This window comes from Lepus europaeus, chromosome 12 (genome assembly GCF_033115175.1).
Source record: "Lepus europaeus isolate LE1 chromosome 12, mLepTim1.pri, whole genome shotgun sequence".
Lineage (NCBI taxonomy): Eukaryota > Metazoa > Chordata > Mammalia > Lagomorpha > Leporidae > Lepus > Lepus europaeus.
Window position 1 is genome coordinate 4,608,153 of NC_084838.1, and position 228,024 is coordinate 4,836,176.

The following is a 228,024-nucleotide window of genomic DNA, read 5'->3' on the forward strand; positions in this document are numbered from 1 at the left end:
CTGCCCTCCCCAGCCGCGGCCAGGCTGGCCTGCGTGCACCATCCGTGCCGGAGCGGACTTGGACAGAGGGAGACTGGGCTGGGGCTTGGCCCTGACCCTTCTCCCTGGGCCTCAGTCTCCCCATTTGCACAATGACTGGCACTGCCCAAGCGCGGGGGTACCCTGGAGGCCCAGAAGGCGACGTGGGATCCAGGTAGGCCCTGCTGCACCAGCGCAACCTCCTCACACTCTCCCCCCTCCTGCAAGATGTCGGGTGCACGGGCCTGGGCTCCACTTCTCCCGAGTGCCTCTCCAGCCCCTTCATGCTCACTTCTGCCCCTTATGTTTGACCACCTTTAAAAAAACAACGGTGTAGTTGTGGTGAGATTCGCAGGAAGACTTGTTGATTTGAAAGGCAATTACAAAGATAGCGATAGAAAGCACTTCTACCCACTGGGTCACTTCCCAGATGGCCACAGCAGCCAGGGCTGGGCCAGGCCAGAGCCTGGAACTGGGAACTTCACCCAGATCTCCCACGTGGGTGCAGGGGCCCACACACTTGAGCCATCTTCCGCTGCTTTCCCAGGGGCGTTAACAGGGAGCTGGATTGGAAGTGGAGTAGGCAGGACTCACGCCAGCAGCCACATGGGATGCCGGCATTGTAGGTGGTGGCTCAATCCACTGCACCACCACGCTGGCCCCCAAGCTGGCCACTCTGAAGTGTACAATTCAGCAATGGGAATAGACTCACTGTCCAGGAAAAGCCAGTCAGCAGGCACCAACAGCGAGCTGGGGCCCTGCGGGTGGCAGGTGACGTCTGGTGGGCACCCAGGCCTCACCCCCAGGATGCCCAGAGCTGTCACAGGACTTCGGGACACACCTGCTGGCACAGATGAGCAGACTTAGCTGGGCCGGGGGGCACGGTGTCCAGGGACCCGGCCTCTGGCCATCCTGAGTTGGAGCCCTGGCTCTGCCTCTCGGGAGCTGTGTGGCTTTGGGCAGGTGGCCCAACCTCTCTGGACTTCTCCTCTGTTGTGAAGTGGGCTGCTGGGGCACTTCCAGGACACTGCTGCTGTCATTGTCCCGGGCAATCAGAGCTAAGCAGGGCTGGTCAAGGCCCAGCTAGGGGCCAACACCCCCCATGTGCCCAGGAGCAGGGGCCCCCACCACCTTCAGCACCACCCCCAGCAAAACGGGGCTCAGGTGACCCCACCCGCCCCGTGCTTCCCAGGAGCAGAGAAAGGGACCGGGAGCAGGCCCAGGAGACAGCGTCACAGGCGGTCTGACTGCACCTGCCTCCTCCCACGCACGTTCGCGCTGGGCATGCACGCAAAGCCTCCTTGTCACGGACCGTGGCAGGGGAAGCATGGGGGCCTCGCGCAGTCCTCTTGTCCTCCTCGGGGCTCAGGACCCCCCTTTGTCTATGGCTCTGGAGTCGGGGCGGTGGCTGCTGCCTGGCCCCCGGGCCAGCCGGGGCCACCGTCTTCCCAGCACTGTGGCCTGGGACACAGATAAAGCCCCCTTTCAGGCGGTGGCAGGGGCCTGGGAGGGGCGCTGGGGTCCTCGGAGCCACCAGACAAAGCCGCCTTGTTGGGAGGGTTTGGAGGGAAGGGACCCCTCTCCCCGGGCTGCCTGCGGGACAGGGAGCCCCGGGCACAGGAGCGCAGGCGGGGCGCGGTGGTGGGAGCAGGGCTCCCGGGTGCTGGCTGCTGTTGCCCTGGCTTTTCTCAGCCACACGAGGTACCTGCAGCTTCCTGGTGCTCGGGGAAGCGACGCAGGCCCACGCCCCGCCCTTGTCGCAGACCCGGATTCTGTCTCTTGAGAGCCTCTGTCCTCTGCGCACTTTGTTCCCGTTGCCTGACCGCCCTTCCCTGCGCGCCCCACGTGGCCGCTGTCCCCCTCCCCGGAGCACCCCTGATTCCCCACTCGTTGCCTCCCAGGTCCCCCCACCCCGTATCCCCTGTGGCATCCAGGGACCTTGTTGGCTTCCTGCCCCTCCAAGCACCTGCAAAGGCACCGTGGCAGCTGCAAAGGGAAAGTGAATGAGTGAAGTCCCCCCAGCCCCCTGGGGGAGTCGGGCCCCTGGAGCCACACAGTGAGGGGCAGAAGCAGCGGCACCAGGGTCACACAGGCTCCATCTCAAGCTTCCCCAGAGCCTCTGATCCGTCTCCCTCAGCTGCTGAGGGCCCTGTATCCTGACTTGGTCTCATTGCACACGCACCCTGCTCTACCCAGGGCTGCCCCATAGAGCCCCGGCCCGGGCAGTCCTCCGGGGTGGGCGAGGCCTGGGGAGGAGCAGTGGAGATGAGCAGGGTCCCCAGGGAGCTGCCACGGCCTGAGCTCGGAGACTGCTCCAGGGTTTAACAGCCGTGGGGCACACGGCCACCCCCAGCCTTGGGAGGAGTCGGCCCCGGGGGCCGGATGGGGAGACCTCCTGCTTCATAACTGTGCCCTCCTAGCCCAGTGGCTGCTGGGTCCCTGTGAGCCCTGGGTAGGGGGAGTCGATGCCATAATGAGTCAGAGTTGGTGCTGCCCCAGCCCCAGCGTCAGGGGCAGGGGAGGAATGGTGATCATTAGTAATAATGGGACAGAATCGCTCATCTTACCAGGTGTTCAGCCTGCTTTAAGCTCCTTATGTGCGTAACTTCTTCTTCAGGACGACGTTCTAAGATAAGCACTGAATGGGCCCATTTTACAGATGAAACAGCCGAGACTCGGAGAGATAAAGCCATTGGTAGGCTTTGCACTGCCTGAGTTTTCACCAGGTAGGACCCCATAGCCTCCTGGCCCCCCCCCAGGTTACCTGTGGCAGTGCAGGGGTATCTCCCCCGCGAAGCTGGTAAGTGTGGGCTTGTGGGTAGGGAAGCTGCACCTGCACAGTGAGTCCTTGGGAAACTCACAGGTGCTTGGCCCACCCAGGGCCCAGAGACCACAGCGGACAGGTTCACCTGGACTCCGCTCTGTGAGAGTCGTCGGCTTTCATCTCCCAAGCCTGTGGCTTTTAAATTTCAGGGGGCATCCGAATCACCTAGGAAGCTGGGAAAACAGGCGGATTTCCGGGCCCCTGACTCAGAGAGACCCTCCCCCCTGCAGTGCCTGCTGCGCTGTCCGGAGCTCACAGAGGGGGGGCAGCTGCTACTCCGCCACGTGAGACACCTGCCTCCGACATCGGAGCCCCGGTTCCAGTCTGGCTGCTCCGCTTCCCACCCTGTGTGGAGGACGGTCCCAGTGCTCGGGCCCCTGCAGCCACCTGGGAGACCCAGGTGGAGTTCTGGCTCCTCCCTCCCTGAGCTGTTCTGGCCATTTGGAAAGTGAATCAGCAGATAGAAGATCTCTCTCGCTCTCTCTCTCTCTCTGTCTCTCAAATAAATATGTCTTTTAAAGAAAAGTCCCAGAGGGATCAGCAGCAAGTCCTTTTGTGATGGCCTGCTTGTGCTGGTGGGGAATTCTGACAAGTGTGGTGGAACCAGGTCTGGGGTTCCGCCCCTGGTGCTCTGGGGTCTCCCCAGCAGGGACCCGCGGAGAAGAACAATGGAGGAGATTTTGCACGGCCACAAGCTGTGACCAGCACCTCTGAAGAGGAAAGCCACCTGCCTGTGTTAGAGGTCATTCAGTTCAAGGGCGTCTTCATTTGACATTTGGGCAAACTGAGGCTCCGCAGGGTTAAGACGTCCACCTTGGGTCACACGGCAAGGCTGTGACGGAGTGGGTTCAGCAGATCCCGGGGCTCCCAGCTGTGCAGGCGGACAGGTGCAGGGGCGGTGCTGCCCTGCTCCGGAAGAACTCCATCGAGGAGCTGCAGGCAGAGCGTCCGAGGGAGGGGCCTTGTGTGCGTGGCGCTGGGGGGTCCTGGTGCTGCGTGCACGAGGCCTGGCACAAAGCAGCTGCCCAGCCGATGCTCACTGAAATGTGCATTGCACAGCACGCGCAACTGTGGGCGACGGGACTGACAGCTGGGGAGGCACCGTGGTCTGTAGGCCAGGAGGAGGAAGATGGAGCAGGGGAGGGGGCCTGCTTCCTTCCTCCCCACCCTAACGCATGGAGACCTCAAGTTTAGTGATCCAAGGTCTGATGGGTGATGAAATGCAAGAAGCTGGCTGAGACGTTAGGGAGTGGTGGGGACTGTGGCCAAGGTTGAGGTCACTGGCGTTCTAGTTCTTTCAGGAAGCCCTGAGCCAGCAGCCAGTGCAGAAACCCTGATGCGGCTGGGGGCCAGGTTTGACCCAGGGCCACGGGTCTGCGGGCAGCCTCGTGCGCGGGACTGGCTGGGAGTCGGAAGTCTTGTCCAGCTGAGGGGTGTGGCCTCTGTCTCACCTGCGCTTGGGGGCACTGGGTCGGGGTCACCTCTCAGACTGTGCGTTGGGAAGATGAGGACAGACGCCAGCGTGCACTGAGGCTGCTGTGGCTTTAAAAGTGCCTGGGCCGCCCCGTGGCAGCAGTGACGAGGCGGCAGAGCCTGCCGGCGCGGGCCACCTGCGGAGCTGCGCACAGCTGGGAAGATTAGCCTCTTCCACTAGACAACACCCATTACCCTGCTCCGAGAGCCATCACTTCCGCTAGGAGAGCGGCAGATGAGATATCGATTGCACTGACCCCAGGCGAGCCCTTTCCCCAGCCTGAGAGGTGTGCAGATCAGCTCCGTGCCGGCTGCCAGGCTGCGGCTCCCGGCTCCTGGTAGCCGAGGCCCGTGGCCTCCTCCCCACTGCCGCAGCTTCAGGACCCACGTGGGCTGCCGGCGGCCCCAGCAGGTGGGCCGATCCGGGCTGGCTTCCCGGGCTTGCAGCAGGCTGGGGCCTGGCTCCGAGCCTGAATTCAAGGGTTCTGATTCCAAGATGGGAGGTGGGGGGGGGCGCATTTTAAGGGGGTGGCCCCAAACGTGTGACAGGTGGGAAGGACAGGGTATGGGTGCGAGTGGAGCTCTGGAAGTGGCATCTGGCTGTTCGTGGGGAGCGGGGATGGAGCCGTGGTCAGGGAGCCGGGCAGGTGGCCTGATCCCAGCACTGGGGTGTCCAGCGGCAGCTCAGGGCCAGGAGGTGGTGGGATCTCAGTGCCACCTTTGTCCTTTTTAAAAGTCTATTTATTTGCAAGGTAGAGCGGCAGAGAGAGAGAGAGGGAGAGACAGGCAAGAAAGAGATCGTCTATCTGCCGGCCTCTCTCCAATGGCCACAACAGCCACAGCTGGGCCTGGCTGGAGCCAGAAGCCAGAATGCCAACACGGTCTCCCGTGCAGGTGCAGGGGCCCAAACACTTGGGCCATCCTCTGCTGCTTCCCCAGGTGCATAGCAGGGGGCTGGGTGGGAAGTGGAGCAGCTGGGACTCATTCGGGATGCGGGTGCTGCAGGCGGCACCCACTGTGCCACGACACGGGGCCCCTCGTTTTCTTTCTTTAACCCCAGGATTCCAGAGTCTCGCCATGGCTCCCGGGAGCCTCCTGGAGCACCGGAAGTGTCCCGAATCTCCCTGGGGTAGAGGCTACACAGGTAAGTACGCAGGAGCAAACCCATCCAGCTGTGTGCCTACAAATCGTGCCCTTCGCCCCGTGTGTGCACATGGACATGTGTGTCACGCGTACATGCAGGCGTGTGCTGTGTCTGCCTGCACGTGCCCGTGTGTGATCTGTGTGTGCGTGAACACAAATCAATCCCAGCCTTTACCTTTGCACTTTGCATGCTTCTTTTAAAACTTATTTATTTGAAAGGCAAAGTGAGAGAGAGAGAATAAGAGATCTTTCATCTTCTTGTTCGCTTTGAGCCAGGCCAAAGCCAGGAGCCAGGGTCTCCATCTGGACCCAAGTGCTTGGGCCATCTTCTACTGCCTTCCCAGACGCGTGAGCAGGGAGCTGCGTCCAAGGCACAGAGCAGCCGGGACTCGAACTTGTGATGCGTCAGAAGCAGTGGCTTAGTCGCCTGCCCCTCAGATGCCTGCGTTCTTCCAAGGAGGCGGGAGGGACTGGGAGGAGGAGTCCGGTGGGCGGCTTTGACCTCTTCTGCTCTCCCCAGATGTTGAAGGGCAGAGTGAAGGTCACCGGGCTTTTCCAGTTTCTGGAGCCATGGTGTGGCGGGGGGGGAGGGGGCAGAGCATGTGGCCCAGCATCCCACATTGGAGTGCCTGGCCCCGGTCCCACCCCCACTTCTGATCCAGCTCCCTGCTAATGCACCTGGGAGGCAGCAGGTGCGGGCCCAAGTACCTGGGCCCCTGCCACCCAAGTGGGAGACCCAGATGGAGTTCCTCGCTCCTGGCTTCGGCCTGGCTCAGCCCTGGCTGTTGCGGGCATTCGGAAGAGTGAACCAGCAGATGAGAGCTTTCTCCCCCTTCTTTCTCTGTTGCTCTGCCTTTCTTTAAAAGATTTATTTTTATTCATTTGAAGGTCAGGGTCACAGACAGAGGGGGAGAAACAGAGAGAGGTCTTCCATCCACCAGTTCACTCCCCAAATGGCTACAACAGCAGGGGCTGGGCCAGGCCAAAGCCAGGAGCCAGGAGCGTCATCTGGGTCTCCCACGTGGGTGCAGGGGCCCAAGGACTTGGGCCAGCTTCTGCTGCTTCCCCAGGTGCATTAACAGGGAGCTGGATTGGAAGTGGAGCAGCTGGGACCCAAACCTGTGCCCATACGGGATGCTGGCGTCACAGCTGGTGGCTTTACCCGCTGTGCTGCAGCGCCGGCCCCGGGAACTTTTCTTGCAAAGTGTGAGCCGTCAGCCTGTGCAGAAGCATTGCCCGGAAGCCCTCTGCAGCCTCCGCTCCCCTGTCAGCGCTGGTGGCACATGCCTCGCAGACACCACTCGTGGGGTTTTGCAGTTTGGATCAGGGTCCTGGCTTCCCCTGGCTCTTTATTGGTTAGCAGGTTCTTTGTTCTGAGGACCCCTGCCCCCACGTGCCTGGGTTGTGCTGATGGTTCCTGGGGGTTGGTGTGGCTTGTGTCTGTCCTCCCGTGATGAGCGCTCACTACCTCCTTGGTGCTCCGTGTTTGCGACCCCTCCCCCACCTCAGCCCAGATGTGGAGGCGCGCGGGGCGGGGGGGCGGTGCAGCGGTGCTTGTCAGGAGGGGGTGGGCCTGTAAGAGGCGGGGCTGCCCTCCCTTGTGGGGCATCAGTGCTGCTGGGTGGGGCAGGACTGGGCGCTTACCCAAGGCCATGTCTCCAGCCCCCCACTCCTGCTTCTGCTGTCCCCCCCCCGCCTCCCTCTGTCTCTCCCCCTCCCTCTCTCCCTCTCTCCTCTCTCTCTCTCCTCTCTCCTTCTCTCTCCCTCTCTCCCTCTCTCTCTCCCCCTCCCTCTCTCCCTCTCTCCTCTCTCTCTCTCTCCTCTCTCCTTCTCTCTCCCTCTCCCTCTCTCCCTCTCTCTCTCCCTCTCCCTCTCTCCCTCCCTCTCCCTCTCCCCTTCTCTCTCTCTCTCTCCCTCCCTCTCTCCTCTCTCTCCCTCTCCCTCTCCCTCTCTCCCTCACTCTCCCTCTCTCCCTCCCTCTCCCTCTCTCCTTCTCTCTCTCCCTCCCTCTCCCTCTCTCCCTCCCTCTCCCTCTCTCCTTCTCTCTCTCTCTCTCCCTCTCTTCTTCTCTCCCTCTCTCCTGCTACCTGATGCCACCTGCCACGCTGTGAGGCTGCCAGGGCGCCCAGCCAACAGGGCCCCTGCAGCCTGTCCTTTGCCCACTGCCCAGCCTCAGTGCCCAGCCTCAGCAAGGCAAAGCGGACTGAGATGGGAGCCCACGTCCCACACACAGGTCCCGAGCTCCTTCTGCCCTGGCTTCCTTCCTGGCTGGGTGGGGGGCGCCTCTGCCCCTGCTGTGTTCTTGGTGGGAGAAGGGGCTCAGGCTCCAGCAAGGGTGGCCCCTGATGCTGTCCCACCAGACCTCAGCACTCTGGGGGTCAGCCCGGCCCCTCTCGTCCTAACAGTTGGCGACTGAATGCTCTCATTCCCCCCCGCGTATTTCCATCTGACCCCTCCCCTCCCAGAGCAGCAGCCCGTGATGGCAGTGAGAAGCCGTACCCACCACCACGCCCCGCATCCCGCGACACCCACGGGTGCCTAACTGCCGCGAATGTTGTCTCATGTTCACGGAAATAAACTTCCTCCTAATGACAATGATTAGTGCGTAATTAGTCAGAGCTGTTGCCAATGGGATAAAGGATATTAACCAGCAAAGGTAAACTCCGTGGCGAATGAGTCTCCCCGGGGGCGTGGCTGAGGCCGGGCCCCTGCCATGGTTGTGGCTTCAGGGGTCAGCACCCCACCCCAGAGGAGTCTGGACTTCCCACTGCTTCCAGCGCCGGCGGGAGGGTACTGGGGCGCTCGCCACGGCTCCCGTGGGACCACCGGGGAGAATGCACAGAGGCCTGAGCCGGGAGATGCAGGCATAGTCCCAGCCGGAGCCGGCCCTGGTGTCCCGGGGAACAGCTTCTCTGCCCCTCCCCCAGCCCCTCGCCCCAGAGCTCAAGCCTCGTCCTGCGCATCGCCCAGTTCTGTGTCTGTCACTGGCCCCAGTTCAGTCCAATAGCCGCCCAGATGTCTTGGTTCCCTCACCTGCCCCAGACACGACCCAGCACCACCCCCCAGGGCCAGGCCACCATGGCCCCCCAGCTGTCTCCCCATCTCCTCTCTTGTCCCTGACACCCTTGGCACACAGGGGTCTTTTCAAAAACACAAACCAGATCTTATGTTTATCTCTTGCACCCCACCTGTAGTTCACTGAATGCAGTCCCAAACCTGGCCAAGCTGACCTGTGCCCCCGCTTTGGACACACCAAGCTTGTGCTGGCCGCTCAGGGAGGCCCTGGCACTTCTGCCCCAGGACCTTTGCATGAGCTGTCTGTCCTGGCAGCTCACACAAGGCACTCCTGGGTCTTTCTGGCTGCAGCACAGGTGCTCCTGCGGCTCCCCTCCCGGCCCCGCCCCACTGAAACATCAGCTCTAGGAGGCAGGAAGCTGACCCAGCGGTTCCCAGCTGTGTCCCCAACACGGAACAGAGTGTACCACCCGCCAGGAGGCAGAGGTGTATCTGGAGGGAAGAGGGGGAAGGGGAGAGGAAGGAGGAGGGAGGAGGAGGGAAGGGGGGAGGGGCCCAGGGACAGCCCCCAGCACCTGGGAGCCCCCGTTAAGGTGTTGCTGCCCTGCTGTGGGGCCAGGAGCTCCCAGCTTCCTCCCCCACCCCGACAGCCTGGGGCCCGGCATTTTTACTGCTTGGCAAGCATTGGTTTTAATTTGTCCCCCCCCCCCAAAGCTGACCCTGAGACAGAACCTGGCATGGACAGTACTCTGGGGACAGGGTCCAGGGAGCCCAGGCAGGGACAACGAGGCAGGAAGGGGGCACAGCCAAGTGGCACGACCCACCGGTCAGCTCAGGCCTAGGACGGGCCTTTTCACGAGGCCCCGTGCATGGTTGCACCGTGAGCGCAGGCAGCCTGGTGCTGCCCAGTCCCTCGCCAACTCCCTGCTCCCCAGGAGGGGCCCGGGCAGGCGCTGGGAGCCGGGCCTTTCGGGGCCTCCTCCTTGATGGGACCAATTCCCTCCTACTTCTTCTCCCTGTGGGTGCAGGGGTCCAAGCACCTGGGCCATCTTCCGCGGCTTTCCCAGGAGTGTTAGCCATCACGGGCGACACCAGCATCCCACATCTGAGTGCCCATTTGGGTCCTGGCTGCTCCTCTTCCAGTCCAGCTCCCTGGTCATGGCCTGGGAAAAGCAGCGGAGGATGGCCCAAGTGCTCAGGCCCCTGCACCCACGTGGGAGACCCGGGAGAAGCTCCTGGCTCCTGGCTTCAGCCTGATCTAGCCCCAGCTGTCGTGGCCATTTGGGGAGTGACCCAGCGGACGGAAGACCTCTGTCTCTCTCCCTTTGAAATAAATCAATCTTAGCCTGTGGGTGGGGGGTCTGGGTTATCCCGAGGGTGGGAGCGACCCTGAGAGAAGGCAGAGTCCCCACTGAGGAGCTGAGCCCTGCAGTGGGGTTGAAAGCTGGGAGGCCGGGTGGTCCCGGGGGCAGCAGGGCTGGCGGAGGACCTGCGGCCACACTGTGTGTCCAGGGACGGGAAGAGCTGAGCTCTGACATCTCATCGTCCCAGCGACCGCGCTGCAGACCCTGGAGGTGGCCGTTCTCCCCACCCCCCACTCCTCTGGGGCTGGGGTCAGAGCCGGAGCAGGCGGTGTCCATGGTGGGGCAGGGCTTAGGCGGAGTGGCAGGAGGGGCGAGGATCGAGTGAAGGCAGGTCCTGGGCTGTGGCAGGAGGACTGGCCTGGAGCGGCTCTGAAGTCCTTAGAGGTCCCTCCAGGGGCTCCCGGGCAAGGACAAGCCTGTGGTGGGAGGGGAGTAGGTGTCCCTGAACTAACAAAGACCGGATGGCTAGTTACCCATTCTGCAAATACGGACGGAGCACCTGTGACGGGCCGGGCACACGGCTGTGAGCAAGACAGACACAGCCCCTCCTCCCGCAGGGCGCCCTCTAGGGGGAGGGGGACCCACAATCCCCAGCAGGCAATAGAAGATGACTAGCCACGGACAGGACGTGCACCTCGGGATGCCAGGGTGCTGGGTTACGCCGGAGAGAGAGGCGGGCCGAGAGCATCGCAAGTGCCAGCTTGGGCTGCAGTGGGCGAGCCTGTGGCCGTTTGGAGGAGGCGTCCCCAGCCCGGCTGCACAGAAGACAGTGGACTGGACAGGGAATGGGAAGGCAGGCATGCAGGAAGGCGGCAGGGGTCAGGCCACGGTAAGTGTGTTAATTACCCGTTACAGCCCCCAAACGCCGTGCACTGGAGCCAAACTTCATTCTTTCTCTTGAGTCCGTCGGGTTGGCCCTGTACGGGGGCCGGGTGGTGCCGGCTGTCCCAGGGGCTTTGGAGCCCTCACTGAGGGAGCAGGAGCCAGGGGTGGGGGTGGGGGGTGTTGCTTCAGCAAGGGTGAGATGCTCTGTGACACGAGTGAGACACGCCGGGCCATTTGGATTACAGTGCGGCTGTACTGGACAACGTATACCTCTGCTCCAGAATTATGCGCCTGCTGTAAGCAACAGGAGACTGCACAAAACACAGGCGACAGCGGATGCCTGGGAGCAGCGCTCGGACATGGCAAGCCCCACCCTGGGCAGCCTCGCTCCCCCACCCCCAACTCGCCCAACCCCCTCATCCCTGGGCGAAGCAGTGCCCGGGGCCCCGCTGAGCAAAGGAGACAGAGATGGGGCCAGGGGAGGCCAAGGCAGCTGGAACTGGAGAAAGAATTCCGGCCATCTTTTTTTTTTTTTTTAAAAGATTTATTTGTTTATTTGAAAAGCAGAGTGACAGAGAGGGAGAGAGGCACACAGAGAGACAGAGAGAGAGAGAGAGAGAGAGAGAGAGAGAGAGGTCTTCCATCCACTGGTTCACTCCCCAGATGGCCGCAACAGCTGGGCTGGGCCAGGCTGAAGCCAGGAGCCAGGAGCTCCATCTGGGTCTCCCACGTGGCACAGGGGCCCAAGCACTTGGGCCATCTTCTCCTGCTTTCCCAGAGAGCTAGATGGGAAGTGAAGCAGCCGGGACTTGAACCACTGCTGTGATGTGACATGAGCATCTTCGTAAGCGTCCGGCTGAGGCTCTGGGGGCGATCTGGTCCTGCACAGAGAGGATGTCCTGGGGGCCAACACGGACGCATCTCAAGGACAGGAAATGCCTGGGAGCCCCTGCAAGGCTGGGGACCATCTACGTGTTCACCACCCAGAGAGAGGAGACCTCGCTTAGCACAGCCAGCATCGAGATAACGCCCAGCTGATCACCGCCGAGACGCGGAGTGACAGTCCATCTAGAACAAAGACGGCACTGCCCCTAAGGAGTTAAAAATGGATCTCAAGGGGCCAGCACTGTGGCGTACTGGGCTAAGCCTCTGCCTGTGGTGCCCATAGGGGCACCTGTTCGTGTCCTGGCTGCTCCACTTCCGATCCAGTTCCCTGCTAATGAGCCTGGGAAAGCAGTGGAAGATGGCCCAGGTGCTTGGGCCCCTGCACTTGCGTGGGAGACCCAGAGGAAGCTCCTGGCTTCGGATCAGCACAGCTCCAGCCATTGTGGCCATTTGGGGAGTGAACCAGCAGATAAAAGATCTCTCTTTCTCTCTCTCTCTCTCTCTCTCTCTCTCTCTCTCTCTCTCTCTGTAACTCTGCCTCTCAAATAAATAAATAAATCTTAAAAAAAAAATCTCAGAAAGACCGAACTAATATCCAAGTGACTGAACTTCCTCCCAAGAGAAGGCCGAGGGCTGGCGCTGTGGCACAGTGGGCTAAGCCACCACCTGCAGCTCCGGCATCCCTTGTGGGTGCCAGTTTAAGTCCCACTGCTCCACTTCCAATCCAGGGAGACCCAGACAGAGCTCCTGGCTCCTGGCTTCAGCCTGGCCCAGCTCTGGCCATTGTGGCCAGTTGGGGAGTGAACCAGCAGATGGAAGATTTCTCTCTCTCTGTAACTCTGATTTTCAAATAAAGTGAATAAATCTTTTTAAGGAAATACAGCTCAGACAGAACAGACCACATGAGAGAGGAGGAGGAAGGAGGAAGGACCGAGCCTCTGACTCCCAGGACAGTGCAAGGGGCCTGTGGCACGGTGGAATTCAGGTACCAGCAACGGGGAGGGGAGTCGGAGACCATTCTGCCAGAAAATGTTCCAAATCCAATAAAAACCCACAGTCCCAACTCCACAAACCACGAACAGAGTAGTCGGGAGAAGACGATGCCCGGAGCGGGTGCACCTGACGGCTGGGTCGGCGGGCGCGAGGGAGGCCCGGGCGGGCGTTGGCCTGGAGGTTAAAATGTTGGTCTCGGTGCCAGAGCGCCTGGGCATGGCTGCCGGCTCCAGCTTCCTGCCAAGGCAGACCCTAGGTGCGGCCGTGATGCAGCGCCTGCCACCCACACCACAGGCCTGGACGGGGTCCTGGATTATGGCTTTGTCCTGGTCCAGCCCTGGCCGCTGCGGCCGTCTGGGGAGTAAACCAGTGGATGACAGCTCTCTGTCTCTTTCTTTGTCTCCCTGTCTCTCAAATGAGAGAGAGAGAAAGAGAGAGAGAGAGAGAGAGAGAGAGAGAGAGAGAGAGAGAGAGAGAGGGTCTTCCATCCGCTGGTTCACTCTCCAGGTGGCCACAACAGCCGGAGCTGCACCAATCCGAAGCCAGGAGCCAGGAGCTTTTTTAATTTATGTAAGAGATTTTCACCATGAAAATACCAGGCCCAGGCTGCACTGATCCGAAGCCAGGAGCCAGGAGCTTCTTCCAGGTCTCCCACATGGGTGCATGGGCTCAAGCACTTGGCCCATCCTCCACTGCTTTCCCAGGCCACAGCAGAGAGCTGGATTGGAAGTGGAGCAGCCGAGTCTCGAACCGGCGCCCATATGGGATGCTGGTGCAAAGCATTAACCCGCTGCGCCCCAGCGCCTGATCCTATAGCGCATTTTAAAGGGAAATCAAATGAAACCTAAACCACTGGTGAGCTGTGCTGTGTTCCCGAATTGCGAGACGACAGTTCTCAAACCGATCTGTCGCTTGGATGCAGTCCCAGCAAAGAGCCCGGGCAGGCTCTGGGCAGAGACCGACGACGTTCTTGACGCTTACGTGGGGAGGCTCAGCGCCCGGATAACCACGGCAGCTCTGGAGGAGAGCGAGGCTGGGCTCGCCTGCCACTTCACGGCTACCAAGGGCTGCGGGGGTCACGGCACGGTGTGTTCTGGGGGTACGACAGGCAAGAAGAGCAATGAAGGGGAACACAGTCCAAAACAGCCCATTCTCAGACGAGAAGTCGGTCCTGTATGCAAATGCTTCCGGGAGTCCGTGGGAAGAGACAGATTTTTCAACGAATGTGCTGGAACAACTAAACATCAGTCTAAAAAATGAACTTCGACCCTTAGTCACAAACCTACACCCCCCCCGCCCCCAGGAATGGATCATGAATCTGATTGGTTACTTAAGAGGCAGAGTGATGAGAGCCACCCATCTGGTCCACTCTCCAAATGCCTCAATACTTGGAGCTGGGCCAGGAACTCCAGCCCGGTCTCCAGGCACTTGGGCCATCATCTGCTGCCTCCCAGGTACATCAGCGGGGGGCTGGATCGGGAGCAGAGGGCGGACTTGCTCCCAGGCCCTCTGATATGGGACGTGGGTGTCTGGGGGCGTAGCTACATATAGTGTATATATAGCTATATATAGTATATATAGCTATGCCACCAGTATATAGTATTTTGAAAAGTTCTTCCATAGGCTGGTGCCACGGCTCACTTGGCTAATCCTCCGCCTGTGGCGCCAGCACCCCGGGTTCTAGTCCCGGTTGGGGCGCCGGATTCTGTCCTGATTGCTCCTCTTCCAGGCCAGCTCTCTGCTGTGGCCCGGGAAGGCAGTGAAGGATGGCCCAAGTGCTTGGGCCCTGCACCTGCATGGGAGACCAGGAGAAAGCACCTGGCTCCCGGCTTTGGATTGGCGCAGCGCACCAGCCGTGGCGGCCATTTTGGGGGTGAACCAACGGAAAAGGAAGACCTTTCTCTCTGTCTCTCTCTCTCACTGTCTAACTCTGCCTGTCAAAAAAATAAGTAAATAAAAAAGTTCTTGCATAAAAGGAAAATGATAAAGATAGAAACTTTCATTTGTGCAGTGGAATGTAGAATGCCAAAAACGAAATATATGGACACACACACACACATATGTATGTATAAAACACATTCTTTAAAAAGACATTTATTTAGTGATTTTCATCTAGTTGAAGGGCTCCCATGTGGGTTCAAGCACTTGGGCCATCATCCACTGCCTCCCAGGCGCTTCAGCAGGGAGCTGGATCGGAAGTGGAGGTGCCGGGACTGGAGGAGCATGAAGGGCAGACCCAGCAATGACCTGGCCCACGCAGCGTGACACGCACCCCACATTCCTGTTTTTAATCTTTCAAAAATGGTATTCAGCGGGGCCGGCGCTGTGGCGTAGCGGATAAAGCCACCACCTGCAGTGCCGGCATCCCATATGGGTGCTCGTTCAAGTCCCAGCTGCTCCTCTTCTGATCCAGCTCTCTGCTGTGGCATGGGAAAGCAGTGGAGGATGGCCCAAGTCCTTGGGCCCCTGCACCTGCGTGGGAGACCTGGAAGAAGCTCCTGGCTCCTGGCTTCGGATTGGCACATCTGTTGCGGCCAACTGGGGAGTGAACCAGCAAATGGAAGACCTCTCTCTCTCTCTCTGCCTCTCCTCTGTGTAACTCTGACTTTCAAATAAACACATAAACAAATCTTTGAAAGAACAAGCCTGTACTTTCACAATGGTGACACACACACACCCAACGTAGGAGGTTGGTCAAGCTGGGGTCTGTTTCTGGCAGGGCCTTGGTTAAGGTGGTTCCCAGAGACAGGTCTGCGGGGTGAACATTCTCCCAGCTTACCACCTAAACTCTCTCTGGTTCCCTGGCGCAGGCCATGGGGACACACAGCAGGTGACAAAACCCCAGGCTGCTGAGCCAGGGCCCCCAGGGGCACCTCTAGATGGCTAGGTTGGGACGGAGGGGAGAGGGGTCAGTTCCTAGGTTCTCTGGCCAATGGGGTCTTTGGCAAGCCTGAAATCAGAAAACACAAGGATCAGGCTAGGGAAAGCATGATTGACACCCCCAGGCGATACACATGTGCGCACACACACATGTGTTCACACATACACACGTGTTCATGCACACGCATGCACTCACACATGCACAACACATGCATGCATACACTATATACATACACACGTGCACACACGCACATGCATGTACACACATACACACACGTGCGCGTGCACACACCCCTCAGGGGAATAAAGAAACAAAAGACTAATGTGTCTTTTTCTTAATTGTCATTTTATGGCTTCCCGCGGCAGCAGCCCCCCATGACCACTTTCGCAGCCTACAGGGGACCAAGGAACAAAGGCGGAGCCAGGCAGCCCCACTACGCTGCCGGGGGAGAGCGCGTCACCGTCGCCGCGAGCGGGACAATGGGTGCGGCGGCGCGGCGGAGGCCCTGGCCCCGCATTGTCAGCCCCTCATTTGGTGGTGACCTTGCTCTGAAGACGGTGATACTCCTTCAGTCTGTGAGCCAGATTCAAAACAAAGAAAAATGTAAATGAACAATAACAACATGCACTCAGTTCAATTAATTCAGGCGGCCCCGCTGGCGGGGCAGCTGCTGGGGAGATGTCTGCCGGGGGCCCCCTCCCGCCCTCCAATCGGGATAATGTAATTAATTTACCCTGGGGGGGGGGCATTGTTTGCCATTGTTGCACACAAAGCATTTAACTGGCAATGGGACCAATGGAGAAACCATTATGAAACCCAATGTGTCCTGGGCCATTTAAAAGGGTTTAGAGAGTCGTAAAACACAAACAGGGGGCCGGGGGGGGGGGGGGGCAGGCAGTCGGGCTGGGGTCCGAGGTGGCTCCAGGGATGGAGACCGGCTCAGGGAGAAAGGGATGGATCTGTGCCAAGGACAAGGAAACAGGCTTGCTTCTTCTTGCACAGCCCAAGAGAGGGGGCCTGCGGATGAAGACCCCAGAGCGGGAAGGAGAGGCTCTGACTCAGCTCCACCACTTCCCAGCTGTGTGGCCCTGGGCAAGTCACTTAACCACTCTGGGCCTGGTTCTGGCGGTCGCTGCTAACGAATGACCACCCTAGCCCAGGCCGCGGGCAGGAGCCCGGACAGGCTCCCATGAAGCCTTTACTGCTCCTGTGAGCAGGTGCAGGGCTACTCTGGGAGCCTGGGAGGGGTCGTCAGAAGTAGGACTTGACCCCAGGACTGAGAGCGGACAGACAGCGTGAGCCACCCCCGGGGCCACGTGGGACGTGACCCAGACACCTGCCCGGAGCCCCTAGAGCTGGAGGGCACGGAGGTGAGTGAGGGTCAGCCCTGGGGACGTGGGCCCAAATGCTCAGGACCCTCTGTGGTGCTGCTGAGGGTACACAGCAGGGGCGGGGGGCGGGGCGGGCAGAGGGACAGGCACACGGTTCAGCGAGGGCAGGGTGGTGGCAGAGGTCCAGGTGGCATCAGAGCCTGTGCGCCACCCCAGGGGCCCCGGGCTTCTCACCTGAGTGAGTTGATGTTGATGAAGCCGGTGGCATCGATGGGCTCATAATCTCCCTGCACGTTCATGCTGTGAGGAGAGACAGGCAGGCGTGGGAAGGAGCCCCGAGGCTGGGGACAGCGCCCTCGAAGCCACCCAGGCCATCCCCTGCAGCCCCACATGGGGCGCCACCAAGCCCTGCCCGCACTTTGGCCTTGCATTTCTGTCCAGCTCAGGAGCACTGGACAGGGACAGCCCCACGGGAGTCCCCAGCAATCTGCAGTTGGTGCCCAGGTTGGCCCTGGCTCAGCTGGCACAAGCCTCGAGAACCCCTCCCACAAGCCGGAACGTGCCACCCGGACCAGTTCTGCCCTCGGGCCTGTGGTGGGCTCAGAGAGGAGGGTCCAGGACAAGCCCTTCTGAGTGCCCTGGCCTGGAGGGTCGAGAGGCACCGGGGGCGTGGGTTGCAGTGGCCAGATGGCGCTGTCCACCTGTGCAACAGCCCCAGCTCTCAACGTACGAGTGCCCCACAGGGTCACCAGGAGCCGTCCCCGGGGCAGCTGCTGCTGCCCCCAGCAGGACAATCACTCCTACTTTCCAGGCACTGCAGCCTTCGCCTGCTGGGGTCTTCCCACTGAGCTGCCCCACCCCTGCAATCCCTCAAGCCTTGGGTCTGAGCTCGGCCTTCCCCATTGCAGAGCTAGGGGGTGAGTGGGCATGCCCAGGGCATCCGTCTGACCTCTGGGGACCATGGCTCTGAGGTCATCATTGGCTCCACCCGCATCATCCATTCACCGTTTATTCTGGCATGTACCAAGCGCCTGCTACCTGCCGCCCAGGCCCTGGCAGGTGCAGAGGGGAGCAGGGACAAGACCGGACAAGCAGGCCACTGCCCACCGGCTTTGCTGCTGCTGCTGGTGCCAGCACCCAGGGCCCGTGGCTGCAGGTGCCCTCGCTCTGGGCCTCTGAGTGTGAGGAGGGGTCCCTCACCACATCCTGCTCTCAATCAGCCCCTTGTCTGCGTGCAGCCTGGGGACAAAGCAGTCTCGAGGTTCTCCATGACAAAGAGGTGGCCTGTCCCCCAGGAGCCCTCCCCAGAGAGGTGAGATGGGGCAGGGCGGGGCTGCTGCTTTCCCTGGCCCTGAGGCTGGCCTCTGCCTGCGCTTTCACAGACTCCGGACTTCTTACAAGAATAATGGGGTCTTGCCCCCGCCCCCACGGCCTGGCCCTGACCTTCATCTGGCCTTGAAGCTGGCAAAGGGAATGCTCAGCGTGCAGCCACCCCCAGCCTTGCTGCTCCTCCCCCCCAGGGCTCCGAGCGCCAGCGACTTCCTCCAGGTAGAGCAGGCGCTTAGGGAAGGCTGGGCCTCGGACCCCTTTACCAGAACTTGCTGTGGGGCGGCAGAGTTGGGAGGACACAAGGCTTAACATGACCCCCACACAAACAGGCTTTGGAACCCAGCCTCACCCCCCGCCATGCAAGGGCCCCGTCCTGGCCCAGGGAGAAGGCAGGTGCGGCGCCCCCCCTCCCCCATCCCGGGTGTCACCGTCAGAGCCGGCTCCCCGGGCTGTCCTCCAGGTCGGCCCTCGCAGCTGCCCCAGCAGCGCCTGCCGACGCCAGCCAAGGCACAGACGAGCGCCCGGAGGCCGGCGAGCGGCGCCAGGGGCTTCTCAGAAAGCGGAAAAGGTGGTTTTAAAAGTCCGCTCTGGGGTGGGGGGAAGGTGGGCACGGAGCTCACAATGATTTTTTTTTTTACCTCCCCTGACGGTCTGTAGAGAACTCTGTGCTTTTATTTTTGCTCATTCGAGTGGCTCTGACCTGCTCTATAATTACGTTACTTTCTACCTACTGTGCCACGGCATTTCCAGTCCTGCCACCTCGAGAGGTTTCCTTGCTGGTCCCTGTGACGCTGCCACTCAAGGGCTTTCAAGTCAGCGATGTAGAAATCAGAAAGAAAGGAAATGGTCGGAGACGCAGTGAGAATAAATGCTCCCGCTTTTCTCTCCTTTTCCCCCCGTTCCCTTTTTACTTTATTCATTTAATCTCCCCGAGTGAGACTGCGAGGCCTAATGAAGGGTTGGACGGATTATTAGAGGCTGTTGATTTGGAGGGGGAGGGCAGGGAGAGCCAGAGGGAGAAAGAGAGAAGATAATTTGACATTTACCCCGACTGATCTAAACTGATTCGGTGATATTTATGGCTTAGAAAGTGCTTGGGAAGATGGAAGCGCCGAGAGAAGGCAAAGGAAAAAAAAAATATTGACTGCCAAACAAAACTCGTACTTGATTCCCAGCTGGTCTGACCTGAGCGAGGCCGGGCCCGGGACCCCCTGCCCCCACCTCTCGTGGGGCCAGGTAACCTCCCCAGGAGACACCCCACTGCACGGTCTCCATGTAGACCCGGGTGAGGCTGATACCCAACCGCTCCCGCGACCCCACCCACGGGGGCGGGGCCCTCTGTGCTCACCGGGCACTCATACCGCCCCTCACGCACACGCGCCCTCTGCTTCCACCCCCCACCACCCGCCCGGGGCTGTCCCCACCTGTGCCTCTCTAGCGCCTTCAACCCCGGGCGCTCCTCCACTCATGAGCTCAATGGCCGATCGGACAGTTCTCCTGGGAAAACCCAGAGGATGCTCCCGAACACAGCGGCCGTGCCCACGCCTCCAAGCCCAGAGTGATTCAGGGCCTGTCTCCCCCTCCCACACCTGAGCCCTCCTAAGTCCTCCTGTTTGTAAATCTGCCTGCTTGAGTCCCAGAACCTGCAGCCTGCTCCCACTGGGCACCCTGCGTCCGCCCCTGCTGGCTCCCACCCTGCCCCAGCCAGACCTCAGGACTGAAAACGCACACGGGGTCTTGTCCTTTCCTTTAAGACTGGGCCCTCCTCCCCACCCCCACCCTCTGCAGTGCCTGGGGTATGCCAGCCTCTCCCGTGCCTCCTGCCAAGGTCCAAACGGCAAAGCAGTGCCTCCCCCATCCCCTGATTGTTATACCCAGCTGGAGTGTCCGCCCTCCGCCCTCCCCCACGTACTGTCACCACTTTTCCTAACCCACATCCCAGGGGCACTGGAGGTGTATCTTTCTCCCCGGCCGGCCGGATAGCCAAACTCTCCATGACTGTCTCCCCACGATGGCCCGACAGGTGCTCAGTCAGAAGACTGGCTGTGAGGCCCGGGGCCGAGCTGGGGGACAGGACGAGGGGCAGGGGCACCTACCTCACCAGCTCCTCGTTGTAGAGAGACAGGGGGGACTCACGGCCGAGGATGTACACCTGGCCCTTGAAGACAGACACCTGCACCTTCCCTTCCACCCGCTCCTGGGACTTGGCGATGCAGTAGCGGACGAACTCACACTCGGGGCTGTGCCAGAAGCCTGTGGGGAGGAAAGGTGAGGGTGTGGGAAGGCTTCCCCAACCCCACCCCCAGCACCCGGGTTACAGTGGAGCGTCCTGCCTCCCCCGAGCCCGGGGCCTCTGGAAGGGCTCCTGTTCCCGCGTGAGCTCCCGCACACACGCACTCGCAAACGATCCGTCCTGCAGCCTTGCAGGGGGCCTGCGTGCCGGGAGGAGGGGGTGCCACAGGCCAGAGGACACAGCAATGAAGGGGCCCCTCCCTGGCCCACGGGGTTGGACACTGATCTGATGGGGGAGGCAGGAAAGACTGAAATGCAAAGTGCCCGGGGCTGAGCAGTGTGGGTGCCCAGGATGGGCCGTGGGAGAAGTCTGGGGTCAGAGAGGCCTCGCTGTGCCTGCTGTTCACCTCTGTGTGCCTGTTTCCCCATCTGTAAGGTGGGGACGACACAGGAGCCTCCCCACCCAGTCCTGGACCCAGGGAGGACCCTGGAAAGGCCCGACTCTGGGGATGGTGCTGCGCCTGCACACCGTGAACATTCTCCGGTGCCGTTGACACATCTTCCAAGTCCTCTCCCTGGAGCAGGCTCTGTGTCTCTGACAGCCCAAGGACAGCCCGCAGGAGAGCTCCGAGGCTCGGGGGGCTGGGAAGCTCCTCTAAGTCCCCCCAGGCTGGACACAGGGGGCCTGCCCTGGACCTCACTTGGTCCGGGTTGTAGCAGCTCAGCTTCCCACGGCAACCTTGGTGCTTTACCCTCAGTGGGGCTGGGACACTGCAGGTGGGCGGCTGGAAGAGCCTGGGAAACGTGTTCGTCCCTTCTCCCCTCACCCTTGTCCCCCAGAGCCCTGAAGGCCAGGAGGGGGCAGGTGCGCAGTCCCCAGGCTGCTCAGGGCCTTGGAGACAAGGGACAGCTGGCGCCTTCCTCTGTAGCCTCTGCTGAAGGAGGCCACAGCCAGGGCCGGGGGAGGGGCAGCGCCCGGCATAGGGTTTCTGTGAAACGGAGCCGGGAAGGTGAGCCCACCTGGGCAGCTGCAGGGCCAGATGGTGCACGATCCCTTGCCCTGATAAAGGGCAGGGTCGCGGCTATTGTTGGCGGCCCAGGCCTCCGGGGACACCTGCTAAGGCTGCCCGTGGGAAAGGAGACGGCCGGGGTCCTGGGCTTGCAGGGGCGGGGAGGGCCGGGCAGGGAGAGGAGAGGTTGGATCCTCCCTCTTCAGCGTCCCACCACGTGAGTTGCCACCCCAGCCCCTCCATTTGCCCGAGGAGCGCACGGCACCGGCAGCTTTCCAGGCCGGCCGTGCGGCGGGCCTTGCACTTGTAGCTTGGATGCCAGCCTCACTGTCAGAGAGGGAAAGAGCCTATCCGAAGTCACACAGCGGGGTCACGGAAGAGCCCAGGGTGGAGTGCTCCTAACTCAGCCCAGGGCTTCTCCCGGCACACAGCGGACCCCACCCCCACCCCGGGAGGGGACACTGATGTCCCTCTTCGACCCCCAGCCCCCAGCATCCTGGGCTTGGCCATCTTCGGAAGTTGGGATAATGAGCCCATTAAGTTCCCAGACTGGGAGATGGAGGCAGCGATAAGGATAGGGATGCCGGGACCTGGGCTTTATCTCCGGATCTGCTGCCCCTCTCTGGGGTCTTGTGCTCAGGTTTCTTTTCCCAGTGGACCCAGCCTGGCCAGGGGACAGGAAGCCCACCTGACTGTGGGGGGTAGGCCCCCGCAAGTCCCCAGGCTGCTGCGGAGGTGCAGTGGGCGGGGCCCAGGGCGGAGCTGGAGGGACGCCGCGACCCCCACCCATGCTGCAAGGCTGGCCGGGCACTCCGCACCCATCCTTTCAATCTCCTTGGGATCTGTGCTCCAGGCTTGCATTACTGCTGGACAAACTGGACGGGGGGAGGGGGCCAAGCAGAACTGCGGCCCCATGGGAGCCGCTCCACGGAGCCCCTACAGGCTCCTGAAACCAGGGTCCCACCAGGCTGCTCCTGGAGGAGGGGGTGTGTCTGACCCCCACTCAGCCAGACCCGGACATGTGGGCATGCAGGAAGGGGAGAGGGGGAAGCCAGGGCAGCAGGGTGCAGGTGGGGGGGGGCTTCCTCATGCCTCAGTCTCCCCAGCTGTGCCTGGGGCCCCCAGGCACTGCAGCCTAGTGGAGAGCCACACGGCACTGGGTGGACCCGAGCCTGGGCCCTGCCACTGACAGGAGGGGGATACTGAGGCTCAGCCCGAGGCAAGACCCCCGCTCCTGCTCCACCCTGGGGACCCTGCAGGCCCTTGCAGGTGGGTAGCCTTCGCTGGGAGACGGCTCTCTGCGCCAAGACCCCTCCCAGGAGCTCTGCCAGCATCCGCTCACTCAGTCCCCACCGCGGGGCAGGTTGTTGCTGTCCCCACTCTTCAGATGAGAAAACTGAGGCACAGGGGGCTAAGTAATGTGCTGAGGGCACGGTCAGGTCTCTCTTGTGTGACAAGTCGCATCTGTCAGGGACAGGCAGCTGCTGTCCGGGGGCCTGGCCAAGGTTAACGGAGCCACAGCTCTGCCCATCGCGCCTCACTGCCTCCTTCTCCCTGAGGTTTGAATTCCTCTGAGGTCGCCCAAGCCACGTTTCTCACTTGGGACTGGAGGACTCAGCACCAGAGTCGGGACACCCGGCGCCCCCAGGGCACCCCTGTCCTGGGCTCGAAGCTGCCTCTCACCAGCCACAAACCCTGGAGGAGCATCTCCACCTGCATGGGCAGCTGAGGTGGAGGGTGCGGGCCAGGTGCCGGCTCTGGGCCTGGCAGCGAGAGAGCAGGGGAGGCGGCAGCCTCTACCCCCGATGCCTGGCGCCGAGCCGCCGGCCAGGTGCTCCCTCTGCGCGGCAGCCTGCTCTGCCTTAATGATGCTTCCACTCTGTAACCCAAATGCACCTTTCAGCGCGAGATCCCACCGCGCTCCAGGGCCGGCAGGGGACAATGGCATTTAAACACCTGTCTGTACCTGGGAAGGGGGCTGGGCTCTCCAAAACTGCCAGCAACAAGGGCAGCAGCGAGGAACCACCCAGCCTCTGGAAGCCCTCAGAGGAGCTAGAGGGGAGGGGGATTGACGGGAGGAAAGAGCTCCCTCCCAGGTCACCCCCGCCTCCAGCCCCCCAGAGGTGTCGGGGCGTCCTTGGGCAGCTGCCTGCCCCTCCCCCCCAGTCAGAGGGGCCGTCTGACATTTCCTATAATTTTCGCATGTTGCAAAATGTTTTTTTTTTTTTTTCCCCTTCTGCAATCCTTTTAAAAGTCTAAGAGTGATTCTTAGCTCACGGCAAGCTGAAGGCAAAGAGGCGAGAGGCTGGACCGGGCTCGGGGCCTGTCGTGTGGGCTCCCACAAGTGACAGCTGCATGTGGTCAGAAAGTCTGGATGCCACCTCTGTGACAACACGTGGTGGCACGCAGACTCGGTCTCCACGCCTGGAAGATGAGCAGCCGCCCACCAGGGTCCTCACGCCACCTGCCAACCGCTGCTCGTGGTGCACTGGGCACGCGGCTGGACTCAGGCCCTGTGCTCGCCTGGTGGTCTCACGGCCAACGTCTGGCTCATGCCAGGCTCAGGGGCGGGGCTGGGTTCATGCACCATGCACGGGGAGCCTCTGCCGGCAACAGCCCAGTCCGCGTCAGACCCTGCCGGGCCCTTCTCCCCTGAGCCTCAGTCTTCTCATCTGTGAAATGAGCTGCGGGGCCCCTGGGAGGTTGTGGGGGGACCCCGAGGGACGGCGCACAGCACCACCAAGCAGCCAGCCCTGGCAGGTGTGGGGCTGGAGTGGGCTGCGGTGGGACGACACCTTCAGCCTGCATCTCAGCGGGGGTGGGAGGGGACCTCACAGAGGCCGGCCATGGATGGAATGCGGGGGGGGGGCGGAGGGTCTCACGCACCGGTGTACACCAGCTCGGCGAATTTCAGGCCCAGGCCCTGTTTGATTCTGCGCACTTCGCGGTCCATGGTGAAGGCCTCGATGTCTAAATGAGCGTGGTACAGGATGGTCCCTGCTGGGGTCTCGTAGATACCTAGCCATTTTTCCAGGCAGGGGGAAAGGGAGAAAAAAGAGAGAAACGCATGAGACCCAAACTGTCAGCAAATGACAAAAAAAAAAAAAAATAATAATGACTCTTCTGACAGGAGACAAGCCGGTCGGACCCATTCACTCCCAGCTTGCTACAAAATGCATCTGTCATTATGTTCACGCTGGGGCCACGACAGTCCACTCTGCGGCTTGCGGGGAAAATGTCTAGATGCCCCCTTTGAAGAGGCCCTCCAACGCCGGAAAATGACAGGGTTTCTGAGCGGCCCGCCCCTCCCCGGTGCATGCCCACCGGCCCGCGGCTGAAAACCTGTAATTAAACCGACTTCGGTGGATCCCAGGCCCCAAATATCCCTTCCTCCCTCCCGCCGGGGAGCCGGGGGAGGGGGCGGCTGTGCACACACATGCACATGGGTGTACACGTGTGTGCACGCGTGCTGCCTTTGGCGGTGGTCTCCTCCCCCCCCCCCCAGCCGTGTCTCTGCAGAGACCGCGCAAGGTGGGGCTGGGGTTGGGTCATCACCTGGGCTGACGCAGAAGATGGGGATGTGTCCCAGAGGATGCTGGGAACTGCCCTAGGCCCCTCGAGTCGCTGACCAGTGCTGTCTGCAGCCCACGGAGGCCCAAATCCAGAAGGTCAAGGAGAGGCTCTTGCTCTCCCCCTCAACCGCAAACGATCTGCTCAGACCGGCTGGTGTCGGACAGATGCTGGCCCTGGGCCAAGCCTGGTCCCTCTCAGAGGACCAACAGGCGAGGGTGCTGAGGAGCCAGGAGGTAGGGGTGCCCACGCCCACCCGGGCCCGGCCCCCGCGTGCCCCAGCAGCCCGGACACCTGCTGCCCCAGCCTGCAGCTGGAACCAGGGAACGCTGAGTGCCACCGGGCAGGTTTTTAGTTCTTTTCCTGTGATCCTGAAAACAGCCCAGAACTGTCTTTCCACGCTGGCTGCTAAGAAACCAAACAGATCAGAAAGCACACCTCTGTCTACAGAGCACCAGCCGAGAGAGCTAAAAGGCGGAAGCGACCCAAGTGTCCATCCAGCGGGGCGTGGGTGCAGGACGTGGGAACCCGCCCATAGTGGACGGTGACATGGCCTTGAGGTGGGTGGAGCCACGGGCGCTTAAGACCCACACCAGAGAGCCTGGATTCATCTTCCGTCTCTGCTCCCGATTGCAGCTCCCTGCTGACCCGGGCCCTGGGAGGCAGCAGGATGGCTCAAGCAATTGGGTTCCTGCCACTCATGGGGGAGACCTCGATTCTGCTCCTGGCCCTGGCCCTGACCTAGCCGTGGCCGCTGTGGGCGTCTGGGGAGTGACTCAGTGGATACAGGCTCTGTCTCTGCCTCTCAAATGAACAAAATAAAAATAATTTTAAAAACCCACAAAGTTACATGATAGACATCACAATGTGGTGGACCTTGAGGACTTGCCGTGTGGGGGAAGCTGGTCACAAAAGGGATTGGGTGGGGCCAGCGCTGTGGCGAAGTGGGTTAAGCCACCGCCTGCAACACCAGCATCCCACATGGGCACCAGTCGATTCCTGGCTGCCTCACTTCCGATCCAGCTCTCTGCTATGGCTTGGGAAAGCAGTGGGAGATGGCCCAAGTGCTTGGGCCCCTGAACCCACATGGGAGACCTGGAAGAAGCTCCAGGCTCCTGGCTTCAGCCTGGCCCCGCTCTGGCCATTTGCAGCCATTTGGGGGAGTGAACCAGCGGCTGGAAGATCTCTCTCTTGGTAACTCTGCCTCTCAAATAAGTTAAAAAAAATTTTTTTAAAGGGACTTCTGTAGGTCCCTTGAGTAGTTAGATTCAGAGACAGAAGAAAGAGGAGAGGGTGCTGGGGCTGGGGCAGGGCGAATACTCCGAGGGGGCGGAGTTTCAGTTTTGCAAAATGAAAATGCTTTGTGGCCGGGTGGTGGCAACGGCCTCCCTGCAATGACCATCTTTTGAGTGCCACGGAATGGCACACTTAGCCACGGTGACGATGTGTACATCACAACATCTTTGACCACAATTTAAAAAAATGCTCTAAAAACCCAAACCAGAATGGAGGTTGCTTTTGGCCCTGCAGCCCCGCCGAGACCCGGGGTAGGTGAAGTCTGTCATTCACCAGGGGCCTCCTCCTCTGGGAACCCCTCCAGGCTTGGATCTGCAAGTCTGGGACGCAGCCACATTAGCCCATGGGAAACGCCCTGCACACAGTGCTCTGCCCTTTTATCTGCAAGCCTGACCCTCAGACACGGACGGGAGCCCTGCACCGAGGAGAGAGCCGAGGCAAACCCAGGGCTCTGCTGAGTAGTCCTTCAATACCAACACGCCGATCTTACAGACGGCAAGACTGAGGCCTGTGGAAGGGATTGACTTGCCCCAGGTCACCCCACCAACTAGAAGAGGGACGTGAATGTCCCCCCACTGCCTCCAGGTTCATGCACAAACAAGGCCGAGGCCTCAGTTCCGGGGCAGGGAACCGCCTCGTGGTTGTCCACCCCCTGGGCACTGCAGAAGGTTCCCGAGTAAGAAGAAAAGCCACGAAACGCAGCCACATCTACGGCCCCTGCTCCTGTTCTCACAAGAGTTGAGGCTGTGTTGGAACAAAAAGCTGTGTTCACGTCGCTGCTGCAAACAGCGTGCAAACGTGCTTGTGTTTTTGCACCGTGTGCAGTGCATGTGTGTTCACACACGTGCAGGAATACACGCACGCGTATTGTGCATGGGCATGGTGCACACAGGCAGGCAGGTGCGTGCCCACACATGTGTCCGTGTGTGTGCGTGTACGCACGCATGTGTTTGAGGGGTCCTCCCTCTCTCCACGGGGTAGGGGTAGAGATGGTTTCTGTGTATCTCCTCTTGAGTAGAGGACTTAAAAGAAGCTGATGACAGAAACCTGATGCTAAAAGACTGGATTCGGGCTCCTGACAGTCGGCATACAAACCACTGAGCCAAGAGAAGGAGGAGGTGACAGCTGCGTCTCCGTGCCGCTGTGGAGGAGACAACAGACATCTCCGAGTGACACGCACAGCAGCTCCAAGTGTCTATTTTCATCTCCTCGTGTTTACAGGAAAAAGACAGAGTGTCAGCCAGGGCTCCACGAGCCACTTCAATCACACCGCAATTACCGCGGGAGCGGGGGTGAGGACCGCGGAGGAAGGGGTGGGGCCCCACAGCTGTGATGGCTTAAATTCTTCTCATCTGTCCCCCAGCGATCTGAACCAAGTGGGAACCGGGTGGGATCCGCCAACTCGGCCGGGGGGCCGCCTGGACCAGTGGCTCTGGGCCTCCAGGAAGGCAGAATCCAGAGAAAGAACCTGCAGGAGGAGGTTGGCCGGAGCCCAAAGGCTCCCGTCTTAGGTACCAGGGCCAAGGCTGGAGGCAGTTGCCATGGTGATGGGGAGGCGAGTCAGGGCCGGCCTCTTGCCATGCTCAGCCCAGCAGGCCCTGTCCGGGGAAGTCAGAGAGGACCCCGGAGCTGCCACCCCAGGCCCGCGGGCCTGAGGGCCCCTCCGCTACATGGGTCTCCATCTGGAAGGTTCCATCTGAACAGAGGTCTGGGAGGATTGGCCAGGTGTGTGGGCAGGCAGGACAGGTGGGGACGGGCAGCCCTGGTTCCTTCCTCCTAAGAAAGTGGAGGAGGAAGGGAGAGATGGGGAGGGGGGCGGAGAAACAGAGGGGAATAGGGAACAAAGCCAGAGGAGGCAGAGGTGAGGCCGGTGGGGAGGGAGGAGAGCTGGCCAGTGTGGGGCCGACAGGGAAGGTGAGTGGAAGGACAAGGGCACGCGCGCGCCGGAGCAGAGCAGCCCCCCTTCTCCTCCCACTGAGTTCATTTACTCCACTTAATTAGCCCCCCTCCAGCGTTAAAAAGATAACGTGATAATGACAATGTGGAAACAGCCACAATACCACAAAAGCCACTCCATCTGCAGCTTCTCCAGCCCCGGACCCTGACCCCACGGCCCCCGGCGCCCCTGACCAGGTCACTCTGGACCCAGGGCCCTGCCTGATGCTGCCCAGCGCCCTGTCCCCTCCCCCCCTCCCCAGACAGCAACAAGCCCTCCTCGCCTTCCAATTCCGAGCTCTGTAAAGTCAGTGTAAGTGACGGAGGGGACCAGAGCACCCCCACCTCCGCCCTCCCTCTCACAGCCAGATGTTTGGAGTCGGGCAATTCACCGGGCTACCTTCTCCCCTTACCGCCCAGCCCAGGCGGCAGAAGGAGCAGTTGGAACAGCTGGCGCCCCAGAGAGGGAAAAGAGCCCACCTGATGACACACAGCAAGTCCTTTCCCAAAGACTGCGGAACTCCGACTAAACTCCAGGTCTTTCGGGACAGCACCCTGGAGGCACACACAGCACTGGGCACAGAGAAGATGGGGCTCCAGCAACCTCATCCTGCGGGGGCGGGGAGGCCACGGGATAGGAGCAGGTAGGGCTGTCACGGCTCTGCCTTTCTCTGGGGAGGGCAGCTCGGGTCTGACACAGGCAGCAAGTCCACCAGGCAGACTCAGCATTCGATCCACACAACCACCCATTTCACAGGTGGGGCTGTTGAGGCTCAGGGCAGGCAAAGCCTGGACCCTGACACCAGCTCCTCCCCAGTGCCCCCAGGGCCAGCCTCCTCCAGACCCAGTAGGCCGCCTGGGGTGCCCCCTGCCGTTCTGCCCCGCCCCACAGAATGATCTCACCCTACCCTCTCTGTTCCATGTGAGGCTGCCACCTCTTCCAGGATGTCCACCCAGACAGCGCAGGCCAGGCCTCCATCACTACCTCCCCGCGCAGCGGGGTGCTCTTTCCCAGGCTGACCCTGCTCTTTGCATAGAGGAGAGCACTTGACATTCACCACACCTGCCGCCCTGATCGACTGGGAATGCCTGCCAGCAGCTGGCCGTAATCACCTAGCACTGTCTGCCTGGACCGGGAGAAGGCTGGACAAGCGCTGGACCAGCAGGCTGCCTCCTGGGAGGGGGGCGCACCTGGGGTCAGCCCTCTCCGGAGGCCCCGCTCTTGGCCCCCTCTCCAGGCCCTCAGTCCGGGCCCTGCCTCCCAGTCTGGGAGGACTCTTTGTGCTGACTCCCAAGGGCAGGGGACAAAGGCGCATTGAGTCAGACCTTGGTTAGGTAAGAGACAGAGGTAGACCGGGATAAAGGGAAGGTAATTAGCATTATTGTTCTCGGAGAGGCCTTCCCGGGCTTTCAGTCCTGTTGTTTGTCAGGACAATAGCGGAGGAGGAAAGAGCCCCAGGAAGGAGGCAGAGTGGCTGCAGCCCCCCCCCCCCCCATCCAGATAATTCCAAAGAGGCCGCATCACATCACACCTGGGGACACAGGTGACAAGTCCAAGGTCGCGAGGCCCAGCAGGGCAGACCTCCCAGACCAACAGGTGACATCTGGTGACCTTGGATTTCAGAATCTTCATAAAAACACGGGGAAGGGGCCGGGGTTGGGGGACAGAGGATGAAGCAGATGCCCACACTCCCAGATCGGAGCACCCGTTCTAGTCCCGGCTGCTCCACTTCCAGTCCAGCTCCCTGCTAACGCGCCCGGGAGGCAGCAGAAGGCGGCCCCAGTGCCCTGTGGGAGACGGGGATGGAGCTCCCGTTACAGCCACCTGGGGACTGAACCAGCAGATAGAAAAATGTCTGTCCCTTCCCTCTGCCACGTAAATACACAAATCTTAAAAGCGAAACTCTCCTCCAGGACCAAGGGCTGTGCTACAGTCGGCCAAGCTGTATTTGGCTGTCGCTCCAAATCGGCCCCAAGCAGGGCTATAGGAACACCTGCAGAGACCCCCCCCTCCCCTGAACCCGGCCTTGCTTTTCCCACGCTGCCAGACCCTTGGGCTCCTGAGGTTCCCTTGTAGGCCAGGCAGGGAAACTGAGGCCCAGAGCGGCGGTGTGGCTGAGGGACAGGAGGCACCTGCCTGGGGCCCGGCTCCGGTTTCCCTGCCCCAGGCCCAGCAGAGGTGGGTACAGGGCCAGGTGGCCTACAGGACAGCCTCAGAGGAAAGGCCCAGCTGTCCCTGGAGAAAGGGCCTCGTGCCCAAGGCCCCGTCGGCACACAGGGCGCACCCCCGACCGGATCCCTGCTCTGCCTCCAAACCCAGCAGAGCCACCTCGGACAGAAGCCACCCGACGTCCTGCAGCCTGGCCCTGGCTCCCCGCTCCCGAGTCCCTCTCAGAGCCCCGACCCCGCGACAGCTCCCCTTGTGAAACCTCACAAGCCAGTGGCGAGGACGTGGCCTCCCCCATCACGGGGAGGACACAGCAGTCTGGTGGGGGAAGAGGCCTCGCCCGAGGCCCTGCACACAACACGCAGTGTGTGAGCGGGTGGGGGTCCCGGGCGCCCACTCACCCCGGGACTTCATCCCGATGAAGCGGTTCTCCACGATGTCGATACGGCCCACGCCGTGCTTGCCCCTGAGGACAAACGGTCACTGAGGTTCAGGCGTTGCCACCAGGCTTGGGGTCACAGCCGCCACCCACCCAGCTGGGCTCCTGGCTGCAGGCTGTGCCCTCCCAGAGCCACAGAGCAGGGTGCTGGGTTCCACCTCGGGCTCCAAGTCTCAGAAGACATCCAAGCCAGGTCACCTGCACCGTGTATACCCATTGTACAGGTTGGGACACTGAGGCCCAGCTAGAGAAAGGATTTCCCGGTTTGCTCCCTTCGGTCAGCTCTGTCCTGGGGCCTTGCCTGGCCCCAGCCACGTTCCTCCTCCCTTCTCTCTGCGTAGCCTGGCTCTCCTCGGGGAGGCGGCCGAGCTCCTGGAGTTATTCTCTTCCAAGGCTGACAAGGACCCCAGGGCCCCTCCTGCAGAGCTGAGGCCTCAGCCCAGGAGGTCAGGGTCTAGGGGGCGGGCACCCTGGACGGCAGGGGTGCAGGAGCGCCCACCCGGGAGGCCCAGCAGTCCCGCGGGCACTCACGCGACTTCGTTCAAGTAGGTGAAGAGCTCCAGGGAGGTCCGGTGCGTGGTGCCGTCCTTGACGTTGGTCACCTTCACGGGGACCCCTGGGGCAGGAGGGGAGGGCGCTGGGCCTCAGCCGGACGCCCGCCCCGCCCCGCCCTCTCCCACCGCCCGCAATGCCTTAAATGGACGTGACAGATATAGAGTTGCTGGGACTCCTTCAAAAGCCCGGAGCAGGTTGAGGCCTGCTGGGGGGAGGGAAGGGGCCAGAGAGTCCACAGAATGAAAGGGGAAATGCAATAAAAACGCTCTCCCCCACCCTCCCATTCTCCTGGCCCCTTTTGCATTTAGGGGCTGTGAAATTGGAACCAGGCCCTGAACTAATTCAATTTCACGCTCCACCATTGTCTTAGGCAGGAATACCTTCTGTCCACCAGTCGCCTGGGCCGCCTGGCCGGGGCGCGCGCGCACACTCAGCCCCGCCCCCCCACGTCTGTCAGGTGCACCCCAAACCCCGGCTCCACACGCAGCCCTGGGCCGGGCGTGGATCCTGAGAAGCGGGGTCTGGGGTGGCAGCAGGGCCCGGGGAGGCGCTGGGGGGGGGGATGAGGGGGTGGCAGCGTGGTGGGGGGGGGCGGTGGGTGGGTTCGGGGCTGACTTTGAATAGGGAGCGGTGTGAAATGAGCAATAAATGTATTAGGGGCTAACAAGAGAGCCGTAACAGTGACAAAGAGAAGCTGTTCAAAGTTGGAGACTAATCCCCACCCATCTGCCTGGCTCATTACCATGTAGGGAGCCACCGGGTGCCAATCAGGCTTCAATAGCAGCTTTCCAGTCTTTATTAGTCGGGCGCCGCTCCGAGGGGCTGTGCTGAAGGTGCTGTCAGCCGCGCCATTCTTAACCCCCATTTCCAGGGGTTTTATAACTTGGTTGTAAATTGCTATTAAATGTAAGTCTGCCCAATAATGAACCTTAAGCCCCTCTCGCCACCCCCCCGCCCCTGCCCGCTCCCTTTCTCTCTCCCTGCCCGGCCCCTATTATGGGCTCGGACGGGGCCTGCCCGGAGAAAGCCTCTTAGCCTTTAAAATAGTTAATAATTAGATTAAAACTTCAAATAAATTAACTAGAGAGTGAATGGGGGGCTAGGCAGGGGAGGGGCCGCCCGTCTTTTCCCTTCCACACAATCCCCGGATCATCACAATGGACGCCGCTTCTGCTGGGTCCCCGGAGAAGGCTGCTGTAGGACCCTCCGCTGCCTCTGGCCCCCTCCCCTACCCGCCTGGCTCTGCCTGCCCGGGAGGCAGGGAGGGGCTGCTCGCTTGGTCCCTGTCGCAGGGCAGAGTGGGCATGAGCTGGGCTTGGGGCTCCAGCTGCCCCCGGCTGGCAGGAAATCCAAGAGGGGTAGCCGATCAAGGGGCATGGTGGGGATGCCCACTGGCTCAGCCGGGCTCCTGGAAAGGCCTGGAAGAGGCGAGTTGGTGAAGCTCGGAGAGCTGGCACCTGTTGTAGGAGCTCCAGGGGTGAAGGTGCTGTTGAGGTCGCCCCGGCCAGGGGGAGAGGAGTTCGAGCCTCTGCGTCCCACACCTGCTCTCACCCTGGGCATCCTGGGAAGACCACACTGCAGAGCCCTCCTGCTGTCTCCCTGCACACCGTGCAGGAAACTTGTGGATGCCCGGGCCTGCGATGCCCTTGTGCCTCCTTCTCGGCTCCTCCAGCTCCTGACCAACACCTCATCCTCCAGGAAGCCTCCCTGATCTCTGTAGCCTCCCTGAGTCCCCAGGGCCCTCAACTCCAACCAGGCATGCGCCTTCCCACCTTCCCCTGGGATGAGACAGCTGGGCACCCGGGCCAGGCCCGCAAATACTTCATGTTGAGAGCAGTGAGGATGGGGGGGAGACCAGGATGCTCCCCAGCACCAAGGAGAGGAAGAGTGGGGCAGCTTTGGACTGGAGGGTGGGGGTGGCGAGGCAGCTAAGGTCCGGGTGTGGATCAGAGGGGTTTACTGGGGCTGGGTCTTCCCAGGCACACCTCACTGCGCACCGGAAAGACAGCAGGTCCTCAACTCTCCCCCCAATTCAGCGGAGGAGATGGAGGCCTGAGAAAGTTGAATGACTCCCTGCTGGCTGCTCAGGGGACTGGAGCACTCGCAGTCCAGACCTGGTGCCCAGGGCCCGCACATCGGGCAGCCGAGAGCGTGCGCCTTGCTCGGCGCCGAGCGCTCCGGGCAAGCGGGTTCCTGGGGGCCCGTGCAGCCCCCGCCTGGGTCTGGCCTCCAGAGGCCCGAGGCTCCCAGGCAGGACACCGGGGTGCTGCGAGGCGGGCACGTACCTTTCTTGAACTCGATCTCAAGGACATCGGGGCTGTTGGGGGCTTTAGCCGGGTCCTCGGTCTTGGTGTAGAGCCCTGGAGGTGCTTGGTTCTGCGGAGAGACGGCAGGAGGTTTGCAGCGCGGGGTGTCCAGAGCCGGGCCAGGACGCCCCGCACCCCTTGCCCCCGCAGGACCCAGCCGCAGCGGCGGGCGCCTCCCCACCAGCCCCCAGCCCGGAGCCGGCCCCCGCTTGCCGGGGTCCTGGGAAACAAAGGGCTGGAGAAATCAGACAATTTTTCCCCTCAACTTGATCTCATCTTTCTCTTCGACGCCCCCACAGCTGGGGGTAGAATAGCGGGAGAAGAACAAGTCAGGCAGGAGGAAGTGGGACTTCGGAGGGGCGAGGGAGGCCGGCTCGCTCTCGCCCGCGCCGGGAACTGGGGTTTATTCTGCAAAGCTAATGACTGCGCGTGACCCCAGCAGGTGCTCTGGCGAGCCGAGCCGTCCCCCGGGTGTCCGAGGTTAATACTCACAGGAAGAAAAGAGAAGAGGAAAGCAAAAACCCATTTGAAAACACATCAACCTTTATGCACATTTTCTTTCTGGAGCGTGTTGGAAAATGGGCCTCTCGCCTCGGCGCGGTGGCGGCGGGGGCTGCTGCGTGCCTCCCCCGCTCCCCCAGGCTGTGGCTTGGACACTTGCCACTGTGGGGCTGGGGGCCTCTGGGGCCTGACTGCTCGGGTCCCTGCTGCGGGCATCCCGAGGCCAGCTGTTCCGTCCACCTGCCGACACCCTGGGAACCGCAGGCCCTGAAATCGTCCCTTGGCGGGCACGTCCCCGCCTCACTTTCCCCCACAGCTGCTTCTGGGTCCTCGGCAGCCCGAGCGCCGTGAACCCCATCTACAGATGAGGAAGTGGAGGCTGAGGAGTGGACCGGCTTGGAAGGTGCAAGTTCCATGCAGGCCGGGATCTGTGTGCCATACTCCCCGTCTGACACCCAGCGCCCGGGACACGTGGGCAGGGTTTTCAAAAAGCTCACGGGAGAATAATGCTACTGAAGAAACCGCGCAAGGATTTCGCTGGTGTTATCTTTCAATTTCATTTTTTACACACTTTTTAAAGTGCCCTCGGAGGTGTGGGACTTTGGGTGTGAAGGAAATACCCCCGAGCCAGGAGTCAGGGTCTCAGCGGGTGGGGCTTTGGGCAGGCTGCCTTACCTGCTCGAGCCTCAGTTTTCCCACCTGTGAAATGGGGGACTTGAGACTTGCCCTCGACGGGCTTACAGTGTAAGTGCACAGGCAGTTTGTTTCTGGACGTGAAAATGCCAGGCAGGTACACGCAGTGTGGGGCTGTGCTGGCGCCCGGGACAGCAGGTGCCTGCAGCTCTGCTGAGCTCAGGGCCCGCGGGTGAGCCTCACCTCCAACAGCTGTGCGGCTGGGCCACCTGCTTCCTGCAGAGGTCTTACTGATCCCAGGCCTGACGGTCCCGTGTACCAGGAGGAAAACCAAGGCACCGGGCAGAGGTCCGGCTCGGTCCTCTCCCCGACCCCTTCCTATCTCAGCTGCTATGGAGCCCAGGCTGGGGGCCAGTGTGAGGCTTGGGGTGGGAGAGAGGTGGCACCGTTAGCCACAGGGTGGGCGTCTGGGCAGGTTTCTGAGAACAGCAGGCTCCTCTGGTCTCACGGGCTCTGGGAAGCCACTTTCCCTGGGCACAGACAGAGGGCAAAAGGAGCAGGGGCTGGGCACAACCCCACTGTCCTCTCCCGACCCGCCCAGGACTCCCCCAGCCCAGGTCTAACTCAAAGCCAGGGCCCCAGCGCTGGGGTCCCCATCCTCACCCAAGCCCACCTCCACCTGCAGAGCCAAGGAGGAGGAGGTGTGCACTGGGAAGACAGCCCCCCTCCCCGGCTGGGCGATTAAATAACATAACTAAATAGAAATAAAATGACATTTGCTTTGCATTCCGAGGTGGCCCGGGGCGCCTGCCTTCTTTTTTACTCTCTCTCCTAAAAGCCCAGTTCAAATGACAAATAGTTTGTTGGTGAGTATCAATGCCATCTATTTTTCCCTCCCAGCAGGAGGGCTCACTTCCAATGTCATGGGGGGGAGGGGGCGGCGCTGCCGCAGGGAGGGGCGAGGGAAGAAAGAGAGAGAGAGAGGTAGAGAGAGAGAGTGGGGGGGGGGGAGGGCGAAAGAAAGCATGAAAGAGGGCTGGAGAAGGAGAAATTGGCAGCAAATGGCCCATGCGCTAAACCATGATGTGCAGGCATGATCGATGCCGCGCGGGGCTCACTCACCCAGCACCTCTGGCGGGCCGGCGCCTGAATGAACTCTTTCACTGCGGCCGTATGAAGTTAAAGCAAGTAAATGTCTATCTTTCTTCGCATTAGCTGCCTCATTGCCCTTCAATCAGCCCTCACGGAGGCAGAAAATGGCCCAGCCATCTGCCTTGAAGCCCTCCCTTCCGCAGGCCGGGGGGCTTTTTTGGGAGAGGGGGAGGGGCACCGGCTCCACTGGACGGGTCCACGCACGGGAGTGCAGGGCAGAGATGTTGCTGTGGCCACGGCGGCGGGGGGTCCTGGCGTGCAGCCCCCAGCCTGGGCCCCCCCGGAGAGTCCCCCGTGGCCAGGTTTGCCAGGGCGGCTGGGCCCTGGGTGCCCCCTCCACTCACACCCAGCCCCGCCCAGCCTGTCTGAGAAGGAGTGGGGCCCTTGAGGGGTCCTCTAAGGATCTCAGCCTGAGGAGGGGGCCTTGCCACTTTGCACACAAGGCTCAGAGAGGCTGAGTAATGTGTCCAAGCTTGCACAGCAACAGGAAGCAAGATGGACAGAGGGTGTGGGCCAGCCAAGGCCCTCATCAGGCAGGAGGCTTTGAGGGGGCCGGGACCTGCCCACAGGATGTCCTCCCGCCTCCACTCTGCTCGGCTCCCCGCCGGCCTGCCTCTTCTCGGGGTTCCTTCTGTCTGGTGACAGGAGGGCCTTGGCTGCCTGGAGAGGCGTGGGGAGTGGGCCCCCTGCCTGGCCACACGGCCCCCCTCGGTGCTGACTGACTGGCTAATTAGGAGGGGCTGGCCTAAGTGTCTCGGGGTCAGCAGAGCGTGAACTGGAAAAACCTGTGGCCAGCAGGCGGCAGCCCCCAGGGGGCAAGGGTGCCGCTGTCCCGAGTGCCACGTTCCACGGTGGCTGGCTCAGACCCTGCGGGGCAGTACAGGGCAGCCGGCGCCCTGGGCTGGGCACTGGTCCCCGCCCGCCCCCCGCAGCCCACACCCCAGGCCAAGCCCCACAGACGCGCTGGCTAGAACTCAGGCTGGCACGGCCTGTTTCGCCCACGTCGGTGACAGTCTGAGGCGCCAGACCCCGGTGGACCAACCTGGGGTCCCGGGCAGGGCTCAGGCCTGCTCTACCCTCGCCCGCACCCCCGGGCCTCCTCCTCTCCAGCTGCTCTTCTTGGATCCCCCAGGCCCAGCAGCCCACCCCACCCCCAAACCAGCCACCCCGGGGTGTGCAGGGCTGGTCCAGGAGGACACAGTCCCTCCCTGGTCCCTCCCTCGGGGACAAAGAGATTTTTCTCTTCCCGTGATAGATTTCGCTCCCCCACTCCCGGTGGGCAGGGGGAGACACAAAGAAACCCCCCGGAGAGAGAAACCCTAAACTTCAAACAGGGCTGAGGGCCCAGCTCTGGGTCCTGGGGCTCTGACTCCCCTCCCCCGCCCCCCATCGCAGGCCAGGCCCACCCACAAGTGTCTCATCTGCCTAATTACTTCTTTATTGTCTCACAATCACACACACACTCTCTCTGCTGCCCTCAAAAACCTCCTTCCCCTTCATCCAGCAGCAATTAGGAAAAGAGGGGGCTGGGTGGGGAGGGGCGGGGATACAGGCAGGGCTCCCACCCAGCTCTGAGCCCGCCCCCGTGAAATTTCAAATTAGGTTCCCAATGCCTCGGACTGCGTTGGCAGGGAGCGGCTACCAGCAAAGACAGAGGGGGACGCTCAGTTACCTTGGGGTTCTCCAGGATTCCAGCCTCGTAGCTGTGTCGGGAGAAGGAAGGGGGCGGGGGTCAGTATATGGGGGCCACAGCCAGGCCACCCCCTCCCCACCACGTCCTGCTGGGACCGCAGTCTCAGTGGCTTTTTCCTCTTTGCCCAAGCGACTGCTACCAGCCCCTTCCTGCCCATCCTGCTGGTGACGGCAGAAGCCGTCTACCCCGGGCTCCACCCGTGGGGTGCCTGCTCCCCGTGGCCTGGCTGAGGCCCCCCACGCCACGAGGCAGAGGGGCAGTGAGTGCAGACGGAGCTGGGGGCCTCTCCGCCCCACAGGGCGGGGCCGCGGCCGGGGTGCACCCACCTGATGTGCATGAGGTTCTCATCCATGCTCCACGGGTTCTTGGGGGTGACCGGGATGGGGATTCCGTGTTGCTGCAGGTGAGAGACAACACAGGGCAGCCGTGAGGGGCTCTCAAGGTGGCGATGGCCCCAGACTCCGCCCCACTCCTTCCCCTGGCTAGCCTGCCTGGGGGAGGGAGTGAGGGTCTCACTGACGGACATAAGCATGTAGAAACTGTAAGATCATGCATCTGGAGGACCGCTCTCAGAGGTTCCTTCTAGAACATTCTACGAGTGCACACTGCCGAGTGTGTCCCTGCAGCAGCTCGCTACCTCCTGCCATGAGCCCGTCAGCTAGATGCTAGGACCGCCTGAGCTCCCACCGAGGACCCAGGGCCAGGTGACGGCAGGGGCCCCCGCCACGCCGTCCGGCATCACGTGGCTGGCGGCCCCGGGAGCCGCCCCTCCCCGGGCCTGGCGTCACTCACATACCCTGCGGCAGGAGCACCCCAGGCAGCCCCAGCCCCAGTGGCTTGGGGCCCAGTGGCACTCTGAGTCCCAGAGGGACCACTGCTCCGTTGAGGGGGAACAAGGGTTTCCACCGTGACCTTGGGCTACAGGCCAGTGGACGCCGTCATCGGAGGCCCCCTACTTAGCCTCTGGGGACCAAGATGAGGCTGGTGGCCTCAGCGAGCTGTGTCACCCATGCTGACATGGAACTGGAGCCCAGGCCGGCCCAGGTGCTCCACCCCCTGCCGAGTGCAGTGAGTGGCCCGCCCCCCGCTGGCAGCATCTCCCAGGCCAGCTTCCTCTCTCCGGCTCCAGGGCTCACTCCAAGAACCGTTAGGACCCCGGGGTGGGGGGCCTCCTCCAGGAAGCCACCGTGGTTTCTTCATGCAACCTTAGGGGGAGGTTTCGCCTCTGTGGTCTTTAGGCTTTGCCAGGAGACCTAACTTGTAAGTCGCTGTCCACTCTAGAATTTGTCCACGCTTCCACTTGAGCCACGTGGGCAAATCCGGACACGGAATTTCCGGGGGAGGGGCTCAGTGTGGGGGTCGAGAGCCCGCCAGGTTCCCCACAGCCGCTGCTGATTTGGGGGCAGTGTGGGGTCAGCTCTGTCCTCTCTCTGCCCATCTAGTGGCACGGAGGTGAGGAGGGGAGGGGCGGGGCAGATGGGACAGTGGCAGGGACAGTCCTCAGCCCAAAGAGGTGGCCAAGCCCTTGTGCCTGGGGCCCCCAGCCCTGCATGCACGGAGGGTGCTCTGGTCCCCCACGCGAGGCCTCGCCTTGGGGTTCTGGCTTGGTTTGTTTTGTTTTTTAAAAATGATTTCCAGGGGCAACAGCAGGGAGAGGTTCTGAGCTCGCCTGCCTTGGGCGATGGGTTTGGGGCAAGATGGCACCTGCCCGAGCGGCCTTTGGCTTCGGCCACCTCTGGGTGTCGAGAGCAGGGGTTCTGCGAGCCTTTTTGGGCTCTGCCTCCTGTCTCAGCCCCCGCCGGGCTCTGAATGTGGGACAAAGCCTGAGGCTGCTCCGGTATCCTGGACATGTCCTGGGCGCCCTGCCGCCCCTCCCTCCCCAGAACATGTCGGACCTCCCCCTGCCCCACCTCCAGAAAGAGGGAGGGCAGCCCAGGGGGCAGCGCTCCCTGCTGGACAGGTTATTCCTGGGGACAGCTAAGCGCTTGTCCCCCAGATCAGGGCGGGGCAGGCCACAAGGCAGTGGTGGCTGCTGGGAAAGCCAGGGCCGTGGAACCGAGCGAAGACCAAGGCATGGCGGCCCGACTGGAGGCGTGAGGGTGGACGGGGCAGCGCTCACGAACCATTTTTCTTAAAAACGAGACGCACGCCCCATTCCGTGTCATCGAGGGGACGTTGGGTGGCGGGGGGGGGGGGCTAGCCAGCCCCAGTTCCCTTAATAGCTCTGCTCCTTGACACTTTGTTTGGCAACATATGGTCTTGCCCTTGTAAATTCCCCCCTTAATAATCAAACAACAGATGGTGGAGAAAGTCCTTCCTCCCAGCGCTCCCGGCCCTAATGGGATGCTGGCTGCAGGGGCAGGGCGCGTCCCCCACCACGCGGCACCTCTCAGCCGCGAGAGCGCGCGCACAGCCAGCCGCGGCGCCTCCTATTTAGAAACCTGAACAATTTTCTGGTGTGTGCACCGGGCCGCCTTCCTCCGTCTGATTGATTGAGGCTGTTTGTCACGAGCTGCCATGGAGTCGCTAAAAAGAAAGGTGCCCCGGGGAGCGGCTCCGACTCTTGATGCAAAACTTCTAATGTGTTTTATTGCAACTTGTACCTCAAGAGGGGCTGCCGCCACCGACGGCTTTGTCCGCGGCCGGCCCCTCCGAGCGCCTACCTGCTCCCCGGAAAGCAACTGGGCGGGCATGGGGGAGTGCGGGGAACCCCACCCCCACCAGAAAACAGGGGCTGGAGGAGCGGGACCCCCCTCGCAGGTGCCCAGCCCAGGACGCGGGCAGGGTGGGGGAGAGCGTGGCCTACCTTGGCGTAGTCCATCAGGTCGCTGCGGCCCTGGAACCGGTTGTAGAACTCTGGCATCCTCCAGGGAGCAATGACCTAGGCACAGGGCAGAGGTCAGGACCGGGGCGGGCAGAGCTGCTGGCTCCCCCTGGACCTTTCACAGCACAGCTGGCCCCTGTCCCCCCGAGAGGATGGGGTCCATGACGTGCAGCCTGGAGTCCCCGTTACATGGGGTGAGGACGGAGCCTGTCCCGTGGGACAGGAGAGGCTTAGGCTCCCGGCCAGAGCGGCTGTGTCCCCTTCGGGCCTCAAGGCCACTGCTGGTGGGCGGTGGGGTCCAGAGGTGACCCACCCCGCCCCCGCCCCAGCTACCCCAGGGAGTCGGACAGAGTCTGGCAGGAACCACACTCATTTCACTTGGGGCCAGCTGGCCAGAGAGGGGCGGGGATGGGTCCCTGAGAAGAGCCCCCACGCCCGCCCCCACCCAGGGAGACAGGCAGGCCCCAGCAGTAGGCAGGCAGGCTGGGGTAGGGCACCCCGGGGTGGGGGCGGTGTTCAGCCCCCAGGCCAGGCTCAGCGCTGGGCACACCCTGTCCCTGTCCCCTCTGCCGGCTCCTTCCCCGCAGCCCCTCTCAGCCCTCGGGGCTTGGCGGGTGCAGACAAAGGCCCAGAAACTGGACACCCTGGCCCCCAAACCTGCAGTGGGAACCAGAGGAGGGCGGGCCTGGGGGCCAGTCGCCAAGCGGCCGCTCTGCAGTGCCTCCCAGCGGCCTGGCGGGCGGGGTCCTGACAGACTTCAGAGCTCAGCCACGCACACCCCCAGGCACCAACAGATCGTCCACTTAAAGGGGGAAAATGGGAACCCCCAGAGCCCCCTGGGGTTCCACGAGGGAGCAGACCCTCGGCAGCTTTAGCCAAAGTGGCTGCAAAGAGGCTCGAATCCAGCTGCCGCTGTGGAGAGCCCCACTGCCAGGCGCCCACCAGAGTCTGGGTGAGCAGCAGGCCAGGGGGCGTGGCCTCACTCCCGCTCCCTAGGTGGATGGGGTGCATCTTGGGCACAGGTGTTGAGTAAGAGACACGGGGACTGAGACGACGCCACGGCTTCTATTTGTAGGCGTGGCTATCAGAGGAATCAGAAATAGCCCACAGGGCTGGCCTTTACTCGCTCCACCCCACTCTGGCCCAGGAGCCCCGGCCTGACGCCCCCACAGTGGACACTGGAGGAGTGGCTGGCCGGCTGGGTGGACCAGGCCCAGGCCCACGGGCAGGCACAAGGTTGGGGTGGTGGCTGGCAGGACGGGGCCTGCAGGCACTTGCACACCTGGGTGGCGTGCCGTGGGTGCCCTGTCCAGGACTGGGTGTGAGACGGGGGCAGCCAGGCAGGATCCAGGGCACAGCTTGGTGGCTGTGAGGGGTTCAGAAATTGGTGGCCAGTGCCAGCTCTGTGCCAGCCTGTGGCCAGGAAGGCCGAGGGCAGGCCCCTGGACCACACCTCCAGGAAGAACGAATGGGCAGGCAGGAAGTGGCTGCCTGGGGCTGGTGTGAGACGTGGGAGCCCCGTAGATCAGAGCCCGTGCTATCCACAGGCACCGTGGGCACCGCCCCTGCCCTGTAGAACCTCCTAGAACCCCGCCCCCCCAGGGCCCCTCCCTAGGGAAGCAGCTGCCTCTCACCTTGATCTGGGGCGCCAGCGAGTAGCAGGTGAGCTCGAAGCGGACCTGGTCATTCCCCTGCAACAGACAGGGCCTGTCAGGGCCACGCGGGCTGGGGAGGGCTGAGGTTGCTCTGGGCAGCCCCCAGGGACCCCGCTGCCGCTGGGCAGCTCCAGCCTGGGCGCCTGTGGAGGCTGAGGGCCCAGCTCCCGTCCCAGCGGCGCCCTCAGGACTCGATCCCCGTGGGCACGCGGCGTGTGCAGGACCCCACGTGCCCAGTGCGTGTGCCAGGCTGTGGGTGTCCTGACTGCTGTGAGGTCGGGGGGGTGCATGAGCCGGGGGGGCCAGGACGTGAGCACATCTGAGTACAGGGGTGCGACCCCTCGGCGGGGGCTGGCACACAGAGGGGTGTGTGCAGTAAGATCATGTATGTGGGCCTGTGGCCAAGTGCACAGTACGCATGCGCGTCACCACACGTGTGCAGAGTATGCATGTGTGTCATCATACATGTGCACAGTGCAACCTGTGTGGGCCCTATCACACGTGTGGCATGTGCGTCATCACATGTGTGCACTGTGCCATCATGTGTGTGCACTGCACAGTGAGTCCCATCACGTGTGTGCACGCATGTCACCATGTGTGTGCACTGCGCAGTGTGTGGGTGTGTGCCAGCATGCGTGTCCACCATGCAGAGTGTGTGTGTACCATCACGTGTGTGTACCGTGTGTTCAAGTGCCACACGTTTGTGGGCAGTGCAGGGTGCAGGAGACGTCTGCCCAGGGGCCACAGCCGAGACTCCAGCTGGGAGAGGCCTGAGGGGCCCCCTCCAGGCAGCCCCTGAGCTGCCCACGCCACAGACGGGGTCCGGGGTCCTGGTCCCGGGGCGGCCACATCTCCGCCAAGCTGGGGGAGGAGATGGAGCCGGGAGTCCGCAGGGGGCCCCGTGTGTCTCAGCTCAGAGCGGGAGGGGGCTCATCCCTGGGGCCCTGGCACCCCCACATAGGTCGCCCTGCCTGCAACGCGGGAGAGGAGGAGGAGCGGGAGGGGGAGGCAGGCTGCTGGCCCCGGCCAGCCCAGCCCGGGCTGCTGCCGCGTCCTGCCCGCTTCCCCACGGGCTGGCGGCGCGGGGCCCCGCAGAAATAACAGAGCGACCTTTCGCCTACTGTGAAAACTGCACGGGCGAGCGGCGCCGGCAGCGGCTGCGGAATAACATGTTATTTTCCAGAGCCTGTCAGGTGGCGCGGAAACCCAGCTCCAGCCTCTCGCCGCGCAGCCGGGGGCCTCGGAGGGGGCGGGGGGGGGGGGGTCCGGGCTGCCCCATGGATGCCGCCTGGGGCCTGGGTGGGGGGTCCCCCGCCAGCCAGCTCCTGCACCCTGCACAAGGCGCCTCGATGAGCACAAAGCAAAGGCTGCTGCCCCTCGGGCCGCAGGACTTCCAGCTGCTTTGCAGGCGACAAGGTGAAGTTCAGAGAGGCGAGGCCACTTGCCTGGGGTCACACAGCAAACACGGCCATCCTAACCGTTCACGCGCGGGCAGCTGTGCTGACTCTGCCCCGATGAGCTCCCTTCTACCACCCGGCCGTGGGGACATGGGGACCCAGGGGAGAGGGGCCGCATCACGCCGGGAGCAAGCGGCTCTCACGGGCAGACTCACTTGCGGCCCCCGGGGTCCTGTCGCCCCCTCTCCTCCCCACCATGGCTTCAGGTTTCCCCAGCACAAAGGCGTCTAGGCTGCCACGGGGACCCCCCATCTGTTCAGGAGCCCGAGCTCCTCTGAGATGTCACACACCCAGGTCCCCCAGGCTCAGCCTGTCCGGGGCAGAGCCGGGGGCTGGTGTGGCTCTCCCCTAGCCCTGGGACCTCCAGGAGCGGAGCAGCACCCCCCGGGTCTCCCATCTGCCCCCGGGACAGCCATACAGATGGCGTCACTGACACAAGCCCTGCCTCCCTGCACCGGTGCCGGGTTTCCGGGCCCCTCTTCCAAACCTGGGCTCAGCCCGGCTTCTGGGCGGGCAGGGAGCAGGCTGGCACAGAGGCTGAAGGCAGCTGGTGCCCGTCTGCACGGGCTGCTCCGGCCACCCCACACCCCTCCCCCTACAGCACTCCCACCCCTCAGCCACCCCCTGAGCCCCTGCTGGGCTCCTGGGCCTCAGCCCCGCCCCACACCTCTACCGGGCCAGCAGGTCAGTGAGGCTGGAACAAGGACCCCCACGGCCTGCACCAGGAGCCAGGGGCCGGGCGAGATGCTCAGGAAGGCCTGCCCCCCGGCTAGAACCCCCCCAGCGCACCCCCATCACCTGCTTGCGCCCCAGCCCCTCCTCCTGCCTGCCCAGCCCTGGTCGTGACTCCTGCAGCCGCACAGCCTCCCTCTTGCTCGATCGCGGGAACCCACACAGACACCCCCCACCCACGGCCACTGGCACTCAACCCTCGGCCAATCAGACACTGAACCCACCCAGGAAGGCCGTCCCGGTGCTCCCCCACAGGCACCCCTAGTTCTTGGAAATTGTCTCCATGGGCTGCCGGGCCTTCCAGGGTTCAGTAATCAGGGGAAACTGAGGCACGGAGGCGCCTGGCACCCCCGCTGCTCTCAGAGATCCCTCGCTGTGTCTCAGGTCAGACTTCCTCCTTCAAGGGCCCTGACTGTGAACTTCCGGGAGGAGCCCAGGGCCCCAGGTGGCCGCGGGATCTTGGCAGAGGGGTTCTCTGCACCCCAACCCTGCAGAGCCAGGACTGGGACCACAGCAGCCCCAGCCACCTCCTCCCCCTGGAAAGCCTCAAACCCAGGCCTCTGGCGCCCTCTGGTGGCTGTATGGAGGAGCAGCACACCGCTGGTGGCTACTCCCAGCCCTCTGTGTTGGCATAGGGTGCAGGGGGGCTGCCTCCCTGGCCAGCGCCAGACCCACCCACTCCCTCCACCAGCCCTGACCGCGCTTTGCTGAACCCTGACAGTGCCTTTCCCGTCTGGGATCCGGCTTTCCTGGCCAGATCTTCCTTCCTGCCAAAGGAGCCAGCATTTCAGTCCAGCCTCACTCCCTAACCTGCTGGCCCCAGCCTAGCCCTGGCCCCACCGCTTCTCCCATGGCCACAGCTCCTGCTCCCAGCCAGACCGCTGTTCAGGGCCTCTCGTCTTTAGGCCTTTGCACAGGCTGTTCCCTATGCCTGGCACACTGTTCCCTGTCCACACTCTTGCCTGGGTCCCTTGCCCACGGCTCCTGTCCGCGGGCCCCCAGCTGCCAGATCATGCATCTCCTCCACCAGGACCTGGGCCCCCTCACCACCTCCACCCGCCTGGCACTGGGGCGGCCAGGGCTGCTGACTGCAGGGCTCGGCAGCCCCCTAACCAAGCACTCACGACTCAGGGCCCTGAGGATGGACGGCCTGGTGGGGCGGCGCGCCCACAGCTTTCCCTCGGGCTGCACTGCACCCCCAAAGACAGGTCTGAGTCTTCGCGACTCTCGGCGTGGAGGGCTGGGGGTCGCAGTCGCCAGCCTCCCGCTGGGATCTTGGCCCCAGCCTGGAACTGCCAGGGCCGCCCCCCTGGCTGCCTCCATCTGTTCACAGGCCCCGCCCCCTCTCCCTCTGCCCAGGCCCCGGCCCCTTGTCCTTGTCCTCACCTTGCCGGTGGCGCCGTGAGACACGTACTTGGCGCCCTCGCGCTGGGCGATCTCCACCTGCTTGCGGGCGATGCAGGGCCTGGCCAGGGACGTGCCCAGCAGGTAGCGGTCCTCGTACATGGCGCCGGCCTGAACAGCCGGCCAGATAAACTCCTCCACGAACTCCCTGCTGACGTCCTCGATGAAAACCTGGGGGGACAAGGCCATGAGCGGGGTCTTGGCCGGGACTGGGCTCAGGGCTCAGGCCAGACGCCCCCCACTTCCCCTTCTGCCTGCCACTACAGCAGCCATCGCTAGTTGATTCCAGCACACCACACTGTTACTCTCCCTCTGCACTCACGTTAGACATTACCAATCAATCCTGATACACTCCACCACCCCCCACCCCCAACAAGCTGAAACTTAATTGCCACCTAAGATCTAGTAGTTCCCAAACAGGGTGCTTCTGCTCCCCAGGGGACATTTGGCCAAATCTGGAGATACTTTGGGCCGTCCCGCCTGCCAGGTTGGGGGACGTGGTGCTGGCATCTTGTGGGGGAAGGGCCAGTGCTAAGGCCGGCAGCCCCGACCTCAAGGAGTGTGTCCTCAACTAGCAGAGGCCGGGGTTCCCGGGACCCCTCAGGGAGGCTCCGCTTCTGATACTCGGCCTCTCACTGTGCCGACCTTCACATCGACCGTGGCACGAAAGCAAGGGGGCAGTGGGGACGGTGCCCCTGCAGACAGACCCCAGAGCAGACAACCAGGCTGGGTTTGGCCACGGGATGCTTCACGTTGCACCCGCACGGCGCCCACCACACTCAGGATGGCCGTGGCCGGGGGCTGGTGTGATGGGCTGAGCTGTGGCTTCCCACGCCTGCATCCCAGATCAGAGCACCGGTTCAAGTCCCGGCTGCTCCACTTCCAATCCAGCTCTCTGCTGTGGCCTGGGAAAGCAGTAGAAGATGGCCCGAGTGCTTGGGCCCTGCACCCGTGTGGGAGACCTGGAAGAAGCTCCTGCTTCCTGGCTTCAGATTGGCCCAGCTCTGGCCATTGCGGCCATCTGGGGAGTGAACCAGCGGATGGAAGACCTCTCTCTCTCTCTCTCTCTCTCTCTCTCTCTCTCTCTAACTCTCCCTTTCAAATAAATGAAGAAATCTGTAAGGATGAATCTCCACACACGTTTCCAGGTAGCCTCACATTGTTCAAGACTTTGGCTGTGATGAGGAGCAACAGATGGAATCCCAGCAGCTCTCGCGAGGCCTCGGGAATTTTAAGACAGGGAACTGGTTTTTTTTTTTTTTTCTTTGGTTTCTTTCTGCAACTTCTTGAGAGTCCATTATAACTCTTTTTTAAGATTGTAAAAAATGTAAGGTGATATTTAAAAATAAAGCAATAGGGACTCTATTCTAACGCTACGTGCACAAAAAAAAATCTAAAAACTGCAAGTAGGGGCGGGGGTTTGGCCTGATGGTTAAGACCCCAATAAGATGCCTGCGTCCCATAGGGGGGCGCCTGGGCTTCACCCCAGCCCGGCTCTGACACCAGCTTCCTGCCAATGCAGACCCGGGGAGGGGCAGTGATGGTGCAAGGACTGGGCCCCCCACCCACGTGGGAGACCTGGGTGGGGCTCCTGGCTCCCGGCTTCTGCTGGCCCCGCCCCGGCCGCGGTGGGCCTTTGGGGGTGAACCAGCCGAGGGCAGCTCTTTTTCTGCCTCCCTGTCTCTCAGATAAGTGTTTTTTAAATGACCACTAGGTCACTAAGCACGCAGAGGGCCCGAGCCCAAGAGGCCTGCGTATCCGGGGAGCCAGATCGGAACGAAGCGCCCCTGCCTCCACCACTCAGGGTGCCTTTCCCGCCTCCTGGGCTCAGACCACACCCCCACTGCACCGCCAGACTGGGCGGGGACCCTCTCGTTCCAGGCCAATGGCCAGCGGGTGACCTGAGACCCACGTCCACTTCCATGGCTCACTGAGCGCTGACCTGTGCCCGGCACGCTGTCGGGGTCTGGCGACCTCGCGGAGAGGATCGGTCAGTTCTGAGGACTGGTCAGGCGGGGCTGCTGGCCCTTCTGCCTTTCCCGCCGTGGCCTCTGCTCACTCCTCCGTGGGGAGGGGTTACGAGCGGCAGTGACTTCCCCAGGGGGGCTTCACATGCTTCACTGTGGGGCCATGTCAGCTCCCTCCATCCTATTTCCCAGGCCATAACCAGCACGGGGCTGCCACAGAACCCGTGCGCTGAGCTCAGCTGGAGCTGTTTGCTTTTGTTGGTGATGGATGGACGGAGGGGTGGGTGGCTAGTGAATGGGTGGGTGATGATAGACGGATGTGTGGGTGGGTGCACAGATGACTGGGTGGGTGCACAGGTGGATGATGGGTAGATGGATGGACAGATGGCTGGGTGGGTGCACAGGTGGATGATGGGTAGATGGATGGACAGATGACTGGGTGGGTGAAGAGGGGGATGGATGGGTAGATGGATGGACAGATGGCTGGGTGGGTGAAGAGGGGGATGATGGGTAGATGGATGGACAGATGGCTGGGTGGGTGAAGAGGGGGATGGATGGGTAGATAGATGGACAGATGGCTGGGTGGGTGCACAGGTGGATGATGGGTAGATGGATGGACAGATGACTGGGTGGGTGAAGAGGGGGATGGATGGGTAGATAGATGGACAGATGGCTGGGTGGGTGAAGAGGGGGATGGATGGGTAGATAGATGGACAGATGGATGGATAAATGAAGAGGGGGAGGGGTGATAGATATGAATGCACCAATTGATGAATGGATGGATGGGTGGGTGGATGGACAGACAGATGGACACATGGATGGGTGGATGGATGGATGGATGAGTATATGGACAGACAGATGGACACATGGATGGATGGATGGGTGGGTGGACGAGTGGATGGATGGACAGAGAAATAAAAGAGGAATGGGCAGATGGGAGAAGGGAGGCGGATGGATAGGGACGGCATAGGTGGGTGGGGAGTGGGTAGCAGAGTGGCCAGGAAGGCAGGGAGATGACGCGTTTGCACACCTGCAGGGCTAGGTCACACTGGGAGCAGGAGGCTGTGGTGGGCAACACAGGAGCCCTGCCACCCCTTGCTGACCGCAGGCCCGCATCTGGCCCCAGCCCTGCCACCCACTTGGTACCTTCTTGGCCCCGAGCTTCAGCGCCTTCTTCCTGGCCTCCTCGAAGTCTTCCTTCTGGCCGATGTTGGCCTGAAGCAGAAGCAGAGAGGCCCCGTCAGCCACGGGGGCGGGGAGGGCACAGAGCGGGGCTCCCAGGGAAGTCGGCCCTGGGGCGAGCCCCGGGCCAGGCCCTGCACACACAGCAGCTCCAAGGGACGGACATGCCTTCTGTTTGCTGCTCAGCGCCCAGAGAGGAGGAGGCAGGGCAGAGCGGGTCTGGAGAGGCGCGGTGCCTGCCCCAGCTCCCACCTGGGGCTGGACTGCGGGTCCTGCTTCCCTGGGCGGAAGGGCTGGCCCAGCCACTTCCCCAGGCACACAGGCTACCGGACGAGCGGTTTCCCTCACTGCCTGCAGGTCTAAGGTTTCCTAACCCCAGCTATGTCTTCCAGCAAATTCTCCCCGAGCCAGTGCAAAGGTCAGCCTACAGCAACTGCTTCCAGCTGGCTTCCTAGCCGAGGGGGGGGTGGTGTGGCCCCGGCTGGGCATGTGAGCGGGCGGGGGCAGAGAGGCCTGGGCTCCGGCGGACCTGTCTGGACGCTGGCACGCTCTCTGCCCCTGGCCACGGCCCTTGTTTCTTTCATTCTGCTCACCAGACTGGAATCTTCCCAGAGTTCGGCAGCAGGTGTTTGCCCGAAGCCGTATCCGGGGCTGCCCCGCGAGATGGGGGCTCAGAGCTGTGCCTCTCGTGTGCCAGGCGACTGGGAGCAAAGCACTCACCCCCGCGCCCCCCGCCCAGGCCTGGACGAGGAGACTGGACGCTGAGTTCTGGGGACAGAACCTTCTTTGCACGGAGGTACAGGGGAGCAGACCACGCCTTCTGCTCGCTGTAGGAGCAGCCAGTGACCCACACCTACTGCCTTCACACGGCCACAACGGCTACTGCAGCGTGGGCAGGGGCTCAGGCCAGAGACATCTCCCTGGCCCTGCCGGCAGGGCCCTGGGATGCCAGGCTACGGTGGCCAGCGTGGACCTGCTGCCAGCCTTGCCTGCCCGGCCCAGAGGCCACGAAGGAAGCGAGGGGGCACTGGGCACAGGCGTGCGTGAGCACCCACAGCCGGGCTTGCCCGAGGCCCTCACAGCCCTGGACTTGTCCCGGGAGTGTGCTGAGGTCCGCTGAAGCTGACCTGCCTTCGCTTCTGGAGTTCGCAACAGAGCTTCCGGAAGAGCACAGCCCCGGAGAAAGATCCAGGGACCGTGTCCAGGGTCATGGGAAGCAGGGCTGCTTTGGTTAGGGGTCATAGCCAGCGACCCTGGATGGGGGGGGCAGTGCACCTGCCCTGTCACCGCTGACCTATTGGCCATCCCAGAACCAGGGCCCTCCCAGGCCCTGCCAGCCCAGGATTCCATAGTCTTTGCTGGTGGGGGACTCTGGACAGGGAGTTGTGTGCCTGCCCACGGCCTTTAGCTGGACAAGCAGCCCGGCTAAGGTCACCTCCGTGCCTCCACCCCCGCCCCCTGCTGTTGCCAGCTCCGGAGGCATCTCCAGGTTGGCCATCTCACAGAGAGTGAGGCGAGCCGCCCGGCACGGGCTGGCGGGCAGTGGGGCGCACAGGCGCCTCCTCACCAGGTAGGCGATGACGTCATAACCTTGCTCCTTCAGCCACACGAGGATGCAGGAGGTGTCCAGGCCGCCGCTGTAGGCCAGGACCACGGAGCCTTTGCTGGCCATCTTGTCTGCAGGGAGTGGAAGGAGCCCATGAGACCCAGGCCGGGGTCCCTGCCTGCCCCCCCTGCCAACAGTGACCCCCCCCCCCTCGCTGCACGGCCTTGGCCTCGGACAGCCTCAGCCTGCGGGGGGGATGCGACCAGCACCCTCCCCCCTCCCACCCCGCCCGGGGACCCTGACCCTGCACGCTCTGTACTCTGGTCCCACCCCAGAGCCTGGGCCAGGGCCGGGAGCTCACTGCAGAGTTAGGGCCTGCAGGGGAGGGCGTGTCTTGGAGCCGGTGCCCCGCCCCTAGAGCAGACGTTTGAGGTGTGCCGAGGGCAGGCAATGCGGAGGCCTGAGCCTCTGGCAGCTGACACGCCCCTTTCATGGCCACACACAGACAGAGCCATCCCCTGTCCCCCTGTTCCCAGAAGGGAAGGAGGCGGGGCCTCTGTGTCACCCAGAAGCAGGTGCCTAGCTCTGTACCCCCCCTCTCAGCTACTGGGGAGCTTCTGGAAGGCCCGAGCAGCCCGCCCCCGGCCCCTGTGGCCACCGCCACTGGGAGGCTCTCCCCAGCCCTCTTGCCCGCCCCGCCAGCTCTGCTGCGTGGTCCTGAGTGCAGGTGTCGCTGTGACCCCACCGGGCCGAGGGGAAAGCCGTGGGTCAGCAGGCAGCAGGGCCAGACTTGGACTCAGGCCATCCAATGCCCGCCTCTGTGGACACCTGGCCCCAGCGTGCCACCCCCGTGTGTCTGACCCGCTCGGAGTCACCCAGGAGGCCCTGATCAGACACTGCTGGGAAAGGCCCTGGGGACAGGGGTGCAGGCTCCCGGCGCAGGGCGCACTCCCCACACCTACACGTGGCTGCGAGGCCTGGACGTGCGGCCTGGCAGCTCTGGGGCTGAGCAGGTGAATGTGCGGTGCCTGGCACACAGCAGAGACCCTCTGACAGGTGCGCCAGGCGCTGCTGTCACATGGCCTCTGAGGGAAGCAGCTCCTGGGACAGAGCAGCCGGCAGGCGCTGGCCATGACCAGTGCCCACCGCTCTCCTCTCGATGGGGCACTCAACCAGCCACCAGGCCCTCTCCCTGGCTGCAGGTCTGGACTGCTGGTGACTCAGCAGGCCTTGACCCTGGAGCCCGCAGGCAGTACCCATGGCAACCGTAGCCGGGCCACTGGCCACCGACGATGGAGGGGAGATGGCAAGGACTCCGCGGGGACATACCTGAGTTAGACGTACGGGTTCCTTGAGTCTAGAATCTGTTTTCACAGCTCGGCCAAGCACGCTGCAGGAGCAAAGCTGACATCAGCCGCCGGGCGTGGCAGCCCGGGCAATGGCAGAGGCCCTGGACTTGGCCTCTGCCGCCACCCTGGTCCCCTGGGAGCCACCTGGGCAGCACCCAGGGACCGCAGGTGCCTGCAGGCTGTGTGTGGGGCGTGATGGTGCTAGGGGTGTATCCCATGGTGCATTTTTAAAGCTGCTCTATTAAGGTAGAATTACCGTGCTGTAAAAGGCGTGTACTCTTGAGTGCCCAGTGTAGAAGGCCCTGGCCCTCGTGCGCCCCTGGGAAACCATCGCTGCTGACCAGGTAAGGGGCACCTGCCGAGCAGGCCGGGCCCCTCCACTGGGGCTGCTCCCATTTCATAGACAGGGAACCCGAGTCTTGGGCAAAGGAACTTGCCCAAGGCCTTGCTCGGCGGGTGTGTGGTTAGAGCCAGGAGTTAAACCCCGATCGATCGGTTGGGCTCCATGATCCCTGCTCACAGTACAAAGGCACACCTTCCTCAGAGGCGGGGGAAGGGAAGTGCGGGGCCAGTCGAGGTCTGGGAGCCTCAGGGGCCCGGTTACGCAGTTCTTAGGGCTACCGCTGCTTCTCCCCTCCCAAAGGCTCCCGGAGTCCAGAGGGTGGGGACAGGAGCCAGGAGCAGGGGCGGCTCCTTGGAGCCAGCCAGACGGACAGACGGACAGCTGGCCCACCTGCCCCTGCCCTACCTCAGTGCCTGCCATGCCGGCTGGTGTGTGGTTAGTGCCGAGCCCTAGGGGCACACGGCACACTGCCTTCTCGTGTCCCCACCATGGCGGGCGCTGTGAGGGAGGGGACGTCTCCCGGACACACGTGGGGGGCACTCAGCGATGCTAGGTCTGCAGACCGAGGAGGGCTGGGTGCTGCTCCAGACGAGGTTTCCACGCGCAGGCTGAACTGGAGGCCGGGGGGTCCTGCAACCTGCTGGGCTGTGCTCGGGGCTGGGAGGCCCCAGTCTCTGGGACTGGGGGGAGGGGGGGAAGGAATGTGTACGCTCTAGTGTGTGTGTGTGCGTTGAGTGTGTGCACTCGAGTGTGTGTGTGTGCCTGCTTGCGGGGTGTGTGTGCCTGTGTGCCCCTGGGGGTGTTCACATGTGTGTGCGCCTGCACAGTGCACGTGTGCCTGTGTCACCTAAGACAGCGCATGTGTGTGTGTGCACACGTGTGTGTTGGTGGCACGTCTGGGCTGGCACGCATGTGCCGGTGCGCACCCAGAGCTTGGCAGGCAGGTGGGCAGGGAAATGATACAGGGGACTCCGGCATCTCTCTCACTGCCTGCCCCTCCCCCCAGCCACCAGGGTCCCAAAGCTGAGCTGCCTGGGGGACGGAGAGGGGCGAAGGACCCGCAGCTGCGCCTGGTGAGTGAGAACCCTCTGCAGGCCGAGCACCCCTGAGCCCATCAGCCCTGAGTTCAAGGTGCCCGAGTTCTCCAGCCTGGCTGGGGACCGAGAGTGGCCTGTCCTCACCCCTTCCCCTGCACCCATGGCCCCGCAGGGCCACCGTAGGGACTCAGGGATATGTTGGGGATGGAGCCCAGGGCTGGGCCCACTAAATGCTCCGGACCACGGCCACGGCTGACAGCAGCCAAGCCTCATTCCCTCAGCCTCGTAAGACTCTAAAAGCCCTTTCTGGTTCTGCCACTTCAGGAAACACAGCTTCCTTCTGGGCGGAGGGGACTCAGCTGCCCCCCGCCCCTGTCCCGTCACGCCCCCACCCCCAGGAAGGGCCAGGGCAGGGAGTCCCAGCCACCCCTCCCAGGCCGGCCCACACTCCCTCACCAGCAGCCAGACACCTGCCAGGAGGCCGGAAGGGGAGGGGCCTTTGTTGGCAGGGCAAGGGGCATTGTCTGCGTGGTGGTGGGGGGTGCCGGCAGCCCGGCACTCCCTCAGCGCCAAGGAGAGCTTGCATGGCTCTGTGAAGTCAGTGTTTCAGCAAGGGCAGGAGCAGATGTTTGGTTTGGAGCCACGTGTGCGGCATTTTGGGGTGCAGATGGTCACCGCCCCCTGCTCACAGCCACTGCCTGCTGAGTGCACCCCCCTGCGCTCCGCCTCCTTTCACTTCGTGCATCTTCCAGGCAAGGGACATCCCATCGGGCCACCCCAATGAACCTTACAGCTCTCCTGTCGCCCTACAGAGCAGGCTCAAGGCTCCACCTGTGCGGAATGTTCCCCTGGAACTCCTCCCTGATCGTCTGACTCAGCAGAGCTGAGTTTATTCTACTTAAAAAAAAAACACCTGGCTGTAGCTGGGCAGAAAGATTCTCCCCTGCTTTGGGATTTTCTCTAAGATTTCACCCCTATACACCTGCCCTTCTTTGTGGTCCATAGAGCTGAGCTGCAGTTCCAGACCTTGACCATCAGGGGGCGCCAGTAGATGGCTATGGCCATTAAGAGACACCCCAATAAGAGCTACTTAAGCTCTCTCCTGGGAATGCTTGGCTATGCGGGAAAGAAGAGCACGCGCATCCATCCACTGCACTCCTGCCAAGGTCAGCTTCCCAGGAGGGAGGGGTCAGGCCCTGGAAGATCAGCTCTGCCCAGGCGGTTGGAGCCCCCACCCTGAATTCCAGCGAGCAGTCCCCCAGGGCACACGGGAAGGCATCTGGCCATCCTCCCAGACCCTGAGGGACCAAGATGAGCTGAGCCAGCCATGGAGAAGTGCTGGCGCAGCAGGTGGCTCTGGGCCTGGCTCCAGCACAAGGCGCATCCACTGACCCCACAAACCCCAAGCTGCTGGGGGCACGTGTGGGAGCTTGGGGTCTGATCCTTGCTGGGGGGTGTCCTCCCCTCCCCCACGCCCGTGCCTGGCCCAGTCCAGGCATCACCAGTGATTCACTCCTGCAGCAGGTGCACAGGTGCTCCTCCAGGGCCAGGAACCCCTGTCCACTCCAGGCTCCACCACCCGGCACCCAGATCCCTTCGCGACCGTCTCCCTCCACACCAGACCTAAGAGGGCAGGGCCCGGTCACCACCCCTACCGCATCTCCTGCCTGGCGGGGCAAGGCAGCCCTCCGGGGATGGCCCCTGAGCCGGTGCCAGCTCCAACAGGGGGAGCAGCTGCAGTTCGCGGACCTGGGAGACGGACCTGGGGGCTCCTCTGCCCCCACCTGTCCCTGGGTGTGAGCTGGGAGGGGAGGGATCAAAGCTCAAGGCCGCGGGGAAGGGATAGGTCCACTCCCACGGGGGGCCTGCAGCCGGGCGCCCGCTTCGCAGGGAGGACCACGGAGCTCTGGCCGGCCGGGGCTCGGAGAAGCAGGACGGGGAGGAGTTTCCTCTGGCTGGGCCGCTGGCACCAGGGGCCAAAGACGAGAGTCAGCCCGAGGGCGGGCATTTCCTGCAGCGGGTCCCTCCCACAGGCCAGCCAGGGCCCCAGGAAGCCGGGCAGGGAGGCCACTGCCCGCCCTGGACAGAGGCCAGCCACTGCCGCCCCCTGCACGGAGGGGAGCCTAGGCATACCCAGGACCTTGGGGGCGGGTGGCCGGGGCCGACCCATCCGCTCAAGATGCACGGAGGCTCAGGTGAAGATGACACACACGGCTGAGAGGGGCCAGTGACCGCGGGTCACCGGACCGCGCATCTGAGCCTGGCCTGGACTGGCCGCTGGGGCCCTCAGAGAGCCGGGGAAGCCGGGTCGCAGGAGGAAAATCCAGAAGGGACCCCGGCCCGCACAAGCGACAAATAACCCGATTGCTCCCCGCGTCCCTGGGCTCCTGTCCCCGCAGCTCCCCAGGCCAGGGATTCGGCCTCTGGCGCCTTGCTCCGGGACAGAGCCTCGGGCGCTCAGCGACGCGGGGTCCGCCTCTGCCCCGGCCCGGGGCGTCCCCTCCGCCCGCGGGGTTCGCTGTCGCGGGGACCCGGGGAGGGGGTGCTAGGCTGGGGCGTGGGGGGCGCGAGAGGCTGTGGGCTCCTTACCAGGGCCAAGGCGCTGGCAGCAGGCGGCAGAGCAGGGCCGGCAGGGACGCGCATCCCGGGTTATAAACACGGGGCCGAGGGCAGGGCCGGGGAGAGGGGACACGTGGGGACAAGCGCGCGCGCGCGCGCGCGACAGGCTCCGCCCCGGGACCCGGCCCCCTCCGGCAGCCGCTCAGCGCTCGCGGGCACCTGCGGTGGGCGGGGCCCTGGCGCTCGCTCCGCCCCGTGCCCCAGCCGCCCCCACCCCCACTCCGTCCCCGCTGGGCGGCCGGCCAGCGCCGTCGGGGCGCACCGGCGGGTGTAGGCGCACACGGCGCTGGGCTCCGGCCCGCGGGCGGACGGTGCTTCGTGGTGGGGTCGTTGGGGCGGTGGCTGGAGCCGTGGTACCTGCGGGCTGACCTCAGCTCCTTCCAGGGGCTTGGCTGCCCGCCCTTGGGACGTGTTCAAAGTCTTCGGGGTGGGAATGAGGACGCGGTTCGGCCTTCAAAGCCTCTCCCTCCCACGCTGGCTCCCCTACTCCTGAACCCATCGTACAGGCGAGGAGAGCTGGGTGGAGCCGGCACTAAAACACCCCGGTACAGATCCTCACCTTCTCCCCAGAGCCTGGCGCCGGCCCAAACTCCCGAGGGCATCCAGTGGATAAGACTGGCTGGCTACTGACCCACTGAACAGCCGGGAAGACTGAGGCTTGTAAAAAGAAATTGGGGGTGTGACCTCAGTCTGGCCGCGGGAGGGTCCTGGACACCCCGATCTTCCCGCACTGGTCTGCAGGCCCCAGAAGCAGCGGGCAGGCCAGTTCCCAGCTTCCAGAGCCTGTCCCCCTGGGGTCCCCAAAGCCAGGTTGTGGCCCACGATGGCAGGTGGACCCCACGTGGAGCCGGGTGTCTGAGGGGGCCTGAGCTGTGTGACTGCTGCCGGCTTTGGCCCTGCTCTGGGCCTCCTGGGCCCACACCAGCAGGCGGCATGCGGGGAGCAGCCACGAAAGGACCCAGCAGCCACCGTGGCGTGGGCTTGGTGGCCGCCCACCGCAGCTCTGCCGGGCGGGCGCAGGGGAGGGGAGCGCTTGCGGTGTTGTCTTCGTGAGAGCCCTACCACAGCAGCTGTCAGGGCCCCCAGTGTGCCCGCAGCACAGAGAGGGTGTGTATCTGTCCCGAGGCCACACGGCACTCTGGGCTCCAGTCTCTGAGGCCCCAGCGAGAGCTGGGCTGGTGGAAGAGCCCAAGTCCCAGCCCCAGCCGCACAGGCTGCAGCCCGGGGATCTGTTCCTGCCCGACTGACGCACAGGCCCTGGTCACGGAGGACAGTGAGGTCAGAGCTGAGAGAAAACAGGCCAGAAATGCCAGCAGGAGCTCCGCCCCCGAGCCTGGGGTGTCGGCTCCCGGGGGCCAGGCGAGGCGGACTGGCCGGGCTCCTGGAGCATCCCACGGCTGCCCGCCCTGCCCCGCCTGCTCGCCCCTGTGGAACAGTGCCTGGGGCCAGAGTGGGGTGTGGAACCGGGGCTCCCTGACCTGGGGGAGCCCAGGCCAAGAGCAGACACATCTCCTGGCTGGCATCTCAGGAAACACAGCTAAGCAGGCAGGGAAACTGAGGCACAGGCCTCCGAGACAGCCTCATCTAAATAAACCCAGTCTGCCCCCACCCCCATCTCCACAGCCCCTCCAGCCGGCCAGCGTCTGTCACTCATATCTCCCCGCTGATGGCTCCCCTACCCCAGTTACCCTCCAGCCCTTCTGCCCCCAGCAGCCAGAGAGGGCTTAAAAACTCAAACCAGAACAGGCCACACCCCTCTGCAAACCTTTGTGGGGTCCCGGCTTTGGGCACAGCAGGTAGAGCTGGCATCCCCTGTAGGCTCCAGTTTGAACCCTGGCTGCTCCACTTCCAGTCCAGCTCCTGGAAAAATCAGTAGAAGATGGCCCAAGTGCGTGGGTCCCTGCCACCCCGATGGAGCTCCTGGCTATGGCCTTGTCCAGCCCCAGCTGTTGCAGCCATTTAAGGAGTGAACCAGTGGATGGAAGATCTGTCTCTCTGCCTCTCCCTCTCTCTCTCTGTAATGCTGCCTTTCAAATAAACCAATAAACCCTTTAAAACAATCAATTCATGAACATGGTATATCTCTCCATATATTTTTGTCTTCCTAAATCTCCTAGCATTACAAAGAAACACATAAAACATTTGATGAGCAGTAGGAAAGGAGCTAAAACAGCCAGTTCAAGAGGCAACACGGTGAGAGAAACCTCTGTTGTATGAATTCAGGGCTTGGTGTCAAGCAGTGGTGTACCTCCGAGGTTGGGCTAAGCCCAAACCCTGGGTCTCAGCAGGCTGCTCCTTCATTTGGTGTGAAGTTCTTAAGAAGCATCTTTAGAACACATGGACTAGGGGCTGGCACTGTGGTGTAGCTGGTAAAGCCGCTGCCTGCATTACCGGAATCCCACATGGGTGCCAATTCGAGTCCTGGCTGCTCCTCTTCTGATCCAGCTCTCTGCTATGGCCTGGGAAAGTGGAAGATGACCCAAGTCCTCAGGCCTCTGCACCCATGAGGGAGACCTGGAAGAGGCTCCTGGCTCCTGGCTTCAGATCGGCTCAGCTCTGGCCATTGTGGTCATTTGGGGAGTGAACCAGCGGATGGAAGACCTCTCTCTCTCTCTCTTTCTCTCTCTCTGCCTCTACCTATGCCTCTGCCTCTCTGTAACTCTGCCTTTCAAATAAATAAATCTTTAAAAAATATGTATGGACTAGAGGAGCCAGTGTTTCCTAGGCGAGGGTTCCAGGTGGACCAGGGAGGGAGACACGAGGTGACCATCACGGGACAGGTCCACAGTGAGTGGCATCGGTGTGGCGGAGGCCACCACCCCGCGCTGGAAGAGATGGAGTTTCTCAGGGTCACAGGTGAGGCCACCCCAGGGACCCGTGTTTCCCTGGACACCGCGGTCCAAGCCTTCCATCCAGAGAGGAAGCCCTGGGCAGCTGGGCCGTCTTTGCCAGGTGGGAGGGAGACCCTGGATTTCCGTGGATCGGACAAAGGCCCGCACAGGCTCAGACGTCTGAACAGCGTTTTGCAACTCTCAGCCTACAGGTGCGGCTCTCCCTCCTCAAACCCTTCCTAAGCACCTTAACTTTTCTGGTGCTCTTGGGAGTGATGAATGGTCCCTCAATTTCCGGGGGATCGTTGAGTCTGTACAGTTGGGTTTCGCATACTGGGCTTGCAATGTGCAACCTTGTTAAACTCGCTAACAGTGTCCGATTTCTGTGGCTCGGGAGGATTTTCTCGTAGACACCAATGCTGTCTGTGGATGCAGCTGCTCCACCTCCCCCTTTACCTCCTTTGTGCCTTTTTAAAAATATTTTTTCTTGCCTAATTGCGATGGCACAGCCCCCAGTGCGATGCTGCTAAGAATCGCGAGCGCGGCTCTCCTCGCCTTGTTCCACGTCCTGGGGTAGCGCTCGCACATTCAGATTCCACCGTTAGGGGGGATGTTGACTTTACGTTTCCAATTTTTTCTTTTTTAAAAGCAGGTGATGGTTCTGTTGGGAGCTTATCACGAGTCGGTGTTGAGTTCTGTCAAATGCCTCTTCTGCATCGACTGGAACGAATACACAATTTTTCTTTTTAACCATGAAGCTGCTGGGTCGAATTGGTTGTAGGGTTCACAATGTTTAAGAAAAGGGGAGGCGGCGGTGGGGGGGACTTTGGTTACAGGAACAGAAGTGACTTAATCACAGCCTGCAGACCTCATGTGGATCTGATTTTTAAAGCAGGATTTATTTATTTATAAGGCAGAGTGGCGGGGTTGGGGGAGAGACGGGAGGTGGGGAGGGTCCCGGACACCCCTTGGTAGAAGTCAGAACGCGGACTCTGTGTGAGGAGCCCAGGGAAGAACAGAACCCCTGTGGGGAGCAAAGTCTGGGAATCGCCCCCGGGGAGCAGCCCAGCGCTCCCCAGTGCACAGTCCTGCCCGCTGCTAACAGACAGGCGGCCCCAGCCGCCCCCCAAGAAAGCTCACTCCCCATTGGCCGCAATGGTCAGAGCTGTGCGGATCCGAAGCCAGGAGCCAGGAGCCTCTTCCAGGTCTCCCACGCAGGTGCAGGGGCCTAAGGACTTGGGCCATCTTCCACTGCTTTCCCAGGCCACAGCAGAGAACTGGATCAGAAGTGGAGCAGCTGGGACTTGAACTGGTGCCCCTATGGGTTGCCGGCACTGCAGGCGGCAGCTTTACCTGCTATACCACAGCACTGGCCCCAGACTTGATTTTTTTTAAGTGTAAAAAAGAAATAATCATCTTTGAGTCACTGGAAATTTGAACTCTGACAGGATAATGGATGATAGAAAGAAATTGGTCTTTTAAAAAACCTGTAATAATAATGATATTATAGTTATGATTTTTAAAAAAGGATATGTTGGGGCTGGTGTCCCGTGTGTGCGCCAGTTCAAGTCCTGGCTGCTCCAGTTCCCATCCAGCTCCCTGCCAGTGCTCATGGAAAAGCAGTAGAAGGTGACCCAAGTGCTCAGGCCCCTGCACCCACGTGGGAGACCTGGAGGAAGCTCCTGGCTCCTGGCTTCAGCCTGGTTCAGCTCCGGCTGTTGCAGCCATCTGGGGAGTGAACCAGCAGACGGAAGACCTCTCTCTCTCTCTCTTTTTCTCTCTCTCTCTGCCTTTCAAATAAATGAAATAAAATGTGGGGTTCGGAAATACACCTGAAGGATTGGTAAGGATGTTGTAAAATCATCTGACTGAGGACCAGAGCTGGAGGCCTGCGCCTCCCTCCGCCGTCTGCCACTTCGCTGAGTGTCCGTGCTTGGAGCCAGGACTGCAGACGGAGCGAAGCTTCTCTGCTCCCTGCTCTCGCCCCAGGGAACCCGCCCTGGACGGTTGTTCTCCCCCTGCCCGCCCCCACCCCACCGCAGGGGCCTGAAGTGTCCAGCAGTGGAGGGGCGCTCTCTCCCCTCCCCCACAGCCATTGTCCTTAGCTCGGCAGGAGCCCCGGAACCTGCTGCCCCCTGCACCGGCCAAGCCCTCTGATCCTTGCTTACTTTGCAGCCGGCTCAGGGCTGGGGCTTTGACCACTAGATCACAGTGGGTGGATGAGTGCTCCCAGGGTGGGAGGGGGCTCCCCAGCTATGGGGGGGTGGACAGGGGCTGGCGCGTGAGCAGGGAGGAGGCCCCTGTCTTGCACCTGCTGGACACAGAGGAGCTTGGCTGTGTCGGGACTCCAGGGACCTCACCCTGCGACCATGTCCTGGCTAGATTGGCCACCGGCCTCAGAAAGAGCGAATGACCTCCAGGCTGCGTCCCAAGTTTCCAGGCCCCGCCCGGGGAACACAGAGTCCAGTTGTCGGGTTCTTGCAAAAGCTGCCTCCCGGAGTTTAATGAGTGACCCGCGGGGCTGTTTTGCACGGCTGGTGCTGCAGCCTGGTCACACAGCTCCTGGGGCCAGGGCCGCTGGACAGGGCGTTGGCCAATGACGCCGGCAGCCTGGGAAACAGAAGTGGAGGAGGCGCCTCCCTTGGTGACCATGTTCGTGGCTGCCACTGGGGTGGGGGGCGAGGCCTGCGTCCCAGGCCTGCCAGCCGTGGGCTTATTGTGTGACCGTGGGCTCCTTGCTTCCAAAGCGCCCGTTCTTCTTCCCTGGCCTCCTTCCTCGGCTCGGGGTCAGAAGGGCCCGGGGTTGAGTCCTCTTCCCCTCGGGGCTGTGTGAGCTCAGCTAAGCAGCTGGCCTGCTCTGAGCCCTGCTCTGTGGAAGGTGACCACACGGATGGACAAAGACAGAAGCCTCAGCCATTCCAGCTCCTTGCCCGATCATAGATAAAATTGGAATTCACCCCTTATCCCTACATTCCTTGAAGTCTGGAATTTACCCCTTATCCCTGTGTCCCAACTCAGCCTCATGCCAGGGGTTGTTCCGCCACCCCCACCCCCTTCATTCTTTTCCAAACCAACCTGGAGAAACTCACATCTGCATGCTGCTCCCACCACCCCCCAGCCCACCCCTGAGTTACACAGGGCCCAGCCGACCGGAGGACTGGGCCCCGGCCACGCGCTCGGTCTGTGCGCAGCTGGCACTGGGTCACCCCCACTCTGTGATTTATTTATTTTCTTTGAATAAATTCGGCCTGGCTGTGAGTTCGCCCCCCATCTCCCCTCGCCCTTTCCCTTCCACAAGGACACTGACACGGGACAGACTTCACACATGATGGCTTGGAGATACAGATCGGGCCTCGGGTCCCAGGCAGGAGCAGGGCTCCCCTTCAGCCCCGTGGCCCCTGGGGCTGCACAGAGCAGCCTCCCAGGTGGACTCTGGCCCTGGAATTCTACTGCTAGTGCATCCAGGGGTCGCACACCGAGACCCAAGTGTGTGTCCGCATCCGGGTAAGGACGGCCGTTGCATCCGAGAATCGTTGAGGAAAAGGACACGACTGCCCAACTCGAGAACCCAAATGAACTTGAAATGCAAGTGTCTGCAAATAAAGTTTTATTGGAAGCCGGCCACGCCCATCCATCTAGGGCGTGGCCACAGGGACGGCAGGTCCAGCCAGGAGAGGAACACGAATGCCCGCCGAGCTCTGGCCTGATGGAAGCCGGCTTTGAAGAGGAGACTCCTGGGGGAGAAGGTTCTGCAGGGGGTGACGGGCAGGAGGCAAGGGTCCCTGTAACCATTAGCCAGTGTCCCATCATGTGAGGGGCAGGGTCTCTCCCCTCCCCCGGCCTCCCTTGCTAAACAGACAACACCAGGGCCTCTTCCGGCCTCCTGTGGCTGTGCTGGTTCTTGCTGAGTTTCCCGTCCCATTGTTCTTCGCCCCAGGGAAGTAGCTCAGAGGGCAGAGAGGGGGTCCTGGATGGGAGACACCTGTGCACTGAGCAAGGGGGATGGGAGGAGCCCCGTTCTCCAAAGCCACGTGCCAAGCAGACAGCCAGGCGCTCTGTGTGTCGGGCAGCGGCCTGGGGAGGGCCTGCTGACAGCTGGCACCCGAAGGGGCCGGGGGCAGGAGGTGTGCAGTGGGGGGTGGGGGGCTCTGCCAAGCACCGTCCACCCACCCTGCTCCTGCGCCTTGGACCCCAGTCCAGCTTACGGGAGACACCAGGACACACGGGGTCTTCCAAAAGTTCGTGGAGACACCTAGACTAACACTGTGCACGGATTACAAAACGTTTGGCACCAAGATGAACTTTTCACCCACGGATATAAGGATGTGTGGGGGAGCTAATCGGGTCTTCCCTTCCCGCGGCCTCTTCACCCAACGGCCAATCCCTGGGGGGGCCCAAGAACCCTCCTCCCTTCCTTTCTTCTCCCTGCTCCTAGCTCAGTGCCAGCCTGTGCCCCGCCCCCTCCCCGCCTCCTGGGGGCACCCTCTGCCTCAGGGCCTTGGCACCTGCTGTTCCCTCTGCCAGCAGTTTCCTTCTCCCTCACGTCCTCCAGGCCTCTGCTCCATGAGGTCTGCTGTCCCCTAAGCCCACCCCTACCCCCCTTCCGTTTTCTTTCCTGGCTCCGTGATTGACAGGTGCCCACTTGTTTCTCATTTCTGTACTGCTTCCGTGGCCACCAGAACGTGGGTCCCTGAGCCCCGTGTTTCGTGGTCGCTGTGGATTCTGAGTAACAAGAAAAAAGTGAGAACGGGGACAGAGAGCGAAGCGACAGCTCCCGCGGGCGGCCGTGGGGCAGACAGGCTGGGCTCGGCGGAGACGGAGCTGCAGGGTTCGGGGCGCATGAGCCCGGAGCTCTGACGTCCAACAAGGGGAGTTAGGAGTCTCGTATTGGGGATTCCTGCAAGAAAACATTTTTCTGAAACGCTGATTTGTTTTGAAACAGTTACAGAGAGAGGGAGAGGGAGACGGAGACAGAGACAGAGAGAATCTTCCTTCGGCTGGCTCACTCCCCAGATGTCTGCAATGGCCAGGGCTGGGCCAGGCTGAAGCCAGGAGCCAGGAACTCCATCCGGGTCTCCCCATGGGTGCGGGGGCCTGAGCACTCGGGCCGTCTTCTGCTGCTTCCCCAGGCCACAGCAGAGAGCTGGATCGGAAGTGGAGCAGCCGGGACTGAACCCGGTGCTCAGATGTGGGACGCCGGCGCAGCGAGGGGCTGACCCACCACCATTTTCTGTAAGGAACTTGAACAGCCTGCAGGGGTCCCAGCCCAGCCCCCTGGGGGCCCTGGGGTGAGCCTTGGATCAGAACTCACAGAATTATCCCCGGGAACTGAAATACGAGGGGTTTTTGGTCTCACCTGAAGGGACAAGGACGTCGGAGAAGCCAGGGTCTCAGGAGCACAGCCCTTCACCCGCTCATCCACCCCCCCCCCCGCCCAGCCTGCTCTCCCCATGGAGGATGGTCCCTCCCTCATCCCATCCTCTCTGCGCTCCTAGCCCAGCAGGTGACCCTCGCCCTACCCACCCCAGGGCCCTCCGGAGCCCCCATCTGGCTGACCCACCTGGTGCCCATACCTCCAAGCCTTTGTTCTCCTCCATGGGCGACTTTCCCAAGCCCTCATTTGTTTGTTTCATTTTATTTTTTTGACAGGTAGAGTTAGACAGTAAGAGAGAGAGGCAGAGAGAAAGGTCTTCCTTCCGTTGGTTCACCCCCAAAATGGCCGCTACGGTCAGTGCTGCGCTGATCCGAAGCCAGGAGCCAGGTGCTTCCTCCTGGTCTCCCATGGGGTGCAGGGCCCAAGGACCTGGGCCATCCTCCACTGCCTTCCCGGGCCACAGCAGAGAGCTGGACTGGAAGAGGAGCAGCCAGGACTAGAACCCGGCGCCCATATGGGATGCCAGCACCACAGGCAGAGGATTAACCAAGTGAGCCATGGTGCCGGCCCCCAAGCCCTTGTTTTAATTGGCTTTTAGATAAAAGCGCTCATGTCGATTTAAACTGCTAAATGTGACTGAATTAACACCTGAAGCCAGGAGCCCGGAGCTTCTTCCAGGTCTCCCACGTGGGTGCAGGGGCCCAAGCACTTGGGCCATCTTCCACTGCTTTCCCAGGCCGTAGCAGAGAGCTGGATCGGAAGTGGAGCAGCCGGGTCTCGAACCGGTGCCCATATGGGATGCCGGCGCTTCAGGCCAGGGCGTTAACCCGCTGCGCCACAGCGCCGGCCCCAGTGGGCGCCATCTTATCTTGTAGGACGGACACTGTCAGGACATCCCCATGGCCGCAGATTTCTAGCTCAGGCCGCCAAAGATTCGGGGTGGGATGGAGCACCCACCGCCTCGGCTGACATCCTCCAGGCCTGTGGCTCCTTCACAGAGACCGGGAGGAGGAGGAGCGAGCCGGGCGGCAGGAGCCAGGTAAGGATGGGCGGCTTTACTCAGCGATCTGCCACCACGGAGACCCACCAAGGCCAGCCCACCCCAAACGGCACTGGTCTCCGACGTGGGAAGCCAGGGCTTCGGCCCCACAGCAGTCACGACAGAAGCCGGGCTCAAGAGAGTCCTGTGGCTCTGCCTAGACCTGGGCCGCTGCAAACGGAACCGCCCCAGGATCGAAGGACCCCCAGGCCAGAGCTGCAGCCCCCGCTGGCCCTTCCTAGGCTGCCCAGCCTCCAAAGGACCCACCGCCACCGGGGGTTCGGCCTGGGCTCAGTAACACGGCGGGCAGAGCCATAGGTTCCTTTTAGAGATGTCGCCTGTCCGATAGTGACCTCCTGTTCCGGCCAGCCAGGTAACGGGAGCCCACGGGTCTTCCCCAAGGAGGCTCACCCCTCCCTTACCACGTCTCTTCCAGTGCCCGGTGCAGAGGCACAGGTGGGGCCCTCACGCACACCAGGGCCCTATCGAGCCCCTCCTGTCAGTTTCTCTTTGCCTCCCAATGGGAAAAGTCCCTCCGGGTTTGGACAGCGCCTTCCTTAGTGCCTCTCACATGCCTCCACCCTCCATTTGGACCCTGTGTAGTTAACCTGCTTGTTAGATCTTTCTCCTCCGGACCTGAAGCAGCGAAATTGTAGATGGCCGTGCATAGCAAACCTCGAACGGAGACCACTTCTGTGAGCTGGCACTGCAGGCCCAGAGAGAGGCCACCCCCTGCTGGAGCCCTGTCTTGACCTCCGGCCCCTACTTCGCCCCAACTCAGCTTGAAGAAACCAGAGCAGTCCTCGCCCTGACCCCCGACAGCAGCCAGGGTTCCCGTGGGCAGGGGGAGGCAGTAAGGGAACTCTGGACTAGAAGCTCATGGAGCTGACTCCACCCCACACTTTTCTAAAAAAAAAAAATGTATTTATTTATTTGAGAGGCAGAGCTACAGAGAGAGGGAGAGATAGAGAGAGGTCTTCCATCCGCTGGTTCACTCCCCAGATGGCTGCAAAGGTTGGAGCTGGACTGATCTGGAGCCAGGAGCCAGGAGCTTCTTCCGGGTCTCCCACGTGGGTGCAGGGGCCCAAGGACCTGGGCCATCTTCCACTGCTTTCCCAGGCCATAGCACAGGGCTGGACCAGAAGTGGAGCAGCTGGGACTTGAACCGGCGCCCATATGGGATGCCCTAACCTGCTATGCTGCAGCACAGGCTCCTAATTAACACATTTCTGATGTTCTTAAAGGAACAAATGACGGCTATCTCCTAAGCCATCACACAGGAACAACACGAGACTGCTCTTCGTCAATGAATCCGATAGAGTACAGCTACCTGGGCCTCTGTCAACACCCAGTATCAGCAGTAGTAGCCAGAAAGAGACCGGCGCCCCAGCCCTTATCTACATCTGAGCATCCCGAGGCGACAAGGGTGTAAGCCTCACCGTTCGAGCTCCTTGCTGGAAAGGAGATAAAATCGGAATTTACCTCTCACCCCTGCATCCTTTAAATCCTGAATTTACCCCTAGTCCCTGCAAAGGGGCCGCTCAGTCCCACCCCTGTGTGGCTCCCCTCCCCCTCCCACCCCTGCATTCTTTTCCAGGTTCGAAAGCTGGCGCCGAACTTGGATGGAGGAACTCACCCCTGTCTCTCGGCCTCTGCCTCCCCTCCCGCCCCCCAGCCCACCTAAGATATACAAAGGCCCGGCCTGCTGGGGTCCGGGCCCTCCGCCACGTGCTGGGTCTGTGTGCACGCTGACAGTTAGTCACCCACCTCTGCAATTTTATTTCCCCTGAATAAACCTGTTTTGGCTGTGAGTTCGAATCCTGTCTCCTCTCCATCCTGTGTCCCTTACCTTACAACCGTGGGCCCAGCTGTCTGCGACCCAGGCTTAATTCTCACCAACTCTCCCCATGGCCCAGGGAGCCCCGACCGCAGTACTGAGGTTTTAGGGGTAGGAAGCCGGGCCAGGAGAGCCAGAGGCCGCTCGGCTGCAGGATTCCGACCCAGTGCTCCCGGGTCGGAGCCCGAGGGTGGTGGTCTTGTTAGGTAGGAAGTCAGATATGAGTAGGAAGTCAGATACTGTCTGCCACTTCTCCTCTGAGTCAGGCTACGCAGTAACCGGTTAAACGCCGGTTAAATCTGAAAGCCCAGGAAGTCAGGCTAAGCAACCAGAGACCCGCCTCGCTGCCTCACTTCTCCTCTTTTCTCTTCCAGAAGGGAAGTCGCTACTGTTCTGCAGGACTCTCCACTGTGATGTATGGTTTGATCCCCAGACCTCATTTAAGGGACGACTGACCTTTTCTGTAATAATGCCTGGCCACAGCATAGAGGACCACACAGCATAGCCAAATGATGAGAGGTTAAACTGTAAAGTAATGTTCCAGCTAGACTGATTTCTCTGTGTACACGGTAAATGGGCAGAACTCCCCTTTTCAACCAAATTGAGGGGAAGATAGAAAGTTGTACTGGTGACCTCAAAGTATACAAGCAGGTCACCACAGTTGACCTTACCTAAAAGGTCATAGTTCTCCTCACGGGCACGGTTTTACTCACAGGAAATACTTAAGTGTCAATTTACCCATGACCAGAGCTTTCCAGCTCACCCTGATGACATTGAAGAAATCTTCAGAAATCAGGGTTGGGTTGAGCACCCCCTTGACTGACATCATAGAGCCTGCCTCCATGGTCTACTTTATTAGAGACCAGGAGAACGAGGAGCAAGCTAGCAGCAGGAGCGATGTAAGGACAGGCAACAGGCCAATCAATGGCTGCTTTGCACGGTGATCCGCCGTCAAGGAGACCCAGCAAGGCCAGTGCACCCCAAATGGCACCTGTTTCCGGTATAAGGAGCCAGGGCATTGGGCAAGCAGCTGTCGTGACAGAAACCGGCTTCTGCCAGCTCTGCCAAGAGCAAGGCCCCTGGACACAGAAAAGCCCTGGGTGTCGACGGACTCCTGGTTCAGAACCGCAGACCCTGTGGCCCCCGAGCTAAAAAGCCTTTGGCTCTGCCCAGCCTCTGCCCAGCTTCCAGCTCCAGCCACTGCTATTGAGGGGATGGCCTAGGGTCAGTGAAACGCAAGTTGCCTATTTGTACCAGCCTCCTATTCAGCTCTCCTCCTAGTCCAGCCACGTAATGCAAGTCAACAGGTGCCTCCCTGAAAGGAGATTCGCATCTCTTGCAATTCTCTTCCAGCACCCATGGATAGGTCTGGGCCTCCCACACCCAGCCAGGCCTTCAAAGTCTATCCGAGTAGTATGAAGCTTAGCAAGCCCTTCCCGCCAGTTCCTAAATACAGGGCTTTCAGTAACAGCTAACGTAGACAGTCCTGCACCTATCTGGACAGATCCTCACTGAGGACTTAAAGGGCCATTCTTGAGGGGGGTGCACAGTAATCCATAATGTAGATGGTTAAATGTAAATGACTTGTTGGTTTGTCTCCTTTCCCAGCCTGAGACTCCAGTCTTGTACATTGGCTTAACTTCCTAGCAAAACTAGCTACTAGGTATCCGGAGGAAAACAAAGCATAGCTAGTCCCTCAGAATGTTAATTATTTAACCCTTATCCTCACCCCTGGGGAGAGAAAACCAGCCCCAGAGAGGATATGGGCCAAGCAGCAAATTCCTTCTCCTGCAAACTTCAGGCAGTCCCAGTGTTCTCTATCAGGTGACAGGTTCCTAGATACAGGGAAACAGCACAGTTCCTAAACCAGGCTCTCAACAGGCAGCCAAAGCAGAGCCCCTCCTTTGGGGAAAGAGCAAACCACAGCCTCTGCTCAGCTAAAGGACGGAAGCCCCTCACTAGAACGCCAGCAGAAGGGACCAAAAGACAGCGCCCTGGCTAACGCAGGTGAGGTTTGGTTCACAGACGGAAGCAGCCTTGTCCGGGACGGGACCCACTTCTCAGGGTATGCAATAGTCACCGCACGGCACGGCACTGCAGCTCGTGCTCTGCCCCCAGGACCTTCTGCTCAGTGAGCAGAACTGATCACTTAACCAGAGCTCTGGACTAGGTGAGGACAAGAGAAAATAACTCCCGGGGTCTCGGCCTCCACCTTTAACTAAACCCATGCAGCGAAAGGGAACTTGCCCCGGGGAAGGCTGCCAAATAGATTTTACACAGATGCCACTCTGTCAAGGCTATAGGTACCTGCTTGTACTTATGGACACCTTCACTGGATGGGTAGAAGCCTTCCCAACCAGAACCGAGAGAGCTCAGGAAGTGGCCAAAATCCTCCTGAAGGAAGTTATTCCACACTTTGGTCTCCCCAAATCTTTACAAAGCAACAACGGGCCTTCCTTCATCTCCTAGATTACACAGGGATTTGTAAGGCCCTAGAATAATCCAGCCCTTCACTCTGCATGGAGACCTCAGTCTTTCAGTAAGGTAGAAAGGGCCAACCAGGCTCTGTGGAAAACATCACAAGCACAGAAATGTTTGCTTGGTAAGGAAGGTTAAGAAGGAAAGAGTTCTTTAGGGCCGGCGCCGTGGCTGAACAGGTTAATCCTCCGCCTTGCGGCGCTGGCACACCGGGTTCTAGTCCTGGTTGGGGTGCCGGATTCTGTCCTGGTTGCCCCTCTTCCAGGCCAGCTCTTTGCTATGGCCCGGGAAGGCAGTGGAGGATGGCCCAAGTGCTTGGGCCCTGCACCCCATGGGAGACCAGGAGAAGCACCTGGCTCCTGCCTTCGGATCAGCGCGATGAGCCGGCCGCAGCGGCCATTAGAGGGTGAACCAATGGCAAAAAGGAAGACCTTTCTCTCTGTCTCTCTCTCTCTCTCACTGTCTACTCTGCCTGTCAAAAAACAAACAAACAAAAAAAACAAAAGAAGGAAAGAGTTCTTTAAATGAAGAAAGGGCATGGCTTGTAAGAATGACTTCATCCTGATGGCTAGTTTACTCTAGACTGGAATGGAAGGGATGGAATGTTTCAAGTAAGTTGAAGAGGGTGTGTGGAAGTCACAAAAGGTTATGAAAGAAAAAATACTGGACATGCTAACTGCTGCTCCAGGAGGTATCTGTGCCATGTCCCAGGAAGAATGTTGTCTCTGGGTCGATCCGACTGGACAGGTAGAAACCTGAATTTATACTTTCCTGGACAAAGCCAAACAGCTCCAAGACCAGGCCAAGCAGGGCCGGGATTTCTGGCCTGACATCTGGTCATGGAAATCCTGGCTATTTCCTCTCCTTGGCCCTGTAACTTCTGTAATCTCACTGCTTCTCTTTGTACCGTGTGTTTTAACGCCCTTGTTCGTTCTGTCTCTAACAGAATAAGAGCTGTCAAACTCCAAATGGTCGTCAGACAAGGCAAACAGCCCATTCCATTGGACGACCTGAGCAGCCCTCTGGACCGAGCAGGACAGTCTTTCCAAGGCCACTGTCACACACCATAGGACAGATAGCAAGAGGAAATACCCAAATCCCCCTCAATGCCCACGTGCCAGCTTCGAAGAAGCTACAGAAAACGGAACTCCATTATCCCAAAAAAGAATTTTGGGTATTCCCTCTTGAGGGGGGAATGTTAGGTAGGAAGTCAGCTATGAGCTCATGTGTGTGTGACAAAGACCTAAAGAGTTGACATCTAGGTCCAGCATCTGCATCTCAAAGTCATCCCGATAACCTTTCAGGGGCAGCCCAGTGTTCGCGTCCTGCCCTGCCCCCTCCTACCCGATAACCTGCCAGGTGGGGGTCCCCGCCCTTTCTACCTGATAACCATCCTCCCTCTATGGCTCCTCTAACCAGGGTGACGCCAGCCAGGCTTCCCCCTGTCTGATACCTTCAGGGGGAAAACTCAGATAGCAATTTTTTATATTTACATCCAAAAGGTCTTTTGTTTCAGGAGAAGATGTGGGAAGACAAGGCCCATCCCCTTTAACACACACACACACACACACACACACCCCGGCCTCAACCAGACTGCACCCTCAGCTCTCTGCTGAGCTGCTGAGCTGCCCGCCTGGCCTGCCCAGGTGTACTCTCTCCACTCAACCATGTAACCCCGCTCTCCCCCAGTCCGAGCGACTGGGCACTCTCAGGTCCTGTCTGGAGAGGTGCCCATCCGTTCTTATGGATGTCCCTGCCCTAATAAACCTTGCTATTTTACCTCCCACTGCTCTCTGAACTCTTCCTTGAGCGAAGACAAGGACCCTGCCATTCTCCGGTCACAGTCTCCCTCCCAGCCCGGGCCCCTCCTCATAAGCAAAATAACAGGACAAAGACACCAAGGTGGTTAAAAACAACTGTTTCCATATTCTCTCTCTCTCACACGCAGCCCAGGTGTGACCAGGTGACCGCCACCCCCACCCCCACCCCCACGTCCGGGTGCCCGGTGTCCCTGTCCAGCCTCCTGGGGCTTGCAGCGGCCTCGCTGTCCTGGGCTCAAGGCCGCGCGCAGGGTCGTGTTTGCGAAAGGTGTCGCTGACGCACCGGGCGGGAGGAGAGGACGGCCTGTCCGACACGGCAGGTGGCATGGGCAGGGCACCCTCCGCCCGCCCCCGGCCGCGGGGGTCACTGGCCCCAGAGCTGCAGGCTCAGTAGGGGTAGGGCGACACGGCGATGAGCAGGACGAAGACGCTTTGGTGGCGCGGTGCCGTGGCGCGCACGGTGAGCCGGTAGAGGCCGGCGCGGGTGAGCGCGCGGCGGGTGTAGACAGCGCCGTGGCCGGCGCGGAGCGGGCGCAGCGCGAAGGGGCTGCTCGGGTCCGGCTCGAGCACGCTGAGCTCCGTGCGGTTGGCCGGGACGCCGGCGTCGGAGAAGGCGGCGAGGCGCGCCACGTCGTGGTGGGCGCGCACGCCCAGGGGCAGCGGCAGCAGCCGGTACTGCAGCGTGGAGGCGCCGCCCGCGCTGCAGTCCCGCGAGCAGCGCCGGAAGCAGGTCCTGTGGACCGGACCGCTCCGGGTCAGCGCCCGCGCGCTGGGCTGCCGAACCGACCCACCCCAGCCCCTGAGGCTGTCTACAAACGCCTCCGCCAGCCCATTTTAGAGCTCAACAAACTGAGGCCAAAGCAGCCCGCGACATGCTCCTTCCGGTCGGAACAGGTTCCCGCCAGCGGCCTTTCCCGTGCCCGCGCCCGCGCCCAGGCGGCTCAGCCGCTCTGGGTTTGCAGTGCGTGGGTCGGGGCTGAAAGGCCGGGGCTGGGGCACGCACTGCCGCCCCCAGCCCAGGTTCCTGGGTTCTCGAAGGTGCAGGGCAAGTCACAGGCCCCAGGGAGCGTTCCCAACCACACGGGCTCCTGACCCCAGGCCCTGGTGTCTGTGCCCTGAGCAGTGTGGGTGGCGATGCTTGTGTGCCTGGGTGCGGGGGCTGTGGGGCGGGGGGCTGCTGTGCCCAAGCCTTCCTGCGGCCCCGGCCTCTCCCGCCCCAGTGCTGCGTGCACCCCGCATCAGGAAGCCTGCACCTGCGCGGCCCTGCCTGGGGCTTCTGAGAGGGTGGCCTCTGGCCCTCGGAGGCCTCCCTGGAGGTAGGGTTTCCCAGCCCCCCAGCCCTCTCCCGGGCGGCCGCTCTTACCCGGGGCTGGAGCCCTGGCGGTAGGCGGGGGGGCAGGGCGTGTCCACACACTGGTAGCTGCCGCGGGTGTTGAAGCACATCTGGCCAGGCCCGCACTCGATGCCGTCCTGTTCACACTCGTTGATGTCTGGGAGGAGGGGGCGGTGAGTGGGGGACCAAGGCCTCTGCCTGTCTCCCTCCAGGGGCCAGCTCTTCCCAGGCCATGGCGGGGGCACCTTGGCGACTTCCTGAGCCTGGTGCCAGGTTGGCGCGCCTGGCAAAGGGGGCAGCCCTGGGCAGCAACTTCACCCCTGAGTCAGAGCCCCTACGCGTGGGCAGAGCGCCCCAATCCTGTCTCCCTCAGTGGGTGCCCCCGCGTCTCAGGACACCGAGCCCTGTGACAGCGAGTGGGGGTGCAGACGGTCAGGGCAGGCCCGATTCCCGTCCTGCACCGGTCAGGAGTGGGGGCGGCGGCACCACAGCCCCTGCCCGGCCCGCGTCAGCCAAGTGGGCCCAGCCTGGGGGCTGGAGGCGGACGTGGCTCCTGCCACCAGCACAGAGAGGTGCAGCAAGGTGCCCAGGGACACCCTGCAGCGCCGGGCCTGGCCCTGCCCGCGGACGCTCCCCCTGCTCCCAGCCCGGCTGGGGCGGTCTGGGGACGGGGCATCCCCGGCCCCCCGCCCACCCTGGCCCCGGCTCACCCTGGCAGTTCTTCCCGCTGGGGAGGAGGCGGTAGCCGGCGGGGCACAGGCACTGGTAGCTGCCCTCAGTGTTGCGGCAGGCGTGCTGGCACAGGCTCCGCACCCGGCACTCGTCCAGGTCTGGCCCAGGCATGGGGAGGGGGTAGATTTGCTGAGTCACAGGCGTCCAGGTGGCTCTGGGGCCAGGCAGGAAAGGGCCCTTCCCCCGGGAGGCCCACCGCTCCCCCTCCCCGGAACCCCTGATTCAGGGGTGGGTGAACCCCATGCCCCTCCCAGGCTCAGCCAGGCAAGGGTGCAGCGGGCGGGACTCCCACTACAGACCCCTCTGCCCAGGTGGAGACCTCCCCTCGGCCCCCTGTGCAGCCCAGCCCAGCCCAGCCTCTGGGGGTCCAGGGGCTGTCCCGGACCCCCACCCTCTCCATGCTCTCATAGCTGCCTGGGGCACAGCGCTTCTCATATGGGGTCCTGGGAACACTTGCCCACAGATGCCTCCCTCTGGGCAGGGTCCCCACAGCCCCCTGGGAGCCCCTGGCCCGGGCAAGGCTCGGAGACGCCCGCAGTGGCATGTCCCCACAGGACAGTTACCTGTGCACACGCCGCTCTGCCTGATGAAGCCAGGGGGACACCAGGCCCGGCCCACGCTGTTCAGGGGCCCTGGCCCCCGCCGGAGGGAAACCCAGGCATGGTAGGAGCCGCTGGGGATAGGGGCCCGGGGCCGTGGCCAGGGCGCAAAGGAGCCCCGGTGGCTAACGGTGGTCACATTGGGTCCGCTCTGCTCCAGGGGGGCGCAGGCCTTGCCATCACGGAGGAGGGCCTGGCCCGGGGGGCACAGGCAGCGGAAGCCGCCCTGGAGGTTGTGGCACTGGTAGGTGCAGGGCCCGGGCTGCTGTAGGCACTCGTTGATATCTGCAGAGGGTAGGTCAGGCCAGGCATGGGGAGTGGCCCAGGGCTCCCACACGCTGTGGTCCCTCCACCAGCCTCCCCAGGGTCCAGCACCCTTGCATTGCCTGGGCCTGCCCCGTAAGCCCCCCTGCACCACTGTGCCTCCTCTCCACCCAGGGTCTCTGGCTCAAAGGGGCCTCACTGCCCCGGCTCTCAGCATCGTCCCAGGCTCCTGTCCCCCCACCCCGGCCCAGCTGCACAGCCCGTTCTCGGGTCCATTCTACCCCTGAGCGTCTCTGAGACCCGTGCCCTCATCTCTCCATCCTCCACTTTCCCAGGGATGCTAGAAGTGACACCAGCACAGCAGTGATCCAGCCCCGGGGAATGCGCCGGCTGCTAGCCTGGGCATCCTCAGAACTCTGCAACACCCTAGCCTGGAGCCCAGAGCCCAGAGCCCGGAGCCCAGAGCCCGGAGCCCAGAGCCCAGAGCCCAGAGCCCGGAGCCCGGAGCCAGGGGTACTGCCCAGGGCCCCAGGAGGGGTGGGGGTCCCTGTACCAGGGTGGGGGTCCCTGTACCTAGGCAGGGCGGGGCCCTGGGAGGGGTGGGGATCCCTGTTCCTAGGCAGGGCAGGGCAGGGCCCCGGGAGGGGTGGGTGTCCCTGTACCGGGGTGGGTGTCCCTGAGGGGTGGGGGTCCCTATACCTAGGCAGGGCAGGGCAGGGCCCCAGGAGGGGTGGGTGTCCCTGTACCGGGGTGGGGGTCCCTGTACCTAGGCAGGGCAGGGCGGGGCCCTGGGACCGGTAGCCCCTGGGGCAGCTGCAGTGGTGGCCGCCAGGGGTGTTCTCACAGATCTGGTTGTAGTGACACTCGTCCAGCTGCTCCAGGCACTCGTCCACATCTGGGGAGGTGGGGGCATGGTCAGGGCGGGGCTGAGCCTGGAGCCCCTCCCTCAAGGATGTACCCCAGGCCTGCACCAGTCCCTTGTCGGGGGCGGCAGTGCTTGGACCACCCCTGCCGGGCCGGAGGCAAAGAACGTTCCAAGTTGGGGTGGGGAGTGGCTCCAGGGTCGGGGTTCCAGCCACGCTCTGCGGAGCTCTATCCCGGGCAAGGAGCTCTTCCTCTCTCAGCCTCGGTTTGTTGTGGGGCGCTGTGCCGAGACTCCGAGGCTGCCCAGGGTGGGCCGTGACCCACGAGGCGGGGGCAGCAGAGGCAGCCGCTGTCTGGCTTCCCTGACCTAGCGGACGCCCGAGGCCCAGGCAGGAACGGACACCTGTCCCTGGGCTGGCCGGGATCCAGGCCCCGGGAGCTGTGGCCTGGCCGTCGTCCCTGGCCTCCTGTGCTCCTTCTGCCAAGAGAGTTCCCCGATACCCAGCATCCTGGGGACGCACAGCCCCGTCAGCTGAACCCTGGAGGGTGCGCCCCTGTCACCTTCACAGCTGGCCCCGCCAACAGCTGCCCAGAAGCCAGGCCTGCAGGCAGGCAGGTGGCGGTAGGAGCCGGGCGGGTTCTGGCAGCACTGTCCCTCTGGGCACAGGTGGGCATCCCACCCATACTCATCCAACTCTGGGGGGGGCAGGTGGCTGAGGGAACACCCCCCGGCCCTCCCCTGCCTGGGGCCAGCAGCCGCTGGCATGAAGGCCCCAGCCCTGCTAGCTCTGTCCATCATCCTGCTCCCGAGCACTGGACACAGAGCCCGCCCCCGGGCTTGGGAGACGCGGATGCCACTGGCACCTGGCTCAAGGCCCTGAGGGGACTTGGTGGCACCTGGCCCCAACATGGCGGAGGGTGCAGGCTGAGGTCGGCACCCGACTGTCTCCAGGTGCCATTTGTCACCCAGCAGCTTGGCTGAGGGACGGGCAGAGCACACGGGGCCAGCGGTGGCCGCTCACTTGCCGACCCCAAGGGACTGGCAAGGAGGCCTGGGCGGTAGGAAAGCTTCCTTGGGCACGCTCAGTCGGGGTGGAGCCATGAGCACAGGTGACACGTGTGTGTCACAGCCTCTCCTGTCTGTACCCTCACGTCAGGAAGGGACCCTGGGGACAGGGTGCTAGAACCCTCAGGAACAGGCTGTCCCTGGGTGCGGTGCCCCGGCCAGTGTTCTGGGCCCAGGGCCCTCCCGCAGGGACCACTCACCTCGCCAGTTCCTGTGGTCCCAGGCCAGGGCAAAGCCGGCTGGGCAGGACCGAGAGAAGTGGCCTGGTGCAGAGTGGCAGGTGTGGTGGCAGGGGCTGGGGCTGGGGCTGGGCCCTCTGGGTGGGAAGTGATCTGGGGGCGTGGCTTCCAGGCCCTCTCCCACCATCAGGGCTCAGGGAGCTGCTCACCTACACAGAATGCTCCCTGGGGGTCCAGCTCAAAGCCCTCCGGGCAGCCGGCATCTTTGTCCTCTGCAAGGCAAAGAGGCCCCCCCTGAGGAGCTGTAGGAGCCCCCCAGGCGCCCCGGCCCGGCCAGGCTCCCTCCTGCTGGCTGGGGGCTCAGCCCCTGTCCTGAGCCAGGCCGTGCCAGGGAGGCCATAAGCTGGTGCCTCGCCCGGGCCTGTCGGAGGCGAGGGCCGTGCGACATGCCCAGCCGTGCAAGTGCGCCCTGAGGGCCCCTGGTGGGGCTGGGCGGAGGCAGGCAGAGAGCAGGAGGCCAGCGCGGCCGTGCCTGGGGGGCAGGGTGTGCAGCAGGCCGGGTGGGAGCCCGTGACCAGAGCTGGCACACAGGAAGCAGACCAGAGCAATCCTAAGGGCCAAGGGGTCGCTGGGTGCTTGCTCCACGCCCCGCCCCTTATGCAGATGAGAAGGCTGAGGCTCAGGGAAGGCGGGGCGTTGCCCGCTGGGGCCCGCAGCTGGTGGGGGCGGCGGCGGAGTCTGAACCTGCCTGACCTCAGAGCTAAACTCTCATCACTGCCCCTTGTTCAACGTTCAGACCCTGACTACCTATGCATCTTGAATGGTCCTTGGCCAAGAAGATAAGGCACGCTCGTGTAGGTCACCAGGGGTCCCCGTGGTGGTCCCGCCCCCGGGATCAGGCACCCTTGGGAAAAGAGGGCGTGGCTTGAGTCCGGAACAGCCTGCGGGGGGGGGGGGGTGCTGGGACCTTCACCTTGGGGCCTGGGGGGAGGCTCTGGATGCGTGACCAGGAGTGGCCTGAAGAACTCACAGGAGGTGGCCTGACCAAGAGGTGAGCGCTCTCAGCCCCCAGGCCTGGCCAGGGGATGGGGGGCTGTTCTCAGCCAGGGGCTCTGGGCCCCGGGCAGGGGTGGTGGGGGTGGGACCAAGGGTGCGGCCTCACCAGCTCGCAGGGCCGTGGTGAGCTGGAAGCGCAGGGCCTGGGCCTCAGGGTCAAAGGCCGCGCTGATAGCTGAGGCCCGCAGGTGCTGCACCAGCTGGGGCTGGGGGCCCCGGGCCGCGTCGTACTGGATGCTGTGGTTGCAGTGTAGCAAGGCCGGCAGGCCGCCGTGGAGGAAGCGCTGCGTGGAGCCCACAGACAGCCGGCCGGGCCCCGTCTGCACGTAGCGCTCCTCGAAGTCCTGGGGGAGGAGAACAGGGCTGGGACTGTAACCCCCAGGCAGCCTGGGACCCTCAGCACCCACTCAGGGGCCCAGGGCTGCTGTGGGCAGCCCTGGGGGAGCCCCTCTGTCACTGGGAAGCTGGGCTGAGTGGCCCCGCACTGGGCCCCCAGCCCAGCCCGGTGATACCCTGTGTGACCCTGATCCAGCCCCTGCTGGAGTGTCGGGTAGCAAAAGGGGCCGGCGGCTGTGGCTGGGAAGGAGTCCCGGTTCCCACACAGCCCGCCCACACCCAGGCCCCGCCCACACTAGGCCCCACCCACGCTCAGGCCCCCGCCCCCACCTGCATATGTAGCTCGGCGTCGGCCAGGTCTGCCGGGACAACACCGTTGACGACCACGTCCAGGAGTAGGAGGCCGGCAGGGTCCAGGCCCCGGGCCACTTGGGTCATTGTCAGCCGCTCTCCTGCATGCAGTCCAGGGTCACCTTGGGGACAGGCCCTGGGCCCCACCCACAGCCCCACCCGGCCCACCTGGAAGGGACCCCGCTCACCTGTGGCGAATTCCACGTGTGACTCCTGCAGGAAGCTGCCGCCCGTCAGGGACTGGCCATTGAGGGCATCCCCGCCCCCTCCACTCAGGGCCCAGTAGATGGGGGCGATGGTGACCACGAGCACCCGCATCAGGGGCCCTGGGGGGCAGCGCCCGAGGCCAGGTCAGGCTGGGCCCTCCGTGGCTCCCCACTGCCCCTGCCCTGCTGGCCTGCACCCAGCCTCACGGACACCTGCGCCAGCTACTCAACCAGCACCTGGGAAACGGTGCCGGCAGGTGCTCCCTCCACGAAGCAGTGTGACGAGGAGGAAGGTGGCTGCACACCAGGAAGCGCACGTACCGTACTGACGCCCAACTCAGTTCAGCAGACGCAGGGAGGCCCCTGCGTCGCCACGGAGCGTGGGACACGCAGAGCCGGTTTACGGTTCTGCTGGACGCAGCTGAAAACCAGTCAAGTCTACACCTGCAGCCATCCCCTCGAAGGGCCCGGCAGAGGCAGGACTGCCCCAAGCCACTGCCTCCGAGCAGAGAGCCCGCACAGTGCCCGGATGTGGGCTCTCAGACCTTCATGTGAGGCCCTGGGCTGGGCCAGGGGAGCCCCGCCCACACCCCCGTGGGCTCAGGGTCACTCATGTTAATGGGGGGAAGCTAGAGCCCCCAGCATGGATCTGCCTCCATGGAACAGAGCCTGGCCTGCTGACCTGGGGCCAGATGTTTCTCTGCAGCTGTCACAGCTGGAAAAGCAGCCGCCAGCTTCCCTCTCCGCTGCCAGCCAGCTCAGAGGGACCCCCGGCCAGAGGCCCCCGACCCCGCACTGTGCACACGGCGCAGCGGCCAGGACTTTCACTGAGGACCCTGTCTGCGCTGCCCTCCCCTCCCTGGACCCCTGTGAGGGAGACAGCCAGATCCACGGTGACAGGGTCTGCAGGTCTCTCCAGAACACGCCACGTGTGCAGGACCCACTGTGTTATGAATCTGTGAGCAAGTGGACTTCTCTCGGTTGGTGAGGTTTTCTGGCTAATCCCCCCCCCCCACCATTTCTCGTGTCTCTGAAGTGCACAGCCCTCCCTTGTAACTACGACTTGTCACTCTGCCGTCAGCCCCCGCCACCAGTGGGAAGCCCCACCCCCAGAGCAGCCAGCAGCTCCGAAAGCACTTGAGGCCGTCACTGCTACCACCCGGGGTGTGCGCCAACAGGAAGCCGGAGCCGCAGAGACAGGACTTGAACCCTGGCACCCCAACGTGGGACATCAGGGTCCCAAGAGGGATCTTAATGGCTGCACTGAACATCACCCCTCAGTTTGGTGTGAAATGAAGTTGCTTTGTTGAGGAGCTTACGGGGTGCAGGGGGAGTTGCCCCCACCTACGTCCACTTTGGCTTGTGTTTAGCTGTGAGCGGCAGTCACACATCCCCTGGGTACCAGGCCCTGCACCAGCCTCAGAGCAGGCACTCTGCCTCCTGCAGGGCCCAGCGTGGGTGGGAGGGGTCCCCACTTACCCACTCTAGTCGGGATGTGGCTGATGCTGCTCTGGATGGTGGTGACCCCAGAACCCGCCTCCTGGTGCACGCTGGTGTTGAGAGTGGCCACCCCAAATTCCTGGCCATTGATCACCCCGATCATGCTGCCCCGGCTGCCCCGGGGCTCCCCTGTGTGGAAGGAGAAGGACGGCAGTGACACTGTGACAGGTGCACTATCACTATCCACTCCCCATGCCCCCAGAGCAAGCAGGAGCCGAGGGCGTGCCCACCACATGTAGGAGTGAACGGAGGCTCAGGGCCGTGAAGCAACGTGCCCAAGGACACACAGCGAGTGCGCGGCAAGCTGAACGCCCAAGGGACCAGGTTCCCGTGGGAGGGGGACCTGGGCTGGGACGAGATGACGGACAGCAGCTACATCTAGCTCTGCCCTTGGTGCCCCAAGCTACACCAGAGATGGCGTATCAACTGCAAAGCTGGGGTCAAGGGCACAGCTCACAAAGACCCACTGGCTTAGGCCAGGAGCCCATGAGGGCGGGGGCTGGCCCACTGGAGGGGCGGGGGGCACCAAGCCAGGGCGTGCACTGTCGTCCGAACATTCCCCATTCCTTCAGTGGCTGGCTCCAGCCGCCCTGCAGCTGGCCTGGCGGGGGGTGGGGGGGGAAGAGGCTCCTTGGCGCTAATCTAATAGACGCTGCGGGCACGGGGGCACTTCCTCTGAGTAATGGGCCAGCTGGCTCCCAGGGACAGACGGCATTCCAGGGGCAAGAGACAGACGCGGGCCTGCTTCTCCCTGCACCGGCTCGCAGGGGAAATGAAAGACAAATTGCCCATGATCTGTCGAAAAATTACATAAACCATTCAGCTGCCAGGATCCAAATGGGCAAATTGGGGGGTGGGGCTGATACCAGATTCCAGGAAGCTGCGTCCTACAGCCTGTGTCTGGGGTCTGATGAGATTTCATGCCCATCTGGGATGCACCTGCCCTTGGCCTCTAGGGAGGGCGTGAGGAAGGCCTGGGGCCGCAGACAGGGAGGCAGGAGCTGCCTTGGGAGGGAAGGAGACAGAGCCCAGGGCCGGCAGCCACTTTCCCAGAGGCAGGGGCTCTCGGCGGCCCTGTGTCCCCCACAAGGCCAGGCTGGGACCCTTCCAGGCAGGGAGGGAGGACACGTTGATACTTGGGACTTGCCCCCCTCCCCCCCTCCACCTAGCAATGCCTCTTGAAGAGACTGCCCTGTCTGTGGAGGTACCCAGTCCACTGTGCAAAGATGGCCCCCCTGCATGGCTTCGAGAGGGGAAACGGGAAGAAACTACATTGCTTATTGAACCAGGTCCGCGACTTTGGGGCCAAAACCACACCCACCGGATGAAAGACTAGCCCTGGGTGGGTTACGGTGGGCGTCACCCACAGTGGAGGACGCACAAGAGCAGGTTGCCAGGCCAAGCTGGGGCTGCGACCTCACCTCTGGGAAGCAAAGAGCGCATTGTACCCACAGAGGGAAACGCCTGGGCAGCTGAGCCCCAGGAGCCGCCTAAGCTACTGCCGGTCATCTATGGGAGATCATCGCGTTTCTCTTCAGAGCTCTGTGTTGTCTGGGCTGCCTATACTGAGCTTAAGGAGGGAGGAATCTCGCTGCTTCCATTTGAAGAATAAGGGGGCTGTTATGGATCAAACTGGGTCCCCCCACCCCAATTTGTATGCTGAAGTCCCAGTCCCCAGGGCTGCAGAATGCGACTTTATCTGAAACCAAATTAAAATGAAGTCAACATGACAGGTGTCCTTAGGAAAGGGCGATCCGGACACAGGCACCCAGAGCATCCAGTGAGGACCACGGCAGGGCTCAGGGTGACGGACACGTCCACAAACCAGGGACGGCCAGGCCCGGAGCAGATTCCCCCGCACGGCCTCAGAGTGGGCAGCCCCGCCGTGGTGTTAGATCTCCGGTCCCTGGAGCAGCCAGACAGTGTCTGCTACGTAAGCCCAGGCATGGGGCATGGGGCCGCAGCAACACTAGGGACAAACACACAGGGCATGTGCACAGCTCTGGGCTGGGCTGGGGGCTGCACACAGGCGAGGGGAAGAACCAGAATCAAGCTCTGGAGTCGGGGAGGGTCTGCTCAGACCACAGCTCTCCCCCAAGACAGCGATCCAGGACAGGGGTCAGAGAACCGCTGGCCACTCAGAGCCCCACTTGCTGGTGTCCTGCCTGGCCTATAGCAGATGAGACCAGGTGCCAGGAGGGGCCCCACCTGTAGCTGACAGACAAGGGCTCTCTGGGGGAACGGTGCTGACATCATGTGTGTGGTGATAGGTTGGTGATGTCTGCCCTGGGCAGGGCAGGAGACCAAAGCCACACAGAGGAGGTCTTTACTGCCGACCACCCAGAAATTTCAGTCTCCAACTCCCCCCTTTATGCAGCTGGATTTTAGTTCACTTTTTGTTGCTATAACTCAGTACTACCAACGGGTACTAATTTGTAGAGCAAAGAGGTAATTTATAGAGCATAGAGGTTTATGTAGCTCCCAGTTACAGAAGCCAGAAACAGCAGGCATCCTGTTGTGTCTGAACGTGGTGAGGCCATCACAGTGGATCAGAGCAGGTGCACCGGCTCATCTCTCTTTTTTTTTTTTTTTTTGTCAGGCAGAGTGGATAGTGAGAGAGAGAGAGACAGAGAGAGAAAGGTCTTCCTTTGCCATTGGTTCACCCTCCAATGACCGCTGCGGCTGGCGCACCGCGCTGATCCGAAGCCAGGAGCCAGGTGCTTCTCCTGATCTTCCTTGGGGTGCAGGGCCCAAGCACTTGGGCCATCCTCCACTGCACTCTCGGGCCACAGCAGAGAGCTTGCCTGGAAGAGGGGCAACCGGGACAGAATCCAGTGCCCCGACCAGGACTAGAACCCAGTGTGCCGGCACCACAGGCAGAGGATTAGCCTATTGAGCCGTGGCGCTGGCCTCTCCTCTTCTTTTGAAGCTACGAATATATCTCGGTGGCCCTGACGTCATGATCTCTTCCAAACCCCAAAGATCCCACCTTCAAACACCATTAAAAAGCAAAAATGTCTCAAACAGCTGAACTTTTTCTGGATGAGGAGCCCATTGAGAATCATCTCACTGTGGTTTCCTGGTCCTCTCCCCCATTCTGAAGTCGTCTGACCCGAGGGTAAAGGGGACTGACCATGGAGCCCCAGCAAGGCAGGCTTAGTTACGTCAGCAAGCAATGCCCTTTCTGTCCACATCCCCCCACCCCTGGCAGGCCGCATGCAGGGCACGGGTCAAGTGCAAGGTCACAGCGATCCCCATCGGGAGCACACCGGCCGCCCCTGCCGCACTGCCTGTTTCGTGGGCTTGTGAAGGGTGCAGAGGACATGCGTCTGTGCCAGCGAAGCAGGAACAGCCAGGGTCCCCTGTCCAAGAGGCGGCAGACAGCCCCTCTGAGACTCAGTCTCCCCGACTGTAGACAGGCTGGACAGGATGACACAGAAGGGCCTCCAGGCTGGTTCATGCTGCGTCTGTGACTCAGAGAGGGAATCAGGGGCGGACAGGGCAGCAGGCCGGGTCCCCAGTGAGCAAGACGCATGAGCAAGCCCCTGTACAGGAGAGCCCCCCCCGCCCCTGCAGGTCTGGGCTGGGACGCCCCCTACCTCTCACGACCAGGAGTGCCCGGGCCGTGGCGGAGCCCAGCAGGTTGTGGGCGATGCATTCGTAGACCCCCGCGTCCCCCGCCTCCACGCGTTTCAGCCACAGGCTCCCATCCGGCAGGGTGCGCAGTCGCCGGCTGGCCCTCAGTGTTCGGCCCGCCCGCAGCCACTCGATGGTAGGTGCCGGCTCCCCGGTGGCCTGGCACTGCAGTGCCACATCATCCCCTGATCGCACTGTCATGTCCTGGGGCTCCACCTCCAACACCGGGGCACCTGCGGGAGGCCCAGACAGCGTTTAGGAACGTTGGAGCGTTTTCGTGTATTCCATGTTAGGAACACAGAGGGCAGCAGCAAGCAAATTGCACACGGACCCCGCCACCCCGTGATCCTGCCGCACGCGCCTTCCGAGCCTTTGTTCCTCGTGAACACGGGGTCACACTGCGAACAGCGGCTTCCCCTGCCCCGCCACGCCCCGACAACGGGGCATACCTGTCTTCCCACACCATTAACCAACCATTCATTTTTGTGGGTGCGTGGTACTCCATTGTTAGATCTACAGTCACCCCTCAGTATCTGCTGGCCACTGCTCCAGGAGCCCTAACAGATTCCCAACTCCTCAAGACCTGCCATCAAACACGCAGGATTTTCATGGACCCTACGCGTATCCCCGCCGTGCACCACCAATCATCTCTAGGTGACTTAGAACGTCTACCGCAGGGTAAATGCTACGGAACTAGTGGCTGGGCTGTGTTGCTTAGACAGAACGACAAGGAAGAAGCCTCAATGTTTACTGCAGGTGCAATCATACAATTGGTCCGAGGGCTGCAGGTGGTTGGGGTGGAGATGAAGTTGCCCGCTGGGCCCTCACACCCACACTGGAGCTCCCGGCTTTGAGTCCTGGCTCTGCGCCTCGTTCCAGCTTCCGCAGATGCAGATCCCGGGAGGCGGCAGTGATGCTCAGGGGGTTGGATCCCTGCCACCCATGTGGGAGACCTGGATTGAGGCCCTGGCTTCCAGCTTTGGCCCGGCCCAGCCCTGACCATTGGAGGCACTTGGGGCGTGAACCAGAGATCTCATTCTCTCTCTCTCTGCCTCTCAATGAGGTTGGCCGCACGCGTGAGTGTGCACTCTGCGGGCACAGACGGCGTGCTGTGATCTGCTAACCCAAGCTCTGTTCTCAACACGGAGGCTGTCCCTGGTGACGAGGACGAGGCCCCCCTGTCCGCTCTGTCCCACAAAGTGGGAGGACACGCACCACGTCACTGCCTGCCCGTTTTCTCCTCTGAAAGACAGGATGGACTTCCTGTCCACGTAGGATTCCTGACCCCCAGGACGGGGCGGACGTGGGACGGTGGGGGGGGGGGGGGGGCTGCTCCACCAGAGCAGCGCTTGCCATGCAGCTGCCAAGACCAGCGCCACCGAGCGAGGGCCCGGAGCTGTCCCTTCGGAGGCCCTGCTCTGCCGGCCCCTGGCGGGCTCGGGGCGGCACCGCTCTGTCCTCTGCCTCCAGGGTGTGTACGTGGCTGTGCACACACATGGACGTGTGGGAGCTCCCTCCGCCTCTCTTGTGTAAGCCCACTTGTGACTCAGGGCACGCTCACCACCGGTGATTGTCTCGAGAGCTTTAACTTCATCACAGCCCCCGAGACCCTTTTTCCACAGGGCCTGGGGACTGGGATGTGGCTGTACCTTAGGGAGCCATTTGGGAGCCTGCCACAGCCACGGTGGCCACCTGGGAGGTGACCCAGCGGGTAGAAGATCGCTCTCTCCCTGTCGCTCCCAACCCCCATATCCTCCTCTCTCTGTAACTCCAACTCTCGAAACAGATAGAAATCTTTAAAAACGAAAGATCTTCGTGGCCGTGTGAGTGGGCGTCCTCCCAGTGCTGTGAATGTGGACATGGGCCTAAACAGTGCCCACCCAAATAGCGGGAAACCACACAGCCGTGAAGACAAAGGAAACCGATCCCACACGGACAATGCGGACGACGTCACAGATAGGGCTGTGCCCGGAACCCTGCCGCAAGAGCACCTGTGGCCCAGCGGCTTCCCAGGCAAGTCCACAGACCAGCCGCAGCAAGCGCGCCGGCCACGGCTGGGTGCACAGGCAGGCGAAGCGGTCGTCCCTGACGACTAAAATCAACCACGCCCCACCCGAAATGAGACGCATTCACCCACAAGAAGCTTCCAGAGTTTTGCACCAGAGCAGAGAAAGTCTATGGTTGCTGGGACTGTGTCCACCCCAGCCCACCGCACCTGGCCATCACCAGGGCTTTGTTTGGGCAGGGCCGGCTGCCAACATGGCAGGCTTTGCGTCCCCGGGGGCGGAGCTGACCGGCAGTAGGGGAGAGAAGTGTGGTCAGGAGAAGCGGCCAAACTGGTAGGGAACTGAGCTGGCCTGGCTGGGGCCCTGTGGACCAGGAGAACCTGGATGGTGGGGAGGCTGGGCCTGCTCTCACGACCTGAGAACCCTTGGCTAACGGTTCAGAGCTCCGGTCATCCTTGTCCTAGGCGTGCAGGGGAGTTTCAGAGTGGACGGGACCCGCCAGGTGCTCGGGTCCCTGGGTCTCCTTCAGCCTCCAGCTCAGCGCCATCTTCAGATGCCGCCAGGGCAGAAGAGGTGGCTCCTCCCACGGCAGAGCAGCAGGTCTGTCCCCTGCTCGGCCCCCACTGAGCCGCCCCGAGCTGGGAGGGGGCCTCACTACAGCTGGGCAGGCGCCCCTCGTAGGGCTCCTGTGTGGCTCCCACGGACACTGCGGGGAAGGGGCAGAGGTGGGAGGGGCCTGTGTCCTCCAGGCCTCCAGGCGACGGCCCCGCTCCCTCAGCACAGGTGAGGGACAGGTGTCGGCCCCCTCGGGGTCTTTGTTGACGGGGAAGGGGAGGGCGCTCGGCTGGCATGGGGCAGCTCCTGTCTAGACGCTTCCTTCCCAGAGATGCTGTCCCCTCCCACCCCCTTAGCACAGAGGCTTCGGTCGGGGCCACGGCCTCTCAAGCACCCGGGCCCAGGCAGAAGAAACACCGCGAATTCAGCAGCACGCTGCTCCTGGGCCCCAAGACCTGCACCCTTCCTCCCTCCTTTCTCCACATTGCAGCCTTTTTTTCTCTCTCTTAGAGAGTGAGCGAGCGAGCGAGCATGCACGCTCCCGTCTGCTGGCTCACTCCCCAGATGCCAGCACAGCCAGGGCTGGGGCCAAAGCCAGGAGGCAGGAATCTGGTCTGGGCCTCCCACGGGGTGCAGGACCCCATCACGGGAGCGTCCTCTGCTGCCTCCCAGGGTGTGCACACGCAGGATGCTGGAGTCCGGAGGCCGAGCCCGGCGTGGAGCCCCGGCCCTCGACGAGGGCATCCTCACTGGCATCGTAATCTCCGGCCAGACACCTGCTCCCCAGACCTTTCACCGCGGGTCCTGTGTGCGAAGCCCAGGGCTTTCGCTGTCCTCACTGGGGGAGAGAAGCACTCCCACTGCACCTCATCTGTGAGCAGAGACCTACCCCCACTCGCGACCAAAACCCTCAACAAACTCAGGGCGGCCCACAGCTGCCCTGACATGGCGGCGCAGGAGTGGCCCTTCCCCCTTGACTGGGAACAAGGCAAGGATGGCCGCGCCTGTCACGCCTTTGTCACACTGGACCAGACGGTGCAACCCATGCCACAGGGTGACACAAAGAAAGATACACGGGCTGGGAAGGCTGGGTCGCAGTGTCTCCACTCACAGACGACCTGCAGAAAATCCCAGGGGATCTAGCCAAGTCACTACTGCCGAAAGGCAACTTCGCAAGGCTGCAGTAGACGGTTCAGGATATAAAAACCAACTGTATCTCCGTATACTGGCAATGAAAAACCTGAGAATCGAAAGAAGAAAACAGTTCCACCCAAAATAAGGGAGCGCTTCACAACCAGCCGAACAGAAGGACGAACCTGCAGGCCGAGAAGCGCAGAATGTGAGTGAGAGAAGCCGGAGGCGGCCGACAGAGACCACGGCACGGCAGCTGGGTACCCGGAGGAGATGATCAGCCCCTCCGCTCACAGAGTCCCGCTCACAGCGGCCTGCAGGCCTACGAGAGGTACCGGCAGCTCAGGCAGCCTTTCTCCTCGGCCATACGGAACCCCAACCAGTGCTCCAGAAAAGACAGAGTTGATCCATCTGCACTTCGCCAGCCTCTAATGCTTGTGCTAGCCAAAGACATCACGAAGAGAATGCAAGCATGAGCGCCAGCCTGCGAGAAAACATCTTGTACCTGACGGAGAACCTGGCTTCCTCCTCCATAAAGGGCTTCCTAACTCGTTGATAAGACAGACGACTCGATTACAAAACGAGCCGGACACCGGGACAGATGCCCAGCCAAAGGAAGTGGAGAGACCGGGGTTGTGGCGCAGCAGGTTAAGCTCCACCTGTGACACACCGGCGACCCAGATGATGGCTGCTCTGCTTCTGATCCAGCTCCCCCCAATGCACCTGGGAAAGCTGCAGAGATGGTCCAAGTCCTTGGGCCCCTGTCACCCATGTGAGAGACCCGCAGGGAGCTCCTGGCTTCAGCCTAACCCAGCCCTGGCCATTGTGGCCATTTGGGGAGTGAACCAGTGGATGGAAGACCTCTCTCCATCTCTCCCTCTCCCTCTGTAACTCTGCCTTTCAAATAATAATAATAATAATAATAATAATAATAACTTTTATAAAAAGAAATTCTTTCTTTTCAAGGTTGAATAATATTAAGCTATATGAATGGGTGAATTTTATGGAATGTAAATTATAACTCAATAAAGCTTTTGTAAAAAATAAAAACTGGCAAAAGTGGGGACAGTGATTACTGGGGTGGGGGCAATGGCTGGGTGGAGGACTTGCTGGAGGGCCTAGGAGCTGATACTACTGTTGTATTTCTTAAATTTTATTTACTGGAAAGTCAGAGGAAGAGAGAGAGAGAGAGAGAGAGAGAGAGAAGTCTCAACTACCGGTTAATTCTCTGAATGCCTGCAACAGCCAGGGCTGGGCCAGGCCCAAGCCAGGAGCTGAAAAATCAGGTCTCCCACATGGGTGGCCGGGGCCCAAGTGCTGGGGCCCCCACCTGCTGCCTCCCAGGGCGTGCGTTCCCAGGAAGCCGGGCCCAGGCACTCTGATATGCAATGTGGGCATCTCGAGTGGCATCTTAACCACCAGGCCAAATGCCCCCCTGCTGTGTTTTCTGATCCGGGTGCTGGTGCGGGTGGGCAGACACTGTGACGTGGGCTCTCCTGCACGCATGCTCTCCACAACGTCCCCACCCAGACGGCCCCGCGGGTTCCTGTGAGGTTCAGGCCTGCTTTCTGACTCCCTGAGGCTTGGCAGGCGCCAAGAGCCATGGGAGTCTGGGTTTCCAGGCTGGCCCTAGGCCTGGACGCCGGGTCCCCGGCCTCTCCTCCACCTGGGAGACTGGTTCCCAGCACGGCTGCCCCCAGGCTCCCGCTCCACGGAGAAGGCGAGGCCAGGGACGGGGTGGGGGACACTCACTCTGGAGCAGGACGATCACCACTCTCTTCACGGCGCCCACCTCGTTCTCCGCCACGCACTGGTACTGCCCCGCGTCGTCCATCTGCAGGTGGCACGGGAGAGCGGGGCAAGCTCAGGGAGGAAGCAGCTGGGAACAGATGGGCACCGAGAGGGCCACAGGGCCGAGACCCCTCTGACCAGCCGGAGCACCAGCCGCCCGGGGACCCTGAGCCCCGGCCAGGCCTCCAAACAGAGGCTCCGAGAGACCCCAGCCCCTTTCTCGTCTGGAACCAGGTGGGGCAGAGACCACAGCCCTGGAGTTGCTGCTCTGAGTGGGGCCACCAGCCGGCAAAGGCGGGATTTTGATCCACCTGCCCCAAATCGTGCATGGGGAAGTGTTCTCGCACCACGGCAAGTTACCTGGGGTTCCTTGGACAGAAAGGGTTCCATGGTTCACGAAGTTTGGGAAACACTGGGCCTCCCACCGTGTTTCTCACCTGCAGGAGCTCTCAGAGCAGTGGGAGTCTCCCGGAGGCGGGTGGTGGCTGCAGCCTGCCCTGCCCCGGGGGCCACAGGCAAGGGACGGCCTGGAACCACCCGGCTCAGAATCCCGGCAGCGTAGACTTGGCTGTGGGAACCACAGGAGAGCAAACTCCACCCCACGGCAGACCCCGCTGAAGCCACTGCCGGCCACGATCACGGCCCCGAGCCTCGCTTCCCCGCCTGTCAGTGAAACGCGCCCTTCAAGTGCGAAGCGCGGTGCCTGGCATGTGGTCAGTGCTCGGTACCGGCGCCACTGCTGCTGTTACCACCTCTGCCCTGATCTGTGGCGGTCAAGGCCTCCCAGACAAACCGGAGCAAGGACTGGTCTGAGGGCTTCGGAGCAACCACTGGAGCGCAGGGCATGGGGTGGAAAGTGACAGGGGCTGCCCCAGGCCAGAGGCCCTGGGAACTGCAGGGAACAGGTGTCAGGGACCTGGGTGGGCTCCTGCCTGCTGCATTTACTGGGCACAGGTCACTCTGAACTTCATTGTCTTCCCCCTGTAAAATGAGGCACCAGCGCCTGCCTGCCAGGCCCCACAGGGCTTTACCCATCCTGTGCTGGGGGCGTTCCCCATAGACCATGCCCAAAGACCTGGTATGGATCACGTCCCTGGTCCTTGCTATCAACCCATGAGGCTGGGATAACCATCAGCCCTGCTGGAGGGCGGGCTTGATTGACAAAGTTAAAATTCAGTGCCCCTGGCGGGGTCACCGGGGCCATGGGGAACAGGCAGGGAGTGCTCAGGAGTGCAGAGGGTCAGAGAAAGCACAGGGCTGTGCTGGTGCCCGGCCCCGCCCCAGGGCGCCAGGCCCCGCCTTGCCTCGGTCCTGTGGATGGTCAGCGAGCCATTCTGCAGCCGGCGCCGGAGGCGGCTGCCCCGCAGCGGGAGGCCATCTTTGGTCCAGTGGATGTTGGGCGCTGGGTCCCCATGGACCACACAGTCCAGCCGGATGCTGCCTCCCACGGGTTCCACCAGGTAGGAGAAGGCCTCCCCGTGCAGGGTGGGAGCCTCTGCATGGGGTGACAGCAAGGGAATAGTCAGGTTCCCTTCGGGTTCACCGAGGCTCCTGCTAGCCCAGCAAGGCTGTGTGTGCTCAACGCATCAGCCAAGACAAACAGCTTCCATGTCATGGGTCAAATCTCACAGAATGGCAGTCACCAGGAACTGTGCGGAGGATTTGAAACTGAGTGCAGTGATCGATTAGTGATGCCTGAGACGGGCACAGGAGGGAATGCAGTGCTGCGTGTGTTGTAACCTCGCTCTCAGAGACACGTTACCCTTGCTACAGAGGTATTTTGGAAAACATGAGCATCAGGACAGCTGCTGCACTCAGCAACGCTAAGAGATTTCGTGCGGCTCTCAAACCACTCCTGGCTGTCCCGTGCGGGTCCCCGTTCTTCCCGGTGTCCTGAGGTTGAGTCTCCCAAAAGCTGCAGCTATGACCTGGTATCCCAGGCTGCTCTTCCCTCTATCCAACCCCACCTCTGCTCAAGTTAAGCAGTGACGTCATGAGGTCACCGAGGGCCACAGAGCCGCTCTTGCTCCTAGGGGAGCAAGAACACTGGGGACAACTGGCAGGCCGGGAGCTTCACTGTCCAGTGGCAGGTGCCAGTCCAACTCCACCTGCACCCAGCTCATCTGGGGAGTGTAACAAGTACTGACACCCAGCCCCACCCCGAGAGGCTGTGTACTGAGTCACGGGGTGTGGCCTGGGCCTCAGCACTCTGTAAAGCCCTCCAGGGGATGGCCACACGCCAGGGTGAGGGGCCAGCAGCTTGGAGGTCAGGGGCCTGTTTCTTAGAAGGCAACAGCTGGGCTCCTCTCGAGGCCTGGGCACACGGCCTACCCTTCACGTGGACAAAGCTGGCGGTCTGCACGCGGCCCACGCTGTTCTCAGCCCAGCAGACGTAGGTCCCGCTGTCCTCTCTGGTGACCGCTTCCCGCTGCAGCGTGCTGCCCCCGTCCTGCTCGGACACGCCCTCTGTGGCACAGAGCGAGAGGTCCCGGGGACCCGAGTCAGGGACCCCTGCATGTGCTGAGTAAAGACCCGGACATGGCAGGGGGTGGCCCTTCTCCCTGGCCGGGGGGCACAGGCCCTGGATGAAGAGCTGGCATTTACTGCCTTAAGGGTCACACGACCTGAGTGGAAACACCGCCATGACACCTGAGGCGGCAGAGCCTGTTAACGGCAGAGGTGTGGGCGTGGCTCCTGCCTGCGTCCTCGGGACCCCTCGTTGTCTGCGTGTGGCAGGAAGGCTGGGCCGCAGGCCGGACCAGAAGCCGTGGTCCCCGCTAAGCCTGCACTGCAGGTGTGCACAGGGGTTTCCCAGCACCCAGCCCTGGGTGCAGGAACTAAGAAGCATCTTCTAATGTAAGGAGGGGCCCAGGGAGAGGGTGTGCCGAGGGCACCATGGGAGCTGCAGCTCTGGGCTGGAGCCCAGGCCACCTCCTCCTGGCCCTGTGGGTGGGCTCTGACAGGTGTGGCTGGTTATGCGCTGGGCTGCCCCGCCCCCCACCCGGGACCAAGTCCGCAGACCCGCCGTCCAAGGCTGGCCGATGGTCTCTCCACCTCCTGTCCACTGAGTTGGTCCGGGCATCCTCCTGCCCTCCTCGGCCCCCCGGGGTCCTGGGTCTCTGTCCCGGCCACCCACTGCAGGCCCAGACCTGTGACTGGCCGGTCGTTGCGGGTCCAGCCGATGCGGGGGGTCGGGCTGCCCCGGGCCGCACAGCGGAGCCACAGCCGGTCCCCGAGGCGCAGGCTGCGGTCCCCGGGCAGGGTGGTGAATGTGGGCAGCGCCAGGATGGAGAGGTGCACGCGGCGGCGGGCCAGGCCCACGGCGTTCTCTGCAGTGCACGTGTAGGTGCCAGCGTCCTGGGCCTGTGGGCAGAGGGAGGCAGGGGGCTTGGAACTGGCCCCCACCCTGGTAACGGGCTGGAATGTTCCAGGGGACCCACTCCCGCTGGATCCCCGGGAGCATCTGGCCCGGGGAAGTGAAGCAACGTGTTCAAGGTCGCGATGTGTTCAAGGCCACGTGTTCAAGGCCACAACGTGTTCAAGGTCGCAACGCGTTCAAGGTCGCGACGTGTTCAAGGTCGCGACGTGTTCAAGGCCACAACGTGTTCAAGCTCACAACGTGTTCAAGGTCACAACGTGTTCAAGGCCACAACGTGTTCAAGGCCACAACGTGTTCAAGGCCACAACATGTTCAAGGTCACGTGTTCAAGGTCGCAACATGTTCAAGGTCACAACGTGTTCAAGGTCGCCACGTGTTCAAGGTCACAACGTGTTCAAGGTCACAACATGTTCAAGGTCACAACGTGTTCAAGCTCATAACGTGTTCAAGGCTACAACGTGTTCAAGGTCACACAGCGGCAACCGGGCCAGCTCCACCTTGGCTCCAGCGCATTGCTGCAGCTCCTGCACCGCCCAGGGCCAGGTGCATGATGGGAGCCTCCTGTGCTCAGGTCCTGGCCTGCACCAGCTGACCCACGCCCGACTCTCCTGTGAGGAAGGTCTTCACAGACAGGGCCTGGCCGAGGTCCTGGGAGGGGAGGTTCCCGGGCACACTGCAGGCTGGGCGCTCACCCCTGCACTACCTGCTCCCCTGTGGGGCAGGGGCTGCCATGTTGCAATGATAGAATCTGATGGAAGTTGGGGTCCCACCTGCACCCCTGGCTCAAGACCTCCCCCAGGCCATGGAGAATGTTTCACGTCAACATGTGGTTGTGCTTTGGAGACACAAAGTTGACACCGTGTCCCAGCGGCTCCCAAAGGAGCCCCTGCCCCCAGAGCTGACTGGAGGCCCAGGTTCAAACAACGGTTCTGTCTCTTAGCCCCAGTGTTATCTCAGGACCACCAAGGACACTCTGGGCCTTGGCTTTGTCAGCTGTGTGTGGGATGGTAGCACCTGTGTGCCCCAGGTTCCAGGCTCCTAGACTGCCAGGGCTCAGCGCAGAGTGTGGGATCAGACTCAGCTCAGAGTGAGGGACTGGGGCTCAGCTCAGAGTGGGGGACCAGGGCTCAGTATAGCATGGGGGACCAGGACTCAGCACAGAATGCAGGATTAGGGTTCAGCTCAGAGTGAGAGACGGGCTCAGCTCAGAGTGGGGGACCAGGACTCAGTACAGAGTGGGGGACAAGGGCTCAGCTCAGAGTGGGGGACCAGGGCTCAGCTCAGAGTGGGGGACCAGGGCTCAGCTCAGAGTACAGGACCAGATTCAGTGTGGAGCAGAGGACGGGGACTCAGCACAGAGGGACCAGGGCTCAGCTCAGAGTGGGGGACCAGGGCTCAGCTCAGAGTGGAGGATCAGGGCTCAGCACAGAATGCAGGATTCGGGCTCAGCTCAGAGTACAGGACCAGATTCAGTGTGGAGCAGAGGACGGGGACTCAGCACAGAGGGACCAGGGCTCAGCTCAGAGTGCAGGACCAGGGCTCAGTGCACAGTGGTGGACTGGGGCTCAGCAGGCAGTCACTGTTCCCAGGCTGCTGAGGTTTTTCTCCCCTCGACCCCGTGGGCTGGGCCTCACCTCCAAGTTCTTGACCAGCAGCTCCCCAGAAGGTTGGAGGGTGAACTTCCCCCGGCTCCCAGACAGAGGCTGACCGTCCTTTTCCCAGGTGATGTCGGGCTGGGGACTGCCCCTGGCCGTGCAGGGCAACAGGGCGTGGGAGCCTTCGGCAGTGGACAGGTCAGGGAGGGTGGGCTCGATCACAGGCGGGACTGTGGCAGAAAAGGCCCACTTGGAAACTGGACCGGTGCTGGGTGGGCCACCTCTGCCCCAGGGCCCTTGACCGTGGCATGGCCCCTCAGCCCTACCCTATCAGCTGCCCCTACTAACTCTGGTCCAAGGTCCTTGCCCATGGTCACTGAGGACTCCCTGAACTTGGCGAAGCTGTGACGGGTGACCCATTGCACCTGTGCACACACACAGTGACTGGGAGCTCAGCACAGAGGCCCGGCAGACTGTCCCTGGGCAGACTCCTCATGTCTGACAGCTCCACGTCACACAGGATGGGTGAGCCAGCTAGGCAAAGGTGACATGGAGCCAGGAGACCCCAAGTTCATAGCTGAAGTCCCCCTCCAGCAGCCCGCCAGCACAGCCCCCGAGATGCCCACCGAGCAGGCCATGGGGCCAAGGCAGGAGAGCCGTGTTGGCCACTCCCGGCAGACTCCCCAGGGTGTGGCCGATGAGGTCCCCTTTGTCTTTGGGGAGATGAACGGTCAAAGAGGAGGGCGAGGTTAATAGGTTAATCCTGCGTGTGCTCCTGCAAAGCCACATGATGGCCACGCTGGTGTCCAGCAGGGAGTGGGGGAAGGCCGAGGGCATGGGGGGTGCAGTTGTCTGAGGCCAGGTCAAGGGGAGAAGCCAATTCCTTCTAGAACCATCAGTGCTGGCGTGGCGGGGGGAGGAGTGCAGGGGTGTGTCCTGCTGGGACCCAGAGCTGGGTAGCGGGAGAGGAGCTCCCAGAGCCTCAAAGCCCCCTGGTCAGCGGGCCCCCAGCCCCTCCTCGGGCCCACCTTGCACCACCAGCCGTGTCTTCCCCATGGCACTCCCCACGCTGTTCTGCGCGATGCAAAAGTAGTTGCCGGCGTCCTCCGGGCTGGCACGGAGAATCCGCAGCTGGCCGCTAGGGAGGACCTGGGTCCTCGACGCTGGGTGTGGCAGAGAAATTGAGGGGTGGTAGCTGGGGCTAGGGACCCCCCGGGGAGGGGAGGAGAGCAGCGTGAGCCATGCTGCCTGCCAAGGCAGCCTCCCGGCAGCCGAGTGATGGAGTGAGCGGAAACCCAGCCCTGAGACCAGCTGAGCCACGCGTCCCTGACCACTCAGGCTGTGGGGACACCGAGCAGGGGCGGGGACGTGCTTGGGCGGAGCAAGGCCGTGGGGTCCCCTGGGGCACGCAGGGGAACCCAGGGAGGCTGAAACCCTTGGGCCGTCCTCCACTGCTTTTCCCGGGTCATTAGGGCTGGCTGCTGTGGGTCTCACCTGCGGGGACGCTGAGCCCCTCCTTCTGCCAGGTGACCGTGGGCCGGGGGATGCCCAAGGCCTCACAGGACAGCCACACTTCCTCTTCCTCGACTGCCCGAACCACGCTGGGCAGTGGCTTCACCACGGGGGAGGCTGCGAAGGCACGGAGAGATGGTGGGGGTGGGGGTGGGGGTGGCAGAGGTCCCTCGGGTGTCATTAACGCCAGTCCCTCCACCCAGCAGTCTCTAAAGAGACAGAAGGTTCTGGAAGCCTCAGCTGCAGCAGCAGTGACGCAGGGGGAGGCCCTTCTCTTAAGATCCCACCAGGGAGTCGGATCAGAGGCAGAGCCGGGCATCCGGGACCCAAGGCCTTGCCTCCCCCACAGCCCACCCCTTTCTCTAGCTCCCTTGCTCCCCTGCCCCAGGGCTTCTGCCTCTTACCTTGCACAGTGAGGACCACGTGCTTGTGGGCTATGCCGGCAGAGTTGCGGGCTGTGCAGGTGTAGCGGCCGGAGTGGATGGGGAGGGCCTGCCCAATCTCCAGGGCACCTGAGGGGGAGAGGGGTCCCCGGCGATGGAGGTGGCTGGGCTCTGATGCACCCCTGGCCTGGTGCTCTGGCCCGGGACACTCACCTGCCTCCCTACCCACGGTACACAGCACAGGGGGTCAGGTGGGGGAACCTGGGGTGGGCCGGAGCAGAGCTGTGGGCGAGTCCCCGCCAGTCTCCTGGTGTCCGTTTCCCCATGTGTACAAAGAATCAGACACGATGGGCTCAGACGCTCTAGGATCTGCCACTGCCCTGCCTGCAGCCCCTGGCTCACGGCCCCATACCCTCCTGCTCTCACCACGCGCTGCCAGAGGACTTGATCCTACGGGGCCTCCCGGGGTTACTGCTGCCTCTGCCCGCCTCTTGCCCGCCCGCCCTCAGCCTCGGCTGCCCGATAAACACCGTCTGTCTCCCCAGACTGCAGGCTGCGCCTCGGCCAGGGAGTGAGGGGGTTTCAGCATCATCCTCCTGTACCTCTGGGCACTGGCTGGGGCGCGGGGACCAAGACCCACAGGACTCTACAACTCCCTGCAGCCCCCGCCCCGGCCCCAGGCGGAACCAGAACCGTGGCTGACTGTGCGTGGGGGACTCTGCCGTAGCCACAGGTCGGAAGGAGTGGCCCATGGCTCCCGAAGGGGCTGAACACCCTGGGGGCGGGTGTGTGGCCCCGCGGTGAAGATGCGCGCGTCCCACATCGGGCTGCATGGGTGTGACACCTGCCGCTGCTCCTGGTTTCAGCTTCCTGCCAGGCAGCTGCTGGGAGGCAGCGCTGATGGCCACGGGCTCGGGTCCCTGCCACTCACTGGACAGACCTGGGCGGGGTTTCTGGCTCGGCTTTGGCTCAGCCCACCCCCAGCCAGGGTGGGTATTTGGGGAGCGAGCCAGGAGATGGGAGGTCTCTCTTTGCTTTTTTGTCTCTCTTTTTTTAAAACATTTATTTATTGGGGCCAGCACTGTGGCACAGCAGGTTAAGCCACAGCCTGCAGCCCTGGCACCCGACTGGGCACCACTTTCAGTCCCAGTTGCTCCACTTCTGATCCAGCTCTCTGCTAATTCATCTGGGAAAGCAGTGCCCATGTGGGAGACCCAGAAGCTCCTGGCTCCTGGCTTCAGCCTGGCCCAGCCCTGGCCATTGCAGCCAACTGGGCAGTGAACCAGTGGATAGAAGATCTCTCTATCTCTTCCCCTCTCTCTGTAACTCCACCTTTCAAATAAATAAAATAAACCTTTCAAAAAAACAGATTTATTTATTTGAAAGTCAAAGTTAGAGAGGGAGAGACAGAGAGAGATCTTCCATCCATTGATTCATTCCCCAGATGGTTGCAACAGCCGGGGTTGTGCCAGGCTGAAGCCAGGAGCTTCATCTGGGTCTCCCACCTGGGTGGCAGGGGCTCAAACCCTTGGGCCACGCTCCATTGCTTTTCCCAGGCCATTAGCAGGGAGCTGGATCAGAAGTGGAGCAACCAGGACACAAACTGGAACTCATATGGGAAGCTGGTGTTGCAGGTGGTGGCTTTACCCACCACGACACAGCACCAGGGCCCTCTCTGTCTCTCTCTCTCTCGCTCTCTCTCTCTCTCTTTTTTTTTTTTTGGACAGGCAGAGTTAGATGGTGAGAGAGAGAGAGACAGAAAGAAAGGTCTTCCTTCCGTTGGTTCATCCCCCAAATGGCCGCTACAGCCAGTGCACTGTGCCAATTCGAAGCCAGGAGCCAGGTGCTTCCTCCTGGTCTCCCATGCAGGTGCAGGGCCCAAGGACTTGGGCCATCCTCCACTGCCCTCCCGGCCACAGCAGAGAGCTGGACTGGAAGAGGAGCAACCGGGACAGAACCAGCGCCCCAACTGGGACTAGAACTCGGAGTACCGGCACCACAGGCGGAGGATTAGCCTAGTGAGCCACGGCATCAGCCCCTCTCTGTCTCTTAAGTAAGAACCCCTTAGCTCTGGGCTGTGGTGTGCACACTTCAGGATTTTGCTAACCAGCTGACAAAGTCATCTGAGCGTGGAGAGTACCCCAAAGTTGCTACCTTTCTACTTTGACAAGCAAAGGTGTTTGGAAAGCTGCCATCACACCAACCCTGATTTCATCAGAGAGAGACTTTCACACCAAAGGGGGGAGAGCGACGTTGCAGAATCAGGGATAACTACCCCCCCACACAAAGCACTCAGCTCACAGCTATTCCCCTCGTTTTGCCTTGAAACAGCACTGAGCTGCCAGTGAGCATCCGGGAACCACTGGAGGCCACAGAGGCTCAGGGAGGGAAAGAGGGCGCCCCCAGCCACCCAGCCAGGGGCAGCAGAGCCAGGCCAGGGCTGTCCACCTGGCTCTACCTAGGGGCTCTGTGCCCATTCTCTGTGTCTCTGGGGTCCGCCCTCACTTACCTGAAGGCAAGACACGGTAGCCGCTCCCCCGCACCCCGAGCCGGGCGCCCGCCTTGCTCCAGGAAACTTCCGGGGCTGGCACACCTGTGCTGTGGCACGTGAGGACCACAGGCGCCATCCTGGTCACGGTGAAGTCCGTCTGGTCGTCCGCGATGGTGGGAGGTACTGAAACCCAAGACAAAGGCTTGCTGAGGGCACAGGGACACTGGCAGGGGGTGGGCTGGGGACTCTAAGCAGAGGCTGGGGGCAGGGTGACGTGGGGGGGTGGGGAGATGGGCAGGGACAACAGACTTGGGCTGTCTCCTTTGCTCATTCAGCAAGTATCTGGGGGCTCAGGGACACGGTAGTGCTTTAATCAGTTCATGGAGAAGGGCCGGTGTTGTATAGGTTAAGCCTCGGCCTGCAGCGCCAGCACCCCACATGGGCTCCAGCTGGAGTCCCAGCTGTTCTGCTTCCGATCCAGCTCCCTGCTAATGCATCTGGGAAAGCAGCAGAGGGTGGCCCAAGGGCTTGGGCCCCTGCACCCGCGTGGAAGATCCAAATGAAGCTCCTGGCTTCGGCCTGACCCATCACCGGGGGATGGAGGATCTCTCTGCCTCTCCCTCTCCCTCTCTATAACTCTGGCTCTTAAATCAATCAATCTATCTATCTATCTGTCTTTAAAAATAAAGTCCATGGGGGCCAGCGCTGTGGCGCAGTGGGTTAATCTTCCACCTGTGGCGCCAGCATCCCATGTGGGCACCGGTTCTAGTCCCAGCTGCTCCTCTTCTGATCCAGCTCTCTGCTGTGGCCTGGGAAAGCAGTAGAAGATGGCCCAAGCCCTTGGGCCCCTGCACCCTCGTGGGAGACCTGGAAGAAGCTCCTGGCTCCTGGCTTCAGATTGGCTCAGATCCAGCCATTGTGGCCATTTGGGGGATGAGCCAGTGGATGGAAGACCTTTCTGTCTCTCCCTCTCACTGACTAACTCGACCTCTCAAATACATAAATAAAATCTTAAAAAAAAAAAAGTTCATGGAGAGATGGAATTACAAGGTGAGTTCATTTTGAGGCAAAAATCCCCTTGAAATCCATGCAGTTTTCATAATGTTAATTTTTCTTTTTTTTCTTCTTTGAGAGGCAGACACACAGAGAGAGACAGAGACAGACAGACAGACAGACAGAGATCTCAGCTGCCCGTTCATTGCCTCCGGTAGCTGGGCTTGGGCCAGAGCTGGGAGCCAGGCCCTCCATCCAGGCCTCGACCCCTGGAGCCGTCACCACTGCCTCCCGGGGGCTGCATTAGCGAGAAGCTGGAGCCGGGAGCCAGAGCCGGGGATCGAACCCAGTGCTCTGACGTGGAGCGTAGGTGTCTGATAAGGTGAGTGCCCACCCCTGTGGTTTTCAAACTCTTCTTTCTGACAAGTGGTTATGGCATGAGCAGGACGCTGGAGACAGGAGCCAGAGCCGGGATTAGAACCCAGTGTCCTAACCACTAGGCCAAACCCCACCCCAGAGGGGCCGATTTCAACCAGATGAGGACAAGGTACGATCTGGGTTTAGAACATCCTGGATCGGGAGGGGCCTTTTCTGCCTGTCCCATATGCCAGCAACTATGCTGGCGCTGGAGTTGGTTGGGCGGTGGGGAGGAGGCAGGATCCAAGAGGGCTTCCTGGAGGAGGTATCCTGGGAACCGCAGGAAGACTGGCAGGAAACCGGGGCAAGTCCTGCAAGTAGACAGGGGACAGGGGCTGCCCCTGACCCGGGCTTCCTGGTCCACCTCCCACCCCGACTCACCGAGGACGGTCACCTGGTAGAGCCTGCGGGCCTCGCCCACCTCGTTGCTCACCACACACTCAAACTGGGCTGAGTCCTGGGGCCCGGGGGCCATGAGAAGCAGGGCACCGGATGGCAGGAGCCTGGGGGAGGCAGACGGGCGGCTGAGGGACTGGCCAGGCTGGCCGAGACGAGGCCACCAGGGCCTTCCTGCCCAGGCGTCTGGATGGGCGTGGTCTCACAACCATTGCCCTTCCTCTATTCGGGCCCCCAGCTCTGACTGTAGTGTTTCTTCTAGAAGTTTCTCCCACCAAAGGTCTAGCCGGTGGGTTTAGGGTGCGTCTTTATCTCCCGCCCTGTGTGTGTCTGCAGTCACACAGGGATAACTTCTGTAATGACAGCCACGCTCAAGCCCCTGTTCAGAAAGCGCAGGTGGATAGAGCACCCGTGGCGATCCGGCACCCCACACAGCAGATGCTGGGCGAGGCACTGGGGGGTCAGGTCCATCTGTGCACCCCACGATCATTTAACACCAGCTGTCTTGAGCAATGGGGAGACAGAGCCTGGGGAGCAGTCGGCATGTCCAGGCTCAGCCAGACGAACTCAGACCTCACAGTCTGTTCTTATACAGTGACTGTAACAAGTGTAACTGTCAGGCCGTGTGTCCCAAATGCCCTCGTCCCCTGCTGGGCGTCCCCATCTGTCTCAGTGCAAAGACCCCCGGAGCCCCCCGAGGCTGTAACACAAACTCTGGTCCCCGCCTTGTTCCTGGCCTGGCCCCCACTGTGAGGTGGGCATCCCCTCCCCCTCCCATATATCTCAGGAAGCCCAGGAAGGGCAGGTGTTACCGGTAGGCGCCCGGCTGTGGGCGGAAGTCGAGCTTCTGTCCGTCCTTCCACCAGGCCACCAGGGGCCTGGGGGAGCCGCTGGCCTCACAGGGCAGCGAGGCCGGGACGTGGGCAGTCAGGGTCACATTGGAGGGGCTGGGGCTAATGGCTGGCGGCGCTGGGGAGAGGACAAGTTGTCAGGAGACAGGTGCGGTGGGGGCAGGGCTGTGCCCAAACCACCTGCAACCCATGCTGAGATGGCAAAGGCAGGGGCAGGAGAGACCCTGGGGGAGAACATCCAACAGCCAAGGCTGGGCCTGGCCTCCTTGAGCAAGACCTGCAGCGCTTGACTGCCCATCAGCTCCTGCTGAGGCCAGGGCCCGGCAGAGGGGCCTCCCGCGAGGCCACAGATCCCGGTGACCGCGTCGCTTGCTTGCCCGCATTCCCCTTCGGCACACGCTTCATATCATTTAGCAGAACGGCATCGTCCCAAGGGTGCGTGATGTGTGCACAGGCATAGATACGCAGCGTCAACACTTCGTACTAATGGGCGTTGCAGTCAGACACCTTTGGGGACCACTGCCCTGGTTCCCGACCCGGAAGCTAAGCAGGACCGGATCCCGGCAGGGACCGGGCACTCAAGGCAGGAGTGAGCCCTCCCCATGTCACTCACCGAAGACGCGGAGGTGGCGGCTCTGCCGATCGGAGCCGGCGGAGTTGGATGCCACACACACGTAGTGGCCGGCGTCCTGGGCGAGGACTGGCTGGATCCGCAGGGAACCCTCGGGCAGCAGCTCCAATCTGGAGTGGACAGAGGGGTCTCCATGGAGACCGCGGGGCCCTTCCCCTCTGCCCCAGTGTTCCCAGTAAGACAGGGGTAGGGACCTTTTTTCCTGCCAAGGGTCACTTGGATATCTATAGCATCATTCGTGGGCCCGCAAAATTCTCAACTTAAGAATGAGCCTGCTATCGATTCACTGAATTTCAAGTCTCTCCTGCAGCCGGTTGCCTGGCAGGGCCAGACCAAAGATTTCACGGTCTTACACGGCCCTCAGGCCAGATGTTCCCCACCCCTGCAGCAAGAGGACACCAACTTGGGGCTGAGTCCTGCACCTGTGAGGTCAAGGTCAGGGTGACAGCATGAGCAGCACCCCGCCCTCAGCCCAGCATTAGACAGGTCTAGAGAGGGACTGCTTCTGGCTCCCCAGCCCCCCTCTGGCCCCTGCCTCTCTCCAGGAGCCCACAGGCAGCACCATGTCCATGGTTTCTGGGAATGGCTCCTCCCCAAGTACCTGGCTGGACTGTATAATCCCGCCCCCAGCCCAAGTTGATTGGACCGGGATGGACAGATCCCTCAGACTGAGCCAATGACGTTCTCCGCCCTGGGATGTGTGATTCACAGAGAGCTCACTCTGCCTTGGAGCCATCAACTAGGGGTCTGTGGGTGGGTCAGGGTGTGTTCCTGCCTGCTCATTGCTGGGGGTGGGGAGAGAGAAAGAGCACACACAAGCCACACGCAACCAGAGACACTGGGAGAAACCCCTGGCCTCTCCGTCACTTAGCTGTCCCTGGCTTCGGAGAGGTGCCCCACGACCTGGTGATGGACTCACTTTTCTGCTCCACCTGCCCAAGTCAGTTTCTGTTTACAGCCCACAAAGACCCTCCCAGATGCCCTCCTGTTCCAGCCCCCACCTGGGGTTCCCAGGATCCAGAGGGGCCCCGTCCTTCCTCCAGGTCACGAGGGGCAGGGGTGCACCGTCCACCCGGCAGGGCAGCAGGGCCGTCTGGTTCACCGAGGTGTTCACACTGGGTGGTCCCGGCTGGATGGTGGGCGCCACTGGGGAGGGGCACAGAGGGAGTGGGTCGGGCACCTGTCACTCTCAGGAGCGTGGGCAGGGCGGGGCAGGCCACACTCACTGTGGATGTCCACGCGGAAGGCCACACTGGTGCTGCCCGCCGCGTTGCGGGCTGTGCAGCTGTAGTTGCCGCTGTCGGCGGTGCTCAGGGCCTGCAGCTGGAGGAACCTGCCCTGCTCGGGGAGCTGGGTGTGGGCGTCCGCCTGCAGGGTCCCCAGCCAGGGCAAGAGACAGACCCTCAGCAGTGCAAGGCTGGGCCAGGCGAGGGGGACCAGGGTCTCAGGCAACGGTCTCTGCCCCACTCCAGGCTGGCCGCAGGCCCTGACCCCCTGGAGGAAGAGAGCTCCCTGTCCCTGGAGCTCCGTCCAAAGGCTGTGACCCGTGCGTCCATGGCTGCAAACTGGTGCCACCGGCGGGTGAGCGCAGAGAGCTCCAGTTCCTGGCCCCAGGACGCACAGCCAGGCCGCGCAGCGCGAAGGCGGCATGGGAAGAATGCTGGGGTGTGCCTCAGCAGCTCTGGGTGCCTGTCCCAGCCTGCCTCAGTGACCCCACCCCCTACCTGAGGATGAAGATAGCAAGGGGCAGAGGGTGGCCCCAGAGCAGTTACCCATGGTGCCACCCAGGGCAGCGCTGGGACCCGGGACAGTGTGGCCAGGGGCCAGGGTCGTGAGGGGCAGAAGGCCGGGCCCTGGGTTCCCATCCTGGCGCTCACCTGCAGCAAGATGCCGTCTCGGTGCCACTGGATCTCGGGTGCTGGCTCAGCCTCCACCGAGCACTCTAGGACCAGCTGCCCTGGGGCCAGGCCGACCACAGAGCGGAGACCCTGGGGCCCAACAACATTTGGGGGACCTGAGGAGCACAAGAGAGTGTGAGAGACGGACCCACCCCCTCGGGCCCCGTCCTGCCTCCCACCCCTGCCACCCCAAGCCCCCTACCTTGAACCCTGACCCGGAAGCTCTTCTCGACTTCACCTGCTGGGTTCTCGGCCAGGCAGGTGTACAGCCCAGAGTCACGCACCTGGGGACAGAGCAGGGTGAGCAGCTGCCCGGCCCCTTCCTACACTGCTAGGGACTCAGGATTTGCACCTGGGCTGCTGGGGCTGCCCCTCTCTCTTCAGCCAATCTCGGGCCCTCTCTCGGGATCTCTCCACCTCCATCTCATCCCTGGTGCGAGACCCACCTCTTCCCAGAAGTCCCCTCCGACTGCACCAGCCCCCTCCCACCTAGATGGGGAGTTATCTGATTTTGGCACCAGCCGTGGCTCTGATCTGGCTGGGAGATCCTGAGGGCACGGCCCGGGCACCTCCACAACCTCAGGCCCTGCACCAGGAGGAGCTGTGGCCATCACCCTGGGGGAAGTGCAGCTCCTCCCTCCCCCGAGGACAGGCACAGCACCTGCACAGCCTGCACCTGGAGCGCCCGTGGAGCTCGGCCGCCGTTCTCCAGCCCGCTTAGGGCCTGCCCGTCCTTATGCCAGGTGATGTTGGGTGGGGGGGAGCCCCGGGCATCACACAGGAGCTCCATGGGGGTGCCGGGGGTCAGCAGTAGCTCTGCAGGCTGGCCCGAGTCCTCGATGTGGGGGGGATCTGCCAGTCACAGCACCCTGTCAGCCAGGACCCGGATGCTGGAGCCTCTCTCCACCGCCCAGCCCCAAGCCAGATGCTGACAGCATTCAGAGCCAGAACAGATGCTCGCGAGGGGGTGGGGGGGACCTGGAGACATCAGGACCATCTCCCAGGGACAGTTATTTGTGCTTTCAAACCAGTGAGGACACGGTATGGGGGAGGGGAGATAGTTTCCCACACAGCACCACACGCGCAGGATTTTGCGCCGAGTCTTAGGGCTCTGCCCCCGATTGGGGTGACTCATGCTCTTCCGTCTGCTACCAAGGTTTGGTGGGCAAGGCAGATGAGCACAGCCCCCGGGACATCAAACATGCGGCCGCCCGCCCCTGCAGGCCAGGCCAGCGCAGCGTTCTGTCCAGGACCAAGCCCGTCCCTGAGCCCCACTCCCAGGAGACTTGGGGTGGACTCGTCTCGTTTACCGCCTTCCCATCACCCCCCACCCCCCAGGACCGGGGACCCACCCATCACGGTTAGCTGGAAATACCGCCTGGCTTCGCCCGCCTCGCTCACGGCCACGCAGGAGTAGGTCCCCGAGTCTTCAGTTCCCACGGCCTCCAGCTGCAGCCCCGGCCCCTGTTCTAGGCTCTGGGCCAACCAGGGCTCCCCATCCTTCACCCACGACACCAGGGGCAGGGGGCTGCCCCGGGCCTCGCACGGGAGGACCACCGTGGAGCCGCGGACCACCACCACGTCCTCCTGGAACTCTGCAGGCTCCAGGAAGGGGGGCACTGTGGAAGATACAGGACAGGCAGGAGCCATCTCACCCCACGCCGGGACCTCTGCACAGGCCAGAGTGCCCTGCTCATCCCCGGTACTCGGCTTTGACCTCGCCTCCTCCAGGAAGCCTCCCCAGGGTCCCCAAGGCGAGATGCCCCCTCATCCATGTTCCCACAGCATCCTCTCCTTCCTCTGGGAGAGCAGCCACCCTGCCCACTGCTGTATCCCAGGCACACGGGAGTGCCCAATGATCACTTGGCGATAAACCAGCGAGCCACCCAACGAACCCAAGACGGAGCTTGGATTCGCCCTGCCTCGGCACCACAAGTTCTGCCCTTGGCACCCAGGTGGGAAGGGGGCCAAAGGCCTTGGTTCTCACCAGCAAGGCGGAAGGACCCGCTCAGCCCAGCCCCTGCTCCGTACCTTGCACCTGCAAGGTGAAGTTCCTGTCGGCCACACCAGCAGGGCTCGAGGCCACACAGGTGAAGACGCCAGAATCTGCTAGCTGCACCTGGGAGATCCTGAACTCCCAGAGACAGACGGGAGGGGGGAGGAGGGAGGGAGGAGGGAGGGAGGAGGGAGGGAGGGAGGGAGGGAGGGAGGGAGAGAGAGAGAAGGGCTCTCGCGAGACTGCCCGAGAGTGACAGTCACACGCACTCCATCAGGACCACAGCAGAGTCTGCAGGGCCGTCTGTCCCCCCTCGGTGGGCACCACCCTTCATCACTGACTCTGGGGCCTGGGGTTGTTTCGTCCAAATATCTGATCTCGTCCTGCTCGGTTCGCCTTTAAACCTTCGCCCCGCTCAGCCTCCTGGTTACACCCTGTGTGTGTTCCTGCTACAAACACGCCTCATCTTCAGAGACCCTCTGACGGCGAGCTGGGGTGACACAGCCCAGCGCGGTCAACCAGAACTCCAGGCTTCTCGCCCACCGGCTCGCCCACAGTGGCGCCTCCGCCTCCAGGCAGGCTGGGTAACCCCCTTCTCTCTCATCTCTTTACAAACACCATCAGCTCCCCTCCAAATCCATCCAGTGTGGTGCTGCTGTTAGATGGCTGTCTCCCACGGGAGTGCCTGAGCTCCCGGCCCGGCCCCCCTCCCCGTTCCAGCTCCCGGCTGATACACCGGGAGGCAGCAGGTGACGGCTCAAGAACTCGAGCCCCTGCCACCCATGTGGGAGACCCAGATGGAGTCCTACATTCCTGGCTTCAACCTGGCCCAGCCCTGACTGTTGTGGCCAGTTGGGGAGTAGGCCAGTGGATGGAAGATCTCTCTCCTTATCTTTCAAACAAACAATATATATATATATATATATATACATACATATATATCTATCTATCTCCATCCATCTGGGTCTCCCACATAGGTCCAAGCACTGGGGCCGTCTTCTGCTGCCTTCCCAGGCGCATGAGCAGGGAGCTGGAGCAAAGTGGAGCAGCTGGGACCTGAACAGGCACTCTGCTATGGGATGCTGGCGTCGCAAGCGACAGCTCAACTCACTGTGCCACGATACCAGCCCACATGTTAAGCTCCATCGATCGACCTCTAGGATGCGGCCGCCCCTCACGGCAGCCCTGCTCCAGGCCACATCAGTTTCCCCAAGTGTCACAACAGCGCCTCCCTGTCCTGCCGTCCGCATGGAAGCCAAAAGGATCTTTTGAGAAACCCAAGTCACGGCCCCAGAGAACTGCGAGTGGAGTCGTGCGCTCGTATCTGCACGCCCACGTCCTGCAGCAGCTACCGAACGTCCATCGGCAGCTGAACGCACAGATAAGATGCGGTCCAGCCACACGGTGGAGTAGCACCCAGCGCTGAGGACAGAGGAGAGTCTGACGCCGTGGCTCAGGCGGACTGTGAGGACACGACGCTTCGTGAAGCCAGCTGTGCGCCAAAGGGCGAACCTGAGGGTCCCATTCCCATGAGACCCGGAGAGCAGACGGGTGGTCGCCCGGGGTGGGGGAGGGGAGCAGGGAGGCGGGGTCTGATGGGCAGAGTGTCAGTCTGAGAGGGACGGTGGTGATGGCCGCGTCACGGCGTGAGTGCGCTTAGTGCCACTGGACTGGGCACGCCACGGCGTGAGTGCGCTTAGTGCCACTGGACTGGACACGCCACGGCGTGAGTGTGCTTAGTGCCACTGGACTGGACACGCCACGGCGTGAGTGCGCTTAGTGCCACTGGACTGGGCACGCCACGGCGTGAGTGCGCTTAGTGCCACTGGACTGGACACGCCACGGCGTGAGTGCGCTTAGTGCCACTGGACTGGACACGCCACGGCGTGAGTGCGCTTAGTGCCACTGGACTGGACACGCCACGGCGTGAGTGCGCTTAGTGCCACTGGACTGGGCACTTGGCAACGGTTCCCACAGGGAAATACTCCAAGTCAGCAAGCGCCCTGGGAAAGCCCTCCAGGGTCTCCCATCTCCTCCAAGAAAAATCCAAGTCTCTCCCAGGACCCCCAAGGTCCCGCCCCCATTACCTGACCCTCCCCGGTCTCCCCCAGGCCCTATTCTGCTCTTTGAACACATAGGACCCCGCCCTCCCTCGAGTCCTCTGGCCTTGCCCCTCCCTCTGCCTGCACGCTCTTCCCCACAGAGCCCACTCCCCCCACCTGGCCCTGCTAAGCCCCTGTCCCCCACCACCCTACATTAAGCGGCAGCCGCCTCTGCCCCCTCCCACTTACTCCCCTCCCTGCTCCTTCTCCAGGACCCACCACCCCCGGGACATTTCATTTCTGTTTGTCTCCCCCCCCCCCCCAGTACCCAGAGCTGCAGGCTCACTGCTGGGCCTGGGCCTGGGCCAGTAAGCACTGTTCAGCACATGCTGCTGGATGCATGAAGATGGCTCGGCTCAGGCACCTTCTTCCAGGAAGCCCTCCCTGACTTTTCCCACATTCAGCCAGACTGAGTCACGTTCCCAGGCTGAGTCAGGTTCAATCAGGTTTCTTCACCTGGTTCTGCGCCTCCCCCACCAGACTGTGAGAGTGCCTGAGGGCAGAGGCCCCTCTCTGTGGGGCTGGGGTCCCGTCCCTCTGCCTATCACAGAGATTTTACTCTAAAACCCATTTAGAATGTTTTTAAGCCCCAGCTGTCTCGAGAGTTGTCCGGGGCCTTGGCTTCGCAGGCTGGGGGCCGGGAGCCCCGCCTACCTGAGGCTGCGGCCGGAGCTGTGCAGGTGGGTGCGCTGGGACAGTGGAAGGGGCAGGCCGTCCTTGAGCCAGCTCACGTGGATGGGTGGGGAGCCCCGCACGGGACAGGCCATGGTCACCAGTTCCCCAAGCCTGCTCACCAGGCTCTCCCTGCCGTCGGCTGCCTGCTCGATGGTGGGAGGAACTAGCCGTGGGCAGAGAAGAGGGCTGGTTGGGGGCTGGGCGGAGGGGGGGCTCCTCCCAGGGAGATGTTACATGGTGTTGCCAAGACCTGGATGTGTGTCCCCAGCAGCCACCACTGTAGGGGCCCTGATAGCCCCGCCCCCATGGGAGGGACGAGGCCACTGTGTGGGGGTCACCGTCCCACCCTGGACTCTCCACTGGGCTGAGGTGAGGATGAGGCTGGGGACCTAGAGCAGTCAGACCCAAAGCCTGGGTCACAGCATGGGCATTGTGGGCCTGGAACCCAGGTCTCCAGTACCCTCCGGGGGCCCTGCCGAGACCCCGCCCCGGTCCCAGGCTGGCTGTTGGCTGCTCACCCAGCACGTTGACGGTGTGCAGCCTGGCGTCTTCACCGGCCGCGTTGTGGGCCACACAGGTGTAGGCGCCGGCATCCGAGGCTCGCAGGCCCTTCAGCACCAGGGAGCTGCCGTCCAGGTAGAACCTGGCGAGGGCGGGGGGCAGGAGCGTGAGGCTCAGGAGGCCCTGCCGCCTGGGCAGGGGGACGGGCAGGACCTTACCGGAGGTGGGGACCCACGCCTCGGTCCAGCGGGCCGCCGTCCTTCAGCCAGGCCACGGCGGGCGGCGGCTGCCCCTCGGCCTCGCAGTCCAGCCGCACCTCCTGGTCCTGCAGGACGTTGTGCTCCTGCGCGGCGCCCGAGCTCCGGATCCGGGGGGCCTCTGCGGCAGGGGCTGCGGTGAGGCTGGGAGAGGGGGGCGGCAGGGGCTGCCGTGGGGCGGGGTGCACACCTACCCAGCACGGCCACCACGAAGTCCTTGCGGGCCTCGCCCTGGGCGTTCTCAGCCACACACGTGTAGGTGCCCGCCTGGGCTGGCTGCAGGCGACTCAGGTGCAGGCGGCCGCCTCTGGAGATGACGCCATGGGCCGTGCTGCTCTCTGTGGGACACGGGGACGGGACGGGCTTTCACTTGTGGGGTGCCACCACCCCAGGCACAACCACAGGGCCTGAACACAAAGCCCACGGGACTCCCAGGCCGGGTTCCCTGAACACCCCACCCCCTACCTGTGTTTACAGGGGGTGGGGAGGGGGGCTGACAGAGATCCTTCCTGTCCAGCACTGCCTTCCCCTGCCCAGCCTAGGACCACTCTGTTCTGTAAGACGGCCCTACTTCCTTCCACCTCTCCCCTCGGGACTCGCTCCGGCCCCACCCTCACCTCCCACCCACCTCACCAGCTCTGCCCCCTCCCCCCGGATCTCGAGGCTTCTGATCAAGGAGAACCAGCCCCACACGACCCATTCGGGTCACCCTGCGGCTCCTCCAGGGCCTTGCTCGCCAGCCGCTTCCCCCCTGAAACCACACTTCCCCCTGCCGGCCTCTAACTGCACCAGCCCAGCCTGGCCGCCCTCCCCGGAGCCCAGTGAGCAAGGTAAGGAAGCCAGGCGCACGAGAGCGGCACAGGTGGGCGAGGCGGCGCCACCGTGTGAAAAGCTATGGAGAGAGATCTGCAGGTCCCCAGAGCAGCTTGGGGGCTGCGGGGGCTGGGGGGGGGGAGCTGGGGGGGGTGGGAGAAAAGGCTAACGGGTGCCGGGGTTCTCGCTGGGTGAGAGGAACGGTTTGAAAACGGCTGTGGAGAGGGCCGCACAGCTCTAGAATGTGCTAGAATCACTGAGCTTCAAATGGACGAGCTGTATACTGTGTGAGTTTTATCTCCGTATTGTTACTGAGAGAGACAGAGAGCGAGAGATGGGGGGAGAGAATCTGAAACAGTGAAGCCCACCTGGGGCGTGGGGGGCCAGGGAGAGGCGGGCTGCCTGGCACCACAGGTGCTCCCGCGGGCTAGGCTGTGCCTAGGCAGGGCACCTGCTCAGAGCTGTGCTGTCAGATCTGGAGCTTGCCCCAGAGGCACGGAGAGGGCCCAGGAGACCAGTGTAGGGGCTACCGCCTTCACCAGGGCCACAGTGGTGGCCAGAAAGGGAGGCTGTGGCAGGAGAACAGTGGGCAGGCACCCCGGGTGTGGACCAGGTGACAGGATGAGGGGGTCTGCTGACCGACAGCTGCAGTGTGGGGAGGGTGAGAGTGAGGATGGAGGCCTGCGTGGGGGTGACCAGACACTCTGGGGGGAGCAGGCAGAGCAGCTCTGGGCCAATGCCAAGTCCAGGCTCAGCCAGCTGGGCTGTGCCGGGGCTCTCGGCAAGACAGAGCCCGTGTCCTCTGTCTCCCAGGAGCTGACCAGGGTCTCAGGAATGGCTCCCACTGTGTGGGTGCCACAAGCCCAAGAGTGACATGACAAGACAAGCAGGCTGGGCCGACAGGCACTGCCAGGCTTTGACCTTGCCTAGTACAAAGGACAGGTGTGCTCACCCACGGGTGTTCTGTCTTTCAGCCACGTAACAGTAGGTGCAGGGACCCCCGACACGTCACAGGCCAGCACCAGCGGGCTCCCGGCCACCTGGCTCACCATCTCCGTCTCAGGGCTCTCAAACGCTGGGGGCACTGTGGGAGAGAAGGCAGACTCCCAGAACCCTCAACCTCCCCCGATTCCTTGGGCAGGTCGGGGAGGTCCTCCCCTGGAGCTACTTGGCTGCATTTACAAAGCAGAGTCCAAAAGGGGTCCACTCAGCCCATGGATGGTGAACACAGGGCTCATACACAGGCAGCTCTTCACCTACACCAGGGCAGACATGACTAATGGATCCTAGCACTCCTGCTCAGCCAGGATGAAGTCAGGAACCTCAAAGCCACTACCACTGGAATGCGAATGGCTGAGCTCGAGAGGTGAGGTCTTTGCCCCTGGGGACCAGACATGACCCTCTCTCATGGCTCATGGAGGGAGCTGTCAGAAGGAGCTGGGAGCTGGGAGCAATAAGCCTGCCATCTGCCGTTTAGAACAACTGTGTTCGGGGACCGGCACCGTGGCATGGCCAGTAACGCTGCCACCTGCGACGCTGGCATCAGCGTTTGAGGGCGCTGGTTGGAGTCCCAGCTGCTCCACTGCCAATGCAGCTCCCTGACAGTGGCCTGGGAAAAGCAGTGGAAGATGGCCCAAGTGCTTCCACCTCTGCCACCCATGTGGGAGACCCAGAAGAAGAGCCTGGCTTCAGCTTGGCCACCCCTGCACTCAGCTGTGTCCCCCAGCGTGCTCAGCTGAGCCTGTGGTCACTCTGGGAGGAACTCCATCTCCCAGCGTCCCCTTGTGGCCTGCCATGCCTGCTGCCCAGATTCTCACGCGTGGAGCATGAGCAGAGGGGGCCGGTACGTCTGCTTAGATCAACGCTGCCGCCCACACCTGCTGCCCCCTGCTGGCCGTGGGCAGGAACAGGATCCAGTAAGTAGGGACAGCACCCCCAGAGGTGGAGGAGCGACAGGTGGAAGGGCCCTGGGTCCCTGGATTACCACGTGGACCAAGCTCCCCACCAGCCTAGACGAATCCACCACATTTTGGGGCCTCCTACACAGTTGAGCCACATCCCATCAAGTGCTCTCTGTTCCACCCCCAGGCTCTGGGGTCATGACCCCTCAGGGTTCATCAGTCCCCGGCCCCAAGTGGCTCATCTCCAGGGGCTCCTTCATCCCAGGGTCCAGGTGCCAGGCTACGCCTGCACTCTGCAGTGGGCCGGGTACCCCCAGCGTGCTCTCATCTTTGTGGAAGATAAACCTGAGGCTCAGGCGCAGGCCCGTGGTGCAGTGGTTACGCTGCCCCTGAGATGTCCACGGCCTGTATCAGAGTGTCTGATTTGAGTCCCGGCTACTCTACTTCCAGTCCAGCTTCCTGCTAATGCACACTTTGAGAGGCAGCAGGTGATGGCCCAGGTTCCTGGGCTGCTGCCACCCATGTGAGAGACCCAACCTATGTTCCAGCCTCCTGGCTTCAGCCTGGCCCAGCCCTGGTTGTTGTGGGCATTTGAGGGATGAACCAGTGGATGGAAGATCTTGGTCTGACTCTCTCCTTTTCAAATACAATAAGCCTATGCCAAAGCAGACATCACTAATCAATCCCAACACTCCTGCTCAGTCATGATGCAGCCAGGAACCTCAAACAGTGCTTGAGAAACACAGCCTGAGGCTCAGAGGGATGAAGCGTTCTCCTCGGCCCCCAGAGCAGGCATCGCACAGCCCTATTTGTCACCCACTGATCCTAAATTCCAGACCTTGCACACCTTACCCCTGGCAACCCTGCCTCTTCCCAGCCACACCCTTCTCCTCCTGGGCAGCCCCGTGTGCCGTGAGAGCTCCCTGGCCACGGCGGCCAGGCCGGCCCGACTTACCCTGGACAGTGAGGCTGAAGGTCCTCATGGCCTCCCCAGCGGCGTTGCTGACTCTGCAGCTGTACACACCTTTGTCTGACACCTGCAGCAGGGAGGACAGCACGGGGCTGGGGCAGGACACCAGGGCTCCCCGAAGTCTCCAGGGCAGGGACTCCCCAGATACACCGGTCCTGCCTGGGGAGCCCACGGCAGGCAGAGCCTCAGGGCTGTGGGGATGGTGTTGGGCCAGCAGAGGGGGCCCAGGACTTCCAGAGGGACAGGGAATTCGGACCTCAAACCCCGGGGAGGGAGGGCAGCCCTCCTGGGCATTACAGGGGGGCAGCCAGAGGGCCTAGCACGTGGCCCTGGGGACGCTGAGGCAGGCGGCAGGCAGGAACCTGCTCGAGCTCTCCTGTGAGTCACGCACGCAGATCTGGAACCCAGCTCTCTGGAGCCCTGTGGCTTCCCTTGTCTCCTGCCCCAGAGGCTGGTGGGCTCTGTCTGGGGTCCCACGGGCTAAGCAGGCAGCAGCCCCCACACCCTGCCACACACCTGCCTGTCTCTCCATGCTGCCCACCCATAGTACTCATGCCTCCTGCAACACCCACAACACCCACACCACCCATGCCACCCATGCCACCACTGCCCACACTGCCAACGACATCCACAGTGCCCACAAAACCCACACCGTCCACACCACCTACAACACCCACACTGCCCACGTGGCCCACACCGTCCACACCACCTACAACACCCACACTGCCCACGTGGCCCACACCGTCCACACCACCTACAACACCCACACTGCCCACGTGGCCCACACCGTCCACACCACCTACAACACCCACACTGCCCACGTGGCCCACACCGTCCACACCACCTACAACACCCACACTGCCCACGTGGCCCACACCGTCCACACCACCTACAACACCCACACTGCCCACGTGGCCCACACCGTCCACACCACCTACAACACCCACACTGCCCACAAAACCCACACCGTCCATACCTCCTACAACACCCACACTGCCCACAAAACCCACACCGTCCACACCACCTACAATACCCACACTGCCCACGTGGCCCACACCGTCCACACCACCTACAACACCCACACTGCCCACGTGGCCCACACCGTCCACACCACCTACAACACCCACACTGCCCACGTGGCCCACACCGTCCACACCACCTACAACACCCACACTGCCCACGTGGCCCACACCGTCCACACCACCTACAACACCCACACTGCCCACAAAACCCACACTGTCCACACCACCTACACTGCCCACGCTGCCCATGTCCCCGGGCACTCACCTGGGAGTCCAGGATCTCCAGCCTCTGCCCACCCTGCAGAGCCTGGGTCCGCTGTGCCAGCACCAGGGGCTGTCCGTCTCTGTACCAGGTCACTGTTGGCTCGGGGAGCGAGTCTGTCTCACAGCTCAGGACGGCCTTGTCCCCGGCCCGCACCGGGACTGTCTCCTGGGAACCTCTGGGAGGCTGCCGGAGGGTGGGAGGGACTGAGGGCAGGAGACAGCCCAGTGAGGCAAAGCGGCTTCACCACACCCCCAAACCCCCGCCCAGCGGCAGGTGAGCAGCCTGTGGAGCCCCCAGGGTCACACATTAGCTCCAACCCCAGGGGCTGGGGCAGGGGGAGCCGGAGGAGAGCATCCCGGCCAGCACACCACACCCTGCTGGGGGCCAGGGCCCGGCTCTCATCCTGGGCCTCAGCCTCTTGCCCAAGGGTCAGCCCCAGATGCCAAGCAAACCAAGAGAGGAGCCCCTGGCACAGCCACAAGCCGTGGGGACTGGCACGGGGGCTGGAAAGAACCTTCCAGCGAGTCCCGGCTCAGGACACCTTGGGGCAGCTTTTCCCCAGGACCACGGCGGTGACGCCTGTGCTCAGACAGGCGTAGGAAAGGTCCTCCCAGGCCCAGGCTCCTGGGATCTGTCTCCCCAGGTCCCTCCCCAGTGTCCTGGCCCTCAGAGCTTAAGGCACGGGTGTCCCAGCCTCCCCCACGCAGGCAGCCCCTCTCCTGGCTGTGCTGCTCAAGGGGGGTGGGGCTGATTGGGAGGGTGGGGACCGAGGCGCCGTACCCAGCACGCTAAGCTGCACCCGCCTCTGGTCCCGGCCGGCAGCATTGAGGGCTTCACACACGTAGGTCCCGGAGTCTGACCGCTGTGCCCGCGCCAGCTGCAGAGTGTGGGTGCCTGCCAGGGAGACCCAGCCCTCACACCAGCAGCCCCGCCGCCCCCAGGCCACTTCCCCCGGCTTGGGGGAACAACTGCCTTCCCTCATGGCCTCGGGCTGGGCCCCGACACTCAGTTTACTCACCAGGCAGGAGGAAGAGCTCCTCACCCAGGGAGAGGGCCTGGCCATCCTTGTACCACGTGACCTCGGGGCTGGGGTGAGCGTGGGCCTCACAGGGCAGGGAGACGCTGCTGTTGAGGATGGCAGTGACCTGCCCCGAGTGCTGGCCTGTGATTCGCGGTGGGACTGTCCCATGGCCACCAGGACAGAGAGAGACGTGAGACTGCTAGCAGGGAGCAACGGGCCGCACGGTGAAACACCAAGAGCTCTTCCCAGCTCCTGGGGCTCCACCTCGGTGCACCTGCAAGTAAGCCTGCCCAGAGACCAGAAAGGGAGAGCCCCCTTTCCAAGGCCACACAGCTGAAATAGGAATCCAGGGTTCAGGCCACAACCTCGAGAGCGCCACACTAAACCTTCTCTCCACAAGGCCACAGCTGTCCCCACGGGGGGCGGCAGAGAGACCAAGAGTAGACTTGGGGCTGGCGTTGTGCAGAGGTTTAAGTCTGTCTGAGACTCCAGCACCCATAGCAGAGCGCCACTTGAGTCCTGGCTGCTCCCTGTTAACACGCCGGGGAAGCAGCAGAGGGTAGCCCGAGTGTTTGGGCCCCTGCACCCACATGGGAGACCAGGATGGAGCTCCAGGCTCCTGGCTTGGGCCTGACCCAGCCCTGGCTGCTGTGGCCATTTGGGGGGGGGGGGGTGTGAACCAGTGGATGGAAGATCTCGCTCTCTTTCCCTCTTTCTGGGAAATAAAAAGAAACAAAGGCGCAGACTCCGGCCGTGAGGCCCCCGGGCAGGCTCTCTGAGCATGCTCCCTGCAGGGAACTGGGGCCTGGCTCCCGGCTCTGCTGGAAGGAGTCGGTGCAGGGAAAGCCTGAGCCCGTGCCAGGTACACAGCAAGCGCCCAATAATGGTGCCGAAAGGCCTCAGGAGAGCCCCTCCCTGGCTGCCTCCGAAGCAGCTAAAGACCATCCGAGCCGTTCCAGTGGTGACCAGGCCCTCCGCCATGCTCTCTGTGGGGGATGCGGCTGGCCCCAGGCAAGAACCCCTGAGCTCAGAGTGCGGGGCCTACAGCCCAGGGTCCCAGAAGCACCGAGGAACGTGAAGGGGCCCTGCTCGGCACAGCTCACCTTGGACTCTGAGGGTAAACAGCTTCTCGGCGGAGCCGGCCTGGTTCTCAGCCACACACATGTAGCTGGCAGCGTCAGCCACCTCGGCCGTGGAGACCTGCAGGTGCAGGGGGCCGCTGCTGGGAGGGGCTCCACCAACCCAGGTGAGGACTCCCCTTCCACTCCATGCCGGACATGTAGCTCACGGCACTGGTGGAGGGCTTTGTGGGACACTGTGGGGAGAGGGTGTGACAACAGGCCCCTCCCCCAACCCCATGGAGAGCTGCTCTGAGTGTCAGGTGCACCCCTGGAGAAGGCTCCAGACGTGGCCCGTGTGTCCCTTCCAGGTGTCACCTGGCCCTCTAGGCACCACGTGGCTCCTCCCACGAGATGATCTGCGGGGCTGCATCGGCTCTCAGGGCCAGGGGATCCGGCAGGAGCCCCACTTGGCAGATAACACCTGCTCCCTGGTTCCCAGGCAAGCTGGGCTGGGTGGCGGCAGCCTCTGCCTGTCGCCCAGACGAGGGCCACACTGACCTGCAAGACTTGCCCGTCCTCCAGGACCTGCAGCCGTGGACTCGGGGAGAAAGGCAGCCCATTCTGGAGCCACGAGATGGAGGGCATGGGGTTGCCCAGGGCTGGGCATCGTAGGCTGACGGTGCTGCTGGCATTGATGGTCACCTCCTCCAACAGCTCCTCCGTGTCGCCCAGGATCACAGGTGGGGCTGGCATGGAGGCAAGAGAGGCACCTGGTGCCCGGCGTTGGCTGGGCTCCCCGGGCCCTGCTCACCAAATGCTCCCAGGCCCTGATCCAGCTCAGGAGCCTGAGGCACAGAGAGGGCTGTCACTGGCCCAAGTCACATCGCTAGGCAGTGGCTCACCTGGAACTGGAACCCAGTTCTGCCTGGTGTCAGTGCCCAAGCCCCACGCCCCCATCAACCCCTGAGAACGGCCAGACGGACACACGTGGCCTCGCTCCCCTGCAGACAGAGGCCCTGAGCCTGCCCCAGCCCCGCTACTCACTCAACACCAGCAGCTCGTAGTGCAGCCAGGCCTCGCCCACCTCATTGGTGGCCTTGCACGAGTACCTCCCAGCATCCTCTGCCTGTACCAGGGGGATCTGCAGCACCCGGCCTCCTGCAGGGACACAGGACAAAGGCCTGAGCGCAGGGGACACAGAGCAGAGACCTGAGCCTCCCCCAGGGCTCACAGACTGCTCCTCCCCCTGCGTGGGACCTGAAACACATCGCCCGTGAAATGCAGAGCGTGGGCCTGCCAGGGGAAGCCGAGTCCCAGCACAGCCTCACCAGCAACTCTGCGGGCCGTGTGCTGGTGAGACCCCCATTTACAGATGGAAAAACAGAGGCTTCCCACCAGCGCCCGCCCAGCGACAGACAGCAGTTGCAGGCTCAGGTCTGCTCCGTGCTGGCCGGGCTGCTGGGGACAGCAGAAGGAAAGGAGCAGAGGCTCCTGGGAGGCACAGAGGCAGCTCCAGGTCTGTGGTGTGGCAGGCGGGGGCGGGGAGTGAGGTGAGGGTGCTAGGGGCTGTCACCAGGGCCCTCTGTGACCAAGAGCTGGCCAGGCCAGATCGTGGCATCTGGGGAGAGAGGCTTGAGTGGGGTCAGAACCAGGGGCTCACTAGCCTGGGCTGGTTACTGTTTGAGGTGAATCTACGGCTGGGGTCAGAGTTCAAGTCAGCTCGTGTCTGTTGTCACCGTACTTGGGATTGGAGGTCAGCGGCCAGGGGAAGGAGTGGCCTGGCGGTGTTGACAGGAACAGACACCCGCAGTGAGGGCTGCCTCTCCTGGATCCCCGAGAGGCCTCCTTTTCCCAAGCACCAAGTACCAGCCCTGGTAGACTCTGCTCACAGGAGCCTGGGACAACCAGGTGCACCTGTGCCGACCAGTGCTCTGGCTGCTGGGCCCTGGCGGGCCTCGGTGCAGATCCTACACCAGGATCTGCCCTCAGCAGGCTACAGGGCCCTGTGCCGCACAGCAGCTGGGCCCTGGCCTATCAGGGGAGCTGGCTGAGCCGCCCAAGGAGCCAAGCATCTCCAAGCCCCACCCCCGGAGCCTCTGCATGCAGAATCTTCCACCAACACCATGAACTGAAGACTCAGATAACTTTAAATAAGGAAATACTCCAAGTGGTAAAAAGAAAAAAAAAGCCACAGAAGCCTTGAGCCCCGACCTGAGGGAGGCCTTCTTCCTGCTCTGGGGTCACGAGCAGGGGCGGGGGGAGCTCTTGCCCAGAGGTCAGCGCAGTATGGAGCACAAAGCTCTGCTCTAAAAACTGGAGGGGGAGGCGAGCCCACTCCTGCCTTCAGACCGGCCAAGAAGCCTGGGCCCCCTCAGCATCACCGCTAGGTCCAGAGTGGCTGTGCGCCCCATGCGAGGTCACACAGCCAGCAGCACACGGGAAAGCGGAGCTCGCGTGCCCAGCTCCTCCCGCACCGCGCCCACCTTGCAGCAAGGACACCCCCTCCGTGGCCGAGAGGCGCTGGTCCTCCTTGTACCAGGTGAGCTCCGGGGGCGGGACGGCGTTGGTGTCGCAGTACAAGTAGGCCGGGTTGTTCTCCACGATCTCCCGATACTCCGTCACCCCACCCCGAGCCTCCACCTCCTCCAGCTCCCGGGACAGGACTTCATCGTCACCCACCTTCTGGAACATGGGGGGCACTGGGCGGGGGAGAGGAGGCTGTCAGGAAGCACCTCGGGCAGGGGGAGTGCTGCTCTGCTCCCAGCGAGACCCCTGCCCATCTGGGGGTGCCGGGGGGGGCATCGTCCTCCACCCCCCTCCCTGGGTCCAAAAGTCTCCTTGTAACACCGGCACCTTCCTTAGGGCACAGGCCAGCTACTCAGCTTAGGCCAGCGCTGGTCCTCAGCTAGAACGGAAAGCAGGCCCAGAGGGACACCACCGCCCAGGTCACACAGCCACTCCACTGCAGGGCCAGAGGTGCCGGCGATGAGCACGGGTAGGACACCTGCCAGGTGCCCCCAAAGCACGGAGTGCGACACCTGGCTCTGAGTGTTACTCCAGCGCCAGACTTGGCCACCTGCCTCCTCCTACTGCCCCTCCTTCTTCCACATTTCGTGCTGTGGTTGGGGGGCGAGAACCCTCAACCTCCTCCAGCCCCCCCCCCCCAGCAGCAGGAGCCCACAGCCCCAGCTCCCCCTGGGCTGTGGAGAGGGTGGAGGGAAAATGCCTGTGTGAGGCTGGCGAAGAGCGCCCCCTGTCGGCCGCGCAGGATGCAGGCCAGGCCCACCCTCCCGCCTCGACCACTTGACCTCTCTCTCCTTGCCCGCCGCCCACTGCCAGGCGCACCCTGGATGAGCACGTTGAAGTCCTGGTCGTCCTCGCCGGCCACGTTGGTGGCCACACACAGGTACCGCCCCGAGTCGGACACCTGCGTGGGCTGGATCTGCAGCAGCCTCCCTTCTCCCAGGAGGTGGAGCCGCTGGCTGGGGGTCACAGGCTGGGGCAGGGGGATAGAGGGTGGGGACAGAGATCAGACAGCACCAAGACTGAGGGAGATATGTTTCAGCGATACGAGCCCGTGGCAGCGTTGTAAAACCAAACCACGGAACATAAAGAAAACAGGCAGAGACAGCAGGCTGGTGTTTAGGACACCTGTTCCCTATAAAATTTGGTTTCTTCTTAAAAAATAAATAAATAAATAAAGGGTAGGCATAGCCTGGACCAGCCCTTTCTGGAAGAGCTTTCTTTTCTGGAAGTTTCTAAGAACCAACAAGCCACAGAGGTCAGAGCCGGAGGGTGGCCCGGAGGCCTATGCTCACCTGCCCATCCTTGTACCAGCTGATGGTGGGTGGGGGCACGGCCCAGCACTCGCACTCCAGGGTCAGGGTGCTGTTGACCTTGGTCTTCACTTCCTTCACGCCCACGTCCCCCAAGGGGTCGTCTTTGGAGATGGAAGGGGGGACTGAAAAGTACCAGTGGTCTGAGGAGCAGGCTGGGGGTGGTACCCTGGTCCTGGGGACAGTCCCAGGAGTGGGGGTGGCTCCAAGAGTGGAGGGACAGGGACCCTGTGAGCCCCCAGCCCCTGGTTCAGTTCAGGGAAGGGTCTGTCTGCGGTGGTTATGGCCAGGGCAGGTGCGAGGCGGGGGAATTCCCGGGTGACCCTGAAGGCATCCTTGGGGTCTCCCAGGTCTCAAGCAGAGGAGCCTCTATGGCCCCATCACAGCGGGGGAGGGGGACCAGCAGAGCCCCTGTGGCCCGAGGCCTGGCTCACCACCTCCCCTCTTAGAGTTCTCAGTGCCACAATGGGCAGTGACGGAGCCCACCCAGCTGCCTGGCGGCCATCCCGGAAACCAGCCCGGGGGTGTCCCGGGGCCCCCACTCACTGAGGACCTCCACGTGGTAGTTCTTCACGGCCTCCCCGAGCTCGTTGGTGACCACGCAGGTGTACTGGCCGGCGTGCTCCTTCTGGGCATTGAGGATCTGCAGGCCCTGGGTCCCTGTTTGGGGCAGCAGCCAGTCAGCCCGCAGCGCAGCCTCACACACACTGGCCCCGACCTCTGACCCAGCCCAGTGACCTGCGCCACTCCCCCGACCTGAGCGCGTCACCTGGGAGCAGCTGGATGTTCTTGGAGGCCTCGAAAGGGGCCCCGTCCTTCATCCAGGTGATGTTGGGGGCAGGGAAGGCCAGCGCCTCGCAGATCAGAGAGATGGGGTTGTTGACGGTCACGGTCACCTCCTCATCTTTACCGTCCTCGGTCACTCCCAGGATGGTGGGAACCACTGCGGCGGGCAGGGGGACCCCTCGTGTACACAGATTCCCAACCCTGGTCCCAAGGACGAGGCGAGCCCCGGATCGTGGCACTCAGCCTCAGTGCTGCTGTGATTTGAGGCTCAGAGAGGCCTACGCCCCATACGGTCAGACCGGAATTCAGGCCTGGGTGACCCAGGGCCCACCTTGCCCACCATGAGCAACGCCTTGAGGGGAAGCAGAGTCGTTTCTGCCTCCCTCCCCCCCAGCAGCTGCCCCGCACCTGGCCTTTCCCTCGGGGCCACCGGAGCCTTCTCTTTCTGACAGTCCCCTTAGCGAGCTACCCTGAGCTGGGGAGAGGGGCGGGGCTTTGGCCCCTGCTGGGGGGAGTGCTTCCAAGGTCTCCCTGAGTCCCTGCAGCACCCCCCCCCCCCACTGCTAGCGCCAACATCTTTAGAAATAAGGTTTCCCAAACTGCCCGCACTCCCCTTACAGGATGGGTTCTCACGAGACAGCCCACGGCGCATGCCCCCCTAGAGACGGACGACATGGTGTGAGCCCTATGTGTGGGGCCCAGCACGAGGCACATCCCCTCTCTGAGCCTCAGAATGTCATGGGTGACATGAGGACAAGCACATCTCCCCGCTCCCACGGTCAAACGCGAGGCCCGTGCAGGACACAGGTGCAGGGACGGCTGTCCTGGCCCTCGCGGAAGTGGAGGGGAAAGAGCAGGTGCACCTGCAAGTTACCGTCACCTTGGCTCTCCCTGCCCACAGCACCCGGAGTGGCTGGTGGAGCCCCAGACTCACCCAGGACACTGAGCTGGATGTGTCTGGTCTTCTCCCCCACAGCATTGGCTGCAACACAGGAGTAGTGGCCGGCGCTGGACAGGTTGGCTTGGGGCACCTGCAGGAGGGCTCCATCTGGGGAGATGTGCTGGGCGTCTCCACTAGCCAGGGGCCGGCCGTCTTTGAACCATGTGATTGTGGGCTGGGGGAGGCCTGCGGCGGAGACCAGGAGACAGCTCAGCAGCTCTGACCTGGCCAGCCCAGGGGTCAGAGGTGACTCACAGATGGCGGGGGGGGGGGGGGGATATGCATTTTCCATCTGGTCCAGGCATAGCAGGATCAGCAGCAGCCACGAGGCATGGCTTGGGCCCTGTATCTGTGATCTGAATGTCTTCTCTTCACTGAGTGGGCAATGAACAGGCAAGGAGAGGCAAGTCATCCCTTCACCCACCCACCCATCAACTCTTCCACTCACCCACCCACCCATCAACTCTTCCACTCACCCACCCATCATCTACCCATATATTCATCCACCCATCTGCTCCCCCATCCATTTACTCATCCATCCACCCACCTATCCATCCACTTATCCATCTACCCAGTCACCCATCCACCCACCCACCCATCTTTGATCACCTATCCACCCACCACCTATCCATCCATCCATTCACCCATCCGTCCGCTCACCTATTCATCTATCCACCCATCCATCCATCCATCCATCCATGCATCCACCCATCCACCCACCCACCATCTTCCCGTCTACCCCCCTGTTCATTCATCTACCCACTTACCCACCACCCGCCCAGCCACCATCCTTCAGCCCACCAGCATGAATGGGCATCTACTCTACCAAGCACTGGGGGAACTATGGTGACAAGGTATGCCCTGGGTCCTCAAGGGGCTCAGACCTCATAAGGCCACTCCGGTCCCCTTGGTCAGATCCCCTGTGGGGGTGAGTGGCGGTCGCCCACTGGGCCTGAGGGGACAGCCAGGGATTCCCTGTGGAAGGCCCTGGGCGCTGGGATCCACAGTTAGGGGAGGATGGGGAAGTGTGAAGATGGGCAGGGAAGTGGTATCTCATCCAAGGGAAAGGGCCCTCAGCAGGAGCGGCAGGGAGCAGCGGGGCTGGGGCAGGTGCGCTGGGTTCCCAGGCTCCCCCCGCTCCAGCCACCGCACTGGGTGGCTCTTACCTGTGGCATTGCACGCCAGGTGGGCAGGCTGTCCCTCGGGGACCCTGATCACTTCCTCCTGGCCCTCGTTCTCAATACTGGGAGGCACTGGGGAAGCAGGGAGACGGACGGCACTGACCAGGCTGCACCATCACAGGGCAAGGAGCCAAGGGCCCAGGGCTCCTCGCTTCCGTCTCCTGTGCCTCCGTCTCCCTGTCTCCTCGTGAGTGGGAGGCAGTGTGGAGGGGGTTGAAAATTACCTCCCTCCTTCCACTCCGGCTGAGTCCCTAGTGTTTCTGGGAAGTTCTATGGCAGCCTCAGACTTGAGGTTTCTGATGAGGCCAAGAAGTCCTGGCCTCCCCCTCCCCCTCCCCGTGCTGGGACCCATGACGGCCCTGCCCCCAGGAGCTGCCAGGCAGGAGGGCAGGACTCACGGGGCTCCCCAGAGAAGGGGCTGTCACGCACCCAGCACCTCCACGCTGAAGTTCCTCCGCGCCTCGCCCGCCTCGTTGCTGGCCAGGCACGAGTAGAGGCCTCCGTCTCGCTCCTGGGCCTGAGCCACCCTCAGCATCCAGCCACCTGGGGACGGAGCAGTGTGGGCACAGCTGCAGGCAGCCCCTGGGCCCGTGTGGAGCCCAGGCTGCCGCCAGGCAGAGCACAACGTGCACTATAGCGGACGTGTCCATGTCTGCCTCTCAGTGTCCCATTCCTCAGCTAGGCAAACTGAGGCCGAGGAGGGTAAACAAACGGATGGGACCATCTGGACGTGGGACACGCACCAGAGAGAACTTGAGGACCCTGTCCTAGCAAGAAAGACTGACGGCCTCGCCGGCTCTCAGGATTGGCTGGGTCTAAAGGGACGGCGGTGGGCAAGGCAGTCCTGCCCAGTTCAGACCTCCACTCTGCTCTGATGGTCAAAGTCCCTCCCTCAGAAAAACCCAGGGTTGCCTAAGACCACTTGGGGAGGGCAGACACACAGGACACACCCTCACTGCTGCTCCTGCTCCCAGGACAGACATCACTAATCGATTGCCACTCTCCTTTCTGCTGCAGTCCCTGAATCTACTTCTGCACGTGCACCTGGCAGCCCCAGGTGAGTGCTCCGAGGTGATGCTCACGGGGACATGTGGTTGCCACCCCACCATGGGCTGTGGGAACGACCTCCATTCATCAGCCCTTCCATGCACCCTCCCGCCCTCCCGCCCTCCCTCTCACCCTCCCACCACCTATCCATTATCCATGAGCCTTGGGAGCCTTGAGGGCCTCTGAGATCCAAATGGGACACTGTCTCTTGGGCCTCAGTATCCCTATGTGGGTACCAGCAGGAACCATCCCAAACCAATCTTGTGAGGAGGATGACAATTCCCAGAATCTGCTGAGGTCAGCATTTCCAAGTTTCTTGACTGCTCAGTGCACAGATGCCAAGGGGACATTTTTTTCTTGTGCAGGACTTGTCAGAACCTTTACCATGCAAACGTTCACCCCGGGGCTCTAGGAGGGTACCCCAGCAGGAAGCCTCAATCCATTCGGCCACCCCTGCCCTCAGGGAGCAGCTCTCCTGGCCAGTGTGTGCGGTGCGCGCTGGGCACCAGCAGCCGGACCTGACTGCCAGGACGCAGCCCTGGCTGCCACCTCACCTGCCAGCAGGTAGGTGTCCCCCCCAGGGCTGAGGGGCTCCTCCTCTCGGAACCAGTGGACCACAGGGGGCGGGACCCCCGCGGCTTCACAGAGCAGCGTCAAGGGACTGTGCAAGGCTGTGGTGACGTTGATCAGAGGGTCCGCGTCTCCCATGAGCTCTGGGGGCACTGGGCGCAGGGAGGAATCCGCAGTCAGGACACAGCCGGGGCTGTGTGCTCCCTCCCGGGCCCCCACCTCCCCCGGGGCAGGGTCTCAGGAGCCGGAGCTCTGATCAGAGCTGCTCCCACGGAAGCTGTGGCCCCTAAGAGGTAGCAAGGGTGGCCCCAGGCTGGGCCTCAGTTTCCCAAAACCTTGGGCGGGGGGCTGGGAAGACGCGACACGAGCGCACAGGAAGCACTCAGCCCAGTGCCCGTGAGCAAGTGCGGAGCAGAGGGGCCCGGATTCAGCCAGGAGTCCACACGTGGCACACAGTGGCCACGCCGCAGGGGTGAGGGCCCCTGGTCAGAAAGGGGCCACACCCCTCCCCGTGGGACGACGGGGCAAGGCTGGGGACCCCTGGGATGCAGGCCTCCCTAAACAGACCCCTGCCCGCTGGCCCCACCCTCTCTCCCCCCACCCTCTGCCTCCACCTGGGTGACACTCTCCAGCCCCCACTCGCCTGGCACACTCTGCAGCCACCTAACTCTGCCCAGCCTCGGCAGTTCTGCTCAAAGGCCACCTCCTCCAGGAGGCTGCCCTGATCGCTCATGACAGTGTTCAAGGCCATTCTGGTCTCTCAGGCCCATCACATTACCAGCCATGAGGAACACAGACTGCCAGGAACAGAAAATATGCGAGGGAGCAGGGAGAAAGGGGATGGGGGACATTCGGGCTATTTGGGGCCAGTCCTGATGGGAGAGCAGTGTTGGTGGCTTCCCAGGGCAGCAGCTCTCTGCGAGCCCTGACTCTGGGTGGAACAAGGGGCGGCATCTGGAGACTGAACAGGCCCCGCCCACCGCAGCACTGCTGGTCCTCACCCAGCACGGAGAGCGTGAACCTCCTCTCGGCCCTCCCGGCCGTGTTCTCAGCCACGCAGGTGTAGTGTCCGGCGTGGGTGGCCTGCGCCCGCTCCACGTGCAGGCTCTGACCCTGGTTCCGAAGCTGCAGGCCAGGTTCGGCCCCCACGGGCTGGCCGGCCCGCTCCCACGTGACTGTGGGCGGGGGTTTCCCGGTGGCGTTGCATTCCAGTGTGGCCTCCCCGTCCTGCACCACGGAGACCTGCGCGTGCAGCTCCTGGGGGGCAGCAATCCGAGGGGGAACTGGGCAGGGGGAGAAGCACATCAGGGAAAGAGGCTGGGGCTGCGGGTACCACGCGCGCCCCGGGTGCTTGGTGCTGGGCGGGCGTCCCCAGGGAGGCCTGTGTTGCTGGCTGTGTGACCTGGCCAGGTGACCTCACTCTCTGGACCTTTCCCAGCTGGTGACAGGGCCCCTGCTCCTCTCCCTCTTTTGGGAGTCCTGGCCCTGCACGTGGGGAGCAGGCACCCGGCCCAGCCCCGGCTGGGGGTGGGGACTGTCCCCGGGGGGGGGGGGACTTGACCGTGTTTGCCCAGCTTTGTTGCCCAGCACCATCTTTACCAGGCCGAGACGCTGATCTTCGCCACTGCAGGCACAGCAGACGGAGATCTAAGTCCCCACTGGACGCGAGGCGCTCCCAAACTTCCGGGAAGAGGGAACTAGAAGTTTCTTTTGGTGCAAAAAAGATTGAAATCCAGACACAGTGCTCTCACAACACGTATTTTCCATGAACTTTTTTGCATTCCTTGCTTACGTGTGGATTTCAATTTGTTTTGCACCAAAATAAGCTGACTTTCTAATTTCATTGTTATGCAAATTTTTGAAGTGCAGGGCCACTGGGGTACACAGACACCCGGCGTGGGTCCCCTCGCCCTGCCTGGGGGAGAAGCCACGAGAAGCTGCTAGGGAGGGGCAGTTGCCACCAGGGAACAGGAAGGGCACTCAGCCTCGCTTCCCTGCCTTGCTCAGGTGCTGGGGGGGGGTCTGCCCGGCCGGCCCACCCTCGCCTGCCCTTCTGCCCCAGCCCGGCTCACCTTGCACCTCCACCTGCAGGTCCCGGCTGCTGTTCCCGGCCACGTTGCTGCACTCACAGGTGTAGGTCCCCTCCTGGTCTCGACGGGCCTGCCCCAGGTACAGCAGCCTCCCCACGGCGGACACCTGCTCGAGGCCGGGCCCCTCCCCAGGCAGCAGCTGACCTGGGGGCGTTGAGAAAGAAGCCCCTGGCCCAGGGCCCTTGCAGGGGCTCCAGGGCCTCCCACCCATTCTTTTCCAGCTCCTGCTCAGCTGTCAGGCATCTATCTGGACATCACCTCCTCCAGGAAGCCTCCCCCCAGGGCCACAGCTGATCCTGGCACCCTCTGAGCCCCCACCCCACCTTCACCCCGAGCCTCTCCCATCTCAGCCCTGCCTGCAGGTACACCGTCTGACCCCCCACTGCGGCCTGGGCCCTCGGGCATCAGCCTCTGCTGCAGCTCTCCCTGGGTCCTCAGAGGCTCCCCAGGGCTCGGTGGTAGTTAATGACTGACTGGTCCCTCCCTGCAATGGTGGCCTGAGGGAGCTCAGACCGCAGGAGCACCTGGCAGCTGGAAGAGCCCGTGGGGGGGGGGGGGTGACTGACGCCTGCACCTGTTCTCCAAGGAACAGAACGACAGAGGAGGGCTCGGGGCCATCTGACTATGGGCCTGCCCTCCCCCCTCCCCCCTCCCCCCTCAGCCCTCAGCCTGCCCGGCCCTCGCCTCTGTGCGCCACACTCTGCCCCTCCTGCCCCTCAGTGGGCCCCTACAGAACTCAGTGCAACGCCCCCTAGAGCCTCCCATCCCTCCCTGGCAGGCCTCATCTCCAAGGCGTCCCTGGCCCCCGGCTTCTCCCACTGCCCCACCCCACAGGTCAGGACATGCTGCCAGCCCCACCTGGAGTGACTTCCAGGTCCCGCCCCTCTCACCACCTGCTGGCACCCCCTCCCCACCCCCCAGGCCAGGCAGCCAGCATCTCTCGCGGAGGTCCCGCACGAGCCCCTCTCTGGCTGCTGCCCATGGGCTATTCTCAGCATAGCTGGCCCTGCTAGAGTGTGAGCCGGACTGAGCCCTCCTGGGGCCCAGGCCCACCAGTGTCCCCTTCTTATTCAAGATAAAAGCCAAGAGGCTGGCGCTGTGGCATAGGAGACTAAGCCTCTGCCTGCAGCACTGGCATCTCATGTGGGCTCCAGTTCGAGTCCCGGCTGCCCCTCTTCTGATCCAGTTTTCTGCTGTGGCCTGGGAAAGCAGTGGAAGATGGCCCAAGTCCTTAGGACCCTGCACCCACGTGGGAGACCCGGAAGAAGCTCCTGGCTTCAGACTGGCCCAATCCTGGCCATTGCGGCCACTAGGGGAGTGAACCAGCGGATGGAAGATTCTCTCTCTCTCTCTCTCTCTCTCTCTCTCTCTCTCCACCTCTCTCTGTAACTCTGCCTCTCAAATAAATAAAATCTTTGGGGGAAAAAAAGCCTAAATCCTTACAACAGTCTCTGGTCCAGCCCCCTTCACTCTGCTGACCCCTCCCGCTTCTGTCCCCCTTGCTCCCGTCCCACTGGCCTCTTTGCTGTGCCTCACGTGTGCTTGGCTCATTCCTGTCCCAGGGCCTTTGCACCTACCATCCCCACCCCACAGCCTGCGACATTCTCACGTCCATCACTGCCCTCCGAGACTGCCTGGCTGCACATCGTGGCCGCCCACCTCGAAACCACACGGCCACCCAGAAGGCCTTCCCCGCGCTGGTTTTACCTTCCCCCAGAGGCCGAGTCACTGACTCACTTTGTCTGTCGTCTCGCCCCCCACTCTGAGTGCTGGCGTCGCACTGCTTTGCCCCCTGCTGCACTCCCAGTGCCGAGAACAGGGCCCCACACAGAGGGCTCTCGCTAAATCTGGGTTCGGTGGATTCATAAGATTGAGTGCCTGCTTTGTACCGGCACTGAACTTGGAAGTGAGAGGGGCTCGCAGACACATGGAGGATCACGCTGGGTGACACAGCGAGGTCCTGCCCCAGCCTGGGAGTCAGGGAGGGCTTCGGGGGGGGGGGGGGCTCTGAAGGGAGGCCTGCAGCTCTTGCAGACTGGGAGGGGCCCTGCAGGCTGGGGGCCAAGCGGAAAGGACCGAGGAAAGCACTCTGTGGGCAGCACCCTCACCTCTAGGGCCACGAGCCCACCCGGCTCAGAGGGGCTCGGGGGCGGGAGCGGCCCCTCTAGCGGGGTGAGGGCAGAATCCTACCGTCCTTCCTCCAGGAGATCTTGGGGAAGGGGACGCCCCGACACTCGCAGGACAGCCTGGCGGGGTGCCCCTCGCTCACGGTCAGGGTCAGCGGCTCGCGGGAGGGGAACACAGGAGCCACTGAGTCAGAGCAGATGAGGGGTGGTGAGGATGGAGCAGGGGTCCCCCAGGCCCTGGGCGTGAGGGCCTGCCCAGGCAGGGCAGCCCAGGGCCCCCGGGAGGGCTCACCCCAGACGTTCAGGTTGAAGTGCTTCTCCGAGCGGCCTGCCTGGTTCAGAGCCTCACAGGTGTAGCGGCCTGCGTCCCCCACCTGCGCTGCATCCACCTGGCCAAGAGCAAAGGCAGCCGTCGGAGGGGGCAGTGCGGAGAAGCGATTGCCCAGGACAGACCGTGGGGTCCCCAGGTTGCCCCACAGCCTCGCTGAGCGCCTCCCTCACCAACCACACCAGGAAGTTTCCAGAGGCGGCACCTGCCATGGGCCCGGCATAGGACTCAGTCACACCACAGCCCAGACCTTCCCAAGGGTGGCCACCTGGCTGGGTCAGCGCCAACTGGCCTCGGCCTGCTCTAAGTCTCTGCACAGCACAGCAGGCCAGGCCAGGGGGGAAAGTGGAGGGCGACAGTGGGGTGCAGGGGGCGGATGGAGGCGCAGGGCGGCAGGGCTGGGCTGTGACTGAAGGGAGCGGAGAGGAAGCTATGTGGCCATGCCCTGGTCAGGAGTCACACAACAAGGTGTGGCGGGGTGGGGAAGGAGGTGACGCTGGGCTGTCATCAGGGGCCCTGAGGGCTCCGTCTGGGGACTCTGCTCCTGGTCCCCGGGGAGAGCTTGTGGGTCACAGACCAGATGCTCCTGGGGGAGCCACAGGCCAGGGCAGCTCTGCCCACGAGCCGGCTGGGCGGCCGCACACCTCCAGCAAGGCCTGGTCCTCCAGGAGGCGGATGCCGGGTCGCAGCGCCAGGGGCCGCCCATCTTTCCACCAGCTCAGCACGGGTAGGGGCACGGCGTGGCTCCGGCACGCCAGGGCTACCGACTCGCCAGCCACGACCGACACGTTCAGCTCTTCTCCCAGGATGCTCGGGGGCACTGTGGGAAGGGGCAGGAGGGGCTCTCTCAGGCATGGGGGCAGGGGCAGCAGGACCGCCTGGGAGCAGACACCAGCGGTGAGGAGTCGCCTTGAAGATGGCGGCCGCCCCAGGGCCTCCACCCCCTTCCCACCCCTCAACCTCCACAGTCCTGCTTCAACAGGAGACCCCCAAAAATGAGTCAGTATGCCCTGGGGGGGCACCGTCCCAGAGCTCTGCCGGATGTCGTCCTGGGGGCTATGGGGACAGGAGCTCAGGCACCCTTGGGAGTAGGTAGGGTACGCATTGGCAGGGAGCTGGAATCGGAAGCAGAGCTGGGATTCGAACCCCGGGACTACACTACGGGATGTGGTGTCCCATCCCAAGTGGCAGCGTAACCACTGGGCCAAATGCTCGCCCCTGAACATTCTGACTAATGTTTAAACAAATGCACAAAGAAGGTCGCAGAACCACCTCTGCCCCCTGAGATAAACACAAGCAGTGCGGCTTGGAGTTCGAGAACGCAGCGCTAGGGCCGCCGCCGAGCCTAGGAGACGCCAGTCACGGCGCCAGCCTGCAGCCCGCCCCGGAGCGCCTGGGTTCCACCTCAACTCCGCCTCCTGACTCCTCCCTGATCATGGGCACCCTGCGTGGTAGCAGATGATGGCTCAAGTACTTGGGTCCCTGCCACCCATGTGGGAGCCTGGATGGAGCTCCTGGCTTCAGCCCAGCGCAGCCCTGGTCGTTGCAGGCACTTCAGAATCCCTGGGTTCGAGCCCCATATTCTGCACCCGCCTACCATGTGAGGCCCTGAGATGTTAGTCAGCTTCCTCGGCCTCAGTTTCCCCATCTGTGAGGCAGGGGTCATGTGAGGTGATACAGTGACCGGGGGAGCAGCTGGGCACAGGACACCTGTTCACGGTGACCTGGTCTCTTGCAAAGGGCAGGAGCAGACCCCAGGGCTTCCTCGCCCCTGTGTTCCCCAGAGTTCTTTCTGTGCCTCTCCAGACCCCGCAGAAACCGCCAGGAGGAAATCAGACAGCAGCCGCCCTCGCCGTGGGTGTCACGCACATGGTGACTCCCCACACCAATTCAGGCGCTGTCATTCTCCCTGCATTTCAGGGAGGCTCCCAGAAACAACACGATAAGCTCAGTGTCACCGGGTGAGCAAGTGGCACAGGCCTCACAGGCAAGGCTGGTGTCCCAACCACCACCCCGCACTGCCTGCCCAGATGCTCGGGCGCTCCCACTTGACCCGAGGAAGAGAGTGCTGGGTCTTCCTGACCCTTGGCCTGGGGCTCCTCTTGCTGCTTCGGGTCCTCTCCGCGTCTTCCCTGAACACTGCACTGCTGGCCACACAGGGTCACCCCCACCCCCTCCAGCTGTCCCCTGGCTGGAGGGCTCACGCTCAGCCACAGGTCAGAGTCCACCCGACCCCCACCTGGAGCCAGCCATAGTCTCAGGTGGATGCCTCCTCCATCTGACCCCCACCCTGCCGCAGCTGCTCCACCCACAGGGCTTCCCCGCCTGGCGCTCACCATGGACTTGTAGTGTGACATCTCGGCGGTCCTCGCCCACGGCGCTCACAGCCACGCAGGAGTAGCTGCCAGAGTCAGAGGCCCGGGCGCTGGCCAAGGTGAGGACTCGGCCCCCTGGGAAGACCTGTGCCCCAGACGGAAGCCCCTTCCCTTAGACGGTGTCCCGCTGGTGTCCCTCATAGCACACCACAGGGGACAGCACCCTCCACAAGCTGTTCCAGAGCCCCCGTGCCCCCCACGAGGCAGAAGAGCCATGAGCTGCGCAGGGCGGGACCCATCCACCACGGGGCCACGACCACGTGGCCAGTGAGCAGCGAAACGTGGCCAGCCTGCACGGACGCGGGCCCAAGGTGTAAGACACACTACTTATTTCAATGAGTGAGAGCCACAGAACGTAAAAGTCTCACTAATCATTGTTAATTGATCGTGTGATGAAATAAACGATTTTGGCTACATTGGATTAACTAACGTGTGTTACCGAATGGATTTCGCCATTTCTCCACTTGCTCTAATGTGGCTATGATGCTCCTGGCTGGCACTGGGGCTGGGCGGCTCTTCTGCCCACTCTTCCCCCCTCCCCACTCCCTCCTGCCCATGGTCCCAGGCCGTCTCTGCTTCTCCCGCACCCTTAGCTCCCAGGCCCTGACCTCTCTCCCAGCACACCTGCAGGAGGCAGCAGGGAGGTGAGCCAACTGACCTGGAGGCCGGGGGTCCCTGCAGCGGATACAGGGTTTCCATCCTTCAACCACATCAGTGTGGGGCTGGGGGCACCGGTGGCGTCACAGGTCAGCCGCACGGGGGTGTTGAGCAGCACGGGGCCTGGCAGGCTGGGCGGCAGGGTGATTCGCGGAGGCACTGCAGGGTGGGGAGGCACGGGGCACAGGCTCAGCTCCATTGGGCAAAGCAGGCAGGACCCCTGGCTGGGCAAGCCCCTAGGAGTGCGCAGAGAGCCAAGTGCAGGACCAGCCATCCTGACAAGGGTGGCCACTGCACACTTCACAGGCTGCTCATATCATCCGCCCAACATCGCCACGAGGTTTGGGAAACAGGTCACCTGCCCAGCGTGGGCCCGCTAGGAAGCAACAGAGGCAGCACTTGAACTCGGGCCTCGAGTCAGCAGATCACGGGGAGGAAGTGCGAGGGCCCTCTCAACCCAGAGGCCAGAAAAAACCATCAACTCAAAGGCAGCCACTACTGGGCAGGAAGAGGCCAGAAGACCCCACTGTGTCGGTGTGCGTGAGCCTTGCTGCCCTGAGGCCCAGGCCCCTGCCCACCACCCCTTAATTTTCAGACGAGGACCTGACCTCTCCTGTGGCCCCGATGGCCCAGCCTCCCCATGGCCACCAGCAGCCCTCTGGCCCTCCTCTTGTTCTGTAAGCTCCACGCCCCCGGCCTCCTTCCAGTCTCCAAGTCCCCAGGTCTCTGCAGCCACAGGCCTCGGTGGAGGTCTCAGCTCGGGGTACCCAGCTCAGTACCCCAGTGATAGGCACTCGGTTGCACCTCAGGTTCCCCAGCTCCTTTCACATTATGGATAACGATCCAGTTCCTGTCTCCGACACTAGACTGAATGCTCTGGGTGTGTCTGGTGTAGGACTGCAGCCCAGAGTCTCCGAGAGCGTGAGCGTGAGCGTGGTTGGACGGACAGCTATTTGCAGGGAGGGATGTTTGATGGATGCGTGGATGGGTGGGCGGGTGCATGGGTGACGGTTGAGTGGTTGGAAGGACGAGTGGGCGGATGGATGGACAGATGGGTGGGTAGTGGATGGTTGGATAGGTGGGTGGGTGGGCAGCGGATTGGAAGGGTCCTGTGCTTGGATCAATCAATAAATAGTGGAAGGATGAATGGGTGCACGGATGGTTGGATGGATGGGTGAGTGGGTGAGCAGGCGGATGGGTGGATGGGTGGTGGATGGGTGGACGATGGCTGGGTGGTTGGATGGAGGGGTGGATGGATGGGTGGGTGGTTGGATGGAGGGGTGGATGGAGGGGTGGGTGGTTGGATGGAGGGGTGGATGGATGGGTGAGTGGGTGAGCAGGAGGATGGGTGGATGGGTGGACGATGGCTGGGTGGTTGGATGGAGGGGTGGATGGATGGGTGAGTGGGTGAGCAGGCGGATGGGTGAAGGGGTGGACGAAGGCTGGGTGGTTGGATGGAGGGGTGGATGGATGGGTGGGTGGGCAGAGGACTGGGATGGACAGATGGTTGGATCAATCAATAGATGGTTGGATGTTTGTACATTGAGATGGAAGGATGAATGGGTGCATGGATGGTTGGATGGATGGACAAATGGATGGAAGAATGGACTGATGGGTGGATGGACGGTGGACTGGCGCATGGACGGGTGGGTGGGTGATGGTCAGGCAAACAAACAAGTGGGAAGACAACTTTTTAGACTGGGGCCCCCGCGGCCCCAAGCTCACCGTTGACGCGCAGGCCAAACTGCAGCTCTGTGCTGCCTGCCACATTGGATGCCACACAGCGGTAGCTCCCGGCATCAGAAAGCCGGGTTTGCTCAATGCGGAGAACTCGCCCATCAGCTGACACCGTCACTCCCGGCCAGGCAGAGATAGGCTGGCGGCCCTTGAACCAGGAGACGTCTGGGGAAGGAGGAGACAGAAGCTGGGGTCCTGCCAGCCCTGCAGGCTGTGCCCGCCGGCGCAGAAGGCAGCCAAGCGGAGCTTCCTCTTGCTTTGGGAAAAAGCCAGGATTCTTTAGGAAAGGACGTAGAGTGAAGAGGGCAGCGCTGAGACGGGGCCGGGGTTGAGAAGAGGCCCATGGCCGCGGGCTGGAGCATCCACGGCAGGGAGAGTGGGGCCCAGGCTGGCACCCCCTCCTCCCACACCCCAGGAGACCTCTCAGCAGGGAGATCCCTGGGGAAGAGTGGGGCACCCAAAACAGCAGCCACCTGTCACAGGCATGGCTGGGCTGCTCAGCTTCCTCACACCCCACCAGACCCGGTCAGAACTTGCCAGGGTGCCCTTGTGGGAGGGGCTGACCCGCCCTAGGCCAAGGGGGCAGAAGACAGGCCTCCCTCTGGGCTCCCTAAGCAACACCCAGCCCAAGCACCCCGCCCTGTCGGCACTGCTGCTCCAGACAAGAGGCTGTCACAGACAGAACTCGGAGGGCCTGACCCCTGCCCCCAGCCGAGGGCAGCCCTGGGAGTTTACAAAGTCCAGCAGAAGCCCTGTGGCTTTGCTTCAGCCACCAGCAAAATGCTCTGGGCCCTGGCAGTGACCCAACAGCCGTCCAGAAGGCAAAGAGGGGAGGAAGAGAACAGAGTCGGCTTCTTAACGACTTCTCCCCACAGGCCAGAGCCAGAGCAGTGCCTGGGGCGCTCCCCACCTCGTCAGCTGGGGACCAGGACGGCGGGAGGAGGGGTCTTACCAGGCGGGGGCACGCCCGAAGCCAGACACTCCAAGGTCACCGAGGCGTTCTCCAGCACTGCCTTGTTAACTGGGCCTGGCTCAATGTTGGGGGGCACTGGAGGGGACCCAGGAGAGATCCGGCTCACGTGGCTGGGTGCTCTGGGCAGCTCCCACCCCAGCCATTCCCTATACCCACCCCACCCAGCCCGGGTGACAAGGACCCAGGAACCCCAATCCCGGAACCAAACCAAGAACACAGAGCAGCGGCCACAACCCTTGCTGCAATCATGTAAGGACCGCCCAGCCCCCAGCCCCCCCAGAAACTGGTACAACAGCGGGTGGAGTCCCTCATAGCCAGGGACAGTGACAAGACAGGGACGTGCCCGGGAGGGACCGCAGAGCGAATAACACAGGAGGTGAACGAGCGCAGGCCTGCCCCTGGACACGCCACTGCAAGCGACCACAGGGCGACATTGCTGCTCTCCTTCTGGGACTTTCTATGTCCCCTAAGTAAGCGCACAACGACCACGCGCCCCAGGCCGAGGCCCTCGGGGACCCCCCGCCACCCTGGGCCCCCAGCCCCACTTCACCCTCCTCACCCAACACCTTCAGCACCACATCCCTCTTGCTCTCCCCAGCCAGGTTGGTGGCAACACAGGTGTAGACGCCTTCGTCCCTCAAGTCCACTTTCTCAATCTGGCAGGGACAGGAGGGGAGGGGGTGTGCCACGGGCTGTGTGCGTGGGGAGCCACAGGGCCCAGGACAGGAGAGCAGTCAGAGGACGATGGGTCACGTGAGTGGCCAGGCTGGTGCTGACCCCCATGGTCAGAACCCACGAGGCACGGGGACAAGTCTGGCTATGGCTGCAGTGCCGAGCCAAGCACCCAGCCTCCATAGGGTCCCTCTGATCTCTGGCCATATTTCTCCACTCCCAGCCCATCCCCGTGTTCTCCCTCAGAGCTGAAGCTCCTGGGACGTGGACTAGGCCAAGGGTGGTTCTCTCCCTCTTCGTGCCCAGTGTCCCAGAGTCCCCCAAGCATCCCCAGCCAACAGGCTCTGCGTCCATCCTGCCCGCAGGCTGCCTAGGCCAAGGCCCTGCCCAGCACGTACCTGCAGGCTCCCTCCTGAGGTCGCCAGGGCCACCCCATCCTTCCACCAGCGGAGGCTTGGGGCAGGCACGCCCGCCCCCACGCACTGGAGGCTCACAGGCTGCAGGAAGGGGGCTGTGATGTTCTCACCTCCGATGACGTCGACTGATGGGAGCTCTGGAGAGCGGGCAGGTGGGGAGGGCCCGGGTCAGAGCCAGGAGGGCCCCAGCGGGTACCCAAAACTCCCCTCAAGGTCTGGGGTGAGGAAGTGGCCTTGCTGGGCACAGCCAGACTGGCCTCTAACTTCCCTCCCCCATAACCACTTGCCCCTACCCCCAGGCACCTGGCTTAGGGCAAAGAGTTCCGGCCAGGAGCCAGCAGAGCAGGCTTTTCCTTTTACAAATTCTCCTACCCATCCACCCACCCACCCACCTATCCATCCATCCATCCACCCCCCCCACCCATCTACCCTTTTATCGCTCATACACTCATCCATTCACCTACCTGTCCATCCACCCACCCACCTATCCATCCATTCATCCATCCACCCCCCTATCTACCCTCTTATCGCTCATACACTCATCCGTTCACCCCCCCATCCACCCCCCCCACCTACCTATCCGTTCACTCCCCCCCCATCCATCCATGCACCTACTCATCTACCCATCCACCCATTGACCCACCACCTACAAGTGAGCTGAGCATCCACCCTGCACCCAGAATGTTCCAGGCCCCAGACAGCAGAGAAAGCTGGTCACCATGTTGTCCTCTCAGAAGCCACAGAACTGGACAGCAGAGATAAACAAGCAAACAATCCCAGTACGGTTAGTATGGCCATAAGGCTGAGCAGCACAGATTAGAAACATGGTGGAACCAAGGACGGCTTCCTGGAGGAAGGGGTGTTGCAGAGACCTTAAGATAGGGAGCGGGTAGGCAGGCAAAGAGGAGGAAGAATGTTCCGGGTGAGGGCACAGCTTGTGCAGACTGGGAGGTGACAGAGGGCCTGGGCTGACAGTTAAGGAACTGAACAAAGCTCGGTGTGGTCGGTGTGAAGTGAGCGAGTGGTGAGAGGCAGCTGGGGAGGACAGCAAGAGCCTGGGGGCTGCACAGGACAGATGACAAATGTGACAAGCCACCGAGGCCAGCCTCTCACTCCTGCCTCTCTCTGGGGAACTGGGACAGCCAGGCTACAAATGCCACCCAGAGACCAGCGCACGCCCTTCCGTGGCCTGCCACGGCCTCTGGCTCCACCCACTCCTGGCATCTCAGGCTGCCCACGGCCCCAGAGCCCCAGGTGCCCGCTCACCATGTACAGACACCTCCACCTCAGCCCCAGCAGTGCCCGCCTCGTTCGTGGCCTGGCAGGCGAAGAGGCCGGCGTGGCCCAGCTCCACGTGGTCGATGCGCAGCGTGCTCCCCAGCGAGGCCACCTGCACCCCAGGCAGCTCCTGGGCGGGGCGGCCATTCTGCAGCCACCTATGACCGGCAGGGAGGGGACGGGCCAGCCTGAGAGAAGGGCAGGCCGGGCCAGGCAGGACAGAGCGGGAGGCCTGGAGGCCCCGCCCGCCTGCTCTGCTCTTCCCTGGGTTCGCGGCCTCCTTCCCCACCTGACCCCATGCCAGCCCCAACCTCTGCAGCCCCGTACGCACTGGACGGTGGGCATCGGGGAGCCCGAGGCCTGGCAGAGAAGGTCTAGGGGCTGTCCCACGACGGTGGTCACCTGGCCCAAGCCTTCGGCCACCAGGAGCTGAGGGGGCACTATGGGCAGGACCCTCTGTTAGGTGTCGGGAGCTCAGCACATGCTGGCCTCAGGCAACCCCGCACCCCTCAGAGCCCTGCCTCCAAGCCTCCCCATAAGAGGCTCCCCCTGCCAGAGCCACCTCCAGGCTGGGCAAGGGGCCACCTCGGGTCTCCCTGCAGCTTGGGCCGCTGTAGTGAACATCTGCTTCCGGTAGACCCGGGGCCCAGGATGCTGGCCAGTCTTACTCCCTGCTTTCTCTCCAGTGGCACACGGGTGGCTCAGTCACAGCTCGAGAGCCTCATGGGGGACCAGCACCCGCACCCAGCTCCGGGCCCCAGGGAGCGCTCAGTAACTGCTCACATCCTCACACAAAGGCAGAACAGCGTGTCCTGTCATACAGGGCCTCGCCCGGGGCCTTGGGCAGGATCCTGGGGCTCACCATGATGGTCCCCAGCGCCCTGATCTACCTGCAGGACAGGGCCGCTGGGAACCTCCCCGCAGGGCTGCATGGGACGAGGGCCCCAGGCACACAGCCGCGCTCACCCTGCACCTCCACAGAGTACTGCAGCACGGCCTCGCCCGCAGGGCTGCTGGCCACACAGCTGTACAGGCCTCCAGACGCCTCCCCCGGGCTCTCCAGCCGCAGCGCCACGCCACCCGGCTCCAGCCACGTCCCGTTGCTCTCGGCCACGGGCAGCCCCTCGTGGTGCCAGGAGAGACTGGGGGGTGGGTGGCCTCCAGCCACACACTCCAGCGCCAGGGGCCTCCCGGCCACAGCCTTCACCACGTACGGCCCTCCGGCGGCACCTTCGATGGTTGGGGGCACTGAGGGAGAGGAGGAGCTGCTCAGGCCTCTGCCAGATACCACCTCCTCCAGGAAGCCTCTCCCAGCCCCCCTCAACCCCTTGTGCCCCCCATCAACGAGGGCACTGTTTGCCAACCCCGCCCCGAGCTCGCCAGGAATACAACCATGGCCTGTCTGTGTGGTCCCCGGTACCTGCACATAGCAGGTCTCATGTGCTGAGCTCAAAGCAAGGCGCTGCCCAGGGCCAGAGCCACTTCTCCGGGAAGTCCCCTCCCTCCCTGGCCAGAGGAGAGCGTGACTCAGGGCGGCCGAGGAGACGGGATCTGAGCTGTGCGCGGAGCCCAGTGTTGCCAAGCCAGAGCGGGGAGTCTCCCTCTCTCCGCTGAGGGTGCCCCAAGTGCCTGAGTTGACGGGGCCATCACGGAGGACACAGGGCACCATGGGCCACGGTGGGCTTCTCGCCTTGCTGGGGTCTCATACATTTCTGACCCCTCGTCCGAGGCCTCAGGGGCTGCCCGAGGGCTCCACACGGTCACCTTGCTTCAGGCCCTACACGCCCCAGCGGACTCCTCACGGGGGCCGGTTTGACCCCCATGGGCCTATGCGGTGCCCCTCACACGGCACCGGGGCTCCCGCTCAGATCCCGCCCGGTCCACCCGCCTGGTCCTCCGCACGTCCTCAGAGGCGAGCCCTGCAGAGCTGGCGGACACACACGTGAACAGTGTGCGATTCAGAGGCAGCCCTCCCAGCAGCGGGACCCTGGGCCAGCCCCTGGCCTCCGCACCCTCCTGTGCTGTCCCCAAGTGGGGCGCAGGGAGTCCCAGCCCTTTCGGCACCTGGTGACAGCAGCCGGGAGTGCACGTGCGTACTGCCTGGGCACAGGCTGGGGAGGAGCCCACGCCTTGGGGGAGCTGAGTCCAGACCCAACCCTGCCTCGCCTCCCCTCTAGGCCCTCGCCTCCCCCTCCCCCAGGCCCTCGCCTACGTGAGACGTGAGACGTGTTGGCTGAGCTGAGCTGACTCCTCCCCTTGCAGAACTTTTTGTCCCATTAACCTACTTGCCCGTGACCACTCCAAGTGGCCACCACACCTGAGTCCCTCCCACTGCCCCGCCCCCACCCCTACTCGCTCACCGTACACCTGCAGCCGGGTGGCCTTCTCCGTGACGCCGCCGGCGTTGCTGGCCTGGCAGGTGTACAGCCCCGCATCCGCGGCCTGGGCGCTCCTCAGCTGCAGCTGCCGCCCGCCCCTGGCGTAGAGCGCCTTGGCGCTGGGTGGGAGCAGGGCCCCGTCCCTGAACCAGGCGATGGCAGGGGCGGGCGCTCCCCGGGCCTCGCACAGCAGCTGCGCCGGGTGGCCCTCCATGACAGCCACCTGGCCGGTCTCGTTGGAGCCCCGGATGGTGGGGGGTGCTGAGAAGGACAGTGGGGTGAGGCTGGTCACAGGCTGCCCTCCCCAGAGTGACATGCACATGCCCTCAGGCCACAAGCAGTGCACACACGTGTCCCAGGCATCTACTGTGAGGCTGGCAAGGCGTGGGGCTCGGGGCATGTGGGGACGGAGGGCAGAGGCCAGCCCGGGGGTGTGGTGGAGGGAGAAGCAGCCCGCTCCTCACGGGAGGTGCCCCAGTCGGGGGAGGGGGTCCCAGGCCTGGGCGCTGGGCCCCACCCTGCCTCTGACTCACTGTATGACCCCGGGTGGGTCCCGTCCCCTCTCTGGACCTCAGTCTCCCCATCTGTGAAATGAGGGGCTTGGCTAGGTCACGGCTTCCTCCAGGACAGGCCCCGCCCCGGGGGAGGCAGCCGCAGCTCCTGCTGCCCTGGCTGTAGCAAGAGAAGGCGCGGTCTGGCGCCACAGGCTCCCTCGTTTTTCTAGCATTTTCCACTGCTTTTGAGCACGGAGCGAGCAGGTGCGGGCGGGCGCCTCTGCCCACTCGCGAGCGTCAGCAGCGGCTCTCTGGTGGTCGGGGTCTTCTCCACTTCCTCCCACTACAGCCGCGTGGCCCTGGCTTCCCGCTCACAGCTGAGCCAAAAAGCCTTATCAGTGGGTGTGAAGGAAATAGTCTCATGTAAAGAGAAAACTGAACAGCCAATCGTCCCGAGCGGAAGGAGGAAAACCTGGGACCTGGGATGGAACTCGGGGGGATGCCAACCAGACACCTCTGGTGCCTCCTTCTGCCCTGCTCTGCCTGGGGGCTCTGCACTCCGGAGCCCCCATTGCTGCCCTCATCCTCCCTCCCCAACAGCAGGCAGCTCAGCTGGAAGCCACGGAGCAGCTGGGGTCCTGGGCGGGGCCGGGGCTCACACTGGACTCTGAGCCGGAAGTCCTTGGTCTGCTGGCCGGCTGGGCTGAAGGCCACGCACTGGTAGTGTCCCTCGTCACCCAGGTGGCTGCTGGTGATCCTGAGGACCTGGCCGTCATCCTGCGGCTGGACACGAGGGTCTCCGGGGGGCACAGGCCTACAGAGATGGTCACAGGAAAGCTGCCAGTCGGGCCAAGGTGCTGGCCAGGCAGGCAGGCTGTGCAGAGCGGGGCTCATGGCAGTCACGGTCACCCGCGGCAGAAGCAGCCCGATGTCCCCTGACCACGGGACGGACACACGGCAGGTGGTCCGTGCACACAGCAGGGCGCTGTTCGGCCAAGGACGGAACAGGATTCTGACACTCGCTCCATCCAGCTTGGGAGCCCCCAAGGACAAGGCGCAGAGTGCAGGGAGCGAGACCCAAAAGGCCACCTGTCGTCTGATTCCACCCACAGGAACAGAAAGCAAACCACTGGTTGCCAGGGCCGGGCAGGTGGAGGGGAGGAGACTGACTGCCAATGGGTAAGGGGTCTGTTTTGGGTAGCACTCACCATGCCTGTCAACCTCCCCACTCCCCCAGCCAGCCAGCCCGCCCCTGCCTGGCACCGCCACCACACCATCCTCCTAGGGGTCACTCACTGCCCGTCCTTGGTCCACTCCACCTGGGGCATGGGGACCCCCGAGGTTCGACACTCCAGCTCCACATCTGTGCCGGCCAGGCCCAGCACCTCCTGGGCGGCCCCAGCTCCAAGCACAGAAGGAGGGACTGGGGAGCAAGAAGAGATGGTGGACATGGCACAAGCCCTGGAAGCCTCTGCCAACCTGCAGGTCCCCCAACGGGCACACCCTTGCCTTGTCCGCCTGAGCTTCCTGGGATCACTCTGCCTCACTGGGTTGATCACGAGACGGAAGTTGGCCCTCCTCACCCCCACCCCCAGGGCTCCATGAGGACAGGGACTAAGCTGGCCTTGGGCCTCTCTGTCCCGCTCTCCGCAGGCACACACGTGGCAGCTGGGGGCTCACCGAGTACATGGAGACGGAAGTCCCTCTGGGCGGTCCCAGCCTGGTTCTCTGCCCTGCAGGAGTAGAGGCCAGAGTCGGCCTCTCGGATCCTGGGGAAGTGGAGGCGGTGGCTGCCCTCCTCTGGGATCTGGGCAGAGGCCGAGGGAGTGGGTGAACAACAGCAGTGAGAGCTGGCCGCTGTGCTCTCTCCACCAGGCAGCCCCTCAGGCTTTGTCCGGAGACCACAATCCTCCACTGCCTCCCCAGGAAACCCACCCCACTTCCCCACCTGCAGGAGCACCCCCCAGAAGGCCCGAGCCCCACCTAAATCCCACCCACAGCCCGTCCACCCCAAGGGGCCACCTACCAGCTGCCCATCCTTGAGCCACACCATCTCGGGGGCTGGAGAGCCGTTGGCGTCGCATTCCAGCGTCAGAGACTGCCCGGCCATGCCCGACACGTTGGCCTTGCGCCCATCCTCACGGATGCTGGGGGGCACTTGGGAAGCAAGACGCAGAGACGCTGGCCCCTCCCCTCAGAGCCACAGACGCTGGGGCCCCATCTGAGCTGCTCAGGCCCCGATTCCTGATCCTTCAGAGACCTGTGGGGCCTGTCATGGCTGCCACTGGGGTCCCAGGAGGTCTCTCTGCCCCAGCCCCTGACCTGGCCACAAGGGGCCCTGCAGACCAGGATCAACCCCAGCAGCCTCGCCCTGGGATCCGCACCCCGTGCGCCCAGGCCAGGGTCTCACTGACACTGAGGATCGCAAGATGTCCCCGCGTCTACACGGTGCTTGGCTCAGCCTGGCCTGGAGCCAGAACCTGTAGAGGCAGGGCCTGAGCACGTCTTTGTAACACGATCCAGGCACGCCAGTGCAATGGGAGCAGGGCCTGGGTACGTCTTCGTAACAGATGAACCAGGCATGCCAGCACAATGGAAGCAGCCTTGGCAGGTGGCCACAGGGGCCACTAACACTGGCCGTGTCCATCCGTCAGCAGGAAGTGCTCCCCCAACCCAGGACACAGCACCATGACTGCAGGGGCAGGGGGCTCTCCCCGCAGGCGACAAGGACCCAGGGGTGAGGGGAGGAACTCCGCTGCCCCCATGGCTCATTGCAAACGGACTCACCTGCTGGGCCATCTGAAAAGCCAGGTGTCGCTCCTGGGAAGTGGGGTGCCCGACAACCAGCCACTCTGCCAGCACCCTCATGCCCTCACCCTCCCCGGCACCCAGAGAGACCGGTGGCCTCCCCTGCAATGAGTTCTGGCACGCCCACATCTGGTGGCATCCATCAGACCCTGGCATCACCATGGACCTCCATCAGAAGGGGCTCCTGCAGCTCCCAGCCCCCAGCCCTGGGGTCCCTGCTCACCATAGACCATCAGCTTGGCTCTCCTGGATGCAGAGCCCGCCTCGTTGGTAGCCTGGCACTCGTAGTCACCACTGTCGCTGGGTGAGACTGAGGCCAGGAACAGAGAGCCCTCAGCCAGCACCTCCACGCCCGGCTGGCCGCCCAGGGGCTCCGAGGATGGCCCCTTGCGCCATGTGACCTGTGGCTGGGGCGTCCCTGGGGGAAGGTGCAGGGAGCCATCAGCACAGAACACCCCGTCACATTCTGTCCCCGACGTGTCTCCCCCAGGCACCTGCAGCTCACTCTGGCCCCCAGGGGTGCAGGTGCCTATGTGCGTCCCTACTGAGGGGCCCCGGGGCCCAGGGCCACATCCTGTTTTCTGGTTTCCTTCCCAGGAAGGATCCACCCCCACTTCCATTCTGCCCGCCCCTCCATCTCCCCAGCGCTCCACAGAGGCACACACACACCGCTGCGGTTTCTTTTGTCCCCTGAGGGCCAGGTCTGGCTTCTCACCACTAGCACAGTGCCCAGCATACAGTAGGTGCTAAGTGGACAGGTGAGCCTGGCGCTCACTCTGCACTGCGCCGTCCGATCAGGGCACAGGCAGGGGAGACCCCAGCACTGCCACACCCCCGGCATCCCCTCTGCCATCAGACTGTCACCACCCACACACCACAGCATACACACACACACACATCCCACAGCACACACACACCTCACACACACACACACACCCCTCCTAGCTCCCTCACTACCCTCTGACCCCTGCCTTCCCACCCCTGGGTTGTTTTTATTTTTATTAAAAACTATCTATTTAAATGTTTTTAATGCACAAACTTTAACCCATCAAGGAGCCCTCACGGCAGGGCTGCTCTGAGGCCGAGGAGGGAAGAGGCCGGGGCTCTGGCTGAGGCCGGGGCTGTCCCTGCAAATCACTCACTTTGCCCCCCACACCTCCCAGTTCGCAGAGGCAGGGAGGGGAGGGTCCCAAAGTACCATGAAGTGGGGTCTGGGCTCCTGGCCTTCCCGTCCCACCCCTCACAAGGAGGCGAAGGGCACGGCTGCAGGTGCTGGGCACTGGACCAGGTGCCAGTCCCTCCATCCCTCAGGGTTCAAGGCCTCAGGGCTGGGAGCCAGGCAGGTGAAGTCCGGCCCAAGGACAAGACTTGCCAGGGATGGGGCACCCAGAGGGCAGGAGCTGGGGTCGCTTCCCCACCCCCACCCCCAGTGCAGACCGGCCTCTCACTGGTACCACAGATGCACACAAGATGGCACCGTGGCCCAGGCCCAGGACCTCAGAGGCCCTCCAGGTGGGCAGCGCCGTGAGGGTGAGCCCCACAGGTGCCGCTCCCCCACTCCCTGCCCTCCCCCCCCACTCCCTGGTCCTGTCCAGGGACTTCCCCGGCACCCGCGTCTGAGGAGGAGTAGCTGAGAGAGGGTGAGCCCCACAGGTGCCACTCCCCCACTCCCTGCCCTCCCTACCTCTCCCCGGTCCTGTCCAGGGACTTCCCCGGCACCCGCGCCTGAGGAGTAGCTGAGACAGAGGTGGCTCCCTGGCTGCTGCCTAGGGAACCGGCCCTGCGCTCCCCGACACCAAAGACCACCCTTCACACACCCCCGGCCACACTCTGGGCAGCAGCAGTCACAGAAGAGCCCAGAGCAGAGAGGAGCATCAGGCGGGGGGGGGCTGGGGGCGTGGTGAGGTCCTCAGAGAGGGGGAATAGAGCGCCCCCACCACAGCCCCTGAGCCCCACCAGGCGCCAGGCAGGTGCTGGGACCCAGCACTCTGTGTGAGTCCACTGGTCAGAGAGGAGACTGAAGCCCGGGAAAGGGGAGCGAGCTGCAAGTATCACACGGCCAGGGAGGGCTGAGCTGGGCTCCACGCTGCACCGCTGACCACAGGGGCGCTGATGCCCCCCATGGGGGCCAAGGAAGCCGCTGTGCCCAGGACCCCACGAATCCGTGCTCCGTGAGGAAGTCTGGGGCACCGACCCAAGGACCCGGGGCCACTCCGGCCCACCAGTCACGCCCCCGTCTGCTGAGGGGCTTTGGGCCTGATGGGCAGCCAGGGCTGGGGTCAACCCAGAGCGCCCACCCCCCCCGCCGGGCCTGCACCGCCCCTAACAAGAGAGCCAAGGCTTCTGCCCATCCCACAGGGCAGGGGCCTCCTCCCCGACCCGCGGGCCCAGCCTCACCTCTGGCCGGGCACGGCAGGCTGGCGTTCTCCCCCGCCACTCGCTCCAGCAGGTCGCGCGTCTCCTCTGCCCCCCAGTATGGCGGCTCTGGTGGGAGGCAACACGGCCACACTCACACCCCTGCAGCCGAGTCTGGCGTTGCCCCCTGGTCACCCAGGGCCAGGACATCCTCTTCTAGAATTTCCCGGCCCTCGGCCTCCCAGGGAGCGCACGCCCGCCTCCTGCAGGGTAGCCCCACTGGCCCAGGAGGCTCCGTGCCCTCAGACACAGGCGCTGAGCAGGCTCCTGTCCTCCCGTCCCCTCCCAGCAGCAGCTGCCCACGCGTGTTCTAAATTCCCAGTGAGGAAAACGCCAGTGACCCAGAACTTCCCACGTGCCACATTCTCTCTAAGCATCTGAGAGTCCGAGAGCGCGGACGAAGGGCAGCTGGGAGTGGGAACGCAGACCCTGGCCCAAGCCCCTGCTGCCTGCTCCACCCCCAACCCCACCCCAGAGCCTCTGTCCCCGCAGGTGCTCAGGGGCCACAGGTCGCGGCCCTGGCAGGAGCGTGGGGGGCGTGTCTGAGGACCTGCTCGCCAGCAGAGGGCTCACCAAAGCTCCCGACACCGGCAGGGCCCGGGAAGTCCCAGAGAACGAGGGCCGGGGGTGGGAAGGAAGGGGATAGGCGTGGCCCGAGCCTGGCACAGAGCCCAGCCCCTCCGAAGGCCGTGCCGCTCGGGGTTACTCACCCAGCACCCTGAGCTCCAGCTCCCACGCATCCACCCCAGCGCTGTTGGAGGCCTCACAGCGGTACCGCCCGGCGTCTGAAGTCTCCACAGCAGTGAACTGGATAGAGCCCTCGGGCCCCCTGCCCCGCAGGGCCGCTCCGTCCTTGGACCAGCTCAGCTGGGGCTCTGGCTGGCCCTCGGCCACACAGTTCAGGTCCAGGGCTTCTCCTGCCAGCACTTTCAGGACCCGAGGGCCCGGCTGCACCTGAGGGGGCACTGACAGCGTCCCGGGGAAGGGGTCAAGGTCGGGAGGCCCAGGTGAGAGGTCACGGCACCTAGATCCCCACCACACCTCTGAGTCACAGACCCATAAAGTCATCCCGGGGTCAACGTAAGGCTGGCGACTCTTGTTGGCATGCAGGATAAGATTTCAGGACACCCCACGGGGACCGCCCCCACCATGAGAACCCCTGGCCTTCCATCCCAACACCTGCTCCCTGCGTGTAGCTTGCTGACCCCGCCTCCGCCCACCATTTGAGAAGCACCCCTTGGATGCTCCACATGGGGAAACTGAGGCCCAGGGGGTGCAGGGACTGTCATCCTCACAACCACAGGGCCCCCTTGTCACCAAGCCACATGAGGAGGGGATGGGAGCAGCATTAACACCGCTGACCTAGGGCTGGCCACAGCGTGCCCGCCGCGGGGCCGCTGAGCCATGGCAGCCAGGCCGGCACAGGCATCCTTGCTGCCCCCCCCCCCCCGGCCGTGACAAGGACAGTGGGCCCCACCCCTCTCACAGTCAGGTCTCCATGCAATTTTCTCGTCTCGCATCTCAGAGGCCCTTCCTGCAGGCTGTCCAAGGCCATGCCCGTCGTACGATGGGGAAACAGGTTTGGGAAGGTTACTGGACTTGGCCGGAGTCACTCCTGCCCCTCGGCTGACAGGAGCTGGAGCCACCACCACCCTGGTCCCCGCAGCTCAGCCCCAGGGGACTCAGGGGAGTTTACAGGACCCAGGGGCCACCCTGCTCCAGGACTTCCCGGGAATCTGGGACAAGTGCCCTGGGCCCTCGGGGGAAGCCGAGGCACACCCAGCCTGTCCCAGCTTCTGAGGAGCCTGGAGATGTGGCCATCTGGAGGTCGTATCTAGAGATACGCTGACGCTGCGTCAAGGCTGGCCCCTGCGCCCAGGGGCTCCAGGCGCAGGCTCAGCTGCCTGCCCTTCCCTCTCGCGCGCACCTGCTGGGCTCACCGACCCCTCTGACCATGACAGGATGGGCACTATCGTGGCCCCACCTTACAACCAAGGCTCAGAGAGGCCAAGCAAGTGACCTAAGGCCACACAGCCCAGCTCTGCCTGCTGCAGGGCCCTGCTCGTCCCCCTGCCTCCTGCTGATGCCCCCACCCAAGCCCACAGCAAACCTTCCAGCTCTCCTCTCCCTGGGCCTCAGCCTTTCCATCTGTCAAATGGAGCGCCAGCCCATGGTGGGAAACAGTCCAGGTTTGCAGGCCAGAGGGTCTGTCTCGGCCACGTGGCTCAGCTCGTACAGAGTCAAGGCCATCCTGGACGATGTGCAGACGGACATGGCTAGCTACGTCCAGGAAGACCCATGTGAGTGGACGCTGAGAGTTCCAGATAACTGACCGGCGTCACGAAGACGATCTGGTCACCGGGCCAGTGGTTTCAATGCAGAAGCCACTCTTTGCTTACAGTCCCCGTGCACAAGGGGCGGCTCATACAGGCCTTCCCGTCCTGACCGCCTCCTTGGCTACCTGAGACAAGGCCCCTGGCTCGCACCAGCTGGCTTCCTCTGAACGGGACCGGGGCACCCCAGAGAACAGCCGCTCCCGGGACCCCATCAGGCCAGGGGCCACAACCAGAACGGGGTGTTCAGGACCTCGGCCCAGGGGAAGGGTGTGTCCCAGGGGCTGTGGGGAGCCCAGCGTCCAGGGGACACTGCTGTATGCCCGGGTTCCTGCACAGCTGGGCGGGGCCGGGAACTGGACAGGGCATCCCTGAGATCCACATCCAAGGGTTCCCCACCCACAAGTGCACCCCACACTAGGTCCCCACTGGGCCTCTGCTCAGCCTCTCCTGCCCCTGGCTGAGGGCTATGGGAGAGGTGGAGCCAGCGGTGGACAGGAGGCAGGAGGCGTGAGGAAGGGGGCGGCACCTGAGGGGAGCTGGGTGTGGGGAGGGAAGGGTCTGAGGCCTGGCACAGAGACAGAGGGAAGGGCAGGGAGCAGGGACCCAGGGAGACCCCGAGCCCACCAGCCCTACCTTGCACCCTGAGGATGTAGCGTCGGGAGGCAGACCCTGCCGGGTTACTTGCCGTGCACTCGTAGTGGCCACTGTCACCTGCCTGGGCCTGGGCCAGACGCAGGGAGCCCGAGGGGAGGAGGCCAAGCCTGTGAGAAGGACGGCCACCAGTGAGACCCCAACCCACCCCACCCAACAGAAAGACTTCAGGACCCCACCTGCAGCAACCGCCTCCCCCAGGAAGCCTGCTGGGACTGCCCACTTCGACTCCACCCCTGAACTACCTCTGTGTCCCAAACCACCAGGCCTGGGCCAAGCCCCATCCCCATAGGAGTCCAGAGTCTGAACCCTTCCCGGCCGTGTGACTTGGGGCAGCTGCTGCACCTCCTGGAGTCTACATACCTCATCTGTAAAATGGGACTCAAACGGCTGACGTCAGAGGCTGGCTCTGCCCGGGTCCGGGCCCCGTCACACCCAGTGCTTGCTCCCTCCCACACCACACACCTGCCCCCCAAAGATGAGGCCCCTTTGGGAGGCCTCTCCTCAGCTTTGCGAGAGGAACCTCTGATCCCAAGGCCCCCACATCTAAGTGCCAGGCCCCCCGACTGCACCCAGTGCCTTTGGGGGGGCCCTTCCTCCAGAGCTGCACCGAGGACCCTCGGGGGAAGCTGAGACTCCCGTCCTCGCCTCCCAAATCCGCCCACCTTTCTGAAGTCACCTGACTCCTCCCACAAGGTCCTGGACCCCCAGCCAGGCTCCTGCAGCTGGGCCGGCCCCCAGGGCCCCTGCAGACATGATGTCACCAGCCACATGTGCTGGCTGTAGAATCCCCTGCCCCCGTAAAACAGGGAGGGCAGCTGCGGCCACTGGCCCCGGCTGGCCCCGAGAGCACGTGGCCAGTGCTGGGGTGGGGGGCCCCAAGGGCCGGTCCCCAGCCTGCCCTCCGTGGAGGTCGCCAGCTGGGTTCTAGAATCCAACAGCCCTGGGGGCTCTGGCCTTGGCCTCCACCCCCTTTCTGCTCTGCCTCCGTGTCCTCCACAAAATGGAGCTCACAGAGTCACCCACAGGACCCTCGGAGACCCTCGCACCCACCCTGGGCGGCTGCCAGCCGAGCGCTGGGCACAGGTCTCCGCCAGGTCTGCACTACAGAAGCCCTCCCCGTCCACGGGGTGGCACAATCACTGCCCCCAGTAGCCCCCTTGGGTGCGGCCTGCACGGCCACGGGCCTGCCATGTGAGGTCAGGGTCGCTCAACCTTCCCGGAACGTGTCAGGACAGCGTGACCTCCCGCACAGCACAGGCCTGGAGCAGAGAGGCACCCGCAGGGCCAGCTGCTTCTGCGGAGACGACAGTGCCCGTGAACGCCACGCGGGGCTGCTCGCTCCTTCACTACCTCACAGACACGCGCAGTGTCCACGTGTCGCCAAGTCCCCCCTCGTCGCGGTGCGGTACTCCCTCAAGGCATCTGGGTGGACATTTCAGCACCTGGCTCCTCCCTCCTCCCTCCCACAGAACCCCGCACGCCGCTGCGTGAGCTTCCCCTGCACTGGGGCTGCCCTTCCAAGGGGACCTCGTCCGACCTGTCCCTGGCCCAGTCTCCAACGGGCCGGACCAGGCAGGGCGCACGATGGGTAAGGCGTGGACGACGAGGCGGCAATGCTGGCGCGTCCACGCCGCCGCAGCGAGGCTCAAGCGCTCAGGAGCAGGTGTGAGGCCGGTGCGCAGGTCCCACCCCGGACTGCACAGCAGCACCCCCCCCCCCCGCCCCAGCAAGCCGGGACCACGAGGGCTAGGAACTGCAGTTCTGGATCCGAACGGGCTGTGCAGCCTCAGGCAGGGGCATTGACATCTCTGAGCCCCAAATCCCAACTCCGGCACCTCAGGGGTAGCCTCGAAATTCTGGCGACTTTAGGGACCACAGAACCCCTTGCTCTCTCCCTTTCCGACCCCTTGAAAGGACAGGAAGTGGGAACTACTAACACACACACAAATAAGCAACAAAGGACACCCCCAAAGTGGGGGTGCCAAGTGCTCCCAGCAGTAAAAGCGGGCACCTCGTCCCCCTCGAGGACAGAACCCATTTTATAGATGGACAGGCTGAGGCCTGCGGAGCCCAAAAGAAGTTTCTCGTGCCTCCCAGCGGAGCTGTGCTGCACGAAACGCCAGTCTGGTCACATCCCTGCCCGCTTTAAACCACACTGTGACCAACTGCTGATCCCTGGACAGAACCCCAGCACAGCCAGCGGGGACCCGCGGGAGCCAGCCCCGGCCCCTACTTCTGCCTCCCCCGAAGCCCACGCGGCTGCGCCAGGCCACTGTTTGTCCATCCGCTGTCCCAGAGGCTCGGCTGGAGGCTCAGGGGCAGGGGAGGGGCGGGAGGAAACGCGGAGGACACGGTGGCGGTGTCATTACCAGGAGCGCCTGCTCACGGGTGCAGCCAGATGGCTCCATGCGGCGCCCAGATGAGGACGCGCCGAGGTGCTGGGGAATTTCCTGTTTATGACGCCCGGCTGGCTCGGGCCACACTGTCGGGGCGAGGCACGAGCAGATGTCAGAGGCGGGGGCGGGATCCAGGAGGGGGCCCCCCACCCTGCCCGTGAGCTCCGGACCTGTCCCCAGAGACCAGGGCTCGAACAGTGCAGAGCCTGGCCACAGTCACACACTTGGTCCCCAGGACACACCTGGGCGCAGCCCGCTGGGCTCCCCTCTCCAGCCACTGCCGGGCCCTGCTCCTGACACCTGTCACCACCTGTCGCTGTCTGATGGCTCCAGAGGAGAAGTCAGGTGTGCCCAGGTCCCCGGAGTGTCCCAGCCCTTGGCACAGGCCTGGCCCCTCCTAGGTGCTCCGTGACCATGGGATGGTGAATTCCAGCTGTCCCCTGCCCGCACACTTCCATGTTCAAGGCAACACAGGCTGCAGCTCTTCCAGGAAGCCCTCCCTGATGACCCCAGGAAGCTGGACTCCCCCTGCTGAGGGCCCTGAGCCCAGTGCAGCCATTCATTCGTCCATATTCATATGCATCGTTAAACAGGGCTGCCTGGGGCGGGAGTGGGGGGCGGGAGTACTCCTGTCCTCAGGTTCCCCAGAGTCTGGGCTGTCTGTCTGCCTCAGTCAGACACACCAGGCATGCGCCAGGACCCGTGTCCATGGTGGCAGTGGGGAGGGAGAGGCAGGTTAGCCTGGAGGGTCACCGTGACCCTCACCTGCATACCATGCCTGCACTGGCGCCACAGACCCTGCTCAGAAAGCCTCAGATGGCAAAGCCATGCTGGGAAAATGGAGGAAAAAGAGCCCGGTGTTCTCCAAGGTCAGTGTGATGTATTGGGAGCCTGGATATGATGAACCCATTGTGCGGCACTGCTAACAGGGATGGCGCCGACGCCAGCAACAGCTCTCAACTATCCCGTGCCTCCTGCGAGTGCCTCCTGTGTACACCGCACGGCTCTCAGCTACTCCCGGGTACACCGCACGGCTCTCAGCTTCTCCCGGGTACACCGCGCGGCTCTCAGCTACTCCCGGGTACACCGCGCGGCTCTCAGCTACTCCCGGGTACACCGCGCGGCTCTCAGCTTCTCCCGGGTACACCGCGCGGCTCTCAGCTACTCCCGGGTACACCGCGCGGCTCTCAGCTACTCCCGGGTACACCGCGCGGCTCTCAGCTACTCCCGGGTACACCGCGCGGCTCTCAGCTACTCCTATGTACACCGCGCGGCTCTCAGCTACTCCCGGGTACACCGCGCTGCTCTCAGCTACTCCTATGTACACCGCGCGGCTCTCAGCTACTCCCGGGTACACCGCGCGGCTCTCAGCTACTCCCGGGTACACCGCGCGGCTCTCAGCTGCTCCCGGGTACACCGCGCGGCTCTCAGCTACTCCCGGGTACACCGCGCGGCTCTCAGCTTCTCCCGGGCACACCGCACAGCTAAACACCTGCCAGACATTCTCTCACACACGTCCAACAGCCAGACCCTAAGACAGGCCTTCCCATTACCTCACTGCCCTTTGCATATCAGAAGATGGTGAGAGAGACCCAGCTCCTGGGATCACGGCCACTCAGCCGCTCAGGGGTCCCGACCCTCACAATCTGCAACGTTCCACTCTGGGATCTCCTTAGCTGGAATGTTCTCCAGACAGACACTGGCCTCCCACTGAACCACCAGAGGGCAACCTGGGGGAGACAGGTGGACACCCCACGCCTGGGCTCCTGGTGACTGGGCCAGCGGCCCCCTTGCAGGGGAGGGTGGGAGTATGGAACAGAGAAAACCTGGGGGAAGCAGACACAGGCACTCCATCCTCTCGCTGCCCCCCGCCTCTTTCGGGACTTGGGTCTTGGCCCGCGTGGGACCCTGGCCTGCTGCCTCCGGGAGCCACAGCCCGAGCCAGGGCGGCTCACAGCTGTCCCAGCTCCACAACAGAATCACAAACAAACACTGTTGCCTGGAAACCGTGCCTCGCCCCAGCATCCCGGGGCCGAGTCCCAGGACCAGAGCCAAGGGATGCTGTCTGGCTATCAGCACCTGCCCAACCCTTTCATTGCTCAGATGGGAAGGCTGAGGCCTGGGGAGGGCAGGGTCTTGTTCATGGCCACCGAGCCAGCCGGGATGCTGCCAGGGTGGGGAGACCCCGGTCTGCGTCCCCTGGTTTGGCCTTGGCACAGTCCCGGGCCCGCGGTGTTGCTGTCACTGCAATGCTGGACTCAGGGCGCCCTTTCCATCGAGAGCAGCCCGCGGGATAAGGAGCACACCCCGCCCTTGCCCTCGGCCGTCCACTTGCAGGGTTTGGCGCCATGGAAATGACCCCAGAGAGAAGGGCAGCCCGGGACTGCTGCACCCCTCCCCCACCCACGACAGCTCAGCAAGGAGAGCTCTTGAGATAGAAGTGGCGTGGGCCAGGGAGAAGGCGCGAGAGGCGCTGAGGGCAGAGCAGAAGAGGCGCCATGTCACCCTGCGACAGCACGTGCATGGACGTGGCAGCGAGAGGGACTGGGCATGCCGCCGCGGGCGGGCCGGGGGAGCACTCAGCGCTTCTCAGACCCCCGGTGTGTTCCCCTTCACTTAGGACTTGCTCACTCAGGGGCAGGAGACGCCCAGAGAGCTCAGCTCAGTGTGTTCTCCGGGCAGGGCTGCGATGTGACCCAGCTGACCCCGCCCAGACACCAGGTGTGTGCATGTCTCACGAAGGTGGGAGGAGCACGAGGGCACACAGAGGGAAGAGGAGGAGAGGACGAGGCGTGAGGAGAGGGGAGGGGAGGGGAGGCAGAGGGCAACTAGGATTCACTGAAGTGAGTTCCCAGCTTCCACAATGGCGGCTCGGACGCCAAACCTTGGGGCACCCTTGGAGAAGAAAGAGGAGGAAGAGGAAGGGGCGGGGCGGGGGGAGAGGAGGCAGGGCAGCAGACAGCCAGCGCCTGTGCTGTGCATCTTCCACGGTGGTTGTTGTCGGAGAGGTAGAGAAAGAGGAAAAGAGATCCCTCATCTGCTGTTGTATACCGCAAATGCCTACAGCGACCAGGGCTGGGCCGGTGGGAGCCGGGACCTGGAACTAACTCCATCCGGGTCTCCCGCACGAGCGGCAGGGACCCAGTCACTGCTGCCTCCTGGCACGTGAGTCAGCCAGCAGCTGGAATCAGGAGTGCAGACACAGATGCTGCAATAGGAGGCACGGGCGTCTTAGCATCAGGGCCAGACGCCTGCCCCGTGGAGTCTCACAAGTCCTCATGTTCAGGCCAAGTTGAGGGGGCACTCAAGGGGAGCAGCCCACAGGTCTGGGAGAGGTGGAGCTTTGTTCTGTGTGTGCATCTCTGGGTGGCAGGGAGGCCCAAAGAGCTCTGAGGACCCAGAGCCTACAGGAGTAGCTAAAATACAATCAGTGGGCGTCAGCGCTGTGGCACAGTGGGTAAGGCCGCCACCTGCAGTGCCAGCATCCCTTATGGGCGCCAGTTAGAATCCCAGCTGCTCCACTTCCGATCCAGCTCTCTGCTACGGCCTGGGAAAGCAGCAGAAGGTGGCCCAAGTCCTTGGGCCCCTGCACTCGCGTGGGAGACCCAGAAGAAGCTCCTGGCTCTGGTCTGGCCCAGCCCTGGCCCCTGCAGCCAACTGGGGAATGCAGTGGTGGATGGAAGGTCTCTGTCTCTCCCTCTCTCTCTGTAACTGTGCCTTCCAATTAAGTAAAATAAATCTTAAGAAAAATATTTTTTAAAAAAGCAGTGAGGGGTGTTCAGTCTTCAATGGCAGGAACAACCTGAGGTCCATCCACCGGGGAGTGGCTGGACAACGGGGGTGTGGCCGCATGCTGCAAAGTCGCCCAGCCACAAAGAGGAACGAGGTTCTGCACGTTACAACACAGGTGAACCCCTCAACCTCAGGCTCCGTGAGAGAAGCCAGCCCCAAAGCGCCATGCACGACTCCACTGACGAGAAACTTCCAGAAGAGCCAAGTCTTAAGAGACAGAAAGCAGATTCGCGGTTGCCAGGGGTTGGGGCAGGGATGGCGCGGGAACGGGGGCGGCTGCCGGTGAGTCCGGAGTTTCCCAGGGGGCTGGGGGCAGGGGGATGACGATGCTTTCAAGATGACGGCGGTGACGGCCGCCCAGCTCTGCGAGTGCGGGGAGTCCGCGGAAGCATGCACTTTTTTTTTTTTTTTTTTTTTTTGACAGGCAGAGTGGACAGTGAGACAGAGAGACAGAGAGAAAGGTCTTCCTTTGCCGTTGGTTCACCCTCCAATGGCCGCTGTGGCTGGTGCACTGTGGCCGGCACACCACGCTGATCCGAAGCCAGGAGCCAGGTGCTTCTCCTGGTCTCCCATAGGGTGCAGGGCCCAAGAACTTGGGCCATCCTCCACTGCACTCCCTGGCCACAGCAGAGAGCTGGCCTGGAAGAGGGGCAACCGGGACAGGATCGGTGCCCCGACCGGGACTAGAACCCGGTGTGCCGGCGCCACAAGGCGGAGGATTAGCCTGTTGAGCCACGGCGCCAGCCAGCATGCACTTTAAATAAGCGAACTGTCCGGTGCGCAAACTCCAGCCCCAGCCAGCTGCTCCGTACAGAACGCGGGCGAGAAACAGCAGACGCGGCGCAGGGTGAGCATGTCTTAAAAGCCCCAATGCTGCCTTCGTTTCGGAAGAGCAGCGGGAACGTAAGATCAAGGCGAGATGTTTCAGCCCTGACGACATCCTCAGCCGTCCTTGTCCAAGCGGATTTCGGTAACGTCCACTTCACCGATGGAGAAAGAAGGCCAACGGTGGCCAGGGGCCACCCAGGTCCACACCCGAGCAGGGAGCAGCCGAGGCGTGCTCGGGGCCGAAGAACCCCAGGGCGTCAGCCCTCGAGCACATTTTCCTCTCATCCATAAACTCCCCGCATCTCGTAATCTCAAGAGAAACAGGTCGGCGCCGCGGCTCAACAGGCTAATCCTCCGCCTGCGGCGCCGGCACACCGGGTTCTAGTCCCGGTCGGGGCACCGGATTCTGTCCCAGTTGCCCCTCTTCCAGTCCAGCTCTCTGCTGTGGCCCGGGAGGGCAGTGGAGGATGGCCCAAGTGCTTGGGACCTGCACCCCATGGGAGACCAGGAGAAGCACCTGGCTCCTGGCTTCGGATCAGTGCAGTGCGCCGGCCGCAGCAGCCATTGGAGAGTGAACGAATGGCAAAAAGGAAGACCTTTCTCTCTGTCTCTCTCCCACTATTCACTCTGCCTGTCAAAAAAAAAGAGAGAAACAGTCAAGCAGCAAGAAGCAAAGAGGAGGAAGCGGCAGCGGGACGAAGAGCCCGGCCACCAACGCTGCCTGCAACACGCCTGCAGCGTACAGCTCCCGGCTGATCCATCAACACCACACAGCGAGGAGCAGTCAGCGAGTGACAACGCCGCTCCCGCTGCAGGAGCAAGCCGCACGCGCGCGGGCACTCGGCCACCCCTAGCCCCACTCAGCAGCTCGGACAGGGCCTCCTGGGGTGACACCCACAGAGCCAAGGGGCTGGGGCTCCTGCAGACACAGCCCGGGCAGGCCCCCTGGCCCCCGGCCACGTTTAGTGGCGCACAGCCGCCAGGTCGGGAATGGTTCATCAGATGGAAGTGCAGAGATGCAAAGACACACGCAGGGGGCGGGGGCAGTGTGCAGAGCAGGCTGCTCAGGGGCCTTCTGGGGAAGACCTCAAAGACCTCGCCGGGGTTGTCACTGCCTGAGCTGCAGCTCCTCCCCCCAGGGTCAAAGGTCCCAGGAGTTTCCAGGCTCCCCCCACCCCTCCTGCCCTGGAGGATGGAGGGGGACAGCCTGGTTCTGAAGGGTCCCAGCGTCCCAGGCAGGAGCAGGGATCCAGGGCCCCAGATGCCAGACATGTAGGCTCCCACACAGGCCGGGAAGCGGAATATGCCGAGGTCCAGGGCGAGGCCTCAGCCCTGGCTTTGCCCTGTGTTAGCCGGGAGACCCTGCTTGGTGATCCCCAGGGTCCCTGTGCAGTTCAGGGCAGGGGCGGGGCACAGCAGGTGAAGCCACCGCCTGGGACTCTGGCAGCCCACATCTGAGCAGCTGCTCGACTTCCCATCCAGCTCCCTGCTAATGTGCATGGGCGCAGGGGCCCCGTAGACACGCCTCCTGTGTAGAAGGCGGTGGGCACGCCCTGGGGTGTCCACAGAGTCGCACACATCTGCTGGGTTCCTGGCCACCTGGAGGCCACGGATTGGGCTCACCTGTCAGCGCCGGGCAGCACGGGATGGGAGTCCTTTGTCCAGGTGACCAGTGGGGGTGGGGAGCCCCGGGCCTCGCAGTCCAGGGTCACCTCTTCTCCAGCCTTCACCACGACCCTCAGAGGCGCGTCGGTGTCGAGGGACCCGTTCCCATGAACCCTGGGCTTGGCTGGGTGGGGGGAGCAAGCAGGGCCGTGAGCAAGGCCAGGAGGGCAGCGGGGCCTGCTGGACGGCTCCCCCAGGAGGCAGAGCTGGTGCTGTGACCTTGACCTTGGGGAGGCCCAGGATGTGGGCGTGGCTGGAGAGTGCTGGCGGTTTCCCTCCCCTCCCCCACCTTCCCTGATGACAACATTCCCACAGTCTGTCCTCTCCCCCCATGACACGCAGATTCCCCTCGGGTCTTCCTCTCAAGCCCGAGGAGCCCCTGAGGACAGAGAGGACTCTGTCCCATCCTTCCTCTGCCCCACCCCCACCCCCTGTGCTCCGTGCTGGAGGCACCCAGTGTACATCTGAGTGACAAGAACGACACAGCCATCCAGTGGGGCACATAAACCCCCAGCCCGCTTTGTCCCCACACATCATTAGTTCAGAGAAGAAATGCCACCCCCTTTGAACTTTTTTTTTTTTTTTTTTCAATAGAAAAATTTGGCTCTGGGAGGACCCGGCGGTCAGACATTGACTCATCAACCCCCACCCAGTTACTGGGCGCCCTGCTCTGCCCTGACGGCCGGGAGACGGGCCCACCCCGCCTCCTCACAGCAGTGAGGGTCTGCAGGCCATAGTGGCATCGAACCCTTCACCATGCAAATAACGACTTAACCACTGTCGTGACCCACGCTACAAAGAGGACAGTCCAGCCAGGGGCAGGAGCCAGCTGGGCTTCCAAACAGAAGAGATGGCCCGTGCAAAGGCCCCGTGGCAGGATGAGCCATTGCAGAAATGTGTGAGGAGGTGGGCAGGACCCGGCCTCCTTGCAGACCTGGTTCCCAGGGACTTACAAAGGCAGAGTTGGAGCCACTCTGCCCCCATACCAGCTGCAACTCCCTCCCAGGGCAGGGCCCGCTGTCACTCACTGTTGACAGACAGCCGCATCTCCTGGCTGGAGAAGCCCACAGCGTTAGTGGCCGTGCAGACGTAGGCCCCTGCATCCCGGGCTGACGGCTGGGCAATGACCAGGGTGCCGTCCTTGCTCACGTTGTAGTGGGCGCCCCTCGAGGTCAGAGCCTTGGTTTCCTAGGACAGGGCCACAGGTGACATGGCTGTAGCCCATGCCCCTCCCCAGGGTGCACAGGGCCCACCCTCAGGGACTCTCCCAGCAACAGGCTCCACCTACCTTGGTCCAGGTGATGGTGGGGGTGGGGACTCCGGAGGCCATGCAGGGGAGGGAGGCCGGCACCCCCTCGTTGGTGACATGGTGCGTGGCCGTGGGGTGGATCCTGGGCGGCACTTGGACAAACAAACCGATTCCATCATCTGGGGTTCAGGGCAGCGGTACCCACAACATCCCCCCTGCTGTAGCCCACACGCACTCAGGTCACAGCCTCAGAGGCCAACGGAACCCATTCCTGCCTCACAGCATTCTGGGAAAGGCCGAAGTCGGAGCATGAGGGACAGACGGGCGGAGCTCCCAGAACACCGGGGCAGGTGCACACCACTGCCCCCCTACAGCTGCCCCAGCCTCAAGTGCAGGGGCACAGATGGGTGGGGGGAGGCTGCAGGCATGAGGGGGCGGGGAGAGCTCTGTGCCTCCGCCAGCTCTGTCAGCTGGAACCGCTCTGAAAAACCGGGGGCGGGGGGTGGGGGGGAGGCAATGCTGCTGCCACGCGGGGAACGCTGAGTGACGTAAGCCGCTTACTCCAGAGCTCTCGGGCTGGGGGGCCAGCTGCCGGGTCAGCTGTGGGAAGTTCTAGAGCCACGGGCCACCCCATAACCACCTCAGAGGTGAGCAGTGCAAGGATAAATGGCTAAAGTGACGAGGCTTATGGGATGTGTGCTCTACCACCTAAAAACCGTCCAAAGGAAAATTGAAACGGCATGGCGTCCCGGGCTATCGCCACCCCAGTATTACCAACTCTTCCCCCAGGCGGAGCAGCTGGGCGTGGGAGTGAGCCTGGCCGTCTGCTGGGGGCTGCCTCGTGCCTCTGCCCTCCTGGAACAGCCTCGAAGCTGAACCAGCCCCAGCCCCCTCTGCTCAGCCCTGGAGGGACGTACAGGTGACGAGCGGCAGAAACTGGTGTCTGCTGGGCAAAGTGGGCTTAGAAACAGGTGCCACACCTGTCCTCGGCACCTCCTGGACCCCCAGCTTACAAAGGGTGGTCTTGAGGAGGAGCAGGGGCCAGGCAACCAGGAGCAGGACGGTGGGGAGGACAAGCCAGAAGCCGGCGGCCGGGCCAGCATTGTGGTGCAGTGGGTTAAGCCACCACCTGTGACGCTGGCATCTCATATGAGTGTCAGTTAGAGTCCCGGCTGCTCCACTGCTGATCCAGCTCCCTGCTAATGCGCCTGGGAAAGCGGCAGAAGATGGTCCAAGTCCTTGGGCCCCTGCACCCACATGGGAGACCCAGAAGCTCCTGGCTTCACCCTAGCCCAGCGCTGGATGTTACGGCCACCTGGGGAGTGAACCAACAGGTGGACGATTGTCTCTTTCTCTGCCTCTCCCTCTCTCTCTGCAACTGTGCCTTTCCAATAAATAAATGAATCCTTAAAATATAAATAATTTTTTTTAAACTGCAGCCCCTCTAACAGATGCGGACTTTTCGTCTCGTCACTGTCCCCTATCCACTACAGTCTGAGTACTTAGCACTGACAAGCACCCTAAGTCACCCAGAGACGACCGACAGGGAGTGGGAGGCTGTGTGCTGTCAGATCTGACACCATTTTGGGGGCCCTGCGCATCGGCAGACTCTGGTATCCACGGCGGGTCCTGGAAGCCCCTGCCCTCAGACACCGCGGGACGAGGACGGCTGTGGATGGCTGTGTCGGGAACGTGCGTGTGCAGAATGTGCAAAGATACACAGCAAAATGTAACATCTGGTTATTCTTAGCTACTGGAATGCGCTGTGTTTTTTTAAACATGTCAGATTCCTAATTTTCCTACAGCAAGTATGTGTTCTTTGGGCAGTTTTTCTAAACATGGGTATTCAAGACCGGTCACCCTCCCCAGCCTGTCCTGGCCCCTGCCCCTCCCCCTCCTGGCACCAGGGCCCGGGGCTCACCCTGGACCACCAGCATCACGTCCCGGTGCCGAGAGCCAGCCGTGTTGGTGACCACGCAGCTGTAGCTGCCCGCGTCCTCCTGCAGCACACGGTCCAGGTGGAGGCTGCCGTCCGCCCGGACAGAGGGCCGGCGGCCAGGTGGGAGCTGGGGAGAGAGTAGAGGCAGCGGCTCAGGGCAGCCGAGACAGAGCTGTTGGATGGCACTTTGGGAGCGCAGCAGCTGGGCTGCACCAGGGGTGGAGGACCTTAGTGGGGGTGACAGCCTGGCCGCCCTGCCCCCACCTCTTCTCTGAGACCCATACACCCCCCCAGACCCCAGCTGGTGAGGTAGGCGGACCCCTGCACATCTCGACCCCACTGCCACTCTGTCAATTGGACCACGGCAGGACTCTGAGCCAAGCCGGGCCCCTGGGGGTCTCTGGGAATGTTAGCCTTTAGTGAGGAGGGGCTGGAGCTCAGGGCTGCGGGGAGGCCCCATCTGGGGGCTGAGCAGGGCACAGCCACGCCAAGATGCAGAGCCCAGCTCCGGGTGGCTCCCCAGGGCTGACCCAGCAGGACCGGAGTTAGGGAAGGAGAGTGCTTGCTCCAGAGCCAGGCCTGGGCAACCCCTGGAAAGGCCCAGCCATGCCCTGTGCCCAGCGAGGGCCCCCGGGCGAGGGAGCGCGGCCCAGGGCAGGCATGCAGCAGGGGGCTATCTGGGGAGCAACCATGAGTGAGTGGGTGGTGCTCTCGGCCTCCAGAAGCGCACGTTAACAGAGGAGCGCCGAGCGCGGCTGTGCGCAAACTTGGTGGCGCGTGGGGAAACGCCGGGGCCGTCTGTAAGACGCACCACGCAGACTTTCCCTGACAGTGACGGGGCTGCACCAGGAGCGCTGGCCAAGTCGATGCGCTCCAGGCGCGAGCAGCAAGGTGTCGGCAAACTCCCCTGGGGGTTCTGAAGCACACAGGTTGAGAGCCAGGAGGGGTGCACAGAAGGAACTTGGGGGCCCACAGGGGGTGAGCAGAGGCCTGGGAGGAGCTGACACTTAACCTGGGGCTCAGGGCAGGGTCAGCAGCGGTCCACCAAGACCAGGATACACAGCTCAACCACCCCCCTCTGTGGTGCCACAGACAAACCGAGTAAGCACAGCTGGGTTCCAACAAAACCTGATACCACGGCCAGATGGGCCCAGGGGCTGTCGTCCGAGACTCTCGGCTTAGAAGGCTTTAAGGCTTGGGCTGTGGGGTCCGGCACCTGGGTTCCAGCCCTGCTTGGCCACTTACTAGCTAAGTGATCTAAACCGTCTGACTTAATCTCACTAAGCCTCGGTCTCCCTGTCTGTCAAATGGGCAAAAATAATAGCCCCTTCCTTCCAGGTTAGGTGTGAGGAACGAAGGTGCTAACACCATGAGCGGCAGCTGGCTCTGCCCCAGGCCACTCACTGCTGCTCTAATCAAGTTCAGGCGGCAGGACAAGGACAGGCAGTCCTGGGGGCGGGACCAGCCTGAGCCAAGAGACGTGGCACAGCAGCGGTTTCCCAGGGGATGGAGAGTTGTCCAGCCTGGCGGGACTGTAGGGAAAGAGTTCAGATGGGACGTGGGGGGTGGGGCAGGCGAGGCAGCCAAGGGGCTTGTCTGACTGCAGGGAGCGCTATGAGGGGGCTGCGCCCCTAGCCTGGGTCAGGACACGAGGCCACGCCAGGCAGCAGGGACACAAACACAGCCGCACGGTCGCTACCTCCTGAAGTGTCCTCCTTCCGCCCATCTGTCAGTGCTTAAACAAACATGGGCGGGTGGGCATCTGGCACAGCAGGGAAGGTGCCACCTGGGATACCCAGCTCTGCATCCAGCTTCCCGCCAAGGCGCACCTCGGGGGCAGCAGGTGACAGCCCACGTACGTGGGTCACGTCCCACATGGGAGACCTGGAGTGAGTTCTGGGCTCTAGGCTTCAGCCTGGCCTGGCCCCAGCAGTTGCAAGCATCTGGGGAGTGAACCAAATGGGACAGCGCTCGCTCGCTCGCTCTCTCTCTCTCTGCCTTTCAAATAAATCCAACTTTTAAAGTTAACTCACAAGTAAGGGGGTGAGGGCCCCTCTTTACAACCTCGAACCACTGGGACCCCTGGTGTGTGCAGGGCAGGACAGGAGAACTGAGGACAGGGAAGAGGTGGACAGAGAGCCAGCAGGAGGAACAGAGGAAACGAAGGAAATCCAGCCGGTGCGAACTGATACAGCAGCGCGTGTGTCCATCAGTGCGTGGTGCTCGGGGCAAACAGGACACTGCACAGGCCACAGCTCTGCCCCTCAGAGCAGTGGTGACAAAGGTGTCGTGTCAGGGCCACCGCGGAGTCTCTGCTCCCTGGATCCCCCTGCTGAGCCCCCTGGGGGCCAGCAGCCCTGCCTGGTGCTTGTAGGGATTCCAGAGAAGCTTCCGGAATAAGGCAGGATGGAGAAGGAAGAAGAGGCCATTCCAAAGAAGGGAGCCACGAAGCAGAGGTGAGCAGGACGTGAACGCGACACCCTCCCTCGATGCCCGAGGCCCCCCGCCCGCCCCACCCGGAGGAGCCCAGCACTCACGGGCTGGCCGTCCTTGAGCCAGTGCCTCTCTGGGAGGGGTCTCCCTGCCAGGATGATACAGGACAGGGACACGGGCTGCCCCTCCAGGACGCGGACCGTGGACGCACTGCTGGCGATCTCCGGGGCTACTGCAGGGAGACGAGACAGCATTGGCCACAGCAGAGCCCCTGTGGGTCACCCAGGGCACGGACGCCCCACTTCCCTCCCCAGGGAACAGGTGTCTCATGACTGGGGGTGCTAGAGGGTCCAAGGGCCCCTGGACACCACTGGCCATGGGCACCTCTGTCCCAGAGGATGTGGTGGCCATGAAGGGCCTCCCTGGAGGTTCCCGGGGAGCATCTGCCTCCCCAAACCCCACGACCCTCCAAGCCCCCAGCGAACCGTGTCCTGTGACAGTGAGCTGGGCTTCGGCCTGGACCTTCCCAAAGACATTCTGAGCTTCACAGAGGTACAGGGCCTGGTCGTCAGGGCCTACACCTGAGGACAAGAAAGAGGCCGCTGACCTCCAGGGCCCATGGCCTCCGGCCCCCACAGGCCCGGCTCCACAGAGCCCGGAGGCCCTTAGCACAGCCTGGCCTGCAGAGGATCGGACAGGAGGGCTGGGACGGCAGAGAGGAAAGGGTGCGGAGAGGCCTCAACTTGCCCATCTGTAGAACAGGATAACAGAGCACACCGGAACCTTGTGCTGTGATTGGAAGGGCTCGGCGGGAGGCAAAGAAAGCGCACAGCATGGGCCGAATAGCGGTGCAGCAGCCGTCATGTGACCGTGAGAGCCGCTGACCCCTCCGTGACACTCAGCGGTATCGCCACTTCCCATTACCCACACAGCTCTGTAGAGCGGGCCTGACAGTCAACCCACGCGCAGGTTTTATCACTGTCATGGTCACGGTCAGGTTCCGAGTGACCCGTGGTCGATGCTGGGGGACCAGGACCGCCCCACAGCCCACCCTGGTCTCTTACTCTCCAGGAACAGCACACCCGAGGGCTGCCGGGTCCTGCTGCCCCGCCGGGGCCCCAGCGGCTGGCCGTCTGCCCGGCGCCAGGTGACCTTCGGGGGTGGGCGGCCGGTGGCCCGGCAGGCCAGGAAGGCGCTGGTGCCCAGCTCCACAGCGACGTTCCGGGGCAGCTCTGTCAGCCGAGGTGCATCTACGGGGAGGTGACAGGTCAGCCACGCCCACCCAGCCCAGCCGCCTGTGCCCTTCTGCCCCCCCCCCATGCCTGGCAGCCCCCTCTTCCAACGTCACCCTTACAACGGGCAGCTGACTCCTGCACAGGCTGCAGGACAGAGCTCTTGGGGACAAGGCAGAGGTACAGACTGCAGTGCGATGGGGCCACCGTTGCCCCTCCTACCCCCACATCGGGTCTCAGGGCCCTCAATGGAGCCCCGCCACACAGGGGAGCCACATGCCTGCTCCTGGCTGTGACCGCTCCCAGGAAGTCCACCTCTGAGCCGCTGCAAGGGCTCAAGAAGGTGTGCATTGCTGAGTCTGACTATGACCATGGCCAGCCAGGGTGGTGGCTCACTGGGAGGCTGGAGGGAGCCCCTGCTGTCTCTCAGACTCCCTCTCTCCCCCTCCCCCGCCCCCTGGGCCACAGGGGGCTTCCCCTTGGAGGGGTCCTAGACTTGCCTCTGAAATGTCGAACCCGCTGGCCTGGGCCGGGCCACTCTCTGGGTGCAGAGAACCAGGCCAGAGAGGTCGGCTGGGCTCAGGTGCCAAGTCCACGGCCCCTTCTGGGTTTTTGCTATTTTTTAGTTTTAAGTATTCACCTACTTATTTGAGAAACAGAGAGACAGAGACGGGAGTACACTCCCTCTGCTGGCTTCCTTCCCAAGTGCCCACGAAAGCCAGGTCAGGGCTGGGCCAAAGCTGGGAGCCGGAAACCCAATCCAGGCCCCGACGTGGGTGGCAGGAACCCAGTCACTCGGGTCTGCATCCGCAGGGAGCTGCAGCCAGGAGCCCCAGCACTCTGAAATGGGAGCCGGCATCCTGACCTGCGTCGTAGCCTCCACAAAGAGCCGCTTCCCTGGGGATCGCGGGCCACCGACTTGGGAAGAAGCATATAAAATGGCGCACACGGGACACTGAGGAGTGACAAGGGGCCGTGCTGACCACTGCGCCTGGGCAGCAGGCCTGGACAAGGGCTGTCCTGGCCACCAGGGCTGTTGGAAGCTCCAACAATCCACAAAGGGTGGAAATTCTTGATCCACACAACACCCACCCTTCCCCGAGGTAAGGAAGCGCTGTTAACGGCCTGCGGGGTCTCGTCCAAGCCTTCTGCTTGGTCTGCACTTCATTATCAGGAGGGGAAGGGAGAAGCAAGTCAGAAGCAAGTCCTTTCCCAAAGCGGAGACTCCAGACCCACCCCCTACCCCCCTCCCCGGGCGGGAGGGTCTCTGGCCCCTGCTACCCATTGGCGCCCAGCACCACGGACAAGCCTCCACCTCTCTGTTCTTTCCATCCTTTCCAGAAACCTCCCTCTCCCATCCAAACCATGACATCAGATTCCCTCCTGGCCTCAGGGATTTGGGAAGTTCCAAGGAGAAATAAACACAACTTGGAAAATCACTGTGAGGAGGAAGACGTCTTGGACCCAGCCTTAGACGCCGCCCTCTGTCCTTGGGCCCGGCAGCCGCCGAGGCCAAAGCTCACAGCCAGCCTTCACCCAGGCCTTGCTCCGGCACATCCCCGCCACCCCCTACCACCCCAGGCGGAGCCGGGCTCAGCCCCAGGACCAGGTACCCAAAAGTCTGCCATCCCAGCTCTCAAGCCCAACATTGGGGCCCCCTCCACACCTCGCCTCCCCCGAGCGGGTCTCAGGCTTGCATCTCTACCCCCTTCCCTCCTTCACCCCAGCCAGCCCAGCTTCGTGCCCCAACCTTGGAGCCCTTTGAAGACCTCTCTCCTCTCCGTCCCCTTCCTAGGCCTGACGTGCATGGCTGAAAAGTGCGAGTGACAGGTGCAGAGGATGGCGTTCGGCACCCCACTGGGTGACAGGCAGCGAGAGGAATGCTCTGGGCACCATTGTGTCACCCAGTGTTTCCATGAACTCGCAAAGTGGGTGTTACTACCGCAGCCCTCGTTCTACACAAGAAGAAACAGAGACATGGAGAGACCCGCCCAGGGTCACAGCTCAAAGTCAAGGGCAGAGCTGGGATCGGAGCCCAGGGCTGACCAATACCAAAGCCCAGACTCCCAACCCTTCACCTTTCACCCCCTGGGTGCTGTGCCAGCCATAGCCGCGCCTGCCTCTTCCATCTTCCTGCAGAGGTCACTCCCAAAGCAGCCAGACCCAAGCCTGGGCTACCCAGCTGGGGCCCACCCCGAGCACTGGGCTCGGCAGGGCTGTGCTGCCAAGCCTATCTTGCTGACCAGGACCCCAGGACCCTCCAGGCGTGCCAGGCCCCTCAGTAGGTGGAGGGGAGACTGAGGCCCCAAGTCCAAGTTGGGGGAAGGGGGACTGGGATGTCAACCTGGTGCTATTCTCAGGGGCTCATCTCTGGGGTGCCAAGCCCCTCCTCACAGCCGTCCAGCGCCCTCACTTCCCAGGAACCCCTGTGTGCCTTGGCCTCTGACAGGTGGGGGCAGGAGCTGCAGAGGCCAGGACAGGTGGAGGTTGGCAGCAGCCACTCCTGGGGAGGCCCCTCGGCAGCTGAGGGTGGCAGCAGCCTGTGTGCAGCAAGGACTCACGAGGGGCAAGGAGGGGGCTCAGCCCCGGGCTGAGCGGTGACCCCAGGAAATCCCTGAGCTGGAGCCCTGGCCCCCAGGAGTGCGGTCTGGAGGCGGGGCCTCTGGGAGGAGCCAGGTGTGCATGAGGTCGTGGGGGTGGAGCCCCACCTGGGGTTAGCGCCCTTAGTGCAGAGATGCAGAGAGATGCAGCAGAGATGCTGGCTACTCCCCGTCCACTCACATGTACTCAGGGGAGGCCACAGAAAGGGGGCAGCCACCTGCGAGAGAGCCCCAACATCCGTCGTGGGAGCCGTGAGAAACAGATCTCTGTGTTTCACTCCTGCCCACGAGAGCCTGTTCCTGGCCACCCGAGCTGACCAGGTCACTGTGCCTCTGTCCCCTCCCGGCTCCCAAGGGCAGGGAGCAAAGTACAGGCTCCTGCAAGCCTCAGGTCCTTGCCAGGGCAGCCTCACTCCCTGCACCTGCTCCCTTGCGCCTACTGTGAGGCAGCCTGGGGTACAGGGACTGGGCCAGCAGCAGGCAGGACTTAATCAGTACAAAGGTGGGGGGGGGGGAGTGAAGATGGCTGCCCCAGGAGAGCGACTGGCAGGAACAAGGGTTGCAAGCAGGAGAGTGGGCAACTTCTCTGTGCAAAGGAGGCTGCAGCTCGGGTGCAGGGAGGACCCCTTGCAAGCTCCCTGCTCTTCAGAATGGCGCGGGTGGGGTCAGCAAGGACCCAGGCAGGGGCCACACTCCCCTCCCAGGGGTCTTCCAGGGGGAAGGAACCCATGGATGCTCTGGCCATAGTGAAGGGACGACGGCACAGGTGGTGACTTCTCGGCCTCCTCCTGACCCCCAGAGCAACAGACGCTGGGCTGACGGCCCCAGGCCCTCACTCAGTTTCCCGCTCTGGAAAGAGTGGGCTCTATTGCTCCCCTGAAAGTTCCAGGGACCACCTAGAGCCCCTACAGGCCCTGGGCGGGGCTGGCAGGGAGACCCCTGCACGGTTTAAGCAGGAGGAGGGGAGGTGTGGGCCAAAGGCTGTGCAGAGGGCTAGAGTGCACCAGGCGGAGGCCCAGGCCCAGCCTCCTGTATTGAGAGCCTGAGGGGGCACTGGTGCCTGAGCAAGGGGCCCGCACTCCGCAATGCTGTCCCCATACGGAGAGGCTGCAACCAGTGCTGGCCAGGGCCACAGATGACTCTCATGAGCATTTTCCTCCATAAAGAAATATTTCAGACAGATTGTTAAAAATGCCTTAGTACAAAGACACCTACAGCTCCAGCTGGTCATCTTCCTCTCATCACTATTACTCATTTTTCATCCTGACTTTAAAAGAAATTAACATCAGAACGTCATCCTGGGCTCCTAAATATATCACAGGGCTCTGCCCACGGAGCGTGATGGAGAGGCTGCGCAGGACGGGCCATGCCTGCCCCCAGCTCGCTTCTCTCTGCTCCCCCACCCCAGGCTGGCCAGAGGGTCTGCAGTGCCCACACGAGCCCGCCCCCTACTCCCCAGCTCACCTGTCCAGCACTAAGCATGGCTGGGAGGGAATGAGAAGCCAGGACTGAGTGAGAGGGCAGACAGGCACGGGCAGCCTTGGGATCAGGACCCTGAATTCGGGCAGGGGGTGCCCGCTGCAGAGCCACATCACCAGCTGCGGGACCAGCGCTCCGCCTCAGCCCGCCCCTCTCAGCCCACCCGCACCCACAAGGTGACACAAAAGAGCCCTCGGGTTGCTCCCAAGTGCAGGCACAGCCACGGTGGGAGGGGAAGGCCGCCTTCCCTCTCGTGCCCCAAACACCAGCAGGAAGCCTGTTCCCAGCTCCACAGCAGGACGTGGGCACAGTGCCCACCCATCCCCAGCCTCTGCCAGCTTGGCCGGGAGAGCCAAGGCACAGCTGCCACCCAGATGAGCAGAAAATTTGATTTCCCACTGCCGCTGCCAAGCGGGCTCACTCCAGCTCCACAGCTGCTGGGCCGGTCTCCATGCCGTCCGTGGTCCAAGGCCACAGGGTGCCAGTGCCTCAGCAGCTCTGCCTCCAGGCTGCCCACCATACCCTCCCTCTGACGCGCAGAGACAGCACCAACGCCAGTGGCAGGCAGGGAAGGAACAGGGCAAGGTGGGCACATCAGCCTGGACCCCGAAGAGGAAAAGCTTGGCTGGAGGCCAGAGGAGGCCCACAGGGTGACGGCCGCAGCCCCCCGGAGCAGTGCCCCGCTCTCCCGGGACCTTCGGGCTGACTCCTACGGCAGTAGCTTTACTGGAGCCCCCTGCATCGCAGGCCCATCCTCCTCTCACTTGCACCACATCCCAGGAGCTTTGCTGCCCACCGGAAGCCCGGGGCCCAGAGAGGAGAAGGATGCTGGCAACACCACAACCAGGGCTCAGTCCCAGCTCTGCCGCCGCCAGCCGCATGGTCTCAGGGAAGACACTCCATCGCCCCGTGCCTCAGTTTCCCCACCTGTGCAGGAGACGAGGCCAGCCACCACCCCCCAGCATTGCCTTGAGGGCTACAGGTGTCAGCTTAGAGCTGGTTGATGCCACAGAACTGTGGCTCTCGGCTTCACTCCCATCACATTCAGGCTCCTGGGCCCATGACTTTCCACCCCGGCCCACCCCAGCTGAGAGCCTGGCCACACAGCACAGAAGGTGTGGACACACAGCTCTTCTCCCAGAACCTCTCTTGGACCCCAGGCCGGAAGTGACCGGCAGCAGGTGACAGCTGCCTTGGCCTCCACGCCTCTCCTGCCCTGTGTCACTCACTGCCTGCCTCACTTCTCTGGCCATGGTGTCTGGGAGGCGGGAGCTTGCACGTGCTGTTCCCTTTCCCTGGAACACTGTCCCCAGCTCTGCACCTGCCTGGCTGCTCTGGCTCCAGCTGGGACAACACCTCGCTCAGGAAGCCTTCCCAGCTCCCGGTGTTAGCTCAGCCCCCTTCCTCGGGTCCCCTGAGGATGCCTGTTTTTTGTGCTCTCAGCTTACAGGGAGACCTCGCGTCTCCCCAGCCACATTCCTGTGTGACAGGGCCTGGCACACGGGCACCTGGTGGCCTTTGTTAGAGGAATGAATGATAGCACAAATGAACGGATGAAGGCTAAGGGCACGAAGCCAGGAAGGTCACCAGCCTAAGATGGCACCATCTGCCCAGGGCCACCCCCTCCCAGCCGAGTCTTCTCCAGCCAGGGACCTGCCCTCCTTGGGGAGTCCCTGGCTACCTGAGCCACTGTCGGCCCTGGCTACCTGAGCCACTGTCGGCCCTGGCTACCTGAGCCACTGTCGGCCCTGGCTACCTGAGCCACTGTCGGCCCTGGCCCAGCCTGGCCCACCCAGCCTAGACGCGCATGCTCTCAGCTCTCTGTCCTCCCCAGAGCCCCCGGCGTCTGCCTCTCCCGCTGTGGCCACAGCAAAGCCTTGGAGCCCAACCTGCGCTGGCTCGGCCTGCCAAGGAGCTGTGCCTGTGGCTTTGCAGCAAGTCCATGCCGGGACCCAGGCCTGGAACTCAGACCTCATGAACACAGGATTCACGCTCCCCATGTGCAATGAGTAGACAGTTGTCACCCCCCCAGTTTGCCAAGCAGTCGAGGGGCCAGACCCTGCACCAAGCCTCATTCAGGGAACGACACCGGCCCACTGAGGACAGCAGAATGGCCGGCCCATTCCACAGATGGGGTAGCTGAGGTTCCACACAGGTGGAAAGTGACAGAGTGGAGGCGAACTCGGCTGTCAGCCCCAGCCTGACCCACACTGGCTCTGCGGGATGCCGCCTCCAAGCAGCCCCCGACCCCTCCCTTCTGGACTCTGGCTTGTGTGACCCCTCCCAATCACAGGGCCCTGGGGCTGGTCTGTGACCAGCAGAATGGGCAGAGGGGGCAGTGTGGGGGGACAGTCTGTGGCTTCCACCCTGGACCTTCTCTCTCCATCCTGCCTGCCCACACCCCTGCCCTGGGGAAAGCCCACGTGGCGAGGGATGGAAGCCTCATGCCACAGCCACTTGAGTGAGCCTGGAGGGGACGCCGATGGTGGTCACGTGGCAGGCCCTGCACCAGGACCGTCCAGCTGAGCCACGCCTGATGCCTGGCCCTCCGACTGGGAAAGAACAAATGCTCACGGCTTCAGCCGCAGAGTGCGGGGCGATGTGCGACCCAGGGAGCCACGACACCCACACCAAGTTCTCTCCATCAACCCTGTCCTGAGGCCACGCGGCAGCCAGAGGGAGGAGCCGCAGGGCGGGGCACACTCACGTCCGACCTCCAGCTGGATTTCTGCGGTGGCGTCACCCAGCTCGTTGACGGCTCGACAGGTGTAGACCCCAGCATCCCTCTCGCGAGCCGCTGGGATCCGCAGCGTCCCCGACGTGGAGCCCTCAGGAGCCAGAATCATCTCAAGACCCCCTGGACCATACAAGAAAGAGATTCAGTCAAGGCCGGCTCTGTGGGGTTGTGGGCTAGGCCTGGGGCTCTGGCATCCCATATGGGCACTGGCTCTAGTCCCAGCTGCTCCCCTTCCAATCCAGCTCTCTGCTATGGCCTGGGAAAGCAGTAGAAGATGGCCCAAGTGCTTGGTCCCTTACACCCATGTGGGAGACCCGGAAGAAACTCCTGGCTCCTGGCTTCGGATCAGCCCAGCTCCAGCCATTGTGGCCATTTGGGGAGTGAACCAGTGGATGGAAGACCTCTCTCTCTGTCTGTAACTCTGCCTCTCAAATAAATAAGTCTTTAAAAAAAAAAAAAAACAAAAAACAAAAGAGCATCAGCTGGCATCCCCTGGTCGCCACAGAGGCCAGTACCTCCAGCCTCCCAGATGCCAGGCTCCTGCACCCCATGAGGCTGGTCTCCCCTGAGCCCCTTGTAGACCAAAGTGGGGTCCCAGCCAACCCCAGCTTGTCAGGCTCCCCACCCAGGAACTCGTGCCTGGGCCTCCCACTGGGTCAGACCCAGACATGGAAGCTGAGGTGGCCGTAGCCCCACATGTCCATCTCCCTGACATGTGCTCCGCCGTCTGCCCCGGGGCTCCTGGGGCCTCACACACCCCCTGACCCTTGCCTGCTCCTTCCTATATTCAATTTAATTTTGTATTTTACATTGCAGGAAAATATACATCCCATAAAACACCCCATCTTGTCCTAACTGTAGTGGCATTAGGGACCGCCACACTGTGTGCCCATCACCTCCATCCAGCTCCGGGCCCGCCCCCAGCCTCTGGCACCCACACTCCACTCTCTGTCCCTGCGAATTGGCAGACGCCGGGCGGATCTGTCCTCAGGGGACTGGCTCCTGGCACCTGGCATGTCCTCAAGGCGCATCCACGCCACAGCGTGTGTCCGGATGCCGGGCCTTCTCAGGGCTGCACGGCGCTCCGCTGCAAGCCCCCTTTTCAAAAGGGGCTGGGAGGAGGGGGCCCAGGGCCACAGCAGGCAGCGTCACAAACACTAGGCAGGCCACAGGCAAAATGCTCCAGCCCCGGGCTGACAGCGCCTGCCCTGCCTGTCTGCAGAGCCGGGACCCCCGACAGGTGCTGCAAAGAGCAAAGCCCACCGGTGGGAGGGGCCTCATCGGTGGGCGGGGCCTCATCCGTGGCCTTGACTGATCCTTGGGAGGGAGCCCTGGACACTTCCAAGGGGACCGAAGCAGTGGCCCCCAGCCCTATCAAGCGAGCAGCAGCTCCGCCCAGGGCCGCGTGCAGACACTGCACACGCTCTCGCTCAGCCCTCTGGACCGCTGCTACCCCATTCCTGCTTCTCCAGAATTCACGCTGGCCTCAGCACCACCACCAGGTGTGGTGCGTCTGGCTCCTTCTAAACACGTCACACAACCAAATCCATCTTGGAATGCCCCCACTCTACAGTGAAGGAAACTGAGGCTCAGACACTCCCCGTCACTCCCAGGTCACCCGGAGAGCCAAGATTCGAATCTGGGTCTGACTCCATCCTGCTCTTAACCTGAGCATCGACTGTGCAGAACTCGGGCTGGGGGTGTAGCTGGGCCTGCTGGACCTGTGCTGCTCCCTCCAGACCCCTACTCGTTTTCTGGAAAGCTGACCCCCCCAGGCCCCTCTCCCACCTTCGTACCTCGATACCAGATGACCCGGGGTGGGGGGACCCCCGATGCCTTGCACCCCAGCACGGCCTCCTCCCCAACGGCTGCAAGTACCACGGCGCTGACGGCTGACACGGACGGGGGGTCTGCATGGGAGGGGGGGTGCTGGAGACCAGCCTGCATGTGGCCCAGGTCGAGGAGTCCACAGCCTTGGGGAGCCCCTCACGCCACCCGCGCCAGCACCCCTCACTCCACACTGCCCTCCCGCCACCCCTGCCTGGAATGCCATGGACCACCAGAGGGGTCACCTCTGCCAAGGGTCGTGCTGGGCCCTGCGTGTGGCAGCCCCTCCCCCGTCACCCTGACATCCCAGGAAAGCACCATCCGCAGCCACCTGCTTGTTGGCTTTGGGCCAGCTCCCCCTGGCCAGGGGCCACGTGTGCGCTGCTGTGTCCCCGGCCTGACCCAGCCCAGACGCTCAGTGGACGCGGGAGGCCCTCCTCCTGCAGGTGCGCTGGGCCCGGGTACCTGTGTAGTAGAGGGTGACCGTCTCCTCATCCGTCCCAGCCTCATTCGTGGCCTGGCAGCTGTAGTTCCCAGCATCCTCGGGGGCTAGGCCCTGAATGATCAGCGTGCCCTGGGCGTCCACCTGGATTCTGAGTGAGCCACAGAAATACTCATCACTAACGACAAGTCAGCAGCAGCGTCCCTAGCGGCCGCTCTCCCACACCGAGCGTCTGCCGGCGGCTGGGCTGTGCACCAGGCGTTTTACCTACAGGGCCTTTATTCTAGTTCACCAGACGCGAACAGGCAAGGGCGTTTGCCCAGGGCCACTCAGCCTGAAGGGAGAAGCAAGGTCCCCGCACAGGTCTGCTGGATTCCGGGGCCTGAGCCCCTGACCCCACGGGCCACTGCTGCATTTCCAAAGCAATCTCGTCCCCCAAGGCTCAAATGACCACAGGAAGAAGGGTGCCCCGCCCCCTTCCCCCTCCCCCCAAGCAAGAAGCCCAGGCCTAGCCAGCCCGGCTGCCTGTGCCCAGCCCCAGGGCTCTGTGTGTGGGGCCCTTACCTGCTGCCCTCTTGCAGGGCGTGGCCCTCGCGGCTCCAGGAGATGTGGGGCGTGGGGTACCCCGAGGCCGAGCAGCTGACCTTCACCTCCACGCCCTGGGGCAAGTGCTGAGACCTGGTGTGGATGCTGACCTGCGGGGCCTCTGTGGCCCAGAGGGAGAGTGGACAGGTGGGGATGAGCCCATCAGAGCGGCTGTACCATCCGCTTCCCGGCCCAGGCCTCTTCCCCTCCCTGCAGCCACAGACGGGCAGGATAGGGAGGCAGGGTCCCAAAGGGCCAGACTCCCCTTGGATTCTGGGATAGACCAGAATCCCCTGGGGCCTGGGGTAGACCAGATGGCCACTCCGCATGGGCGCTACCTCCTGCCAGCAGGAAGCATCGAGCTCCCAGGGTTCTGCCCTGGGCTGAGCGCCTCGGGGGGCAGCTGCTGGAGCTGGGGACAGCTTTGCTTGTGGTGATCCTGAGGCCCCTAGGTCTGCCCTAATATCAGCCCTAAACTTGGGAAAGTTCCCAGGACAACAGACCTGCGAGGCTTGAACCCAGCTCATCTGGAAACGGCAGGCACCCCACCATACACACCTGCGACAGGCATGACTAATAGATCTCCAACCTGCAGAGCCCAGACCTGGCCTTGGAATCCTGCTCAACATGCCCCAGGCAGAGTCACTGGCACAAGAGAGGGCGAGCATTCTGTCTCCTGTGCTCCCATCCTGCAGTACTGCCCAATCCCTGCTGAACCCTGACCTCTCACCTCTCACCCAGTGCCCTAGACATGGAGTGGGAGCACAGAGGGGGCGGGGGAGACAAGGGAAGGGCTAGATGGCATGAGAAAAGGACAAGACACATGGAATTGGCTTGGCTTGTAGCAGTAGAAACTTAGGCTAGATGTTAGGAAGAACTTCCCAATGATGCGGACCACCTGGCTTTGGCTAGGAGGCTGTAGAAGCCTCTTTCCCTAGGGGGTCAGAAAGCACTGAATGTGCTGTGGCTGCCTGCCAGGGACTGCGTCGGAGCAGGGGGATGGACGGGTGGGCTTCTGGGGGCCACAGCTGTGGCAGGAAGAGCCTCACCTCTCACCAGGAGCCAGACGGAAGCCCTTGAGACCCCATTGGCGTTGCTGGCCATGCACTGGTACCGCCCGCTGTCGCTGGGGATGACACCGCCGACCTCCAGGGACAGGTCGGCCAGCTGGGTGACCCGGCCGGTGGAGGCTGGCAGGACTCGCCAGTCATGAACCCACGTCAGGTTGTAGGGAGCCTCTCCGAGGACGCGGCAGGAGAGGATGGCGGTCTCCCCGGGGGACACGGTCACGTTGGGGGCAGGGACCAGCTGTGGCGGGGGGTCTGTGGGACACAGGCACGGGGGGCGGGGAACGCAAGGGCTGACACACAGATGCCCGAAAGTATCCAGGCTCTCAGGGCCCCCCCCCTTGCCCCAGCACCAGCCAGCAGAGCCCTCCATGGCCATCTGCTCACCACGTGGGCGGGACGCCCCCCACCCTTCCTGCACCCTCCCGGGCCACGTGCCTGTGCGTGCGTCCTGCAGCGGCCGCGGCATCTAACACGTCACCAACCTCCCGTCCCACCCTGAGGAATGAAAGCCTTGCGAAGCAGCAGCCAACAGGGAGAGCAACGTGCCCGAGCCACCCCCCATTCCCACGGTCCAGCTGTTGTTCACAGCCCAGCTCTGAAGACCGAGCCGCTGCCCCCGGGGCGGAGCAGAGCTGAGAGAGCTGCCGCCTGGACACAGAAGGGACCATCTCAGGGGTCACCTCGCACAGGGACAAGGCCCTGGAGCCAGCAGGCGACACACTCCAGGGACAGTGATGTCCGTGCACACACGTGCTGGGCTCTGCGGCCACCCGGAATCATGAGAGAGAGATCAACGGCAAGTGGCCCCATCCTGGGGCAAGTCGGGAAATCTGCTCTGGGCAAACCCAAGCAGAAGGAGGGTTTTCCTGGTAATGGACTAGGATTACACAGGAAAATCTACCTTCTCAAAAAGAAATTGTTTATTTAAAAGGCAGACTCACAGAGAAGGGGAGAGAGACAGAGAGAGGTCTTCCATCCACTGATTCACTCCCCAGATGGCCACATCAGCTGTTCTGGGCCAGGCTGAAGTCGGGAGCCAGGAGCTTCCTCTGGGTCTCCCACATGGGTAGCAGGGGCCCAAGCAGTTGCTTTCCCAGGCCATTAGCAGGGAGCTGGATCAGAAGTGAAGCAGCCGGGACACTGGGATGCCGGCACTGCAGGGGGCAGCGGCGGAGGCTTCACTCGCTGGGCCGCCACGCTGGCCCCAAAAATCTAGCCTTTTCTATGAAATGTCAGAATGACTCGAAGTCAGTTTCAGCTCGTAACCAAATAAGAGAAAAAGCCAAGATGGCCACATGTTTCCTTCCTGTGTCCTTGTTGTTTATCGGAAGCGAAATGTCAGCAGTGACTGCCGCAGAAGCACGCGCCGCCTGGCTGCGTGGTGACATGATGACAAGCCAGGCTGTGACAAGCATCTGTGACTCTGCAGGACCTGGGAAAGGGCTGTGCGGAAGTGAATCCAACGGCAGGTGGGGGCCCTGGGCTCCTGCTTGCTTCCTGAGTTTCCCAGCCGTGCAGTCAGCCGCGAGCCTGCTCTCCAGCGACTGCACGCTCCCCGGGTTCCTTCCCAACCAGACAGCTTAGGTTCCAACTCTGCAGCACAGGCGCTGTGTTGCAGCACAGCGAGCTAAGCCGCCACCTGCCGCAGCGGCATCCCATGTGGGTGCCGGTTCGCGTCCCGGCTGCTCCACTTCCAATCCAGCTCCCTGCTAATGGCCTGGACAAGCAGCAGAAGATGGCCCAAGTCCTTGGGCCCCTGTCTCTCTCGTGGGAGACCCAGATGGAGTTCCAAGCTCCTGGCTTCAGCCTGGCCTGCTGCTGCCATTTGGGAAGTGAATCAGCAATTGGAAGATCCCTCTGTCTGTCTCTCTCTCTCTCTCTCCCCCTCCATCTCTTTTCCTCCCTTCCTCTCTATCTTTGTAACTGCCTTTCAAATAAATAAACCTTTAAAAAATAATAATAAAACCAGTTTTATTCCGAGACTGTCTGCGGTGTCCTCAACCTTCCCAGGCTGTCACCCAGCAGAGCCCTGCAGGTGTTCTGGGATCAGGACTACAAGGTGGACAGGGGCTCCTGAAAGGGCCCGGGGGTGTGGCCAAGCCCCAGGGGCAGGCCAAGAAGTCAGAGAGGGGATTGAGGCTGGGCAGGGCAGGTGGGCACAAGCCAGGGCTCTCAGCTCCCCCCAGCTGGGACCCACAGCCACTCCCAGAGAGGCAAGCAGGCAGGTGGCAGCGCAGGCAGACTCCCTCTGATGCTGCCCGGAAGACGGAGACTCGGCGGAAGGAAGTCCTGGAGGGTAGACTGTGGGGAGGGGTGCTGCGAGGGGCCCCGGGCACAGACCTGTGACCACGATCTGGGCCTTCGCTCGGCCGGTCCCAGCCCTGCTCACGGCTGTGCACTCGTACGTCCCCTCCTCGGCCTTGGAGGCCCGTGGGATCTCCCAGCTGCTGTTTCCCGACTCCCTGTGAGCGAAGATCAGCAAGACGCACAATCACACTGGCCCAGCCTGGGCCCCCAGCCTCACCTGGCCCTCGGGGGCCTCAGCCCCCTGAATCCTGCCCCGAGAAGGCCCAAGTCCCCTAGTGAGAGGTAAGCAGCCAAGGATGTGCCCATTCCACAGTCACACGCGGTGTGACTTTGGTCACAGGTCTGTGTCCTGTGTCCATGCATGGGGAGGGTCCGTCCTGCCCTGACTCCCATGCAGCTGGGTCCTGCGTGAGCCCGGGGGAGGCCCTGCCACGGGCTGATGACCCAGCAGAGGTGGGGGTCCCTGAACCCACCCTCCCACATCCCCGGCCACCCTGGAGATCCCTGAGCTGGGTTGCCCATGGGGGTGATACAACCAAGACTAAGGTCCCCCTCCTGCCACCCACTCCCCCGCGATCCCCGCAGGGCGTAAGGGTCTCGGGAGCCACTCACACAAAGTGCCGCTCCTCGCCCAGCCTGGCTCCGTCCCGCCGCAGCTGGAGCCGGAAGGGGAGGGCGCTGTGCACGGAGCAGGAGACCAGCAGGGGCTGCTGCAGGTAGCCATGGATCCGGGGCGGCATGCTGACCAGGGGGGCGCCTGGAGCCAAGGACCAGCCTTCAGAACTCCTCCCCCGCCCACCGTGGCCACACCTAGCAACAGACACCCTGCCACAAACGAATCGGGAGCCAGAAAGCCAGACGGGGTTCAATCCCTGGCTCCATCATTCAATGGTCCCCAAGAGCACGTGGCTTCACCTCTCAAAGCCTCAGTTGCCACCTCTGTAAAATGGGATCACGGCAATGACTTCATCACGTTTGAGGAGCTGGTGTGAGCGGTGCGTGGGGAGCACACGGCACACCCCATCAGTCACGGCTGGCATTGCTTTTAAGGCTCACTCAGGGCCCTACAGCCCCCACTGCCTGGGACCAGTCCTGACCCTGACGGGGCTCGTGCTCCCCGGGGATGTGGCTGGGGCCGTGCAGTTGTCCCTTTGCCTGGGTTGCTGGGGAAGCCTCGCCACTTAAAAATCAGCATGCTTGGGGTGCGGCTGCGAATGCAAAATTCACACACATTTCTGAGATAAAACGAGAGACTTCGATGAAATCGCACAGCTCGTGATGAGCCTCTTGGGGCCCCCATCAGATGCTGACTCTGGCCTCGGGGTGATGCCCTCTTCTTTGCTTGGCCATCAGAGGGTTCTGGGGGATCTCGGGGTGCACTCAACCCTCCCCTTCCCTGTTGGAGCCGAGAGGAGCTGGGCGAGATGCTCCAAGGGTGACACAATGCACCAGACCTCCCAGAAGCCCGGAGCTGGGGGCGGGGAGGGCGGCGGGTGACATCATACACCAGGCTGCCTGCCACATCCCGGGGGAGAGGGCTGTTGGACCAGCCAGCCACGTCCTCAGCTGCGTGCAAAGCAGCCACCGCTCGCCCACGCGGAAGCCTCGCCCCAGCCGGCTCGGGCTCCCCTTCCCGGGAGCTGAAAGGGCCCAGGGACCCCAGACCCACCCCCATGTCTCCAAATCCAGAGTCAGCTGCTGGCAGGCCAAGCCCCAGCTTTCCAGACAGGGACGGCGGGGAAAGAAGCAAAGACCCCAAACCCCCTCCCTGCTGCCTCCACATGAATCAAAGCTGAACGGAGACCAGAACCAGAGCCGGACTCCAAAGGTCCGATCCGTGGGAAAAGAGGCTGTTCACGCTGCAGAGCCCCTGGTGCACACTGCTCCTCAAAGCTGTAAAGGCCAAGAGGGGAGGGGCCAGGAAGAAGAGGCCCAGGGCCGCCCACCGTCGTGTGCCTCAGGGCGCCCTCGGCAGCCAGCCCTCCTTCCCCTCCCTACAACCCCACTAGACGTGCACACAGGGGACTGTGTCTCCCAGAGGTCCCCACAAAGAGTGACATCCTCCGCCCCGGGGAGCTCCTCCCAGGCCACCTGCAGGGGAAGGGGCAGTGGGTGGGAGGAAGGCAGTGGCACCCGGTTAGGAGGTTGAGTGGCCAGGGAGCCCAAATGGGGAGACCTGGAAAGCTGGGGAGGCTCACACAGCCTTCAATAACCAACCCTGGAGGTAGCTGGTCTCAGTCCCCTCATCTATAAAACGAGGACGTGTCTCAGAACCGGGTGAGCACTCGGTGAGCTAGCCCACGGCACGTGTTCGGACTGCAAACAGCCATGCGGGCGGAGTACTAACGCAGCGACCAGAGGGAGTACTGGCAGGACGCTGACTGGGATCCTGATCGTGACAGGGAAGAGCAAATACCCACGTCTGCCCTGCCCACGGCTGCAGCTACAGTGTCCAGCACACGCAGTGGCCTCCATGTGACAGAGAGGACGATCAGATTGAGTGTTGGATGGATGCGTGGGTGGACAGGTAAACGGGTAGATAGATGGAGAGATAAACAGGCAGATGGATGGATGATGGATGGGTGGATATGTGGGTGAGTGGAGGGATGGGTGAGTGGATGGATCGGGGGTGGGTGGATCAATGGGTGCATGGGTGGGTGGATGGATGGGTGGGTGGATCAATGGGTGTATGGATGGATGGATGGATGAATGGCTGGATAGACAAATAGGTCAATAGAGATGGGCGAATGGGTGGATAAGGCTGATATGTGACTGGGTAGGCAGGTGGATGTATGGTGGGCAGATGGAAAGATACGTCAGCTTTCTCTAAATCCATGACCTGGGGGCCAGGTTTGAAGCACCTCAATCTTCAGTATGATACCTTACAGGGAACAGCTGCCCACATTTACTAAATTGATCCAATCACAGAGCCCACAGAGCCAACCACTCACCTGGGGCCACCCCACTGTAGGAAACTCCAGAGACACGGAGGAGGGGGTTTCCCTCGTGGTCCTCGCCCTTCACCTTGAGGTAGAAGCGCTCCGAAGGGGTGTGGAAGGGTGGCCCCCCCCACAGCTGATGGGTGGATCCGTTGGCAAGGGGCTGTGTAGGCAGCGTGAGGAGGGGCCGCCCTGAGCTATGGGAGAGCTCCACCGAGTCGAGGCGGCCAGGGGCCTGCAGGCCCGTGGCGTTGATCACCAGGGAGATGGGCACTCCTGCAGAGGTGGGGGTGAGGAACGAAGGTCAGGCTCCATGAACCTCCTCAAGTAGGGGCCCCGGGACCACACCTCAGGGTCCCCACTGCTCGGCTCTCCGTTACCTGCTCCCCATCTTCTACACCTGTCCCTGGGCCAACTAACGCTGGGGGTGGGAAAGGCACTGGGGTCTGCTACTGTCCATGGTCCTGAAACGCCACTGTCCGCCCTGCACACGCTTCCCAGGAGCTTCTAGCACTTCTGTCACCCTGTAGACTAGACCCTCGGGATGGAGCTGGGAAGGGGCTGCCCTCTGTGCCCACACCCCGGTGTCAGCTGTCATCAGACAGGCTTCGGAGGGTGGCCCCAGCCCAGGTGCCTACCCTGGGGACTGACTGACACAGGCCCAACCTCTCTGCGTGCTCAGTTCTCTTTTCCACCCTCACGGAAATGCAGGGCTCTGCACACTGCCCCAGGAGGGGCAGAGCTGGCCTCAGGCTTTGTCACGCCCTCAGCTGGCTTGGAAGTTTTGATCAGGTCTCTCCCTTTACGCACAGGGACTATTTTTATTGTTCAGACATCATCAGCTGGGGGCTGTGGGTGTGGCTGGTGTGGCCCAGGAAATGCCTTAGAAAGGGCACACGGGGGTACTTCACAAAGTCTGAGGAACATGGACTTCCAAGTCAAGCTTATTTTGGTGCAAAAATATTTTTGAAATCCATGCATACAAATGATCTTCAAAAAAGCACATAAAGATTCAGATTAAAAAGCTACACATGGATTTCAAAACTTCTTAAAATTTTTATTTATTTGGGGCAGAAGGACAAAGGGAGATAGAGGGGCAGAGAGAGACAGGGCTCCCACCCAGCAGTTCAGTCCTCAAAGGCCTACGATGGCCAGGGCTGTGTCAGTGCCAAAGCCAGGAGACAGGAACTCAAGCCAGGTCTCCCACAGGGGTGACAAAGGCCCAGCTACTGGGGCCGTCACAGCTGTTGCCCAGGATCTATGCTGGCAGGAAACGAGACTTGAGAGTACAGCCAGGAGTCAAACCCAGGCACTCCAAAAAGAGATGCAGACATCTTACCCACTACACTAAACACCTGCTCCCTGAAAAATTCTTGGCACCAAAACAAATTTGGTTTTTCATTCCATTTTTCCCAATGTTTGAAGTGCCCCACATAAAAATATAGGAGTTCAGACTCCAACCGAAATAATGCAGCGACATTTCAGGCAACCACCACCTGCCAAGCCGCAGTCTGCCCCGTGCCCTAAAGTCCACAGCACGGGGGTCTAGTGCCAACCAGTAGTCATCATTTGCATTACCCTGCTGCTAATCTTTATTTTTCTGTCTCTGACCCACATCTTAGCAAAAGCAGAAACCCCAGAGGGTCCCTTGTGGGCTCCTGTCCCACTCAGTCTGGAAACCGGCCCTGGGGACAGCACCCCGTAGGATTCCTCCCCCCTCCTAGCTGTGGCGAGGTCCCAGCTTCTCCACTCTTCCCACTTTACAATATTGGCAAAACAATCATGGGACAAGCGGCGGCCCCACTTCACTCTCAGGAAATCACGCTGCCCTGGCGAGGGGAGCAATCGTTGTAACCAGAACGACAAACGTCAGAGAAGGCGCAGGTCCCCGTCCCGACTCAGCCTGACCTGGCCCACGCCCCACCTGTCTCTCTTCAGAGCTGGTCCCAGCAAAATCCAAAAACCAGCCCCATTGCAAGGTACCACGCTTTCCAGACCCCCAACCTGGCTCCCAGATGGGATTTCCTGGCACAGGCCTCGGGCAGCCTGAGCCAGACACCTCTGCTGGTACGGGGGCCCCGACTTCTCCAGGTGGAGCCACAGGGAATCCAGGCAACCTGAGACCCCGTCAGGAAAGTGGCCCTGCGCCTCCAACTCCATTTGGCACCCCTAGGCCAAGCCAGCTCCCACCAGGACATCTGTTCTACGGGGAGGCACCACCCCCTCTTTCTAAGCCATCACATCAGCTCCCTCGTGCCCCTTCTTTGACTGGACCAGCCTGCTATTGCTGGAAAGGGGAAGATGGGGGACATGTTTGGACAACAAGAAAAGAGAAGGGGTGAGCTCAGCGAGAAAGGGGACAACCTGAGGGGCCCATGGCATCCAGGAGGTTCCCTACAGGTGTGTGCCACCCGTCACGTGGGCTGAGGGCCAGGGCAAGGTGCTGGCCTGGGCTCAGCGTGCATCCTCCTGACCTGGGACAATGTCATCCCACAGCCTCACAGCCACGGGCCCCACCTGCCCACCATGCCCAGAGCCAAGCCCATGGCACAGGAAGGCAGCTTAGCATGGCCCCAGGGCAGCACCGTACCTTGCAAGGGCCACTCGATGGTGTGGTTCAGGTCCAGGGAGGGCTGCGTGGAGAAGCCGGCTCGGAAGTCGATGTTGCTGACGCCCGTGATTCTCACCGAGTGGCGGCCGCTGCTGTAGATCTGGCAGAGGCCCCGCCCCACATCACCACAGCATCCCCCACCCCACCTCAGCACCCCAGAGGCAGGGCGGGAGGCCATGGACCTGACCCAGCCCCAGGTCAGCAACTGGGATTTTCCCGCCTTGGCAGACAACATGATAACCTTCCGGCTCCCTGGGGCCCAGCACGGTGCTCCCCCAGGGGAGTAGCAGAGCCCCAGCCACAACCCCACTCTGAGTGGGCCTCCTGGAGCAGCCCCGCCTGTCAGTCCGCCCCAGCACCTGCAGCCCCCTCTGCTCCCTGCATGGCCAACTCCCCACCTCGCCGTCCCCATCCGGGTTAGAGCTCTCAGCTCAGATGCCGAGTTCAAAGAGCAGCCGAGTGGTGCCGCCACTTCCCCTACAGTACCTCACCCCGTAGGCGCTCCGTAAATGCTCACCTGATCAGCGGGAGCTCACCCCTTCCCAGGGCGGCAGCTCTATCCGAGCACGATATCTGGTTCCTGGAACTGAGCAGGCCCTGTCCCCCGCCAGCCCTATGCCTCTGAGCCATCTCCCCAAAGCTGCCCCGGCTTCTTTCCTGCGCTCTCCACAGGGCAGGGTTCTGAGCCCCAAGTCGGGGGAACCCTGAAGTCATTTCTCCAGGCCCTGCTTACCAACCCCAAACTGTTCCACTTGCTCCCACTAGGAAAAGCAGAGCGCTCTTCTCTGCTCTGGACCCGTTACCTCTATTGCTATGCCCACACCACTGCCCAGGCTCCCCTCGGAGGAGAAAGGAGATGGTTCTGGTTCGGGAGAATCAGTCTCTCCCCAGCCCCGCAGCCGGCACCCCTACCTTGATGGACCACAGCCCGGGATGCTCAGGCTTAAAAGCCACGACCTTGGCCGAGTCGGGGATGTTGAGGAGGACGTTGAGGCCTTCATCCTTCTGCAAGATCCTCCCTGTGCAAGCCCCAAGCCACCAGTCAGTCCCCGACCTTTCTTGGGGTGCTGGGGCCCCGTCCTGTCTCCTGGAGCCCCCAGCCCACCAGCACCAGTCTCCCCAGCCCTGACTAGAGGGACGTGGGCAGTGCCCGGGCCTCTGTCTCACTCTGCACCCAGCCGCACGGCTCCCCGGGCACGGGCTGCACACCTGGCCTCCAGACCTAGCCATTCATGGCATTCGCCGAGCCTTGTGGGCCAGGAGGCCAGGTCCAAACGCCATGGGCTGTTGCCCTTGGAGGCTCCAGGACCCCGCTGAGTCTGTCCTCCAATTCCTGCTGCCTCGTGCACCTTACCCCTGGACCTGCGTCTCTCTCTGAACCCCTGCTCCCTGGCTCTCGCTCTGCAGCCTGTCGCCGGCAGAGGCCAGACCTCGAAAGTTCATACCCAGCGGGTCCCGAACTTCAATCTGTGGCCCTGGCCCGCTCAACGAGACGGTGACCTCCTTCAGGCTGGGGTCAAAGGGGAGTCTCCACGTGTGCTCGCCCTCCTCCTCATGGTCCGTGGACAGCAGGTGCACCTTGGAGGCCTGAATTGCTGACTCCACCCACTTCAGCACCTGAGAGGTGAGTGGGAAAAGCTGTTAACAGCAGGTGCCCGTGATGTCTTGCTTGTGCCTGGCCCGAGGCAGGTCCCTAACCAGCTGCCAGCTGGGTGCAGAATCTGCTCCCTACTCAGGTTGCAGGCAGCATGCAAACCATCCAGGCCTCCCCAGGCCACCGCCCCCCTCTGCCTTCCACCAGGCCCAGCTCTCACACCTGTACCTGTCTGGCTTCTGTGGGCTCTGGGCTGGGACATCTAATTTGAGGCAGAGGACTCCCCTCAGAGGGAAGATGCAAGAATAGATGGGTATGCTTCAACAGCCACCTCCTCCAGGAAGCCTGCCCAGAGGCTTTTACACACAGATGAACCCTGAAGATCCAAAATCACCCCGAAGGCTTCAGACTGTTCCCACCAGGGCCCAGACCCAAGCCCCTTCCCCAAGGTGGAGGTGAGGAACCAGCAGGCTGACTTTTCACAGATTTGAGAAGTCTTGAACCCTTGATTGCTCTAACCACTAGCTCATTCTCAAATCAGCCAAGTTCCACGGAGGAGCAGAGGCAAGGAGGCTCTCAGGCACATGAGTTTCGGGGGCTCTCAAACCTCCTCAAAGACCCCCCCTGCGTACAGGCCCCCGGGTTAACAACCCTTGCCCCATCTGCACGCAGGATAACTGAGTCCCTCCAAATCCCTACCATGACCTCCCAGACCCCGTGTCTGTATCCTGGCTCTCACCCAGCTGACCCAAGGTCCCTATCCCCGACTTCCTCCATGCTGGCTAGGCTGGACCCCCAGGAGATCCCAACCCCCCCTTGCAAGAGGCTCCACCCCCTCACAGTCTCCCCCTCCACAGCCCGGAGCAGGCTCTGCTCCCTGTGTGCGCCGCTCAGCTACAGTTTGCACCCCCTCGTTCACTTACTGGATCTGTGCCTGCTAGGGCTTAAAAACTAGAGAACTTCAAAACAATCCACGGAAAAGTGCAATTAGGAGATAAGTTACACGGATGCCAAAAATGGGAAATCCATGCAGCTTTTTCTTCATAACACACATTTTCCAGGAATATTTTGAAGACCTCTTGTATGCATGCATTTCAATTATTTTTGTACCAAAATAAACATATCTTTTAATTCCATTTTCCCATGAGATTTTCGCCCTCCAAAAGTTCACATATTAGAAAAACAATGCCCAGGGCTGGTGCTGTGACATAGTGGGCTAAGCTACCGCCTGCAGTGCTGGCATCCCATATGTGCACCAGTTTGAGTCCCGGTTACTCCACTTCCGATTCAGTTCTCTGCTATGGCCTGGGAAAGCAGTGGAAGATGGCCCAAGGGCCTGGGTCCCTGCACTATTGTGAGAGACCCAGAAGAAGCCCCTGGCTCCTGGTTTCAGATTGGCTCAGCTCCAGCCATTGTGACCATTTGGGGAGATAACTAGAGGATGGAAGACTCTCTCTCTCTCTCTCTCTCTGCCTCTCTAACTCTGTCATTCAAATAAATAAATAAATCTTAAGTAAATGATAACTATTATGATTTACTTATAAAAAAAGAAAAAAGAAACGCGATGCCCAAGTCCAGACGCTCATGGCAGTGGCAAGTGGGGGGGTAGGGGGCCCCTGGGAAGGGACGAGGTCAGGAGGGCGGGGCCTCCGGGACAGCCTCAGTGACCTTCTAAGAGGAGGAAGGGGGTGGAGCCAGGGGGGCCCTGCCGCACCTGCGATGCCCCCCACCGTGTGGTGGCCCAGCAAGAAACCTCCCAGCAGGTGCTTGCACTTGACCCGACCTCCCAGGCCTCGGACCATGGCCACAGAAACTTCCCTTATAAGTTACCCCATCTAGGACAAGCTGTCACAGCAACAGACAACAGTGGGAGACGGTGCCTGTCCTCCAGGGGCACTCGCTGTGCCCCGTGGATCTCGGCCTGAGCTCACCTCGTAGGGGAGGCACCGGGGAAGCTCTCCGGGCCTGTGGGCAGTAGAGGGCACACCTGCACTTCCCCTGGGTTTACCTCTCAGACGCCCTGCTCAATCCTCCTCCCTCCCCAGCTCCGCCCCTTCCTTCCCAATGGCCACGCCTCCCTGGTACTGGCAAGGAAACCAGGAAGGAGAGACAGGAGCCCACCCCCTGGCCTGGGTCATCCCACTCCAGGCCCAGTGACCTCAAGAAGTGTCCCGTGCAAACCCCACATCGGCAACAAGGGCCCAGCGAAGCTGTGCGAATCGCCACCCTCCCCCCACACTGAGAACAGCTGCAGAGCCCTGAACCCTCGGTCTTGGTCTCGGTGGGAGGTGGGCCAAGGACAAAATGAACTGCAAGGGATCCCGGGGCTGGGGGACTGCCAGCCCTGTGATCTAGAAACTGTTACGTATCCTGTAGGATAAAGCAAATAAGAAAAGATGACGGTATTTTCTGAACCAAGACTTCCTCTTACAACCAATGTTAACAGAGAGCTATGAGTATAAAATCAAATAAACTAAGCTAAAAAATCTGTAACGTGAAATTTGAATTGAAATATCAGGATCAGGGCTGGCACTGTGGTGCAATGGGTTAAGCCACTGCCTGGTTAAACAAGTTCAAATCCCGGCTGCCCCATTTCCCACACAGCTCCTGGGAAAGCAGCAGAAGACGGCCCACGTGCTTGGGCCCCTGCATCCACGTGGGAGACCCGGGTGGAGTTCCAGGCTCCTGTTCCGGCCGTTGCTGCCATTTGGGGTGTGAACCAAGGATGGAAGATCTCTCTGTGTCTGCCACTCTGCCTTTCAAATAAATGAATTTTTTTTAAAAAAAGAAACATCAGTATAAACAAAATAGAGCAATGGATGGATAGTAGATGGAAGACAGATAAGTCCAGAAAAGATAATGCCCCCAAATTCCACCGATTTTGTTCTCTAAATGTCCTTCCCCACTAGGCTTCCCTGGAGAAACGGCTGACCCCGGGTGTGGGCAGGCAATGTACCAGGCCACCTTCGCTGAGCAGAGAGGGGACACACGTAAGGGTGCAGGAAGCAGCCTGCGGAGGCCCCGTGGGCTGCATCTGGGCAACGTGAGCCCAGAAAGGAGTCATTCCTCTCTCAAGGAAGAGTAACTGATAGAGTCAGTTGGAGCACATCGGGTCTATAATCCACGTGTCCACAAGGAGACCCCAAAAAGAGAGTAACATTTCAACCAGCAAAACCCCACCTGCCACTAGTAACAGTGACTCCTGCATTCAAGAGAATTAAACAGGAATCGCGGGGCCAGTGCTAAGGTGCAGCGGGTTAAAGCCCTGGCCTGAAGCATCGGCATCCCATATGGGCGCCAGTTCTAGTCCTGGATGCTCCTCTTCCCATCCAGCTCTCTGCTACGGCCAGGAAAAGCAGCAGAAGATGGCCCAAGTCCTTGGGCCCCTGCACCCATGTGGGAGACCCTGAAGAAGCTCCTGGCTCCTGGCTTCAGATCGGCACAGCTCCGGCTGTTGCGGTCATTTGGGGAGAGAACCAGTGGATGAAAGACTGCTCTCTCTGAAACTATTTCAAATAAATAAATAAAGCTTTAAAAAAAAAAAAAGTGAAATACCCAGGTCTCAAACAGGCACTGGAGGCGTAGCTTGAAAAAAAAAAAAAAAAGGACTATTGGATAGACCGGACCTAGCCCATTCTAGAGTATCTTAGATTCTTTTTTACACCAAGATGAATCTTTTTTTAAATTCTAGGATAAAGAATTAAATGCCAACTCATTCCTTCCAATGAACAGAAGTCCTTGGGAGGAAGCCCACTGATGTGGGAGGGACAGTGCAACCAGGGAGCCGTCGCCTGGTGAGCCCTAAGAAAGCCATCCCCCCAGACAAGGATCCCTGCAGAGCATGATGGGAGACCGAGCAGCCACCAGAGCCAGAGCCAGAGCATCGCCCTGCAGACCACTGGGGTCCAAAATGGAAACCCACGTGGGGCTGCCTGTCACCAACTCACCCCACCAAACTCAGCATGCCGGACAGGGGGACCACCAGACGTCATCCGCCTCCTGCCCTGACGCCATGGGAAGTCCGCCGCATGCAGAACCGGGGCCGTGGCACAGGCCCACACCTCTTCCACAACGTAGCGTCCACAGCTCCAGATCCGAGGAGACGCGGCAGACACAGCCACTGCACACAGCCATGACATCCCGAAACCCGTGATGGAGGACGTGGGGAGGACGGTTAGGGAACCAGAACACGAACTAGTGGGCAACACTGGGGAATCATTACTACTTTTTAAAATAATAGAATAGGTTATGTTGGAATAGGTTATGTCTTCAAAAAAAAAACAAAACTCCATGCTAAATTATTTATGGATAAGGTGTCAGGATTTAACAAGAACTATAACAAGGCAGACAAAGCAAGTAAAGCGAAAAAAGTTAACAATCGTTGAATCCAGGTGGCTTTTCCATATCTTTGAACTTTTTCATAGTAATCCAATTTTAAAATTTTTTTGTTTATTTTTATTTGAAAGGCAGACAGAGAGAGAGAAAATCTTCCATCCACTGGTTCACTCCCCAAATGTTCACAATGGCCAGAGCTGAGCCAAGCCAAAGCCAGGAGTCAGGACATCCCAGGTGGGTGGCAGGGACCTGAGCACTTGAGCCATCATCTGTTGCTTCCCAAAGTGTGCACTAGCAGGACGCTGGCTCGGAAGCAGAGTAGCCAGGACTCAGGTCAGGCACTCCAATATGAGAACCCAGCCATCCAACGTGACAAATTAACTGCTGTGTCAAACGTCCAACGCACGGTAATTTTTTTAAGTGAAAATCATTTAAAAGCAGCAGGTATGCCACGATTTTAATAGATGAGAGATCTTCCAGAAGTTCACAGAAAATGTGTATCATGAAAAAGCCATGCACGGATTTCCAATTTCTTGCACTAAAATAAACACATCTTTTAATTCTATTTTTCTACAAACTTTTTGAAGAGCTCTGGTCTACCTGGGCATGTATGGCAGGAAGCTCTCCCTTGCCAATTCCAATCAACTGGAAACGGCTTTCTGGAATGCTGTTTAAGGAAGAAACGTGAAGTCACATGGAGCCTCCATTAGAAAAGTTCTGTGATGGATTAGCAATGTCTGCCTTGGACAGGGGATTAGAAAGCGGTGTCTCTCGTGCTACCTCGTGGGCGCCCTTGCTCTAAGTCAGAGTCCCTTGCCTCTCCTGCTGATCTCCCACAGAAGGGAAAGGAAGGGAATTGGAAGAAAAGGACTGTGTTCTGCTCAGACTGAGCTAGAACATATGTGGCAAGCTGTCAGTTACCACAGGAGAAGAATTCTGTGTTCTGCAAACGCATCTGTTTTTAGACCGGAGCTCCTGCCGTCTGCTTTGCCCAGCTTCCTACGTCACGTATCTCTCAACAGAGTCCCACCTGGCTGGGCCACAGAAGGGGGACAGGGCTCCTGGTCCATGCAGGGGTAGGAGATGGGGAGCAGCAGCCACAGAGGCCCCCGGAGAGGCAGCCAGCAGCTGGCGACTGCCCTGACATCGTGACGGCTCTGGGTGTAACCACAGCCTCTTCTCTGGGGGCCCAGGCCTTGCCAGGGGCCAGGAGGAAACGAGGACCCTGCAAGCTGCCGCGAGGTGGTGGCAGCACCAGCTGACAGTCACCCGGCAAGTCACAGCTGCTACTGTGTCGCAAGAGGCATCCTCACTTCCTTCTGGGACACGCTGGTGGAAGGAGGGCGCCCAACAGCTCTGGCTACCATGGAGAGGGCTGGGGCCCAGAGGACAAGCCCAGAGACCCCAGCAGGAGGTGGGGGTCTGTCCAGGAAGCATCTCACTGCTGGGAGCTGGGGCATGGTGGGGAGCTGTCCCCCTGCAGGGCCAGGCCTTCCAGACCCCTGGACACCCCAGGGCTTCCTGAGCACAGAGACCTCATTAAGCAAGCGCGATGTTTATCTGGTGAAGGCAATGGCTTCCAGATGTGGGGGCGGGGGGCCTGGGAGCCAGCAGTGCGCCCTGGTGGCTGAGGGGGAAGGAATGAAGGAATCTGACCTGCTACCCTTGCCAGATGGCTGTGGCGGGGCCTCCACCAGATACATCGGCCCCAGGACCCGAGACAGCCAGGGTGGCTGAGGAAGTGCAGAGCGAGGCCAGGGCCCAAGCAGGCCTCAGAGCCACAGATTAGAAAACTGAGGGCCAGCTGTGGACGCCAGGCTGGGGGCACCGAGAGCCCCAGGCCCCAGGGCTGGTTCCCGGATCCCTCGCTAAGAACCCACTGCAGACTGGGCTCCAGGTCTTCAGGGGGCTTTCTGGGAGCCCAAGCTTCCCACACACTGTCCACCATTTGTCCTCACCACAGGGCTTTTGTTAACCCACTCAGTACCGTGCCAAGGCCACACTGAAGGCAGCTGGCAGTGCTGAAGTCTAGGGCCAGGTGTCTCCTCTGAGCTCTAACCACTCCCCCACCCCACTACCCCCTGGGAGGGTCAAGGATGAGGTCATCTCTGGGCCCCTCTGCATCCCTTAATGGGAACCACCTGCTCACCGCCCCGCCCCCGCCCTCCCTGCCCTGGAAGGTGAGTCCCCCTCCCCCTAGTTGATGCATACAACCTGGGCAGTTTGCCACTTGTACCTGGCTGTGCTGGCGCGTATGTGTCGTGTGCCGGGGACAGGGGGCAAAGCAGAGGAGAGAAGATGGGGAGTGGGAGGTGGAGAGCCTGTGGGATGCTGTGCCCAGGCAAGGGGGCTCGTGGGCCTGGCTGTGTCTTGGCCACAGGTGCACACCCTTGGGCCACCTTGCCTCCTCTACTGCGAGGAGAGGGTCTTCTCCCTCCTTTGGTTCCCCTAGAGCCCTACCGGGGGTTCCTGGAACCGGGGAGGCCGCTCCACTGGTGGGAGAGCTCCACCCCAGAGCGGAGCCTGAGCTGTGGTCGGCCGACACCTTACACTGCATCTGGCAGAGCAGGTGCTCCGTACACGAGCGCAGACCAGCACACGGACCGCCCTTCTCCCAGCTGGAGCCCCCTTGGCTTGGGGGAAGGCGTCCTACGCCTCTCCCAGGGTGGGATGACCACAGCCCTGGCTGCCCCTGTCGCTTTCCCAGGCTCGCCGAGTGTCTGAGAACATCTGGAAAGGGCTGGGTCCAAGGCATTAGGCTAATGAATGACAGAGCTCTGCATGCAGGAAGGAGAGGGATCATTCCTGTCGAGCGGCAGCTGAGCCTGGCCATCCACGTTCCCAAGTCAGACACACTCAGCCAGCCAGACTCCCACGGCCGAAAGCTGGGTACCATGGGCAGGAGCCAGTGGGTTCGTTTCCTGCCCGGAGGGAGAGGCTGGCAAGCCAGGCCCTGGCCCAGAGCAAGCCATCCTCCCCCAACCTGCCCGGCTACCCTGCGCCTGGTTCACGCCTAAGCAGGAACCCAGTCCCAGGCATTGCTCTCTAGGTCTCCCCAAAGCGAGGACAGGCATCCCTCCCGCTCTGAAGCGCCTCCCGCGCTAGCCAGGGGCTCGGTGCCAGGGGAGGCTGACATGCCAGCAAAGCAAGCCGAATGTGTCGCAGAGAACCGTAAACGCCATCTGTCAGCAGGGAGTTAGGGCACGCTAATCTAAACATGGCCCTGGAGACCGAGAGCGTTCTCTTCAGCTCATAAATACACAATACACAAAACCGCGTAGAGCAGGGCTGGCCGGAGGCCACGGCCGGCCCCAGAGACACTGCTTCTCTCCTTCCAGGCCTCAGGCGCGGCGGAGCCCACGCCTGCCACTTACCCGGCACCTGCTACGCACAGCTCTCTGCACAAGGTGCTGGGGATTCGGTGGCAAATGGGACCCGTGTGGCACACATGGGGCGCGCACGCTCCAGCAGCGTGAGATAATTGCTCACTCATAAAATCGCCCAAAGTAAGCCGCACAGGGAGCTGGGAGAGGGTAAGGAAGGAGACTGAGCCTCGACAGGAGGTCACGGGAGGGCTCCGTGGGAATGCGCTGCTGGGGCCGGGAAGATGAGGAGCCGGGGGGGGGGGGGGGGCTGGAAGAACGAGCTGCAGGTGCCAAGGCTCTGGGGGGTGGGGGGCGGTGAACAGACAGCAGAGAGACAGCCAGGAAGGAAGTGGTGGACAAGGCGGGACCCAGGCTGTGAACACAGAACACAGGCAACGAAGTAGGGACCTGGGTGCTTCCAGGGAAGGCGGGGAGGGGCCTGCTGGTCAGCTCTGCTTTGGGCAAGTCGGGGCGCACTGGGAAAGCCGACTGGCAGCATTGCTTCCCCGCTCTGCTCAGTGACCCTGGACAGCAGCGAGAAAGCAGCCACGTTGACCGTATTCACACCACGTATTCACACCAGAGCGTGGCTGCTAACCACGTCCCATCGCTGCTGGCAGGGAGGGGGAGGGAAAGCCGGCCCCACGCTGCAATGGAGCCTGGAGGCGGGCAGGGCAGACGCCCGGCCCACAGGCCAGACCTGGAGGCAGACAACGGGCCTCAAGCCAGAGAGCCACGCAAGCCGCCTCCTGCCAAGGCCCAGCTCTGCTGGTCCCCACTGCCCTTCTGCCCACCCCACATTCGCTGACCCTGGGAGCATCTCGGAAGACATCCCCCCCCACTTCTGCCCCACGGAGCAGCTGCCGGACGCAGGCCCAAGCCCAGGTGCTGCCCCGGTCCCAGCCTCTTCTCCTGCACGTTTTCCACCGGCAAAACCCAACACACCTGCCTCGTGGGTTCTGCAAGATGGTGTTATAACGCCACGGGGCGGTGCTCGCCACGGCTCAGCCACCACTGCCACCCAACCTGCGCTGCTCGGGTCCCCGTCTCCGGCAGCTGCTCCTGCCCCAGGCTCACCTCGGTCACTTGCTGCTTGTCCAGGTGGAACACCTGCCCAGAGCTGGTGGCAGCAATCTCCTCGTAGGCCAGGTAGCCAGGATGGGTGCGGTCACCACAGTCCCCCGTCAGCACGAACACCACCTGGAAGACGGCCAAGCAGCCGGCTCACAGCTGCTCAGGTGTGCGTGCGCGCGCGTGTGTGTCTGTGCCTGTGTGTGGGGCAGGAACCCCACAGGGTGGAGTGGCCCGGGGTGCGCCATTTCTTCTCTCTGGGCTCAGGGGACACCACCATAGGAAGGGATTAACCACAGTACCCAGCCCATGGGGATCGGGAGATGACTCAGGACAAGTACCAGCCAGGGCCAAGAACGCAGTAGCGGCTACTACGAAATCTACAACAAAGACAGGCATGGCGGTCAGCTGGTCAACTGAGCTCGGCCTGGCCCTGGGGGCTGCACCAGAAGACGCCTGAAGAACTGAGTGGGATCTGGACAAACAGCAGCGCCTGCCTCCCAGCCCTGAGGTCTTCCTCATTCACATCCCTTCCCCCAGCCCTCGCTGTGAGAGCCACATCACGCCTTCCACGCCTGAGCCACGGAGCGGGGCGGCGAGCCGCAGGGGCGATGCGGGATGAAGATGGATGGCAGGCACGTGACAGGGTGTGAACAGAGTAGGGCGGTGTGGTTTCTATCAAGAACAAAGACACCAGGGCCCGGAGCCTGGGAACACACTTGGAATCCACCAGACCAGCCAGGGCCTGACAGGTGACGGCTGTGGCCGCCAGAGGCTGGCTCCAAGGCTCCCAGAGAGAAAGACCAGGCTCCTCCGGGGGCGCTGCGTGGCCCCGCGCCAGCCCCCCAGGCCGGCGCACTCACCTGCGACTGCTTAAGCTGCAGGAGCCGCAACAACTCCTCCTTCTTGTGATGGTCCTTGGCGCGGGCGTCCGAGAAGACGTAGATGAAGGAGCCGGGGTTGGCGACCTCCACCGCAGCCTTGATGGCCCCCACGCTCATCTCCGGGCAGTCGCCACCTCCCTGGGGGACGGGGGCATGTCAGCATCCCGCCCTGGGATACCTCGGAAACCAATGGGATTTGGGGGCCACTGAAACTGCCTGTGTCCTAGCCGCTCAGAGAGGCGATGCAGCTGAAGAAGCAGTATCCCCGCAGCCGGCACCACGCGAGTGCCCCAGCCCCAGCCCTGTGCAAACCGGCCCGGGGGCAGACGTTACCGGTAATGAGTGCCACGCATGCGGCGGGGGGATGGGAGCCACAGGGACATCGCACAGGTGGCCCAGAGCAGCCATGTGTTAGCGAAGGCTGCCGGGATAGAGGGGCCCCAGAAGGGGCAATGCCATGTGGGAAGCATCCAAGCCGCTGACCCCCTCCCCAGATCCTCTTTGGAATCTGCCCTAGCACTGGCCCCAAACGATACGCACCCCTGCCCTTCCTGCCCAGCAGACGGGGGCTGGCGCAGCCCGGGAGCGCAAGCTCGTCGGCCAGGCGTGCACAGCCAGCAGCGGGGTGTGTGCGCAGGAAGTGTCCAGGGGTAGGCGCTGGGCCCTGGGAGCTGCCCCTTTCCTACGTCACTCATCAGCCCACGAGCGTGAGCCCTCACGTGTGCGGGGCCTGCTACAGGCCCATGGCAGTGACCTAGACCACACCTGGGAGTCTGCCTTCCGGAAGCTGGTGGTCTCAGCGGGCAGGGACAGGACAGGTACGGTGGCCAAGGAGCCCAGGTGGCCGTGGGGCGCCTGACCCAGTGTTGCCCTGCTTTTGGGGTCTGAATCGACCTGCCCCAGCTCCCCTAGCCACCACCCCACCTGCAAATGGGCATCAATGCTTCCTCCTTTCGCCTCCTTCATTCGTCCACTAACAACAAGCACCTACTGTGTGCCAGGGACAGGCACAGTTACAAGGGCTCCAACAACGAGAGACCTGCAGGCCCCGATCCGGGGTACGGGCCACAGGAAGGGCTAGGAGGCCAGTTAGGGCAGGAGGAGAAAGCCCCATTCTGGCCCCTGCTGGGGCGAAGGCCTGGGAGTCTGGCGTGCACGGTGAAGAGCAGCTCAAAGGGTCAGCGGCCAAGGCCAGGGGCAGCCCACCTGCACGTAGAGTTCTCTCAGCTCCCTCTGGAACACGGCTGGGTCTGCAGTGAGGGTCACGGGGCCGATGTCTGCAGGGAAGAGACAGAAGGAAGCCCGGATGGGTTGAGTCCCAGGCCAGGGCTCCAAGCTCTAGGGGAGCCCACAGAAGAGGCAGGAGGCAACTCCCAGCCCCCACCCTGGCGAGCAGATCCCAACCTAGACCTCAGGCTGGGCCAGGACCCCCCGAGAGCCCCTCACTCTGCCACCCCCGCCACTCTCGGTGAGGAGGAAGTTCTGAGAAACGCCCAATGCGTCTCAGAACACACACAGCAACTACCCAGCCCCAGGCTGACAGATCAGAGCGAAACCTCCAGGATCTCCGGCATTTAACGGTGTCGGCGGTGAAAATGACAAAGGTTGGCTATGCTCCGCTCCGTGTCGGCGAGGAAGGGGAGGCTCTGGAGCGTTCACCCACGGCCGGTGGGAATGCAAAATAGTGCAACCACTTTAGAAAGCCACGCTTGGGCCCCTGCACCCGCATGGGAGACCAGGAGGAAGCACCTGGCTCCTGGCTTCGGATTGGCGCAGTGCCGGCCGTAGTGGCCATCTGGGGGGTGAACCAACGGAAGGAAGACCTTTCTCTCTGTCTCTCTCTCACTGTCTAACTCTGCCTGTCAAATAAATAAATAGAAAAATAAAATCACACAAGTGTCTACAACGTCATGTACCCAGCCCAACCTAGTCCAAGAGAACTGAACATCCGAGTCCACTCCAGGACGCGTGACCCGGCAGCCGTGTTCACACCAGGCCAAAACAGACTGAGCCCAGCGCCCTTCCACCCATGCGTGGAAAAGCAACTGTGGGGTGTGCACATAACCAAGTTCTACCCGGCAACAACACAGACACGGCTACCCAGACGGGCCGTGCCACAGTGAGACTCCACACAGAAGACTGCACGAAGGAACCCAGACACCAGGCAGCACGCTCGACGTCGTTCCGCTCATGGGAAGTTCTGGAACAGTCAGAGCTGACCCCAGCTGAGAACAGATCAGGGGGCCCAGGGGCCAGGAGAACTTGAGCCGGAAGAGAGGCCCAGGGACCGCCCGAGCAGAGAGCTGTGTGCTGTGCCGGGAGAGGGGCTTCCACAGGGGAGGGTTTGTCCAAACTGCACTGCTAACACGTGCGCGTGTCAATGCGTGTCAATCCAGCCCACGAAATGAGAGCTGGACAAGCCGGTAACCACGGAGGAAGGCTGGTGGGAAGACGACGAAGCCGCCTTTCTCGTGTGTATTTGGAGCTGCTGGGTTATAGCTGTATGAGGACTCGTTACATTCTTATTCTTATTTTGTATATACCTGAAATGCTTTCTAATAAAACGCTTTTTAAAAACAGGGGTCGGGAGCCAGTGCCGTGGCATAACCGGTTAAGCCGCAGCCTGCCGTGCCTGCACCCTACGTGGGCACCCATTTAAGTGCCGGCTGCTCCACTGCCAATCCAGCTCCCTGCCCATGTGCCTGGGAAAGCAGCTGAGGATGGCCCGAGTGCCTGGGCCCCTGCACCTGCGTCAGAGACCCAGGTGAAGTTCCCGGCTTTGGCCTGGCCCAGTCTGTCATTGTGGCCATTTAGGAAATGAACCAGAAGATGGAAGATCTCTCTCTCTCTTTCTCTCTCTCTGTCCTTCTCTGTATAACTCTGCCTTTCAAATAAAAAATATATCTTTTTTCAAAAAAAAAAAAAACTGTTTTGGCTGCACACTTGGTGCAGTGGCTAAGACACCACTCTGGACGCCTGCATCCCATACTGGAATGTCTGGGTTCAAGTGCCAGCTCCTCTGTGCGTCCTGGGAGGCAGCAGACAACGGCTCAAGTAGTTGAGTCCCTGCCGCCCACACGCAAGTCTCGGATTAAGTTCTGGGCTCCTGGCTTTGGCCTGGCCCAACCTCAGCTGTGGCAGGCATTTGGGAGAGTGAACCGGCAGATGGAAGCTCTCTCTATAAATCTGTCTCTGACTCTCTCTCTCTCTCTCTTTTTCAAATAAAATGAAAATAAATAAATAAAATTTTTATGGGTTCAAAAAATAGCAGTCATGGAAAGCCATAGCCAACATAAGCCAAGGCTCCCGCAGCACAAAACCAGGGCTGGAATCCACGGTGGGGGTTCTGCGAGGCCGTGGGGACCTCAGCTTTCTCAGGAAAACGTGTGCGTCCTTGTTCCGACTGTCGCAGCCTTCAGTCGAGGAGTTCCCAATCCCAGCTGCCCCGGAAACCCCCCACCCCCACCAGCTCCTCAGCAGACGTTGGGTCTTAGAACGAGACGGAATTCTCTCACTCTCACCCTCAGTTACCAGGGAAGGACCTGGAAACCCCTGGGCCCCGCCCCCACCTACCAGACCTTCCCGTGACCTCTGACCTCTGCTGCACCAGCTCAGCCCTCAACCTTTGACCTCAGATGGACAGGACCAGCCTCCTGGCTCCATCCTCTACCAGCTGTGGGGCCTCTCCAAGCTCAGTTCGCTGGCCCAAGCCTAAGTGTTCCCATCTGTAAAATGAGGCCAATACCAACTCCACCTCAGCTGCTACGAGCCACGCACGCCAGCAGGTAAGCTAGGCTCAGAGCAGGGCCCGGCACTGCAGCTCTGAACGTGAGCACGGCTGTGCCCCAGCGGGGCTCCCCCCCACACAGACGGTCAAATCAACACGAGCTCCTCGGGTTCTAGTTCAACTACGAAGAGCACTGGCCGCACTCGCTGTTGGCTATTTCCTTATTAGGGAGTCATCGGCATTCCGTGCGTGGGAAACGCTGATGGGACATTAACGCCCGACTCTCACTGAGCACCTGCTGAGCACCAGGCCACGTGCTGCCCACGCCTTACCCACGCTGACAGAATGGAAGCCCAGGGAGGTCAGGAAGTCGCCCAGGGACACACAGGCAGCAGGTGGCAGAGCTGGGAGATGGCCAGGACATGAACCCCCCGAGCCCCTGTTCCCTGGGCCCCGTACACCGAGAAGTTCCCGTATGCAGACAACAGAAGGCAGGGCCAGGGGCCTCTGTATTTCTGCCACCCGGGGAGTCACTTCCATTTTTGCCTATGGCCTTCAAACTGTAGTTATGTAAACACAAAATACAAAGTGCATACGCAGAAGGTTTGGGTGTATAACTATACTGTTCTTGAGAGGCAGAGAGGAAGAAGAGAGAATGAATCTTCCATTCACTGGTTCACTTCCCAAATGCCCACAGCAGCCGGGGCTGAGCCAGACCAAAGCCAGGAGCGTCTCCCACATGGGTGGCAGGAACCCATAACTTGACCCACACTGCTGCCTCCCAGGGTCGCATTAGCGGGAAGCTGGAGTCAGGAGTCGGAGGCGGGTTTCAAACCCCAGGGCTCTGGCGTGGGGCTCAGCTGCCCCCACCCCTGACACAGGACTTTTCACCTGATTCTTTTCACCGCACAACAGGGTAGATACTCAGTGCGACATCACTTGTAGTAGCTGCAAAAGTATCTCCTTTGTATAAGTACCTAAGAGCCACCTTGCGGACCCCCGCTGTGTGGTCTGCTGCTTCCAGAGTGGACAGAGCGCGATCTTTATGTCCAAGGACTCGCCCTGCCACACCCTCAGGCCTCATTCCCAAGAGCAGAGTTCCCAGTCCTGGGCAAGGGCACTGGCGCCGCAGGCTGTGGAAGCAAACACAGCGACCTCAGAAGTGGCCTCCTGTCCCTAACCGCCCCCACTCCAGGACCGGAAGAGGAAGCTACGGGCGCCCCTGCTCAGAAATCCATCCCGACCACCTCTCACCTGAGACCCAGTCCTGAAAGCGTCAGTTCAGCCCTCCCTGTCCTGCCCACGGCGTGGCCCCTGAACTCCACAGTTCCCGGAGCTGGCCCAGGGCTCTGCTGAGCTCCTGCTCCCTCTTCCCAGGGAGGTAAGAAGAAGGAGGAAGTTGCTGAAGGTGAGTATCTCAGGAGAACTGTGCTCCAGCGGGAAGAGGGGCCACGGCCGGGGTCTCTGTGCTTCCTGCGGGATCGGGCCAGGGTCAGGGGCTGCTCTTTGGTGGACAGCCAGCAAAAGGCCAGGGCCAGCGTCACGGCATAGCGGGTTAAGCCACTGCTTGCAATGCCAGTGTCCCATGTGGGCACCAGCTGGAGTCCCGACTGCCCCACTTCTCATCCAGCTTCCTGCTAATGTGCCTGGGAAAGCACGGGAGCTGGCCCAAGTGCTTGGGCCCCTGCACCCACATGGGAGACCCGGATGAAGCTCCTGGCTTTTACTGGCCCAACCCTGGCTGTTGAGGCCATTTGGAAAGTGAACCAGCAGATGGAAGACCTTTCTCTCTCTCTCTCTCTCTCTCTCTCTCTCTCTAACTCTGCCTTTTAAAGAAATCTTTTTGGAAAAGAGGAGGGGAGGGTGGGATGGGCACCTGCATGGCTCAGTCTGGTCAGCTGGGTTGAGGGTGGGGCGATCCCAGTGCACGGCCTAGGGATCCTGCCTTCTGGGAGCGAGCAGCGTGCTTCAGGGAGACTGGGTCCCCCTGAGCAAGGCTCAGGCCTCCATGCACAGCTGTCCCCTGCCCCGGGGGTGTGGCTGATGCCTGTCCTGGGGAGCTTCCAGGGCGGGGGGGATCCCCTAGGCTCCAGGCCGGGGCAGGCTCAGTCTCCCGCTGCAGCACCTGCAAAGAATGCGGGTTTATCCCTGCAGCTCAGAGCCTGACACGCAGGCGTGGCAAGGCCGGGCTCCTGCTGCCACCCCGGCAGAGACGCGATTCCTGGTCTCTGCCGGCCTCGGCGGGCGGCTGCTGCCTGGGCTCACAGCACCTTCCTCCATCTTCAGCCGAGGGGCATCTTCCAAGCTCTCCATCTTTGTCTCACTCTGTCTCTCTCCCCCTCCTTCTCTCTCCAGTCGCATGCCCTCCTCGGTTCCCACTCCTGTACAAGGCACCTGTGATTACAATGGGCCCCACCTGAGTGACCCCAGCCCCTCGCCCACTCAAGAGCCCTCACTTGCTCACACCTGCATGGCCCCTTCACGCTGGCCGACCCCCGGCAGGTCCTGTGGGTTAGGATCTGTGCAGCTGGGAAGGCGTGGCCTCTGCCCACACAGCTGCTCCTCCTGTGTCCAGCAAGAGTGCACCTGGGCAAAACCAACGAGACCACCGACTCAGGTGCCCAACACGACGATGCCGAGGTCGACCCTCCCCGTCGCTTTAAGAGGTGGGGGAACTGAGGCTCCGGCAGACTGAGCCCCCTGGGCTCCAGGGCGGGGAAGGTTTAGCGCAGGAGTTGCTGGGATACCTCGTGCGGGCAGTGACCTCGTCTCGCTCCTACCCCACAGAGGGTCCCAGCGCAGAGTGAGCCATCGGTGCTGCTCACCTGGGCGGGCGAGTCAGCGCATCCGTGGAGTCCAGGCTGCTGGTACGGCTCCAGGGAGGACCCAGGCCTTGTTTCCCTCTAGAGGCCGTGCCTGGCGCAGGGCCAGCGACATGGTTCACACTCAACCGATACTGCTACATGCCGGACCCACCCAAGGCTCTGGGCCTCGCACGGCCAAAGACTGGCGCCTGTCACTCAGAGGAACCAATCCAAAGGGCAGGAAACCGCATGCGACTGTTTGGGGCACACAGAGAGGTGGACAAGGCCCAGGCAGGGCAGCCAGACTGACCAAGGTGCCCCTGACTCCTCTGGCGATGGCAGAGCGGGGAGAGGGCAGCAAAGCCCAGAGGTAAGGCTTTGGGAGCATCACCCCAAGTTCAAAACAAACCCGGGAAAGTGCAGGTTTATACACACAAGTGTGAATTCTCCCCCTCCCTGCCTGGGGCCCCAGCCGCCGCCCACCCATCCTGTCACTCTCAGGGCAGGACCAGCTTCCCAAATGCCAACAGGGGCATCTACTATTTATTGTCCCCATTTGACAGAGGAAAAAATTGAGGCCCAAGGAATTACAACTCAGAGGAACTGAAATCTGAATTGGTCTGATCCAAGCTGCCAACCAGCACGAAGCTGCAGACGCCCAAAACGCACCCCCCGGGCCCTCGCTGCTGCTCCTGGGGGGGAGGGGAGGTTCGTGACTGAAGGTGGCCACTTGCCAAACAGCTGGGCAGATGTGGCGTGCGGTCGGCTGCACAGAGGATTAAACCCCTGCCCGTGGCTGCCCTCCAGCGCCCTGCAGCATATGAGCCCCTGAAGCCTGGCCCACACCTCCGTGAGCAGGTTTTTCCCCTCGGCAGCACCAGGAGGGTGTGTGGCCAGCCCTGGGGACTCTGCGGGACACGGAGGAGCACTCGGGCCTGAAGAGCCCAGTCCCCGGCCCAGAGCAGGCACGACTGCAATGCGCCCCGCCATCCTCCTCCCGCTCGCCGCTTCCCCACAATAAACACAGCTGTGCTTGCAAACCATCTCTGGGTGCAGAGCATCAGGGCTGCGGCCAGGCACCGAGTCCAGTCTCGGATCTTCCAACGAGGACATTTCCCGAGGCCTGCCCTTCCCCCCTTCATTCTCAAAGTACGGCTCGATCCCTGGCGCCTGTGTGCCCCCTCCTCTGGCCGCAGGGACCCCAGGCAGAGCCCCACTCGGCCACACTGTGGGCAACCGGCGCCCCATCTCTCAAAGGCAGAGGCTGGGCAGAGGGACTTGGAGCTGCTAGAACTTCTGCTGTGTCAGAGCCAGGGTCCGGGCAGATGTGGCTCCCATGGCGACCTCCCCAGAACAGGGACCCACTGGGCAGGAGGCTCCGCCCAGACCGAAGCGGCCCCAGGACCTTCCTCTGTCCTCTCCTTGCTCTGCAGGTCCAGCAGCCGAGCCTGCCCAGGGCCTCCTCCCCAGGGCCTCCCCTCTCTCCCTGAACCCCAGGGGCCCGGCTTTGCCTGAGTGCCCCCATCGGCTCCACCTGCTGTGGTCCCATCAAGGAGATGCTCAGGTCCACATCCTGCCAGCCTCAGGGCCACTGTGTCTCTGTTCCCAGTCCTGACCCTTCCCCACCTCCCAGCTCCTCTCCCCCAACTCCACGTCACTCCCTGAGGAGCACCATGGGCCGTGATCGCCACCCCAGCTTGGCTGTTCGCCGTGGGCCTGTGTGGCCTCGCCGAGCCCTCAAGGACCCTCCCTGAGTGGGTGAGTACGGTGCACCTGCGACCAGCCTGGGTCACACGGCAGAGTGCACTAACCCCACCCAGCTCCCCACAATGCTGTCCCCCAGCCTTCCCCACCCTCTGCCCACCTCTTGCAGCCCCCAAAGCCTGGCTCCCCTGCCCTGCACATGCTTGACAAGGCCGCGGCAGGACAGGGGTGCGCCGCCCCGCCTCCGAGCAGCTCCGGGCCAGGCTAAGGGAGGGCGTGCTCCCTTCATTTCCAGCTCACGGTGACAGGCTGGCCGCTGGCAGTGGCACTCGGGGGTGACAGTGAGGACCCCACCCACGCACGGGCAACCTGGAGCTCGCACCCAGAGCCCAGGCCGTGCTGCCCTGGGCGAGTATGCGGACCACTCACACGCGCTGTCTGCCTGCGTGCTCAGCCCAGGGGGACGCAGATCCCTCCACCCTGGACAGGGCCGGCAGGGCGCCACCCACAGGCGACGGTGAACGCTCCAACACTCAGACTGAAGCAGGACATCGCTTCTCACTGGTCAGACTTCCAGGAAGGGGCAGAGTGGGGTCCCTGAGGCTGCAGGGACGTGGGGAAGATGCAGACCCAGGCTCGCGCTGGCTGCAGGAGGGCCGAGCGGCACGGCACCGGAGGGCAGTTTGCCGGGACCCACAGGAACTGGGCACGCTCTGAAAATGACGGCAGGGAATCCGCCCAAGACAGTGCTGCAAGCTGCGCGTTTATTGTACAGTGACGGGGCCGCCTGGAAAACACGATCGCTCCCTTAGGTGCTTGGGCGCCCTGGGTGGCCGCACAGTGGGGGTCCACACTTCCTGACACAGAAGGACAGCCATGACTTATGACACGGGGACATGGCGACAAAGCTCTCTGTGCTGGGACTTTAAAAATTAGACGTGTGTACATATACAAGTGAACATATATACACACAGCATGCACACTGCACATACACACATAACATATACACAGCACATACACAATACAATCAGTACACGTGTACACACAGCACATACAGCACACATGGTGTACACACAGCAGATACACAGCACACAAAGCACACACAGTACAATAGCACACGTGTACAGGCAGCACACACAGTGCACACACAGCACATACAATATACACATGGTGTACACACCGTACTCACACAGCACATGTGTACACACAGCACATACACAGACACACAGTTCAATAGCACACACAGTGCACACTCGGCGCATATACATATGCTGTACATACAGTACACACATAGCACATGTGTACACATGGCACAGACACACAGTACAACAGCACATGTGTGTACACAGCACACACAGTACATGCAGTGCACATGTGGCACATGCATGCAGCACATAGCATGCACATAAAACACAGCACATACACATAACAGAGTACACACAGGACACACGGTATACACACAGCACACAGCACATACACATAACACAGAGAGTACACACAGCACACACGGTATACACGCAGCACACACAAAAACCATGCACTATACAGTACACACATATCACAAATACGTACAACACACACAGAGCACACACCGCACACCCAGCACACACAGTGCACACGCAGACCCAAGCCCTGGAACAACACCAAAATGCTAAAATGTCTGCATGTCTGGCAGTAGTGGTGCTAGGCTATTTTATAAACATGCGGTCATCTCACTGTTCTCGAAGGAAACGGACCATGAGCTGGCAGGACTGAGCCCTGATGCTGTCGTGTGACGAGCAACGCAAAGCCGGAGCGCCGGGAGCGCCAGGCCAGGCATGGGAGGCAGAGCTCTCAGACCGCTCACTGGCAACCCGAATCCGCCGGCCTCACGGCACCGTCCACAGCCGTGCCAGGACCTACACAGGAAACGCACTCACACAAACGGATCCCAGTTAGTAACGTGTTCTCCCAGCAGGAGCCAGGTCCCAGAGCGACTGGTCAAAGCCAGAAGAGGCACCTGCGGAACCTCACCACTCGCCCCCCTCTGGGGTTTTGTGAGTTTTGTTTGCTTTTGGCTTTTTTGGTGATGTTGCTTTGGGGTTTTTCACACTTAAAAATTAGGAACAAATACCAGCGCCGCGGCTCACTAGGCTAATTCTCCGCCTGCAGTGCCGGCACACAGGGTTCTAGTCCTGGTTGTGGCGCTGGTTCTGTCCCGGTTGCCCCTCTTCCAGGCCAGCTCTCTGCTATTGCCCGGGAGTGCAGTGGAGGATGGCCCAAGTGCTTGGGCCCTGCACCCCATGGGAGACCAGGAGGAAGCACCTGGCTCCTGGCTTTGGATAGGCGCAGCGCGCCGGCCGTGGTGGCCATTTGGGGGGGTGAACCAACAGAAGGAAGACCTTTCTCTCTGTCTCTCTCTCTTTCTCTCTCACTAACTCTGCCTGTCAAAAAAAATTTTTTAAAAAAATTAGGAACGAAAGCATCGTCCTTCACTTGATGACGAAAAGCTCAAACCAGGACCCAGCATCACACACAGCGTGGGGCAGAAGCAGGCGCGAAACCAGCACGCATGTGGCCTCGAGCCGGCACCGTTCCGAGCGTTCCCGCCGCTCAGTCCGAAGGGGCCCTCTGAAACGTCTGTTTGAAAATGGAATTAAAACATGAATTTTACTAAAACCTGCTTTTCACAAACTTTCCCAATACCCTGTGTATCCAGCACATTTAAAACGCACGAGATATTGAACTGGAGAAGAGGAGATGTGTGATAACTTGGGCAGGCTATGCCTGGCAACCCAAAAGCTAGCTTACAAAGGCGGCCGTAAAAGGCTGGAAAGCAAATAAATGTATGAAAACAAATTGCTTTCCAACATACTAGCAATACTCATTGGCAAAAAATGTCATGAAAAAAAAAATTCCCAGTCAAAATAGTAACAAAAAGCAAAATATTTAGAAATGATCTTTAAAAGCAATGGGTGGAACTTTTAGGGAAAAAAGCCTATAAATCTTTACCAGGGGAAATAAACACATGAGCAGAGGCGCAGGCATGTCTGCTCGGGGGACAATGAATTTCTTAAAAAGCGACTTCTGCCCCAAATCGAGCTTTAGCACCGAGCAGAATCACTGTAGGGTTTTTTTGGGGGGTAGGGGAGACGTTTAGTAAGTTTTTCTATATTTCATCTGAAAGCATAAGTGCAGAAGACTATTCCGAAAATGAAGGCTATGAATGAAAGGGGCTGAGCTGGCCTCGGAGACCCGGGACGAGGGGGGTCTGCAAAGCCAAAGTCAGGGGACTGTCCTCAGGTTCTCGATGCTGTTCCCATACCGTGCAGGTGGCCTGCAAGTGCTAACGACAGTTCAGCAAAGGGTGGCAGGAGGTGGAAGCCAGGGCGTCACCGTCGGGACAGGTACAGGTAAGCCACGCGTGAGTGGGAAGGGGGCCACAGGGACCCACGTGGTCACAACCGAGACTTGGAGACACCAGCATGAACTCACGGGGAGCTCAATACAGACAGTTACATGTAGAAGCCCTTACCAGTGCAGACACCGGCTACAAACACAGCACGCGGCCCCTTGTCCCATCAGCCAGGGGACAGTCTAGAAGCACCTACAGCCCAGTGGCCACAAGCACCCTTGACACCCACACTGTGGTATCTAACACCATTTTCCCATTAAAGGAATTGGGGCTGAGAGATGGTTGATTCTATGACTGGAGCAGGAAACACAGATGATTCCCAGATCATCTTATCATGCCGCTAAGCCAGAAAGAGCTCAAAAAATAAAAATTAATCAAGGAAATTTTTTTAAACACCATGAACACAACCATGAGGGTATGCCAACGGGACATGGGAGCCAACTGAGCGAGTTTCCCATGACCAAAGTAAGAAAAATTTGAGCCACAAGACAAACCAAGTGGTCTTGGATTATAATCCCAAGGATACAATAAATACCCATGATGCCGCGCTCACACACACACACACACACGTGAATGAATAATAAATAAACACATGGGGAAGACAGCTCTCCTGGCAGAAAAACCCCAAATGATTTCCATAGGCACTAGGCCCACCCCAGGAGGTGGGTGGGCTGTACAGGGACTGCCTGCCAGAGTCCAGGATGGGAGCAGAGAGTGAGACAGCAACTTCCCAGTGGGCAGTCCTGGCAGGTCCTGCCCGAGCTGGCCAGCAAGCTTGTCATGTTGATGGCAGGGACCCTGCACCCACATGGGAGATCTGGACAGAGTTCCAGGCACCTGGCTTCATCCTGGCCCAACGTTGGTTGTTGAGGACATTCATGAATGAACCAGTAGAAGGAAGATCTCTTCCTGTCTATTGGTCTCTGTCTCTCAAATAAAAATAAGTAAATAAAATCTATAAAGAAAAACTAAGGACATCTGAATAAAATATGCACTTTAGTTAATAGCAGTGTACCAATATTAATTCATTCATTGTGATGAGTATAACATAATGTAAATTTTGAATCATAGGGGAAACTGGTTATTGGGTATGTGGGACCTTTCTGTACTTCCTTCACAACTATTTTACAGACCCAAAATTAAAGATTTATTCAGCATTGTAAAAGAATAACATGAGGAAGAAGTCAGTCTGTTGGCACACAGGATAAAGCTGACAGTTAACATAAAGTGCTCCTGGCACAAGGACTGACTCACCACAGGACAGAGTGGCAGGCCCAGAGAGTTTCCCAGTGGAGCAAGCCACCGGGCATAAGGCAGGTTCCAAATGAACAAAAAGAAAAGACATAGAGCCGGCACTGTGGCGCAGCGGGTTAAAGCCCTGGCCTGAAGCGCCGGCATCCCATATGGGCGCCAGTTCTAGTCCTGGCTGCTCCTCTTCCGATCCAGCTCTCTGCTATGCCCTGGGAAAGCAGTAGAAGATGGCCCAAGTCCTTGGGCCCCTGCACCTGCATGGGAGACCCCGAAGAAGCTCCTGGCTCCTGGCTTCGGATCCGCGCAGCGCCAGCCGTTGCGGTCATTTGGGGAGTGAACCAATGGATGAAAGACTGCTCTCTTTGTCTCTACCTCTCTCTGTAACTCTTTCAAATAAATAAATAAAGCTTTAAAAAAAAAAAGTGAAACAGCCAGGTCTCAAACAGGCACTGGAGGCGTGGCTTAAAAAAAAAAAAAAAGAAAAAGAAAAAAGAAAGGACTATTGGATAGACCGGACCTAGCCCATTCTAGAGTATCTTAGATTATTTTTTACACCAAGCATGAATCTTTTTTTTAAATTCTAGGATAAAGAATTAAACGCGGCCGGCGCCGTGGCTTAACAGGCTAATCCTCCACCTTGCGGCGCCGGCACACTGGGTTCTAGTCCCGGTCGGGGTGCCGGATTCTATCCCGGTTGCCCCTCTTCCAGGCCAGCTCTCTGCTATGGCCCGGGAAAGCAGTGGAGGATGGCCCAAGTGCTTGGGCCCTGCACCCCATGGGAGACCAGGAGAAGCGCCTGGCTCCTGGCTTCGGATCAGCGAGATGCGCCGGCCGCAGCGGCCATTGGAGGGTGAACCAATGGCAAAAAGGAAGACCTTTCTCTCTGTCTCTCTCTCTCACTATCCACTCTGCCTGTCCAAAAAAAAAAAAAAAAAAAAAAGAATTAAACGCAAAGAAAGAAAACAAAAAAAAAAAATCAAGAATATCCCTGATTTTGTGATAGGGAAATTTAAAAAAGCCCTTTCTAAGCGTGCACATGAAGGAATCACCAGACTCCGTAGATTCCTCCACTTAGACACTGACAACTTCAGGACATCAGCGATGGCAACGCTAACACGGAAACAGCCAGAAAACAACCACACAGCAGAAACAGCTAATGTCAGCAGCACGAAGTCCTCACAGCAAGTGAAAAGAAGACCAGGAAGCCCTCCCAGGGGAAAAGTAGCAAAGAAATGGGCAATTTACAAGAAAAGAAATTCACACACACACACACACACACACGCCCTAGTGAACATTTGAAAATGGACCAAACTTCCCTAGCCGTTAGACAGCAGGTAGCACATTGCATCTTTTGGACTAGGACCAAAAAAAAGTTTTATTCCAATTCCCAGGGTTGGGGGCAGCAGCTCTAAAACCGACCTCTGGACCCAGGTTAAACTCCTGGAACATTCTAGAAAACAACTTGAAGAGCTGCCCACCCACCCGGCGAGTTAAAAACAGCCTAGGAATTCCACTTCGAGGAACTTTAATCCTACGGAAAAAGCAACCAAAGATGAGGACAAGGACTGACCCACAAGAGGGCTTTTCGTAATGTTTTCTTAGAGAAAAACTAGAAACAAAGGAAATTTTTAGCCGAAAGAAGCAATTAGCGAGCGCCTCACTTTCCTATCTGGAAACATACCACTTTTTTTTTTTTTTTCCATTTAGAAACTTTAACAAAACTTTCCAAAGATTCTGGTTGGTCTCCCAGCCTGTCCACTCTGGGGCCACTGCTGTCTGCCTGGGGGCTGGGAGAAGGCTTCCTGGAGGAGGCAGCCCTGGGGGCTGTTCAGCTCAAGCTCTCCGTCCCACCACAGCAAGCCCCACTTGCTGATTCCGGACGCAGCCAGACTCCCAGCAGAAGCCCGCAGCGGCTGCTCGCAGCCATAGAAGGAAATCCAAGTTCAGACGCTCAGCCGGGAGCCCGGCTGGATCCAGCCTTGCCCCTCCCGGCTTCCCGGCCTCACTCCCCCGCTCCAGCTCCCACACACACCTGTCCCTCCATGTCAGCCACCCGGCAGTCTTCTTGCCACTACCCAGCAAGCTCTGTGAACCCCCCCCGGGGGGGTCCTCCATCCCTGCTGGCTCCCCAGCACCTAGCATCTGCCAGGCAAACCTTCATTTGTGCTCCTGAAGCTCAGCTCCAAGGCCACCCCCCTCGGAGAGCCTTTTGTCCGTCCCCTCCCTAGAGGACTGACCAGCGACCAGAGCTGGGACCTGAGCCAGTGCGTGTCACTTTGCACCCCCGCCGCCTGTCCCCAACAGGCTGTGGGCTCCCTGCCCCCTCCTGGTTCCCTTGCTGCTCCCACACCTGCACCTGCAGGTGTCTCTAAAGAGGATGTTGGGGGATGTTGGAAGAGGACTGGCTGCCTTGTAGCACAGAAGTCGGGGTGACGGGCTGAGCTTGCTGGCCGGTGGGGAGCTGCACCTCCAGCCTCACCCACAGAAGACGGAGAGGTGGGGGCTGGAAGGAGGGCGTCCTGCAAGTGGCTGACGGCCGGAGCAGGGCGGCGAGGATGCTGGGTCAGGCCCCAGAGGGCTGCTATCTCACCCTGCGATGGGAGCCAAGCGCGTTAGAGACGAATGTGGCTTAGGAACCAGGAATGACGTCGCCCTGCCAGGTGGCCTTTGGGGAGTCTCGCTGGGGACCTGGGTCGCAGTTTCTCCAACTGTAGGATGAAGGCGTGTGTTAGGTGACCTGTGGGCTGCTTCAGGTGATGTCTTTGGAAGCCCAAGAACAATCCAGAAAGGGGAGTGGGGATAGGAGACAGAGGTAGACCCGTGTCCTAGCTGGACCCTGGGACACACTTCACATCCTACCTCCTCACAGTGCCCCCTCCCCCACTGCCCCCGACCCCAGCCTTGTCCATTCCACGTTCCCATAAATCTCTTCCTGGTCTCCTGGCTTCTGTGCTGTGAGCTGCCACGTCTTGCCCCCCCACCCCCCAGACTCCAGGAAGCAGCTCCAACTCCAAGCCCCTGCACAGCCAGCTCAGCGCGGGACTGCGAGGGACGTGTCTGGCCACCGCTGCCCATCCCTCCAGGACCTGCAGCGATGTGGTGATTAATAAACGCAGATCAGTCCAGAAGGGCTCGTGAGCAGACAGCACTCGCTCGCTCACCGTGTATTTTCTCAGTTCAAAAACCCATCGAGGCAACTTTGCAAGGAACCTGCCTTTGCGGGGCGCTTTCTCTAGCGGCCCTTCTGGGTCGAGGGCTAGACAGACGCAGAGAGACGCTGCAGGGTCCAGGGGCAAGCCGGCGGCTGTGTTCCATCAGTCCCCCCTTGCTTTGCGGTGAGCTCAAAATGACCCAAGAGCGTTGGAGGAAAAGCAGTCCGGCTGCTGGGGACCTGGGTCCTGCAGTGCAGAGCTCCCCGCCCCCTGCCCAGGGACCCCAGGCTGAGCTGCCAGGAATGGGGGGTGGGGGTAGCAGGCTTCGGCAGCAGGTGGCGGACAGGGGTGCGGGAGGGGCACTGCCCGTCTCTGAGGGAAGACAGGTGAGGGGGGCAGGGCGCAGCTCCCCGGCTGGGTTCCACGGGGGGGGGGGTCCCATTTCTGTCCCCAAGGCCCGCCTCTTGGGGCTGTTCTGGCCTCAGACCCACACTGGGGTACATCCTAATTAACAAAAGGCAAATGCGGGGCCCCCGATAGGGAGCGTTCTGGCCATTTGTTGGGTGGGGACAGCAAGGGTCAGGAAGGTGGGGTCACTGCTGGAGTCTTGGCCCAGAGTAGCACTGAAGCGCTGAGCTACCGGCCGCACAGGCGCACCGACAGCGCCCTCCCCACAGCGCCCTCCCCGGAGGTGCGGGAGGGGAGAAGGGAGGGAAGGGTCGGGTCAGGCCCTGCCCCAGGTGCCCAAGAAGGCGTCCCTGCCCCAGGTGCCCAAGAAGGCGTCCCGCCCCAGCTCAGGGATGCTCCGCGCCCGGGAGGGGACGCGGGGCGCTACCTGGGTCGTGGAAGGGCACCAGCACGTAGTTGGCGATGGCCTGGCCGCGGCTGCTCAGACTGCGCTCCAAAATGCGCGAGGCGCCATCGATCACCTGCATCAGGTCGTCCCACATGGAGCCAGTGACGTCGAAGACGAAAGCCAGGGTGGCGTCCCCCGCGGCCGGGGGAAGCGCAGTGGCCGCGCACACGGCCAGCAGCAGCCGCGGGAGCAGCGCTCGAGGCTTCATGCTGAGCGTGGCCGATCGGCCGCCGGTACAGGCGCTCGGGTGGAGGCGCGCGGCGGCCCGGGTGCGCCCAGCAGCTGCTGCGGCGCGCGGTGCCTCCTTGCCTCACGGCGCCGTTGGGCCGGTGCGGTGCGCACAGGACAGGGGCGCGCGGCGGGGTCCCCCTGCTGGGAGCCCGAGGCGGGTCCTAGAGCCCACCCCGTTCAGGGTCACGGGCCCGCCTCCTCCACTCCCCCCACCGTGACTCAAACTTTCCCACCCCCACTGCTCTCCAGTCCAGACCCGAGGTTAGGGGAGGACGTGGGGCCCTGGCCAAGGCGATGAGAGATGGAGATTGCCGGACATCCCCGACACCTGCGCCTCCCGCTGACTGGCGGGCCTGGGGCCGACCAGCTGCGGGGGCAGGAGGGGGAGGACGCAACAGGGCAGCCCTGCCCCCCCCCATGAGCCCTAGACTTTGTGGCTTCCTCTACCCACCCACCCACCCCAAACTCCCCCACCCCGTGCGCACACTTTTCTTAGAGGAGGTGCTGCTTCCCAATTATTTAAATTATTTTATCAGCCCCTACCATGTGCTGGGCATTTTCAGTTATTAGTTCCTTGGATGCTCACTGAAACCCTGGAGGGAGATACTAGCCCTGAGCCCATTTTACAGAGGAGCAAACAGAGGCTCAGAGAGAGGAAGTCACCTGGCTCCCACTGGTGAAGACAGGATTAGAAGCCAGATCTAGAAAGACCACCTGGGCCTGAGACTTTGCCCCAGGTCAGCTGGTGAGCCTGGAGCTCAGGGAGGCCCCTCACACACACACACGCACACACACACGCGTGCACACACACACTCATACTATGGAGGGAGTACACGTTCAGGTGCTGGACGCCCATGAAGTGCTGCCGGGGTGGGGGGGTCAGCCATCCCCTCCCTGACCGCGCTCCTCCGCCATCTGACTGGGCGGCAGTCAGCCCTGCACCATCCCATCAGCCTCGTGTCAACCCCCAGGGCTGACACTGGCCTCACTTCCTGCTGGCCTAGGAGCCCCTGGAGAGCAGGGTGGGTCTTGAGTCTCCCAGGACCCCCCCTCCCTGGTCCCCAGTCCAGGCCGTGGCACATGGTGAGGACTCACTAAACGTTACCGGAGTAATAAAATAGGGACGGCATTCATGGGCGTGCCTGGCGTGAGCGTCACGTGACAGAGCAGCCCGCCCCCTCACCCTCAATCCCTGCGCCAAGAACACCCTGCTCCCGGGATGGGGACAGATAGCCCCGAGGACACGGCCGAGGGCTCTGGGTCTGTGAAGAGCGGCAGGGGAGCTTTGGCCAGTCCCTGTCTCTGCAGAGCTCTGGCCGGGAGGAAGCCCCCACCCCACTCCACATCTCCTTCCCCTTAATCTTGGCTCAGCACCTTGCCCACAGCCCCACAGCCCTGACTCCCGTCCCAGCTCTGCGCACACCACATTGCCAGGGTCATGGCCGTGGCTCTGCCGCTGCCGCCCTGACAGTGAGCTCTGCGGCACCAGGAGCCCAGCGCCCTGGCACTGCGTGGGACAGCAGGCACCGGAGGAGCTGGACAGCAGGACACTGGCCACAGGGGAGCCGCACACATCCCCAGAGAGTCGGCTCCAGGCCAGGGCTGGGGTCCCAGGGAGAGGTCTCCCCAGGGGTCCCCGCTTGACTCCAAGGCGATGGCTGAAGTCAGCACACAGACCCGGCAGTGGGGTAGAACCTGCAGCCCAGCTCCCCGGGAGCTGAGCCACCTGCACTTCTGTGCCTGGCTCTTTAACGCTCCCTGTGCCAAGGCCTCCACTGGCCCCAGAGGCCGGGCAGGGCCGGGCCAGCTGTTGGAGACAGAGGAGAGGCCCCAGCTGTGAGAAGCAAAGCGTACCGGAAGGAGGAGGCGGACGGTGACATTTCACGCTCTGCACAGGGACCTGTGGGGACAATCAGGTCCTTCACTCGACAAGCACTCGCGGGGCCTGCAGAAGACAGACTTCCGGCCCCGGGAGGCGAGGCGTGTCCACCAGCAGCTGTAAGTCCACGAGACAAGCGCTACCAGGGGCATCGTCAGGACACTGGGAGCTAGCAGAAGGCAGGGCTGGGCCTGAAGGGTCAGAGGAGGCCACAGAGCCGCCTGAGATGCTGTCACGAACAAGAGGGAAGGGCATTCAGGGGAGGGGACAACACTGCCAAGGCAGGGAGCCAAGAGGCACCCACCAGCGGGCGGCCCAGTGTGCCTGGAGCCTGACGGCAGCGGAGGGGACATAGGCCAGGCCGCAAAGGACCCTACATGTCCTGCAGACCCTCCTGGGTTTTTCCAAAGGGGTGCTTTTAAAGGCCATCGGGCAGGGACACGGCCTGACCCAGTCTGCGTCTCGGGCCACGGCAGCGGCAGTGCGGACCTCGGAGACGCCAGGAGCCCATAAATCCACTCTGCAGTTGTGAGGAGCACAGCCAGCCCCCAAGGGGAGCACACGGCTCTCCTCCAGCTGACCTCACCGGCGAGGGAGTCCCAGCCCTGAGCCAAGTCCTCCCCTCCCCGGCCTCAGTTTCCCCACTTGTAGAATGATTTGGGATGGAGTGAGGGGCCCTGCAGCCCCACCACCCGGGGCTCTTGGAGACACTGGAGGGATGCGAGAGGAGATCCGAGCTCGGCTCGGCACAGCCTCCTGCAAGGGACGCTCTCCAGCCGCCCGGCCTCGCCACGGCTCCTTCAGGGAGCAGTGTCTGGGGTGGCACGCAGGCCATGGGAGCCATGGGTGCTCAGGGCTTCCTGGGAATGGCATGAGGGCTGTGGAAACACGAGCGAACCTCATCAGCCAGTTTCCAGAGCCTCCTGGGAGCCCTACATTTTTGCACTCAAGATAATCCACGTTCTTCCTCTATTTCCAGAAGGAGCGTCCTCAGCGGGGCTATTAGTTTCCTAACCCCGCATATTTGCCACAGACAGCCCCACTGGCCCGTCCACTTAAAGGCAGCGTGCGCAATTATTCCCAGGCCCAGGGGTCCGGTCCTGTCCACTGCGCCTACACCAGGGCTGGATCTGAACCCAGGGCTCTGGACACTTGGCCAGCCAGAAAAGAATGGCTGGTCCCTACTGATAGCCCCTGCCTTGCTTCCCTATGTCCAGCTCTGTGTCCAGGTCTGGGCCATATCACACACCCTCTGTGGTCCAGCATGCCCTGCTGCCCCCGTCCCACCTCAGCCCTCGACCCCAAGGAGCTGCTGTCTTCCTTGGGAAGAGTGAGAGCGCCAGGGTGGAAGGGTGTGCCAGTGCCCCCAGTCCCAGCAAGCACAGCTTCCAGAACGAACCCCTGCTCACATGCACACGGCAGACCCTCGGCACCTGTCAGAGGGTCACCAAAACACAGAGGGGACAGAGCTGCAGCCATGGGGACCAGGCAGGTGGCTCTGCCCAGCGGGGCCAGGAGGAGAAACAGGGTGGAGGCTTGGTTCTCGCCTCCAGGAAGCACGGAGGGAGGGCCGGGGAGCAGAAGTTGGAGGAACCCACAAACACTCGGAGCGGAGCTACTGAGGACAAGCAGGAGGCCAGGGCGTTTGCACGCAGCCTTGCTGAGTGCTGCCGGCGGCCAGGCACATGGATGATTTACTGCTTGCTCTAGGCCCTCCAAGTCACATGGAGCATAGGAATGGTTTGAGGCCATCCCAAGAAATATCTGTGCAGTCCAGAAACACAGAGCGCTCGCCCATCCCCATGTTTTCCAGAACAAACAAGAGAAAGCTAAAGCAGAGCCAACCGCTCCAAGACGCACTCCCCGCCACCCAGGCCTGACCCCGGGCCCTGGACGGAGCTCACGTGCAGCGCTGTCGACAGGGAAGGAGCCCGCCTCGCTCTGGGCCGTGTCCTGAGCCCTGCTGTCACGATGGTCATTATGTCGTCTTCATCACTGTCGCTGTGCCCAGCAAGAACGTCCCCGAGGGGCTCAGGGCTGCCACCTGTCCCGTTCAGGCTTTCAGCCCCATCCCCCTCATCAGGAACTCCACGACCTCTCCGGTCAGCTCTGGCTCACCTTCCCACCCTCAACTCTGCCCACTTCCTCCCGGAGAGGCTGTCCCCATCCCGGTCCTCTGGTCCAGACGTCCACACTTCCTCCATGCAACCTGAGGATAGGTGGCCCCTTCCCTATTCCAAAGGGCAAAGTCACCTGTGCCCCCAACACCCCATGAGGTCACCTGTGGTCCCATCCCCCGTGAGGTCACCTGTGCCCCCTACACCCCATGAGGTCACCTGTGGTCCCATCCCCTGTGAGGTCACCTGTGGTCCCATCCCCTGTGAGGTCACCTGTGGTCCCATCCCGCATGAGGTCACCTGTGCCCCTACTCCCCTGTGAGGTCACCTGTGCCCCCTACACCCCATGAGGTCACCTGTGGTCCCACCTCCTTTGAGGTCACCTGTGCCCCTACTCCCCCGTGAGGTCACCTGTGGTCCCATCCCCTGTGAGGTCACCTGTGTCCCTACTCTCCTGTGAGGTCATCTGTGGTCCCATCTCCCATGAGGTCACCTGTGCCCCCTACACCCCATGAGGTCAGCTGTGGTCCCATCCCCTGTGAGGTCACCTGTGCCCCCAACACCCCATGAGGTCACCTGTGGTCCTACTCCCCATGAGGTCACCTGTGGTCCCATTCCCTCTGTGAGGTCACCTGTGGTCCCATCCCCCATGAGGTCACCTGTGCCCCATCTGATAGCGGTGTGGCCGAGAAGACATGGAGGGGTGTGTGCCAGTGTGTCCCCAGAACAGACACAAGAGAACAAGGTCAGAGGACAGCCACTGGGGGATTTGGAGCCTCATTCTAAAGTGACAGTAATTAAGGTGGTGTGGCACAGGCAGAGGGAAAGACAGAGGGTCAATAAGACAGAACAGAGTCCGAAATGCGTCCACACGTGCATGGTCAGTGATCTCTCACAAAGGTGTCACAGAGAAAAAGAAAGTCTCTCATCAACCGATGGTGCTGGAACAGCCACATCTCCGTACGGGAAGAAGCCAAGCCAGGAACCTGGGTCCCTACCTCAACCACCCAACACAGTGAACCGGAGATGACGCACAGGCTAAGGGACAGACACTGACCCAGAAAGCTTCCAGAAAAAAGGAGAAGGGAGAAAGAGGCTCTTCTCTTCCACTCAGTGCCAGGCTGACCTGCACAGGATCTGCAGCCATGGTGACACCCGGAGGCCACCAGCACAGTGTGCCACAGGGAGCAAGCGCTGGAGCTGCCCTACACATTCCCCAGGGCCAGTGTCGCGGCACCGTGGGTTAAGCCGGTTCAAGTCCCAGCTGCTCCATGTCAGATCTAGTTCCCTAACGCACCTGGGAGGCAGCAGAGGACTGCTCAAATGTCGGGGCCCTGCCACCCACGCGGGAGCCCACGATGGAGCTCCTGGCTCCTGGTCTCAGCCTGGCCCAAACCTGGCTGCTGCAGCCACTTGGGGATGAACCAGAGGATGGAAGATCTCTCTCTCTCTCTCTCTCTCTCTCTCTCTCTCTCTCCCTTTCAAATAAAAAAAAAGCATGCCCCTAGTTAAGCACATTGTTCTGCAGCCTCACCGAGCCACGCCCCTTCTCCTGTTCTTCCTTCTATTCAGCCAATAAACACAAAACCACGTACACTGACCTTCATGTGGAGTTTATTTATTTTTTATTTTTTATTTTTTTGACAGGCAGAGTGGACAGTGAGAGAGAGAGACAGAGAGAAAGGTCTTCCTTTGCCGTTGGTTCACCCTCCAATGGCCGCTGCGGCCGGCGCACCGCGCTGATCTGAAGGCAGGAGCCAGGTGCTTCTCCTGGTCTCCCATGGGGTGCAGGGCCCAAGCACTTGGGCCATCCTCCACTGCCTTCCCGGGCCACAGCAGAGAGCTGGCCTGGAAGAGGGGCAACTGGGACAGAATCCGGTGCCCGGACCGGGACTAGAACCCAGTGTGCCAGCAACACAAGGCGGAGGATTAGCCTAGTGAGCCACGGCGCCGGCACACCGGGTTCTAGTCCCAGTCGGGGCGCTGGATTCTGTCCCGGTTGCCCCTCTTCCAGGCCAGCTCTCTGCTATGGCCCGGGAGTGCAGTGGAGGATGGCCCAAGTGCTTGGGCCCTGCACCCCATGGGAGATCAGGATAAGCACCTGGCTCCTGCCATCGGATCAGCGCGGTGCGCCGGCTGCAGCGCGCTGGCCGCGGCAGCCATTGGGGGGTGAACCAACAGCAAAGGAAGACCTTTCTCTCTGTCTCTCTCTCCCTCACTGTCCACTCTGCCTGTTCAAAAAAACGTTACCCTTGGGGCAGGCGTTGTGGCATGCTGGGTAAAACTGCCACCTGTAGCGCTGGCATCCCATATGGACACTGGTTCGAGACCTAGCTGGTCTACTTCCAATCCAGCTCTCTGCTATGGCCTGGGAAAGCACTACAAGATGGACCAAGTCCTTGGGCCCCTGCACCCACATGGAATACAGGGAAGAAGCTCCTGGCTCCTGGCTTCGGATTGGCCCAGCTCCAGCCATTGCAGCCATTTGGGGAGTGAACCAGTGAATGGAAGACCTCTCTCTCTCTCTCTTTTTCAAATAAAAAATAAATAAATAAATCTTTAAAAAAAAAAGTTATCCTTAATTTATACTCTTCCATTATTTGAACAATTCCCTCCTGTGTCTGAAGAATGTGGTTAGAACTGGATACTCCCCGTGTCGGGGACAGGGCCACTCAAGTCAGCAGTTCCAAAAAGGCCGGACCTGCCCCCAGGATTGGGACCCCTCCCGTGACAGCCATGGTTCCTTCCTCCCATGCTCCGGCCCGACATTAGCAGCCCCGGCTCTGTGCTGAACAAAGACAGGGGACGGGGTGCAGGAGGCCCCGGGCGCTGCACTTGGCTCCTTGGACCGCTCAGCAGAGCTGTCACCCAGCCGAGGCTGAGCGCTGCCTCCTGGGGACCAGACGAGGGGCAGGACCGGGAGGAGAACCCAGCCCAAAGCACTTCAAAATGCCAGGCCAGAAAGGGCAGGGCGGTGGGACACAGACGGGCAGCCCCCGGGGTTGACAGCTCCACGCCTAGGTCTGCACCCCGAAGAATCGGAAACAGCGTTCAAACCAAAACCCGCACAGGGCGCTCAGGGCGAGGACGGAAACAGCCCAGCGTGTGCCCGGCCACGGGTGAGTGCAAACAAAACCGGCTACAAGCCACACCGCAGGGCATCCGGCAGCAGTAACCAGCACCCCGGGCGACCCGGGCGGCCACAGGGCGAACCCTGCGGACAAGTGCGTGACCCCACGCACACAGAATCCCAGGCGCGGGGTCTGCGGGTGCCAGGAAGGGGCGCGAGGCGGAGGAGAGCCGCGGCTGCTGGGCTGGCAGGGTCTGGATCTAGGGTCTCCAGTGACCAGAACTCTGGAACTGGAGGTGGCGGCGGCTGCCCAACACTGTGATGTCCTACACGCTGCCGGATCCCACACTTGAAAATAAGGAACGGTGGGGAGCGCGCTCCACGCACTGCACCGCCGCGATTCTTAAAGGGGGCAGAGTGGAAAAGCCGAGAGCTCCGCCAAGCGAGGGCTCCGTCCGCCGCCAAGAGGCCGGGCCCAGCCCTGCCGGGGGGCGCTGGGCCAGGCCGAACCTCGCCCCACTCGTGTCCGAGGGCTTGGGACCCCCGCTTCCCGGGAAAACACGCGCGCCTCGGGCCTGCCAGGTGCACGCGGTGGAGACCCGCCTCCCTGGGTGCGCCCGCGGCTCCACCCCTCGCACACAGCCACGCCGGCCTTGGGTCCCGAGCCCCTCACCAGGAAGCCCCACGGCAGAAGGCAGAAGCGCAGCGCTGCGCACAGCGTGAGCAGAGATGCCCCGCTCACCTCAGCAGACCGGGGCTTCCGGGGCCCCAACGAGACCTCCGCTCCATTCCCTCCGGCAGACTTCCGCCCCCAACAGAGTGGTCACGTGGCCCAGGAGAGCCAATCACACGCTCCCACCATGCCAGCAGCTGTGATTGGGCTATAGGTGGGCATGTGACCCACACAGAGCCAATCAACGTTTTCCCTGGGATTTTCCTTGGGGGAAGCGTCTCCATGGGGAGGAGCCCCGGTGCAGTGGGAGAGAAGGAAGCCGGCAGAGGCCGGGAGGAGAGAGCGGCCACAGAGAAGCCGCGACACGCGGGGTGAGATCTTGTGAGAGGCCGAGTTCCTGCTGGCTTAGGCTCGTTCAGGTTGGATTTTGTCCATTTGTAGGGAAAATCCTAGATAGTGGTGGTGGATATATGTTGTGTTTATTCGGGAGGTGTCTCAGGATCCTTTCTCTATAAAGAAAATTATGTATTTATTTGAAAGGCAGAGTTACAGAGAGAGAGAGAGGTCTTCCATCTGCTGGCTCACTCCCCAGATGGCCACAATGGCGGGAGCTGCGCCAGTCTGAAGCCAGGAGCCAGGAGCTTCCTCCCGGTCTCCCAATTGGGTGCAGGGGCCCAAGGACTTGGGCCATCTTCCGCTGCTTTCCCAGGCCACAGCAGAGAGCTGGATCGGAAGTGGAGCAGCGGGGACTCCCATGCTGGATGCTGGCACCACAGGCAGCAGCTTTACCGGCTACACCGCAGCGCCGGCCCCCTGTCTTTCTGTTGATGGCAGCTGACTTATTGTTAAAAGGTGCAAAATCCCAGAGTACAGAAAGGCCAAGCCAATCCTAGCCGCCAACCAGCAAACGGTGGTTGGTCGTCTTCCTCTGGAGGTGCTGATCCGAGCACTACGTGTGAAGTGACCTGGCATCCAGCAGGCACTCAGTCACTGTGGCCCCACAGCTGCCTTCCCATTGATAGCTCGGAGCAGAGGGACGGACAGGGCAGGTCAGGGCTTGGGATGGGTTTTTCCTCCACTTCTTCTCTTTCCAAACATCTCTGAGTAAGGCCCCGCCCCACATGGCTGCTCCTAGCGCTGTGAACTTGAAGAAGGGAAAATACACATCTTTTGATGTAAGGAGAAAACTGTGCCACCGAGGGGGTTGCTGACTGCTCCCGGAGGAAGCGGCCCGCTCCGAATGCAGGGCCTGAGTCCTCGGAGTCCCTGGGTTCCTGTGCCTCGTTCTCTCGCCAAGTCCCCGCTCCTGGCGTGGCAAGCGAGGTTCCGCACCTCCCAGGCCAGGAAAGAGAGACAGCCCGGCCCCCCAGCCAAGCGCCTGTAGGGTGTGCCCAGGTCAACGCCCTGCACGGCTGGGTGGCCTCTGTCTGACCTGCAGGCGCAAGTGTGACTCAAGGCTCAGATGAGCAAGGCGGGGTCTCACCTCGCAAGCCCCACTCAGCTTCTCAGGCCCCGCTCCCACTGGCCTCCCCCGCCCCCCGCAGCTCTGCTCTCCCTCCCAGTTTTCGTGCTCGTAACCTTCTAAGAGTGATGAGCTCTTCCTTTTTTTCTTTCTTTAAGTTTTTAAAAGAGGGAGGAGGGAGACACATCTGCTGGTTCCCTCCCCCGATGGCCACAGTCAGAAGCCAGGAGCCAGCAGCTTCTTCTGGGTCTCCTTCATGGGTGCAGGGGCCCAAGGACCTGGGCTGTCTTCTGTGGCTTTCCCAGGCCATAGCAGGGAGCTGGATGGGAAGTGGAGCAGCCGGGACCCAAGCCAGTGCCCATGTCGGGTGCCAGCGCCGCATGCGGCAACTTCACCCGCTCCGCCACAGCACTGGCCCTGATGAGCTCTTCTCAAAATACCAATAAACTCGCTCCCTTCAGACTTGTCCCAGCTCCTGCACCCACTGCCTCTCCCCACCCACAAAGCTTCAGGGAAAACAGAGCGGCCACTGGGAGGCTGAGGGGGGAGGCGAGGAGGCCACGGCTGCAGCCACCCTGCCCTCCAGGGTCACCCGAAACCCCGCCGATGAGCCAGTTCCTGGCGCACGAGTGTCTGGATGTACACAGGTGGCATCTGACATGCAACCATCAATCAGCCATGAACCCCTCCTGGGAGACCGGGGGGAGCCCCATGTGTCCACCTCCACGATGATGCAGGGAGCCCACCAGTGCTGCTCTGGGGACCCAGCGCCAGGCTGTGGCTCGGCCTCCTGGGTAACCATGCCAGCCCCCCTTCAGATATCACGCCTTGCCCATTCTACTTGGTTGACTCATGCCTACGACGGCCCAGCTGCCCTCAGTGATCGACAGAAGCAGTAGCTACAGAAGCAGCAAGAATCCAGAGTGACTGAACACCACGCACCACCTGTATTTCACTGGCACTTAGAGAACCCCCTACCCAACACCATCAGAATACACTTTTGTCATTGCAACTAGAACAGCCGCACCAGCTAGACCTGTCCTGGATTACACCAAATCTTTCAGAATTTACCAGAAGTAAAACATAAAAATTATGTTCTCCAACTATAGCAGAAATCCATAAGGAAAATGAAAATACAATGTATGAAAATATTCCAGGTGCGGGTAAAGCAGCGCCTGGGGAAAGTTCGTGGCGTCGGAAGTCGATCACGTGGAAATGAGAAAAATCGTGGAGAAAACCCAGAGAAATGGGAAGCTGGCTCTTTGACAAGGTTAATAAAATTGATGAGTTTCCAGCAAAACTGACAAAGGAAGAAAGAGAGTGATGATCCGCGCCAGGATTGGAAGCGGGGCCGTCACCGCGGGCCTCCCAGATGTTAGCAGTGCGAGGGGAACGGCCCAGATGACCGCACTGCATCTCCCCAGCAGTCAGCCCAAGTGGACAGAGCCCTCTGAAGCTACACCTGGGGTGAAATAAGTCATCTGACTCATCCTGCAGCTCAGGGACTGGATTCGTCGCTCCAAAATCTCCCACAAAGAAAGACTTCACGGCCACATGGCCAACCACTGAGTTATACCAGATATTAAAAGAAAACAGTTCTTCAACAAAGAGAAAGGAGGGGCTGGTGCTGTGGTGCAGCTGGTTAAAGCCCCGGCCTGTGGCACCAGCGTCCCCATGGGCCCGGATTCGAGTCCCGGCTGCTCCATTTCCAACCCAACTCCCTGCTAATGCACCCAGGAAAGCAGCGGAAGATGGCCCACTGCACCCACCTGAGAGACCTGGAAGAAGCTCCAGGCTCCTGGCTTCAGATTGGCCCAGCTCCAGCCATTGCGGCCATGTGGGGAGTGAACCAGTGGATGGAAGACCTCTCTCTCTGTCTCTACCTTTCTTTGTAACTCTGTCTTCCAAATAAACAAAATTTTTTAAATAAAATTTTTAAAATATTTTTTAAAAAAATAAGGGAACACTTTCTAACTGAATTTAAGAATTAATATCGGCCGGCGCCATGCCTTAACAGGCTAATCCTCCGCCTTGCGGCGCCGGCACACCAGGTTCTAATCCCGGTCGGGGCGCCAGATTCTGTCCCGGTTGCCCCTCTTCCAGGCCAGCTCTCTGCTATGGCCCGGGTGGGGCAGTGGAGGATGGCCCAAGTGCTTGGGCCCTGTACCCGCATGGGAGACCAGGAGAAGCACCTGGTTCCTGGCTTCGGATCAGCGCAATGAGCCGGCCGCAGCGGCCATTGAGGGGTGAACCAACGGCAAAAAGGAAGACCTTTCTCTCTCTCTCTCTCTCTCTCTCTCTCACTATCCACTCTGCCTGTCAAAAAAAAAAAAAAAAGAGTTACTATCACCCAGATACCAAGCCAAAATCACACAATAGATGAAAACTACAGACCAACATTTCTCACAAGCATAGATGCAAAAATCCTCAACAAAATAATAGCAAATCACATTTAAGAATACATCAAAAGGACAGTACACAAAGCCAAATGGGGTTAGGGGACAAGACCTGTTCAAGGCCAAAAGCGAGCAGGGTAGGGGCCGGTGATAGGCATAGCTGGTAAAGCTGCCGCCTGCAGTGCTGGCATCCCATGTGGGCTCCAGGTCGAGTACTTCTGTACAGCTGCTGTACTTCTTTTTCTTTTTTCTTTTTTTTTTTTTTTTTTTGACAGGCAGAGTGGACAGTGAGAGAGAGACAGAGAGAAAGGTCTTCCTTTGCTGTTGGTTCACCCTCCAATGGCCGCCGCGGTAGGCGCGCTGCAGCCGGTGCACCACGCTGATCCGATGGCAGGAGCCAGGTACTTCTCCTGGTCTCCCATGGGGTGCAGGGCCCAAGCACTTGGGCCATCCTCCACTGCACTCCCAGGCCACAGCAGAGAGCTGGCCTGGAAGAGGGGCAACCGGGACAGTATCGATGCCCCGACCAGGACTAGAACCCCGTGTGCCGGCACCGCAAGGCGGAGGATTAGCCTAGTGAGCCGCGGCGCCAGCTGAGCTGCTGTACTTCTGACCCAGCTCTCTGCTGTGGCCTGGGAAAGCAGTAGAAGATGGCCCAGGCCCTTGAGCCCTGCACCCACATGGGAGACCCAGAAGAAGCTGCTGGCTCCTGGCTTCGGATCGATGCAGCTCCAGCCATTGCAGCCATTTGGGGAGCAAACCAGCGGATGGAAGACCTCTCTCTTTCTCTCTCTCTCTCTCTCTTTCTCTCTGCCTCTCCTATCTCTGTGTAACTCTGACTTTCAAACAAATAAATAAATCTTAAAAAAAAAAAAAAAGCAAGCAGTGTAATCCACTGTGAAAACCACAGGATTGGATCGATGGATCCAGAGAAAGCATTTGGCAAAGTTCGACATCCACTCGCGAAATAGCTCTCAACAGATAGGACTGGATGGGAACCAAGAAGCCACGGCCGAGGCCACCGTGCCCCCAAGGCTGGGAGCGAGGCCGGGCGGTCCACTCTCGCCACTGCTGTCTGATGTCACACAGGAACCCCAGTCTGCACTGCGGGGCAAGGGAAAACAAAAGGCTTGTAGATTGGAACAGAAAAATAACGGCGCTGCTCGTCAGCTGACAGGATTGTTGGCATAGAAAATTCCAGTGACTACCCAGAAAACCCCGGGACTAGCAAGTAGACTTAGCCAGGTGACAAGATCAAGGTCACTAACGGGCAACTGCCAGCCAAAATCCCACAGCACTATCCCATCTTCCACAGCTCTGCCGAAACCTGTGTGGGACCCGTGTGCTGAGCGCCCCAAAACGCCAAGGAAGGTGAGCAAGAAAAGAAAGACAGGGGCTGGTGCTGTGGCGTAGTGGGTAAAGCCGCCGCCTGCAGTGCCAGCATCTCATATAGGCACCAGTTCAAGTCCCAGCTGCTCCACTTCTGATCCAGCTCTCTGCTGTGGCCTGGGAAAGCAGTAGCAGATGGCGCTGTCCATCACGGCCCGGAACTGGACATGTCATTCAACTATTGAATGCGCACACTGTGGCCCAGCCACACTGCTCAGCAAGGGACAGCAAGGAACTGTTGGTGGGAGTGACACCCCACATGGATCGTACCCCCAGCGGGCTGCGTGACTCTCGGGAGCTCACGCCCTGTGCTTTCATGGACGTAGCATTCTCCCAAAGACAGAACTGCAGGCAGAGAACACGTCTGCGCTGGGCAGAGGCTGGAAGCAAGGCAAGGGTGGCTCACTCCCCCAGATGCCTGCAGCAGCCAGTGCTGGGCCTGATGGGAGCCAGGAACCCAGAGCTCCATCCAGGTGCCCGCATGGGTGGCAGGAGCCCAAGCACCTGAGCCATCACCTGCTGCCTCCCAGGGTGCACACGAGCAGGGAGCTGGGTCAGAAGCAGGGTGCTTGGTGCGGCCGTTAGGGTACCGCCAGGGATGCCCACGCTCCATCTGGGAGAACCTGGATTCGCGTTCCGCCTGCCAATTCCAGCCATCACCTGCTGCCCCCCCCCCCCAACAAAAGCTGCATGAGCGGGAGGCTGGAAACAGGGGTCAGGAGCAGGACCAAACCCAGGCACCCAGGTAGGCGATGTGGGCATCTTCATTGGTGTCTCAAGGCCACCCCAGGTGAGTTTTCTCGTTGTCAGCACACACAGGAGCAGGGACCAGACGCCTCTCAGGGCCACCAGCTGGCGCCTCACCTGCTGGGTTTGAGCCTGGGTTTGCTGGCTGTAGGGACAGCGGTCTGGAAGGGACTGAGGGTGCTGGCTCCCACTTCCTCGTGCTGCCTGGGTCCTTGTGACTCCTCAAGGCGGAGTCGGGGTGGGGAGGCCAGGACGGGGTCAGCTCTGACCCTCTCCTGCCAGGCCTCACTCTGAGGACAGACCACCCACACTCCCCGCCCTGCACCCGAGCACTGCTCCATGGCTGCCCTGGGCCCCGTGTGACCTTCTGCACCTGGAGGATTTTAGGCGCCTCCCTCGGCTCTTGACTGGTCCTCAGGGGCTCCCGATTTCCGGTGTTTTCCCTCTCCAGAACTTTGGACTGGAGCCAGGATCTTGGTGGCCCAGGTTACGGAATCAAAGCTGAGCCATCCCTGAGGGACCAAGTGGGACCTGGAGAGGAGGGAACTGGGTAACGACAGCGGCACCTGCGGCTTCCCTGGTGCTGGCCTTCAGCCCTCGCATTTCCCTGAGAGACAGGTGCGACTCCTGTCCCCACTTTACAGAGGGGGAAACCGAGGCCCAGGGGTTCCTGTGCAGTGTCACCCCCGACCTCACAGCTGGCATGGGGCAGGGCCAGTCAAGAACTCAGACGAGAACTTTTCACTCCAGTGAGCTAAGGCCACGGGGCACTTGGGGAGAGGAGAAAGCCCCCTGCCTCCCAGTGCTGTCTCCGCAGCCAACAGCACAGCTAGGTGGTGGCCCAAGAAGGCTGGAGACCAGCCGAGAAGGTGGAGAGAGTGGAGAGAAAGCCCTCCAGGCCCCCCAGACTGCTGGGGTCCTGAATCCACACGGCGCTGGCAGGGAGAGGCTGAGGCTGAGGGCACCCACGCCAGCCCCACTCGGCCAGCAGAAGCTGACGTTGCCTCGCGGGAGGGCTCAGCCCTGGGGCCCAGTGGAAAATTCCAGACTCTGGAAAGTGCCGGTTCTCGGCCAGCCCAGAGAGAGGACGTCAGGTGGAAGGCGAGGAACCCCAGGGCCAGTCGGGCGGCTGCATGGGCGAGACCTCGGGGGACCCTGTCCTCAGCTGGAGGCGGGGGTAGTGACAGGAGCTACCTGACGGTGTCGGAGGCCAGCACGCGGGTGCAGGGCGGCAGAGCCACCACGAGGAGGAGCGAGGAGGCAGCCGTGGGTGCCATAGTCACTGCCGTGGGTACCATAGTCACCACCGTGGAAGCCATAGTCACCGCCGTGGGTGCCATAGTCACCGCTGTGGGTGCCCATAGTCACTGCCATGGCTGTGGGTGCCCATAGTCACCACCGTGGTTGTGGGTGCGCCAAGGGCTCAGCCTCATGGGCAGCTCCAGGGGTGCCCAGGAGTGGCCCTGGGACCTTGCCAGACCTGCCACCTGCATCCCTGCGCCCTCATGTCCCCTGGCCCCCTGCAGCCCACACACCACAGCTGCAGAACTGGGAGTAGGGCTCAAGGAAGGTTGGGAGTGGAGCCTCCTCCCTGGGCACAGGCCCTGTCCCTGCCTCCCCACCGATGGCCCCTGCAGATCTCACCCCCCCCCCAACTGGGAAACCAGGGCAACCGGCTGGGCTGGGCTTAGAAAAAGAAGAAGACTTAACAAGAGCTGCCTCCCCCAGCTCCCTGCCTCGGACCCAAGATCGTTCGATCCGCGCCGGGAAGCCCCTTGTCCAGTGCAAGCCTGCACCTGCCACTTCGTGGGGCCACAGCAGTGGCTGTGGAAGGTGGGGCGGTGATACCCGCACTGACCTCAAGGGGGCGCCGCTGTATGGCGTGAATGTGAGCGCAGGTGCTCGTAGCTCGGCGCAGGCGTCCGGTCCAGTGCCGGCTCCGTGCTGTCGTTGCTTTGCGAGTGCTTAAAACCGGCGGAGTCGCGGAGGAGAGCCCATCTGCCGGCTGCCGAGGGCTTCGGGGCTGTGCGTTCAGCGAGCGCCAGCGCCACGGCCTGGGAGGGGGGGTGCGGTCTTGTCTGGGTGTGGAGTGGATTCCGCCCTAGGGAGGATCCTGGGTGTGGAGTGGATTCCGCCCTAGGGAGGATCCTGCGTTTCCCTGCCCCAGCGGCACCTGCTGTTCCCTGCCAGGATGCAGGAACCTCCCCTCACTCATCTAGGTCCTGCCGTCCATCAAGGGCAACTCAAAGGCAGGAAGACCCCCCTCTCCCAACCCAGGGCCGCAGGTGGGGAGCAGAGATCAGCTCCTTCATCTCCAGCTGCCCCCGGGGGGGGGGGGTGGCCTGGGACACGCAGCACACGGGTCAGCTCCGCCGCCCAGGGAGCCTGGAGGAGAAGCGGTTCTGCCCCCACACCTGCTGGGCAGGAGTGGACAGCAGCAGGTGGACACCGCCGGGAGCTGTCACTGCGTGGTGTACCGAGGGGCGGGCAGGCTGCAGGGGCCGCCCAGGGAGGTGGCAGGCAGGGGCAGTACCACAGGGCAGGGGTCTGCACAGCTCTCCTCACCCCCTCAGCTCCACTCTGTGCCTGGTGGTGCCCTGAGCCGGGGCCTGGGGGATCCCATTTAGTGAGATGTTTTCTCTTTTCATTTTATGTAAAAGGCAGAGAGACAGAGAGAGAGGAGGGAGAGGGAGCTTCCATCCACTGGTTCACACACACACACCCATGCACACGACAGCCAGGGCTGGGCCAGGACAAAGCCGGGAGCCTGGAACTGCAGCCGGGTCTCCCACGTGAGTGACAGGGCACAGGGACTTGGGCCGTCACCCGCTGCCTTCCTGCCCTCAACAGGAAGCTGGAATGGGAAGAGAGCCGGGGCTCGAGCACAAAGCGAGCTGAGCAGCGCTGTCCACGGGCACGGGCGGCATGGGGAAGACAAAGGGCCGTCTGGAGGGCTTCCCGGAGCCCCAAGACTGAGCCGCAGGGCGGGAACCCCAGCATCCTTGGGCAGGCTCCGCCCCCTGCCCCCTGCCCCCTCTGACGGGCAGCTACGGGCAGACTGTTCTCCCGTTGTTGGATAGTCAGACGTGTGGCATAATTTGAATCCAAGACCTGGTGTTGTGGTAGCAGTCGGTGAGGTGGCCAGGTGGCGGGGGAGGAGCAGAGGTGGTGGCCCAGCGAAGGCAGGCCACGTGACCTGACCAGGTGGTGGCTCAGCGAAGGCAGGCCACGTGACCTGACCAACCTGCACCAGCCTTTGGCCAAGAGCAACGCGTTTCTCTTCTTCCTCCATTTTTATTTATTGATTTGAGAGATGGGGCGGGCGAGGGGGCGCCCCCGTCCGCTGGTTCACCCCCCCCCCCAAGCCTGCAGTGACCAGGGCTGGGCCAGGCCAAGCAAAGCAGGGGCTGGGACCTCCACCTGGGTCTCCCACGTGGCTGCCAGGGACCCAAGCACTTGGGCCACCACTGCTGCCTCCCAGGGTGCGCACTAGCAGGGAGCTGGGAGCCGGAGTCAGCCGGAGCCATCCGGAGCCGGGAATCAAACCCAGGCGGTGATAGTGTTTGCTCCACATGCTCTGCAAGCCACGACCTCCTTCTCTCTCGTCCACACACCCTGGGCCACGCTTGGTTATTTCAGCAGAGCTGGGGAGGAGGCTCCGCAAGACCCCCAGGGTCCAGACCAAGAGGAACCCCTAGTGAAGGGCAGCAACTGCCGTATGTCGGGCGCCCCCCTGAGAGCCCCATGGCGGGGGCGACTCCCCCAGCACCTCCCCTGCCCAGGCCTTCAGCACCCAGTGAGTCACAGGTGCAAACAGTCATAGTCACATCCCGCTGAGTGAGTAATGAGCCTGCATCCCAGGGACAGAGCAGGGGCGGCTGCCAGGCTGGCCGGAC

At 61.9% G+C, this 228,024-nt stretch overlaps 2 protein-coding genes across 2 annotated transcripts; both read right to left on the reverse strand.

Annotated features, from left to right (window-relative positions):
- Nucleotides 1-15,747: 15,747 nt before the first annotated feature.
- Nucleotides 15,748-55,755, reverse strand: ASS1 (argininosuccinate synthase 1). The gene is made up of 16 exons (XM_062207373.1): nt 55,656-55,755; nt 51,667-51,727; nt 50,359-50,468; nt 48,756-48,824; nt 45,625-45,813; nt 42,029-42,085; nt 40,377-40,451; nt 37,897-37,967; nt 37,550-37,580; nt 33,571-33,661; nt 31,262-31,346; nt 30,693-30,757; nt 24,210-24,341; nt 20,178-20,334; nt 16,987-17,052; nt 15,748-15,994 (listed from the first exon to the last, which is right to left on the reverse strand). The coding sequence occupies exons 3-16, from the start codon at nt 50,461-50,463 to the stop codon at nt 15,949-15,951; spliced, it is 1,239 nt and encodes a 412-aa protein (XP_062063357.1). The 5' UTR covers nt 50,464-50,468; nt 51,667-51,727; nt 55,656-55,755; the 3' UTR covers nt 15,748-15,948.
- A 15,440-nt stretch (nt 55,756-71,195) lies between these two features.
- Nucleotides 71,196-210,372, reverse strand: HMCN2 (hemicentin 2). Its single transcript, XM_062208446.1, has 98 exons — nt 210,144-210,372; nt 194,483-194,553; nt 193,256-193,414; nt 192,399-192,521; nt 183,473-183,644; nt 182,940-183,046; nt 182,007-182,127; nt 179,429-179,692; nt 177,090-177,234; nt 176,511-176,632; nt 174,150-174,422; nt 173,080-173,221; nt 172,539-172,666; nt 172,043-172,156; nt 170,217-170,366; nt 163,263-163,448; nt 162,684-162,779; nt 162,303-162,430; nt 159,748-159,892; nt 157,866-157,978; nt 157,606-157,765; nt 156,536-156,701; nt 147,876-148,003; nt 145,617-145,871; nt 144,889-144,975; nt 142,715-142,909; nt 141,710-141,840; nt 141,364-141,490; nt 140,980-141,106; nt 140,343-140,497; nt 139,172-139,450; nt 137,778-138,059; nt 137,143-137,251; nt 136,800-136,969; nt 135,516-135,670; nt 135,005-135,101; nt 134,425-134,520; nt 133,461-133,637; nt 131,737-131,894; nt 131,040-131,163; nt 129,348-129,523; nt 128,668-128,764; nt 128,440-128,559; nt 126,232-126,393; nt 125,161-125,442; nt 124,144-124,311; nt 122,972-123,085; nt 122,528-122,614; nt 121,356-121,547; nt 120,405-120,578; nt 120,182-120,295; nt 119,618-119,760; nt 119,145-119,295; nt 118,283-118,498; nt 116,844-116,957; nt 116,358-116,545; nt 115,842-115,938; nt 114,736-114,897; nt 114,498-114,611; nt 113,718-113,920; nt 112,416-112,497; nt 110,512-110,643; nt 108,941-109,084; nt 108,708-108,867; nt 108,507-108,631; nt 107,968-108,151; nt 105,247-105,344; nt 104,568-104,834; nt 103,877-104,067; nt 103,418-103,499; nt 103,195-103,331; nt 102,544-102,685; nt 102,319-102,463; nt 101,300-101,427; nt 100,648-100,804; nt 99,821-99,942; nt 98,048-98,212; nt 95,560-95,667; nt 95,138-95,272; nt 94,672-94,806; nt 93,683-93,873; nt 91,819-92,032; nt 91,001-91,135; nt 89,974-90,164; nt 88,631-88,712; nt 83,150-83,419; nt 79,530-79,679; nt 78,033-78,170; nt 77,824-77,945; nt 77,264-77,501; nt 76,311-76,373; nt 76,123-76,254; nt 75,418-75,552; nt 74,759-74,887; nt 73,693-74,013; nt 73,108-73,227; nt 72,428-72,554; nt 71,196-71,797 (listed from the first exon to the last, which is right to left on the reverse strand). Exons 1-98 carry the CDS (start codon nt 210,370-210,372, stop codon nt 71,452-71,454), a joined length of 15,183 nt encoding a protein of 5,060 aa, XP_062064430.1. The 3' UTR covers nt 71,196-71,451.
- Nucleotides 210,373-228,024: the final 17,652 nt, after the last annotated feature.

Excerpts from the sequence above, each read along its gene's own strand:
- ASS1 (XM_062207373.1), bottom strand. The coding sequence starts at position 50,463 with ATGGCCAGCAAAGGCTCCGTGGTCCTGGCCTACAGCGGCGGCCTGGAC. Across the intron at positions 42,086-45,624 it reads CTCACGGCGCCACCGGCAAG|GGGAATGACCAGGTCCGCTT; the intron begins GTGAGGACAAGG and ends TGTCTGTTGCAG. Across the intron at positions 31,347-33,570 it reads TGAGATCGAGTTCAAGAAAG|GGGTCCCCGTGAAGGTGACC; the intron begins GTACGTGCCCGC and ends CTCCTGCCCCAG.
- HMCN2 (XM_062208446.1), bottom strand. The coding sequence starts at position 210,372 with ATGAAGCCTCGAGCGCTGCTCCCGCGGCTGCTGCTGGCCGTGTGCGCG. Across the intron at positions 192,522-193,255 it reads TGCAGCTTAAGCAGTCGCAG|GTGGTGTTCGTGCTGACGGG; the intron begins GTGAGTGCGCCG and ends GCCGTCTTCCAG. Across the intron at positions 172,667-173,079 it reads GCCCTGCAAGAGGGCAGCAG|AATCCAGGTGGACGCCCAGG; the intron begins GTAAGGGCCCCA and ends TGGCTCACTCAG.